Below are 228,325 nucleotides of genomic sequence, written 5' to 3'. Positions count from 1 at the left end.
CACACTTTTCAGTGTTTTGCCTCTAATTTGCCACTACTTTTCAGTACTTTGCCACTACTTTTCAGCATTTTGCCACAACTTTTCAGTACTTTGCCACACTTTTCAGTACTTTGCCACTACTTTTCAGCACTTTGCCACAACTTTTCAGTACTTTGCCACACTTTTCAGTACTTTGCCACTACTTTGCCACAACTTTTCATTACTTTGCCACACTTTTCAGCACTTTGCCACTGCTTTTCAGTACTTTGCCACTACTTTTCAGCACTTTGCCACAACTTTTCATTACTTTGCCACACTTTTCAGTGCTTTGCCTCTACTTTGCCGCAACTTTTCAGTACTATCCACGCTTTTCAGTACTTTGCCACTAGTTTCCAATACTTTGCCACTACTTTTCAGCACTTTGCCTCAACTTTTCAGTACTTTGCCACACTTTTCCGTGCTTAGCCACTATTTTTCAGCACTTTGCCACAACATTTCACTACTTTTCCACACTTTTCAGTACTTTGTCACTACTTTTCAGCACTTTGCCACAACTTTTCAGTGTTTTACCACACTTTTCAATACTTTGCCTCTATTTTTCAGTACTTTGCCAGAACATTTCAGTACTTTGCCACACATTTCGGTACTTTGCCACTCCTCTTCAGCACTTTGCCACAACTTTTCAGTACTTTGCCACAATTTTCAGTACTTTGCCACGACTATGCCACAACTTTTCAGTGTTTTGCCACACTTTTCAGCACTTTGCCACTGCTTTTCAGTACTTTGCCACTACTTTTCAGCACTTTGCCATAACTTTTCAGTACTTTGCCACACTTTTCAGTACTTTGCCACTACTTTTCAGTACTTTGCCACAACATTTCAGTACTTTGCCACACTTTTCAGTATTTGCCACGACTTTGCCACAACTTTTCAGTACTTTGCCGCACTTTTCAGTACTTTGCCACGACTTTGCTAGACCTTTTCAGTACTTTGCCACACTTTTCAGTACTTTGCCGCAGCTTTTCAGTCTTTGCCACTACTTTTCAGCATTTTGCCACTGCTTTTCAGCACTTTGCCACAACTTTTCAGTACTTTGCCACACTTTTCAGCACTTTGCCACTGCTTTTCAGTACTTTGCCACTACTTTTCATCACTTTGCCACAACTTTTCATTAATTTGCCACATTCTTCAATGCTTTGCCTCTACTTTGCCACAACTTTTCAGTACTATCCACGCTTTTCAGCACTTTGCCACTACTTTTCAGTACTTTGCCACTACTTTTCAGCACTTTGCCACAACTTTTCAGTACTTTGCCACACTTTTCAGTACTTTGCCACTACTTTTCAGCACTTTGCCACAACATTTCACTACTTTTCCACACTTTTCAGTACTTTGTCACTACTTTTCAGCACTTTGCCACAACTTTTCAGTGTTTTGCCACACTTTTCAATACTTTGCCTCTATTTTTCAGTACTTTGCCAGAACATTTCAGTACTTTGCCACACATTTCGGTACTTTGCCACTCCTCTTCAGCACTTTGCCACAATTTTCAGTACATTGCCACGACTTTGCCACAACTTTTCAGTGTTTTGCCACACTTTTCAGCACTTTGCCACTGCTTTTCAGTACTTTGCCACTACTTTTCAGCACTTTGCCATAACTTTTCAGTACTTTGCCACACTTTTCAGTACTTTGCCACTACTTTTCAGTACTTTGCCACAACATTTCAGTACTTTGCCACACTTTTCAGTATTTGCCACGACTTTGCCACAACTTTTCAGTACTTTGCCGCACTTTTCAGTACTTTGCCACGACTTTGCTAGACCTTTTCAGTACTTTGCCACACTTTTCAGTACTTTGCCGCAGCTTTTCAGTCTTTGCCACTACTTTTCAGCATTTTGCCACTGCTTTTCAGCACTTTGCCACAACTTTTCAGTACTTTGCCACACTTTTCAGCACTTTGCCACTGCTTTTCAGTACTTTGCCACTACTTTTCATCACTTTGCCACAACTTTTCATTAATTTGCCACATTCTTCAATGCTTTGCCTCTACTTTGCCGCAACTTTTCAGTACTATCCACGCTTTTCAGTACTTTGCCACTAGTTTCCAATACTTTGCCACTACTTTTCAGCACTTTGCCTCAACTTTTCAGTACTTTGCCACACTTTTCCGTGCTTAGCCACTATTTTTCAGCACTTTGCCACAACATTTCACTACTTTTCCACACTTTTCAGTACTTTGTCACTACTTTTCAGCACTTTGCCACAACTTTTCAGTGTTTTACCACACTTTTCAATACTTTGCCTCTATTTTTCAGTACTTTGCCAGAACATTTCAGTACTTTGCCACACATTTCGGTACTTTGCCACTCCTCTTCAGCACTTTGCCACAACTTTTCAGTACTTTGCCACAATTTTCAGTACTTTGCCACGACTATGCCACAACTTTTCAGTGTTTTGCCACACTTTTCAGCACTTTGCCACTGCTTTTCAGTACTTTGCCACTACTTTTCAGCACTTTGCCATAACTTTTCAGTACTTTGCCACACTTTTCAGTACTTTGCCACTACTTTTCAGTACTTTGCCACAACATTTCAGTACTTTGCCACACTTTTCAGTATTTGCCACGACTTTGCCACAACTTTTCAGTACTTTGCCGCACTTTTCAGTACTTTGCCACGACTTTGCTAGACCTTTTCAGTACTTTGCCACACTTTTCAGTACTTTGCCGCAGCTTTTCAGTCTTTGCCACTACTTTTCAGCATTTTGCCACTGCTTTTCAGCACTTTGCCACAACTTTTCAGTACTTTGCCACACTTTTCAGCACTTTGCCACTGCTTTTCAGTACTTTGCCACTACTTTTCATCACTTTGCCACAACTTTTCATTAATTTGCCACATTCTTCAATGCTTTGCCTCTACTTTGCCACAACTTTTCAGTACTATCCACGCTTTTCAGCACTTTGCCACTACTTTTCAGTACTTTGCCACTACTTTTCAGCACTTTGCCACAACTTTTCAGTACTTTGCCACACTTTTCAGTACTTTGCCACTACTTTTCAGCACTTTGCCACAACATTTCACTACTTTTCCACACTTTTCAGTACTTTGTCACTACTTTTCAGCACTTTGCCACAACTTTTCAGTGTTTTGCCACACTTTTCAATACTTTGCCTCTATTTTTCAGTACTTTGCCAGAACATTTCAGTACTTTGCCACACATTTCGGTACTTTGCCACTCCTCTTCAGCACTTTGCCACAATTTTCAGTACATTGCCACGACTTTGCCACAACTTTTCAGTGTTTTGCCACACTTTTCAGCACTTTGCCACTGCTTTTCAGTACTTTGCCACTCTTTTCAGCACTTTGCCACTGCTTTTCAGCACTTTGCCACTACTTTTCAGTACTTTGCCACTCTTTTCAGCACTTTGCCACAACTTTTCAGTACTTTGCCAAGACTTTGCCACAACTTTTCAGTACTTTGCCACACTTTTCAGCACTTTGCCACTGCTTTTCAGCACTTTGCCACAACTTTTCAGTACTTTGCCACTCTTTTCAGCACTTTGCCACTGCTTTTCAGCACTTTGCCACAACTGTTCAGTACTTTGTCACGACTTTGCCACAACTTTTCAGTACTTTGCCACACTTTTCAGCACTTTACCACTGCTTTTCAGTACTTTGCCACTACTTTTCAGCACTTTGCGACAACTTTTCAGTACTTTGCCACACTTTTCAGTACTTTGCCACTACTTTTCATCACTTTGCCACAACATTTCAGTACTTTTCCACACTTTTTCAGTACTTTGTCACTACTTTTCAGCACTTTGCCACAACTTTTCAGTACTTTGACACACTTTTCAGCACTTTGCCACTGCTTTTCAGTACTTTGCCACTACTTTTCAGCTCTATGCCACAACTTTTCATTACTTTGCCACACTTTTCAGTGTTTTGCCTCTAATTTGCCACTACTTTTCAGTACTTTGCCACTACTTTTCAGCATTTTGCCACAACTTTTCAGTACTTTGCCACACTTTTCAGTACTTTGCCACTACTTTTCAGCACTTTGCCTCAACTTTTCAGTACTTTGCCACACTTTTCAGTGCTTTGCCACTACTTTTCAGCACTTTGCCACAACATTTCAGTACTTTTCCACACTTTTCAGTACTTTGTCACTACTTTTCAGCACTTTGCCACAACTTTTCAGTGTTTTGCCACACTTTTCAATACTTTGCCACTACTTTTCAGTACTTTGCCAGAACATTTCAGTACTTTGCCACAACTTTTCAATACTTTGCCACATTTTTTAGTACTTTGCCACTACTTTTCAGCACTTTGCCAAAACATTTCAGTACTTTTCCACACTTTTCAGTACTTTGCCACTGCTTTTCAGCACTTTGCCACAACATTTCAGTACTTTGCCACACTTTCAGTACTTTGCCACTCCTCTTCAGCACTTTGCCACAACTTTTCAGTACTTTGCCACACTTTTCAGCACTTTGCCACTACTTTTCAGTACTTTGCCACTATTTTCAGCACTTTGCCATAACTTTTCAGTACTTTGCCACACTTTTCAGTACTTTGCCACTACTTTTCAGCACTTTGCCACAACTTTTCAGTACTTTGCCACACTTTTCAGTTCTTTGCCACGACTTTGCCACAACTTTTCAGTACTTTACCACACATTTCATTGCTTTGCCACTACTTTACCACAACTTGTCAGTACTTTGCCACACTTTTCAGCACTTTGCCACTGCTTTTCAGTACTTTGCCACTACTTTTCAGCTCTATGCCACAACTTTTCATTACTTTGCCACACTTTTCAGTGTTTTGCCTCTAATTTGCCACTACTTTTCAGTACTTTGCCACTACTTTTCAGCATTTTGCCACAACTTTTCAGTACTTTGCCACACTTTTCAGTACTTTGCCACTACTTTTCAGCACTTTGCCACAACTTTTCAGTACTTTGCCACACTTTTCAGTACTTTGCCACTACTTTGCCACAACTTTTCATTACTTTGCCACACTTTTCAGCACTTTGCCACTGCTTTTCAGTACTTTGCCACTACTTTTCAGCACTTTGCCACAACTTTTCATTACTTTGCCACACTTTTCAGTGCTTTGCCTCTACTTTGCCGCAACTTTTCAGTACTATCCACGCTTTTCAGTACTTTGCCACTAGTTTCCAATACTTTGCCACTACTTTTCAGCACTTTGCCTCAACTTTTCAGTACTTTGCCACACTTTTCCGTGCTTAGCCACTATTTTTCAGCACTTTGCCACAACATTTCACTACTTTTCCACACTTTTCAGTACTTTGTCACTACTTTTCAGCACTTTGCCACAACTTTTCAGTGTTTTACCACACTTTTCAATACTTTGCCTCTATTTTTCAGTACTTTGCCAGAACATTTCAGTACTTTGCCACACATTTCGGTACTTTGCCACTCCTCTTCAGCACTTTGCCACAACTTTTCAGTACTTTGCCACAATTTTCAGTACTTTGCCACGACTATGCCACAACTTTTCAGTGTTTTGCCACACTTTTCAGCACTTTGCCACTGCTTTTCAGTACTTTGCCACTACTTTTCAGCACTTTGCCATAACTTTTCAGTACTTTGCCACACTTTTCAGTACTTTGCCACTACTTTTCAGTACTTTGCCACAACATTTCAGTACTTTGCCACACTTTTCAGTATTTGCCACGACTTTGCCACAACTTTTCAGTACTTTGCCGCACTTTTCAGTACTTTGCCACGACTTTGCTAGACCTTTTCAGTACTTTGCCACACTTTTCAGTACTTTGCCGCAGCTTTTCAGTCTTTGCCACTACTTTTCAGCATTTTGCCACTGCTTTTCAGCACTTTGCCACAACTTTTCAGTACTTTGCCACACTTTTCAGCACTTTGCCACTGCTTTTCAGTACTTTGCCACTACTTTTCATCACTTTGCCACAACTTTTCATTAATTTGCCACATTCTTCAATGCTTTGCCTCTACTTTGCCACAACTTTTCAGTACTATCCACGCTTTTCAGCACTTTGCCACTACTTTTCAGTACTTTGCCACTACTTTTCAGCACTTTGCCACAACTTTTCAGTACTTTGCCACACTTTTCAGTACTTTGCCACTACTTTTCAGCACTTTGCCACAACATTTCACTACTTTTCCACACTTTTCAGTACTTTGTCACTACTTTTCAGCACTTTGCCACAACTTTTCAGTGTTTTGCCACACTTTTCAATACTTTGCCTCTATTTTTCAGTACTTTGCCACAACTTTTCAGTACTTTGCCACACTTTTCAGTACTTTGCCACTACTTTGCCACAACTTTTCATTACTTTGCCACACTTTTCAGCACTTTGCCACTGCTTTTCAGTACTTTGCCACTACTTTTCAGCACTTTGCCACAACTTTTCATTACTTTGCCACACTTTTCAGTGCTTTGCCTCTACTTTGCCGCAACTTTTCAGTACTATCCACGCTTTTCAGTACTTTGCCACTAGTTTCCAATACTTTGCCACTACTTTTCAGCACTTTGCCTCAACTTTTCAGTACTTTGCCACACTTTTCCGTGCTTAGCCACTATTTTTCAGCACTTTGCCACAACATTTCACTACTTTTCCACACTTTTCAGTACTTTGTCACTACTTTTCAGCACTTTGCCACAACTTTTCAGTGTTTTACCACACTTTTCAATACTTTGCCTCTATTTTTCAGTACTTTGCCAGAACATTTCAGTACTTTGCCACACATTTCGGTACTTTGCCACTCCTCTTCAGCACTTTGCCACAACTTTTCAGTACTTTGCCACAATTTTCAGTACTTTGCCACGACTATGCCACAACTTTTCAGTGTTTTGCCACACTTTTCAGCACTTTGCCACTGCTTTTCAGTACTTTGCCACTACTTTTCAGCACTTTGCCATAACTTTTCAGTACTTTGCCACACTTTTCAGTACTTTGCCACTACTTTTCAGTACTTTGCCACAACATTTCAGTACTTTGCCACACTTTTCAGTATTTGCCACGACTTTGCCACAACTTTTCAGTACTTTGCCGCACTTTTCAGTACTTTGCCACGACTTTGCTAGACCTTTTCAGTACTTTGCCACACTTTTCAGTACTTTGCCGCAGCTTTTCAGTCTTTGCCACTACTTTTCAGCATTTTGCCACTGCTTTTCAGCACTTTGCCACAACTTTTCAGTACTTTGCCACACTTTTCAGCACTTTGCCACTGCTTTTCAGTACTTTGCCACTACTTTTCATCACTTTGCCACAACTTTTCATTAATTTGCCACATTCTTCAATGCTTTGCCTCTACTTTGCCACAACTTTTCAGTACTATCCACGCTTTTCAGCACTTTGCCACTACTTTTCAGTACTTTGCCACTACTTTTCAGCACTTTGCCACAACTTTTCAGTACTTTGCCACACTTTTCAGTACTTTGCCACTACTTTTCAGCACTTTGCCACAACATTTCACTACTTTTCCACACTTTTCAGTACTTTGTCACTACTTTTCAGCACTTTGCCACAACTTTTCAGTGTTTTGCCACACTTTTCAATACTTTGCCTCTATTTTTCAGTACTTTGCCAGAACATTTCAGTACTTTGCCACACATTTCGGTACTTTGCCACTCCTCTTCAGCACTTTGCCACAATTTTCAGTACATTGCCACGACTTTGCCACAACTTTTCAGTGTTTTGCCACACTTTTCAGCACTTTGCCACTGCTTTTCAGTACTTTGCCACTACTTTTCAGCACTTTGCCATAACTTTTCAGTACTTTGCCACACTTTTCAGTACTTTGCCACTACTTTTCAGTACTTTGCCACAACATTTCAGTACTTTGCCACACTTTTCAGTATTTGCCACGACTTTGCCACAACTTTTCAGTACTTTGCCGCACTTTTCAGTACTTTGCCACGACTTTGCTAGACCTTTTCAGTACTTTGCCACACTTTTCAGTACTTTGCCGCAGCTTTTCAGTCTTTGCCACTACTTTTCAGCATTTTGCCACTGCTTTTCAGCACTTTGCCACAACTTTTCAGTACTTTGCCACACTTTTCAGCACTTTGCCACTGCTTTTCAGTACTTTGCCACTACTTTTCATCACTTTGCCACAACTTTTCATTAATTTGCCACATTCTTCAATGCTTTGCCTCTACTTTGCCGCAACTTTTCAGTACTATCCACGCTTTTCAGTACTTTGCCACTAGTTTCCAATACTTTGCCACTACTTTTCAGCACTTTGCCTCAACTTTTCAGTACTTTGCCACACTTTTCCGTGCTTAGCCACTATTTTTCAGCACTTTGCCACAACATTTCACTACTTTTCCACACTTTTCAGTACTTTGTCACTACTTTTCAGCACTTTGCCACAACTTTTCAGTGTTTTACCACACTTTTCAATACTTTGCCTCTATTTTTCAGTACTTTGCCAGAACATTTCAGTACTTTGCCACACATTTCGGTACTTTGCCACTCCTCTTCAGCACTTTGCCACAACTTTTCAGTACTTTGCCACAATTTTCAGTACTTTGCCACGACTATGCCACAACTTTTCAGTGTTTTGCCACACTTTTCAGCACTTTGCCACTGCTTTTCAGTACTTTGCCACTACTTTTCAGCACTTTGCCATAACTTTTCAGTACTTTGCCACACTTTTCAGTACTTTGCCACTACTTTTCAGTACTTTGCCACAACATTTCAGTACTTTGCCACACTTTTCAGTATTTGCCACGACTTTGCCACAACTTTTCAGTACTTTGCCGCACTTTTCAGTACTTTGCCACGACTTTGCTAGACCTTTTCAGTACTTTGCCACACTTTTCAGTACTTTGCCGCAGCTTTTCAGTCTTTGCCACTACTTTTCAGCATTTTGCCACTGCTTTTCAGCACTTTGCCACAACTTTTCAGTACTTTGCCACACTTTTCAGCACTTTGCCACTGCTTTTCAGTACTTTGCCACTACTTTTCATCACTTTGCCACAACTTTTCATTAATTTGCCACATTCTTCAATGCTTTGCCTCTACTTTGCCACAACTTTTCAGTACTATCCACGCTTTTCAGCACTTTGCCACTACTTTTCAGTACTTTGCCACTACTTTTCAGCACTTTGCCACAACTTTTCAGTACTTTGCCACACTTTTCAGTACTTTGCCACTACTTTTCAGCACTTTGCCACAACATTTCACTACTTTTCCACACTTTTCAGTACTTTGTCACTACTTTTCAGCACTTTGCCACAACTTTTCAGTGTTTTGCCACACTTTTCAATACTTTGCCTCTATTTTTCAGTACTTTGCCAGAACATTTCAGTACTTTGCCACACATTTCGGTACTTTGCCACTCCTCTTCAGCACTTTGCCACAATTTTCAGTACATTGCCACGACTTTGCCACAACTTTTCAGTGTTTTGCCACACTTTTCAGCACTTTGCCACTGCTTTTCAGTACTTTGCCACTCTTTTCAGCACTTTGCCACTGCTTTTCAGCACTTTGCCACTACTTTTCAGTACTTTGCCACTCTTTTCAGCACTTTGCCACAACTTTTCAGTACTTTGCCAAGACTTTGCCACAACTTTTCAGTACTTTGCCACACTTTTCAGCACTTTGCCACTGCTTTTCAGCACTTTGCCACAACTTTTCAGTACTTTGCCACTCTTTTCAGCACTTTGCCACTGCTTTTCAGCACTTTGCCACAACTGTTCAGTACTTTGTCACGACTTTGCCACAACTTTTCAGTACTTTGCCACACTTTTCAGCACTTTACCACTGCTTTTCAGTACTTTGCCACTACTTTTCAGCACTTTGCGACAACTTTTCAGTACTTTGCCACACTTTTCAGTACTTTGCCACTACTTTTCAGCACTTTGCCACAACATTTCAGTACTTTTCCACACTTTTTCAGTACTTTGTCACTACTTTTCAGCACTTTGCCACAACTTTTCAGTACTTTGCCACACTTTTCAGCACTTTGCCACTGCTTTTCAGTACTTTGCCACTACTTTTCAGCTCTATGCCACAACTTTTCATTACTTTGCCACACTTTTCAGTGTTTTGCCTCTAATTTGCCACTACTTTTCAGTACTTTGCCACTACTTTTCAGCATTTTGCCACAACTTTTCAGTACTTTGCCACACTTTTCAGTACTTTGCCACTACTTTTCAGCACTTTGCCTCAACTTTTCAGTACTTTGCCACACTTTTCAGTGCTTTGCCACTACTTTTCAGCACTTTGCCACAACATTTCAGTACTTTTCCACACTTTTCAGTACTTTGTCACTACTTTTCAGCACTTTGCCACAACTTTTCAGTGTTTTGCCACACTTTTCAATACTTTGCCACTACTTTTCAGTACTTTGCCAGAACATTTCAGTACTTTGCCACAACTTTTCAGTACTTTGCCACATTTTTTAGTACTTTGCCACTACTTTTCAGCACTTTGCCAAAACATTTCAGTACTTTTCCACACTTTTCAGTACTTTGCCACTGCTTTTCAGCACTTTGCCACAACATTTCAGTACTTTGCCACACTTTCAGTACTTTGCCACTCCTCTTCAGCACTTTGCCACAACTTTTCAGTACTTTGCCACACTTTTCAGCACTTTGCCACTACTTTTCAGTACTTTGCCACTATTTTCAGCACTTTGCCATAACTTTTCAGTACTTTGCCACACTTTTCAGTACTTTGCCACTACTTTTCAGCACTTTGCCACAACTTTTCAGTACTTTGCCACACTTTTCAGTTCTTTGCCACGACTTTGCCACAACTTTTCAGTACTTTACCACACATTTCATTGCTTTGCCACTACTTTACCACAACTTGTCAGTACTTTGCCACACTTTTCAGCACTTTGCCACTGCTTTTCAGTACTTTGCCACTACTTTTCAGCTCTATGCCACAACTTTTCATTACTTTGCCACACTTTTCAGTGTTTTGCCTCTAATTTGCCACTACTTTTCAGTACTTTGCCACTACTTTTCAGCATTTTGCCACAACTTTTCAGTACTTTGCCACACTTTTCAGTACTTTGCCACTACTTTTCAGCACTTTGCCACAACTTTTCAGTACTTTGCCACACTTTTCAGTACTTTGCCACTACTTTGCCACAACTTTTCATTACTTTGCCACACTTTTCAGCACTTTGCCACTGCTTTTCAGTACTTTGCCACTACTTTTCAGCACTTTGCCACAACTTTTCATTACTTTGCCACACTTTTCAGTGCTTTGCCTCTACTTTGCCGCAACTTTTCAGTACTATCCACGCTTTTCAGTACTTTGCCACTAGTTTCCAATACTTTGCCACTACTTTTCAGCACTTTGCCTCAACTTTTCAGTACTTTGCCACACTTTTCCGTGCTTAGCCACTATTTTTCAGCACTTTGCCACAACATTTCACTACTTTTCCACACTTTTCAGTACTTTGTCACTACTTTTCAGCACTTTGCCACAACTTTTCAGTGTTTTACCACACTTTTCAATACTTTGCCTCTATTTTTCAGTACTTTGCCAGAACATTTCAGTACTTTGCCACACATTTCGGTACTTTGCCACTCCTCTTCAGCACTTTGCCACAACTTTTCAGTACTTTGCCACAATTTTCAGTACTTTGCCACGACTATGCCACAACTTTTCAGTGTTTTGCCACACTTTTCAGCACTTTGCCACTGCTTTTCAGTACTTTGCCACTACTTTTCAGCACTTTGCCATAACTTTTCAGTACTTTGCCACACTTTTCAGTACTTTGCCACTACTTTTCAGTACTTTGCCACAACATTTCAGTACTTTGCCACACTTTTCAGTATTTGCCACGACTTTGCCACAACTTTTCAGTACTTTGCCGCACTTTTCAGTACTTTGCCACGACTTTGCTAGACCTTTTCAGTACTTTGCCACACTTTTCAGTACTTTGCCGCAGCTTTTCAGTCTTTGCCACTACTTTTCAGCATTTTGCCACTGCTTTTCAGCACTTTGCCACAACTTTTCAGTACTTTGCCACACTTTTCAGCACTTTGCCACTGCTTTTCAGTACTTTGCCACTACTTTTCATCACTTTGCCACAACTTTTCATTAATTTGCCACATTCTTCAATGCTTTGCCTCTACTTTGCCACAACTTTTCAGTACTATCCACGCTTTTCAGCACTTTGCCACTACTTTTCAGTACTTTGCCACTACTTTTCAGCACTTTGCCACAACTTTTCAGTACTTTGCCACACTTTTCAGTACTTTGCCACTACTTTTCAGCACTTTGCCACAACATTTCACTACTTTTCCACACTTTTCAGTACTTTGTCACTACTTTTCAGCACTTTGCCACAACTTTTCAGTGTTTTGCCACACTTTTCAATACTTTGCCTCTATTTTTCAGTACTTTGCCAGAACATTTCAGTACTTTGCCACACATTTCGGTACTTTGCCACTCCTCTTCAGCACTTTGCCACAATTTTCAGTACATTGCCACGACTTTGCCACAACTTTTCAGTGTTTTGCCACACTTTTCAGCACTTTGCCACTGCTTTTCAGTACTTTGCCACTCTTTTCAGCACTTTGCCACTGCTTTTCAGCACTTTGCCACAACTTTTCAGTACTTTGCCACTCTTTTCAGCACTTTGCCACAACTTTTCAGTACTTTGCCAAGACTTTGCCACAACTTTTCAGTACTTTGCCACACTTTTCAGCACTTTGCCACTGCTTTTCAGCACTTTGCCACAACTTTTCAGTACTTTGCCACTCTTTTCAGCACTTTGCCACTGCTTTTCAGCACTTTGCCACAACTGTTCAGTACTTTGTCACGACTTTGCCACAACTTTTCAGTACTTTGCCACACTTTTCAGCACTTTACCACTGCTTTTCAGTACTTTGCCACTACTTTTCAGCACTTTGCGACAACTTTTCAGTACTTTGCCACACTTTTCAGTACTTTGCCACTACTTTTCAGCACTTTGCCACAACATTTCAGTAATTTTCCACACTTTTTCAGTACTTTGTCACTACTTTTCAGCACTTTGCCACAACTTTTCAGTACTTTGCCACACTTTTCAGCACTTTGCCGCTGCTTTTTAGTACTTTGCCTTTACTTTTCAGCACTTTGCCACAACTTTTCATTACTTTGCCACACTTGTCAGTACTTTGCCACTACTTTTCAGTACTTTGCCACAACATTTCAATACTTTGCCACACTTTTCAGTACTTTGCCACGACTTTGCCACAACTTTTCAGTACTTTGCCGCACTTTTCAGTACTCTGCCACGACTTTGCCACAACTTTTCAGTGCTTTGCCTCATTTTCAGTACTTTGCCACTGCTTTTCAGTCTTTGCCACTACTTTTCAGCACTTTGCCACTGCTTTTCAGTACTTTGCCACAACTTTTCAGTACTTTGCCACACTTTTCAGCAATTTGCCACTGCTTTTCAGTACTTTGCTACTACTTTTCAGCACTTTGCCACAACTGTTCATTACTTTGCCACAACTTTTCAGTGCTTTGCCTCATTTTCAGTACTTTGCCACTGCTTTTCAGTCTTTGCCACTACTTTTCAGCACTTTGCCACTGCTTTTCAGTACTTTGCCACTACTTTTCAGTACTTTGCCACTACTTTTCAGCACTTTGCCACAACTTTTCAGTACTTTGCCACACTTTTCAGTACTTTGCCACTACTTTTCAGCACTTTGCCACAACTTTTCAGTACTTTGCCACACTTTTCAGTTCTTTGCCACGACTTTGCCACAACTTTTCAGTACTTTACCACACATTTCATTGCTTTGCCACTACTTTACCACAACTTGTCAGTACTTTGCCACACTTTTCAGCACTTTGCCACTGCTTTTCAGTACTTTGCCACTACTTTTCAGCTCTATGCCACAACTTTTCATTACTTTGCCACACTTTTCAGTGTTTTGCCTCTAATTTGCCACTACTTTTCAGTACTTTGCCACTACTTTTCAGCATTTTGCCACAACTTTTCAGTACTTTGCCACACTTTTCAGTACTTTGCCACTACTTTTCAGCACTTTGCCACAACTTTTCAGTACTTTGCCACACTTTTCAGTACTTTGCCACTACTTTGCCACAACTTTTCATTACTTTGCCACACTTTTCAGCACTTTGCCACTGCTTTTCAGTACTTTGCCACTACTTTTCAGCACTTTGCCACAACTTTTCATTACTTTGCCACACTTTTCAGTGCTTTGCCTCTACTTTGCCGCAACTTTTCAGTACTATCCACGCTTTTCAGTACTTTGCCACTAGTTTCCAATACTTTGCCACTACTTTTCAGCACTTTGCCTCAACTTTTCAGTACTTTGCCACACTTTTCCGTGCTTAGCCACTATTTTTCAGCACTTTGCCACAACATTTCACTACTTTTCCACACTTTTCAGTACTTTGTCACTACTTTTCAGCACTTTGCCACAACTTTTCAGAGTTTTACCACACTTTTCAATACTTTGCCTCTATTTTTCAGTACTTTGCCAGAACATTTCAGTACTTTGCCACACATTTCGGTACTTTGCCACTCCTCTTCAGCACTTTGCCACAACTTTTCAGTACTTTGCCACAATTTTCAGTACTTTGCCACGACTATGCCACAACTTTTCAGTGTTTTGCCACACTTTTCAGCACTTTGCCACTGCTTTTCAGTACTTTGCCACTACTTTTCAGCACTTTGCCATAACTTTTCAGTACTTTGCCACACTTTTCAGTACTTTGCCACTACTTTTCAGTACTTTGCCACAACATTTCAGTACTTTGCCACACTTTTCAGTATTTGCCACGACTTTGCCACAACTTTTCAGTACTTTGCCGCACTTTTCAGTACTTTGCCACGACTTTGCTAGACCTTTTCAGTACTTTGCCACACTTTTCAGTACTTTGCCGCAGCTTTTCAGTCTTTGCCACTACTTTTCAGCATTTTGCCACTGCTTTTCAGCACTTTGCCACAACTTTTCAGTACTTTGCCACACTTTTCAGCACTTTGCCACTGCTTTTCAGTACTTTGCCACTACTTTTCATCACTTTGCCACAACTTTTCATTAATTTGCCACATTCTTCAATGCTTTGCCTCTACTTTGCCACAACTTTTCAGTACTATCCACGCTTTTCAGCACTTTGCCACTACTTTTCAGTACTTTGCCACTACTTTTCAGCACTTTGCCACAACTTTTCAGTACTTTGCCACACTTTTCAGTACTTTGCCACTACTTTTCAGCACTTTGCCACAACATTTCACTACTTTTCCACACTTTTCAGTACTTTGTCACTACTTTTCAGCACTTTGCCACAACTTTTCAGTGTTTTGCCACACTTTTCAATACTTTGCCTCTATTTTTCAGTACTTTGCCAGAACATTTCAGTACTTTGCCACACATTTCGGTACTTTGCCACTCCTCTTCAGCACTTTGCCACAATTTTCAGTACATTGCCACGACTTTGCCACAACTTTTCAGTGTTTTGCCACACTTTTCAGCACTTTGCCACTGCTTTTCAGTACTTTGCCACTCTTTTCAGCACTTTGCCACTGCTTTTCAGCACTTTGCCACAACTTTTCAGTACTTTGCCACTCTTTTCAGCACTTTGCCACAACTTTTCAGTACTTTGCCAAGACTTTGCCACAACTTTTCAGTACTTTGCCACACTTTTCAGCACTTTGCCACTGCTTTTCAGCACTTTGCCACAACTTTTCAGTACTTTGCCACTCTTTTCAGCACTTTGCCACTGCTTTTCAGCACTTTGCCACAACTGTTCAGTACTTTGTCACGACTTTGCCACAACTTTTCAGTACTTTGCCACACTTTTCAGCACTTTACCACTGCTTTTCAGTACTTTGCCACTACTTTTCAGCACTTTGCGACAACTTTTCAGTACTTTGCCACACTTTTCAGTACTTTGCCACTACTTTTCAGCACTTTGCCACAACATTTCAGTACTTTTCCACACTTTTTCAGTACTTTGTCACTACTTTTCAGCACTTTGCCACAACTTTTCAGTACTTTGCCACACTTTTCAGCACTTTGCCGCTGCTTTTTAGTACTTTGCCTTTACTTTTCAGCACTTTGCCACAACTTTTCATTACTTTGCCACACTTGTCAGTACTTTGCCACTACTTTTCAGTACTTTGCCACACTTTTCAGTGTTTTGCCTCTAATTTGCCACTACTTTTCAGTACTTTGCCACTACTTTTCAGCATTTTGCCACAACTTTTCAGTACTTTGCCACACTTTTCAGTACTTTGCCACTACTTTTCAGCACTTTGCCACAACTTTTCAGTACTTTGCCACACTTTTCAGTACTTTGCCACTACTTTGCCACAACTTTTCATTACTTTGCCACACTTTTCAGCACTTTGCCACTGCTTTTCAGTACTTTGCCACTACTTTTCAGCACTTTGCCACAACTTTTCATTACTTTGCCACACTTTTCAGTGCTTTGCCTCTACTTTGCCGCAACTTTTCAGTACTATCCACGCTTTTCAGTACTTTGCCACTAGTTTCCAATACTTTGCCACTACTTTTCAGCACTTTGCCTCAACTTTTCAGTACTTTGCCACACTTTTCCGTGCTTAGCCACTATTTTTCAGCACTTTGCCACAACATTTCACTACTTTTCCACACTTTTCAGTACTTTGTCACTACTTTTCAGCACTTTGCCACAACTTTTCAGTGTTTTACCACACTTTTCAATACTTTGCCTCTATTTTTCAGTACTTTGCCAGAACATTTCAGTACTTTGCCACACATTTCGGTACTTTGCCACTCCTCTTCAGCACTTTGCCACAACTTTTCAGTACTTTGCCACAATTTTCAGTACTTTGCCACGACTATGCCACAACTTTTCAGTGTTTTGCCACACTTTTCAGCACTTTGCCACTGCTTTTCAGTACTTTGCCACTACTTTTCAGCACTTTGCCATAACTTTTCAGTACTTTGCCACACTTTTCAGTACTTTGCCACTACTTTTCAGTACTTTGCCACAACATTTCAGTACTTTGCCACACTTTTCAGTATTTGCCACGACTTTGCCACAACTTTTCAGTACTTTGCCGCAGTTTTCAGTACTTTGCCACGACTTTGCTAGACCTTTTCAGTACTTTGCCACACTTTTCAGTACTTTGCCGCAGCTTTTCAGTCTTTGCCACTACTTTTCAGCATTTTGCCACTGCTTTTCAGCACTTTGCCACAACTTTTCAGTACTTTGCCACACTTTTCAGCACTTTGCCACTGCTTTTCAGTACTTTGCCACTACTTTTCATCACTTTGCCACAACTTTTCATTAATTTGCCACATTCTTCAATGCTTTGCCTCTACTTTGCCACAACTTTTCAGTACTATCCACGCTTTTCAGCACTTTGCCACTACTTTTCAGTACTTTGCCACTACTTTTCAGCACTTTGCCACAACTTTTCAGTACTTTGCCACACTTTTCAGTACTTTGCCACTACTTTTCAGCACTTTGCCACAACATTTCACTACTTTTCCACACTTTTCAGTACTTTGTCACTACTTTTCAGCACTTTGCCACAACTTTTCAGTGTTTTGCCACACTTTTCAATACTTTGCCTCTATTTTTCAGTACTTTGCCAGAACATTTCAGTACTTTGCCACACATTTCGGTACTTTGCCACTCCTCTTCAGCACTTTGCCACAATTTTCAGTACATTGCCACGACTTTGCCACAACTTTTCAGTGTTTTGCCACACTTTTCAGCACTTTGCCACTGCTTTTCAGTACTTTGCCACTCTTTTCAGCACTTTGCCACTGCTTTTCAGCACTTTGCCACAACTTTTCAGTACTTTGCCACTCTTTTCAGCACTTTGCCACAACTTTTCAGTACTTTGCCAAGACTTTGCCACAACTTTTCAGTACTTTGCCACACTTTTCAGCACTTTGCCACTGCTTTTCAGCACTTTGCCACAACTTTTCAGTACTTTGCCACTCTTTTCAGCACTTTGCCACTGCTTTTCAGCACTTTGCCACAACTGTTCAGTACTTTGTCACGACTTTGCCACAACTTTTCAGTACTTTGCCACACTTTTCAGCACTTTACCACTGCTTTTCAGTACTTTGCCACTACTTTTCAGCACTTTGCGACAACTTTTCAGTACTTTGCCACACTTTTCAGTACTTTGCCACTACTTTTCAGCACTTTGCCACAACATTTCAGTACTTTTCCACACTTTTTCAGTACTTTGTCACTACTTTTCAGCACTTTGCCACAACTTTTCAGTACTTTGCCACACTTTTCAGCACTTTGCCGCTGCTTTTTAGTACTTTGCCTTTACTTTTCAGCACTTTGCCACAACTTTTCATTACTTTGCCACACTTGTCAGTACTTTGCCACTACTTTTCAGTACTTTGCCACAACATTTCAATACTTTGCCACACTTTTCAGTACTTTGCCACGACTTTGCCACAACTTTTCAGTACTTTGCCGCACTTTTCAGTACTCTGCCACGACTTTGCCACAACTTTTCAGTGCTTTGCCTCATTTTCAGTACTTTGCCACTGCTTTTCAGTCTTTGCCACTACTTTTCAGCACTTTGCCACTGCTTTTCAGTACTTTGCCACAACTTTTCAGTACTTTGCCACACTTTTCAGCAATTTGCCACTGCTTTTCAGTACTTTGCTACTACTTTTCAGCACTTTGCCACAACTGTTCATTACTTTGCCACAACTTTTCAGTGCTTTGCCTCATTTTCAGTACTTTGCCACTGCTTTTCAGTCTTTGCCACTACTTTTCAGCACTTTGCCACTGCTTTTCAGTACTTTGCCACTACTTTTCAGTACTTTGCCACTACTTTTCAGCACTTTGCCACAACTTTTCAGTACTTTGCCACACTTTTCAGTACTTTGCCACTACTTTTCAGCACTTTGCCACAACATTTCAGTACTTTTCCACACTTTTCAGTACTTTGCTCCAACTTTTCAGTACTTTGCCACTGCTTTTCAGCACTTTGCCACAACTTTTCAACACTTTGCCACACATTTCACAACTTTGCCACTCCTCTTCAGCATTTTGCCACAACTTTTCAGTACTTTGCCACACTTTTCAGTACTTTGCCACGACTTTGCCACAAATTTTCATTACTTTGCCACATATTTCACAACTTTGCCACTCCTCTTCAGCATTTTGCCACAACTTTTCAGTACTTTGCCACACTTTTCAGTACTTTGCCACGACTTTGCCACAACTTTTCAGTACTTTGCCACACTTCTCAGCACTTTGCCACTGCTTTTCAGTACTTTGCCACTACTTTACAGCACTTTGCCACAACTTTTCAGTACTTTGCCACTCTTTTCAGCACTTTGCCACTGCTTTTCAGCACTTTGCCACAATTTTTCAGTACTTTGCCACTCTTTTCAGCACTTTGCCGCTGCTTTTCAGCACGTTGCCACAACTTTTCAGTACTTTGCCACGACTTTGCCACAACTTTTCAGTACTTTGCCACACTTCTCTGCACTTTGCCACTGCTTTTCAGTACTTTGCCACTACTTTTCAGCACTTTGCCACAACTTTTCATTACTTTGCCACACTTTTTAGTACTTTGCCACGACTTTGAAACAACTTTTCAGTACTTTGCCACACTTTTCAGCACTTTGCCACTGCTTTTCAGCACTTTGCCACAACTTTTCTGTAGTTTGCCACATTTTTCAGTACTTTGCCACACTTTTCAGCACTTTGCCAAAACTTTTCAGTACTTTGCCACGCTTTTCAGTACTTTGCCACACTTTTCAGTACTTTGCCTATTTTTCAGTACTTTGCCACTACTTTTCAGCACTTTGCCACAACTTTTCATTACTTTGCCACACTTTTCAGTACTTTGCCATAACTTTTCAGTACTTTGCCACTGCTTTTCAGCACTTTGCCACAACTTTTCAGTACTTTGCCACACTTTTCACAACTTTGCCACGACTTTGCCACAACTTTTCTGTACTTTGCCACACTTTTCATCACTTTACCACTGCTTTTCAGTACTTTGCCACTACTTTTTAGCACTTTGCCACAACTTTTCAGTACTTTGCCACACTTTTCAGCACTTTGCCACTGCTTTTCAGTACTTTGCCTTTACTTTTCAGCACTTTGCCACAACTTTTCATTACTTTGCCACACTTTTCAGTACTTTGCCACTACTTTTCAGTACTTTGCCACAATATTTCAGTACTTTGCCACACTTTTCAGTACTTTGCCACGACTTTGCCACAACTTTTCAGTACTTTGCCGCACTTTTCAGTACTCTGCCACGACTTTGCCACAACTTTTCAGTACTTTGCCTCATTTTCAGTACTTTGCCACTGCTTTTCAGTCTTTGCCACTACTTTTTAACACTATGCCACTGCTTTTCAGCACTTTGCCACAACTTTTCAGTACTTTGCCACACTTTTCAGCAATTTGCCACTGCTTTTCAGTACTTTGTTACTACTTTTCAGCACTTTGCCACAACTGTTCATTACTTTGCCACACTTTTCAGTGCTTTGCCTCTACTTTGCCTCAACTTTTCAGTACTATCCACGCTTTTCAGCACTTTGCCACTACTTTTCAGTACTTTGCCACTACTTTTCAGCACGTTGCCATATCTTTTCAGTGCTTTGCCACACTTTTCAGTACTTTGCCACTACTTTTCAGCACTTTGCCACAACATTTCAGTACTTTTCCACACTTTTCAGTACTTTGCTCCAACTTTTCAGTACTTTGCCACACTTTTCAGTACTTTGCCACACTTTTCAGTACTTTGCCACTGCTTTTCAGTACTTTGCCACTACTTTTCAACACTTTGCCACAACTTTTCTGTACTTTGCCACATTTTTCAGTACTTTGCCACTACTTTTCAGCACTTTGCCACAACTTTTCAGTACTTTGCCACACTTTTCAGTACTTTGCCACGACTTTGACGCAACTTTTCAGTACTTTGCCACACTTTTCAGTACTTTGCCACTGCTTTTCAGTTTTGCCACTACTTTTCAGCACTTTGCCAAAACTTTTCAGTACTTTGCCACATTTTTCAGTACTTTGCCACTCCTCTTCAGCACTTTGCCACTTCTTTGCACTACTTTGCCACTACTTTGCAGTATTTGGCCACTACTTTGCCACTACTTTACTGTACTTTGCCACTACTTTGCCACTACCTTGCAGTACTTTGCCACTGCTTTACCACTACTTTGCAGTATTTTGCCACTACTTGGCATACTTTGCCACTAATTTGCCGTACTTTGCGACTACTTCGCACTACTTTGCCACTACTTTTCCGTACTTTGCCACTACTTTGCAGTATTTTGCGACTACTTTGCAGTACTTTGTCACTACTTTGCCGTATTTTGCCACTACTTTGCCGTACTTTGCGACTACTTTGTACTACTTTGCAGTATTTTGCCACTAGTTTGCAGTACTTTGTCACTACTTTGCTGTACTTTGCCGTACTTTGCTGTACTTTGCCACTACTTTGCAGTAGTTTGCCGTACTTTGCCACTACTTTGCCGTACTTTGCACTACTTTGCCACTACCTTGCAGTACTTTGCCACTGCTTTACCACTACTTTGCAGTATTTTGCCACTAATTTGCCGTACTTTGCGACTACTTCGCACTACTTTGCCACTACTTTTCCGTACTTTGCCACTACTTTGCAGTATTTTGCGACTACTTTGCAGTACTTTGTCACTACTTTGCCGTACTTTGCCACTACTTTGCCGTATTTTGCCACTACTTTGCCGTACTTTGCGACTACTTTGTACTACTTTGCAGTATTTTGCCACTAGTTTGCAGTACTTTGTCACTACTTTGCTGTACTTTGCCGTACTTTGCTGTACTTTGCCACTACTTTGCCACTACTTTGCAGTAGTTTGCCGTACTTTGCCACTACTTTGCCGTACTTTGCACTACTTTGCCACTACTTGGCATACTTTGCCACTACTTTGCAGTACTTTACCACTTCTTTGCCACTACTTTGCCACTTCTTTGCACTACTTTGCCACTACTTTGCAGTATTTTGCGACTACTTTGCACTACTTTGCCACTACTTAGCACTACTTTGCCACTACTTTTCCGTACTTTGCCACTACTTTGCAGTATTTTGCCACTACCTTGCCGTACTTTGCGACTACTTTGCAGTATTTTACCACTAGTTTGCAGTACTTTGTCACTACTTTGCCGTACTTTGCCACTACTTTGCAATACTTTGCCACTACTTTGCCGTACTTTGCCACTACTTTGCAGTACTTTGCCACTACTTTGCACTATTTTGCCACTACTTTGCACTACTTTGCCACTACTTAGCACTACAATGTCACTACTTTGCCGTACTTTGCCTCTAATTTGCCAGCACTTTGCAGTACTTTGCCACTACTTTGCCGTACTTTGCACTACTTTGCCACTACTTGGCGTACTTTGCCACTACTTTGCAGTATTTGCCACTACCTTGCAGTACTTTGCCACTGCTTTCCCACTACTTTGTCGTATTTTGCCACTACTCTGCCGTACTTTGCCACCACTTTGCCACTTCTTTGCACTACTTTGCCACTACTTTGCAGTATTTTGCCACTAATTTGCCGTACTTTGCGACTACTTCGCACTACTTTGCCACTACTTTTCCGTACTTTGCCACTACTTTGCAGTATTTTGCGACTACTTTGCAGTACTTTGTCACTACATTGCCGTACTTTGCTGTATTTTGCCACTACTTTGCCGTACTTTGCGACATCTTTGCAGTATTTTGCCACTAGTTTGCAGTACTTTGTCACTACTTTGCCGTACTTTGCCACTACTTTGCAATACTTTGCCACTACTTTGCCGTACTTTGCCACTACTTTGCAGTACTTTGACACTACTTTGCACTATTTTACCACTACTTTGCACTACTTTGCCACTACTATGCCACTACTTTGCCGTACTTTGCCTCTACTTTGCCAGCACTTTGTAGTACTTTGCCACTACTTTGCACTACTTTGCCACTACTTGGCGTACTTTGCCACTACTTTGCCACTACCTTGCAGTACTTTGCCACTGCTTTCCCACTACTTTGCAGTATTTTGCCACTAATTTGCCGTACTTTGCGACTACTTCGCACTACTTTGCCACTACTTTTCCGTACTTTGCCACTACTTTGCAGTATTTTGCCACTACTTTGCCGTACTTTGCGACTACTTTGTCACTACTTTGCTGTACTTTGCCGTACTTTGCTGTACTTTGCCACTACTTTGCCACTACTTTGCAGTAGTTTGCCGTACTTTGCCACTACTTTGCCGTACTTTGCCACTACTTGGCATACTTTGCCACTACTTTGCAGTACTTTGCCACTTCTTTGCCACTACTTTGCCACTTCTTTGCACTACTTTGCCACTGCTTTGCAGTATTTTGCGACTACTTTGCAGTACTTTGTCACTACTTTGCCGTACTTTGCCGTATTTTGCCACTACTTTGCCGTACTTTGCGACTACTTTGCAGTATTTTGCCACTAGTTTGCAGTACTTTGTCACTACTTTGCCGTACTTTGCCACTACTTTGCAATACTTTGCCAGTACTTTGCCGTACTTTGCCACTACTTTGCAGTACTTTGCCACTACTTTGCACTATTTTACCACTACTTTGCACTACTTTGCCACTACTATGCCACTACTTTGCCGTACTTTGCCTCTTCTTTGCCAGCACTTTGTAGTACTTTGCCACTACTTTGCCGTACTTTGCACTACTTTGCCACTACTTGGCGTACTTTGCCACTACTTTGCCACTACCTTGCAGTACTTTGCCACTGCTTTCCCACTACTTTGCAGTATTTTGCCACTAATTTGCCGTACTTTGCGACTACTTCGCACTACTTTGCCACTACTTTTCCGTACTTTGCCACTACTTTGCAGTATTTTGCGACTACTTTGCAATACTTTGTCACTACTTTGCCGTACTTTGCCACTACTTTGCCGTATTTTGCCACTACTTTGCCGTACTTTGCGACTACTTTGTACTACTTTGCAGTATTTTGCCACTAGTTTGCAGTACTTTGTCACTACTTTGCTGTACTTTGCCGTACTTTGCTGTACTTTGCCACTACTTTGCCACTACTTTGCAGTAGTTTGCCGTACTTTGCCACTACTTTGCCGTACTTTGCACTACTTTGCCACTACTTGGCATACTTTGCCACTACTTTGCAGTACTTTACCACTTCTTTGCACTACTTTGCCACTACTTTGCAGTATTTTGCGACTACTTTGCACTACTTTGCCACTACTTAGCACTACTTTGCCACTACTTTTCCGTACTTTGCCACTACTTTGCAGTATTTTGCCACTACCTTGCCGTACTTTGCGACTACTTTGCAGTATTTTACCACTAGTTTGCAGTACTTTGTCACTACTTTGCCGTACTTTGCCACTACTTTGCAATACTTTGCCACTACTTTGCCGTACTTTGCCACTACTTTGCAGTACTTTGCCACTACTTTGCACTATTTTGCCACTACTTTGAACTACTTTGCCACTACTTAGCACTACATTGCCACTACTTTGCCGTACTTTGCCTCTAATTTGCCAGCACTTTGCAGTACTTTGCCACTACTTTGCCGTACTTTGCACTACTTTGCCACTACTTGGCATACTTTGCCACTACTTTGCAGTATTTGCCACTACCTTGCAGTACTTTGCCACTGCTTTCCCACTACTTTGTTGTATTTTGCCACTACTCTGCCGTACTTTGCCACCGCTTTGCCACTTCTTTGCACTACTTTGCCACTACTTTGCAGTATTTTGCCACTAATTTGCCGTACTTTGCGACTACTTCGCACTACTTTGCCACTACTTTTCCGTACTTTGCCACTACTTTGCAGTATTTTGCGACTACTTTGCAGTACTTTGTCACTACTTTGCCGTACTTTGCCGTATTTTGCCACTACTTTGCCGTACTTTGCGACTACTTTGCAGTATTTTGCCACTAGTTTGCAGTACTTTGTCACTACTTTGCTGTACTTTGCCGTACTTTGCTGTACTTTGCCACTACTTTGCCACTACTTTGCAGTCGTTTGCCGTACTTTGCCACTACTTTGCCGTACTTTGCCACTACTTGGCATACTTTGCCACTACTTTGCAGTACTTTGCCACTTCTTTGCCACTACTTTGCCACTTCTTTGCACTACTTTGCCACTACTTTGCAGTATTTTGCCACTAATTTGCCGTACTTTGCGACTACTTCGCACTACTTTGCCACTACTTTTCCGTACTTTGCCACTACTTTGCAGTATTTTGCGACTACTTTGCAGTACTTTGTCACTACTTTGCCGTACTTTGCCACTACTTTGCCGTATTTTGCCACTACTTTGCCGTACTTTGCGACTACTTTGCAGTATTTTACCACTAGTTTGCAGTACTTTGTCACTACTTTGCCGTACTTTGCCACTACTTTGCAATACTTTGCCACTACTTTGCCGTACTTTGCCACTACTTTGCAGTACTTTGCCACTACTTTGCCACTACTTTGCACTATTTTGCCACTACTTTGCACTACTTTGCCACTACTTAGCACTACATTGCCACTACTTTGCCTCTACTTTGCCAGCACTTTGCAGTACTTTGCCACTACTTTGCCGTACTTTGCACTACTTTGCCACTACTTGGCGTACTTTGCCACTACTTTGCAGTATTTGCCACTACCTTGCAGTACTTTGCCACTGCTTTCCCACTACTTTGTCGTATTTTGCCACTACTCTGCCGTACTTTGCCGTACTTTGCCACTTCTTTGCACTACTTTGCCACTACTTTGCAGTATTTTGCCACTAATTTGCCGTACGTTGCCACTACTTTGCCGTATTTTGCCACTACTTTGCCGTACTTTGCGACTACTTTGCAGTATTTTGCCACTAGTTTGCAGTACTTTGTCACTTCTTTGCCGTACTTTGCCACTACTTTGCAATACTTTGCCACTACTTTGCCGTACTTTGCCACTACTTTGTAGTACTTTGCCACTACTTTGCCACTACTTTGCACTATTTTGCCACTACTTTGCATTACTTTGCCACTACTTAGCACTACATTGCCACTACTTTGCCGTACTTTGCCTCTACTTTGCCAGCACTTTGCAGTACTTTGCCACTACTTTGCCGTACTTTGCACTACTTTGCCACTACTTGGCGTACTTTGCCACTACTTTGCAGTATTTTGCGACTACTTTGCAGTACTTTGTCACTACTTTGCCGTACTTTGCCGTATTTTGCCACTACTTTGCCGTACTTTGCGACTACTTTGCAGTATTTTGCCACTAGTTTGCAGTACTTTGCCACTGCTTTACAACTACTTTGTCGTATTTTGCCACTACTCTGCCGAACTTTGCCGTACTTTGCCACTTCTTTGCACTACTTTGCCACTACTTTGCAGTATTTCGCCACTAATTTGCCACTACTTTGCGACTACTTCGCACTACTTTGCCACTACTTTTCCGTACTTTGCCACTACTTTGCAGTATTTTGCGACTACTTTGCAGTACTTTGTCACTACTTTGCCGTACTTTGCCGTATTTTGCCACTACTTTGCCGTACTTTGCGACTACTTTGCAGTATTTAGCCACTAGTTTGCAGTACTTTGTCACTACTTTGCCGTACTTTGCCACTACTTTGCAATACTTTGCCAGTACTTTGCCGTACTTTGCCACTACTTTGCAGTACTTTGCCACTACTTTGCACTATTTTACCACTACTTTGCACTACTTTGCCACTACTATGCCACTACTTTGCCGTACTTTGCCTCTTCTTTGCCAGCGCTTTGTAGTACTTTGCCACTACTTTGCCGTACTTTGCACTACTTTGCCACTACTTGGCGTACTTTGCCACTACTTTGCCACTACCTTGCAGTACTTTGCCACTGCTTTCCCACTACTTTGCAGTATTTTGCCACTAATTTGCCGTACTTTGCGACTACTTCGCACTACTTTGCCACTACTTTTCCGTACTTTGCCACTACTTTGCAGTATTTTGCGACTACTTTGCAATACTTTGTCACTACTTTGCCGTACTTTGCCACTACTTTGCCGTATTTTGCCACTACTTTGCCGTACTTTGCGACTACTTTGTACTACTTTGCAGTATTTTGCCACTAGTTTGCAGTACTTTGTCACTACTTTGCTGTACTTTGCCGTACTTTGCTGTACTTTGCCACTACTTTGCCACTACTTTGCAGTAGTTTGCCGTACTTTGCCACTACTTTGCCGTACTTTGCACTACTTTGCCACTACTTGGCATACTTTGCCACTACTTTGCAGTACTTTACCACTTCTTTGCACTACTTTGCCACTACTTTGCAGTATTTTGCGACTACTTTGCACTACTTTGCCACTACTTAGCACTACTTTGCCACTACTTTTCCGTACTTTGCCACTACTTTGCAGTATTTTGCCACTACCTTGCCGTACTTTGCGACTACTTTGCAGTATTTTACCACTAGTTTGCAGTACTTTGTCACTACTTTGCCGTACTTTGCCACTACTTTGCAATACTTTGCCACTACTTTGCCGTACTTTGCCACTACTTTGCAGTACTTTGCCACTACTTTGCACTATTTTGCCACTACTTTGCACTACTTTGCCACTACTTAGCACTACATTGCCACTACTTTGCCGTACTTTGCCTCTAATTTGCCAGCACTTTGCAGTACTTTGCCACTACTTTGCCGTACTTTGCACTACTTTGCCACTACTTGGCATACTTTGCCACTACTTTGCAGTATTTGCCACTACCTTGCAGTACTTTGCCACTGCTTTCCCACTACTTTGTTGTATTTTGCCACTACTCTGCCGTACTTTGCCACCGCTTTGCCACTTCTTTGCACTACTTTGCCACTACTTTGCAGTATTTTGCCACTAATTTGCCGTACTTTGCGACTACTTCGCACTACTTTGCCACTACTTTTCCGTACTTTGCCACTACTTTGCAGTATTTTGCGACTACTTTGCAGTACTTTGTCACTACTTTGCCGTACTTTGCCGTATTTTGCCACTACTTTGCCGTACTTTGCGACTACTTTGCAGTATTTTGCCACTAGTTTGCAGTACTTTGTCACTACTTTGCTGTACTTTGCCGTACTTTGCTGTACTTTGCCACTACTTTGCCACTACTTTGCAGTCGTTTGCCGTACTTTGCCACTACTTTGCCGTACTTTGCCACTACTTGGCATACTTTGCCACTACTTTGCAGTACTTTGCCACTTCTTTGCCACTACTTTGCCACTTCTTTGCACTACTTTGCCACTACTTTGCAGTATTTTGCCACTAATTTGCCGTACTTTGCGACTACTTCGCACTACTTTGCCACTACTTTTCCGTACTTTGCCACTACTTTGCAGTATTTTGCGACTACTTTGCAGTACTTTGTCACTACTTTGCCGTACTTTGCCACTACTTTGCCGTATTTTGCCACTACTTTGCCGTACTTTGCGACTACTTTGCAGTATTTTACCACTAGTTTGCAGTACTTTGTCACTACTTTGCCGTACTTTGCCACTACTTTGCAATACTTTGCCACTACTTTGCCGTACTTTGCCACTACTTTGCAGTACTTTGCCACTACTTTGCCACTACTTTGCACTATTTTGCCACTACTTTGCACTACTTTGCCACTACTTAGCACTACATTGCCACTACTTTGCCTCTACTTTGCCAGCACTTTGCAGTACTTTGCCACTACTTTGCCGTACTTTGCACTACTTTGCCACTACTTGGCGTACTTTGCCACTACTTTGCAGTATTTGCCACTACCTTGCAGTACTTTGCCACTGCTTTCCCACTACTTTGTCGTATTTTGCCACTACTCTGCCGTACTTTGCCGTACTTTGCCACTTCTTTGCACTACTTTGCCACTACTTTGCAGTATTTTGCCACTAATTTGCCGTACGTTGCCACTACTTTGCCGTATTTTGCCACTACTTTGCCGTACTTTGCGACTACTTTGCAGTATTTTGCCACTAGTTTGCAGTACTTTGTCACTTCTTTGCCGTACTTTGCCACTACTTTGCAATACTTTGCCACTACTTTGCCGTACTTTGCCACTACTTTGTAGTACTTTGCCACTACTTTGCACTATTTTGCCACTACTTTGCATTACTTTGCCACTACTTAGCACTACATTGCCACTACTTTGCCGTACTTTGCCTCTACTTTGCCAGCACTTTGCAGTACTTTGCCACTACTTTGCCGTACTTTGCACTACTTTGCCACTACTTGGCGTACTTTGCCACTACTTTGCAGTATTTTGCGACTACTTTGCAGTACTTTGTCACTACTTTGCCGTACTTTGCCGTATTTTGCCACTACTTTGCCGTACTTTGCGACTACTTTGCAGTATTTTGCCACTAGTTTGCAGTACTTTGCCACTGCTTTCCCACTACTTTGTCGTATTTTGCCACTACTCTGCCGAACTTTGCCGTACTTTGCCACTTCTTTGCACTTCTTTGCCACTACTTTGCAGTATTTCGCCACTAATTTGCCACTACTTTGCGACTACTTCGCACTACTTTGCCACTACTTTTCCGTACTTTGCCACTACTTTGCAGTATTTTGCGACTACTTTGCAGTACTTTGTCACTACTTTGCCGTACTTTGCCGTATTTTGCCACTACTTTGCCGTACTTTGCGACTACTTTGCAGTATTTAGCCACTAGTTTGCAGTACTTTGTCACTACTTTGCCGTACTTTGCCACTACTTTGCAATACTTTGCCAGTACTTTGCCGTACTTTGCCACTACTTTGCAGTACTTTGCCACTACTTTGCACTATTTTACCACTACTTTGCACTACTTTGCCACTACTATGCCACTACTTTGCCGTACTTTGCCTCTTCTTTGCCAGCACTTTGTAGTACTTTGCCACTACTTTGCCGTACTTTGCACTACTTTGCCACTACTTGGCGTACTTTGCCACTACTTTGCCACTACCTTGCAGTACTTTGCCACTGCTTTCCCACTACTTTGCAGTATTTTGCCACTAATTTGCCGTACTTTGCGACTACTTCGCACTACTTTGCCACTACTTTTCCGTACTTTGCCACTACTTTGCAGTATTTTGCGACTACTTTGCAATACTTTGTCACTACTTTGCCGTACTTTGCCACTACTTTGCCGTATTTTGCCACTACTTTGCCGTACTTTGCGACTACTTTGTACTACTTTGCAGTATTTTGCCACTAGTTTGCAGTACTTTGTCACTACTTTGCTGTACTTTGCCGTACTTTGCTGTACTTTGCCACTACTTTGCCACTACTTTGCAGTAGTTTGCCGTACTTTGCCACTACTTTGCCGTACTTTGCCACTACTTGGCATACTTTGCCACTACTTTGCAGTACTTTGCCACTTCTTTGCCACTACTTTGCCACTTCTTTGCACTACTTTGCCACTTCTTTGCAGTATTTTGCCACTACTTTGCCGTACTTTGCGACTACTTTGTACTACTTTGCAGTATTTTGCCACTAGTTTGCAGTACTTTGTCACTACTTTGCTGTACTTTGCCGTACTTTGCTGTACTTTGCCACTACTTTGCCACTACTTTGCAGTCGTTTGCCGTACTTTGCCACTACTTTGCCGTACTTTGCCACTACTTGGCATACTTTGCCACTACTTTGCAGTACTTTGCCACTTCTTTGCCACTACTTTGCCACTTCTTTGCACTACTTTGCCACTACTTTGCAGTATTTTGCCACTAATTTGCCGTACTTTGCGACTACTTCGCACTACTTTGCCACTACTTTTCCGTACTTTGCCACTACTTTGCAGTATTTTGCGACTACTTTGCAGTACTTTGTCACTACTTTGCCGTACTTTGCCACTACTTTGCCGTATTTTGCCACTACTTTGCCGTACTTTGCGACTACTTTGCAGTATTTTACCACTAGTTTGCAGTACTTTGTCACTACTTTGCCGTACTTTGCCACTACTTTGCAATACTTTGCCACTACTTTGCCGTACTTTGCCACTACTTTGCAGTACTTTGCCACTACTTTGCCACTACTTTGCACTATTTTGCCACTACTTTGCACTACTTTGCCACTACTTAGCACTACATTGCCACTACTTTGCCTCTACTTTGCCAGCACTTTGCAGTACTTTGCCACTACTTTGCCGTACTTTGCACTACTTTGCCACTACTTGGCGTACTTTGCCACTACTTTGCAGTATTTGCCACTACCTTGCAGTACTTTGCCACTGCTTTCCCACTACTTTGTCGTATTTTGCCACTACTCTGCCGTACTTTGCCGTACTTTGCCACTTCTTTGCACTACTTTGCCACTACTTTGCAGTATTTTGCCACTAATTTGCCGTACGTTGCCACTACTTTGCCGTATTTTGCCACTACTTTGCCGTACTTTGCGACTACTTTGCAGTATTTTGCCACTAGTTTGCAGTACTTTGTCACTTCTTTGCCGTACTTTGCCACTACTTTGCAATACTTTGCCACTACTTTGCCGTACTTTGCCACTACTTTGTAGTACTTTGCCACTACTTTGCCACTACTTTGCACTATTTTGCCACTACTTTGCATTACTTTGCCACTACTTAGCACTACATTGCCACTACTTTGCCGTACTTTGCCTCTACTTTGCCAGCACTTTGCAGTACTTTGCCACTACTTTGCCGTACTTTGCACTACTTTGCCACTACTTGGCGTACTTTGCCACTACTTTGCAGTATTTTGCGACTACTTTGCAGTACTTTGTCACTACTTTGCCGTACTTTGCCGTATTTTGCCACTACTTTGCCGTACTTTGCGACTACTTTGCAGTATTTTGCCACTAGTTTGCAGTACTTTGCCACTGCTTTCCCACTACTTTGTCGTATTTTGCCACTACTCTGCCGAACTTTGCCGTACTTTGCCACTTCTTTGCACTACTTTGCCACTACTTTGCAGTATTTCGCCACTAATTTGCCACTACTTTGCGACTACTTCGCACTACTTTGCCACTACTTTTCCGTACTTTGCCACTACTTTGCAGTAGTTTGCCGTACTTTGCCACTACTTTGCCGTACTTTGCCACTACTTGGCATACTTTGCCACTACTTTGCAGTACTTTGCCACTTCTTTGCCACTACTTTGCCACTTCTTTGCACTACTTTGCCACTGCTTTGCAGTATTTTGCGACTACTTTGCAGTACTTTGTCACTACTTTGCCGTACTTTGCCGTATTTTGCCACTACTTTGCCGTACTTTGCGACTACTTTGCAGTATTTTGCCACTAGTTTGCAGTACTTTGTCACTACTTTGCCATACTTTGCCACTACTTTGCAATACTTTGCCAGTACTTTGCCGTACTTTGCCACTACTTTGCAGTACTTTGCCACTACTTTGCACTATTTTACCACTACTTTGCACTACTTTGCCACTACTATGCCACTACTTTGCCGTACTTTGCCTCTTCTTTGCCAGCACTTTGTAGTACTTTGCCACTACTTTGCCGTACTTTGCACTACTTTGCCACTACTTGGCGTACTTTGCCACTACTTTGCCACTACCTTGCAGTACTTTGCCACTGCTTTCCCACTACTTTGCAGTATTTTGCCACTAATTTGCCGTACTTTGCGACTACTTCGCACTACTTTGCCACTACTTTTCCGTACTTTGCCACTACTTTGCAGTATTTTGCGACTACTTTGCAATACTTTGTCACTACTTTGCCGTACTTTGCCACTACTTTGCCGTATTTTGCCACTACTTTGCCGTACTTTGCGACTACTTTGTACTACTTTGCAGTATTTTGCCACTAGTTTGCAGTACTTTGTCACTACTTTGCTGTACTTTGCCGTACTTTGCTGTACTTTGCCACTACTTTGCCACTACTTTGCAGTAGTTTGCCGTACTTTGCCACTACTTTGCCGTACTTTGCACTACTTTGCCACTACTTGGCATACTTTGCCACTACTTTGCAGTACTTTACCACTTCTTTGCACTACTTTGCCACTACTTTGCAGTATTTTGCGACTACTTTGCACTACTTTGCCACTACTTAGCACTACTTTGCCACTACTTTTCCGTACTTTGCCACTACTTTGCAGTATTTTGCCACTACCTTGCCGTACTTTGCGACTACTTTGCAGTATTTTACCACTAGTTTGCAGTACTTTGTCACTACTTTGCCGTACTTTGCCACTACTTTGCAATACTTTGCCACTACTTTGCCGTACTTTGCCACTACTTTGCAGTACTTTGCCACTACTTTGCACTATTTTGCCACTACTTTGCACTACTTTGCCACTACTTAGCACTACATTGCCACTACTTTGCCGTACTTTGCCTCTAATTTGCCAGCACTTTGCAGTACTTTGCCACTACTTTGCCGTACTTTGCACTACTTTGCCACTACTTGGCATACTTTGCCACTACTTTGCAGTATTTGCCACTACCTTGCAGTACTTTGCCACTGCTTTCCCACTACTTTGTTGTATTTTGCCACTACTCTGCCGTACTTTGCCACCGCTTTGCCACTTCTTTGCACTACTTTGCCACTACTTTGCAGTATTTTGCCACTAATTTGCCGTACTTTGCGACTACTTCGCACTACTTTGCCACTACTTTTCCGTACTTTGCCACTACTTTGCAGTATTTTGCGACTACTTTGCAGTACTTTGTCACTACTTTGCCGTACTTTGCCGTATTTTGCCACTACTTTGCCGTACTTTGCGACTACTTTGCAGTATTTTGCCACTAGTTTGCAGTACTTTGTCACTACTTTGCTGTACTTTGCCGTACTTTGCTGTACTTTGCCACTACTTTGCCACTACTTTGCAGTCGTTTGCCGTACTTTGCCACTACTTTGCCGTACTTTGCCACTACTTGGCATACTTTGCCACTACTTTGCAGTACTTTGCCACTTCTTTGCCACTACTTTGCCACTTCTTTGCACTACTTTGCCACTACTTTGCAGTATTTTGCCACTAATTTGCCGTACTTTGCGACTACTTCGCACTACTTTGCCACTACTTTTCCGTACTTTGCCACTACTTTGCAGTATTTTGCGACTACTTTGCAGTACTTTGTCACTACTTTGCCGTACTTTGCCACTACTTTGCCGTATTTTGCCACTACTTTGCCGTACTTTGCGACTACTTTGCAGTATTTTACCACTAGTTTGCAGTACTTTGTCACTACTTTGCCGTACTTTGCCACTACTTTGCAATACTTTGCCACTACTTTGCCGTACTTTGCCACTACTTTGCAGTACTTTGCCACTACTTTGCCACTACTTTGCACTATTTTGCCACTACTTTGCACTACTTTGCCACTACTTAGCACTACATTGCCACTACTTTGCCTCTACTTTGCCAGCACTTTGCAGTACTTTGCCACTACTTTGCCGTACTTTGCACTACTTTGCCACTACTTGGCGTACTTTGCCACTACTTTGCAGTATTTGCCACTACCTTGCAGTACTTTGCCACTGCTTTCCCACTACTTTGTCGTATTTTGCCACTACTCTGCCGTACTTTGCCGTACTTTGCCACTTCTTTGCACTACTTTGCCACTACTTTGCAGTATTTTGCCACTAATTTGCCGTACGTTGCCACTACTTTGCCGTATTTTGCCACTACTTTGCCGTACTTTGCGACTACTTTGCAGTATTTTGCCACTAGTTTGCAGTACTTTGTCACTTCTTTGCCGTACTTTGCCACTACTTTGCAATACTTTGCCACTACTTTGCCGTACTTTGCCACTACTTTGTAGTACTTTGCCACTACTTTGCCACTACTTTGCACTATTTTGCCACTACTTTGCATTACTTTGCCACTACTTAGCACTACATTGCCACTACTTTGCCGTACTTTGCCTCTACTTTGCCAGCACTTTGCAGTACTTTGCCACTACTTTGCCGTACTTTGCACTACTTTGCCACTACTTGGCGTACTTTGCCACTACTTTGCAGTATTTTGCGACTACTTTGCAGTACTTTGTCACTACTTTGCCGTACTTTGCCGTATTTTGCCACTACTTTGCCGTACTTTGCGACTACTTTGCAGTATTTTGCCACTAGTTTGCAGTACTTTGCCACTGCTTTCCCACTACTTTGTCGTATTTTGCCACTACTCTGCCGAACTTTGCCGTACTTTGCCACTTCTTTGCACTACTTTGCCACTACTTTGCAGTATTTCGCCACTAATTTGCCACTACTTTGCGACTACTTCGCACTACTTTGCCACTACTTTTCCGTACTTTGCCACTACTTTGCAGTATTTTGCGACTACTTTGCAGTACTTTGTCACTACTTTGCCGTACTTTGCCGTATTTTGCCACTACTTTGCCGTACTTTGCGACTACTTTGCAGTATTTAGCCACTAGTTTGCAGTACTTTGTCACTACTTTGCCGTACTTTGCCACTACTTTGCAATACTTTGCCAGTACTTTGCCGTACTTTGCCACTACTTTGCAGTACTTTGCCACTACTTTGCACTATTTTACCACTACTTTGCACTACTTTGCCACTACTATGCCACTACTTTGCCGTACTTTGCCTCTTCTTTGCCAGCACTTTGTAGTACTTTGCCACTACTTTGCCGTACTTTGCACTACTTTGCCACTACTTGGCGTACTTTGCCACTACTTTGCCACTACCTTGCAGTACTTTGCCACTGCTTTCCCACTACTTTGCAGTATTTTGCCACTAATTTGCCGTACTTTGCGACTACTTCGCACTACTTTGCCACTACTTTTCCGTACTTTGCCACTACTTTGCAGTATTTTGCGACTACTTTGCAATACTTTGTCACTACTTTGCCGTACTTTGCCACTACTTTGCCGTATTTTGCCACTACTTTGCCGTACTTTGCGACTACTTTGTACTACTTTGCAGTATTTTGCCACTAGTTTGCAGTACTTTGTCACTACTTTGCTGTACTTTGCCGTACTTTGCTGTACTTTGCCACTACTTTGCCACTACTTTGCAGTAGTTAGCCGTACTTTGCCACTACTTTGCCATACTTTGCCACTACTTGGCATACTTTGCCACTACTTTGCAGTACTTTGCCACTTCTTTGCCACTACTTTGCCACTTCTTTGCACTACTTTGCCACTTCTTTGCAGTATTTTGCCACTACTTTGCCGTACTTTGCGACTACTTTGTACTACTTTGCAGTATTTTGCCACTAGTTTGCAGTACTTTGTCACTACTTTGCTGTACTTTGCCGTACTTTGCTGTACTTTGCCAATACTTTGCCACTACTTTGCAGTAGTTTGCCGTACTTTGCCACTACTTTGCCGTACTTTGCCACTACTTGGCATACTTTGCCACTACTTTGCAGTACTTTGCCACTTCTTTGCCACTACTTTGCCACTTCTTTGCACTACTTTGCCACTTCTTTGCAGTATTTTGCCACTACTTTGCCGTACTTTGCGACTACTTTGTACTACTTTGCAGTATTTTGCCACTAGTTTGCAGTACTTTGTCACTACTTTGCTGTACTTTGCCGTACTTTGCTGTACTTTGCCACTACTTTGCCACTACTTTGCAGTCGTTTGCCGTACTTTGCCACTACTTTGCCGTACTTTGCCACTACTTGGCATACTTTGCCACTACTTTGCAGTACTTTGCCACTTCTTTGCCACTACTTTGCCACTTCTTTGCACTACTTTGCCACTACTTTGCAGTATTTTGCCACTAATTTGCCGTACTTTGCGACTACTTCGCACTACTTTGCCACTACTTTTCCGTACTTTGCCACTACTTTGCAGTATTTTGCGACTACTTTGCAGTACTTTGTCACTACTTTGCCGTACTTTGCCACTACTTTGCCGTATTTTGCCACTACTTTGCCGTACTTTGCGACTACTTTGCAGTATTTTACCACTAGTTTGCCGTACTTTGCCACTACTTTGCAATACTTTGCCACTACTTTGCCGTACTTTGCCACTACTTTGCAGTACTTTGCCACTACTTTGCCACTACTTTGCACTATTTTGCCACTACTTTGCAATACTTTGCCACTACTTAGCACTACATTGCCACTACTTTGCCTCTACTTTGCCAGCACTTTGCAGTACTTTGCCACTACTTTGCCGTACTTTGCACTACTTTGCCACTACTTGGCGTACTTTGCCACTACTTTGCAGTATTTGCCACTACCTTGCAGTACTTTGCCACTGCTTTCCCACTACTTTGTCGTATTTTGCCACTACTCTGCCGTACTTTGCCGTACTTTGCCACTTCTTTGCACTACTTTGCCACTACTTTGCAGTATTTTGCCACTAATTTGCCGTACGTTGCCACTACTTTGCCGTATTTTGCCACTACTTTGCCGTACTTTGCGACTACTTTGCAGTATTTTGCCACTAGTTTGCAGTACTTTGTCACTTCTTTGCCGTACTTTGCCACTACTTTGCAATACTTTGCCACTACTTTGCCGTACTTTGCCACTACTTTGTAGTACTTTGCCACTACTTTGCCACTACTTTGCACTATTTTGCCACTACTTTGCATTACTTTGCCACTACTTAGCACTACATTGCCACTACTTTGCCGTACTTTGCCTCTACTTTGCCAGCACTTTGCAGTACTTTGCCACTACTTTGCCGTACTTTGCACTACTTTGCCACTACTTGGCGTACTTTGCCACTACTTTGCAGTATTTTGCGACTACTTTGCAGTACTTTGTCACTACTTTGCCGTACTTTGCCGTATTTTGCCACTTCTTTGCACTACTTTGCCACTACTTTGCAGTATTTTGCCACTAATTTGCCGTACGTTGCCACTACTTTGCCGTATTTTGCCACTACTTTGCCGTACTTTGCGACTACTTTGCAGTATTTTGCCACTAGTTTGCAGTACTTTGTCACTTCTTTGCCGTACTTTGCCACTACTTTGCAATACTTTGCCACTACTTTGCCGTACTTTGCCACTACTTTGTAGTACTTTGCCACTACTTTGCCACTACTTTGCACTATTTTGCCACTACTTTGCATTACTTTGCCACTACTTAGCACTACATTGCCACTACTTTGCCGTACTTTGCCTCTACTTTGCCAGCACTTTGCAGTACTTTGCCACTACTTTGCCGTACTTTGCACTACTTTGCCACTACTTGGCGTACTTTGCCACTACTTTGCAGTATTTTGCGACTACTTTGCAGTACTTTGTCACTACTTTGCCGTACTTTGCCGTATTTTGCCACTACTTTGCCGTACTTTGCGACTACTTTGCAGTATTTTGCCACTAGTTTGCAGTACTTTGCCACTGCTTTCCCACTACTTTGTCGTATTTTGCCACTACTCTGCCGAACTTTGCCGTACTTTGCCACTTCTTTGCACTACTTTGCCACTACTTTGCAGTATTTCGCCACTAATTTGCCACTACTTTGCGACTACTTCGCACTACTTTGCCACTACTTTTCCGTACTTTGCCACTACTTTGCAGTATTTTGCGACTACTTTGCAGTACTTTGTCACTACTTTGCCGTACTTTGCCGTATTTTGCCACTACTTTGCCGTACTTTGCGACTACTTTGCAGTATTTAGCCACTAGTTTGCAGTACTTTGTCACTACTTTGCCGTACTTTGCCACTACTTTGCAATACTTTGCCAGTACTTTGCCGTACTTTGCCACTACTTTGCAGTACTTTGCCACTACTTTGCACTATTTTACCACTACTTTGCACTACTTTGCCACTACTATGCCACTACTTTGCCGTACTTTGCCTCTTCTTTGCCAGCACTTTGTAGTACTTTGCCACTACTTTGCCGTACTTTGCACTACTTTGCCACTACTTGGCGTACTTTGCCACTACTTTGCCACTACCTTGCAGTACTTTGCCACTGCTTTCCCACTACTTTGCAGTATTTTGCCACTAATTTGCCGTACTTTGCGACTACTTCGCACTACTTTGCCACTACTTTTCCGTACTTTGCCACTACTTTGCAGTATTTTGCGACTACTTTGCAATACTTTGTCACTACTTTGCCGTACTTTGCCACTACTTTGCCGTATTTTGCCACTACTTTGCCGTACTTTGCGACTACTTTGTACTACTTTGCAGTATTTTGCCACTAGTTTGCAGTACTTTGTCACTACTTTGCTGTACTTTGCCGTACTTTGCTGTACTTTGCCACTACTTTGCCACTACTTTGCAGTAGTTTGCCGTACTTTGCCACTACTTTGCCGTACTTTGCCACTACTTGGCATACTTTGCCACTACTTTGCAGTACTTTGCCACTTCTTTGCCACTACTTTGCCACTTCTTTGCACTACTTTGCCACTTCTTTGCAGTATTTTGCCACTACTTTGCCGTACTTTGCGACTACTTTGTACTACTTTGCAGTATTTTGCCACTAGTTTGCAGTACTTTGTCACTACTTTGCTGTACTTTGCCGTACTTTGCTGTACTTTGCCAATACTTTGCCACTACTTTGCAGTAGTTTGCCGTAATTTGCCACTACTTTGCCGTACTTTGCCACTACTTGGCATACTTTGCCACTACTTTGCAGTACTTTGCCACTTCTTTGCCACTGCTTTGCCACTTCTTTGCACTACTTTGCCACTTCTTTGCAGTATTTTGCCACTAATTTGCCGTACTTTGCGACTACTTCGCACTACTTTGCCACTACTTTTCCGTACTTTGCCACTACTTTGCAGTATTTTGCGACTACTTTGCAGTACTTTGTCACTACTTTGCCGTACTTTGCCACTACTTTGCTGTACTTTGCCACTACTTTGCCACTACTTTGCACTATTTTACCACTACTTTGCCGTACTTTGCCTCTACTTTGCCAGCACTTTGTAGTACTTTGCCACTACTTTGCCGTACTTTGCACTACTTTGCCACTACTTGGCGCACTTTGCCACTACTTAGCTGTATTTTGCCACTACTTTGCCACTACTTTACTGTACTTTGCCACTACCTTGCAGTACTTTGCCACTGCTTTCCCACTTCTTTGCCGTATTTTGCCACTACTCTGCCGTACTTTGCCACTACTTTGCCACTACTTTGCCGTATTTTGCCACTACTTTGCCGTACTTTGCGACTACTTTGCAGTATTTTGCCACTAGTTTGCAGTACTTTGTCACTACTTTGCCGTACTTTGCCACTACTTTGCAATACTTTGCCACTACTTTGCCGTACTTTGCCACTACTTTGCAGTACTTTGCCACTACTTTGCCACTACTTTGCACTACTTTGCCACTACTATGCCACTACTTTGCCGTACTTTGCCTCTTCTTTGCCAGCACTTTGTAGTACTTTGCCACTACTTTGCCGTACTTTGCACTACTTTGCCACTACTTGGCGTACTTTGCCACTACTTTGCCACTACCTTGCAGTACTTTGCCACTGCTTTCCCACTACTTTGCAGTATTTTGCCACTAATTTGCCGTACTTTGCGACTACTTCGCACTACTTTGCCACTACTTTTCCGTACTTTGCCACTACTTTGCAGTATTTTGCGACTACTTTGCAATACTTTGTCACTACTTTGCCGTACTTTGCCACTACTTTGCCGTATTTTGCCACTACTTTGCCGTACTTTGCGACTACTTTGTACTACTTTGCAGTATTTTGCCACTAGTTTGCAGTACTTTGTCACTACTTTGCTGTACTTTGCCGTACTTTGCTGTACTTTGCCACTACTTTGCCACTACTTTGCAGTAGTTTGCCGTACTTTGCCACTACTTTGCCGTACTTTGCCACTACTTGGCATACTTTGCCACTACTTTGCAGTACTTTGCCACTTCTTTGCCACTACTTTGCCACTTCTTTGCACTACTTTGCCACTTCTTTGCAGTATTTTGCCACTACTTTGCCGTACTTTGCGACTACTTTGTACTACTTTGCAGTATTTTGCCACTAGTTTGCAGTACTTTGTCACTACTTTGCTGTACTTTGCCGTACTTTGCTGTACTTTGCCAATACTTTGCCACTACTTTGCAGTAGTTTGCCGTAATTTGCCACTACTTTGCCGTACTTTGCCACTACTTGGCATACTTTGCCACTACTTTGCAGTACTTTGCCACTTCTTTGCCACTGCTTTGCCACTTCTTTGCACTACTTTGCCACTTCTTTGCAGTATTTTGCCACTAATTTGCCGTACTTTGCGACTACTTCGCACTACTTTGCCACTACTTTTCCGTACTTTGCCACTACTTTGCAGTATTTTGCGACTACTTTGCAGTACTTTGTCACTACTTTGCCGTACTTTGCCACTACTTTGCTGTACTTTGCCACTACTTTGCCACTACTTTGCACTATTTTACCACTACTTTGCCGTACTTTGCCTCTACTTTGCCAGCACTTTGTAGTACTTTGCCACTACTTTGCCGTACTTTGCACTACTTTGCCACTACTTGGCGCACTTTGCCACTACTTAGCTGTATTTTGCCACTACTTTGCCACTACTTTACTGTACTTTGCCACTACCTTGCAGTACTTTGCCACTGCTTTCCCACTTCTTTGCCGTATTTTGCCACTACTCTGCCGTACTTTGCCACTACTTTGCCACTACTTTGCCGTATTTTGCCACTACTTTGCCGTACTTTGCGACTACTTTGCAGTATTTTGCCACTAGTTTGCAGTACTTTGTCACTACTTTGCCGTACTTTGCCACTACTTTGCAATACTTTGCCACTACTTTGCCGTACTTTGCCACTACTTTGCAGTACTTTGCCACTACTTTGCCACTACTTTGCACTACTTTGCCACTACTTAGCACTACTTTGCCACTACTTTGCCGTACTTTGCCTCTACTTTGCCAGCACTTTGCAGTACTTTGTCACTACTTTGCCGTACTTTGCACTACTTTGCCACTACTTGGCGTACTTTGCCACTACTTAGCTGTATTTTGCCACTACTTTCCACTACTTTACTGTACTTTGCCACTACTTTGAAACTACCTTGCAGTACTTTGCCACTGCTTTCCCACTACTTTGCCGTATTTTGCCACTACTCTGCCGTACTTTGCCACTACTTTGCCACTACTTTGCAGTATTTTGCTACTAATTTGCCGTACTTTGCGACTACTTCGCTCTACTTTGCCACTATTTTTCCGTACTTTGCCACTACTTTGCAGTATTTTGCGACTACTTTGCAGTACTTTGTCATTACTTTGCCGTACTTTGCCGTATTTTGCCACTACTTTGCCGTACTTTGCGACTACTTTGCACTACTTTGCAGTATTTTGCCACCAGTTTGCAGTACTTTGTCACTACTTTGCTGTACTTTGCCATACTTTGCTGTATTTTGCCACTACTTTGCAATACTTTGCCACTACTTTGCCGTACTTTGCCACTACTTTGCCACTACTTTGCAGTAGTTTGCCGTAGTGGTACTTTGCCGTACTTTGCACTACTTTGCCACTACTTGGCGTACTTTGCCACTACTTTGCAGTACTTTGCCACTACTTTGCCACTTCTTTGCACTACTTTGCCACTACTTTGCAGTATTTTGCCACTACTTTTCCGTACTTTGCCACTACTTTGCCGTATTTTGCGACGACTTTGCAGTACTTTGTCACTACTTTGCCGTACTTTGCCACTACTTTGCCGTATTTTGCCACTACTTTGCCGTACTTTGCGACTACTTTGCAGTATTTTGCCACTAGTTTGCAGTACTTTGTCACTACTTTGCCGTACTTTGCCACTACTTTGCAATACTTTGCCACTACTTTGCCGTAGTTTGCCACTACTTTGCAGTACTTTGCCACTACTTTGCCACTACTTTGCACTATTTTGCCACTACTTTGCACCACTTTGCCACTACTTAGCACTACATTGCCACTACTTTGCCGTACTTTGTCTCTACTTTGCCAGCACTTTGCAGTACTTTGCCACTACTTTGCCGTACTTTGCACTACTTTGGCACTACTTGGCGTACTTTGCCACTACTTTGCAGTACTTTGCCTCTACCTTGCAGTACTTTGCCACTGCTTGCCCACTACTTTGCAGTACTTTGTCACTTCTTTGCACTACTTTGCCACTAATTTGCCGTACTTTGCCACTACTTTGCCGTATTTTGCCACTACTTTGCAGTACTTTGCCGTACTTTGCAGTACTTTGTCACTTCTTTGCACTACTTTGCCACTAATTTGCCGTACTTTGCCACTACTTTGCAGTATTTTCCCACTAGTTTGCAGTACTTTGTCACTACTTTGCTGTACTTTGCCGTAATTTGCTGTACTTTGCCACTACTTTGCAATACTTTGCCACTACTTTGCCGTACTTTGGCACTACTTTCCAGTGCTTTGCCACTACTTTGTAGTAGTTTGTCACTACTTTGCCGTACTTTGCCACTACTTTGCCGTACTTGCCACTACTATGCAGTATTTTGCCGTACTTTGGCACTACGTTGCCATTACTTTGCCGTATTGTGCCACTACTATGCCGTACTTTGCCACTACTTTGCCGTACTTTGTCACTACTTTGCACTACTGTTTTCGTTAAACAAGTCACGATGTGAAATTTGGACCAAATATGTCACATGCATGATGTCTTGGCCATGTTTACTGTTCGCAATTTGTATGAAAAAACTTTCGAACATAAATTACAATTTGATTACGACTAATAAAGATGCATGTTATTCATCAACAAACAGTCACGGTGAAAGGGCAAACATTAATGTTTTTCAAGTCAGCCCTTCGATGGTGTGTCACTGCATTCAAACCTCTGTAGCAATCAGGGTCAATGTACACATGACGCAGTTTAGGCTGTAAGTACGCATGTGCTGGCCGTGCTTATCGATATCGAGTCGATATCCGGATACAGAAACAGAAACAGAAAACAAACAAAAAATCGTCCAAATAAACTTTGAAAATCAGTAATCAATTGGCAGTCACAAGAGAGGTCTGCGAAACCTCACCTAAGCCCAGCAGTCATAGGATGGGGGATTGTCACATCTACTGTATACGTGAACTACACGATACGAATCTTCCGAAATGACATAGTATTGATTAGAATAAAACTTAGCACCTGCTTAGCACCTAGGTTACGTGCGGATATAGATTTTGTCTGTCCATTTCGAAGTTCATAAATAACAAAATTTTCACAGTATGAACGTCATTGAATAACTAGCATGATAGCGATATTTAACTACCTTGACCGATGACAAATAACACTGGAAATAAGTTTATTCACACGAAACAAATGAATCACCAATGTAAGATAATAACAAACATATCCAAACACAAATCTAACACACCACTGCTAAAGGTATAAATAGTGTTATATCTTCACAGAGTGTGAATACTAGTAATATCAAGCAAACAAAATGGTGGAGTTTTCAGTTATAATCAGGATTATTTACATAACATTTGAATTAGCATAATAAATAATATGCAAATTTATGTTGTAATTATCATATCTATTGTCATACTAACCAGGGACTAGGGTATGAATTCACATATACATCACATTTATGTAATAAAGACAACTGTAATGAAGTTTCAGGTTAATTTGTATTATTAAATCATGGTTATCATCATAATTATAAATTAACAAAATAAAATTATAAATTCATGTTTACAAACAAATTCATTAAATCAATAGCTTTTTTGACAGTCGATAGTTTATTTAATCAAGAACATTATGTGTCCATACGTCCAAATGATTGCGTCCTTGAATAATGCTTTAATTATTCACTGTGTTTTTATTTCGCTATTTTCGCAAATAATTAAATCTATGTGAACATGTAAAATAATAATAAAACAGATTGTTTTCTTGACAAATAAAACACAGTGACTATGCTCAAAACATCAGAATAGAGAAATTGATTTATTTCGTACAACTGCAAAGTTGTCTGCACAACATCCATAACAAGTAAATAAAAACATTGGAGCCAATGATAGTAAGTGGTCCAGCCCTTACACACGCCAACGATTGAAATTTGCTTAGTTCCTATCAAATTAAAAGATACCTCATTTGTGAGTCGTGCTTTTGATACAAACCGAAGATCACGACCAACCCGTCGTGAAACTACTGCCTGAACTGAACTGCCTTCCTTGTCTCCGTTCGGAAAAAATAAAAAAAGCTCGCTTAATTACTAATTATTAAATGACTGCATATTTTGTTTAAAAATCTCAAAGGAAAATAAACATTGAATAAAGTAAAAATCAACTGCTTCGTTTCATCTGAGAAAGATTAAACCCGTGCAAAAACGAATGTGAAACATTATTGTCTGCTCGAGGAGAAGACACTAGGAGTCGTGTGCAAATAGATTGTTACAAATATTAGATCACATGGAAGGACTTTCTGTCACGTTGTGTAGACATAATGCGTAAAATAGAACATTTACATATTTAATAAAACTGACAAACGTCCTTGCTGTTGCTGTCGAGTGTATGCCTAATCAATGGATTAGCTACTTTGAATTGAAACCGCTAAACGCGGGGAATTCAGCCTTCCGTTTCTCTGCTCGTGGCATCGCAACAGGTCAAAGTCAGTACTGGGTCGAACGAATAGCGATGACTACTACTAGTATATTAATTTTGAATGATCGTAAATATTTTTTCAACCCAATAGTAGTGAATCACTGATTATTATATATATATATATATATATATATATATATATCTTGCAATGTCTGGAACGCTACTGAAAAAGTCATCAGTTTTCCATCTATATTCAAAAAGAACAGTATCGGACCCGTACTTTTCTTTCCCCTTTCCCGTTATCTTTTATTGCCATGTTCTTTACACTTCCAAGAAAATTTCCAAAAGCTTTCACGTTAAAAAAAAATCGATCATTTTCTCAACGACAGGCCTCGCCAAAGGATTGTGCAGTCTTGTCTTGAGCATTAATGTAGAAGGCTACTCATGATTTCAAAAACCTAGAATTTATTCATTTTCCAATAAATTGTACATCCGGGCAATATAAGGATATTGACTTAAAAAAAGTTGGAGTCACCAGCTTGATTTTCCCGAAAATGATGATTTTATTTTAGTGAATAATTGCCATATTGGCAGTATTATAACATTTTTACCACAGGTTCCTATGGTAGAGATATGCAATATCTCAAATTGTAGCCTGGTGACATAGGCTGAAAAATTTATATATTGTCAATGATGGGGTACTTATTAATGCCCTCAAAATTCTGAGTTTTATAAAATGTCAAAAAATGCAATTTTTCTTTAACACTGTGAATTGTTCTAAAAATAGCATTTTTTGCAAAATAATAGAACAAGTTTCTCAAAATACATCACTGTAACACACAAAAGAATGCTATTTCATGGTGCCATGGACCAATAGCTCCATGATTTTGCATAATAAACAAAAAAACATTGTCATGCGATTTATGACCAATTTTCTCAAAAATTATGAGTAGGCTTCTACCTTAACAACTTAGCCTTGAGAATATTGGCTATTACACATAACAAGCACACGCCCTGTGTTCGCGCATGTTTCTCTGGGCGTTTGATTCATCATGAGTGGGTATAATGTTAAACGATAGAAGAGCCTGTCCTAAATCCGTATATGGTTATGTACATATATGGATAGAGTTATTGGGTCGTTATTAGCATAACAATATTCAAAAAAGTAATCCCCTCTTGAATACCTCACTAGAATATCCCTCATTGTTTTACTTGCTTTATTTTAGCGTCAATTTTTTTTACAAACATTACCATATGTTTCCTGAAAATTTATAAATAACACAAAGTACAATTAAAACAAGGTGAAACTACCATGACCCAAACATGACCTTCAGATCCACGCCACAACTGACGATCACTGTGACATAAGATTGGATTTTATGCCCCAGCTAATAATTAGATATGCTGGTTACATAAAGGAATGGAAAAGAAGTGAAGGATTAGACGGAATATAACCTATTTTTTTCCTTCACAATTATTACAAGTTATTCCTGTGGTTATTTTTGGCACAACAAGAAATAAACACGAGTTAAAAATATTATATCTGAAACATGTCTTTTAATTCCATAAACTATATGAACATAACCATTACATTCACAATATTTTGTTTAAATTGTTTGTGTCTATTATAAATGAATTTCTCATCACCAGGTTCTTTCAATTTCGTTATGGTATGATTTCCTTCCTTCCACTTTGTTGAACGGATTGAATGGACACGTGAGCGTGACTGTACGAGACAATGGTCCTTTGTGTGCAAATTTCTTCTCTGTCATATAGGCTTCTCGAGGCAGTGCGCTAAACACAAAAGAATTGTGTTATTATATTATGCAAATTATGTAACTTTATTAACATTCACTTATTCCCGGAAATGAAAATGATTACGAGGCTAAAAAAGAAATAAATGTGTTATAGTTGTGTTGTGACGCTTTAGAGTATCACCTTTTTTATGAACAGTGAAAGGTTGTTTCTTACCAATAACTTAGACGCTGAGAACTGCTGGTCCTTAGATCTACTTTGTTTTGCTCTATTGTCGCCTCCACGGGCGAACGTGGTAGAAATCCTGCATATCTCGGGCATGGACGAACACTAAACAAGAAAGACAAAATTACAAATTAACAAGTTTCTACCTTCAGTTGAAGACGGGCGTAAATATTTACATCCCAGTTATTCACAATTGTAGTGTCGGCATATTAACTCACGGGACATCTTAGGCATCATTATCAAAGATGACGAGAACTGAAGTATATGACCTATAACCAATAAGCCTGATAACATAACGATGCGCGTTTTATATATATACCCGAACACAAGTACACCAAAGTAAAAAACGGTCTTATTTACACAATTTCACGAGGTGTTCAATTCGGTTCTCAACTGGACCCTATACATAGATTATTTTCCTTCTGTCTTGCAACCCAACCCTACCTGTCATATTTGGAGAAACCTACGTCTATCACGTCATTTAGGGATTAACGCGTGTCTATATTGTCATAATTATTAAGAGACAGCACGTGTCTATTACGTAATGTGCTGTAATTTCATATACTTACTAGTAAGATGACAAATTCCCATCTTTCACCAAATTTATGATTCCATGGTTAACGTCTATGATCTTAGTCACGTGCGAGGTCCTGTGAATTAAAAGAAAAGTGTCCTAGACTCGATCTGACTCAAAGAGAACGCGCTAGTAATCTGAGTACATGAATTATGCAAATAAACAAAACAAAACAAAAAACCTATTTTCATCCATTTAAAATCAATTTCACTCACATTTTGTCAGGTTTTCTGCTTAGAATTTCTTGACCCATGGTTCCATGTCTTAACTGAATTTTGTCCCAGACAGGTGCCACTCTTTGCCACGATTCAGATGCAGGTTCATATCTCATTGGTCGATATTTGATAACGTCAGCATTACACTCTACTGTTGTTTTGGATGGTGGAATCTACAGACGAAAAGTGAGGATATTATTCGTCATGTACTGTGAAATTATTTATTATTCACTATGTTGATGTTTTGAGAATATTCAGTGTGTTTTACTTTCACGAAATTTATTTAATTTAAGGCATGCGCTTTACATAAAACCATCCCTGACAATGCTCTGCAAATTACGTCTTTGAACATTCTGGTGACTGGAATCGGGGACGTGAACAAGTTGCGGGGTCTTGGCGTGTAAAATGTTATTAGGAAATCCCTGCTGCCAAGCATGCCATGCGCGTCGGCTCAATTCACGCATGCAGTATATCGAGTTGTTGATAGTGTCATGAATTTGTTTTTGCGTATCTGTTGACCGACTTAATTAGCTGATTATTAGCGAATTGCTGTGTTATGTCTGTCATCGTTTAGGCCTATTTGAAGTTTTGGACGGAACTTAGCTCAGTGATTTGGAACAAATTGCCAGATAACCGTCGCTATTCTGACAGTTTATATTCATAGTTATTAATGTAGTGAACGATTAATCAAAAGATATGACGTATTCAGTACTTAATAGTGTGATTGGCTTTATGATTGAAGGTTACGTCTTAGAGTCTTTTTACTGCTTTGTAATTGGTTAGAGTTTTGAAAATGAATAAAGAGAGTTTGAGTTGGTCTTGGCAAGTACTCCACGATAGACGCAGTCCTGGGCAGTCGAGTCCAGTCCTGGAGAGCCTTGGGGCGAGTGTTGACGCAGTCTAAGAGAGTCTTGGGTCAGCCTTGCGATAGTCTTGGGGATTTTTCCCCAGGGCGCTGTGTCTTGGAGAGTGCAAAAAAGACCGACTAAGACGAGAGTTGAAACGTATTTCGTTGTGTGTGTCTTATTTGACTGTAAAGCTTAAGTGACTTTCCCGATCCCGCACCTCAAGGGGACGAGATATAGAGACGAGACGAGATTCCCCCCTGGCAAGTGTGGAGAACCCAGAGAGAGAAGAATTTTCCCCGTGATAATAGTATTACCATATAGACGACTTGACATGTCAAGTTGGTATATAAAATAGCAATGTTATTACGATTATTATTTTTGATTATTGTAATCAAGTGTTATTTCAGCAAATATGAGTTTACAGTTCAATGTCACATTGTGAAAAAAATACATTGAAAATCACCTTAGTTGCCTCCATGGTAACGTCCTTCATTAATAACTGTGCCGCCGTCGTCCATTCGAAATTATGACTCAATGCGCCAATAACTTCTTTCGCTGGTTTCTCAGTTAAGTTTTCAAGGCTCAAGTCGGGGTACTTGTTTGGTACTTTTGGCGGTATTTCGTTGATCAGTTCTTGTGGTGGCAGTGTGCGTACTATCGGCTTAGGATCCAGGTACCTGGGAAGAGGAAACGCATGATAGTGATACTGGGTCATTTGACATGTGAAAAACATAGACAGATTGCAGCTTAATCTGTCACGTTATTGTCATAGATCCATGGTTGCAAACACAAGGAAACGTCGGCAAGTTTCTTTAGAAGCGCAGTTGTGTTGTTGTACAATTTCATTATACGACCAGCACACGCCAATAAGGAACAGCTGCAGGTATACATAAGCTGTCCAACAAGTCGGTATAGGGAAGTAGTTGTTCTTTTACGTACCCAACACAGGCCGTTTTTGTTTCAATAATGCGACTTGTCACCGTGACGAAACCCCTTTTATCAACTATATACTGTATGTGTTTGATATAGACTTACTTTATCGTGGGCAAATTGGTGTGATTGCCTAACCCAAGTCCCGGCGAACAGCCAATTTCTTTTTCCAATAGACGATGTGGTCCGACAGGCTCTATCGGAAACTTGCGTGGTTTCAGTTTCGGTATGTTTTTCAGAGTCAGTGACAGCAACTGGTGGTGTTTTATGGGTGGCAGAAACGTTCCAGTCTTGTACTCACTACTGTAGGTGGTTTCGGCAGTTGCGGGTGACAGGTGGCTCATTTTTTAGTAACGATAAATTGTATAATTTGCTTAAAATGTTTACTTGCGTGAAGCAACTTGGTCTGACAAGTTGCCTTTGTGAAGCAGAACACGTCGAACACGGAGACAATAATAGCGCATGAATGGGAACTCGTTGACCAATCAACACGCGCGGGTGGGACGTTCTATATAACACACCAGCGCCCCGCAGTCGACGCAGAAGCAGAAACGCACGCTGGTGGTACGAACCAGGGTAAGAATATAAAACGCATGATGCATATCAGTGCGAGGACAGTAGGGAAACAACTGTTTTTTTTTTTAATAATATTGTTGGAAGGACAAACATATTTAAAACCATATACGAGTATATACAAGAATTATTGTACAGCTTACCAAACTAGGTTAAACGAAAGATATAACCTCACCGCTGATGGCGCTTTCAGAACTAGGGTTTATTTTCTAGTTGTATCCTGGGGGGGGGGGGCATCCGGGCATTTTCACCGCTTGGCAACCCTCGCGGTGAAAACAAAGGCCAAAAACATATAGCAATAGCAATATTGTGTGGTTAAATCTGTCTATAATTATTTGCCTTAGTATTAGTCAACCGAATGTAAACTTGTTTTGGTTCACTGGAAATCAGATTATTGAGAAAAATGGTAAAATGATACAAATAAAATGCCATTTTAGCAGCGGTTTCCATAGACCACAATGAAAACATATTTTCTTATTAAAAACCCTCTAAAAATAGACATTAACAAGTACCTTGTGAAACACTATATGACACCAAGCAAAACTTTGAGATATATCCTAAAATACCATAAAACATACAAAACATTCTATTTTCACTCTTTTTATCGATTAATTTTTTTTAATTTTTGTAACATGATATATCAACTATGTAAAAATAATGAAAATGACAGTAATTTTACTTTTGTGAAGTGTTCTACCTTAAGCAATTTGATGTGTAATTGTCAGAAAAATGCAGTTCATTTAATATTATCATGAATTAAAATTTTGTTATTCATTCATCAATATTCAAATCACAGAATCATGAGTTGTCTACTGCTCGTCAGTGACCATGCTTCTGTAAATAAAGGTGTGATTGCTTTCTGGGTTGTTTTCACATAAAAGTGGTTACAATTTTGTGTGGAACTGACCGCTCTATACCTACTAGACTACCTGCTTGAAGGTGGTTTGCTGCGATTAAAAAATGTGATCAAATTTCCTTGCAATGTACACTATGGTTTTATTTCGTGCTGTCACTCAAAAATCTAAGATAAACACAAAAACATCCATGAAAACAGTGATTTTTGTGTCACTTATCATTGGTTTCTATGGTAAAGTTCTCACCAAATCTCAAAATTTCATTTAGTTACAAAATTATATGTAGTTATAAGATGGATATTTACAGTTGTAATGAATTATTCTGATGATGATAACTCTTCATTTTTTATGAAATAGAACTTTAACATGGCTTGCTCTATAAATTCTGGCATTATATCCATTCACAGAAATGTATCACACTAGGAAAAATCCTACCAAGCTTTAGTGAAATATGATTAGTTCTTGAGATATCAGTAGAAAAGCCAAGATTTGAATTATGCAAAAAAGGTCATTTATAAGACCATATTTCAATCAAAAACTAATCAGGTATGTGCTTTGACGCAAGGAATCTATGTACAAATTTTCATTTAAATCAAACAAACAATTCTTGACATATCATTGGGACAGTACACACATAAAGACAGAGTACCGGTTATCCCAAAAATAATGTTCAGGAATGAATATTCTTCAACATAGGCATGTGTTGGTTGGTTGTAAACAAATGACATCACAGATTACTTGTATCTTGATAATTTTTAGAAATGAAGTAAACAGACAAAACATACCACTGGTTATATTTACTTTATTAGTATTATTTATTACATATATCACAGTAAGTTAATAGATGTGATTATTCATTGATATTGCATAGATTTATAAAATATTTTTAGGACAGAAACATGTAATAATAATTCCACAGCCATTGTTTTTTTTTTAAAGCGACAAGGTCTGGCTGGGTTGCATAATCATGTAAAAATTCATTGAAATATAGTAATTGAATCGATAATTTAAAAAAAAAAAAAATTACTTAACAAAGAAGATTGAACAATGGCGTTAGCCAGCTCAACTAATTGCATAAATATATCTGCAACATCCTTTATGAAAGTTAAATTTCATGAAATTTCAAAACATTTAGTAGCAATAAAAATGTCAGTGTGCTATTCAGAAAGTGAATCAGGTCAATCAATGTGAAAGCCTACAATAATCCAAATATGAACATATCTGGCAATTTATGTAGTAAACATTGATAACTAATAACATTGTGTTACTACATTTGTTTCTACTGTACAATATGTATGCCATTAGAAGTACATGCTTTTACATAAGTAAAATGCTCTGAAAAAAAGTCAACAAGTCACAGTGAGGTGTATATACTTTCATCGCTTGGAGATGTATGTTGAATATATTGCCTAGAGAATAATTCACTTTTCTATTTTACAAAGTAATTATGGTGGGAATGTTTAAATACTTTCTAGAAATGAAAAGCTCTTACTCCATATTGACACAAATGCACACTAATGCATTTGCTTAGGGTTAGATTCAGACCTGTGGCAACTATGATGGAAAATATGCACTTGTACACCCAACGATGATATAATGCTGTACAAGTCAGAAAGTTACCAGCGGTAGTATTTACATCTTTAGTTATTTGTAGAGTTTCCAATATTTCACATTCTTAACGCTTCTCTTCAAGCCATTTTGCTGTAAGAGACAATGGCAAGTAATTATGGTAGTGTAACAACATTCATAGTCAAGACATCACAAGCTGCATGATGTTCTTTGTTCTAATTAATTTTAGCATATCAGTGAAAGCGTATTATGAAGTAACACAAGACTGTGTAAATCAAAATGATCCATACTTAGTACAGGAATAATATCTTAAAACTGGTACTGTGAAATCTGTAAAATTGATGCAGCAGTTTCTATTACAATTGTACATTGCAACAGAGGGGATGTGTCATCATCTACACATATGAGAAATGGTGAATTTTTGGTTTTTAATTGTTCAAAAATAATGGATGTGGCTTCTAATACAGACTTTATGCCAATTTCATACAGGTATCAAATGCTAAGATGTAACAATATTCCGTGACATGTGTCAAACACTTGATAGAAATAGTCCAATAAATGAATACAACTGTAGTTATCTGTACACATTGTATAGATATGCTAATTAAATCTGATATGCACTTGTATAAAAGAAATGTAAATTGTTGTTGTTAGTATTCTACAAGCCTTGGTCGTGTTTGTGTCTTTTCCATTATGTTGTGTATGTGCTTGCTCTCACCACGAGTCCATCGCAAAATACCACAACCATGACAAAGTCCAAACAAAAATCAAAGAAAGCTTAGAAAGAACTCCCATGTGCTGAGAGTATTGGAGACACATTAAATATAATTCGAAATTACTTAGCTGAAAACTAATTATGCAAATCAGAAAATTAATATGAACAGATTTGAGTGTAAAACTAATGAGGTCTGCGCAATGTAACAGAAAATCTATGTTTCCAAGTTTAATTGAAATGTGATTAGAACCAAAAAATTATGAATTATTATGCTTATTAGGGAATTAATATGAACAGATTTTTACCCCAAACTAATTAGGTTTGTACATTGTCCTAGAGCATCTTTGTACTAAGTTTCATTAAAATGGAAATTAGTACTTTAGATATCAGTGTGAAAGCTTAAAATTGGTTAATTATGCAAATTAGGTAATTAATATGTACAGGTTTTAACCCACAATTATCCAGGTCTGTCTATTGTCCTACAGCATCCATGTACATTCATTGATATGTGATGTTTAGTACCAGAGATATCAGTGTGAAAGTTGGTTAATTATGCAAATTAGGTGATTAATATGCACAAATATTTACCAGAAACTCATTGGGTCTGCATAATTCTAGATTCATTGAAATGTGATGATTAGTACTTTAGATATCAGTAGAAAAGCTGAAAATTAATTATGCAAATTATTTATTAATATGCACAATTATTTGCCCTAAAACTAATCAGGTCTTTGCATAGTCCTAAAGGATCTATGTACCAAGTTTCATTGAAATGCAATGATTAGTACTTGAGATACCCATGGAAAAGCTGAAAATTAACTAATTATGCAAATTAGGTGATTAATATGCACAAATATTTATCAGAAACAATCAATCTCTGCATAGTCCTCGAGTATGTAAGTACCAAGTTTCATTGAAATGTAATGCTCACTACTTATATCAAATGCTGAAAATTAATTAATTATGCAAATTAGGTAATTAATATGTACTGATATTACCATAAAAACTATCAGGTCTGTGCAGTGTCATATGACATCTATGTACCAAGTTTCATTGAAATGTGATGATTAGTACTTATATCAAATGCTGAAAATTAATTAATTATGCAAATTAGGTAATTAATATGTACTGATATTACCATAAAACTATCAGGTCTGTGCAGTGTCATATGACATCTATGTACCAAGTTTCATTGAAATGTGATGATTAGTACTTGAGATATCAGTGGAAAAACCGAAAATTGACTAATCATTATGCAAATTAGGTGATTAATATGCACAAATATTTATCGGAAACAATCAATCTCTGCATAGTCTTTGAGTATGTAAGTACCAAGTTTCATTGAATTGTAATGCTCACTACTTATATCAAATGCTGAAAATTAATTAATTATGCAAATTAGGTAATTAATATGTACTGATATTACCATAAAAACTATCAGGTCTGTGCAGTGTCATATGACATCTATGTACCAAGTTTCACTGAAATGTGATGATTAGTACTTATATCAAATGCTGAAAATTAATTATGCAAATTAGGTAATTAATATGTACTGATATTACCATAAAAACTATCAGGTCTGTGCAGTGTCATATGACATCTATGTACCAAGTTTCATTGAAATGTGATGATTAGTACTTGAGATATCAGTGGAAAAACCAAAAATTGACTAATCATTATGCAAATTAGGTAATTAGTATCCACGGATTATTACCAACAACTAATCAAAACCTAGCATTAGTTCAGAGCATGTATGTACAAAGTTTCATCAAAATCCAATGAGTGGTTGTTTAGATATCAGTGGAACAATCATGGAACAGCTAAAAATCAGCTAATTATCATGCAAATTAGGTAATTAATATGCACGGATTTTTACCAAAAACTAACCAAATCTGCGCACATGTTCAGAGCATCTATGTACCAAGTTTCATCAAAATCCAATGAGTGGTTCTTTAGATATCAGTGGAACAGTCATAGAACAGCTAAAAATTAGCTAATTATCATGCAAATTAGGTAATTAACGAGCATGGATTTTTACCAAAACCTAATCAAATCTGCGCATTGGCCCAGAGCATCTATGCACCAAGTTTCATCAAAAACCGATGTATGGTTCTTGAGATAGCAGTGGAACAGTCGGACACAGATACACACATACACAGATACACACATACACACATACACACACACACACACACACACACATACAGACACACTAACTGCAAAGACTCCCATTTTGTGCTTCGCACATGGGAGTCAACTAGATTTTGACACTATTATGTGACAGCAAATTATGAAAACATGTTCTAAATGTAAAAACTGATTTACTAGTGGTAATTTGAGTGAATCCTTAAATAGTTTAATAGTTTTATTGCAGTGGTGTAAGTGAACACAATAAAATAAATATATCTTACCTGGGATATTCATTGTATTCAGTATTTCTGGTCTCTCTAGACAATCTACATTATGTTGGAATGCTTTCGATATATCCCACTGGCCAAATGACTGCCAAAAAGAAGAATCATACAGGAGTGATTTATATAAATTCACAGAGTTATATTATGTGTAATGTATAATATAGAATTAGTTGAAATACCAGTACTACAAGATTATTATGAGAATACTGCAAAGTATGCATGGAGGCAGCATGGCAATTGTATCAATCATTGCATTGCATAGCAGAGGTCAATGTCATTCTGTACTGCCTGAGTTCACACTTTGTGTATTATCATGATAACATTACCGGTATTAAAATACATATTTTTCTGTTTGTAGTATTAATTTAATGAAAGATATTAAAAGCAGGTTGATACTTGTGGTATCATGGGCTTTATTATCTATTCATTTTTAGTTCATGTATAATACTAGCCCATGACATCACTTATTCCTCAGCTCCTGAGAGCGAGGTTATTTGTAGATATGCCTTTGTGTTTCCGGAAGTACTATGGGGGATTGCATGATGGGAGTGGAAAGTCTTTTGATCGTAAAATAATTTTAGAAAAGTAAAAACTAGAGTGACTGGTGAGTGAGTGAAATGGAGGTTGGTTTTAAATATTAAATATCGTGGAATCTTGATGAAATAATGAAAGGAAACTGAAGTGGTATGAAAGGGCAGTAAATGTAGCCAGAATGCAAGGTCTGAATCCGGGGTCAAAATACGTCACACTACATTCATCAAGGCGGTTGCAAAGTGTCAACAACTATGGATGAGGTAAAAGACTTGGAAATACATTAACCATGGTCAATAATCATACACAAAAAAATACAATAACACGAAATACAGATATAAAAAAATAAAACAGATAACACTAACAACTATAAGGTAAAATTATGTTGATAAACTTTCCTAGACTGTTGGCAATGAATCTTTTATTCCCATAATATGCTCAAACATGTCTTCTTTTGGTAATTTTAAAATATTATCATTGTACAATGATAGAGTATTCCAAAAGTTGCTACGTGCCTTTACCATTTCATCCAGTTTGCAGTCAAAAAGAGCATGCATTTCATCACCAACAGACTGATCAGAACACAGTGTGCAAAATCTTTGCTCTGAGGGTATTTTTTGGTATCTTAATTTTTCAATTGGTAATATATATATATTTAGTTTATATACTGACCGTGTCAATCATAAATTGTCTTATATTGTTTACGTCATTTGTTATTGTTCTGAGTAATCAGATGAGCAATACAAGACGGAGTGTGTGAAGAGAGATGTACATTTCTGAAATGAACATATAACCGATAATAAAAAACAAGTGCTACTTGGCGCGTGACTCTGATTTCTCAGCTCCTGAGAGCGAGGTTATTTGTAGATATGTTGGGAGATTGCATGATGGGAGTGAAAAGTTTTTTGATCAGTAAAATAATTTTAGAAAAGTGAAAACTAAAGTGACTGTGAAATAAAGGTTGGTTTTAAATATTAAATATCATGACATTTGGATGTAATAATGAAAGGAAATTGAACTGGTATGAAAGGGCAGTACATGTAGCCGGAACGCAAGGTCAGAATCCGGGGTCAAAATACGTCACAATACATCCATCAAGGCGGTTGCAAAATGTCAACAACTATGGATGAGGTAAAAGACTTCGTTTGCAGTTTGCGTGAATGGCCGGGGAGAAAAATTCATGCAAATTTTGTGCTTTAGTAACATTATTTGCTTCTTCTTTTTTTTGTGCAATGGAAATTATTAAATACAAGAAATGCTGCCAATAAACATGTCATTCTAGTACACAAATAAACCCTGGGACGTTTATCTTGAGAAATTGGGAAGACGAAAATCCCCTGGGACAGTCGTTGTGAAACAATAGACATGCTTCGCCAGGGTATCAGGTCTATTTTGATTATTTGAAGATGGAAACTGCTGCTTTATGGAAGAGCAAAGTTCAATGTCATTGGCACAGTAATGACGTTTTTAGAGGGGGGGCTCACTAGAGAGTATTCGCCGGGACTCCAGACTTCTCATTTGGGTTCTGTCACCAAACTGTACGTTTTGACAACTGGTATGCACTTCTGGGACTTGTAATAATTTTCTGGAAACTGCATAGCAAATCACATATTTTCCTTCATAGTTTTATTTTCAGTTTTATTGTTCATAATTATTTACAGTAATAACATATTTTTCCGATTGTGTGCATGACAGCTTTGCCCACACACAATAAGACAGGATGATATGTACGGATATGTGTGAGTATGTTTCATGGATTAATAGGCCACTCCTTTGCTTCAATTCCAACTACATCTCTGGAAATATCACTTGCTGTTTATCATCCATATTTTGATATCTCACATTGTGTCGATTGTGTATCTGGAAATTCTAACTACTATTTCGTAGAATTTGACCAGCCTTGCTTTTACCAGTCATATAAGTCAACTCCCATATTTTCCTTCACAGTGAAGGTTAATGCAGATATATTGTAAATTACACAGAGGTAACATTACAATACATTTCCCTTCACATTCCCCTGTATTACATAACAATCTTTGAGCTGAGGCAGTTATGGTTTTTACAACCATCACCAGTTCTCTTGTATCAACTGACCATATCTTGATCTTGCTGCAGTTTAATCATGTATGTATGGGGGTCTAAAAATGAACTCTGCGTCGTGATTGTGCGACTTGCCGAATGTCGATTATTGCACTCTGCGACATAGCCCTGCGTACAGTGCTGTGTGTACGGGACGCGTTCGGTTGATAGATGTCCCCACCACAGCCCTGCGTACTTCCATAGACAAAGTCCGGGAGCGCACCGGAATTGGTGCGCAAGTTAAAAATAAGTAGTTTCCCAGCTGAAATCGGTTGAAATGACGATATAGTTATCCGTAACAACCATTACAAAATTACCCGAAACTGAAATGTCTTAGAAAAAACGACTAGTAAAGACGGAAAAAATGTAAACGTGTAGGTACCGATGAATGATCCACCAAACGCCGCCATTTTTAATTTAATTCACGCGAGAGAATGCGAGACTACGCGATGGCGAGGTCAAAAAGTTTTTCCACGTGACCAAACCACGCTAGAACGAGAAATTTCTTTCAACATGATTTTAAATTCATTTTTTATCATTCCACAATGTAAAGAATTTGTCTAAATAAAATATTCGAAACATTTGAATGTGATGTATTGAAGAAAATGGAAAAATACAAATTCTATGTAAATTTGTGAATATTAATTAATAAATAATTGAATTATAATTCATTTTTTTGTATTAATTTCCAATTGTCATACTATTTTTATTTCATACATACATACATACATACATACATACATACATACATACATATTTATTAATTAAACATTGATTCAACTTTTAAAAATGAAAGTAAAACAAATTATGAAAGTAACCAAATCCCACAGTCCTTTGATCCAGTTCTCTGCAATTATGGAAGAAACATGTGTCAACTGTAGTGGCCAATTTGTTAAAAGAAGTAAGGGTTATGCTAGGAAATCAATTGAGTTAAGGTTACCACATTCATCTAGCACAGGAATTGAGGTGTTGCACAACGATTTCAATGTGTTATCATCGCCTGGGAAGCCCAAATTTTTATGTTTCAGTTGTGCTGGGTATCTGGCCAAGATTCACAACACAAAAGAAAAATATCAGGAGAGCAGTAGCGCATTCTTAAAAGCTATACATGGGGCTAGCTATTTGTCCAAAAAAATGTCACAGCCTCTGTCACCCGTGGCAACATCATCCAAGATGATCAACGTCACTCCACCAGCTAAAAGAAGAAAAATCTACATGACTCCTATCAAGCACTTTAATGTAAGAAGAGTATCCAAGGTGAGAAATAATAAAAAAATTTCCAATTTATTATAAAATGTGAATCAAATCAAACATTATTAAATTACGTTTTTTTTTTGTATTCACAGGTCACATCTATCAAAAATGCAGCAACTAAGAAAATCGAAAGCTCAAAATATAGACAGGCATTTAGAATTTTAATACAAAATAGTGTTGCAGCCAAGAATGCTTTAATTCAAGTGGCTTCAAATTTAATCAAGAATGAGTTAATGAAATACTGCCATGGTGAAAGATTTACGAGTAAACAAGTTACCTTGGAAAACTTGGAGAATTTTCGATGGGATGATGTGTTTCATGAAACAAAACAAGAACTGCCAACTACCTATACTTGCCTGTTATCAATGGTAACCAAAAGGATTGCCAAAGTGTATGTATTCAAATGTTGCTGCATACTGAATCATTAGATTATTGCTTATTGTAATTTATGTAAATGCATGTGCTAATAATGGTGCAAATACATTTACCATTGTCATTGTCAATCATCATGCTTAACACTATTGTTTTATATTTAAACACAGAATCCAAATGAGTAATCAGCAGTCTGTAGCTAAATTTGGATCATTATTGTTGACCATGTTGCACTTGCGAGCACCTTCAAAGTTCAAGTTTTTAGCTGGTGTAAATGCATTACAAATGTGGAAGAATGGTTGCAGTGACAAAGTGAGTTCATGCCTAATCAATGTATCTGAACTAATTTTATAGTTGCTAATTTTCCCACAAATCTCTAATATTCTTCAAAATTATATTATTACATTTTTTATTTCAGTTTATACATCCTACAATGCTTTTGGCCTTAGAGGGGGGGGGGGCAGTAGACCAAATTGGACTTTTTGCTTGGCATATCAAATTCTCCACCCAGGGGACATGATGACATGTCTATAACTCAAGGGTTGATCATAAAATGACAAAGTTGTAGCAATGACTTAAATCAAATTTCCCTGTATATGATGGGAACACAGAGGTTGTCTAAATCCCCACTATGATCTTTTTCAGCTTTTCCAATGTTTCGGTAAATTTGGTATGTGTCTATCAAAAAGTGGAGCACGAAAACTTGTGGACAGATTGAAGGGTGAATATGATCATGAAATTATAAAGTGGAAGCAAGACATTGAGTCGGAGACAGTGAGTGAAATGATTCCTTGCATTTATTTGTTCCAAAAAAATATACAGTAATGGTTATCTCACTCCTAATATAAATATTAAAAGTCAGAACTACATCTTCTGCACATATACCATAAGAATGTTACACTATACCTAGGGGGTCACATGTATCACTTGGACATTCAAGTTAATATTGTATATCTGAATTGCCAGTAGCCATAGAAACTGGTTTGATGATATTTTCGTTAAAATTGGAGCATTTAAAGTCAATATAAAGTATTCTATGTATTTCTATTTTTAACACTTAATTCAAAACAAAATATTATACCAGCTTTTTTTAAATTCACACAGATACCAGTAGATTCAAGACCATGTGTAGCAAGAGAACTCTTCCAGGATGAGGATGTCCAAGATACTTCTGAAAATAAATCAGAGAAAAGTACAGTGTTTTGATATGTTTACACGGATGAATCAGTAATTTGGTTTATAAGGATATATGTCACAATGAATTAAATCCAGAGAAAATATCAATGCTTCCGGTCATGACACACTTGTCAGTAAAACTGTTAGCATATAGCAATGTTTTGAATGGTTTGTTTTTGTCAGATTTGTAAAATGAACAAGAATTAAATAATTTGAAGGTCCTAGGTAATTAATTCTCTGAAATCAAAAAAATGATGCATGAGGTTATATGACAGCACACACAACTGAGCAACTTTACTGCAGCTTATATCATTTTCGCCTAGACAATTATAAATAAATTGAAGCAGTAAAAAAATTGCTTCAAAAAAAATTAACAGGGGGTGCACCCCTAACCCAGGCAATTTTCTTTGGAATGCAAATAGTAAATGTTGATTCACTTTCCCAGTCTGAACTTTCACAATGGTTACTTATAACTCATCATTTCATCAACACATCCTGGCTACTCAGTGGCTTGGGACAACGTACAAATTGCAACAACTGCTCGCCATCAAGGTACTTTGCAAAGTAACAAAATGTTGATGTGGGCAATGTCATATGCAGCTAAAAATAGAATATCTGCAAGAGACGAGGACGACACCGCTTCTGTGACAGCAACGTCTTTACCTATCAACTTATACATTCAATCAGATGAAATGTTACAAAAATTGAAAAGACGGATGGAGATTATTGTAGTACGAATTGTTTGCAGCAACTTTTCTCACTTTGAGAAGTATTATGGAGATTGTGTTACACACCAGTATCAGTCAGAGTCGAACAAAAAAGTGAACTGGTAAGTTAAATTTATCATTTATCACCCTCGGCAGTTTTTGACTTTTGATAGATGACAATTTGTACATCAATTAGGTATGTCACCCTCTGACGGTTTGGTGAAGTTTTGATCTGATGTTAAAGTTAAAGATATTATAGAGTGAATTGATTAGAAATTTGGCTGTCAAACATATACAACTAGCAAATTTTTTGTAGTTTTTGGTCAACATTTTTTACCTTTGTGAAAAATTATGTATTCGAGTATAATGGATCATGGAATGATTAGAAGTTGCACTATGGAATTTATTATTGTTGAATATTTTTGGTTAAAATTCAAATTATTGATGTCTTCTCTTCAAAACTGTAAATATAAACTGTAAATATAAACTGTAAATATAAACCAATACGTCTACTTATTCAATATGATTTAAAAGTAAGTGGAATATTGACATAACAATTGTAATGTTATTGCCCTGCATCATGGTTTAAAAAAATTGTTTATACATGCCACAATATATTAGGGTTATTGTATATGAATTTTGTTTGATCATGTCCTTAATTGACTTCAATTCACTTCTTAACTATGTAATAGCTACTAATCCAAACATTTGTTATTTAGATTTATTTTTGGAGATATGTGTTTCTGCTAATCAATTTTTTTATAGGTTAACTTAGGTATTATTCATGAAAACCCCTCATCGATACCCGGAGTCATATCAGTGATTGACACACTTCATCGCTATGTACCTACAAAAGCTGATGGAGAACATCATATAATGTGCCATGGTGATGTGCCATGGTGATGCCTTATCAGTTGAAAGACACATTGATGCCCATAAGGCACGCTCAGGATGCACAACTGCCAGGGGACGTCTACGTGGTCTGGAACCTGTTCCAGAGGAATTTCACAAGCGTGGATTATTGCTTCAGGTGAAATATTATGTGCTTATTCTAAAATTAATCTTTTAACATTTAACATAACCCCCACAAGTTTTAAAAACTGTGTTTTTCTATTACTGACACTCTTAAGCAGACAAATATTGGTACATGTATTTATATATTCAGTTATCCATTTGTGAATAGTAAATGAATCCTGAGTTATATTATATCTTGGAGAATACATCATAGTTATTGAATTATGCCATTTATTGTTTGTTTGTTTAAACAACTTTCACCCTTATAATACCCAGGATAAAGTACCTTTTATAGCCCATGTTGTGACGATGTCTGTCTGTCTTTTTTGTTCTATTCAAATATCTTGAGAACCAATAGGCGGTTTCAGATGAAACTAACTATGAGATATTATGGGAAAATTGCAAGATCTCATTCGGTTAATTTGCTTATGAATTAATTTTAAAAGACATATTCAGTTTTAGATGAAATTTAACAGTGAGACACTAGAGTTTTCAGCATGTGTCAACAGAAGCAATATTTCTTGAATTTCTAGTTACGGTGTGTTGAGTAGAATAATTAATGTATTTTATTTGCAGGACACTATGGATGAATTTTATTTTGGAAACAGTGCCATGTTAAATCATTGGGCGGTGAAGAAAAAAGTCATGGATTGTTTTAACCATGTGGTTGACTTCCTGACATTTGTTATGGAGTTATAGTGTGTTTGCTTGTGATGGAAAAATTAAAAATGAAATCATTAAGAAGCAAACCAACCACATCTGTATATACAGAGTCACTTGAAGCCAAGACTGAATATATTAATAACATTGCCAGGGATGTGGTTCACGAAGTGTGGCTTCCATATGACACTAAAGAATTGGCATATCTAATGAGGCATGGTGGTGGTGAAGATGATGATGATGATGATGATGACGACGATGATGATGACAAATATCCATACTGTTTCTGTGGAGAAAGTAAGTGAGTACTCACATTGATGGCATGTTCAGTAAAATATGGATGGACTAACAAATGAATATATAAAACAATGAATGAGTCACTGAATAGATGGGTAGACTAATGAAGGAATTAATGGACTAATTGATGAAAACATAAATCATTGATGAAACAAATAAAAATAAGTCTTTTTAATTTGTATTATTTCTATAGGGGTATACACATATGTTGCAAGGAATGAGCATTATATAAATCAGTAAATTTCCTTGTACCATGAGGTGTGAATACAAAAGTTTACGTTGTCTTACATACTGTGAATTTGCCATCAGGTCTACAATTTTTGTTAAAAAATTAAGTCTCAAAATCTAAAATATATAGTGACACTCTGTACACTTAGAAATATTATTTCACTAAATGCTGGGTATGAACAATGGGTAAGTTTCTTACTCTAGTTGTGCTGTTGTAAACAGCTCTGGTACAGTTCTGTAAAATGTTTTTTTTTGGGAATATTAAGGCTAGCTGCTACTACTAGACTGTAGAAATTGACATTGACATACATGACTGAATACATATCAGTGAATAAACACCACATTTATGAAAATATGATTGCTTATATATCAAGATTAACTTGTGCCTCATGGCCACAAAACATATGAGCATATTATGGATTGCATAATCTATATTTTTCCAGAAAGTAGGAAATGTTTACTATATGAAATTTACTTAAATACTACAAAAAAATTTAAGCCCAATGTACAGAACAAAACAAGTCATTGTCAATGACACGTCCCCGTTCCGTTCATATTTGAGTGACATATACATTCAAAGCAGATCATGACCGAAATGCACCTGCATATGTACAACACATTGTGCTAAATCTGAACAAAATCCATCCATGCATGACTGAGATCCGGTTCTGGAATTGTGAAAATACGTGATTTTGATGCATTTTCGGCCTTAAAATGGCCATCATTCCGCTATTGTTAAGCAGATCATGAAACAAATGCACATATCTATTTGTGACATGATGTACCATGTGTGTGTGAAGTTTGAACTTGATCAATCCAGACATGTCTTGGATACGGATCCAGAACTGAATTCTTTAACAAAATGGCCGCCAGTCGGCCATTTCGAACTTGATCCGAAAAAAAAAAAGACGTGCATCAAGGTCCTATTATGTTTAATGTATGTACCAAATTTGAACAAAATCCATCCATGCATAACTGAGATACGGGTCCGGAATGGTGAAAATGTGCGATTTCAATGCATTTTCGGCCTTAAAATGGCCGCTATTCGGCTATCGTTAATCGGATCATGAAAAAAATGCATGTGCATATGTCCCATATAATGTGTGATGTATGAGTGAAGTTTGAACTTAATCGGTCCATGCATGTTCGAGATACAGGTGATCACGGACGCACGGACGGACGGACGCACACAGGGCAAAACATTAGTCCCCGTTTTCGGACTGCGTCCGAACGGGGACTAATAAAAGCTAAAAGTTTTCTTTGATTTCTTACAGCAACAAGACTAAACTAGCACTGGCTATTGAAAGGTAAAATGATATCTCAATTCAGATTAACTATTTTGTTAACAGTACATGATCATTAAAGGGATGGACTACTATAACCATTACAATCATTAATTTGGTTGTATGAATAGTGGGATGTAATGCTGCAGTTTTTAATTACAAGTAATTCCACTAAAATATGATTTTTACACAAGATTACAATGGTGATTACACTACCCAGACTCATTTGTGCATTTGATTGCACAATTACTACAGCATCTGGAAAACATGCAACTACATTTTTCATCTTTCATTTTCCTATGACATGGTTCCCTAGTTTCTAGCTCTTCTAGTCTGTCTATATCCATGCCAGGAACTACTAAATGTTTTAGTATATGAATACGCATGCAATTGTCCAAGTCATTCATCTCAGCACAAAAATCTATCGCTTCTTTAGAAACTTTACGTTTATCAAGGGACCTCTTTGTGGCATATAAATAGGCAGCACCTTCTCTTCCATCCCTGGCACACCTGCCAACTTCCTGCCAGTAGGCAAGGATTGACTTACTCATGCCCCAGTGAATTACAACATCTACATCTGTTAACTGAATACCCATTCCAAATGCAATTGTAGTAACCAAACACCTAGCTATACTATCTTTTTCTGTAAACTTGTTAATGACAACTTTTTCTGTCTTTTCATCAAGGGAACTATGATACATATGTATCAACCTGTTTTCTACATAATCGATGGTCCCAGTGAAAGATTTCTCACCTAGCTCTTAGACAAGATGTTCATGGATATCAGAAACCTGACTAAGAGATCTGAAATGAAAGGGGCACAACTGAACAATAGTTATTTATCAGTCACAACTACCAATTGTTACTAAATGTATAAAGTAATTTTGTAAATATGTGGGGAAAGTGTAATATTAACAGCCAGACATTCCTGACATCAACCAATTTTTTATACTGGCGTTTCATATTAAGTTGCATATGTGTCACCAGCATCACTCAAATTCCAAATTACTTGATAATTGTGCATATGCAAATGAACATGTAATTAAGTTAAAATATCTCCCTTGATTAAATTTGGGCCAATATTAACAATGAATACAAAATACAAATTTAGAAATGAGTGAAAAAAATATATTAGATGCTATCGAGAAAATGTCACAGTATCATTATGAGTTTCCATTTTATGGCACTATACTAACCTACAATAGATGATAACCTTTTTAGCATTTACACCATTCTTGGAGAGATCATTAAGATACCAGTCAAGTTCCTCTTCATATTTCATTTTGCCATTGTTTTTATAATGCAAAACTATGTTTGGCCTGAAAAATAAAATTGTAAAGAAACCATTGGATGGATGATATTGTTTACAGAAATAAAATTACCTGATTATGTATTATTCCATATTTGTTAGTCTAGTTGTATTCCTTACCTGTCAGGTACAGTAGCAACAGTAGTAATATCATTTTCTTCAAACAAAAGGTGTAATAACATTATATTCATCATGGCTTCTGTAGCAGTGGCAGTCAGAATTAACCAAGGGCAGGTTACCAAACTTCTGAGTACATTATTTTTTTTGTATTCAGGCCTAAAATCATCACCCCTGCATGATTATATAAAAGACAAAACATGTCATTTCCACATAAATATAAATCAACAGTTTATTTCTGGCTATTTTAGTTAAGATGTATTGATGTATGTTAATTTTCAACTTTTAGCAATATTTCATCTGCATAAAGTAAATAAAGCTAGGCAATAATATCAAGAATATGGGCAATTCTCCAATAACATATGGCAACAGATACAAATGCAAGTTCTTTGAACATGTGTACATCTACCATACAAGTTGAGAAACTAACATATCAACTGGGTTTGCTGGAGACAGAAATCAGTTCAGAAATGTGCAGATTTGTTCAATACCTGATGATTTTTGAAAGGTCGATGTAATTGATTTTTACACATTTGAAAAACAAATTATAATTCATTAATCACATACTTACCATTCAACAATGCAGTGGGCTTCATCACAGACCAACAAGATAAGCCTCTCCTTATAGTGAACATTTCTTAACATCCCCCTCCAAGGTTCCATCATGATGGATTCAGGGGATGTGAAAACAATACTACACTGACCATTGAGGATTTCTGATATGTGAAGCAATATAAAGGTATCACAATAAGTTATAAATATTAAGAAACTACATAGTATTGCTATATTGTAATATTCACACTTTAAAAATTTGAATTGTTTGAATAAATGGTGGAAACTCAATTATTAAAACTTGTTTTGATTTATTCACACAATATTCACAGTAGTCTATTTACTTTGTTTATCAGCATCCAACATCTCATCCCTCCTCATAATGCAGCCCACGTCAATTCCGCGTTCTTTTAAGATTCGCTGCTGATTAAACATCAGGCTTCTTAAGGGGGAAATAACAAGTGAGATGTGCTTCTTCAATGGATACATCTAAAAAAAATATTGTCAAAATGATCAATGGTGCTATTTATTATTACTCTTAAAGACATAAATTGTATTTTAATTAGGTTGTTGTAAATATGATAACATTCTTACCTGGTCCAATAACAATGGTGGAATGATAAAAGTATCACTTTTACCAAAACCAGTTGGTAAAATACCTATGATGTTTTGTTTTTCCACCACTGAATTAATGATGCGTGTCTGCTGTGGTTTGAGTTGATACTCAAAGCCATATTTGTTCAATACTTCTTCCATACTTCTTCAGAATAATATGCTGGAGTTGATGCAAACTAGTTTATTATCTTATTTTATAAGGTGTATTATTTAATCAGATAATTACATAATTTAGTTACACCTAAGAAAATAATTCAACTTCAAAAATCAACAAACAAAAATAAATTTTAAAACAAATAAAGAAAATCCATTAATTAAATAAAAAAAATTACCATTTATTTCACTTAATTTTTAAAATAACAAAACTACTCACAATATGTTTGATATATTTATTTAATTCCATCAGCTAAACCGCAGTTGTTTGTGTACAGATCGTGTTCATTTGTTTCTGTGTGTTGACCTTTGCACAATGCATTGTGGGTAATCTCGTTAAAAAATGGCAGCCGACACTAAAGATTATTCAATCGTTTGTTTTTCGAGCAAAGTAGCCGATTTCATCGACAATTGGACTCCAAACTTGGAGTGCTGGATATATGTGGTAATCAATCATCATTTTTGGTACCTGGGCATGCTATTTCATTAGAAAGGCTATATTTTTCAAAGTCCCGGACTTTGTCTATGGAGGTGCGCAGGGCTGTGGGGGGGACGGGTCATTCCAGTTTTTGTCCACACCCCCCCTACGGATGGTTTAAATCCGAGGGGTCATAATTCTACAAAAAGTAAGGATGGTTCAATTCCGAGAGGTGTCATTTTTTGACTATTTTTTTTCTCTATATCCACACCCCTACAGATGATTTAATTCCGAGGGGGGTCATATTTTTGATTAATTTTTTTTTCATATTATCCACACTCCCCACAGATGATGTGAATCCATGCGGTCGTAATTTTTAAGCTTCCAAGGGGTAGGTTTGTAAAAAAAAAACTGTCAGCCAAGAGACCTGGGGGAGGGTGTACGCCCTTTTAAAATGCATGCAGTCATACGTGGCTGTACCCCTGCTTGCAAACTGTTTTAATCCAACAAAATTTATTTATTATTCTACGACTGTGTCGATCAAGCCCACACAAACATATCAGTCGCAACTTAGAATAAAGAATAAACCAATGTGTTGGGGCAAATACTAATTCATGTGTATACTTGATACATTCATTTAAAAGAGTCTGACTTACTTGTACATTTCAGTTGTTCTCAAATTTCATTGGCATTCATGAATAGTTCACATTATAAATTAAAATAAACTCAACTCGACATGTGGCTATTACATAGGACATTACAACACTTGTATACATTTTATTTATAATATTTTAAATCTCTGTATTTTACTGGCTGGCATAATTAGAAAGCTTCGCGTTCATTCCCTTTATTCTAACTCTATTTCATTCACATGCGTAAGTCTGGTTTGCGCGCAGGTTATCATTAGAATGCCATGCACAAGTCTGATTTGGGCGTACGCGCAAGTGGCATATATACAAAACTGCGTCTCACCTTTCCATGCGCAACTACCCTGTAGAGGCACCCTTACTAGTACATACACAGTCATGTATGGTAGGCTCGCACGGCAATTAACATTTATTGTCAAGACCATGAATGAACACAAGGACTGGGAAATTACAAGATCACAAAAATTTCAAATGGAAAATTAAATAAATTTTGCTTAGTCAAAAGCTTGGAAACTAGTCTATAATAGTTGGCAGAAGAACATTTGTTTTATTTGCCTGAGCCTTGGAATGAAAGACGTACATAATATAAAATATGATTTTGTGAATATACATCATGCATGGTCTCAGATATTAATGTTTAGAAAGTTTAATGTTCCGCGTAGACCAAATATAATCACGCAAAGTATAAATTCAAAGTGTTTTAATACATTGGTGAGAGGTCGTATTTTACGTGAACAAGAACATGCACTTAGAAAAAAAAGCCGAAGTCAAAATTTGATACAACATACGCCGCGACAACTGAGTGATCAGCGACATCATTTTGGGCGCAATTGAATTCAAGTACTTCTTTGCAAAACTTGCTGCGCTGCGATGCTGACATCAAGTGTATGTTGACCGAAGTTTGGCACGTTACCTTAGCAACCCCTTTCATTCTTGCCTCGTGTGTCGTTCTAGTAAAATTGTTATGATATCCGACGGTACTGTAATTACACAACTTGTACACAACTCTGTACTGGCTTTTCTAACTACGCAATTTTGTTTACAATATTGTACCGGCTCTGATTAATATTTCAACATTGTAATTGCTTTCATAATAATTACGCAAACTCAAGTTATTTTTACTATTGTTAGGGTACTGACCCGGGGTATTGGGTCTGTGAGTATCTCAATATTACCGACTTGATAATGTTGCATTCGTAATAATTACGCAAACTTACACATGAGCACATTTAAATCATTGAAAAAGATAGTAGTCAGGTGTCTACCGAATGTCGGGAAAATAGTTTAAATACTTCATCGATGTTCCTATTGTGAATTATTTTATTCGAAATGAAATGAATATGCAATTTAAACCATACAATAACATACCATATCATGCGCAATGTTTAAATTTTACTATAATATAATAAACTCTGGGCAGCGCACTTCGATTACATTATTCATGTACATTTCAACTGATAACCACATGTTTGAATTACATGCGACGATGGGCAATGACCTCCAGAGTTCATGCACTGACATTTAAAGCGGGAGAGTTGTCATCTACGCATGCGTCCATAGTGTGTCTACCCATGCCTACCCTTAGCTGAAGTTGACAATACATAAATACATACATTATGTATTAATTGGTTAACTTGTGTCTTTTGTCACACCAAAATGGTTCAATATTTCAGGGCAAAAGTATTGAGGACTGTTCACAATTATAATTATCAAACTTTTGACATATCATATGAACATTTAGGTCTTAAAGTTGTATTATGTTTTAATTTTTGTTGAAAATTGATCATTTCCTCTTTTCAGAAATATGTTTACAGCATACATTATAAGGCCTGAAACCAGTTGGTTTGAGTTTTCAACAACTTAGGGAGTCTCAATTCAACATTGTAAATAAACTATGAACTTTTGTACTGCTGGCAGGTTCTACTGTTATCACAATACTTTTTCGCTAAGTTTCGCTGTGTTATAACATTTCTTTTCATTAGTTTACGCTTTTAATGTGCAGCCAGACTCCACAGGCCAATGTTGGTAAGTTACTCACTGTTGCATCATGGGATTTAAGTTGTTTTCCTAACTTAAATAACTTGGCCATTTTTCCGGCAAAACCCATAGATGTTGTCCTGGATTTTGTTTTTGGATTTAGTTAAGGGGGTCAAATTAACCTATTTACAAAGGGCTTTCAACTAAATATAAAACATAATATATACAACTTTAAATTAATGTTTTTGTGACATTAAATCCAAAGCAGTAAACCTGTGTATTAAAGTTTTACCAATAGTTATTAGACCTTGCTTGCTTTTATGTATAAAGCAAATTGTGAGCAATAAAAAAATGTTATTATATAACACTACATGTATATATGCACTCTAGATGTATATTTTTGCATTTACACTGAGCGCCATATTGCCTCATACATATGATTTGTGAATCAGTCTGCAAATTACCTGACCATTCAGTTGAACGTACTTCTACATTGCAATTACTAGAGACATATCACAATAAAAAAAAATCAACACCAATGACAAAAGTCATTCAACTAATTTTCGGACCGATTTGCAAATCAGGTGCACAAAACAATGTGGGACACACACATCCCTCTAGGTGACGTCATCATATTATGACATCACTCTAGTTGTGCAGACCCCCCCTCTCCAAAAAATCATTGACTCCTTCCAACTGCACTGCTCTTCGCAACATACCATCCCAATTCACCAATTTCTTTTTTATAATTAGAAGACCCAAGTAGGCCACTTGCAAGTCACACTGCTTTTTTTCCGAGGGGTTCTGTTTTTGTGTGTATCCGAGGGGTACAATTTTTTCACATACCCATCCGTACACGCCAAATCAGTAGTTTCCAGGGGGTGTGTTAGTTAACAAAAATCCGACACCTGAATGGTGGATTTGAATCCATAGGGTGTCATAACCTTAATATCCATCCGTAGGGGGGGTGTGGATAAAAACTGGAATGACCCGACATCTATCAACCGAACGCGTCCCGTACACACAGCACTGTACGCAGGGCTATCTGCGACAGGATCGCAGTGTCACTCTGCGAAAAGCACGATTCCTATTGGTTGGTGGGTCGAACAGCGCGAATCCCAATGGTCGATGTTCACTGCATGACTTATAAAAAATTAAGTTTTAAACGGTACGGTAAAAAAAAGTGTGTAAACACTATGTACCGGCGGACATGCCGCACTTTTCGGTGATCGGCAAGCACATGGAAGACAAATTGTGGGACCAAACAAATGACACATGGTTTACGGTGATTGGACACATCACACCGCTGGCTAGAAAAATTAAATAGTGTAATGTGCACGTTGGTCTTGGCTGCCTATTTACGGTGTAATGTTATCGCCATCTTGGAGTTGTAAGGCTCATTAGCATAGGCGGCAGCTTCAAAGCGAGTGGAACGCGAAGTACTTTTCACGCGTTCTGCAACGAATGTTGTACGTCAGCTTTGACTTTGTTGAGTGCATCAGGGAAAATAATTTGCATGCAGTGAAAAAAAAATCATTCACGATGTGCAACGTTTTGCCATGACAGCAGTTGTTTGCAATCGTCTGCCTTCGTTTAGATCATAAACGGACGCCAAACTTGTGGATTAGCTGGTATTTTAACCAGAAATGAAATACGTTGTAACAGTTGTGAAAAGTAAACAAAAACGGCGTTGGTTTGTGGTATGAATGGAATTATTTTTGTATCATAATTTTCGAAGTCAGTATTACTGAAAATTATGGTTTATTTTTTTTTAATGAACGCCAAATTTCGGTGGTCCATATTCAATTGATCTTAATGTAGCGGGAAGGGATTTTTTTTATCTTGATTTTTCAATAGTTGATTAAAACGGTTACTTTGTACCTTGATTCATCATCCCAGCTTTTCGAAATTTCTGAAAGACCAGTGCTCAAGCGCTAACACTACTACAGTTTTGTTAATATTTGTATAATGTTTATAACATGTATATGTATACTACCGGTAATACTCTGTTCTTGACGATTCTGATAGAACGGGTGACAAGCTTCCTGTCGCAAACAATGCATATTAGTCTAACGTCCATTGTCAGCATTATTATCAGTCAAGACTTCGTCTGAGAAATCGTTTTATTTTCTAAGTCTATATTCTATTTTAATAACACCATCTTACCATGGAGGTAAAAAGAGACTAACGCAATAACGATGTAAAGAAAGAAAGAAAAGACGCCAATGACAAGACGAGGCAAAGAAAAATCTGCAATCAGGGTCATATTTACTAATTTAGACTTACCTACAGCCTGTTGTGATTCCGATATAAAATTACAGGACTTTTGCGTTCATCCCTCGTTTACCCAATTTATATTTATTTTTCAAGAATTTTTCATCTAGGTCATATTATGACCAACCTCGCGAGTGGTTCGAGTGGGGCGATTAGGCTGAAATATTATTCGCATCAACGCGAAAGAGATTCAACTACTTAACTGATGACGACACCGATACGTGAGACCCCAGAGGGTCGGTGATCAGACGAGGGAGTACAGGAAATCTGTTTCTCGTCGACATCGGCCAAATAAACAAAGCCATCGTTTCCGTTTATGCAGAGAGCGTGCACTCATCTAATTTTAGTGTTGACACTGCCGTTTTAGTTTTCTATCTTCAGCAGTAGTTTCAATCCATTCACATAGCTCTACGTTTTTGTTCTCTTAATATTCTTAATAAAACGATATTGATTGCCTAGAAACAGTTTGACCCGCTACACGCTTTATTTGGGAATTCAAAGTGATGAATATAGTCATAACAAATTATACTTGCTAATGAAAAAAAATAACGTAACGTCGTGTGAAACGTACTTCGCGCTCTACTCGCTTTAAAGCTGTCGCCTATGCTAATGAGCAATGTTGGGGACGAAGCCTTACAACTGCAAGATGGCGTTAATGTTACCAGCTCCCTGATGTTACACCATAATAAGGCATCCAACACCAACGTGCATGTGTTTTGTAACCCCTTTCACCCCCTCCGGGGGATGTTATATATGTTAATTAATCAATGACTGAAAACGCACTTATTTAAATGTGCTTTTAATATTTGACTGATTGTTTATTGTATCAGCGCCTTTGATCTTCATATGTTGGAATTGTTGCGCTTAATTAAATAAAGTTATTATTATTAAAGTTATTAATGTTAAATACTTGCTGATTACCGAAACGTGCGGCATGTCGTCGGTAAATACTTGTTTACCGTAGTTCGCGAGCAGTCGGCGAAATAACCATTTAAAACTAAACATTTTTATAAGGCATGCTGTGTACCCTTACATCGATCGACCATTGAGATTCGCGCTTTTCGACCAACCAACCAACCAATGGGAATCGTGCTCTTCGCAGAGTGACACTGCGATCCTGTCGCAGAGTGCAATAATCGACATTCGGCGAGTCGCATAATCGCGTCCCAGTTAGTTTTTTGACCCCCATACATACCTCATTATCATTGTTTATTCAGTGTACATATTAGATTCACCTTTTCCAGGTTTCAATGGAATCAAAGATTTCATAGATGAGAAAGTTGTTTGTCCCACGAAAGGAGCACACACTCAAACTGAAAATAAATCACAATAAAACATGTAAGCAAATTACATACAGAGTGTGAGAAAAGTACAAACAACTGAGAATCGTACATACTTCAAACAGCCATCCTCTTTAGCAATGGATTCAATGTATGTCCTCAAACCATTTCTGAACTACTTGTCTTTACTCTCATTTGAAACTAATGTATGACAAACCAACACAACCTATGGTCAAGAAATATGAAAACAGAATTACAGATGTATGCAATAAAATGAAGTTTGGAAAAAGCATAATTTACATAAATTACTAACAATATGTGTGAAATTCATGTGAGCAAGCATATGTAGTATACGCAGACAAAATTAGCTCTAGAAGTAATGGATAGTATAGTATAATGTATAGTTATGGAGGTGTTTAAAGGGTCAAAAATAAGTCTCATTTTCAATATCCAATATACAACAATCATGAATGGTAATTTTTGGTTTACATTTGTTTCTATTGGCGATGCAATTCTATTGGATATGCACTTCTATTGGATATGCACTTCTATTGGAAAAGCAATTCTATTGGATATGAACTTATATTGAATATACACTTCTATTGGATATACACTTCTATTGGATATGCACTTCTATTAGATATGAATTTCTATTGGAGATGCAATTCTATTGGATATGCAATTCTATTGGAAATGCACTTCTATTGGATGTGTACTTCTATTGAAGATGCAATTCTATTGGATATTTACTTCTATTGAAGATGCAATTCTATTGGATATGCACTTCTATTGAAGAAGGAATTCTATTGGATATGCACTTCTATTGAAAAAGCAATTCTATTGGATATGAACTTCTATTGGAGATGCAATTCTATTGGATATGCATTTCTATTGAATATATACTTTTATTGAAGAAGCAATTCTATTGGATATGCATTTCCATTGGAAATGCACTCCTACTGGAGATGCAATTCTATTGGATATGCACTTCTATTGGAGATGCAATTCTATTGGATATACACTTCTATTGAAGAAGCAATTCTATTGGATATGAATTTCTATTGGATATGCATTTCTATTAGGAATGCACTTCTATTGGAAATGCACTCTTACTGGAGACGCACTTCTATTGGATATGCACTTTTATTGGTGATGCAATTCTATTGGATATGAACTTCTATTGGATATGAACTTGTATTAGAAATGCACTTCTATTGGAGATGCAATTCTATCGGATATGCACTTTTATTGGTGATGCAATTCTATTGGATATGAACTTCTATTGGATATGAACTTGTATTAGAAATGCACTTCTATTGGAAATGCACTTCTATTGGAGATGCAATTCTATTGGATATGAACTTTTATTGGAGATGCAATTTTATTGGATATGCACTTCTATTGAAAAAGCAATTCTATTGGAGATGCAATTCTATGGGATATGCAATTCTATTGGAGATGCACTTCTATGAAGAAGCAATTATATTGGATATGAACTTCTATTGGATATGTAATTCTATTGAAAAAGCAATTCTATTTGATATACACTTCTATTGGAAATGCACTCCTACTGGAGACGCAATTCTATTGGATATGAATTTCTATTGGAGATGCAATTCTATTGGATATACACTTCTATTGAAGAAGCAATTCTATTGGATATGAATTTCTATTGGATATGCATTTCTATTGGGAATGCACTTCTATTGGAAATGCACTCCTACTGGAGACGCACTTCTATTGGATATGCAATTCTATTGGATATGCACTTTTATTGAAGAAGCAATTCTATTGGATATGCACTTCTATTGGATATGCACTTCTATTGGATATGCACTTCTGTTGGAAATGCAGTTCTATTGGATATACACTTCTATTGAAGAAGCAATCCTATTGGATAGGCATTTCTATTGGGAATGCACTTCTATTGGATATGCAATTCTATTGGATATGCAGTTCTATTGGATATGCATTTCTATTGAATATATACTTTTATTGAAGAAGCAATTCTATTGGATATTAATTTCTATTGGATATGCGTTTTTATTGGAAATGCACTCCTAGTGGAGATGCAATTCTATTGGATATGCACTTCTATTGGAAATGCACTCCTACTGGAGACGCACTCCTATTGGATATGAAATTCTATTGGATATGCACTTCTATTGGAAATGCACTCCTACAGGAGACACACTTCTATTGGATATGCATTTCTATTGGATATGCACTTCTACAGGAGACGCACTTCTATTGGATATGCATTTCTATTGGATATGCATTTCTATTGGATATGCACTTCTATTGAAAAAGCATTTCTATTCGATATGCTCTTCTATTGAAGATGCAATTCTATTGGATATGACATTATATTGGATATGCACTTCTATTGAAGAAGCAATTCTATTGGATATGAACTACTATTGGAGATGCAATTCTATTGCATATGAACTTCTATTGAAGATGCAATTCTATTGGATATGAATTTTGTATTGGATATGCAATTCTATTAGATATACACTGCTAGTATATGTATTGTGAAAATATTTCAGATTTTTCTTGCCAGATTACATATAACAAAATAAAATTAGCATTCAAATTTGAGCCATACCTGGATCTTATGAAAAATATAAAACATCGAACCAGCTTAACTAGATTTAAAATTTCAGCTCATTCACTTCCAATTGAAAAGTTGAGATATCAAGGAATACTTCCAGAAGAAAGAATTTGTACACTATGTGATCTAGGGGCTGTTGGCAGTGAAACTCATGCATTCATGGACTGTGAAAATATTGAAATTAAGAATAGTCGTTTAGAATTTTTAAATATGGTTTCGGTTTATGATGAAAAAATTCAAGATTTATCCAAGGATAACTTACTTAAAAAATTATTTACCTCAAATGATAGTTTCATTGTTAACAGTCTCGGAAAATTTGTTCATCAAATTATAATGTCTAACAATATCTAAATTTTACTTTTGTTTCTTATTACATGTACTACTAATATTTTATATTTCTTTGCTTACTTATTGTTTTATTTGTTATTGATGTTTGTTACTTGTTGTTGTATGTTTATTGACCATAGATAATGTAATTCAATGCATTATTTCGTGCCAAATAAAAAAAATATATATATAACTCCAGCTACTGATAATGATGTAGTATACTGCAAATAAATGCATCACATGTTCATGAATCTAACCAATCACATTAGGGCATTTAAGCACCATAAAATGACGACAAATTATGATAATTTTCTTGAGTCTGGAAACACAAAGTTTTGCAGCAGTTGAAATTTAATTAAAGATCTTGACAAGAGTTATTTTGGCAAAACTTTGCTGTCAAGAAATTCATCCAAATCATCATATCAAAAAAATGTTTAAGATAATATGGTATAACAATAATAAAACAATAAATCCCTACTGAAGAATACTGAAGGGTGTAGTTTTGAGAAAAACTTAAGAGGTCAAGTTTAATTTTAGTCAATAACTTGACTGATAAGGTAAACTTATGATAATAGTATATCTACAGGTTATATTTTTAGCATGTCCATGTGTCACAATTCATATAATATAGTCATATGGATTTGGTTATAACTTAACAGTGAATGTAACAGTAGTGTGTACTAGCACTATAATGTCTACAATACTAGAATTCCCCACAGCACATATAGAAAAGTAAATATAGAAAATATTGAAGGGAACCAACGCAAACTCATTAGGCACCCAAGACAGTGCCACAGCTAGCTCTAGTCCGTTGAATCTATCAGAAACAAAGTACTTACTGTTTTTTCATCTTCATTTTTTCCAATGATCTTGTCATCCACAGGATGAATGGTTATTTTGTTTTCAAGTTGATTCACTAAAATTGTAAACGGTCCACCTGAGACGATAAACTTGAAATCCCTAAAAAACAAATACAGTAGAACGTTGATTATCCGAACTGTTAGGGGGACATGCTTTTTGTTCGGTTATGCAAACAGTTCGGATATGCGATCTTGTGTGGACGTGCTCAAATTTACAGGCTCACGTACACACAAATTCTAACGCACATGACTGTATAATGAAATCAAACAATAGTACATGTACGTGTAGAGTACGTCATTAAAAACATTTTTATTTAATCAGTAATACATTGTAATAAAAATGTTGCAAAATGTCCGTAAAATGTAGCGATAATAAAGTTCCTTTGTTTTTTTTCTTGGGGGAAAACCAAGTCCCGGAACCAAGTGAAGACTGATTTCTCTGAACGATCGTCATAGGCTGTTTTCGTTATCTTTCGTTTCAGTCCTGCACTTGTATCCATTTTACTGAAAAAATCCAGCAACTTTTGTTTTGCCTTGATATCGGATATCGTCGATTTACCAATACCATACTCGGTAGATAGATTGCTTGCGGTTTCGCCACGTTCTAGTCGATTTATAATTGACACCTACGCGTCCAAATCAAGCACACCGCGTTTGCATTTCACTGGGGGTAGCCATGCCAACGCTAGATAAAAGACGCTGATAAAGTAAACAGATGAAAGGTCGCTTCGTATTCGCTGTGTATATATCGGCTCGATGTTACCAGATTGCTCTGGGATTTTCGAATGGTAATCTGCTACAAGATGTCCCGATTTTATTGGATTCAGCAAAGTTTTTAACACCTAGAACGATTGACATAATAAATTGTTGTAAAAATCCAGGTTGGCTACTGTGATCATCGGACGTAAACACTTCGACGCTGTGAACCATCAAACGGCCCGCCGACTGTGGTCATTGGTTGCAGTTGTCTGCTGATAAACCATCAAAGAGGCTCACCAAGGGGTTGTCGTTTCGTCTCTCTTTTTCACTGCACTATTAAACTGGCGTCGCTTCTGTGGCAAGACATCCCAGAAGTTATTTTCTTTCTTTTTTTATTCCGAAGGGGATGTGACTTCTGATAATGGACATTAAAATTAAAAATCGAAAAAAACATGGGATTGGCTCATGGCCGCGTTTCTTTGACGGCAGCGGAACCCCGTACAATTTTCCCGGGAAACGTATCCGAACTACGGTGACTTACAACTTGGTAAAGTTAAGGATCTGACTGTAAACAGTGGAGAAGACATTTGATGAAGTTTGTGTTTTTATGACATTATTTATTTACAGTGGAACACTGGTGTGGCGTAATAGGCTTGTCTGAATTTAGGAAATTTTTGGATACTGTAATTCGTGTCATTGTTTGCGCAGCCACTGTAAACAATGAACGTACACGTGAAAGACGTCTGATTACATGTTGATAACAGCTTTATTGAAAGTGTTGCACCAGGAAATCACACAAGACGACTGTAGTATTTATTGTTCACAGTTGACTTTTGTATTATACGGAACACAGCCAGACCTGCGTGCAAACATTGGGGGACACACAGTAGGTTCGGATAACCGAACATTTCGGATAATCGACGTTCTACTGTATGATTCTCATAATCTCATAATTACTTTGGCTACACACGTCTACAGGTTTAGGGCAGAAATGGCCAAAACACAAAATATTCTTTAAGAATTGATATTTGCACAAAATATAAATCAGTGAAAAATTCGAAAAGACATGTATAGTACATTTCTGAAGTCAGAATTTATGAGCAGCAACTTTAGTTATACCATCCCTATTTTACGGATGTATCAGAAATCACTCACTGCCTGCCTTTATTGAATGATTGTAGTCTATTTTTACAAAGTAAAGAGATCACATAAAAGGGTCTTACCTTCTAATGAAATACTAGTTTGTGTTGCAAATTGTTGTCTTTCTCTCCTCTTTATCCAGCCTGCATTTTGTCTCAACAAGTTCTACTTGAGATCTTCCAGTTCTAACAAAACAACAAAATTAAATTTGTAAGGTCGCTTATAATTTGACATAATCCTTTGATAAATTTAAATTTATACATATTATAGTAGTAGTAGTAGGAATCCTTCCGTCTCGAGAGACGATGGGCTTGTATCGCATGCTCAGTCTTCATGGTCTCTCCAGGGCGCAGGACTGGGCATGTGTGTATGGAAACCTAGAGCTGCCCAGTCAACAAGGTTCCTGCTCTTCCGCACCGACGAAGTCCAAAGGAATGCAGAGCACTACGTTTGGAGACAGCTTGGCTGCAGGAGTTGCCAGAAGGGCGACTAATATAATATAATATATACACATAATATAAACCATACCTCAAAGCAAAAGAAGTAACCAATAGCCATACACTCATTTGTGACAAATTTTTCTGCATCCAAAGAAGAATCATTATAAATTTCATTTTGTGTAGGTTTTTTAATAAATCAGTTTTATAATCAGTTACCATGTTACATTGCTTAAGTGCAATATTTCAAAAGATATTAGATAACAGCCATTTTTAAACTTAGAACCAGAAAGCCATACAAGATGGCTGATCCCCCCCCCCACCATTTTTATTGGTTTTGAATGTCTACATCTGCAACAGTGTACCAGATATTCACGCATTTTTAATGAAGTCACATGACTATATATAGTCATTAAATAAGTTGATCAGATCTAGTTTGTAATGTCTTCAAAATAACACTGTGTGCTTGTTTTTATCTGTAAATAGTGCTCCAGAGAGAAATTCATACAAATTCAAACACTTGAAGTTGTAACCACTACCAAATTGTACTTACAAGGTGATCTGATGCTACGTCTACTGGATGTTGGATTGCACTTAGTTGATTCATTACTTCTTTCAATAAAAACCTAACAGTAAACTGATCTTTGAAAGTAGACTCTGGATAACTCTGCAATCAAATAACTTCTTGAAAATGTATACTGCATTTGTTCTATAAATTCAATGCCCTTGCTACATTAAGATGCATGACTATGCATAGTTTGAAATAAAATTACACTCGTCTGGTAAAATTACCTGCAAATGAGCCCATCAGCTTTTAGGAATATATCTCTCTGTATATACATGTACCATATATACACATACACCCAGACAAGGAATGAGCCCATCAGCTTATAGGCATACATCTCTCTGTACATACATGTACCATATATACACATACACCCAGACAAGGAATGAGCCCATCAGCTTATAGGCATACATCTCTCTGTACATACATGTAGCAGATATGCACATACACCCAGACAAAGAATGAGCTCATCAGCTTATAGGCATACATCTCTCTGTACATACATGTACCATATATACACATACACCCAGACAAGGAATGAGCCCAACAGCTTATAGGCATACATCTCTCTGTACATACATGTACCATATATACACATACACCCAGACAAAGAATGAGCTCATCAGCTTATAGGCATACATCTCTCTGTACATACATGTACCATATATACACATACACCCAGACAAGGAATGAGCTCATCAGCTTATAGGCATACATCTCTCTGTACATACATGTACCATATATACACATACACCCAGACAAGGAATGAGCTCATCAGCTTTTAGGAATACATCTCTCTGTACATACATGTACCATATATACACATACACCCAGACAAGGAATAAGCCCATCACCTTTTAGGAATACATCTTTCTGTACATACATGTACCAGATATACACATACACCCAGACAAAGAATGAGCTCATCAGCTTATAGGCATACATCTCTCTGTACATACATGTACCATATATACACATACACCCAGACAAGGAATAAGCCCATCACCTTTTAGGAATACATCTTTCTGTACATACATGTACCATATATACACATACACCCAGACAAAGAATGAGCTCATCAGCTTATAGGCATACATCTCTCTGTACATACATGTACCATATATACACATACACCCAGACAAAGAATGAGCTCATCAGCTTATAGGCATACATCTCTCTGTACATACATGTACCATATATACACATACACCCAGACAAGGAATGAGCTCATCAGCTTTTAGGAATACATCTCTCTGTACATACATGTACCATATATACACATACACCCAGACAAGGAATAAGCCCATCACCTTTTAGGAATACATCTTTCTGTACATACATGTACCAGATATGCACATACACCCAGACAAAGAATGAGCCCATCAGCTTTTAGGAATACTTCTCTCTACAATACATGAACCAGATATGCACATACACCCTGACAAGGGCCCATCAGCTTTTAGGAATTATACATCTCTCTGTACATACATGTACCAGATATGTACATATACCCAGACAAGAAAATAAACCTATCAGCTTTTAGGAATACATCTCTCTGTACATACATATGTACCACATGAGGCGAGATGCCTGTTCAAACCCTGTCAGTAACGGTACTGACATCCGCGGAAAAAAACGCGTCTAGGGATTAACTGTATCAGACTGAACAGTTGAGCTATCACTTAAATAAACAGATGGTACTTAACTAGTCATCCCAGTCCTCGCAAACAACTGTCAATCAAGACGCACAACAAAGAACCACAATGTGTGCTTTGACACCCGACAATTCACACCCTAGGATGAATGACAGCTCGTAGGCCTATACTGCCTGTATTTACTAAGTATTTTTTGTCGTCAGGTGTTTTGTTATGATAAAGCACGGACCGATTTGTATGATAAAAACGGTGTTGTTTATATGGAAATTTTTCCTGTGACGATCGTACGGCAAGCTGTGAAAACACTTTCTAGATTGTCTGGAAACACGTCATTTATTTAGTATTTAAAATAAAGACAATAGTGACTACTGGTTAGTGTCAGACTGTAATGAGCTGCAAATAGTTGTTGCAAACACTAAGCCGGGGTATTTGAAACCGAAATTGTCATCTAAGCGTTAGGCCGTCGCTGATTGGCTGCTGTGCTGGAATGTCAATTTTTAGTTTCAAATACCCCGGCTTAGTGTTCTATGTTCTTCGCGTAATTAGGTGTTCATACACAAGGGATTTTTCCACACAAAAATGACGAATTCGGCCGAATTTTGTTATCGGTTGGCTTAATATAACCCCAGTGGACCGTATTTTTGTGAAAGATTGGTATTTTTGTTCTGATTTGTAGGAATCTGAAAAACACATTTCACAACTTGTCTCTTATTTAGTTTTATGCGTCATTCAAGATGGCGGCCCCCATATAGTAAATATCGTATTTATTTTATTATCACGTGTGCGCCAGCTGACTGTGGTTGTGTATTATTGGTATGCGTGCGGGACATATCCGTTCTGTTGGAGGTTGCACACAGCGAAAAAGTTGGATAGCTCAAAACTGCGAAATTAAATGTTTCTACATCACTTAGAAAGAGGACTAAAAGTACGATGAAATAAAACAAATCAATTTTAAAAAATCTTTTTTTACTCAATAAGTTATACATATATAAGATGGCATTGAGCCATGATACATATAAAGTTATTCTTACACGACTGACAATAGCCGTATATTTTTTACCCCTCCCCAATGGAAAGGCAGGCTCCGCCCCTGACACTCTGTGTCAATATTTCATGTTTACTTGAGGTATCAAGTAACGTCTTCACTTAAAGGGCTTATAACAGAAGTGTGAGCTGTAGTTATCAGTTATCTAGTCTATGTAAATAAATTTCTACCTACAAGCTTTGAACGAGCAAATCTTGGCATGAGATATGCACATACACCCAGACAAGGAATGAGATAATTAATATATAAATACCTTTGCTGTTGCCTGCAAAACATTGGTTACAGACTGAGATAGATCTTCAAATGCTGCAAAGATTTCACGAAAAGATCCAAGATGCTGTGAAAAGTAGCCTGAAAAGTACATCGTTTTGTGATTATAGAACAAATACAGATAAACGTAACATGTAACTTGAATAATGGCTTAATTTTAAGATATACTTTTAAAAGAAGTTGTCAACTGAGTGTGGCAAGATCTAAACAAGCAGCCTATCGGCTGAGATAGCTCCGCTGTTAGCAATGCACATTTCAATTAAAGAACTGAAGACATCATTAGAAAATGAACAATATGAATAGTATCAAAGCAATCGGACTTACAGTTTTTAACAAGAAGTCGAAAATATCACTTTTTACCAAAAATGACAAAAATATTCACCAAAATTAGAGAATTAAAGATATCATTACAAAATGAACAAATCTGAAAGAGGTCCACATGTAGTACCTATATATGTAATATCAAAGCAACCGGACTTACAGTTTTCAACAAGAAGTATCACTTTTTACCAAAAATGACAAAAATATTCACCAAAATTAGAGAACTGAAGATATCATCACAAAATGAACAAATCTGCGAAAGGTCTACATGTAGTATCTATATATGTAATATCAAAGCAATTGATCTATTGGTTTTTAACAAGAAGTCGAAAATATCACTTTTTACCAAAAATTACAAAAATATTCACCAAAATTAGAGAATTGAAGATATCATTACAAAATGAACAAATCTGAGAGAGGTCCACATGTAGTACCTATATATGTAATATCAAAGCAATCGGACTTGCGGTTTTTAACAAGAAGTCGAAAATATCACTTTTTACCAAAAATGACAAAAATATTCACCAAAATTAGAGAATTGAAGATATCATCACAAAATGAACAAATCTGAGAGAGGTCCACATGTAGTACCTATATATGTAATATCAAAGCAATCGGACTTGCGGTTTTTAACAAGAAGTCGAAAATATCACTTTTTACCAAAAATGACAAAAATATTCACCAAAAATAGAGAATTGAAGATATCATCACGAAATGAACAAATCTGAGAGAGGTCCACATGTAGTACCTATATATGTAGTATCAAAGCAATTGGACATGCGGTTTTTAATAAGAAGTCGAAAATATCACTTTTTACCAAAAATGACAAAAATATTCACCAAAATTAGAGAATTAAAGATAACATTACAAAATGAACAAATCTGAGAGAGGTCCACATGTAGTACCTATATATGTAATATCAAAGCATTTGCACTTGCGGTTTTTAACAAGAAGTCGAAAATATCACTTTTTACCAAAAATGACAAAAATATTCACCAACATTAGAGAATTGAAGATATCAACATGAAATGAACAAATCTGAGAGAGGTCTACCCAAGGTACATATACACCAAGTATCAAAGCATTCAGGCTTGTAGTTTTCAAGAAGAAGTCGAAAAAGTAAAACATTGACACGGACGACGGACGACGGACGACGACGACGACGGACGACGACGGACAATCACTCATATGATAAGCTCCGCTCGACAAAGTCGACAGCGGAGCTAATAAAAATATGGGTCAATAATCTTGAGTTACCCTGGGTAGATTTGATCCTGCAAGACGTATCACTTTTGGTGATGTACCTTGATTTATATTGTCCTGGATCAAACTTATAAAATTGATTACTTGAATTTTGCATAAATGTGTTTTACCAAAAATGAGAAGATGATTTAGTCCTTTTTATTGTCTGCACTTTTCGTCAGAAGATTGTGACTCGTTTTTAGGGTTCATTTCCAGAAATATTGAGGAATACGAGAAAAAAGTTAAGAAAAATGTGAGCATGAAAGCCTAGTGGTGGAGGGGTTAAAGATGTTGTACAGAAATTACTGGAGTAGCAGAGTAGATACAGTGATAAATTAAGTATTATACTGTTTCATTTCCAACAAAAAGTGCATAAGAGGATATCAACCAGTGGAAAATTAAATTCAAAGTATATTATTTTTAATTTGAAATTAAAACTTGTGTAATGTCTTTAATTTACCTTCGTCCTAGTAATGATATTTTTTACAACACTACAAAAATATTATTGTACTAAGTGTTTATCAAGGTAATTTTATGAATAGATTTAACTTTAATACTCACTACATAACTCTTCGGTGTCTAAATTATTTTCCAAATCTTCAGAGCCAAGAACCCCATCAGCGAAGAAATTCTTGAATTCTTCCATAGAGAGAGCGCTGTCATCTATAAAATCCAATATATGCATTGGTATGTATCATACCTTATGTATTCAGAAAGATGAAAACAAAGAACAGTTGGCATAGCCAATAATTGATGTGACATCTAAACAAAGAACAGTTGGCATAGCCAATAATTGATGTGACATCTAAACAAAGAACAGTTGGCATAGCCAATAATTGATGTGACATCTAAACAAAGAACAGTTGGCATAGCCAATAATTGATGTGACATCTAAACAAAGAACAGTTGGCATAGCCAATAATTGATGTGACATCTAAACAAAGAACAGTTGGCATAGCCAATAATTGATGTGACATCTAAACAAAGAACAGTTGGCATAGCCAATAATTGATGTGACATCTAAACAAAGAACAGTTGGCATAGCCAATAATTGATGTGACATCTAAACAAAGAACAGTTGGCATAGCCAATAATTGATGTGACATCTAAACAAAGAACAGTTGGCATAGCCAATAATTGATGTGACATCTAAACAAAGAACAGTTGGCATAGCCAATAATTGATGTGACATCTAAACAAAGAACAGTTGGCATAGCCAATAATTGATGTGACATCTAAACAAAGAACAGTTGGCATAGCCAATAATTGATGTGACATCTAAACAAAGAACAGTTGGCATAGCCAATAATTGATGTGACATCTAAACAAAGAACAGTTGGCATAGCCAATAATTGATGTGACATCTAAACAAAGAACAGTTGGCATAGCCAATAATTGATGTGACATCTAAACAAAAACTCATGGGAACATAATATTTTAATTTTTATCTCCAAGTACCAATAATATTTCTTTAATTTATGATAAGTACAGTTTTAGTTTATAGAATAGTTTTTTTTTTGTGTTTACAACATTTTTTATTGGGTTCTTTAATGAAGTTACATAGCATATACAACTTATGAAACCTTAGTATATTCTAAGTGTACATTATGTGATACAAGGACTCAAGGGGGACCACTTCTTGTAATGTGCCTCTTGTTTATTATTTTGCCTTGCAATTCGTCTTTCAATTTCAAAGTATCTTTTCAGCAAATGCTTGAAATTTAGGTAGTTTGGCACTGTTTTTTTGAATTTTGAGAAATAGATAATTTATGTTTTTTAGCTAGTAGACTTATAAAGTTCACTTGCCAACTATATTCAGGATTCCCCAATATCAAACAAAGTTTATTTGGCACACTACTGAGCTGAAGTGCTTCCCCTAGATTTACAAAGATATCTTGCCATAGGGACACCACATACTTACATAACATTTTATACATTTGTTTCCATTCTATTACATCAGTGAATCTATTTTCAATTATTGACTGACTTCTGGGTTTCATAAAAATTCTGTTGATTAGCTCTTCTTTTAAGGATTTTCTTGTTATATTTTCCAGGTGAATTTGTTTATTTTCAACTCTAATTGTTATTTCCTTACGTTCCAGGAATAGTGTCAGGGATAGTGTTACACAATCCAACCCATTTTAGTTTGTCTATCATTGTTAGACCTCTCCTCTGAAATGATATGTATCTAATTCCTAGTTCATCAAACTTGCGGTAATATATTGATTTTCCCCCAATTTTGATTAATTTATTGTTCCATAAAATCTGATCTATTCCTCTATGCTCGTTTATTTCTTGCCATATGTTTAAACAATATAAATTCCGTAAATTTCACTGGTAGCAGTCTAGCTGAGAAGTTGCATTTTAATAATATGTACCCTCCAATTTTATTAATTTTGTCTTGTACAAAGAATTTCCAGGGATGGTGTAATTTGTCATTTATTAAACGTTTTATCCAAAGAATCCTTTGAGTTTTCTTTGTGATGAATATATCTAACATTCCTATGCCCCCACTGCCCACCTCCCCTATCATAGTTTTTCTTGCTATTCGGTCTGTAACTTCCCATATAAAATTGTATATTAGTTTTTGAACTTGTTTCAAAACATTATTTTGCACATATGTATTAGATAGAATATATGTAAATTGAGATAACCCAAATGTTTTGATTATTTGAATCTTCCCAAACAGGGAGAGTTTTCTGCACTTCCATAGATTAAGGATTCTTTTCAGATTTCTTAGGGTTTTTTCTATATTTATTTCTCTCATTTCCACTCTATCATATGAATACCCAGAATTTCTCATCTTTTTTGTTTCTACATTTTCCCAGGCAGGCCGCTTCCGTTTTTTCTTTGTTTATTTTCAACCCAGAGCATGTCTGAAATTTTTTCATCTTGCATAATAGAACTTCCACAGATTTACAGTCAGAGACAGCATGTCATATCATCCACAAATGCGGATTCCTTAACATGCTGCCCTGCCACTGAAATACCAATAATATTTTTGTCTTCCTTTATTGCAATAAGTAATGTTTCCAGTACCAATATAAATAAAGCTGGCGACAAAGGGTCCCATTGTCTCACCCCTCTTTGGACTTCAAAATATCCTGTGCTATAACCATTATTCATTAAGCTGCTTTGAATGTTTGTGTACATTATTTTGACCCATCTACAGAAATTTTTCCCAAATCCAAATTTTTCTAAAACACGTAAAAGAAATCTCCAATTGACGGTGTCGAAGGTCTTTTCAAAGTCTATTGCCAACAAGACGCCAGGCAAACTCTGCTCCAGTGTATATTTGTAAATTTCTTCTATCAGTCTTGTATAATCTCCTGCCATTCTTCCCTTCACGAAAGCAACCTGGGATAAACCAATTATCTCCAGCAAGATTTGTTAAACTCTTTTTGCTAAACATTTTGATGCAAGTTTCATGTCCACGTTTAAAGTGTGATTGGCCGCCAGTTTTTAAGTTGCTGTTGGGATCTCCCTTGTTTTTCAATTAAAGTTATTATACCTTGACATTGTGAGACTGAGAATTCCCCTTTATGGTACCCAGAATTTAGGGAATCAACAACCATTTTTCCCACTATGGGCCAAAAGGTCTTGTAGAACTCTGAAGTCAACCCATCATTTCCTGGGCTCTTATTTTTTGGAAGTGATTTCAGCATATTGAATACCTCCCCAATGGATAGTAGTCCCTCAAAAATATTTTTTGATTTTTCTTCCAGTTTGGGTATTTTGTCATTTAAAAATTCCTGGAGGTTTGGGTTCTCTTTAGTGATTGCCCTATAGAGATCTTCATAAAATGATTTTATTTCCAGAAGTACCTCTTTATGATTTTCTATAGTTCTATTGTTCTTTTTAAGTCGCATTATAACCGATCTACATTTTTTTGTCATTAATAAACCCAGGAAGTATTTATTATTCTTTTCGCCTTTTTCATACCAGCTTGCTCTAGATCTAATTATTTGCCCTTCTGCGATGTAGTCGTATTCTTTTTCTAGTTCATGTCTGGCTTCCTCTAAATTATTTAAATTATTTTCAGTTGGGGTGTTGCAACACAATTTTTCTTGGAGCATAATTTGCTTTTCACATTCTTTAATTTTATCTTTACGGCTTTTAGCCTTTTTTTACAGTATTTTATAGAGAATTCTCTTATTTTATATTGTATGTAGTTCCAAATAAATCCCTTATCCTTGTTTTCTACTTCCATTTACCACATGGAAATTTTTCTGTCAAACATTTTACAAAGACTTCGTCATTTACAAGGCTAGCATTAATTTCCAGTGTGATGGACCTCGATTTAATTCGGCTAAGTTAAGTTTAAGTTGAACTGCAGAATGGTCTGATTGTACTCCTGGAATAATTTCAACTTTATTCACCAGGCTTTGCAGGTCATTTGATATGAACATGTAATCTAGCCTACTTTGTATTACATAAGGTTTACCTCTCCGCCATGTGAATCGCTGTACCTCTGGGTTCAATAGACGCCAGATATCTACTACCGGTACATTGTATTTTTCCATAATGTTGTTCACTTGGTTTGCTGATTTTTGCCAAAATTTGGGGTTACCTCCTCCTCTATCTAATTTTAAGTTCATTGCAAAATTTAGATCACCTCCCCAAATTATCTCGCTTTGTGGTTCAATTTATTTACTTATTGACTCTTACACAATCCCCGTAGGAAAAGAAAATGGTCATAAAGTACAAGGAGAAAAATATATATATAAAACAAAACAAAAACACAATATACTAAATAACAAATACAATCACTAAATTACTAAATAATACAAAATCTCTAAAATACTAACTAATATAAAATTACTAAATTGACAGCAGGCATTAAGATGTCAAGTAAGACCCTGCTTCCTGACTTCGAAGCTTTTACTTATGAACTGTGCTACTGGTATAATAACGTTTTCATTCTGTAATAATTCCATGAATTTTTTCTCTGCAGGTTTATTTTCAAACGCTCGGATCATATCCTTAGCTTTATTGAACAGTTTGGCACGCAACTCATTATATTTGTTGCATTCCAGCAGAAAATGCATTTCATCCTCAATTAGACCTTTGTTACACATGTCACAAACCCTGTTGTTTAATGGGATTTTTTTATGACTACCCATTTCAATTTTGAGACTATGGTCACTAAGACGAAATTTGGTAAGCACACTACGCAGTTCAAAGTTTTTTAGCTTGACTAAATATGGCTCAAGTTTTAAATCTGATTTGATTAGCCGATATGTTCTTAGTTTGTTTTTTTCATTTGCTTTGGTGCGGTTATCATTATGGACCTCACCTTTCCATCTTGTTAGAAATAAATCCTTGATGTCGAAATCAATTTGTTTCATTTGTGCCGAGGTTAATTTATCACAGTTGTTAACTGAATGATATTGTTGGATATTGTTTAATAATGATGTCACTTCTAGATACTATTTACTTTTAATGTTTTGGTTAACAACAAAAGCTTCCTTGAGTAACGCATTATTAGAATTCATGGCCCGACTGTAATATTTAATTATTTGTTTTTTTATAAATACGTCTAGGGGGTATCTGCCTAACTCGCTATACATGGCCATAATTGGTGTGTGTTGTGACACCCCTAGTAGATACCGACAATAACTTAATTGAACATCTTCAATAGGTGATTTAGTGGAGAACTCATCACCCCAAACATCACAACCATAAATGAGGATAGGTCTGATGAGTTTGTCAAAAAGGAAAATTGAAACTTTTATACTTATGTTTTGAATTGAGCCAAGCTTTGCTTTCATTGAAAACAGAGCTTTTTGAGCCTTACGTTTAAGGTTTTTTAGGCCATCCTTAAACCTACCATTGGCACTAATGACTAGTCCCAGACAGGTATAAGATTTAACTGTATCAAGTTCGATACCTCCAAGAACAAGTCATTGTCAATGACACGTCCCCGTTCCGTTCATATTTGAGTGACATATACATTCAAAGCAGATCATGACCAAAATGCACTTGTATATGTACAACACATTGTACTAAATCTGAACAAAATCCATCCATGCATGACTGAGATCCAGTTCCGGAATTGTGAAAATGCGTGATTTTGATGCATTTTCGGCCTTAAAATTAAAATGGCCATCATTCAGCTATTGTTAAGCGGATCATGAAACAAATGCACATATCTATTTGTGACATGATGTACCTTGTGTGTGTGAAGTTTGAACTTGATCAATCCAGACATGTCTTGGATATGGATCCAGAACTGAATTCTTTAAAACAAAATGGCCGCCAGTCGGCCATTTCGAACTTGATCTGAAAAAAAAAATGACGTGCATCAAGGTCCTATTATGTTTAATGTATGTTCCAAATTTGAACAAAATCCGTCCATGCATAACTGAGATCCAGGTCCGGAATGGTTAAAATGTGCGATTTCAATGCATTTTTGGCCTTAAAGCGGCCGCCATTTAGCTATCGTTAATGAGATCATGAAACAAATGCACATACAAATTTATGACATGATGTACCTTGTGTGTGTGAAGTTTGAACTTGATCAATCCAGACATGTCTCGGATACGGATCCAGAACTGAATTCTTTAAAACAAAATGGCCGCCAGTCGGCCATTTCGAACTTGATCTGAAAAAAAAATGACGTGCATCAAGGTCCTATTATGTTTAATGTATGTTCCAAATTTGAACAAAATCCGTCCATGCATAACTGAGATCCAGGTCCGGAATGGTTAAAATGTGCAATTTCAATGCATTTTCGGCCTTAAAGCGGCCGCCATTTAGCTATCGTTAATGAGATCATGAAACAAATGCACATACATATTTATGACATGATGTACCTTGTGTGTGTGAAGTTTGAACTTGATCAATCCAGACATGTCTCGGATACGGATCCAGAACTGAATTCTTTAAAACAAAATGGCCGCCAGTCGGCCATTTCGAACTTGATCTGAAAAACAAATGACGTGCATCAAGGTCCTATTATGTTTAATGTATGTTCCAAATTTGAACAAAATCCGTCCATGCATAACTGAGATTCAGGTCCGGAATGGTTAAAATGTGCGATTTCAATGCATTTTCGGCCTTAAAGCGGCCGCCATTTAGCTATCGTTAATGAGATCATGAAACAAATGCACATACATATTTATGACATGATGTACCTTGTGTGTGTGAAGTTTGAACTTGATCAATCCAGACATGTCTCGGATACGGATCCAGAACTGAATTCTTTAAAACAAAATGGCCGCCAGTCGGCCATTTCGAACTTGATCCGGAAAGAAAATGACGTGCATCAAGGTCCTATTATGTTTAATGTATGTACCAAATTTGAACAAAATCCGTCCATGCATAACTGAGATCCGGGTCTGGAATGATGAAAATGTGCGATTTCAATGCATTTTCGGCCTTAAAATGGCCGCTATTCGGCTATCGTTAATCGGATCATGAAAAAAATGCATGTGCATATGTCCCATATAATGTGTGATGTATGAGTGAAGTTTGAACTTAATCGGTCCATGCATGTTCGAGATACAGGTGATCACGGACGCACGGATGCACACAGGGCAAAACATAAGTTCCCGTTTTCGGACTACGTCCGAACAGGGACTAAAAAATGTATCATTATTCAAACGTCTGTTTGATTTATTGAAAATTAAAATTTTGGTTTTGTCAGTGTTGACAGAGAGCTTCCATGTTTTAGCATACAATGCCAAACTATCAAGACATGTCTGTAATCCCTGTTTAGTTTTAGAAAGTATCACAATATCATCGGCATAGAGTAGACAGCTGACATGCGAGTTTTCTAAATAAGGAGGATCACAGGTATTAGGATTGAAAATAGTGGACAGGTCATTTAAAAAAAGATTGAAGAGAGTTGGACTAAGATTACATCCCTGTTTAACACCAATATTGGACTGAAATTGTTTTGTTAAGCCTTCTTTACATTTAACTTTATATTTTACTTTACTGTACATGTTTTTGATAGTTTTATACATTTTTCCTGTTATACCATATTTGATTAATTTTTTGAATAGACCATCATGCCAGACACTGTCAAAGGCCTTTCTAAGGTCAATAAAGCAGGCATATAATTTTTTTGATTTTTTAATATTTGTGTTATTTTGTTTATTGGCGCTCTCCGACTTACCACTGTAGAGATATTTATTTACCAGGGTTTTTAGTATGAAAAGATTGTTTGTAGTTCGACAATCATGCCTGAATCCGAACTGTTGACTGGAAAGAATGTTATTAGAGTCTAAAAATGATGTCAGCCTAATATTTAGAATACTAATTGAATAACTTGCCAAGACAGCTAGAGATGGCAATTCTCCTGTAGTTGGCCGGGTTATTTTTCGACACAGATTTGTGGATTGGTACCAACAGGCCAGTGCTCCAAGAATGTGGATAGTTATTTGAACTATAAACAATATTAAAGAGTTTATGTATTGCATCTAATAATGTTCACCGTATTTTAACAATTCATTGCAAATTCTATCTTCTGCCGAAGCCTTGTTACTTTTAAGAAGTCTAATGGCTTTAGTTATTTCATTTTTTTAGATTGGTCTGTCTAAATAGGGGTTGCTACTTGCACTCTTTTCACTATTCTCCAGTTCATTCACAATCTCAGAGTTTGATGTGCTGCTATCAGTATTAAGTAGGTTCTTAAAGTAAACCAACCAATCCCATTATTATTACTGGGGTTTTTGCCATTCATATCACGAAGAATCTTCCAAAATTTAGATGTGTCTGATTTAGAATTTTCCAATTCTTTGAGTTGTGCAATCATTTTCTGATTACTTTTATGTTTGATTAGTTTTTTATACTGTTTACGGGTTTGAAAGAATTTCCCTCGGATATATGGATCTTGAGGATACTTTTGTAATAAACGTGATAGGCTCCTTAACTCCTTACGAAGGGACCAACAATCCAAAGGGATTGTTCAACAGCAACTGGTCAATTTGTGACAAAAAGTGGTTATGTTCTGTTTCTCTGTTAGGAGCATATGTGTTTAAAATTATAAAGGATCTTCCAACACATACAGCATGGAGCAGAACATACCTACCATCCTCCCGGTCAATAATGCACTTTTTAATGGATAAATTCAAATCTTTAGCTATCACCATCACCCCCCTGCTAGCGCTTGTACCATAGACAAACCAGCACTGGCCTTTAAATTGTAATGACCAAAACTGTTCATCTGATGGGTTGCTATGTGTGTTTTTAAAATAGTTTGTTATACCTTTATTACATTTGTATTCACCTAAATTGAATTTCTTTCAATATGGTTGTAATAAAGAATTATCTTATCTTATCTATATCAATTTAGTTAGAGTAAGGGAACTAATTTGCATATATGTGAAATGCACCATGGGAGTACACTATACATTAGTTTGAATATATGGCAAAATGAGTTCTATAGGGGCCCCCTCGCCTCTAATCCTAATCCTTACTCTGCTCCTTCAGTACCCAGTCTCCAATCCGATTGTATTTACTGTACACCTCTTTGGATCACTTATAATAATTTGAATTACAGTGGAGGGGGGTGGATTCAGGTTAGGGTGAGGGTGCCTTAAAGGCCCAATTCACTTGCCCCGGGCAATTGCTTTTGCAATGGGAGGTGTGGCTATGCAAATTAGTCCTGTTAATAACTTGCCTAGCCTATGTTCACAGATATTCATAGTTTATTTACAAGCTGATAGCACTAAAACCCATAAGCATCAAAGTATACAACGGGCCAGTCAAACTGCATTCGAAAACCTGATGTCCGACCCCAGCCACTGGTAATGCAAAATAAAACTGCTGTATGCCGACTTATGTACATTTCCTAATGTGTACGGTGCCGGTCAGGCAAGAAAAGTCAGAAGTATTATTAAAATATTATCTAAAATAAATATGTATTTACCTACTGTTAAAGGCTAGATTTAGTAGTCATGTTAAAAAAAATTAATGTCATAGAAAACAAAAATTTTCACGATTTAGCTATGATTTGGTGCATGGGCACACAGTTATGGCACGAACTGTAAAAAAGCCACAAAGAAGCCAGTAAATTAAACATGTTACATTATTGGTCCATCATCGGAAACTCTGAAGATCGTCTGATCCGAGTCTCATTTTTGTTCTATTTACCTTTATATGCTGCGCTATTTCTGGAACACACTCTTGATCACCAAATAACAGTCAACAATACTAAACACAGTATTCAATTCAGTAAAACAAAACATTTCAGGCTTATACTCTCTGTAGTGTCTTTTTAAATTTGTGAACATGATTTGCATTGTCTTCATTGAATACACTATGTGATAATGAGAAAAGCATTAGGAACTGTGTGATGTTTTTGAAGATTAGATGATGCAACCTGTTTCAGTGGTCCAACGTCACGTGTCATTGATTGACATTATTCAAGCTGACAAAATCTCAACTCTTATATAGTCACATACATCAAATTTGGCACGACATATTTGACCTTTAAGTTTGAGAAAACGTGGCTTTACAGGAGCTTGGGTAGAGCTGTTTACTACAGAATGACTTTTAAGGAAATAATCTCTATTGTTTAAGCGTATTTATAGTAACCCTGGGCCTTTAAGGAATTCTTCCCTGCTTCAAATATAGCTAAGACGGTAATCTTATTCATTGTATTCACAACTTGAAAATTATTCATTTGTAACTTAAGCTGGATTACAGATCAACAGTAAACTGAATAAAAATATGCTTGGTACCTACAATTTTTGTCAGCTCTGCAGAACACCTATTAGTAAAAATATAACAATGTCACTTTAAAAAATAACTTATTAAACAGTGTCTGTTTATGTGCACTGTCAACGCCTTATGGCTCACTACTTACAGCATTATATTCAATATTATTCTAATTAGTTCTAAATTCAAGATATACTACAAAAAAAATACATCCAATACTGATAATACTGAAAAAAACAATAACTTCCTGTTCAATACTTTTTCTTTTCTCTAACTGTTATGTATTTTAGTAGCTTTAGTTATATTTGTAATTTTGTTTTATCATTATTTTTATATACATTACCTTTATTGTATTTATCAATACCCCATTGTGGATACGATTTCAATAAAGTTATTATTATTTATTTATTTATTTTACATAAATTTACTGACAGTGGATTACATGGTTTTTATATTTGCATATATGTATATTGATAGTTGGTATGATATATAAAATACATTATAAGATGTTGAAACACTGTAGTTCTTTCATAGAAACCATAATTGATAATTGACTAGAGTACTTTTCAAAAATATGCCACAAATTTGGTTGGCTGTCAATAGTATTGTCATAATACAAACATAGAGTTTACATGCAAGTGTGCATCATCAACTGTGCACTTCTTAGTGACACGTGTGTACTTTAGTACATCACGATTACTAAAAACAGAATAGCAAATTTCTGTGAACGAAATTTTGCAAATCACCAGAATTGCTAAATAATTACCATAAAATGAATCCTTGTTAAAATGGTGGAAAAAATTTGCCCTTTAAACAGATAAGGACCCACCACTAGATGGATAGAATTCTTTAAAATGTGCCATTGAAATACATGATATACCATTATACCGAAGAAAAACATTGTGAACAAAAAGGTGTGGATACATAAACATATTATTATTATTATTATTATTAGGGTTTCGAGCATGATGGGGCGAAACCCTATTGTAATTGCTTTGGATATTATTATTATTGTTCCGCTATTTTTTTTTAATCTCTGTAACTTGAAAAATAATGCTGCGATTGATTTGCTATTTTGCATGCTGATAAAGGGTCATGAGTTGTGGTGCATACCCCAAAACCAACTATGTAGGTCACATGACCTGGCCGCCATCTTAGGTAGAACACAAACCGGAAGTGCTCAATTGCACCACTTGTGATTTTTGAAAAATGCCTTCCTTTGGCAGCCATCATAAAGAATTTGCTAGATTGAAACCAAAGTTGGCATACAACATAAGGGATGTTGTATGCCAACTTTGGTAAGATGATCATGAAAATATTTCCCATGATTCAAGTGGTTTTGGCGGCCATCTTGAATTTATCAAAAAATGCAAAAAACCTCAAAAAATTATCTTCTTAAAAACTGCTTGCTTGTTTGACAATCAATTTAACATATAGTATTTCTGTTGATAGCTCTACAAAAGTTACTGAGGACTTGTTAAGAACTTGCATTCTAGACATGAAATGTTCGTCAAATAATCACATCAAGCAAGTCCAATTTGCCATGAGCCACGCAGGCTCGAAACCCGTCATCGCTGCTATATTTATTATTATTATTATTATACATGTATACATGACAAGATTCCCATTCCATTTCAAAAGGGGTTTTGCTCACTGTTTACAACAAGGATTCCTCATCGGGTTTGGGAGCACAATGTCGTTCCTACAATAAACCAGTCCGGAAACAGCTATTGTTTAAAGGTGTGAAACAGTGTACTATATATGTTTTACTGCAATAAATGCTCAGCTGATCATGTTTACTACACACTACGCTTTCGCGTTTTTTTTTCAAAAGTAAACGTTTTTCATCCCATCAAAGCTATTTTTTTTCTCATTCGTTCATCGTTATTGAACATACTATTAATATTCGATCGATGAGTGAAATTTATATATTTTCTTCATTAGGCCAAACGTTTTTTATTCTTTGTTTCTTGAGTTTTTATAAGGGCGGGAAAAAAATAAAATTAATTCTTTTTTTTTCTATTAGATTTGTAAGTGATTGAAGAAAAGAAATGAAATAAAATTTTATTCCATGTATAACCTTTTTTTTTATCTGCATGAGACTTCGGTACTTTGATCATGATACTCCCACAAAAATGAAACTTGGGTTTGTTATGCGCTGGGCGAAAAAAAACAAACAAGTCATTGTCAATGACACGTCCCCGTTCCGTTCATATTTGAGTGACATATACATTCAAAGCAGATCATGACCGAAATGCACCTGCATATGTACAACACATTGTGCTAAATCTGAACAAAATCCATCCATGCATGACTGAGATCCGGTTCTGGAATTGTGAAAATACGTGATTTTGATGCATTTTCGGCCTTAAAATGGCCATCATTCCGCTATTGTTAAGCAGATCATGAAACAAATGCACATATCTATTTGTGACATGATGTACCATGTGTGTGTGAAGTTTGAACTTGATCAATCCAGACATGTCTTGGATACGGATCCAGAACTGAATTCTTTAACAAAATGGCTGCCAGTCGGCCATTTCCAACTTGGTCCGAAAAAAAAAAAGACGTGCATCAAGGTCCTATTATGTTTAATGTATGTACCAAATTTGAACAAAATCCATCCATGCATAACTGAGATACGGGTCCAGAATGGTGAAAATGTGCGATTTCAATGCATTTTTGGCCTTAAAGCGGCCCCCATTTGGCTATCGTTAATGAGATCATGAAACAAATGCACATACGTATTTGTGACATGATGTACCTTGTGTGTGTGAAGTTTGAACTTGATCAATCCAGACATGTCTCGGATACGGATCCAGAACTGAATTCTTTAAAACAAAATGGCCGCCAGTCGGCCATTTCGAACCCGATCCAAAAAAAAAAATGACGTGCATCAAGGTCCTATTATGTTTAATGTATGTACCAAATTTGAACAAAATCCGTCCATGCATAACTGAGATCCGGGTCCGGAATGGTGAAAATGTGTGATTTTGATGCATTTTCGGCCTTAAAATGGCCGCTATTCGGCTATCGTTAATCGGATCATGAAAAAAATGCATGTGCATATGTCCCATATAATGTGTGATGTATGAGTGAAGTTTGAACTTAATCGGTCCATGCATGTTCGAGATACAGGTGATCACGGACGCACGGACGGACGGACGGACGGACGGACGCACACAGGGCAAAACATAAGTCCCCGTTTTCGGACTGCGTCCGAACGGGGACTAAAAATGGGCGCGAGAAATTACGCTGAAATAAAATTTTATTTTTATTTCATTTTCGGCTCCTGTTCATTTAGCGGGTTTGCGAAACAATGGATAATAAAAGTCTGGCCTTATTTGACTGACATTTTCATTGCTAATGTTATGAGGGATATAGAGGAATTGTGTAACAACCTATTAAAAACTTGCCATTCGCAAGGGACGCCGGGAACTAGCGAATACAAGATGTTAGGCGAAGACTGCTCTGGGTAGGGACGGGGATACATGAGTTGATGTGGTTACACATGTTACGAGTAGAAGTACTTCCTTATAATTCTATGTGACGAAAACTGTATGCATTGATTTATGCTTAAGGTAGCAGGAAGGGAAATTTTCACTTTTTTCTTGATTTTTCAAAATTTATAAAACGGTTACTTTAGACCTTGATACATCATCCCAGGATTACAAAAGATCTTAAATTAGTGTTTTAAAACGCTAGCAGAAAAGACTACAACTGCTGTTTTGTAGATATTTGCATAATGTTTATCTTTGGAACGGTTTAAATGATAACATCTTATCTGTATACTCTGTTGTTGACGATTCTGATATTATGGGTGATAAGCTTCCCGTCGCAAACAATGCTAATGTCCATTGTCAGCATTATTGTCAGTCGAGACTTCATCGGAGAAACATGGTCATACAGTCCGGGCATACAGTACTCATTTCGCCCAACCTTCCACTTTCACGAGGAAATGTTAATGATTAATTCCAAAAATAACAATACCACTGAATCCACGTCGGTCAGTCTGGCAAAATTTGACATTCATATTCTAAAACAAGTCATTGAAAATGACACAGTCCCCATTAAGTTCTCTTTGTGCTCGTCATATTAAAGCGGAGGGGTTGTCGCGAGCGTGTCCTTGAAACTTGAGTTCCAAGTGGCATATACAAGAGATTGTTTATTTACATCAAAACACATGTTTCGTGTCATAGTAATACGGCCAAAAAAAAAACAGCCGTTATTCAGCCATCTTTGATCTGATTATGAAACACACTGATATGTATGATGTATGTGCCAAATACGAATGAAAATGGTACATAAATTGTGGAAATATAGTAGTAAGGCCAAAAAGTCAGATGGCTGTCAATTGGCCATCCTTGACCAGATTTTGAAACAAATTGTCATGGACATGCATCCTAACATGTATAAAGTACATGTATGTGCTAAATTTGAATGAAAACTGACAGAGCACGTCCAAGATACCGCATAAAAAAACAAAAACAAGACGCCTGCCAGTCGACCATCTTTTATCCAATTGCGAAATAAATCTTCATGGACATGTATCCTAACATGTATAATCTATGTACCAAGTTTGAATGACAACTGACAAAGCATGTCCAAAATACAACATTTTCAAAAAACAAGATGGCTGCCAGTCAGCCATTTTGAATCAAATCGCTAAACCACTGCATGTGCATATGTCCCACATAAAGTACTAGGCACATGCAAAGAATGAACGAAATCGGTCCAAGGGATTCTGATATATGACTCCGGATGGACGCACGGACGCACAGACACACGGACGGTCGGACGGACAGACTCAGGAACTCACTGACGATCGAGGACATGTATCCGAACATGTATGATCTATGAACTAAATTTGAATGAAAACTGACAAAGCATGTCCGAAATACGACATTTTCAAAATAACAAGACGACTGCCAGTGGCCCATCTTTGATCCAATTGTGAAATAAATCATCATGGACATGTATCCTAACATGTATAATCTATGTACCAAGTTTGAATGAAAACTGACAAAGCATGTCCAAAATACAACATTTTCAAAAAACAAGATGGCTGCCAGTCAGCCATTTTGAATCAAATCGCTAAACCACTGCATGTGCATATGTCCCACATAAAGTACTAGGCACATGCAAAGAATGAACGGAATCGGTCCAAAGGATTCTGAGATATGACTCCGGACGGACGCACGGACGGACGGAGACCGAATTATAAGTCCCCGTTTTCGGACTTCGTCCGAACGGGGACTAATAAGTCACGATCAATGAATGAGTTCAGTCTATACCGTACCGTAAAAGTGTTCCCACAAAAAGTATTTTCACATGCCCTGAAAAAATCAAACAGAGCTTGACATGTAAGAATAATTTATTGGGCTTAAAAAAACGTGTCAAATTTAGTTACAAATGTATAGCCATAAATATTCAAAACACATGATTCACACAGAAGTCCTGCAGGGCTGAAAATCATCGACCCTACTCTGGTTTACTTTATTTCCCAACTTGCACAGAAAACCTATTCGCCGTGGACTCTAATGTATCTAAGCCTAGTATTTTCTTTTTGAACTGAGGTCAAATTCCATCCGTTTGTCAAAATATACCGATGTTTTTCAGCTAATAATTTTGAAGCCTGTCACAGCACAAAAATACTATGTGAATCGAAGCTTGAAATTGGATGGTGCGACGACCCTTCACTTAGCGTCAAATATACTTTGTTACAACATCATTGATTGGCTAAAAGTCACATGATCGGAGCACACCCTGGGTCACAGAACCATATTTGTCCGTATTATCAACAGGACCTCACCAAAGAACCACACCCACATTTTCAATCTTTTTTAGCGCGGAAGTTGCCAACAAATGTCAAAAAACTTGTGAATTTCATGGATTCGAATAAAATAACGCAAGCGATTGATAAGAATGATTATTAATATTTTCCCCGATGCTCTTCGAATTTTTTTTTTTATTTCAAGGTAAGAAATGGCTAGTTGAAGTTGCATCGTCTTCAATGCGGCTGTTTCACCTCGGACAACTCTAGCTCTGTTTTATTCACAGTCCCTCTATAGGGACTGTGGTTTTATTAGATCGTTTATCAGAGACACTTGAAGGATTAGCTTGTTTGTAAACTGCCAGCGTGTACAGTGGGACAGTAATGTTTGTCAGAGGATTATCCCTCATTGTTCGTTTGCATAACAATGGAAACCCCAACCTTCCTGGAGTACGGACTCAAATGCCAGCAGTTTTCTTCAGTTTTCACGCTCGAGCTTAAAAGTATTCATTATCTGACACTCTTTATGAGTTCTATGATATCAGTGGTTAATATGTTTGGCCATTTTTAGTGTATATTTATAATAATGCAGCAAATCTGCAGTGTTTTATTAACTAAAACTGTTTTTCTCGAGTTGAAGTTTTGATTGAGTACGACTCATTGGGACCGCCGCCAAATCAAGTGCGTTTGGACTAGGACATTCATACTCGCAGTTATTGCAGTTATCGTTCAAAAGATAATGATGGTGCAAAATATGTCTGGGTTTTTAAAGAAAATGCTTTGTCACAGAATAATAGACTGTTAAAAGTGCCAAGTATGAAATAATTTGGGGACAAAAAAACAAACCTGCATAGAAATCGGAATAATAGGTCTTTTGATTACCGTGGACACATTTCAATGGATTTGACAATACTATTGTCCCATGGCACCATCAAATAGCATTTTTTCGTGTGTTACAGTTAAGTTTTTTGAAAAATGTGTCCTACCCGGTAGTATTTCTTGAAAATCGCTATTTTTAGAACAATTCTATAGAACACAATGTTTAAGAAAAATTGCATTTTTTGACCCTTTTTAAAACCCACATTTTTTAAATAATTCAGAACAACAAAAAGTTCTCCATCATTAACAATATATGATTTTTTCAGCCTATGTCACCAGGTTAGATTTTGAGATATTGCATATTATCTCTGCTATAGAAACCTGTGGTGAAAGTGTTATAATAGTGTCAAAATGGTGACTTTCCACTGAAATACAACCATAAATTTCTCGAAAAAGAGGCTGGTGACCCCCAACTTTTCTAGATGAATTATATCCTTATATTGCCTTGGAGTACAGTTTATTGCAAAATGAATAAATTCTGAGTATTTTAATTTATGAGTAGGCTTCTACTTGTACAAAATGAGAAATGGTTGATTACGGGTAATGTCGTGACATTTGTGTATACACTAGGCCATAAACAAACTTGTATTTAAAAAACAAACAATCACATTAAACTTACATCGAGAAATATAGACATTCCCTTTCCGTGCTCAACTGACGCCATTTTGTACGTTTCGTCTGCGCAATCGTGATAACCTTTCAACTCCAGGGTTCCTCATGTTAGAACAGCTAGTCTAATCAAGTGCTAGCGCGAATACTGATTTCACGGATAATCACTTTTGAATTATCAAACCAATTCATAATTGCAATGACCTCAAAGGCTCCAAATATGATGAGGCTGTTTTTAGGCCAAGTATTCGGTATCCGAATGAACAGGACAATTAAGGTCAAAGTAACGAAGATGGAACTTGATGAGTACGTGATGAAGGTAAAGACAAACCAATTCTGATGAAATTTATTTGTTTTATTTATGTTTTCAATAAAAAAAACAAGAAAGACAATAAGGTAAAATATCATAAAAATGATAACAGAAAAAAAAAAAAAACCTTGCAGATATGCCTTGATATTAATATTGTTGTTTATTTGGATGAGAATGAAGGCTTTTTCATGTTATTTTCTCTAACTTTGAAACATTCGTATATGTATTTAGCTAGTTTTATAATTGTTTTATTTTCATTGTTGTTCATCATAGCTATCATTTTTTCTTGTTTGGGAGTGACACTTTTGACTGTTTAGTTGGTTTCTTTCATTTTCATATAATTTGCAGTTAAGCAGAAAATGTTTTTCATCTTCAATTTCGTCTAGGTCACACACAGGGTATTTCCTTTTGCATGCATCTATTTTATTGTAGCGACCCATTTCTATTTGTAGAACATGAGCACTAATTCTTAGTTTTGTTAGTGCTGATCTATGTTTAGAGTCTTTTATTACTGAAAGATACTCCTCATATGAGCAGTCATTTTTTAACATTCTGTATGTGCGCAATTTGTTTTTTGGTTTTTTCCTTTGTTGTCATCCTGCATTTTTTCTTGACTGTTAATTTTGAATATTTTTCGAAGATTGTCCATAACCTTTTTTAGAGGCAGCATTATGCAGATGTTGGTTCTCACACACATTGTTTTCATTTACATATTTTAGTATGCTTTTCACACCAGTTACCCAGTTAGATGTATTGTTTTTGTCAAGCTCCATTCCAAGTTGATATATGCTTCATGAACTAGAGTATTTTCATTTTTATTTTTAATTTGTTGCCAATAATTTATTAAGTGCTTTATGCTCGTTAGAAGTAGGGGATACCTACCAAGTTCTAATAGACATGCTAAATTTAATAATCTAATAAGATTAGCTTTACAGTTAACTTGTAACACATATTTACAGAATTTGGTGTGTAGCTTCTCCATAGGAAGCATATTATTATGAAGATCTTTGGATTGTAGTATGCAATCACTAGCCCATACTTCACTGCAATAGAGTAAGACTGGTTTGATTATGCTGTCAAATAGTTTCAGGTGTGTTTTTATTGGGATGTTATTTTCTGAGTATAATAGTTGTTTCATATTGAATAGTGCTTTTGTTGTTCTGTGTCCAAGATCTTCCTGTGCTTTGCTGAGTTTACCTGAAGAATTTATTTTTAGTCCTAAATAGGTATATGATGTTACGTTTTCCAATTCTTTTAAATTTATTTTAAATTTGTTTTTTGATAGCATTTTCCCAGATTTGTTGAAAATTATTATTTTTGATGCATTGACATCCAGCTTCCACTGTTTGCAATATATTCCTACAGAATCAATGGCATGTTGGAGACCATATGTTTTGATTCTGAAAGTAGTAATAGGTCATCTGCATACAGTAAACAAGATAGTTGGTTAGTTAAAAGAGTTGGTGGGTTATTTTGTGATGATTCAATGTGGTATTTGATGTCATTAACATATAGATTGAATAAAAGTGGGCTCAGGTTATCTCCCTGTCTAATCCCTCTGTTTACTGAGAAAGAGGGTGTAAGCCCTGTTTTTGTTTTGACACAACCAAGAGAGTTTTGATAGATTGTTTCTATGATATTGTAGAATTTACCAGAGATGTTGTTTTTACGGGGTTTGTAAAGTAAGCCTTGGTGCCAGATTGCATCAAAAGCCTTTTTAAAGTCAATGAAACATGCAAAGATTCGCTTTTTACTTTTTAAATATTTACTCAGTAACTGTTTAAGTACAAAGATATGATCAGCTGTTCTGAATTTTGGCATGAAGCCAATCTGTTCTTTCATTATAATGCTATTACCAAATGCTTCAGCGTGGTATTAAGAGTTTGTTTTCAGGGGTGGGTGATACCAAGGTGGGAAATGGATGCACATACATGTATGGGGTTAATTCCTTGAATTGCAATATAGAGGGTTCAGGCCAAAATACAATATATAGTGTTTTCATGTTTCGTCTGATATTTCTGTGGTATTCTGCTGCTGTAAGTAATGCACGATTTGTTCCGAAATTCAGTACCGGGTATATTGTGTGTATTCCAGGGTTATTCGTTTTTTGCTGAAAACACCCCTATTTTTTAGTGGCAGAGTCGAATAGTCTCACTCCCACTGGGAAATCTGTATTGTTGCTTGAATGTGAGTTAATTAAACACATTTTCCAGACCAGCGAAAGAGTATGAAACAGCCAATTTTAACAGCCTGTCACATGATTTTACTCTGAATGTCAACATGAAAAGAGGCTAGTCCATCTTACGCAGGAGTAATTGGGAGTAGAATATGTAAGGGATAGTATCAACAGAGATGTGTATAGTGAAAAATAATATCTATCCTTCATTTGCATCTCTGAGGACTTCTGTTTTAGTATATTGGTTTGAAAATGTATGAACTTGCATGATTTGCAATGTGTTTTTTTTTTACTGGGACTCCCCTATTGATCGAATCCCGGGTTTGAACGAGAACGGCACACTACGTGATTCGTTTGAATACAATGCTGATGGCAAACATGCCGTGTTACTGTGGTACTCCACTGACGGGATGACTTACTAGTACTGCATGCTACAACTTCGCTTGTGATGTTGCTTGTTAGCCATGAATCTTGATTACCAGTCAAATGTTGCTCATTTGACGTTGGTAATCTTTATTTGGAACTGAGTAACTTACTGGTACTTGGTACTATGATAAAAATTAGTCAACATACACCAAGTTCTCTCAATCGTGGTATTCCATGTGATGTACACCTAATATGCCAAAAATGTTGCTGAACGATTTGAACTAAATAAAAATAGCAGACGAAAATTTGTTTACAAAATAAAAATACTTCGGTTGCCAATGAAAACCGGTAAAGAACAAGCAATATGTGTTCGGCTGTTATCATGGAAGGGACATGAACGTGAAGCTAACTTCTGTTTATAACTAAAACCGGGCACCTTATACGAGGTTCGCAAAATAACATGGCAGTCATTAGAAGTCACTTTATTTTATTGTTAGGACGTATTCAGCCGTTAAATGTATTATTTCCAACCGTTTTGCGATAGTATTTTCTAGATTGGAGGCAGCATTTACATTTTATTCAAAGTTCAAAGCTGCGTTGGGATTACGTTGACAGTGGTAACAATGTCGGCGCCGGTGATCTCTTAGCAGTGCGCAACGTAGCCAGAATAAAAGACATGATCATTTGGGCACTGCTATTACAAGACTGGTAGGAGGCAATAAATTTGGCGAAAGTATTCAAAAAACAGATTTTGGCTGTTGCCATGGTAGCGGTGGGTCAGGATTGTTTTTCCAATTAGTGATGGTACGACCTGCCTGTCAAGTATGAACAAAATCAGCCAAGCCAAAAAAAATCACAGAAGAGTTAAAAAGCCATTCCTGTTGAACAGTTACTCTAACTTCGGGGTCAACTTTCTCATTAATGAAAAAAGATATCAAAAATTCAAATAGTAACTTTTTGCCCACACTCAAGCCGAGTACAATGAGCTATGTCTGAGGTGTTGTATCACAGGGAGTTGGACAAACTTATGTATTTTAATAAATTATTGAATAATAAAATGTTATATAACTTTTCTTTTACCCCCCTCCCCTTCCTGGTATCTATTTCAAGTATTTTTGTCAGGTTCAAATCGTTCACCAGCATTTTTGGCATGTTAGATGTACATCACATAGAAACTGAGTTTTATAAATCTTGAAGGGCTCTCGGAAGATCCATCCGCTGCCTGGACCCGCAGTAAAATCTCTGATTAATATGGAGCCACAACCATCAACATCGATATACCATGAGGTTTCTGCTGGCGACGTTGCGGCGTTACTCAGTTCAAAATAAAGATTACCAACGCCAAATTAGCAAAATTTAACCGGTAACCAAAACTCAGTCTATCCACGACCAGCAAGCAACATCACAAACGAGGATGTAGTGTGCAGCACACGAGTCAGCGACGACCGATTTCAACGAAAGTCATTCCGTCAGTGAAGTACCGCAGTTGCACGGCATGTTTGCCAATGCACAGATCTGTGGAGGAACTTTTAACTTCAACATCAACCTGTATCGTAGTCGCCCAGTTTAAGTTCTGGTTCTGTCGTGGTCCCAACTAAAGGGCGACAGTCGTCGTGTCGCGTCCTGTTCGATATGGGACTCATAGCGACGTATACAACGCGTGTAAAATACATTGTTTATTTACATGATATTCGAAGTCCGAAAACGGGGACTTATAATTCTGTCTCCGTCCGTCCGTGTGTCTGTGCGTCCGTGCGTCCATCCGGAGTCATATATCAGAATCCCTTGGACCGATTTCGTTCATTCTTTGCATGTGCCTAGTACTTTATGTGGGACATATGCACATGCAGTGGTTTAGCGATTCGATTCAAAATGGACGACTGGCAGCCATCTTGTTTTTTGAAAATGTTGTATTTTGGACATGCTTTGTCAGTTTTCATTCAAACTTAGTACATAGATTATACATGTTACGATACATGTCCATGATGATTTATTTCACAATTGGATCAAAGATGGCCGACTGGCAGCCATCTTGTTTTTTGAAAATGTCGTATTTTGGACATGCTTTGTCAGTTTTCATTCAAATTTAGTACATAGATCATACATGTTAGGATACATGTCCCCGACCGTCCGTGAGTTCCTGAGTCTGTCCGTCCGACCGTCCGTGTGTCCGTGCGTCAGTCTATCCAATGTGATATTTCAGAATCCTGTGGACCGATTCTGTTCATTCTTTGCATGTACCTAGTACCTTATGTGGAACATATGCACATGCAGTGGTTTAGCGATTTGATTCAAAATGGCCGACTGGCAGCCATTTTGTTTTTTGAAAATGTTGTATTTTGGACATGCTTTCTCAGTTGTCATTCAAACTTGGTACATAGATTATACATGTTAGAATACATGTCCATGACGATTTATTTTGCAATTGGATCAAAGATGGTCGACTGGCAGGCGTCTTGTTTTTGTTTTTTTATGCGGTATCTTGGACGTGCTCTGTCAGTTTTCATTCAAATTTAGCACATACATGTACTTTATACATGTTAGGATGCATGTCCATGACAATTTGTTTCAAAATCTGGTCAAGGCTGGCTGATTGACAGCCATCTGACTTTTTGGCCTACTATATTTCCACAATTTATGTACCATTTTCATTCGTATTTGGCACATACATCATACATATCAGTGTGTTTCATAATCAGATCAAAGATGGCTGAATAAGGGCTGTTTTTATATTGGCCATATTACTATGACACGAAACATGTGTTTTGATGTAAATAAACAATCTCTTGTATACGCCACTTGGAACGCGTGTGTGTGTGTGTGTGTGTGTGTGTGTGTGTGTGTGTGTGTGTGTGTGTGTGTGTGTGTGTGTGTGTGTGTGTGTGTGTGTGTGTGTGTGTGTGTGTGTGTGTGTGTGTGTGCGTGTGTGTGCGTGTGCGTGTGCGTGTGCGTGTGCGTGCGTGCGTGTGCGTGCGTGCGTGCGCGCTAAACAACCACTCATTGGATTTTGATGAAACTTGGTACATAGATGCTCTGAACTAATGCTAGGTTTTGATTAGTTTTTGGTAATAATCCGTGGATACTAATTACCTAATTTGCATAATGATTAGTAAATTTTTGGTTTTTTCAACGATATCTCAAGTACTAATCATCACATTTCAATGAAACTTGGTACATAGATGTCATATGACACTGCACAGACCTGATAGTTTTTATGGTAATATCAGTACATATTAATTACCTAATTTGCATAATTAATTTTCAGCTTTTCTACTGATATCTAAAGTACTAATCATCACATTTCAATGAATCTAGAATTATGCAGACCCAATTAGTTTCCGGTAAATATTTGTGCATATTAATCACCTAATTTGCATAATTAACCAACTTTCACACTGATATCTCGGGTACTAAACATCACATATCAATGAATGTACATGGATGCTGTAGGACAATAGACAGACCTGGATAATTGTGGGTTAAAACCTGTACATATTAATTACCTAATTTGCATAATTAACCAATTTTAAGCTTTCACACTGATATCTAAAGTACTAATTATTCCATTTCAATGAAACTTAGTACAAAGATGCTCTAGGACAATGTACAAACCTAATTAGTTTGGGGTAAAAATCTGTTCATATTAATTCCCTAATAAGCATAATAATTCATAATTTGTTGGTTCTCGTCACATTTCAATTAAACTTGGAGACATAGATTTTCTGTTACATTGCGCAGACCTCATTAGTTTTACACTCAAATCTGTTCATATTAATTTTCTGATTTGCATAATTAGTTTTCAGCTAAGTAATTTCGAATTATATTTAATGTGTCTCCAATACTCTCAGCACATGGGAGTTCTTTCTAAGCTTTCTTTGATTGGTTTTGTGTACCTTCCTGTTTCTATAGCTAGTTTGTGACTACTTGTTCTAAATTGTGCTAGTATTTTGATGTAATGTCTGTTATCTATGTGTTTTATGTAATGTTCCATGTCTAGTGTGGTTTGTATGTACTGCAAGTGTGCAGTTTTGCATCATCTCTTTTATTGTCATTGTTCCATGTGTTAGTGTAATATTCTCTAATTGACATTATCAGTTCTTGTATTGTTATATTATCTATATTACATTTAGTGTATATTTCTAAGTTGTCTTCTAATGACTTCAACCATGACCCTGGGTAATTATTTTTCTTCATTTCCTTCAGTGCATAGTATGCCAAGTTGTTGTAGTCAAGAGTTATTAGGTGTTTATAATACCTAACTGCTTGGCAGTATATTTTGGAGATAAGGGGTTCCCGTCCCATTTCCATCCTACAGGCTATTTTGTTTGTCTTATTATTTGAATTTAAAATTTGTCTGCAGTATATAGCGCTTCATGTTGCTAACAATAAAGCGAATGCCAGTGCTGTTCGGGTGAACGTTGTCTTCAAACATGAACGATTTGATTTTGTTTTTTTCGTCTACAAAGTTATGGTGGATATAGTGGTAGTTATCATTAGGTGACTGTTCGCTGATTGATTGTAGAATTGTATTGAATCTTTGTGCATTATATCTGAATTCAACATTGTCTAATCTTGGAAGTATACTTGATAGGAAAATCTTGCTGGTTGAATACATTTTACGAGTTGTGTGTAGTAGTTCTTCATATTTAGTACGGCATGTTGCTATCGGCGTTCCTTGGTCTATGTCATTTGAGCCAATATGAAGGACAATGTTTTTTTGGATCTTTAAATGATGAGTTTCTAATGAAGGCAGTGACATGTTCTATCCCTTTCCCACTCAGAGCTTTGACACAGGTTTTTCTTACCGTAGCGAATTTTTCAGTAACTATATGTTTGATTGTTGAATCCCCTATGATGACTGTGTTGCTTGGGTTGTCACTGTGTTTCTTCGTTGTGAGCCTGTTGCTATTGTAGCATGAGAGTTGGGGTGGGAGGTGCGATATTTTCTTGTTTGTGTTTACATTCTTCACGGTTACTAAAAAAGACTGTTAGGAAATGAACCATGTTCTTTTCATTGGATGCGCGTCGCGGGTAAACATTTGAAACAAAAGACAATACTAATCCGTGATAAATCATTAACATAAAATGTAGACAGGAAATCACGCAAATATGACGTCATTTTTCCCAGAGTTCATTGCAATCAACAACTGCACGCCATTTTATTGTGTCTGTGTCGATACTTTCAGTAATACTAAAGTGTAAATTGTCCCAGTGAATCCGGACAAAACCTGTCGCTCAGTTTAAACTCAATACAAATTTGCCTGTCTTGTATGGCATTTTCGTTTCTAAAGAACAAGATCGGCAGAAAACTGAAATAAAAAAAATCAACAAAACATGATCAGGAAAAAAGACGTCAAAGAAACCATACATGTGTTTATATTTCAGAAAGGCGAAAGTTTTAATGAGGAGCCATGATACTATATACATTTTGTTGGAAATAAACAAAATATGCGATAAGATAACTGAAATGACCCACCCATACTCTACAAAATGCATGTAAGCAGACCAAATATGCAACAACAGGCAGTTCCAATGAAATTAAGAACGGTTACAAAGGGTTCGAAAAATTGATTTGGCGAAGAGACTGCTTGAAAGTTGTACCGACAATTCAATGTGTTCAAAAATTGTAGCGTTGACTAAAACCAGATTTAACGGTACGCTGAATATTGCAACATGAACAATTTGCCAAAAAACTGAAATAAGGACAAACAAGAACAATTAAACAGGCATTTAATGAAACTGGCGAAAAATGTTGAATACATTTTCAACGATTTCTACGGCGTCTACAAAAAAAGTGTTAAGACTTTAAACAAAATGGCTGATACAGTGACCCGAAAGCAAAACGATAAAATTTACTCTAATAAGCCCCCAAATTGCATACAACTGTCATAAGTACACACAGTAGTATACTAAAAATTCATTTGGTAGTATTTTTTATAATATAATGTATTATAAAATAATGACTTAGGGGTTAGAATTTCGTCACTTTTTCTTCCGGGACCCAAGCTTATATTCAGGAGGACAACAGTGACAACGATAAATGACGATTCTCGATTCTGAATGTTATCACAGTCACAAAAAGTACTCGTCCGAAATGTACGTGTAGTTCTTCATAGAGCTTGTGCACTAAACGTGGATATTCTATTGAAAACGAGCTTACAATTTCAAATTCGCGGGACATCAAGTGATCGACACAAAAATGAAACAAAATGGTGGGCCTTGAAATCTCAAGCAATCACAGCGCGACACGCATCCTTGAGGGATTAGGCAAATTCACACATTTTAACAATGGTGTTTCCTAACCGTCTTTTTTAGTAACCGTGCATTCTTTGATGTGGGAGTTGTATCAGTGATATCTTGGGACTCATCTTTCTCCTCGTCCTCCTCTTCCAAGACTCCATAATAATTACTAGTTGGTACAAGTGGTATAAATTCTTCCACGTTCGCATTGAGGTGTGATTGGTGATGCTTATCAGTTATCTCAGATCCTGAGACTGTTTGGGTTGCAATGCTAGCCATAGATTTGTCTGTAGTCTGGGAGGCTGATTCAGTATTTCTAACAGTGATATGTGGTGGGTTATCTTGTTGGTTCATTAAAATGTTCAGGATTTGGCTTTGCATATCCTGGATCTTGTTAATATTTATCTTCATTGTTGCAATGTCATTGTTGGTTTTATTTAGTGAAGCTTGAATACCAGAGATGGCCTTTCTAACTTCCGCTTGAGAGCTTGTAATAGATGCGTCTTGTCTGTTAAATGTGTTGAAGAATCTAGTTTATCTTGTTGCAAAATATCTACCCGACTTGACAAGTTTATGTACTGATTCTCAATTGCTTCTATTGTCTCCATAAACTCGGATTCTTTGTGATACAACACTTCTTGCTTTATTTAAAAACATTGATTTCAGCGGAGAAGGCACGATACATTGTCTTGTATAGACCTTTCAGTGGAAACATTGTTGGTGTTCATTAAAGTAGCCGTTGGAGAAACAGTACTAGTTAGCAAAGAGGAATTGTCTTGAATCGCATTTTCGTGAACTTGATCGTCGAGTACATTCACGCTGTGGTCGACGCCATCTTGGTTTTGTTGTTGTTTACCGTCTACTGCGTTGATTTGGACGGTCGCACAATCGGTTTGCACAATGCAGGCTGTGTGCATCGATCCTATGTTTTAGGGCTGGATATTCATTGACGACCCATTCTTCAATATACTTTCCCTGAATAAATATGTATGATGTATGATAAAAACAGACTGTGACTTGCTTACTGTTGTCATCGGGATCATCTCGATCATCTCGGTGTCTGTCCAACCATTTCATTTGTGTTCCAGATTTTAGTTTACACCAACGTACTTGTATACCATTTTGATCTGCAAACTCACAATTATATCTTTCTTTAGTTACCTGGATCCAGGAGTCAATTCTTACTGGCGTCGTTCTAAAGCAGATGTCGTTAACTTCCTGTTGACCTTTTAACCCTTGTTTCCAATGTGTTATGCAATCAGTTTCGTCTGGGTTGAGGTCCTTTCTCTTTCGTTGTTTTACCGGTAAAGTTGTCGGAGCTTGTTTGTCAATCAGTGTTTGTTTCTTCTTGTCTTTCTGTAGTGTGTGTTTCGGGTTATATATGAAATCGTTGTCTTTTGTAGAACGGATAGGTCGTTTACTTCTCTGAAAGTCATGTTCACTTTCAAGTCCTTTGTCAAGTCCTTTGTCTAACATCTTGTGGAAACACTCGAAGAAAATTCGCTTGGAATAACGTCTTCGGATGATGTTTTCAAAAATACTTCTTCGTTGGATGAATCCAACTCAGTTTAGAAACATGTACGATGTTTTTTAGACCTAGAATGGTACTATATACGCATTAAAATCTACTCAGATTATTGTCAGACATTGTCAGATTACAACAATTCGTATTAATCAAACATTCTTAGAATTGGATACTGGAACTCACATGGCTTACGATACAATTATGTCCCTAAAGGAACAGACAATACAGATATTAAAACAAAACAGCTAATTGACATTGATAGCTGTATTAAAGGACACCATGTATATTCATTTGCAGAAACATGGTTAGATCAACAATCATGTCACCTAATACCAACACCAGAAGAGTACACTATCCTGCACAAAACACGTAAGCAACACATTAAGGCATGGAAAAACTCAGGGATCAGTATATATGTAAAGAAAACTTTACCAAAAGGTGTAACAATTATTCAAAACTAGTGATTTTTCACAGTGGTGCAAATTTGATAAGAACTATTCCAATCTTCCACAAGATATATATAGGTATAACAATTTTATTGTTATGTTAATTTATACAAAACAGTTCATGGCATCTGAAAGAGGTGATATGTCTGACCACTGATCAACCCAAAAGAAATCAAAATATGCTAATTAGACAATATGGCTGCCTCTCAAATTTTCAATTTTCAATATTTTTTCCATTTTAGCCAAAGAATTATCAACTAGAGCACAACTGCATATTAAATAAATGAAAGTATGTAGCCATCTGTTAGATCTGTTCAGAAGATTTCAGTATTATCCAGAATTTCATTTTGATCACTTGCATAGGGTGTAATATCAGACCAAGAGTACCCAGTTGCAGGTTGGCAGTTTTGGCTAAGACCACTTCCGAAAGTGTAACTACTGAACCACCTATTTTGTATTTCTTTGTTTTTACCCATAACATAGTAGAGACTTTAAGAGGTAGTACGGCAACATACATGTAGTTGGTTGATGGCATGTGAGCAACTGTCCGTTGTCCGTCCGTTTGTGTTTCCATTTGTCACAGAGCTTTATTTGTATTAAAACTACAAAACATTTTTTCTGTAGAAATACAGAAATACTGCCAAAATTATGCAAATAACATTGTTCATACTTTAAATATATGTGTAATCATTCCAAACAATTAAATTATTTTGGCTGTGGTTACTCCTTTGTTGAATTCGTAAGTGCACGATAACATAGAAAATACAGCACAATACAGACTAACACAATACATTTTGTATTTAAAAGATAACAACTTGATTCATAAAAATCAAGCTGGCTGCACACACTGATAAAAAAATATCAGTCAAAAAACCAAAAAATATACTCTTGCTTGATTGACTTAAGCAAATGTTTTGACACAGTTTGGAGGCAGGGACTGTCCAAAATACAACATTTTCAAAAAACAAGATGGCTGCCAGTCGGTCATTTTGAATCGAATCGCTAAACCACTGCATGTGCATATGTCCCACATAAGGTACTAGGCGCATGCAAAGAATGAACGGAATCAGTCCACAGGATTCTGAAATATGACTCTGGACATACTGACGCACAAACGAACGACACACGGACGGACAGACTCAGGAACTCTCGGACGGTCGGAGATATGTATCCTAACATGTATGATCTATGTACTAAATTTGAATGGAAACTGACAAAGCATGTCCAAAATACGACATTTTCAAAAAACAAGATGGCTGCCAGTCGACCATCTTTGATCCAATTGTGAAATAAATCGTCATGGACATGTATCCTAACATGTATAATCTATGTACCAAGTTTAAATGAAAACTGACAGAGCATGTCCAAAATACAACATTTTTAAAAAACAAGATGGCTGCCAGTCGGCCATTTTGAATCTAATCGCTAAACCACTGCATGTGCATATGTCCCACATAAAGTACTAGGCACATGCAAAGAATGAACAGAATTGGTCCAAGGGATTCTGAGATATGACTCCGGACGGACAGAGACTGAATTATAAGTCCCCATTTTCGGACTTCGTCCGAACGGCGACTAAAAATGGAACTTGAGCAATAATGATCCAAACTCAAAACTACAGACATATAAATTATTAAAAAATAAGATTGAAATTGCCAAATACTTAAAAACAGTACAAAACAGAGAGGATACTGGCCTTATTTCTAGACTAAGACTAAGTGCACATAAACTAATCATTGAATCTGGAAGACACCAAAAACCAAAAATAAAAATTGAAGATAGAAAATGTGCAAAATGTAATATTACTGAAGATGAGCTACACTTTTTCACATCATGTAGTCTTTATACTGAGGCCAGAGTAAGATTATACACAAAGCTTTCAGAATCAATTGAAAATTGTGTACAAGCAAATAACACAGAAAACAGATTTTTAGAACAGACAGTTTTTTTCATCACCGGAGTGATTTACATAGTCAATTTTGGTTCCCCGAGTGTCTCTAATAAATAACCAATCTAACCGCCGGACTGATTTACTGATATTATCAAAAAATCATAGAAGCATATTTTCACTCAGAAACGCAAGAGCGATAAGACTCGAATTTCAAGGACACGGGTTGTTTGGATCAGACTGTTTCTCTGTTTCATGTTCGTTGTGAGTTCAGAAACATAACGTTTTTTAGTGAATATAGAATATGTAATGTAATGTAATTATTCTACCTATAGGCTGGTATTAAATTTGCTCATAGTTAAATTTCAGTGGTAGATCTTGCCAATGTCTATCAAGTCTATTTTTAAATGTATTTATATTTTTGGCACTCACAACTGTAAGACTGTTCCAAATTTCAGTTGATCTAAGAATAAAAGAGTACTTTTTAAAATTAGTCCTAGCTCGTAGTTTCTTGTTTCACTATTTTGAAATGATGACCCCCTAGTGGTACTTACTCCCATTAATGGAATAAACAATTGCCTCGTTAAATTTAATTTTGCAAAACCTGGTAAAAGCTTTATAGCCCTTAGTTGAACCATGGAAGGTATTCTAAAGTTTCTAAAGCATTAACATGTTTTATAAAGTGTGGACACCAAACCTAATTAGCATATTCAATATGGGGTCTACAAAAAGAATCAACACTCATAATTTCTTCTAATAATACCTTGTATTTGATTAGCTTTGTTGATTTTTTCATTCCTATGCATCTCAAAAGACAATTTCTGGTCCACAACTACCCTTATATCCTTCTCATAGCTACCAATAATATATTTATCTGGTCCCATAGTACATGTATACTTAAAATCTACAGCTGCATTGGATTTACGCCCCATTTACATACATTTACATTTATCTTGGTGAAATTTTAACAGAGAAGTCTCAGTCCAAGTAAACATAGCATCAATATCAAACTGTAAATTACAGCAGTCTTCCACTGAGTTAATTGTACTAAATATTTTTTGTATCATCAGCAAAAAGGAAAACCAGATCAAAAATTGTGCTCACTGTCCCTGGCAAACCATTAATATAAATTACAAACAATATGGGGCCCAAAACTGAACACTGCGGAATAACACTCAAAACATCTCTCTATTGTGACTGCACATCGTTAATTTTCACTAGTTGTCTACGACTTGTCAAAAAAGATCAAATCCAGGAAAGTATGGGATCAGATATTCCATAACAATCTAACATATGCAGCAGTCTTCTATGAGGCACCTTATCAAATGCTTACATAAAATTACAATAAAGAACATCAACAGACCCCCCCTTTATCTAATATCCGAGTGCAACGACCACAAATAAAACCAAACTTTTTTTCAGGTTATTGAGTTTTATATGCTGCATTACACATCTCTGATAATACATGATTTTGATATCCCAAATTTTAACAATTTCTTACTGGAGCATCCCCTGTATAAATTGACAATGGTACCAGCCCAGAATGGACTTCCTGTTCAGCGCATCTTTGATTGTAGCAATGTTTACGCCACTGACCCGAAAATTCTCACGAATTTGACAACGTTCACTTGAGCGTTTTAGAATAGTGGGAATAATAGATGGAAAAGATGGAAATACCAGTTACATCAATCATGAATATTGATTATTTTATTGCTGGCTGGGATAAGTAGTTGTATTTAGTGTTCATTTCTATGCAATATTGGCGATCCTCTCCGCTAGGATTGCCCTTATAATCACTTTTGTCGTTTTGTGTGTGTGTGTGTGTCTGTGTGTGTACATTTCCAGTGTTCCAGTGTTCACGTATTATTTCTTGTGATTTTTTTGGCTTGGCCGATTTCGTTCAAACTTGGCAGGTAGGTCACACCTTAACCCTAGTTATAAGGAAAAATCTGGAAAATTTTTTTGGCCCACCGTTGCCATAGCAACAGCCAAAAAACTGATTTTTGGATAGCTTCGCGCCAAATGTATCTCCTCCTACAAATTTGGGATAAAATACTTCAAACATAGCTCATTCTACTCAGCTTGAGTGTGGGCACAAAGTTACCATTTGAATTTTTGATATCTGTTTTCATTACCGAGAAATTTGACCCCAAAGTTGGGGTAACTTTTCACCAGCAACGGCTCGGCTGGTTTTGTTCATACTTCACAGGTAGGTCGTGCCGTCACTAATTGGAAAAAAATCCTGGCCCACCACTGCCATTGCAACATCCAAAAACTGATTTTTGAATACTTTCGCCCCAAATGTATTACCTCCTACCAGTTTTGTACACAGTCAGCTGGCATCGGTGTCGCTGGGTGTATATGATAAAGGGAAGTTGTGCAACCAAATTTGCCGAGTTCGCAGTTTTTCGCCAATAAAAAAATAACTAAGGCAACAACTCACGGTTTTTCAGCATTTTTGTAATAAAGACATTATTCTCTATCAATAATCCGCCCAAAACAGGAACATTTCTACTAATTCTTGTGTTTTTTAGACGTTTTTCGAAAAACCTGCTATTAGGCTGCAAAAGTAGAACATTCCGGAGGGGGCGAAAGGGAAGAGCCAAATTTAACGCGTAAAAATAGAACGCGTATTTTGACCTCTATGCGGTCGTTGCCAAAGAGCCCTGCGTCCATCGCCTGGCGATGCTCTTCTGTTTCACCAGTTGCGTTTTTTGACTAAAATTTGGGCAGTACTGTCAGTCACGAAAATTGATGAATAAATTAATACACATAAAATATGAATCACGGGCTAATTCAATGGTCACCGAACACTCCACTACTAAACAATCTGTGGCAAGATAGTAGCGTACTGTATATTTGACCCAGATTTGACAAGCGTGGTACTGTTTTTTGCGCGTGTCCGTAATAACGCGCACAAAGGATTGTGGGACAGAGTCCTTTATTTGCTGGCATTCTTGACTTTTGACTGCAGTTCTTTTTTTATATTTTAGAGTAAATGCTTCTGATATGCTCTTAGGTTGCTTAATATCCGTCTGAAATTCTGGACTGTGGTCATATTTTTCGATTAGGAGTCCTATATTTAAATTACTCACTGTGACTAGTGTTTTGCATTATGAAGTATATTGTTATGAAGGTCAACACACTGCAATTTAGGTAAATATTTACCATTTCGTTATTTCATTATTTCGCTTTCCAGCATTTCCGGGAAACGCTTCATTCTAAAAAATGCTATCGCAAAACGGTTGGAAATAATAAATGTAACAGCAGAATACGTCCTAGCACAGTCACTCTACTAGGAGAGAGTAACTGTGGTCCTAGTACTAAACTAAGTGACTTCTAAAGACTGAATGGTGTTTGCGAACTTCGTATTAGTTATAAACCGACGTCAGCTTCACGTTTATGTCACCATGGAAACAGCCAAAAAACATGTTGCTTGTTTTTGAGCGGAGCGGATCGCCAACCAGCCTACCGGCTTGTGTCTATACCTGCGATTCTCAATTTCGATGTGTAAAATCATATCGCTGCTGTGGACGGCGACAGCTGACAGATTATTTTGGTTTTGCAGCTCTCTTGGTATGGGCAACTGATTTTTAGGTTTCTTTTTTTTTTTACTATTCTGACGTTTACTTGGTCGTATATTATATATACCAGTCAGACACTGACAATAAGTAAGGGCTGGGACATAGTCAATATGGGGATCTGAAGGCTCCAGCAATACAGTCATCGTACAACATTAATGAATGAAATTTACATTACATACACATGCTTCCGAACATTCCGATATTTATACTGGAAAACAAAGTATACAAGAACTGTCTACGATATACTGCAAAGTGGAAATATTATACCTATTTAACCATTCTTGATTTTTGAACAAAATTCCAAGAACACAAAACAATCAACAACAAAAAAATGCCGAGTACACTACACAGTCACTGTAAAAAAAGTAAAAAAAAAAGATACTGTGGAACTCATGGCAAATGTAAATACAAAATAAATGTCAGTGAATCCAATATTTATAAAAAAATCTTGCAGCCTCCATGGACATGTTGACAACCGGGAACCCCTAATATTGCAAAACTGTGAGTTGTGAACTGAACTTTAAATTCCATTAGGATTTCCACATCAAGTTACACAGACCGAAACAAAAAAATTGCATTATTAAGACAAGAAAAAATAATGCTTTTTTGTTAAGGCTATATACTTATTTTGGGGGTATTTTTGTGAGTGTACTTGTATGTATTAATATATGTATACCCATTAAAATTATCAAAACTTCAATTGTAATCATATTACAAATGTAAAGTAAATAACAATTATCAAAAGTGATTTTGGTTTTGTTGAAAAAATAGCCAAAATGCTGTGACATTGTCTAATTGGTGGTGGGAATTGCCAAACCAGTGTATGGTTATAAATCCACAATGCAGGCAATTAAATATGGTGTTCCCCAGGTTTCTATACTACGGCCTCTATTGTTTCTTATTTACATTAATGATCTTCCTTCTTCGTCACCTTTCTTTCAATGTAAACTTAAATGTTCCAGAAATAAACAACAACCTAACTTTGGTGAGTGACTGGTGTCAAGCTAATAAACTATCAGTAAATAATACTAAAACTAACTACACAATTTTCTCAACTTCTAGGAAACAGCTAAGCAATTTTCAAAATAAGATGAATAACATTAATCTACAGAGAGTTGATACAACCACATACCTTGGACTATTGATTGATAAAAATCTCACCTGGAAACCCAATATTAATAAAGTTCTATCTAAAATTAGCCTTAAAATTGGCCTTATTTCAAAGTTACGTCACCTCCCAAAAAATGTTTTAATCTTACTTTACAACACTTTGATTTTGCCACACATTTCATACGGTTTGGAAGTATGGGGCAGTACATATCCCACATTACTCAAGCCAATCCACATTCAACAAAAACGATTAGCACGTATTATCCATTTCAAAGACAGATATACTCACAGCCAACCACTATTAAACTCGCTACACATCCTACATATTTATGACCAATTTAAATACCAACTATGCACATGTATCCATGATCTGCACTCTAATAGAATCCCTCATAATGTGTGTGACTATTTCTCTTTCCCTGAACACACTAGATTTTCAACTAATTTCTCTCTTCCTAGAAAACAAACTAGCTTGGAACAATCATCTACTGACTACCAGGGAACTATACTTTGGAATAAGTTACCGTCATATTTAAAAAAAAAAATACCTGTTTAAAAAAAGCTTTAAAAAAATATTTAATAACTGAACGCATGATTTTTGATGATTAGCTCTGACCTATTCTCAGTTAGTTTGTATTAGGTTTTGAAACATGCTCTTTATAGATTTCTTTTAACGTTTCATTAATCTTTGTTGCTTTTTGACTCCCGTGTGCGAAGCACAAAAAGGGAGTCATTGCAGTTAGTGTGTCTGTCTGTGTGTGTGTGTGTGTGTGTGTGTGTGTGTGTGTGTGTGTGTGTGTGTGTCTGTTCCACTGATATCTCAAGAACCATACATTGATTTTTGATGAAACTTGGTGCATAGATGCTCTGGGACAATGCGCAGATTTGGTTAGGTTTTGGTAAAAAAATCCATGCATATTAATTACCTAATTTGCATGATAATTAGCTGATTTTTAGCTGTTCCATGACTGTTCCACTCATATCTAAAGAACCACTCATTGGATTTTGATGAAACTTTGCACATAGATGCTCCAAACTAATGCGCAGATTTGATTAGTTTTGGGTAAAAATCTGTGCAATAATAATTACCTAATTTGCATAATGATTAATCAATTTTCGGCTTTTCCACTGATATCTCAAGTACTAATCATCACATTTCAATAAAACTTGGTACATAGATGTCATAGGACACTGCACAAACCTGATAGTTTTTAGGGTAATATCAGTAGATATTAATTACCTAATTTGCATAATTAATTAATTTTCAGCTTTTGATATTTCAAGTAGTAATCATCACATTTCAATGACACTTGGTACATAGTTACTTAAGGACTGTACAGACCCTTGATTAGTTTTTGGGATGAATATTTGTGCATATTAATTACCTTATTAGCATAATTATTTAATTTTCAGCTTTTTGCCTGATATTTCAAGTAATAATCATCATATTTCAATGAGACTTGCTACATAGATCTTCTAGGACTATGCAGAGACCTGATTATTTTTAATTGGATATTAATTACCTAATTTGCATGCATGTTCTACTGATATATAAAGAACCACGAATTGGATTTCAATGAAACTTTTAAAGAGAACCATGCAGAGACCCAAGTTTTTGGTAAATATTTATGCTTATTAATCACCTAATTAACATAATTAATTAACACTGATATCTGATCATCACATTTGAATAAATTTTGGTACATAAATGCTCTAGAACAATAGACAGGCCTGATTGATTTTGGGTTAAAATTTGTTAGCCCCCGCCGAATCTGCGATCCGGGCGGGGGGTTTTAATTTGGGTCGTGTCTGTGCATCCGTGTGTGCACATTTTCACGTTACCAGCTTTTTCTCACACATGTGTGATCCAATTCAGTTCAGAGTTGGTACAGAGACAGGAATTGGTGGTGCTATTATGCACATCAAGTTATTTTTTCGATTCTTCAAAGTTTCACTGTGTTTTTCTTTGATTTTTAACATTTTTCCTTCAAAACTGCTGGAAATCCGACTTTTCCCGAAATTACCCGAGTTTAATCCGAGTTTTGATGACACAAACGCAGTTCTTGTCTCGGTGGAAATCACAGTCGTTTTTGTGTGAGGATGTTGTATCCCGGAATTGTATCTTTATTTGCGCAACGCTTATATGAACGAAATTGTGTCTCGTCAATTTCAAAGGTAAGAAACTGTGCTTGTTATGGTATTTATACACTTTGTATTATCGTTTGTGTCTCAGGTTTAGTGATCGTGAGAAACTATTGCTAACCTGGCGAGAGTTTCGCCAGAAAAACTGCCTTTTTATTATTGTTGTAGGAATTGATTATATATTGTGTAAATTGAAAGTTTACCTCATGATTTAAGAGGTTTGCACTGCTCTCTCCGGGATTCAAACGTCGTGGTGGTGTCGGCGCAATGCTGCTCTGAGACGCTTGCCAGACTCTGCCTCGCTCAAAATCATTAACGCCATGCTTGATTTCCGCAACATTTTCATTATGATTTCCACAGCTATTGTTCTATGAGATGCGTCCTCAAGTTTAGTTGGGTCGGCATGTACTCATTGAAAGTGTTGGTTTATTTACGTAATCCACTGATCACGCCAATGCGAAGTTAAAAATATGTCGCTACTCGGAGAGCTTGTAATCGAAATCATTTGCTTACGATAAAACTAAGTTGAATTTTACTTGCATCTCATAACAATTCAACGAATTTATTTTGTGTACGTTAATATAATCACCACTGAGTACTAATCAACAATTGCAACACTTCGAAAACAAGTAAGCTGTCGTACCGTGATCATTTGCTACTAACAAAAAAATAATGCATATTAAATATCGTGAATATTTTTTGTTGTCATGTGAACAGTTTTTTTGATTGACTGAAATTTTCCAACATTTCATGATGCTCATTGTAGAATCAAATTAAGGCCTTTCACTCCTCCTTGTCGCCTATTTAAAAGATTATACGGCATCTTGCTTTTTGCCAGCCACGAAGGTCACACTAGTAGATGAATTTGATCGATACTGCCGACCATTCCGTGCATTTTTTATCGACGCACGACGGCACGCAAATCGAGAAAAGTATTGTCCTTGCAACAATTTCGCGCAATAAGTCACTATTGTACTGTGACTGATTTTAATAATAATAATAATATTATAATATTTATTCAACATTAAAACAAATCACTGTGAGTTGTTCTATGGTCGTATAAAAATAAAATAAACTGCATTAAGATACAGTAAAGTTAACCAACTAAACAGAATCCTAAATAAAGCTAAAAAATATTACAAACACATTTAGAATCACAATAAACTTGTATGATACAGTACAATACAATACACAAACTAGTATTGCTAAGGAGTGGAAAATCACACTCACATTAGAGTCATAACTATGGAAAGAATATTTTTAAATTTGGTGGAGCTGCTCATATATCATTTGCATACATTTTTGTATATATTGTGCAGTTTCCTAGCCAGTCCGACTCGAGTCGTGATTGGTTTGGTATTTCATTACATCTTGCGGCCTTCCAAACAGTATATTGCTAGACATGCATCAATTGTTGTCCATTTATATTCCTAATGCAATTTCTTTCTGGCTGGTATAAATATATTAAGTAATATGTTTTCGTACTAAAAAGACTGTAAACAAATATCTTTTTTAATTAAATTTAACAGCCAATGGGAGCACATATGCTACAACCTCTGCTTACGTTTGACTAAATGTTTTTTTGTTTTTTGCAGGTGCAGAGCCAGAATTGTTTTCTCAGAATGCAAAGCCACTGGAACTGCATATATTACAAAAGCATACTATTCACTGCATGTCTGACAATTGTATAAAGTTTCGCAGGTCCTCTTTTTTTTTTTACTTTGAGAAGTGCTGTCAACCAAAGCATAAATATGTGTTTCTCTGTACATAAAAGTTCAATTTCACATGATTTGTTAATATTAATGTACGATAATAAAAACTTGATAATATTTCTCTGGATTCTTGCACTTTATTTGTATCATTGTCATATGAGAAGTACTCTTGTACAAACTACATGTAGATCTGTACATGAAGTACATGGGAAGTATAAGTTGTTGACACAGGTAATGTACACCAAGGAGTTTCTCAGTTCCTCATCTGGTGCTAGTACTTGTATGACAAACAGTATCATTGCCCTGTTACTGTCTAAAATATCAGAAGTTTTTCGCTGGAACAGTTCTGTGATTGACAGTGTCCTTGTATTAGGAATACAGTTGTACAAGGAAGTTTATCCAAACAGACACAACACTGACCCTTCAACATATTTGCAGATGTGATTTGCATACTTACATGTCATTTTACCTGTTGTACTTGTTTGTTGCTCTCTGGTGTTCTTCCTGAGACCAGGATGGAGAGTGCTACAAACTTGAAAATGCCATAGAAATCATGTTTGCCAATTTATGTCCATGCCGAAAACTGGACAAATTATATGTTGCAACCTTCAAATGACAACAAGTGAAGGCAGTGTCATTCATGACCTGTTTGATTGAATAAATTTTTACGAATATTTGTTTACACATCACATTATATGTTTAACAAGTTATAAATTGTCTCAGAAAAGCCAAATGAATAAATTTTTACCCCACCCCCCTAAAATTGTAACACATCAATTCTAAACAATTAATAATGGAATATTAATACAGCTCACAATAATTACGCCCTAAAAAAGTTTGCTAATTCCAGTGAAGATACTAATGTTAGAAGCACTATTCAGCATAACTTTTATGAAGATGACATGCTAAAAGCAGTTCCGACAGTGACAGAGGGAAGAGCTCTGGCTGAAGGTTTAATAGATACCTATAAGAAGAGTGTGTTCCGTCTTACAAAGTGGATGAGTAATGATCGAAAGGCAAGTTTTAGAAGTTATCCCTAAAGAGGAAAGAGCCAGTGAGGTTAAGAATCTGGATTTGAAGCAGGATAGCTTACCTATAGAACATGCATTAGGAATGCAGTGGAACATAGAAACAGATGAGCTTGAATTCCGAAATGGCATTAAAGAAAGGCCTCCAACTAGAAGAGGTGTGCTTGGAATGGTGAGTTCAGTCTACGATCCGTTAGGTCTAGCAGCTCCTGCAGTATTGCCAGCAAAGATAATACTGCAGAATTTGTCCAGAGATAAATTGGATTGGGATGAAGAGATTCTCGACAAGCAACGTAAGCAGTCGAACAGATGGTTACATGATCTACCCAGACTAGAAGAGAGCTTCGCAGTCAGTCGGTGTATTAAACCAGAAGAATTTGGTGAGCTAACTAACACTCAGCTGCATCACTTTTCAGATGCCAGTGTGTCTGGTTATATTAGAATGGTCAACCAGAAGAATGAAGTCCATTGTGCCCTGAGTGGTAAGGCGAGAGTATCACCACTGAAGACAATTACTATACCCAGTGTTCTCCCCAGGCCTCTGAAGCGACACGGTACCGTGACGCTTGGACACTCGGTCGTGATGCTTGCCCTTTGTCCGTGACGCTTGGTCACTCAGCCGTGATGCTTATATTTTTGTTTACAAGTGTCAGTCTCGTCTTGCACGTATTTAAAACAATAACATGTATTGATCAATTTAGGTAATCCTGCTTTTGTTAGCCATACACAGACAGTGATAAAAACGGAAGTCTGCAATATGTTGCGAAGTCTTTCAAAGGTGCAGAGCCTCCAAATCAAAAAAAAAATAACTAGAATAGCAATAATTTGCCCATTGCACGCAACGGCAACAATGTGACAAAACAAGTCACGGCGTACGTTGGGAAGATCAACCCTGATTTGCTGCACTCTGATTTGTTATCACTCAATCGCTGGTGACATTATTTACTCCAAAATTAAAAAAAGAACAAGTGAAATTAAGTCGCATTGGAAAGAAAAGTATGAATAATTCAACAGCAGACGAGACGGGATGAGACAAAACAAACTCTGACCTCTGGAAATACCCCATTCATAGGGTACCTTAGTACAGAAAAACGCCGCCCTAAGGCGACATAATGCACGTTGCAACATTGTGACCGATGCATGCTGGGCTATCAGGGGTTCTGATCGAGGTAACAAAGATGGCGGCGCAGAATGCATGATTTTCCGCGATGTTTAAAAACAACATCTCGTTGGCAATTTTGATGTAATGCTTATGATAATCATCAATGAATCGTTTTAATAAACAATTTGTGTATTTCACACCAAAAAGTCAGATACCGATGATCGCAATAGCAGCGGTGAATACCCGTCCAACGCAATGCCGTCAGCTGACAATGTTACGGTGATCGTAGCGTTGTACTCACAAGGTATATTGCAATGAAAAATCGCCACACTGCCATTGTAGAATTTTTTTTTAATTATTGATTTATTAATTTCAACATATTTCGATATCTTGCCGACTTTATATATTTAACCAAAAAATGTTTTCCCCGACGTTTATATGAACCGACAGTGACATGGGCACTAAAACTTATACACAATGATGAACCAGTTACATCCATGGATAACAGTATATTCACTGACTGGCTATAACACAAGTTTTTCAATTTTTTTTTCCTTTTTATGATGTTCCATTTCAAACTTTATTTGACTTGATACAAAAACAAAAAATACAATGCAGTAAAATGATATAAAATTTATCAGATATAAAAATATCTTGTCTTTAATTAATTGTAGATTGACAATATTTGTTGGGAAAAACTGATTATTATGCAAATAAAAATTATGCAAATTAGATGCATTGTTATGCAAATTGGCCGTGATGCTTGACATGAAGTCTGGGGAGAACACTGATACCGCGTATGGAGTTAACTGCTGCCACAGTGTCTATACGTATGAACAGACTTCTGAAGAGAGAATTGGATTTACCAATTACCGAATCTTACTCTTGGACAGCCAGCCAAACTGTATTAAGATATATCAACAATAAGACTGCTAGATTTCACACATTTGTGGCAAATCGAATATCTGTTATTCATGAAGGTTCTGAACCAAGACGGTGGTTTTATGTGAGTACCAACGACAATCCTGCTGATGAGTGCTCAAGAGGGCAGCCAATTGGTACATTTCTGAATAACAAGCGATGGCCAAACAACCTTTGTGATGCACCATTAGACTCAGATGATCCAGAAGTGAAACAGAATGCCAGTGTACACAAGATAGATGTAGATAATTTGCAGAGTCCAGTGAATGACCTGATTGAGCACTACTCAAGTTGGTACAGTCTGAAAAAAGCTGTTGCATGGATTCTAAAGGTAAAGAAACACTTCTTACAGATGATCAGAAGTAGAAGTATGGATGAGGAGAATGTGACACATGTTCAAGTGTTGAGTTTAAGTGATCTACGAGAAGCAGAAAATGCCATCATCATTTTTGTTCAAAGGAAGGTGTTTGATAAGGAGCTGGATGTCTACAAGTCTGCAGACAGTAGTGGGAAGATGTCACACAAACTTAAGAGTACAATCTGCAAATTGGATCCCATTGTAGGAGAAGATGGCATACTACGTGTGGGAGGACGGCTTGATCTGGCTTTGATTTCTGAGGAGTCAAAACATCCTGCAATACTACCTAAGGAAGGCCATGTTTCCATGCTGATTTTTCATGATATCCATGAACAGGGTCAACACTTTGGAAGGATGTATATGCTTTCTAAGTTACGAGAAAAATATTAGATAGTTAGTGCCAATGCAGCTGCACGGAAATTGATTAACAAGTGTGTTATATGTTGCAGACAAAAGACCAAAGTAGGAGAACAGAAGATGGCGGATCTACCTGCTGATCGTGTTAGGTCAGGTGAACCACCATTTACTAGTGTAGGCGTGGATTATTTTGGCCCCATTGAAGTTAAACAGAGAAGGAGCACTGTGAAACGCTATGGTGTAATTTTCACGTGCTTATCCATACGAGCAGTTCACATCGAGAAAGCCGATTCCCTATCCACAGATTCTTATATTAATGCTTTAAGGAGGTTTGTATCTCGCAGAGGAGCTGTGAAAGAGATGAGATCAGACAACGGTAGTAACTTTGTTGGTGCCAAACGTGTCCTTAAAGAAGAGATAGACAAGTGGAACCAGTCCAAAATAATTGACAGCATGTTGAGAAAGGGAATTCAGTGGAAGTTCAACCCACCGTCAGGCTCTCATTTTGGTGGTGTCTGGGAGCACCAGATCCGGACCATACAGCAGCTCTTGTTGGTAATTACAAAGCAGCAGTTACTGACAATAACTGGAGATGTTTTTCTGCGAAGTTGAACATACGATCAACAGTCGACCCATAACAAGGTCATCGGATGATGCTAAAGATATGCTAGCATTGTCTCCAAATATGCTACTTACCATGAAGGGTTTATCCCACCACCTTGTCTAACAGATAAAAATGATCTGTATCCAGTTAACCGATGGAAGCGAGTCCAGTATCTAGCTGAGCTTTTCTGGAAACGCTGGAAGAAGGAATATCTACCCACCCTCCAAAAATGCCAGAAGTGGCTGAGACCAAAACAAAATCTGAAGGTTGGTGATGTAGTTATCATTAAGGACGATAACACTCCTAGATGTGTATGGCCCCTGGGCAGGATAGTCAAGGTGATGCCTGACAGAAAAGGTCTAGTGCGTAGAGTACTAGTGAAGACTAGGAACAATGTACTAGAGCGTTCTCATGATAAGCTTTGCACATTGTTAGAACAGATGGCTCTACTGACATAATGGCTAATTTGCATAACCATTCACTCAGTAAGAAGTTTGCTAATGCTCATAATTAAAATGGCTGTAACAGTTTAAACCTATTATCGTTTTGTAAAAAGTTAAACGTAGTGGAGATCCCGTCATTACTTTTTTATCACCATGTTTCTTTTTGATTATTTAAGTACAGCCTTGCTAAATCTTGCTAAGCATTCAAAAGAGAGAATGTTTGTACCAGTTTCTATATTTTAAAATCATCTATTGAGTATGTTCCACTATTCACAATGCTGTGAAATGTTAACAGTCTATAGCCAAGACTGTTTGGATAATAAAAAGCAAAAAAAAAGAAAATTCACTCTCAAGTGCCCACGAACCTGCATCTATACCTTAAATCTTAGCCCTTACTTTGTGTAACGTGAACACAACTATTGAATTAATTCACTCTGACACAAACCCAGTTGAATATAAGTTTTTAAATTTTTTCTGAGCGGGGACTCATTTCTTGTTCTTATTAATTCTCTAATTAGCATAATAATTTATAATTTTTTTTTTCTGTTCTGTTCATATTAGTTACCTGATTTACATAATTAGTTTTCAGCTTTTCCATCAATATCTCATGTACAAGTAATTTTGAATTAATTTTTAATGTGTCTTCAATACACGGGAGTTCTTTCTAAGCTTTCTTTGATTATCATTTATGTCACAAATGATCTTCACAATGCCCTCGTCATATACCTTAATAAATATTATATACTCGACTAGCCATATTGTTCTATTTCTGTTTCCCTGCCATAGATTATTGAAAGTTTATCATTATTATTATTATTAATTTACTTGTATTTATTTAATTTAGTTATATATTTATATTATATATATATTTATTATAGTGCACACTGCACTATGCACATAGATTATTAGCTAGTGCAAGTAAACTCTAAATACTCTGATGCACACTGCACTATGCACATAGATTATTAGCTAGTGCAAGTAAACTCAAAATACTCTGATGCACACTGCACTATGCACATAGATTATTAGCTAGTGCAAGTAAACTCAAAATACTCTGATGCACACTGCACTATGCACATAGATTATTAGCTAGTGCAAGTAAACTCTAAATACTCTGATGCACACTGCACTATGCACATAGATTATTAGCTAGTGCAAGTAAACTCAAAATACTCTGATGCACACTGCACTATGCACATAGATTATTAGCTAGTGCAAGTAAACTCAAAATACTCTGATGCACACTGCACTATGCACATAGATTATTAGCTAGTGCAAGTAAACTCAAAATACTCTGATGCACACTGCACTATGCACATAGATTATTAGCTAGTGCAAGTAAACTCAAAATACTCTGATGCACACTGCACTATGCACATAGATTATTAGCTAGTGCAAGTAAACTCTAAATACTCTGATGCACACTGCACTATGCACATAGATTATTAGCTAGTGCAAGTAAACTCTAAATACTCTGATGCACACTGCACTATGCACATAGATTATTAGCTAGTGCAAGTAAACTCTAAATACTCTGATGCACACTGCACTATGCACATAGATTATTAGCTAGTGCAAGTAAACTCTAAATACTCTGATGCACACTGCACTATGCACATAGATTATTAGCTAGTGCAAGTAAACTCAAAATACTCTGATGCACACTGCACTATGCACATAGATTATTAGCTAGTGCAAGTAAACTCAAAATACTCTGATGCACACTGCACTATGCACATAGATTATTAGCTAGTGCAAGTAAACTCAAAATACTCTGATGCACACTGCACTATGCACATAGATTATTAGCTAGTGCAAGTAAACTCAAAATACTCTGATGCACACTGCACTATGCACATAGATTATTAGCTAGTGCAAGTAAACTCAAAATACTCTGATGCACACTGCACTATGCACATAGATTATTAGCTAGTGCAAGTAAACTCAAAATACTCTGATGCACACTGCACTATGCACATAGATTATTAGCTAGTGCAAGTAAACTCAAAATACTCTGATGCACACTGCACTATGCACATAGATTATTAGCTAGTGCAAGTAAACTCAAAATACTCTGATGCACACTGCACTATGCACATAGATTATTAGCTAGTGCAAGTAAACTCTAAATACTCTGATGCACACTGCACTATGCACATAGATTATTAGCTAGTGCAAGTAAACTCTAAATACTCTGATGCACACTGCACTATGCACATAGATTATTAGCTAGTGCAAGTAAACTCAAAATACTCTGATGCACACTGCACTATGCACATAGATTATTAGCTAGTGCAAGTAAACTCAAAATACTCTGATGCACACTGCACTATGCACATAGATTATTAGCTAGTGCAAGTAAACTCAAAATACTCTGATGCACACTGCACTATGCACATAGATTATTAGCTAGTGCAAGTAAACTCAAAATACTCTGATGCACACTGCACTATGCACATAGATTATTAGCTAGTGCAAGTAAACTCAAAATACTCTGATGCACACTGCACTATGCACATAGATTATTAGCTAGTGCAAGTAAACTCAAAATACTCTGATGCACACTGCACTATGCACATAGATTATTAGCTAGTGCAAGTAAACTCAAAATACTCTGATGCACACTGCACTATGCACATAGATTATTAGCTAGTGCAAGTAAACTCAAAATACTCTGATGCACACTGCACTATGCACATAGATTATTAGCTAGTGCAAGTAAACTCAAAATACTCTGATGCACACTGCACTATGCACATAGATTATTAGCTAGTGCAAGTAAACTCAAAATACTCTGATGCACACTGCACTATGCACATAGATTATTAGCTAGTGCAAGTAAACTCAAAATACTCTGATGCACACTGCACTATGCACATAGATTATTAGCTAGTGCAAGTAAACTCAAAATACTCTGATGCACACTGCACTATGCACATAGATTATTAGCTAGTGCAAGTAAACTCAAAATACTCTGATGCACACTGCACTATGCACATAGATTATTAGCTAGTGCAAGTAAACTCAAAATACTCTGATGCACACTGCACTATGCACATAGATTATTAGCTAGTGCAAGTAAACTCAAAATACTCTGATGCACACTGCACTATGCACATAGATTATTAGCTAGTGCAAGTAAACTCAAAATACTCTGATGCACACTGCACTATGCACATAGATTATTAGCTAGTGCAAGTAAACTCAAAATACTCTGATGCACACTGCACTATGCACATAGATTATTAGCTAGTGCAAGTAAACTCAAAATACTCTGATGCACACTGCACTATGCACATAGATTATTAGCTAGTGCAAGTAAACTCAAAATACTCTGATGCACACTGCACTATGCACATAGATTATTAGCTAGTGCAAGTAAACTCAAAATACTCTGATGCACACTGCACTATGCACATAGATTATTAGCTAGTGCAAGTAAACTCTAAATACTCTGATGCACACTGCACTATGCACATAGATTATTAGCTAGTGCAAGTAAACTCAAAATACTCTGATGCACACTGCACTATGCACATAGATTATTAGCTAGTGCAAGTAAACTCAAAATACTCTGATGCACACTGCACTATGCACATAGATTATTAGCTAGTGCAAGTAAACTCAAAATACACTGATGCACACTGCACTATGCACATAGATTATTAGCTAGTGCAAGTAAACTCAAAATACTCTGATGCACACTGCACTATGCACATAGATTATTAGCTAGTGCAAGTAAACTCAAAATACTCTGATGCACACTGCACTATGCACATAGATTATTAGCTAGTGCAAGTAAACTCTAAATACTCTGATGCACACTGCACTATGCACATAGATTATTAGCTAGTGCAAGTAAACTCAAAATACTCTGATGCACACTGCACTATGCACATAGATTATTAGCTAGTGCAAGTAAACTCAAAATACTCTGATGCACACTGCACTATGCACATAGATTATTAGCTAGTGCAAGTAAACTCAAAATACACTGATGCACACTGCACTATGCACATAGATTATTAGCTAGTGCAAGTAAACTCAAAATACTCTGATGCACACTGCACTATGCACATAGATTATTAGCTAGTGCAAGTAAACTCAAAATACTCTGATGCACACTGCACTATGCACATAGATTATTAGCTAGTGCAAGTAAACTCAAAATACTCTGATGCACACTGCACTATGCACATAGATTATTAGCTAGTGCAAGTAAACTCAAAATACTCTGATGCACACTGCACTATGCACATAGATTATTAGCTAGTGCAAGTAAACTCAAAATACTCTGATGCACACTGCACTATGCACATAGATTATTAGCTAGTGCAAGTAAACTCAAAATACACTGATGCACACTGCACTATGCACATAGATTATTAGCTAGTGCAAGTAAACTCAAAATACTCTGATGCACACTGCACTATGCACATAGATTATTAGCTAGTGCAAGTAAACTCAAAATACTCTGATGCACACTGCACTATGCACATAGATTATTAGCTAGTGCAAGTAAACTCAAAATACTCTGATGCACACTGCACTATGCACATAGATTATTAGCTAGTGCAAGTAAACTCAAAATATGATGTGCACGCAGTGCATGTAGAAATTAACACAACATTTTCACATTATAATCACTAAGCCTAAATTAAGTTCAACCAATATTGTAAGATAACTCAAAAAAAGCAAATTCTTTCATGATAACATAGATCAAGAACCCGTAAATTTTAAATTCAACGTGCACTCTGTGCATGCAGGGAAAAAATTCTTTTTCAATCCCTGCCTCTTAGGTTTGTTCATTTCATGATGATATCTTCAATTCTCTAATTTTGGTGAATATTTTTGTCATTTTTGGTAAAAAGTAATATTTTCGACTTCTTGTTAAATACCGCAAGTCCAATTGCTTTGATATTACATATACATGTGGACCTCTCTCAGATTTGTTCATTTTGTAATGATATCTTCAATTCTCTAATTTTGGTGAATATTTTTGTCATTTTTGGTAAAAAGTGATATTTACAACTTCTTGTTGAAAACCGCAAGTCCAATTGCTTTGATATTACATTTATAGGTACTACATGTGGACCACTCTCAGATTTGTTCATTTCATGATATCTTCAATTATCTAATTTTGATGATTATTTTTGGTGAAATAAACAGCAAATCCCATTGCTTTGATACTATACATATTGTTAGTCTCCTTCGAACACAGTCTGAAAACGGGGACTTACGTTTTGACCTGTGTGTGTCCGTGTGTGCGTCTGTCCATGCGTGCATCCAGATCTGTATCTTAGAAATGCCTAGACCAATCACAATCAAATTTCGCACATACATCATACATGATATTATACATATGCACGTCAATTTGTTTCACGATCTGATTCAAGATGGCCGAATGGCAGCCATTTTTGTGCTAAAAATCATCAAAATCAAGCATTTTCCAGTTGTTTACAGATGGATTTTGTTCAAAATTGGCTAATACGTTAGACATTATAGAACCTTGATGCACTCTGTGTCATTCTGTTTTTCAGATATAATTAAAAATGGCCGACTGGCGGCTATTTTGTTTTAATGAATGTGGTTCTAGTGCCATATCTCTGACTTACTTTGACTGATTATGTTCAAATTTTAAATATTAATTATAGATCATGTCATAGATATACAGATATATTAGTTTGACGATCCTAATAAAAATGGACGAATGGTGGCCATTTTTGTGCTAAAAATCATCAAAATCAAGCATTTCCCGGCTGTTTACAGATGGATTTTGTTCAAACCTTGTATATACGTTGGACAATATATAGGACCTTGATGCACATCATTTTGTTTTTCAGATACATGTAAGATTCAAAATGACAGATATATTGGTTTGACGATCTTATTCAAAATGGTCGAATGGTGGCCTTTTTTGTGCTAAAAAATCAACAAATATCAAGCATTTTATGGATGGATTTTGTTCAAACTGTTCCTCATGCTTGTCATTTTATTTTTCAGATCAGATTTAAAATGGCTGACTGATGGCCAGTTTGTATTAATGAATGCAGCTCTAGTGCCATATCTCTGACATGCTTTGACTGATTATGTTCAAATTATATATATTCATTATACATGTTTTAATTAATGCTGTTCCAGAGCAATATCTCTCAATACTTGTTTGACGATCAGATATAAATGTCAATCATTTTTAATAATGTTGAACAATCATCATAATCATATTCCTGACATGTTTATGTTCCAGCTATATTACTATAAACAAAACTATACATCTTAAATTCGATAACTAACGGGGACTGTGCCATGCATGGCTTGTTCATTTTCTATCAGCCGACAGGCTGCTTGTTTTAGATCGGATTCAAAAAAGCAATATCTCTCAATATGGACAAGTAGTCATTTGACAATCAGATACTAGATGACTAAATGTCAATCATTTTAATGTTAGAAAATAGGCCAATGGCCTGTTGCTCAACGGCTATCGTACAAAAGATTAGTGCTGTATATGACAAATGCCCCAAAAGGCAGTGAGTGAGACAATAAAACATAATGCTAAAAGTGGAATTTTTTACAAAAATAACAGAAATATTCAATAAAATTAGAATCAAAGAGAGCTTAAAAAGAACTCCAGCATGTTGAGAGAATAACATAACATGATATTTGCAATTATCTGAATTCGTAATACATGTATATACCAAGTTTTGTTGAAATATGTTGAATGGTTCTTTAAATAGCAAATTAGATAATTTGCATAAATTTCCACCCAAAACTAAATATATCTGGAAACTTCCCCAACACATCTATGTACCAAGTTTTATTATAACTTATTAAATGGTTCTCAAGATATCACCAAAATAGCCTAAATATTGGTATGTAAATTAGGCAATTTGCATAATTTTCCACCAAAATCAATCATGTCTATACACATTTAAATATCTTGAGTGGTTATGTTTTCATAACAATCACAATAGACCAATCAAAGAAAACTTAGAACTCCCATGTGCTATGTGAGAATGAGAAACTGTTGACAAAACAAATGGGAAACATTACATATCTCCCTGTGAGCATATAATTTCAATATGGCATCATTGTATAATCTTCCCAAGTTTTTTCCATTTTCAGACAACTGTATTGCATTAAGGAGAAGGTAATAAAAAAAATCATGAATAAATTTGGCAACTTTTAGTGACTGGGTGAAGTGTCATCCAAGCTACATGTGTACCAAGTATCAAAGAATTTGGACTACTGGTTTTGAAGAACAAGTCAAAAGTACTATTTTTGATGAAAAATGACAAAAAATATTCGCTAAAAATAGAAAATTGAAGATATGAACATGAAATGAACAAATCTGATAGAGGTCCACCCAAAGTATATACCACACAAGTTTCAGTGCAATCGGACCATCAGTTTCAGAGAAGAAGTCGAAAATAGCATTTTTGACCAAAAATGACTATTTTAAAATATTCGCCAAATTTTTGAGTTTTGGGGGGCTAATTTGCATAATTGTTGGCAGATCAACTTCTCATGAACAAATTACCATCCACATTCATCTACACACCAAAAATCGAGTTAAGCGGTTCGGCGGTTTTTGAGAAGTCGTACACGCACAGACAGACATGGTCCGTTGAGCCAAAAATCATCATAATCAAGCATTAGCTTCTGGATCCATATCTCCGACATGTTTATGTTCCAACTATATATCTAAATTTTGATAATTAACGGGGACTGCCATGCATGGCTTGTTTAACTAAACTATCCGTAAAACAAATTAAAATAATTACATGAATGTATATTAATTGTATATTATTTTTGTGCCTCTAGTATTACAGTAAACCACAAATATGCTACGTCTATGATGGAAAATATGAAACAACATCGGGAGACATTGTACTGATCAAAGAGCTGCCTGTACCAAGATCTGCTAAAGTCAGACATTCACTGGAAAAGATAGTCTACCAAGTTGGTCGTACCATTGATCCTATAACACGCAGGAGGTGCACCTATTTCTCATACCTAGATGATGCGGGAACGAAACAGACAATGGATGATGTGGGCAAGAATCAAACAAATGCTGACATGGAATAAATTACACAGGATATAAACCAATTACATTAGGACTGAGGAAGGAACACCTGTTTAATTCGATGCAAGATATACTAATCTGATTTGTTACTGTTTTTCACGCCCGTTCAATGTGTCACATGTTTTTCAGCACCATAGTAACTCTCAAATTCTCTCACAAAATGACCCTAGATTTCCAAGAGGACTGGGAAAGCATTTTATTGGTTATATATTATTGGTTTTACTGTAGTTCTCTGTACCTTTTTATCGTCGATATGATTATTTCATCCATTGTGGAAATGATCTAAAAAGGACAAGCTGAATTGTAAATTTCATGCTGAAAGTGGTCATTTAGGCCACAGCCATAGATGTTTCTACAATTGGTAGGTCCTAATTTGTTACATATCATAAAGGGTGATTGTAATTGCACAGCGGATGTTTAAATTTCATATGAAATTCATATAGGATGAAATAATATGCACGTCTGATGTGAAAAAATAATTCTTTACTGTAATAAACCATTTTCATAGCAATGAAGTCAGTTTTACACTTTAATATTCAAATCTTATCTAAGGAGTTGACCCATACCATGGTGGGGGAGGGTCTTACAGACTGAACCTGTATCTCAAACATGTCTGGTTCAATCACACACGTTTCACTTGGGTTACATGTGCAGCTCCATTCATTTCAAAATAGCTGTATGATAGCCATATTTGTGCTAAAACCAACATAATCAAGCAGTTCAGTCATTCCATAACTGTGTGTACAGATTTCAGTTGTGCTAAAAATCATCAAAATCAAGCATTTCTCAGCCGTTTACAGATGGATTTTGTTCAAACCTTGTATATACGTTGGACAATATATAGGACCTTGATGCACATCATTTTGTTTTTCAGATACATGTAAGATTCAAAATGACAGATATATTGGTTTGACGATCTTATTCAAAATGGTCGAATGGTGGCCTTTTTTGTGCTAAAAAATCAACAAATATCAAGCATTTATGGATGGATTTTGTTCAAACTGTTCCTCATGCTTGTCATTTTATTTTTCAGATCAGATTTAAAATGGCTGACTGATGGCCAGTTTGTATTAATGAATGCAGCTCTAGTGCCATATCTCTGACATGCTTTGACTGATTATGTTCAAATTATATATATTCATTATACATGTTTTAATTAATGCTGTTCCAGAGCAATATCTCTCAATACTTGTTTGACGATCAGATATAAATGTCAATCATTTTTAATAATGTTGAACAATCATCATAATCATATTCCTGACATGTTTATGTTCCAGCTATATTACTATAAACAAAACTATACATCTTAAATTTACCTTGATGCACATTTTATTTTACGATCTGATTCAAGATGGCCGAATAGCGGCCATTTTTGTGCTAAAAAATCTTAAAAATCAACCATTTCTTGGCTGTTTACAAATGGATTTTGTTCAAACTTGGTATATACATTAGACATTATGGGATCTTGATGCAAATAATTTTGTTTTTCAGATAAGATTCAAAATGGCCGACTGGCGGCCATTTTGTATTAATTAATGTGGTTCTCGTGCCATATTTCTGACTTGCTTTCACTGATTATGTTCAAATTTTAAATATTCATTATACATCATGTCATAGATAGACAGATGTATTGGTTTGGCGATCCTAATCAAAATGGCCAAATGGTGGCCTTTTTTGTGCTAAACAATCATCAAATATCAAGCATTTATGGGTGGATTTCGTTCAAACTTGGTACATACATTAGACATTACGGGTTCCTGATGCTAGTCATTTTATTTTTCAGATTAGATTCAAAATGGCTGACTGGCAGCCATTTTGTTTTAATGATTGGGCTTCTAGAGCCATCTCTCTTAAATGCTTTGACTTATATTTAAATTTTATATATTCGTTATACATCATGTTATATATATACATGTACTCAAAATGGTTGATTTTGGATGCTGTTCCAGAGCAATATCTCTCAATATGGACAAGTACTTATTTGACGATCAGATACAAATGTCAATCATTTTAATGTTAAAATATCATATTCCTGACATGGTTATATTCCAGCTATATTACTATAAACAAAATTATACATCTTAAATTTGACAACTAACGGGGACTGTGCCATGCATGGCTTGTTTGTCATGAGAACATAGTATACAAGCGTCCCATTAAACAGTATGCAAAGAAAAAAGATTATAACAATTTTACATCCTACCTCATTACAAAATGCAAGTTTTCTTGTTCCGTAATGAATTGTTTGGTTGCAAAGACGTATAAATAAGGTTATGAGGATACTGCAAATTATACGATTGAATACATGGTCACATCGACTTCCACCACTAAGTGTCAAAATCTCACTAGAATCTTTGTGAATACTTTGCAGTAACCAAGTTACATGCATGAAGCAGCAACTCACCACTCTACTGACTGAATATGTATTGCTAAGAATAATTCTGATAATCATTGAAAACCAACAACAACTGATATCATTTATTCATAGCGCCATGGGCTGTATAATCCACCAACCATTGGTTTTTGGAGAATACTCGCCATGACATCAATCATATTACCGGAAACTGGCTCTACAAACAAGTGATAATTGCATAAAATCACACTGCATACAGAGTAAGATTTGTACATATATTTTATTTATTTCATTAAATCATGGTTACATTTAGTAAAGTTATATACTATAGCAGCCTGTTCAGGAGTAACTGTAACCCAACAATACAAAATACAAGAATACAAAAAGAAGAACTATAAATGGAAAGTGAATAAAATATGTAAAGAACTATTTTGGAATTGCTAAATATATACAAATATATACACAACAAGACTATCTTTCAAAGAAATACATATATTGCATGTCTAATTCCGATCAACCAAATCATAATCATCTAGAGTTTTTTACTGTATGTCAGAAGATCATCTATTGCAGCGGCCATCTTATCTTCATCACTGCTAACATCACCATCTTCACTAAGCCCTGCACTTGAACTACTATCATGTCGTCTTTTTTGTTGACGTATAATAATTTCATCGTTATCATGATCACGAGGTCGTCTCTTTCTTTTCCATCCTCTAGGATGTTCACCACTTAAACTCTCTCCACTGGATGATGATGATGGTGGTCTAGTTGCACTACCGAGGGTTTCTGAATCACTACTAGATGAACCAGATCCATCTCTATTATCGCTGTCACTCTCTCCAAAAATATCTTCTACTTCTTTATCCATTTCTTCCAACTCATCTGATGAAAAACTGTAAAGAGGATTGACAGTCTCTGAGATGCTTGGCTGCCGACTGAAATCTTTTCGAGATTTAGTAGATTTCTCTTCTACCTTAGGAATTTTTCCACTCTCCTTACAGGTACCTGGTTGCGTTGATGGAATTCCTGGATCTTTCCTGATTCTTTTCCCGGTTACAGGATCATAAATAGCTACAGGTGGTGGCTCCGGAGGTTGGATTGGCAGTTGTTTCTTTCTAAAGTCTTTAGATCGAATGGCAGGACTGTTACTTCTGCTACTAGATGTTGAACTTGAACCATCACTCAATTTCAATCGAAAGATCCTCTCATCAACACGTTCCCATCGATCGTAGCAACACCATAACCATTCAGGCGTCACAATATGAATTCCTCTTGTACACTGTGCTTGCTTAACTTTTACTGTTCCTGCTTTGGCAGCAACTACATGAGTGGTAGCAGTAGCAGCATTGGTTTTGTCCTTCAATTTGGGGACAAATGATGACTGAACATTAGCACCCAAGGTCTGAGCAACTTTCCATGCACGACTTTTTTCAGGAGACATGTTTGTTGGGAATACACCACTAAACAAAATATTTGTCCCTTTCAGAACCTGCCTCAGTGATGGCACAACTTCTTTCAAGTCTGGAACACTGGATGTATTGCAATCATTCTGATTTTTCTGCAATTTATCATATGCATTGTAGAACTTTGTGTGAATATTCACAAGGATGTCTTCCAGATACATTAAGTAGTCGTCATTGTCCTTATCAGGAAGAGAGTCTTTTGATTCTGTTTCATTTTCATTCTTTGTAGAAATCTCTTTCTCTTTGCTGTTGCCATTGTCTTTCTCCTTGTCGTTGTCATCGTCTATCTCCTTGCTGTTGTCATTGTCTTTTTCTTTGCTGATGTATTTCTCTTTAGTGTTGTCATTGTCTATTTGTTGGCTATTGTTAATGTCCTTATCTTTGCTGTTGCCATTTTTTCTTTGTGCATGTTCTGAGACATCTGATTTGTTTGCATTTTCAATTTCTGAATATTGTGATGCAGTATCTCCCATCTCTGAAGAATCTCCTTTATTCAAAGGATCTCCTAAACATTTTTCAACAGAGCCAGCTATGTCTGAGTCCACAACTTCAACTTTCTGGGTATTCTCACAATTATTGTCAGTCTCTTCACCCAAGTCTTTTATTGGGGTTTCTTCTTCTTTTACAGTTTCACAACTTGTCTCTTTAGCTTTACTTTGCTGGCCGTTATTTCCTTCGACTTGATCCTTGCATTTTGGAATGTTGTTGTTTTCCTGCTCAACTGTTGGCATTCCAGTTTGCTCCATATCTTTACACTGCAGTCCTGACGGCACATTGATATCTCCTGTTCCTTCAAAGTAATGATATGGCTTCACATGAATCATGTTTGGTGCAAAATTCCAGACATCTTCCCTATCATCAATAATACAGACCATATTGTCCCCACAAGGAAATATCGCCCTGAAAGATAAAAGTATATACAGTCAAAACTTTGTTATTGTCCAGCATTTTTCAGTTAGTTTTCAGTCACACAAACAAAAATACAATAGGATAATTAATTTCAGTTTATTGATAATTTGTGCATATTCACTGGGTTTTAAATTTATGGTTTTCACTTTGCAGCAAAATATTATAAATTACTTATAAACTTGAATATTTATAAAAATAAACACCAGTTACACATTGTATGAGCCACAGTCCCTCAACACCCGGTTAGGAAACGCTCCGAGTTCTATTGTCACAATGCGCGGTTTGTGTTCGTAAAATTAGCTCACCGGTAATCCCCGCGCTGTCAACATTAACATAAAATTAACATATAGTATGACATCGTTTTCACCCCGAATACCTTGCGATTCATTTCTGCGCAGACGCACACAACTTTATTATCCTGTTCACTACTGACAAGTTATAACTTTCTTTCGAGTATTTTATTATAACGAAATGCGGGGAAAACATGACGATTTCAGCGACAGTGAAATTGATTGGGACGACATTATATCCTTAAGAACGTTCTCATCTATTTAACTTGTATGGCATCCTGATAAGTGTATGGCTTCTGGTTGAAATCTGGCCACAAACGAGACTGAATTTTAACTGCAATGGAAATAATGTTATTAATTTTTTGTGATATCTAACCTCCAAATTGTATTAACTATTTGGTAGTTTAGGCCGAAATGTGCATATACGAGGGTCGATACAATCGTATACTCTCAGCATAACGGCGATAATAGTGGATGTCGCCATCTTGAAAAACGAAAGTTTTGCTGCGAACATGTTCCGAGTAACATGACATTATGTTGTTTTATATAATAAGAATGGGTCCTCGACAACATAAAATCAGTTTGGTTATCTAAAAGCTACAAATAATTCCATCTTTTAAGTTTTGGTTGTTCCTATTCCTCGCGGAACAACATTTTTTGTTAGCGACACCAAACAGCCATCTTGTTTCATACACAAAACCTAAGACAAAATCACATGCAAAGTGAACAACTGAAATAAACACCTTCCCGGCACTTATGCACAAAGTAATAAATATTATCCAGAAATTAAACTATCAAATCACAAATTAATAACGACTGTGAATATTTTGGACGTGATAACGCGATTTACGAGGGTTGAAACTTTCGTGGTAACGTTTCCATAACACAAACTTTAACAATGAACGGACAAGGCAGTTTGAAATCAAAATCTCTTTTTCCGCTATTTATAAAGAATATAGATTTTAAACTACACGTGCCTTTTCACGAAACCGATAGGATCGTACAGAGACTTGCAACTTTGAATAAAATTTACGGACTTTTCTCAAAAACACGCAATATTTGTAGACGTGCACTGAACGGAAGTGCTTCGAACGAGCTCCAAGATAATGCTATGATGTCACCGCTCTCTGCCCACAAGCGAAATACGCACTGTACACGGGACTCGGGCGATTCCCACCTTAGAACAATAGCGTTTCCTAACCAGACTGTGTATGAGCTTATACAGTGATGGTGGCACAATACAATAGATCATGGTGAGATGGCAAAGTTTTTACTGAATACAAATCATCATAGGCTGACTAATGTGAGCATGAACAACAGTTTGCAGACTCCACATTTCTGAATATTGTCTGAATGAAGTCATATTAAAGAAACTATTTTCAAAACATTATAAAAAGTTGAAGATTTTAGTTTAAACCAAATATGATTGCTAGTATTTTTTGAAAAATTTGTTGTACAGTAAAATTACACCTCAGCTTACAGTGGAACTAAGTATACAAATTGTAATACCACAAACTAACACTCGTACATGTCAATGAATCCAGATTAAAAATAAATCATAAGTATTTGTTGAACAAGTTCAGGAATTCTAAAAGTGCTGAGTGGTAATTCCATATTTTTTTTAAATCAAAATCAGATTCACTCAAATAGTGATTACAATTATCAGGACAATTTACATTCTACAGTGAAGTGTTATATTGTTGATACTATAATTGTTTGATGATTTCACAGCATTCATGATTTGATGATATGAATGAGCTCACTGTTTTAGGTGGATACTTCACCACTAGAACAATTTTACCTGACTAGTGAAATTCATCATGTAAAATTAAAAAGGTTTACAGCATTCTGTTTTTGTATCCATGGAAATATGTAAACTTACTGGAGGTTGGCAGTCTTAGAGCTGGCATCAAAACATTCATCTCTAGATACAATACGGTGTGAGAATAACTTTTTATCTGGATCAATGAAGCCAGCAATCATGTGAGCATATAAACGTGCACCAAAAGTGAAGATGTGTAACTCATAAAGTTTTGATATCTTCTCTAGGAATTCCTTGCACTTTGGGCGTATTCTGGTGTGAAACCAAGGATACTGTGGTCCACTCCACAGTTGGAAATGATAAACATCCTGCATGAGAGAACAAAGAAATTTGGATTCAGTAGTAATGTATTACTTATCCTTTTATTTAGATCAGATATGGTTGCAACATCCAAGTCATATGCAAACAAATCATGACATGATAAAGTCCTTGTTAGTTCAATACTAAAAATAACTAAAATAGATCATTTTGAATGAAAACATGAAACACATGACATGATGTATAACACAGTTCTCAAGTTTGGTTGATAAATTAAAAAAAAAAGTGTGATCAGTCAATGTATGTCATGGCACTAGAACAGCATTTGCATTCGACCATTTTTAATTAGATCATGAAACAAAAGTCCATGCATATGAATCCCAAGGTATATGATAGGTGTGTCAAGTTTGAATGTGATCAGCTGAGGCATATCCAAGATACAGGTGGAAACAGACACACAAATCTCAAATGTAAGTTCTCTTTTCTGACTGCCTCCATATGGGAACCAGTGGTATTACTTCACTTCCATAATATCAGCAAAGCATTGTACCTTGAGATTTTCTGGTACATTATCCATTGTGGTGTGTATAATGGTTTGGTCTAAATCAACAATGCACACTAATTTTCTACTCTTCAACAATCTTTGCTCATCTTCTTTTGCGAGTTGAACTGCTTCCTAAGAAAACATGGTATGAGACACATCTGACATTGAATAAACGACATAATTATTTAAGTTACTAAACTAAAATTGTGTACTATATTACATGTATGTACTGAGCATGTGTGCAACTTTATACAATGGCAAAATATGATCATAATATTAGAATTTGTATCAACAATATCATATTTACACTATTAGAAGCATACCTAACCAAAAAATGTATCAGTATTAACTGCATACTGGATCTTTAAAAGATGATATATTTTGACCAAAGGCACACCTCTGTCATTTATATTAGTCTATACACTAATATGGTACAGTGTATACAACTTTTTCAGTTCATGTCACATAAAACAAAAATAAAATGCAAATTTCCCTTTACATTTTGGACTTTATTTCTCAACAGACTGTCCATTTTTTTTCAAGGATTCTTAATGATGAAAACAACACTGGAGAAAGCATATGTGTGTCATAGAATTGGGACAATTGTTTTAGTTCTGAATGTATACTGCTGACAAATTTACTCAACAGTCTTTCTCCAAATTCAAGCTGCAGTTGATAAAACAAGCAGCCTGTCGGCTGAGATAGCTCCGCTGTTAGCAATGCACATTTCAATTAAAAAACTGAAGATATCAATAAATAATGAACAATATGTATAGTATCAAAGCAATCGGACTTGCTGTTTTCAACAAAAATTCGAAAATATTACTTTTCACTAAAAATGACAAAAAGAATTCGTTAAAATTAAATAATTGAAGATATCATCACGAAATGAACATATCTAAGAAAGGACCACATGTAGTACCTATATATGTAATATCAAAGCAATCAGACTTGTGGTTTTCAACAAGAAGTCAAAAATATCACTTTTTACAAAAAATTCCAAAAATATTCACCAAAATTAGAGAATTAAAGATATCATCACAAAATGAACAAATCTGAGAGAGGTCCACACGTACTACCTATATGTGTACTATCAAAGCAATTGAACTTGCGTTTTTTTAAACAAGAAGTCAAAAATATCACTTTTTACCCAAAATTACAAAATTGAAGATATCATCATCAAATGAACAAATCTGAGAGAGGTCCACATGTAGTACCTATATACATGTTTATTGTGTAGGCATTAAACAGTGTTTATGACATGAATCTCGCGTGTTTATCACGTGACTTCGAGTGACGCAGTCTTTAGTTTGTAGCCATCTTGAACAGTTCAGTTTTTTACTCCAGTGTTTTGATTTTCTCAGAGTTTAAATTTACTTGAATTTACTCCTCACGACTATATTTCGAACACCATGGAGAGCAACACTATACGTCGCCTGGGTCGGAAACACCGCGCAACGGAGGTTCCGCTACTTAACGATGTAGATCCAACTCCGTCCACATCAGCTGATGCAAGTTCAAGACGCTTGCCTGCTACAACTCGGCAACTTAGAAGTCAAGGTCTTGATCTCTCCAATCCTTCAAATTGGTCTGCCGCTGATTTGAGAGAGAAGATTGCATGCTTGGGCATTCGGTTGCCCCCCAACACGTCCAGGAAAGCACTTTTACGGACATTTGAGTTAAATAAGGATCGCGTTGTTGAACCGATTCAACGCAATGCTGTTAACAATACCGATGACGTCATATCTTCAAGCCGTACACCAACTCAGCGAGTGATGGCGGACATTCCTTCATTCATAGACTCTTCTGACCAGGTTCTTTCACAGGCTTTGTCCGGGGATCGACAAGTGGCCGTTCCGGATGACGAGGTTCGCCATGATATAACTGAATTACATCAAAATTTGCAAGGTTTGCGCGAGTCAGTCGATGCTATACGTCAGCTCCAAGAAACCAATATGGTGGCCTCCACCAGCCTTGGCAACAACGACGGCACTGGTCTTGCAAATTCGTCAATGAGCCTAGTAAGAGAGACATCTCCGACCAACATCGGGTCAACTAGTAGTCATTCAATTGAAAAGAATAAGTTTGGTGTTTCTTCGAACGATCTGCCTAAAATAGTGTCCATTTCAACAACACAAGAAGAAAATAATCGAAGGTAATTATGTTAATCTCGCTGCCTTATTGATACCTGCTCATGAACTTTCAGAGAACAGATTGATTACTGACTCGATGGGAAATGAAATTAAGATTAAAGGGAACCTGGACCCATGTTTGAACAAGTCTTTGACACTTAGTGAATTTCTCATGGCCTTTGGGAAATACAAAGCTGTAATGTGTGAAGCTTACCCTGGGAGACGGGAGGAGTTAGAACTCTACACTACAGATATCATTGCTATGGCCAACAGTTTTGGAGGTGATCTTTTTTATGATTACCATGTGGAGTTGGCCACCAGAGCAGCTGCATGGTGGCAGCAGCAGAATATTAATATTGATTGGTCAGTCAGAGATACAGATATTTTTATGAGGCTTACAGCTGGGCGTAAAGCAGCAGCATGTTCACTATGCCAGAGTTCATTGCATTCGCAACATTTGTGTCCACGTAAACACTCTGTGCGTGACATTCGTGACAATCAAGATTTTTCAGCTCGTGGCTCTATGGATGTCAGAGGTAGAGTTCGTTTGTTTCAAGGGGGACGAGAAATTTGCAATAATTACAACTTTGAGAGGGGTTGCTTCCGTTCTCAGTGTCCTCTATTGCATGTTTGTAGTTCATGCAGGGAAAACCATTCAGCAAGTCAATGTTCAAAGGCACAACCCACAAGCAAGCCCCAACAATCTAAGCAATGACTACCCACAACAGCTAGAGCACCAATTAAGGTGGATAAATTGGAACATGATCTTCGTTTACATCCGGATAGGGATTTTGTTTCACACTTATGTACAGGCCTTCGACATGGTTTTTTGACTGGAATTGAGGATGCTCCGTCTGCTAGTTATGAGTGCCGGAATAATCTTTCTGCCCAAAAGGATCCACATACTGTATCTAGACTGTTGCAAGTAGAATTAGATAAGTGCTACCTAATAGGCCCATATGACACTCCGCCATTTCCTATTTATAGAGTTAGTCCACTGGGAATAGCAGAAGGCAAGTACTCTAAGAAGAAAAGGCTAATTGTGGATCTATCAGCCCCACATGATCTGCCAGGGGTGCCGAGTTTAAATGAGTTGATTGACAAGGAGCTTTATTCTCTGTCATATATTAGAGTAGACGATGCCATAGCCCAACTACAACTTTTAGGTACACATGCCTACATGTCAAAATACGATATTACGGATGCTTTCAAGCAGATTCCTTTGCATCCCTCCATTTGGCACTTACATGGTGTTAAGTGGGAGGGGAAGTACTACTTTTTCGTCAGGCTTGTGTTTGGCAGCAGATCAAGTCCAAAGATTTTTGACCGGCTTTCGCAGGCAATATGCTGGATTGCTAAACATAAGTATAACGTAAATTTTATCATCGACTTACTTGATGATTTTTTAACAATTGACGGTCTTGAGGAGGATGCCATACGTACTATGGCTATCATGACTATGTTGTTTTCGTCTTTGAATATTCCCCTAGCACCTCACAAAACAGTGGGTCCTTTACTTGAGCTAGAGTACTTAGGGATAATGTTAAGTTCTGCAGATATGGTTGCCTTTCTACCAGGCATTAAAAAGGACAGAATAACTAATATTATAGCATCACTGACAACAAGAGCTACAGTGACCAAGCGTGAGTTATTATCATTGCTAGGGCATTTAAACTTTGCAGCTAGAGTAGTTTCGCCGGGGCGGTCATTTATATCCTATATGCTGCAGCTGGCATCATCTGTGCGTAAACTCCATCATCATGTGACTTTAAACAAAGATTGTCGCATGGAATTGACTATGTGGAAAGTATTTCTGCAGAATTGGAATGGTATACATATGTTTCTTGATGCTGAGCTGGTCAATGCATCTGATTTGCAAATTTATACAGATGCTGCATCCACAGTGGGTTTCAGAGGATTCTTCCAGGGATGATCAGCAGAGATGATCGGTTTGAAAGATGATGCATTTTCCATGGCATTCTTAGAATTATATCCCATCGTCATAGCTGCCTTGTTATGGGGTAGCTATTGGTCACAGAGGCGCATTAGGTTTAACTGTGATAACCAGGCTATGGTGTATATTATTAAGAAGGGAAGGGCATCTTCACGGTGCCATGATATCAATAAACTTATGCGACGTCTCACTTTGACAGCTATGGACAATAATTTCATTATCACTGCACAACACCTACCCGGAGTTCGAAGTGACATTGCTGATTCACTCTCCCGTTCGCAATTACAGAAGTTCCGCTGCCTGGCTCCTACAGCTCAGCTGCAGAAAACACTTTGTCCACCATACTCAGAAGTGATCCATGTTTAGGTCAGGAAGTTAAACAATTGTGGAATTCCTCAGTGACGGAGAAGACTAGACAAGTTTATAAAACTGGTTTATCACATTTTATCAGATTTAATTTGATGCATAATGTTCAATGCTCAGTGACTTGTCTTCCTACGATTTCTGAGAATGTGCTTTTGCTTTTTGTAACGCATTGTTTCAGACGTTTTACACTTAAGTGCGTCTATTATACTATTGTATATTGCTGGAGTTCGGTTTGCTTATATCGAGTCTGATGTACCGAATCCCTGGAAATGTAAAGGTGGTGAATTTTTGAGGTTAAACTTATTGCTAAAGGCAATTAAACGTGAACAACGTCCTGTAGGTAGGATAAGATTACCTTTTACAGCAGATATTGCAGCAAGTTGTGTGGAAACACTAAGAATGGGAGTATTCACACCTTACATAGACTGCCTTTTAGAAGCTGCTATTTTGTCAGCTTTTTTCGGCTTCTTACGTTGTGGGGAATTTACTGTTTCTAATTCTTTTTTCGATTCGAGACTGAATTTATGTGTTGAAGACATTACGTTTAGTGGCAACGTTTGTGCCTTCCTTAGACTTAAAGCGTCTAAGACAGATCATTGCCATAAAGGCACCATCATTACTCTGTACTCTAATGATCACTTGTGCCCAGTTTCGGCCTTGCGGAGTTACTTAACACAGCGTTACGAAATTTCACCTAATTTTAAGCCAAGTGATCCTTTGTTTATTTTACCTGGTAATCGTTCTTTGACACGAACAGTTTTCTTGCAGTATTTGCGTCAGCTATTAAGCTTAATCGGGTTGGATGCCTCTCTATATACAGGGCATTCATTTCGTATCGGTGCAGCATCAACGGCAGCCAAAGTGGGCATTCCTGATCACATGATTAAAACACTTGGTCGGTGGACCTCAGACTGTTATACTAGGTACATTCATTTCTCAGGTGAATCATTAAGTGATGCCCAATCTGCACTAGTCCATGGTTGTTAGAATCAATTTAGTTTTGGATATGGAGTAGTGTAACATTTAGTAATGTACTTTTAGTGGAGGAGAGGAGTTTACATTTAGTAGTGTAGTTTTATTTATGTTTTTACATGTGCATGTTTATTTATTAGATTACCTGTAGTATTTTCAGGTATATTTAAGTGCTTTCTTTTATTTGCGTTCTACTTTACTATTTCATTTTGGGGGTCTCTCTGCAGTTGGTCAACTGCATCGTTTGGGGGCTTTGCTTTTAGGTGGGCAATTTTCCCCCCAAGATAAACATTGTAATCCTCAATACTGGTTCATATCTCATTGTTCATATCATTGTAGTTACAGTGCTCGCTGTTTCTACCTCATAGCTAACTGATTTCTTTGTAGTTGCAGTCACGCTGTTTCTACCTGTAGAGCTACCTCTACCTACTAATCCTTGTTCTTGTAGAGCTACAGTCACGCTGTTTTTCTACCTTGTAGTTGCAGTCATGCTGTTTCTACCTGTAGTTGCAGTCACACTGCTTCTACCTACATTTACTAATTCTAACAATATCATTTGAGGGCTAGTATAGTTTTTTGAACTATGTCGTTTTACATGCTTTTATTTCAGTTAAATATTTATTTCTCTTTGTGTTTATTCTACTGTTTCATGTCTGGGTGCTCACCGTGTCACCATGCAGTGTGTATCGCCTATTGTTATGTTCGCTGTTTTTTCTAGTGTAGTGCAGCTTAGGTGGGACACGGTGAGCGTCCCTTATGCCAATAAAATATCTTAAACTGTAACTTGAGTGTTTGTGTCGTAAATGTGTACTATCAAAGCAATTGAACTTGCGTTTTTTTAAACAAGAAGTCAAAAATATTCATCAAAATTAGAAGATTGAAGATATCATCATGAAATGAACAAATTTGAGAGAGGTCCATATGTAGTACTTATACGTATAATATCAAAGCAATTTGACATGCGTTTTTTAACAAAAATTCGAAAATATCTTTTTTTACCAAAAATGACAAAAAGAATTCATTAAAATTAGATAATTGAAGATATCATCACGAAATGAACATACTGTAAAATGACTAATTTTCACTGGGTTTAAATTTCACTGATTTGCCATTTCAGGCATATTCTTTGGGTTTTAAATTCACGGTTTTATCATTTAGATAATGTGTTCTATGCTAAATTTTACATATTCACTGGGTTTTAATTTAGCGCATTTTCCAGTCAGCGAAATAAGCCAAATTAAAACCCAGTGAATAATTAACCCCTTTACAGTATCTAAGAAAGGACCACATGTAGTACCTATATATGTAATATCAAAGCAATCACCTTGTGGTTTTCAACAAGAAGTCAAAAATATCACTTTTTGCAAAAAATTCCAAAAATATTCACCAAAATTAGAGAATTAAAGATATCATCACAAAATGAACAAATCTGAGAGAAGTCCACATGTAGTACCTACCGGTATATGTGTAATATCAAAGCAATTGGACTTGCGGTATTTAACAAGAAGTCAAAAATATCACTTTTTACCAAAAATTACAAAAATATTCATCAAAATTAGAAAATTGAAGATATCATCATGAAATGAACAAATCGGAGAAAGGTCCATATGTAGTACTTATACGTATAATATCAAAGCAATTTGACATGCGTTTTTTAACAAGAAGTCGAAAATATCTTTTTTTACCAAAAATGACAAAAAGAATTCATTAAAAGTAGATAATTGAAGATATCATCATGAAATAAACAAATCTGGGGAGATCAACCCAAGGTGCCTATGTACCAAATTAGAAAGCATTCAGAATTACGGTTTCAAAGAAGAAGTCAAAAATATCAATTTTGACCAAAAATCCCAAAAATATTCAGCAAAAAAACAAAATTTGAAATGTTGACATGAATTGAACAAATCTGAGAGAGAACCATCCAAAGTACTTGCATATCAAACATTCTGACTTGCGGTTTTGAAGAAGAAGTTGAAATTGTAAAGTTGACGACGACGACGACAACGGACAATCAGTAATATGAACAGCTCTGCTAGCTGTGTTGACTTTGTCGACAGCAGAGCTAAAAATCAAGAGGTTTAATATTCAGAAACCCTCCATAAGTAATGTGAATACCAAATTTGAATGAAACCAGCCAGATATGCTTGAGAAACAGTTTTTTTTTTGTTTTTTTTTTGTCTAATTCTTGTACTTAATTTGAGCTAAATCAATCAATCAAGACAAATCATTAAAGTCCCTGTGTTAGATCATATCCCACAAGGACTGAAATTGTAAAAAGCAAATTGTAAATGAATATATAATAATTCACCTCCTGACTGACTTGTAATTCTGGAACACTGTGAACCATAGATATGGATGCAGTGGTTGCCCAAACACGTTCACCTGGATTGCCTTCGGTTCTGTAAAGGAAACAGAATTATTGATAATGCTGTACACGTAGTTCTCACAACAGCATCCAGATTCAATATACCAGGTTATGGTGTTAGACCATGTGTTAATTTATTAGATAATTTAGACAGGTCTAGTCCACTATGATTTAGGTCTACATGTTATTTTTAAACACATCAACTGAATCTAACGGTTTTGCGAATTTGATGTAAATATAACCTTGGTAAATACAGGAGTTCTACGCATGCGCCAACTAGAGTAACATCGTAACCAGACGGCTAAATAAAACAGAAGAAATTTAACCCGCCGATAGGAAAATAGGGAAGTAATATGTCACCGAGGGTTGGCATGAAAGCAGATAGAGCAAAGGGAGCTTAGAAACAGGACAGGAAAATGGACGAAATGCTATTGGCATCCAGTGAAAGTGCGGAAGGCCAGAATCAAATAATACAAGATGGAACCCTCCAAAAGGCCATGAAGTTATCCAGTAAGGATCGGTTGGAAATGATGTTGAGATTGCTTTTCTCGATAAGGGAGATAGTAGACAAGATTGAACCTATGAATCGGCAGATTGAGGAAACAAAGCACAAAGTCTCAGAATTAGAAGAATCATTAAATCATGTCTACGAACGGGTAGAGGATATCGAAAAAAAATACCGCAGCGGGGAGACACGTGACAAGATGGTGGACAAACTGAAACTAAAAGTCCTGGTAATGGAAACCAGACTGAGTGAATCAGAAAACAAGAATGACGATTTGGAAAACAGATTGCGACGAATGAACTTAAACTTCCGCCGAAGGAGCAGAAAAACATGAGAAATCGTGTTCAGTATTTATAAAGAAATTCGTCTTGAATCATATGAAGGTCAGAGGTATCGAAAACCACATGGCCATTCCTGTAAAAGCCAAAATATTGTCAGGTCAAAATATTATGTATGAACTTACAGTTATCAATTCTATCACTTAATACGAGAGGGATGAGAGATTTTAAAAAGAGAAAAAAGATATCTAATTGGATAAAAGCAAAAAAAAGTGGAATAGCCTCAGACCACTCAGCAATAGTATTAAGTATCGATGATAAAACCCTGAAGCGCGGGCCTGCCTACTGGAGATTTAATTCAGCTTTAACAAGAGATGAGAAGTATAATAATATATTAAAAGATAAAATAAATGAATGGACAGAGGAATTGAAAAAGATAGAGGATAAAAGATTGTTATGGGATATGATTAAATATAAAATTGGAAATGTTACAAATGAATACAGTAAGAAACATAGTTGAACTCTGGTGACCTTGCCCTTTGTTATATAATATAATTCCCTTTAACATAGTTTGTTTCAATATAAATATACATTGTCATAATTAATTTTGAATACAAAAAAGTTTTGGGGTTGAACTAACAGTGGGGAATCAGTCTACCGAATGTCCTTTAAAGATGTAAATATCTTACAAAAACATTTGTGCCTTATTTGTTTAATTATTTTAAGGGACATAATTTCCAGCTTTATTCAAACTAATTCAGATATTTTAGTATAAAAACAAATGCCTCATTGCAAAAAAAAAGTGCTGCATTTAGACGTGAATAGATTCATAAAACATGCAAGATAACAGAAAATCTTAGCTGGCTTTTGTCCAAGTATTTTGTACAGGTGTCTGTCAAAAATTAATGATTCACTGAGACAAATATGAACTGCCTCATTGTGTGACTACTGTATTATATGAAAAGTAAAAAAAACAACAACACCCTTTATGAATAGCTATCATGTTGCCAGCTCTGCTTTGTATGCAAATCAACTTAAATAGTTAGTTGGTGTCCAGTGGAGGGAGAAGTCAACAGTACTGTTGCCTCCTGAGAACCTACATCTTCAAACACTGCAATCTTTGTTTGAAGTGAGTTTTTAAACTAGTATTATAAAAACTCTATCATTCGGTTCTAATAGCTGAAACATATTCCTGTGAGTTTTCATTTGTCGAATGAACTGTTTGTCAAATACAGAATACATATATTTTAGAACAATTTTCTTTTTAAAATGTGGATGAAATGTTTTGCTTTTTATGTATTTTTTATGTATTGTTTTTGATTTGATAACTTTGAACTAAACAGATTTTCTATTAGCTTCAGATCTTGATCAAAGTTTGGCACCCAGTTCATAGGAGTGCTTATATTGATTTTCTGACATCTTGTTTTCTGTAAAGATTTATTGGTAGGTTTGCAAATGTGTATCAGACTGTGCAATCTCTCCATGAGTTGGTTTTGAAACCCAGTAAGGGATTCTGAGATATATTACCAAGGATATTATTACAAGATAAATCATTTGCTTCATTGAACACATACAACAATGCATATTTCCACTGAGATCAGTGACCTTTGATGTGTATCACCAGTGATCAGTCAAGTAGAAACAGTCAAAATATTTTATCAGTTTTTCTCATTTTTTGCATGATATTTTCATACAGGACATCTGTTGTTCAAACTCAGGGAAGACTTTATACTGATGAACAAGGTGACCAAGTTTGATGAAGTTTGGAATAGAATTAGTAAAGTTATCATGCACACAATAACAATTATTAATGACGACGACGACGACAACGACGGACAAAAATTTTCCCTTAATATACCTTTCCCTTCCATCTTTGATGGTACGGGCAAGGTAAAAAGTCCAAAGAAAATAAAGAAAATTTAAAACAATTAGAAAATAAAATAAGGGTAGCACAGGTCAGCTGTTCTGTTAATCCTGATAAGGAAAATTATTTAGTCCTTGAAGATTTAACTTGAGAATTAGAAGAACTCTATAATGTTATAACAGAAGGCTCAATCATGCGCTATAAAGTGATATGGTATGAGAAAGGTGAGAAAAACAATTTTCTGAGTCTAGAGAGAGCAAACACGAAAAGATCTACTATTAAACAGCTGAGAACAAGTGAATTTACAGAGATTAGCCAAGAACAGGACATTTTGAAAGAAATTAAATCATTTGATACAAATTTGTACAGACAAGAAAATCTTAATAGACAGGAAATTGAAAGGTTTCTGCAAAATCTGGAAATTCCTAGGCTGTCAGATCACAAGAAATATGTGAAAGAAAATTGGGGACAGGAGAGGTATTAAATATTTTACCACTTATGAAAGAAAATAAAAGTCCTGGAAATGACGGTTGAATTTTATAAGGCTTTCTAGCCTATGGTTGGGAAACTAGTTGTTGATTAACTTAACTATGCGTTTGACAAGGGCGAGTCCCAAAAACAAAGTATGATAACCCTAATTGAAAAGTCTGGTCGGGATAAATTATATCTGAAGAATTGGCGCCACATTTCCCTAATGAACGTAGACATCAAAATGGCTTCCAAGTGTCTTGCGAAACGTTTTGAACAAGTAATACCCCAGTTAAAGGTCCAACACAGGCAGACTTTGTTAAAGGACGTAATATAAATGATTATGTCAGATTGATAGATGAGATATACCATTATACAAGAGAAGCCAATCTGGGAAGTATCCTACTGGCAATATACTTTGAAAAGGCATTTGACACTGTAAATTGTACAGTAATATTAAAGGGTGCGTAATGAACAATGGGTTCAGTACAGGCTATTTTGAATTGAGAAGGGGAGTGAGACGAGGTGATCCCTTGTCTCCAATGTTATTTGTGTTAGTTTTAGAACCTTTATTGCTAGCAATAAAAAAAAGCAATGATATATCCGGAATTAAAAATGAGAAACCGAAATAAGAGCTGCAGCATTTGTTGATGATATGACGTGTTTTGTATCAAATGTGGAATCTGCTGGCGCACTGTTCGTCTTGCTTAATATATTTAGATCTTGTTCAGGGCTGAAAATAAATAAAGAATCGAAGAAAGCTTAGAAAGAACTCCTGTGTGCTGAGAGTATTGAAGACACATTAAAAATGAATTCAAAATTACTTGTACCTGAGATATTGATGGAAAAACTGAAAACTAATTATGTAAATCAGGTAACTAATATGAACAGAACAGAACAAAAAATTATGAATTATTATGCTAATTAGAGAAATAACATGAACAAATTTTAACCCAAAATTAATCACGCCTGTCTATTGTCCCAGAGCATTTATGTACCAAATTGTATTCAAATGTGATTATCAGTAATTGAGATATCAGTGTTAATTAATTATGTTAATTAGGTGATTAATAAGCATAAATATTTATCAAAAACTAATTGGGTTTCTGCATAGTTCAGATTCATTGAAATGTGATGATGAGTACTCTTTAAAAGTTTCATTAAAATCCAATTCGTGGTTCTTTATATATCAGTGGAACATTCATAGAAACAATTAACTAATTATGCAAATTAGGTAATTAATATCTACAATTATTTACCCTAAAACTAACCAGGTCTCAGCATAGTCCTAGAAGATCTATGTAGCAAGTCTCTTTGAAATATGATGATTAGTACTTGAGGCAAAAAGCTGAAAATTAACTAATTACAGTGTTCTCCCCAGGATCAGAGGTAAGCACGGCGGACTAATTTGCATACAAATTTGCATATTTTGCATACTAATTTGCATATTTTATTCACTCTTACAAAAACAAACATACAAGACAGTAGTAAAATGTACGAGACTTTATTTACATTACATAATATACCATAATTTAAGCATTTCATAGCCCCTTCTATAGCTAATCGGTGCATGCTGACTTGGACCGTAAATACTTGATCCACTGGTACATTCTCCTTGGCCTCTAACTTCAACTTCTCTACTCTTGTGTGTAAATCCGACTTGGAATGCGACATAACACTGTCCTTTCTCATAGACGTGCACGGAATTTTGTTCCATACAGAAGACCCACTCTGTGCAATCATGTTGTGCTTTGAGCATAAACTGCACAACATTCCTAGTGGGAAAAATGAAAAATAAAAAAACACACAATGAGGATTGAGGTTCAAATAAATGTAAACATAACGATTGAATTGTGCCGCGATCGGGGACTCAGTGCCGTATGGATAGCATACAGTCTGCAAAACATGTTGTTTACATGTTGGTTTTGTCAGGTCAATGACAAGGAGACTCAGGAATTTCGAGGAAAAAAAACATGAGGTCACGATTCAATTAAAATTAAAACGTAACGATAGAATTATGTATACAAATCGGGATTCCATCGCTGTCGTTCGCAAGACGTTGACAGGCCACCATCTTGGAAATACCCACACAGGTCGAAATTTGACCGGAAGATTAAAAACTGATTTAACATATGAAGATATCGATAAATAATCTAAAAAAAAGTTGACAGTAACAAGTGATGTTTTTTTTTTCATATCATGTCTATACCAGCCTCGCGTCTAAGATGTTGATTGAAATCGGTGTAGGCCTACCATGTTCGGTGTTCTTACAATCGGCAAAACATACACACACTGACATTTTATTTCTAAAATTACGAAATCTTACCTGAACAATCTGAAGTTGACCTTAACCAGGGAAATGTCTTCTTCCACGACTCATCAAAACCAGCCTTACGCCGTTTCTGTCCTTTACTCTGTGTTTCTACACGCTTTCGTCTCTGTGCTGTGCTAGCGGTGATTGTAGTAATCTTGCCCTGGGGACTCACGCTCGGCTTAACAGGCTCTGGGCTCGGTGAAGGCGAAGACAGGGTCTTCTTAACAAGCCACGCTGACATAAAACTCTTAGACATGATTAATACTTGTAATGCAGGAACAAGGTATTCAATGTAACTGGTTAAGATAGTGTTTGACTGTTCATTTTAAGCGTTTTAGCCAGGCGGCATCACCTTTTTTTCCTTTGCATGTTTTGTCATATAGCATCTCGGTGTTCAACTATTTGCAACTCGAATGACAATTTGTTTCCCATTGACAGCGTCTGTACTTCACACGTGTTTAACAATGTCCCAACAAGTTCAAACTGCAGTGGCATTGACACTTGTAGACGGTGATAATTTATGCAGTGCTACGCGTGAGCGGGTCAAATGGATGTAAACAATGCATCCTATTAGCATGGCGGTGAAATTGTAAGCATGGTCGTCAGAGCCTATGCATGGCGGCCGGGTCGCTAAGCATGGCGGTGCCGCCATGCTTTGCTCTCTGTGGGGAGAAAACCGAATATGCTAATAAGGTAATTAATATGCACAAATATTTACCCAAAAACTAATCAGGGGTCTGCACAGTCCTTAAGGTAGAACGGGACGATGCTTACGTCATTAACGCGTAGTCCTATTTGTGGTATCGAATTACGACAGTGCACTTTGCGGCTATGGTAAAATGGCGACCAACAATAACAAACGTAGTCTGCCGCGGTTTCGTGGAAAGTTTTCTAAAACTGGTGATATTCCCAGTAAGTTTCGCTCACTTAAACCATTTACTTCTAATAAGACTAGTTTATGTGTTAAAAGTGGAAATCAGAGTGAAACTTCTAAAATATTCAACGAAAACCACGATGAAGAAACATTGCGATTGGGTTCAGGTCGCGATACTAGTAGTAGTAGTAGCGGCGGTGATTGGCGAGTTTGCAGACGTGTCGTCAATTTAAATTACGTTGCTAAGCAGTTGAACCACTGTAAAATGTGTAAAAACCCACTGAGGCTTGATTCCTGTATTGGTGAAACTCGATATGGTTTGGCAAGCATACTGTACGTACAAGTAAGTGGCCCATTTTTTTTCAGTGATTTGTTTTTAATTTTATTATTATCACATCAGCTTGTATTTGATTTGTAACTTTTTTCACTCCCTCTTTTCACCCCCTTATGTGTTAATAAATATTGCAGCCACTGTCAGTATGATATCACACATAACTTTATACTGGTATCCTATCTGGGTAACGACTGTCTTGGCCTTGAAGCTCGCCATGTTGTACAGGAATGCGTTCATTTTACCAGTTACCCAAGGTTTACATTCGTTTGTTATAATATTTATATAATACAAAGCCGTTTTATAATTTTTACAAGAATGTAATGAATTTATATTACAAATAACCCGAATACTCAGTGCATTATTTTCAAATAATGAGAATGTTGTTAGTATGTAAATATTCTTGGGTGTTTTCATATTGTGAAAGCCTAAATTATTCTACTGCACTACTTATATTTTAGTGTGATGAAGACACCTGTCAAGTAGTAAATGATGTTCATACAGGGAAGAGACATGCTACTATTGATTGCCACAGCAGAAAATGCTATGATGTAAATACCAAGTTAGCTGCTGGTGAGAAAGTCCATAGTTTATTTCAGGCATACTCAGTTATGCAAAAGAAACAATGTTACCATGTTTGTTATAAATTCTTAACTTTTTCATATTATTTAATTTCATTTTTATTTATTTTGATTCACAGCATAATGTTTGTGATACTGATTTTTACAGTTAAGTATACTCATTAGTTTTTTTTAGTACCAGAACTATTATGATATGCATGTCTCATTTTCAATGAACAGAGAACTCAATACATTTATATAAAAGTCTTTTTAAAATTATTATTTAAATTGGTATTGGCCTGTCACTCATGATGTTATAAAGTATTTTGATCGAGGAATATTAAACTTCAAGACAATCTGACAACTAAAATTTCCAACTTTTTCAGGAATGCTGCATGCAGGAATTGGTCCAACTCGCGTTAATGCAATATTAACTTCAATGAATATTCCTCCAGTTGATGAGAAAACACTGAAACGCAGAGAACGAGAAGTTGGTAAAGTTATAGAGGTTGTTGCTCGCCAATCTTGTAAAGATGCATCTGAGATGGAGAGATCATCCACAATCAGCAGTATTGAAAGTACTGAGTTACCAGTGGTCAAAATACCTGTATCATATGATATGTGTTGGCAGAAGAGAGGGAGAGCACACAATAGCTTGACAGGTATGGTATAGTTATCTATCCATCTATTTTTTTTTTCAATTTACAATCATTTGTAAATGAAAATACATGCACAACCTCTGTTTTGGGAGAAAACCCAAATGAAAAACAGTGTTGAAGAAAATGATTTCTTTTTTTCAGGTGCTGGTTCAGTGATGGGATTTGGAACCAAAAAAGTATTAGACTATTCAACTCGGAACAAACACTGTAAGATGTGTGACATGGCAAGGGAACATTGTAAGAGTGTAACACCACATGACTGCAGAAAAAACCATGATGGATCATCAAAATCCATGGAATCCAGTGTTGCAGTGGAATTGTTTAAGAGGAGTGGTGATGCTGGTCTAAATTACTCCATACTGGTAGGTGATGATGACTCCCCTACCCTTAGCAAACTACGAGCTGAAGTAGATGAAAATATTGGAAAATGGTCTGACATCCAACATGCCAAGAGAGCCATTGGCAACCAGCTTCACAATATAAAAAACAAACACAAAGAACTCACACAATCAGTCATAGAGCACATTCAGTACTGTTTCGCATGTGCATTAAAACAAAACAAGGAAAACATAAGTGGTATAAAAAAGGCACTACCAAGTATTGTATCTCACATATTTGGTGATCACAATAATTGTGATACTATTTGGTGCAAGGCCCTTACTAATCCTATCTTCCTAAACACCTACCAAGACAGAAGTACCTGAATAGTGATCTTTTGAGAGCTGACTTGAATAGTATTTTACAGCTGTATGCATCAAATGCTGATAAACTTTCCCCGCTTGATTCAAGCCAGCAAAATGAATCACTGAACAATATCATTGGCAGTAAGGCACCAAAGATCCGCCACTATGGTTGTAGCGAATCCAATGATTTCAGAGTTGCAGCTGCAGTTGCCCAAAAAAATTTAGGCAGAAGTTACATTTCTAAAGCAGTGGCTACCATAAAACTGTCACCAGGTGTACATACTTGTACATTTGCTTCAAAACAGGACAAAATACTAAGCAGAAAGCAGAAGGATCAAAATAAAGCAAAATATAAAAAGAGGAGGCGTGAGTTGAAAGAACAAAGGAGTAGAAAGAAAATGAGACAAGAGGTTAGAGAAGGTACCCAATATGAACAGGGTTGTGGATACCATAACATCAGACAGACTGTGTAGATTCCTGGGGCTACAGTCAAACCTGAGCTAATACAATACCATCCAAATGAAGAAAATATAATTATCTTTGATTTAGAAACAACAGGTACAGGTCAGTGTCATTACCAGATCATAATTCCTTTGTTTGTAATGCATTTTGATTATTGACTGTACACATGTCAGGGCTTGCGTTCACTTATAATTCTTGTATTTTTACTCAATTAACAAGTGTACCTAAATTTTCAAAACCTATTGAGTGAACTGTATGCAAAAGAAATCCTAGTTTCTAAGACCGTAATACCTTGTTGCACACAGCCAAAATTACTTTGCACTGCACTAAAGAAATGTGAAGCCTGCATGTGTATAATCATCAAGAAATCATGTTTGTGTGTGTGTGTGGGGGGGGGGGTCATTGAAATTGCCTAATAGAATGGGGACGTGCCATTGAAATTGGTACTCCCGATTTTTTATAATTATTAAATGGGGATTCAGTGCAAAATAGTTGAAGCAAACTGATGAGTTAACCTGACATTTTGCATGCATGCACAGTTTAAACTAGCATCTACTGTAAATGTATTAATGATTCACTGGGTTTTAATTTCACTATTTTCGCTGATAAGTTAAATCCGCTGAATTAAAACACAGTGAATATGCTGAAAACATTGAAATAGTTAAATTAAATGTCAATGAAAATAAATTATTGTACAATACCTTGTTTTGTGATTCTTATTTGATAAAAATATGGGCGTAGACTTTGTCCTTTCTCTAGTATAAAATTTGTTATTTTTGAGGGCTCAGTGGCATCCCCCCTCCACACAGCAATATGTTACGTGACACCTGGGCATAAATTGCTGCTAAGATCATAATAAATATACCTGCTAATAATTTTTTTTCAAATATATGTGTAGGTCACGATGCTGAAATAACTCAGATATCTGCAATAGGAATCAATGAATCAAGAGAAACTGTTTTTAACAGTTACGTTTTGCCTGAAAATGAAATTACACCAAGAGTTCAACACATCACACATCTACAAACAGCCATGATGGGAAATGAAAGGAGACTCCTATATAATGGAAATGTGGTACCCAGTACATCAATAGCTGAAGGACTAACCAATTTTGCTGCATTTCTTGATCAGCAAAAAAATCCAGTTGTTTTAGTTGGTCACAATGCCCATGCATTTGATATGAGGCATTTTGTCAGGGCCATTATCAATTGTAACCAAACTGAGATATTCTGTAATTTAATCAGCAGTTTTGGAGATACATTGCCTCTGTTTAGATCATTATATCCCGGGAAACAATCATATTCCCAAAGTTCTCTTTACAGTGATTTTTTAGATCAACAGTACAATGCTCATAATGCAATTGATGATGTGTGTGCTTTGCAGCAACTACTTCTGTCATGTCATATCTCCGCAGTCTCATCTTTCATAGGGTATTGTAAAACAACACAGTCTGTTATTGATCTAGTCAGATTTACTGATAGATGTAGGCCACTTTTACATACTTTACAGCCATTAGTATCTACAAATGTCATCAGCAGTGGAATGTCTCAAAAAATAGCAAATTCTGGTCTCAATTATGAACATCTACTTTTAGCATTTCAGAGATCAGGTACAGAAGGCTTAGAAAATTTATTAACAGAAAAATTTAATGGTAAACCCAGAGTTACATCATCTCGGAAAATCATTGAGAGTTTGTGTACGTATTTTGGTAACAAGCAGACAGCTAGTGTTGAGTAAATTGAACTTGGTTATAAGTCTATGCTTATTATGCAAGGTGCCAACCATAGTGTGATTTCATTACATTATTAATCTTCATTACATTACCTACCATTCTTTTGTAATACATTGTCTTATTACATTATTGATATTCATTGCATTGCTTTCAATGGAACCAGTGCCATTTTATTCTTGCCTTTATTATTGATATTTTCTTTACACCTTATTACTATCCTTTGCATTGTGAATTGCTTACTTAATATAATATTCCCTGACTGTGACAACTGAAGGAAGGCTTCCATGTATCTTAGCTTCCATGAATTACCGGTACAGTGTATAAGTATTTGTAGCTGACTGGTTTAAAATGCATATCAATAAAGTATATACCCTTACACTGCATAACATTATTTATATATATATATATATATATATATATATATATATATATATATATATATATATATATATATATATATATATATATATATATATATATATATATATATATTTATTGACAAATGAACAATTATTTTTATAGTTCACTGTGATGTTTATTTTATGGTGCAGGTTCATAAATAATGAGATTTACTCACCATAACATCTAAGACATTGTTGAATAAAGTATAGAAACTGTAAAATAACACTTATCTAAAAATTCCAAAATTAACATTGTTTCATTCAAACAAACATGACCTATAACCCCTGGGGGAGGGGTACACCAATTGAAAATGTACACAGGTTTGCACCATGACAGTATAGATCCCTCTTTTTCATGCCCGGCCGATCTTGTTGATCCTTTTTCAGACATAAAAATCTCAGACCAAAATGGAAGTTCATACATATTTTATTTATGCATACATGTTTGTATTTGCCCAATTTCCAGTTGCTGGGGAGCCCCTACCCAAAATTAATGGAAGTACACCCCCATGCCTATTACTGGGGGAGATACCCTGCTGTACCCTGCACTGATGTTTAACATTCCTAATTTGGTAATTCTAACTCCCTCTTGTCTATTTTGATATGATACAATGTTGCTGCATCAATTTCAAGTGCATAATCTAGTTGTACAATTACCACCATTGACCACTGATGGCGCTCTTTTAGTGTGTACAATTTCGAACATATCAGACATTTGATTCTGTATAGTGGCAGTTGTGGACTGTTGACCCACCTTTTTTTTCTAAATGACTGGTCAAGAACCATGGTTAGATTATTTTTAGCAAATTTCAAAAATATTTACCGTACATTTTATATTTTATTCTTGTATCTTTCTAAGTGAGCAGTTTTTTGGTTAGAAAACTGAAACATAATTTATTTAATAAATTGATTTTTAGACAAAAATAAAGATTACACATGCCTTGTTTTGTTCCAATATTTGTGTATATGACGCTGTATGCTGATAATAATACACATAGGTCTATGTTTTTTTTGAAATATTTTAGTTCATTGACAATTAGATAAAGCTTTGATAAAATTTGACCTTTGACCTAACTTATGGCAATATCACAAATTATGGACGGTAGATTTTTCTGAAAACTAAAATTAAGGATAATTACATTGTGTCGACCAACTATGGTAAGTTTCACTATAATCTGTCTGTAAGTGATTTTTTGAGTCTAAGGTCCTGTTCTACCTTAAGTAACTATGTACCAAGTTTCATTGAAATGTGATGATTACTACTTGAAATATCAAAAGCTGAAAAATAATTAATTATGCAAATTAGGTAATTAATATGTACTGATATTACCCTAAAAACTATCAGGTCTGTGCAGTGTCCTATGACATCTATGTACTAAGTTCCATTGAAATGTGATGATTACTACTTGAAATATCAAAAGCTGAAAATTAATTAATTATGCACATTAGGTAATTAATATCTACTGATATTACCCTAAAAACTATCAGGTTTGTGCAGTGTCCTATGACATCTATGTACCAAGTTTTATTGAAATGTAATGATTAGTACTTGAGATATCAGTGGAAAAGCCGAAAATTGATTAATCATTATGCAAATTAGGTAATTAATATTGCACAGATTTTTACCCAAAACTAATCAAATCTGTGCATTAGTTTGGAGCATCTATGTGCCAAGTTTCATCAAAATCCAATGAGTGGTTCTTTAGATATCAGTGGAACAGCCATGGAACAGCTAAAAATCAGCTAATTAGGTAATTAATATGCATGGATTTTTACCAAAATCAAATCTGCACATTGGCCCAGAGCATCAAAGCACAAAGTTTCATCAAATAACAATGTATGGTTCTTGAGATATCGATGGAACAGACACACACACAGACACACTAACTGCTAAGACTCCCTTTTTGTGCTTTGCACATGGGAGTCAAAAATTAGAGGGAGCTTGGTTAGGAAAATGAAGAATTAAAAAGTAAAGCATGTTCGGGGTGAAGTGGCCCATGTCTCCCATCAAAATAGTGGGAATTCATTTTTCGTATGATAAAAAGGATCAAAGAAAGCTTAGAAAGAACTCCCATGTGCTGAGAGTATTGGAGACACATTAAATATAATTCGAAATTACTTAGCTGAAAACTAATTATGCAAATCAGAAAATTAATATGACCAGATTTGAGTGTAAAACTAATGAGGTCTGCGCAATGTAACAGAAAATCTATGTCTCCAAGTTGTGATTAGAACCAAAAAATGATGAATTATTATGCTTATTAGGGAATTAATATGAACAGATTTTTACCCCAAACTAATTAGGTTTGTACATTGTCCTAGAGCATCTTTGTACTAAGTTTCATTGAAATGGAATAATTAGTACCGTGAAAACTCCAAAATTTCGACCCCTCTAACAATTCGGACGCCTATTTATTTGCCGGGTTTCGGTGTTTTATTTACCTCCAAATTTTCGACTCCGCTAAAAATTGCCGACTCATTCTTATTCGAAAATTGCGACCAGTTTTAGTTTTCCCCCAAACGAAAAAAAAACCGATGTGAGCGTTCAAACGGGACCTTCCTCAAAGGCATGAATCCGGGTTTCTGATTGACTGAGAGATTTTTATTTTATTGGTAACGAAAATATATTCTAAATAAACGAAGTTTCAAATAAAAACGAACACAAAAATCTCGGCATGCTGCGTTTCTGAATTGTTGATTATTACTGTACTCAGTAGTGATTATAATAATGTACACAAAATAAATTTGTTGAATGGTTATGAAATACAAATAAAAGTCAACTTAGTTTCATCGTAAGCGAATGATTCCGGTCTTGTATAAACGTTTGATGCTGTAGGATATCCGCCATGTTCTTTTAGGTCAAATAGGTCAAATCGCTAATTAACCAATCAAAAAGCTGGATGATGCCAACGTGTTCAAATTACCATAGCTTATTTAAATATGTTAATGTTATTGAACGCAATGCGGAAGAGATTGATGTTGTAGTACGATATTTTGGCTTGGATTTTGATGCGAAAACGGCATGATTTTTTTTAAATAAAAAAATTAGTTGTTTTTAAAAAATAAACTGGTCATCTGAAGAATAATTTAACATTGTTCACAGTGATAACAGCTCATTCTCGAAAGGAAGCTTACCCGCTCACGCTAGTCACGATAAAAATCATACACGTGTACTCTTGAATAGACAGACGTCAATGACTACGGTAAAACTTAGACTCTATTTTAGCCGGCAGGATTGATTGAAATGTCCGAAAAATGACGCCAAAATACACCTTAAAAGTCCCATTTTATTTTCTTAAATCCCATTTTAGTTTTTAATCCAAGGGCGAATTTACGGCAGAATTTGGTCCCTCAAATAAGGGACACGTGAGCTTTGATTCTAACCGGATACATTGCACTGGGTCGGGGAGATCGTTTGCTAAACTTCCATGTATCTTTTGTCCAATGGGTACCTGTACTTCGAACATTAAGTTTTCCTAGGTAGTGCGAGACAGCTTTGTCTTTTGACCTATTAGTTTTGTGCTGACCTCTTCTCCGCGTCTTGATGTTTTGTTTTGCTTGTCATAATACTCACTGATTGATGACTTTGTTTAGATTTTGAGTTACAACTCGGCCACGACCTTTGCTTTTACCGTGAAACATGAGGAAGTTTACGTCAATTGACGGACATTGCATTTTTTAAAAACTAATGAAGCACACTGTCTATCATCCCCATTTTTTTTTGCTGATTTCTATTCTGAAAAATTCGACCGTCCGAAAATGCACCTTAATTTTGACTCTAAAAACACGTCACATTTCTAACACCAATTATTTAAAACCGGTCGAAATTTTGGAGTTTTTACGGTACTTTAGATATCAGTGTGAAAGCTTAAAATTGGTTAATTATGCAAATTAGGTAATTAATATGTACAGATTTTAACCCACAATTATTCAGGTCTGTCTATTGTCCTACAGCATCCATGTACATTCATTGATATGTGATGTATAGTACCTGAGATATCAGTGTGAAAGTTGGTTAATTATGCAAATTAGGTGATTAATATGCACAAATATTTACCGGAAACTAATTGGGTCTGCATAATTCTAGATTCATTGAAATGTGATGATTAGTACTTTAGATATCAGTAGAAAAGCTGAAAATTAATTATGCAAATTAGGTAATTAATATGCACAATTATTTACCCTAAAACTAATCAGGTCTCTGCATAGTCCTAAAGGATATATGTACCAAGTTTCATTGAAATGCGATGATTAGTACTTGAGATACCCGTGGAAAAGCTGAAAATTAACTAATTATGCAAATTAGGTGATTAATATGCACAAATATTTATCGAAAACAATCAATCTCTGCATAGTCCTTGAGTATGTAAGTACCAAGTTTCATTGAAATGTAATGCTAACTACTTATATCAAATGCTGAAAATTAATTAATTATGCAAATTAGGTAATTAATATGTACTGATATTACCATAAAAACTATCAGGTCTGTGCAGTGTCGTATGACATCTATGTACCAAGTTTCATTGAAATGTGATGATTAGTACTTGAGATATCAGTGGAAAAACCGAAAATTGACTAATCATTATGCAAATTAGGTAATTAGTATCCACGGATTATTACCAAAAACCAATCAAAACTTAGCATTAGTTCAGAGCATCTATGTACCAAGTTTCATCAAAATCCAATGAGTGGTTGTTTAGATATCAGTGGAACAGTCATGGAACCACTAAAAAATAGCTAATTATCATGCAAATTAGGTAATTAATATGCACGGATTTTTACCAAAAATTAATCAAATCTGCGCATATGTTCAGAGCATCTATGTACCAAGTTTCATCAAAATCCAATGAGTGGTTCTTTAGATATCAGTGGAACAGTCATAGAACAGCTAAAAATTAGCTAATTATCATGCAAATTAGGTAATTAACGAGCATGGATTTTTACCAAAACCTAATCAAATCTGCGCATTGGCCCAGAGCATCTATGCACCAAGTTTCATCAAAAACCGATGTATGGTTCTTGAGATAGCAGTGGAACAGTCGGACACACATACACACACACATACACACATACACACATACACACACACATACACACATACAGACACACTAACTGCAAAGATTCCCATTTTGTGCTTCGCACATGGGAGTCAAAAATTATGCAAGAGATGTCAATGAGGCAGTGAGTAACATGAAAATGATTTTCAATTCTTGGAAACGAAGAAAACTGTCCTTATTTGGAAAGGTACTGATTATAAATATGTTTGGAGTATCACAATTCACGTATATTCTAAATTCAATTACCCTGAAAAAACAAACTATTCAGGAAGTGCACAAAATTATGTATGAATTCCTGTGGGAAGGCAAAATAGCTAGAAGTACAATGATGGGAGGCGTGGGCATGAAAAAACAACAAAGGATCAAACATTATTTAGATCCCGACTTTGACCATTCCTGGAAACTCTTTCTAGACAAGCAGCTTGAACCAGTGTGTGTGTGGGGGGGGGGGGTGATCTTCAGGTGCAATTATAGTACTAAGGTTTTGCCGGTGAAACTGAGTGAATTTGTCACAGAGACTTTGGATATATGGGCACAGGAAATTAAAGTATATAAACAGGGTAAAAATCAAATCATATGGAATAATGAAGAAATACTGATTGGAAGAAAATCGGTATACTTTGTCTGAAATGGAATAATCTTTTTGACGAAAATGGTTTGATACCGTGGCAGTCGATAGCACAGGAGGAATTTACCCTAATACATAAATTAAGATGGCTAGGTTTACCATCAGCTATTCCTGGGGACCTAAAGTATGGAGAAGCGGATCTGGAATCTACTTATTTCAAAATTACAAAAATTCCTCTGGATTTTGAAACCTTGACTAAGAAAGCTGTCAAAAATGAATTATGTGAAAGGTCATTTGTTATTCCTGCAAGCCAAAACAAATTACAAATTGAATTGAGGGGGGGGGGTGCATTGAAAGGGAAAAAAGATATAAACTTATGATGAAAATGACAACTGAGAGCAAAATGAGAGAATTCCGGTTCAAGCTCCTTCAAAATATTTTATATAAAACCAAAAATTACACAAAATAAACCCTCAGAGGTATGGCAGCCCACAGTGTACATTCTGTGACTGGGAAGCCGAAAGCTATGAACATCTGTTTTATGAATGTCAATATGTTATATCTCTCTGGAGTGAGATCCTCTTTTGGTGGGGGGAACCACTTAAATTAAAGTCACCACCAAGTAGATTGTGTATGATTATATCGAATCCAGATGATACTTTGATTGCAAACTTTATATCTTTGTTGGTAAGAAAACATATATACTTTTGCAAAATGAGAGAAATGAAGCCAAATTTTGTTGGCTTCCTATCTTATTGTAAAAGAATTTACCAAATGAATGTGAAAATTATATTGCAAAAAAGTACAATAAGATGGTTTCACATCTAAAAAAGTGGTCTCCTTTGTTACCATATGTAAGATAAAAAAGGTGGTACTACTATATATGTATAATAGAATACAGGAATAGAACAACTCAATGTAATTTCATAACAATGTAATGTATCAATGAAGCGCCTAATAAAAAGAGTATAAAAACAAAAACCTTAGTAATTACATGTAGATAGAGATGAAATATCAGTAAAATATGCACCCAATCATAAACACTTGCAAATCAGGATGAGGTGAGGGCTTTAAATTAAATGGAAGAGGACAAACCAAACTAGTTTCAGTCCAACCAAATAAATTTATAAAATTTGTACAATTCACTTACTATTGCGCTTGATCACAAGTACTTACCATACTTCCCCGAGTATAAGCCCCTCCCCGAGTGTAAGCCCACCCCTCTGTTTTTGGACATTTAACAAGTGGAGGGCATCCCCGAGCATAGGCCCAGGGTGTTTTACCAGGCGTCAACGACATTTATTAAAATATGCATGTAAAAAGTGTATTTCAATGCATAAACATCATGATTGGTACGGTAGTTTGGTTCCAGCTTTTACGAGAAAACTTGTATTAATTTCAGATTGCACGGCGGGCAAACGTACATAGTTCACACGTTTTCTATTCTGTTATTTACTCGGGATGAACCCCGATGTTGCAATACTGAAATAATCCATATTTCTTTAGAGTAGTAGTTTTACAAACAGCAAAAATGTGATCGTCAAGTCGTGAAACCTGATCACTATCATCGTTTTACTTTTCCGAATAATCTTTTGTGAATGGGGTGTGACTCGTTCAAACTATTCTTTGACATGACTTGTTGGCAGCCGTGAAAGGTTTAAATACTTCCCTCACTCTCAGTTTACCTTTCGAAAATTGCGAATCAACAGCTTTTAGGGAAAAAAGTTTTTTGTCGAAATCAGTGTTAATAACAGATTGTATTTTAACATCGCGGTAATACACTTCCGCATTGCGTTGATAAAAATACTTCGTCAATAATCGGAAAACTTAGACTGTATGACTCTCACTCATGCTCTTCCTTATTACCCTTGACTGGGTAATGAGAAACACAACTGTCGGCAAAGCAAGAGGAATACAATGGTCCATGTTTTCCAAACTTGACGATCTGGATTTTGCATACGATATAGCTCTGCTTTCATCAAGACTAGACCATATGCAAGAAAAGACCAACAGGCTCTCTAGGTTTGCAGCACAAACAGGACTGTCAATCAATGAGAAAAAGACACAGCTATTGAAAATCAACACAACAAACCAAACCCCACTCAAAATTCAGGGTAAGGCCATCAATGATGTTGATGACTTCACTTACCTGGGCAGTAATGTAAGCAAAAAGGACAGCATAAGTAAAGACATCAAATCAAGAATAGCCAAAGCCAGGAATGCCTTCATAAAACTAAATCCAATTTTGAAATCCAACCAATACAGTTGGAAGCTTAAACTCAAGCTTTACAATAGTAATGTAAAATCTGTCCTTCTCTATGCATCCGAATGTTTGGAGTGTAACAAAATCCGACATGATCAAGTTATCATCTTTCCACAATAGTTGCCTTAGGAGAATTTGCAAAATATTCTGGCCAGTGATCATATCCAATGATAATCTCTGTAGGCAAACACATTCTAAGGACATTATTATTGAAATTAAGAGCGGAAGACTGAAATGGTTGGGCCATGTCTTAGAATGCCACAAGACTCAATCCCCAAAACAGCACTTCGCTAGACACCACAGCATCAACGAAACAGAGGGAGGCCAAAAACCACATGGAGAAAAACCATTACCACAGAACTTGCCCAAGCAAACCTGACCTTGATTAGTGCAGAAATAGTGGCCAAGGATAGACAGGAATGGAAGAACCTGATTGCAGCCTTATGTTCAAAAAATCAGAAAACTTCGACTGTATGAGGGAGCATTTTCATTGGTTAACGAAAGACGTGACCTGTTAGGTCAAAGGAAGTTGTTCAGGTCAAATTATGATGAAACCATGGCGGAAATAGCTTTGTATCGAGGGTTTGTGTACAATGTACGACCATCAACTGTTTTCCCACAGACCCTACCCATTTTTGCACCGTAAATTCAGACGGTATGTGAACCGTATTCTAATAAAATTTTTGTTTTTTGTTGATATTTGTTTCTTCATTGTAAAAAGCGTCGTTGAAATCAATGACAACTCGTTTCGCATTTTTGTTTTCTCAAAAAGACGCAATATTTCTTCGAGACCGGCGCTGTGAACGAAAAATGTAATTTGGATAATGTTTCGAGGCTGGGAAGATGGTTACAGTTTTAAACGCACCAAAAAATAATTTTTTCTGAGGTGGTCCTCGAGTATAAGCCCACCCCTTATTTTTTCCGATTTTACATGTTCAGGCCCCTGGGCTTATGCTCGGGGGAAGTACGGTAACAATAAATATTCTAATTTATGCATGACTCTAATTTAGGTGCCAGGTGAGAGTGAAAGATCTTGTTTTGAATTTAAAATAGTGTCAAAGACAGTAGAAAAATTCCCTGTTGAAAAACAATTTTTTTTCATGATGCTATAATGAGAAGTATGGAGAAGGTTACAAATAAAAACAAACACATGATATAGTGGAAAACGATCATACAGTATACATATACCGTAAAAACTGTATTAGAAGCCGCATCCCTAATAGAAGGTCGCACCCATTCCTTTTGAACAATTTGGAACCAAAAATTCATCATTTCTCATATGTGTAGGTGCTCTAATAGAAGCCGCATCCCCTCTGTTGCATTGTACCATTTCAATGGAAGTCGCGGCTTCTAATACAGATTTTACAGTAGTAGTGTAATCTGGTCAAGCTATTTCACAGGCGAATAACAAGTGCATGTACTTTTGAGGTGTGTACAAACGTTGAAATACTCACTCGTGAATACATATTAAACAAAAAAATCAATTCATTGGTTTGGTTATTAATTAATCTTAGTTTCATTGAAAACAAATGAAAAACTTTGATAAATTATGGCAAAATTTGAGACATACAATGATGTGTTGAATAATGCACATAAAAGACGAACAACTCGTTAAAAATAATCTGGGGTAACAGAATAAGGAGATTCAGAAAAAGAAACTATTGACATTGACTCCCAATTATTTAAGATTTATTTGTTATTCAAGTCTAAACTTAATATACATTTAAAGTTGTGAGACTAGCTCCCACATATTTGTATTTAAATAAATGCAAATAAATGATAAACAATACTTACTGTCTTAAATCAGCCCCACATTCTGCACACATGTCTTTCATTACTGTTGGATGAGCACACCCTTCAATTTGTACTACTGCAAGCCTGCATGAATATACAAAATTATATTATAGCATTATCAATACCAGTGGATTTTATGACGTCATTGCAGCAGATTATTCGCGATAATGTATTATATTATTGAGCATCAAGGCCCTGTCCCATGGATATGAATACAATGTTGTTTTCGAAAACAAATAAAGAAGAAACTACTGAAAAAGAATTGTTAGATAACAAGTATTTCATACCAAAATCGATATCAAATAAAGCGGTACATAACCAATAACAGCGGATTTCAATATTGGAATCAGACAATATTGTGAGGGCATTGTCATCTGCTCTGTACGCTAACACGCGTTCGGTCAAAGCGGTCCAACTAGTACGCGCGCTTCTAGATTCCGCGACTGATGCCGCTGTCCTGGTGGCCTCCTGATTAGTTCGCCCTATCGTGTTGATGAAGTGAGGTTAACCGAGAATAATTTATCCAAGCAAATGCGATAAACAAAATGGGGGTACAATGTATGTCTACGAGTACAGAGAGAAGAATTTGTTCTGTTTTTGTAGTAAGTAGTACATATGTACAACAAAATTTGCGTAACGAGAACGACGAAAGACCGATGTGACTTGTAACAGTCCAGGCACAGTTTGCATACATAAATGAAAGTATCCGTGTTCTCAGGTGTGTACCTGTTTATTTATACAGTGAGATTAAAATCACTGTTGGTTCTCCCTCTAGGATGGCTAACATCCATTAGCTCTCCGGTCATTTTCGTTCGCCCTCTACGCCGGTAAGTTTCGTTTGGCTTCAAAGTATTTGTCAAATCCCCGCCCTCTCGTGGAATTTAGAATATCTATTACAAAGAAAGGACAGTTGCAAATAATATCTACCTTGATTGTTTGAAAACACTAGTGGGTTGGGTAACGATGCAACTACGTACATGTTCCCTGGGTACGCATCCTTACGCACAGTCGATCCAGCTGGACCATGGCTGTGATCTAGCGTAGTATAGTGCAAAGCCGCGGTGGACACCAATACCAGTCATGGTGTGCCGTTCGCTCGGGCGATCACTGCAATGCTAGTCCACACTACACATCAGTCACTCACTCACTCGCAATGTAAATGAGTTCAATACAATAATATTTGATGGAATAAAACTTAGTGTCTTGCTTAGTTTGCCATATGAGATTGTGAAAACAATTTCCAGAAAGAAATTTTAAATTATTCAGATTCACAGGCCAGTGACTGTGAAACTATTCCGTTCACTGTAGATTTTTCTCCAGATTTTTCTCCAAATTTTTCCGTTTTCAGAGGCAGCAAATCCACTTGTAATGACAACGCTACAAAATAATAACAATAATGAACTCTCCGACAACCCATAATGGACTCAAGCACACTTTGTACTCCATATATGTACTCGGCTCACGCCTCGTACATTTATGTCGCACAAAGTGAGCTTTCATCCATTATGAATGTTTAAGGATGTAGTAGACATAACAGTCACTATTTTATACATTTTTTGTTTATTGTCTATTTTGGTGGCATTTGTCTATCTGCATGCAATGGATGTGTTTTCCACTCAAAATAGTAACCAGTACACCCAAAAAAGGCATTTTTAACAAAAAAGTTAGGATATGTGTTTATAACAGCAGACCGCTCACTTTGATTTCAGGATAATCGGCTTTGAGCGTAAACAATAAATATTGACCTAATTTGCATAAGTTGGCCTACTTAGCAACGGAAACAACGCACGCACGCCCTGTCTCTGTGATCGTTCTATATTAGTACACCGTGTGACACATCAACAAATTAGCGCTCCTTAAAATTGTTATCAGAATTATTATTAGAGAAGGAAGGGACAAAAAAGGAAGAATATGACTCCAATGTCCGAAGAAGCAAAACTTCGTCTCAGAAAAAATAACATCGATCGCGGTTCGGAAAGTTCGGACTCCAACGACGGTGCAACATTTATCTACATGTAGCTCAGAATTGAAGAACTAGAAAAAGTGTCAAGAAGTGCATAAGAAAGGAAATTATCGTCACATGGTGACGATGATGGGGTGGCTGACGCAGATGGATCGCTGAGACTGATCGATGTCTACATTTTAAATAGCGAACTTTTTCGGCGCCATTGCGGTGCTCAGGTTGCAACGAAGGGATTTGACATTGGAGGAAGACGCACGGCACGGCGGGGACCCCACTTCCAAATTAAATGTTCAAATTCCGAATGTTATTTTTCCTCAGCCGAGAGAATTTTCACGTCTTTTGAAAAACAAGAAAAAGAGCTCCAAGTAAATAGGAAAATGGTGATCGCCGGAAGAGTGATCGGTAAAGGCCGACGTGTGATGGCAAAATTTGCCAAGTACATGGGTTTACCGGCACCGATCCACCGGGGACTATATAAAAAACACGTCGTTGAAGTGGAAAACGGGGCCGAGAACGAACTTGAGAAGGAATTCGTAGAAGTGGCGTCAGTAGAGCTCCGACAAATAAAATTCAAATCAAGAAACGTGTCAATCACCTCACTCCTTATACGGAGTGTCCCCGCCCAATTATGACGTCAAATTTTCAGAGCTGAACAGTACTGCAGGTTTACTTCCTGCATGGAGCTCCATGATTCCTGTATACCAGACAGGGTTATCTTTTTACAGGCCGGCATTGGGTATGGCAAGGTACTTTTTTTCACACGTTGTCCGTCCCAAACGACAAATTATTTATCACAACTAAATTTTAATATCCAGTAAGAAACTGAAATATAAATACAATTGAATAATCGTTACGCCAGTCCCGGTCGCCGCTCGACCGAACAGTGAAACACATGCTCTGTCCGACCGAGCTGCTTCTATCGCTCGTCTCCTATATATATATATATATATTTTCTAAGGGGGGGGGGGTCCGATATGATCGTTGTCGGCAACTTCGACATTGTGTAGAAAACACGCGGCGATTCACACTGATCACAGTTGGTCTACATTAAAAATTGCAGTAGCTGCCACAATAACCCCAGTCGTGCGGTTCCCGGTTACTAAGGAAGTAACCATAATCTCTCACTTATGTCCAGTCAATAAACAACCTTTGTATGCGCATAGGATTACGTAATTTATCTTTTGTAACTGTACAACGCTATTTCGATGAACGAGTCTCGCCAGTGCTTTGGAGCCTGTTTTACGTTGAATATCGACGATACGCTTGATCACTTTGTAACTTGAACCACACAATCTATAAAATAGAAGTATACCCTTTGCCCGAGTATAACATTTTTTCTCAAACGACGTCCCAAACTGAAAATATTGGCCAGTTTGTTCAGTGGAAAGGTTATTTGCCGTTTCTGCCAAATGAAAACGAACTAATTAGTGAACTACATTATCGAGTACGCTGCGTTCCCTGGGTATCGCATTGGCTTGAATTTTGCATGGGCTGTTCTACCGAAAGTGTCAAACATGCGGGTGAGAGCGTTTTATCCTAACAATAATCGTTGGCGAGAAATCTTGTTATAAACTAAAAGTAAATTGAGTGTAATTCAGTGACCGCGGTCCAACATTTCAAGCTGGTCTCATGAAATAAACTCATCTCACTGGGCAAAAATCTTGTCACCCGATTGGATGGGACACACTGTGGTTAACATTACGATGTTTGTTACTCATCTAACTAGTTACAGTTTCATGCAGTACTCGTTTTTTTAAAATAACATTTTTGTTTGTTTACTTAGTAATCACGTGATAACCATTAAATTCTATCCAAAATTACCCAGAATTTCAGAAAGTGTGAGATAAAAGGTTTCATAAAGTATATGGTTTACTATTGTTCAGGACAATTCTTATATGAAAATATCAAGCCTAACTATAACATACTTGTTATGTCTACTACATCCTTAAATAAATTATCATATATTATGGGTCAAAGGTCACGACCTACTTGCATAAAAATAACAAACTCACTTTTTGGAAAATATTTTTCTTGAAAGTATAATGGGCGTGTGGGCATTTTAAAATCAAACAAAATGGCGGGAAAAGGGGAAGTACAGGCAGAAAAACTCACCCTGGGGGCACGACTTGACCTTCTTTCGCCAACAAATCGTAAACGGTCCCCACCTCCGTTGATTTCAATTTTAACTTCTCTGATGCATTTGTGTTACCATTTTCTGCTTTCTCTTGTTCGTAGACAGCAAGAACAGTCCCCTGATTTACCTTTGAACCAGATTTGACCTTCCATTTCGTGATACGGCACGAAATTGTGCCTGGTAAACACACAGTTTTCAAGAGAGACGCCATCTTGAAAACTCGTTAACGGCGTTTCATGTCCGCGATTTTATATCAATTTTAGTAAAACTACGAGTCCAAACTGCTAATTGTCAATGATACAGCCAGTTTAACGAGAGTTAAGTGTTTTTACATCAGGGGATAAAATAAAGTGATCAGTTTTAACATGTTTATTGACAAGATATTCGTACTAATTCTTATGTGTAGCGAACGAGGTTAACATTGAAATGCATGATGGGGCTGGAGGGCGCCCTTTTTCAAAATTGAAAAACAAAATACTAGGTGGGCTGTCGAATTTACCGAAGTATCACGCTTGTGAAGGAAAACCGCAACTGTTACACATGTACTGTAGGATAGGGTAGGGTAAGAATCACTAGTCACTAGTGTTTATTCATTTAATTACATGTCTTGCATATTTATCTGCTTGTTCCACCAAAGAGACACTGTAGTTTCCGGTGGTTCCACTAGCTGATTTATCATTATTAATGTTACCAACTGGAACCATGAAAATACTGATCGCCTTACACAAGTATGATCCAAGTGTGGCAAAGTCTTCATACATCGGCTGAGCATTTAGCCATTGATCTCTCAACCATCTGGGAAAAAAACACCCCCACCCATACATAACACTGCATCTGCTTTTGTACAGCGCAATATTTTATATTTAACTCGCATAACAAGCCACTTCGCGATGAGCGTCTTTTGCGGTCAGTAATATTTACGAACATTTTTGTTCACTATTGGCGATCTGCTCCGCTAGGATTGCCCTTAAAATCAATTTTGTGTGTCTGTGTGTGTGATTTCCAGTGTGTTCACGTATTAATTCTTCTGTGATTGTTTGGCTTGGCCTATTTCCCTCAAACTTGGCAGGCAGGTAGGTCACACAATCACTCTAGTTATTAGGTAAAATCTGAAAGAAAAAAAATTGAGTGTGGACACAAAGTTACTATTTGAATTTTTAATATCTTTTTTCATTACTGATATCTTTTTTCATTACTCTTCTGTGATTTTTTTGGCTGGGTCGATTTGGTTCAAACTTGGCAGGCAAGTTACACCTTCACTCTAGTTAATAGGTTGTAAAATTTGTAAACAAATTCTGGCCCACCGTTTCCATGGCAACAGCAAAAAAACTGATTTTTTTTAATACCTTTGCGCCAAATGTATCTTATCCTACAATTCTAGGATTACTAAGCCTGAGTGTGGGCATACATTTACTGGTTGTTTTATGTCTATTTTCATTACCGAGAAACTTGACCTCAAAGTTGAGGTAACTTTTCACCAGCGGCTTTTAACTGCTCTGTGTTTTTTTTGGCTTGGCTGATTTTGTTCATACTTGACAGGCAGGTCGTACCGTCACTAATTGAAAACAAATTCTCGCTCACCACTGCCATGGCAACAGCCAACAACTGATTTTTTAATACTTTCGCCCCAAAATTATTACCTTCCACCAGTCTTGTAATAGCAGTGTTACTCGTAATACGATCATGTTTTTTTTTATGTTGGCTACTGTATCAACGTAATCCCAACACAACTTTGAACTATAAATGAACTGTAAATGCTGCCTTCGATCTTGAAAATATTATCAAAAAACAGTTGGAAATAATAAATTTAACAACAGAATAAGTGACTTCTGAAGACTGAACGTTTTTTTGCGAACTTCGTATACAGGGCCTGGTTTTAGTTATAAACAGACGTTAGCTTCACGTTCATGTTCTACCATGGCAACAGCCGAAAACATGATCGCCAACCAGCCTACTGGCTTGGCAATTCCAACCACCAATTAGACCATGTCACAGCATTTCCAACAAATCCAAAATCACTCGTTAATTTTGTTTACTTTACATTTGTACTATGATTACATTTGAAGTTATGATTAAATTTTAATGCATACATGTACACTCACAAAAAATACCCCAAAATAAGAGAAATTAGGATATGGCCTTGACAAAAAAGCAATAATTTTTCATGTTTTAATATTGCATTTTTTTTTCTATCTGTGTAACTTCATGTAGAATTCCTGATGAGATTTAAAGTTCAGTTCATGGAGGCTGCAAATTAATAAATATTGTATTCACTGACATTTATTTTGTATTTACATTTGCAATGAGTTCCACAGTATCTTTTTCTTACCGGTGTGGCTACAGTGACTGTGTAGTGTTTTTGTTTTGTCGATTGTTGTCAGTTGTTTGTTTTGTGTTCTTGGAATTTTGTACAAAATCAACAACGGTTAAATAGGTATGTTATTTCCATTTTGCAGTACTAGTATATCATAGACAATAGCATGAGATTGTAATGTAAATTTCATTCATTAATGTTGTAAGATGACGCTTTCTCCGAGGCCTTCAGAGTCCCATGTTGACTATGTCCCGGCCCGTTTACTTACTTGTTGTCAGTGTCTGAGTGGTATATACAAAATACGACCAAGTAAACGTCAGAACATTAAAAAAAATAGAAACCTAAAAATCAGTTGCCCATGCCAAGAGAGCTGCAGAACCAAAACAATCTGTCGCCGTCCACAGCAGCGATATGATTTTACACATTGAAATTGAAAATCGCAGGTGTAGACATATTGCATAGAAATGATCGCTAAATACATCTATCCCGGCCAGCAATCGAATCATCAATCTTCATGAGTGACGTAACTGGCATTTCCATCTATTTCCTTCTATTCCCACTATCCTAAAACGCTCAAGTGAATGTTGTCTAATTCGCGAGTGTGCGTATTTTCGTACAGTGGCGTAAACATTGCTACAATCAAAGACGCGCTGAACAGAAAGTCAATTCTGGGCTAGTACCATTGTCAAATTCTGGGGAGTAGAGGACTATTTATATGGGAGACGTTACACTAAGGAACTATTAATATTGTTCGATTTGCATATAAACATCTTTTATTGGAACAGGGCATGTTCTATATTCACCAGAAAACAAAGTTGTTATGTTTCTAGACACACAACAGACTCGAAACAATGGAAACCGTCCGCTAAGAGCGACCTGTGTTTCCGAAAATCAAGTCTTATCGCCCTTGCGTTTCCGAGCAAAAAAACGTTGCAGCTAAAAACGACCGATTTTCGCCCAATCTTCTATGAATTTTTCATAATTTAGCTAATTCAGTCCAGCGGTTAGATAGGGTAGTTATTAGAGACGCCCGAAGAACCAAAATTTGGGACGTGAATCGCTCCAGGGACGAAAAATTGGCTAAAATAGCCAGGGGGGTGAAGGACTGCATTTCAAAAACATATTTTATATATAGGGTATATAATAAACTTGCATTTCGTTACGATTTCAACATGTACATAAGTCTGCACAAAGACAATGAGGCGTACCGGTAAGTGAATTTCGACGAATGTGAAATATGTCGTTGTTTTCATTTATCACCAATCAAATAATTTCTAGTTAGTTTGTGATAACAGTCTTGCCATGGAGCTAGAAATTTATTCATGAAAACTGCAGGCTGTAATTATCATTTTGATGTTAATGGTGCAAAAAATTGCTATATGGAATAGGAATTTTTATTTTCATGTTATCAATTTACTTTTAAAAAACAAAGTAAAAGTAGCTATCATAAAATATATAATCACTGTGAAATGAAATACTCAATTGTGAAGTACACTACATGGTACATGCGTGGAGCTAAAAAGCATGGTACTGTATAACTGATAAATTTCCTCTAAAACATTGCTGGTCATCAAAAAAACTATGATTAAAATAGAAATCCATGTTGAACTCAACTGTAACGTCACTAACATGCGAAACTTCTTATCACATAAATGTTAAAATTAATAAAATTGGTCACGAATGGGCAACAACTTGTGTTTAAAAAATAAACGATTTACGGCTTTGAATATCAAGATCTTTCCCACAGACAAGACAAGTAATCAACCATGACTTCGCTTGGAATGTATCCAGGACTGTGTTGTTGCCGGTGCCAAAGGTCGCTGAATGACCTCTGATGTCACTTGAAAGAAAATGCGTACATGTATTGTTTGTTATTTCATCTGCATATTCGTTTTTATGGGCGCAAAATATTTTCCTGTTCAGCAATATTAGCATAATTAAGTAAATATGCGGTCTCAATCATGGCATAAAAGGCTTATTTTAATAAGATTAATTCTGCCTAAAACAAAGCTATGTAAACAGCTTAAAACAGGCTTAAATAGTGTCCTCTCCCCTTCTCTTTTTACCTCCATGGTCTTGCAAACCCAACTCTTTCCTCAGGCTAGCTACCAATCTGTATTTGCTGTAGTGATGTTTTTCAATACTGACATATTTTTATCTCTCATTTTTATACATACAGTCTGTACCTACAGCATCATGGCATCTGCAGTCACACCATTTAGGACTCCGGGCACTACCCCATGGCCATCAAGACGTCATATGCCATACACAAAGACGCCAACATCCAGAAGATTAACTTGTAAGCGCAATTAAAAATAATGTCACTGAACATGAATTCATAAAAACAAAATCGCTACATACTTATTTTTAAAATTTTGTTGTATTGACATAATTTTGTAAGGATTCACATCAAATCAGCAATCAATTTAAACAATTGCAGTGAAGTATCATATATGTATAAATTATTACTTGTATTTATGCATGTTTAAGATCTCATAATCAATGCAAACTTTATAATCTTTGAATCCAGTAGTTTGTTTGTAGTTATTTGGTCATAGCTAGAAAACATAGTCAGATAAGAAAAGAAAAAAAAGATTGTCTAGCACACAGCAATTCAAATGTCGTTCACTAGACTGAAAGTAAAATCAGTTTTTTTCAATAGTCGGAACAGTAAAAAACACACAACAGTGCAGGTTGCCCTCAGACAAACAGTGGTAAAGTATTTTCATATATTGTATGCCTATACATGTATCTAAGCTTTCAGATGATGTGTAGGTTGCTATAGTACCATACTGAGGAAATTTTAGATACTAGAGTAATGTCTGAAATACAGATCAGTTTTTGACTTATTAGCTACGCTGTTGACTTTGTCGAGCGGAGCTTATCATATGAGTGATTGTCTTGCGTCGTCCGTGTCAATGTTTTACTTTTTCGACTTCTTCTTGAAAAATACAAGCCTGAATGCTTTGATACTTGGTGTATATGTACCTTGGGTAGACCTCTCTCAGATTTGTTCATTTCATGATGATATCATACTACGTGTGGACTTCTTTCAGATTTGTCCCTATGCTTTTTGACTCCCATGTGCGAAGCACAAAATGGGAGTCTTTGCAGTTAGTGTGTCTGTATGTGTGCATGTGTGTGTGTATGTGTGTGTGTATGTGTGTCCGACTGTTCCACTGCTATCTCAAGAACCATACATCGGTTTTTGATGAAACTTGGTGCATAGATGCTCTGGGCCAATGCGCAGATTTGATAAGGTTTTGGTAAAAATCCATGCTCGTTAATTACCTAATTTGCATAATAATTAGCTAATTTTTAGCTGTTCTATGACTGTTCCACTGATATCTAAAGAACCACTCATTGGATTTTGATGAAACTTGGTACATAGATGCTCTGAACATATGCGCAGATTTGATTAATTTTTGGTAAAAATCCGTGCATATTAATTACCTAATTTGCATGATATTTAGCTATTTTTTAGTGGTTCCATGACTGTTCCACTGATATCTAAACAACCTCTCATTGGATTTTGATGAAACTTGGTACATAGATGCTCTGAACTAATGCTAGGTTTTGATTAGTTTTTGGTAATAATCCGTGGATACTAATTACCTAATTTGCATAATGATTAGTCAATTTTCGGTTTTTCCACTGATATCTCAAGTACTAATCATCACATTTCAATGAAACTTGGTACATAGATGTCATACGACACTGCACAGACCTGATAGTTTTTATGGTAATATCAGTACATATTAATTACCTAATTTGCATAATTAATTAATTTTCAGCATTTGATATAAGTAGTTAGCATTACATTTCAATGAAACTTGGTACTTACATACTCAAGGACTATGCAGAGATTGATTGTTTTCGATAAATATTTGTGCATATTAATCACCTAATTTGCATAATTAGTTAATTTTCAGCTTTTCCACGGGTATCTCAAGTACTAATCATCACATTTCAATGAAACTTGGTACATAGATCCTTTAGGACTATGCAAAGACCTGATTAGTTTTAGGGTAAATAATTGTGCATATTAATTACCTAATTTGCATAATTAATTTTCAGCTTTTCTACTGATATCTAAAGTACTAATCACATTTCAATGAATCTAGAATTATGCAGACCCAATTAGTTTCCGATAAATATTTGTGCATATTAATCACCTAATTTGCATAATTAACCAACTTTCACACTGATATCTCAGGTACTATACATCACATATCAATGAATGTACATGGATGCTGTAGGACAATAGACAGACCTGAATAATTGTGGGTTAAAATCTGTACATATTAATTACCTAATTTGCATAATTAATTTTCAGCTTTTCTACTGATATCTAAAGTACTAATCATCACATTTCAATGAATCTAGAATTATGCAGACCCAATTAGTTTCCGGTAAATATTTGTGCATATTAATCACCTAATTTGCATAATTAACCAACTTTCACACTGATATCTCAGGTACTATACATCACATATCAATGAATGTACATGGATGCTGTAGGACAATAGACAGACCTGAATAATTGTGGGTTAAAATCTGTACATATTAATTACCTAATTTGCATAATTAACCAATTTTAAGCTTTCACACTGATATCTAAAGTACCGTAAAAACTCCAAAATTTCGACCAGTTTTAAATAATTGGTGTTAGAAATGTGACGTGTTTTTAGAGTCAAAATTAAGGTGCATTTTCGGACGGTCGAATTTTTCAGAATAGAAATCAGCAAAAAAAATGGGGATGATAGACAGTGTGCTTCATTAGTTTTTAAAAAATGCAATGTCCGTCAATTGACGTAAACTTCCTCATGTTTCACGGTAAAAGCAAAGGTCGTGGCCGAGTTGTAACTCAAAATCTAAACAAAGTCATCAATCAGTGAGTATTATGACAAGCAAAACAAAACATCAAGACGCGGAAAAGAGGTCAGCACAAAACTAATAGGTCAAAAGACAAAGCTGTCTCGCACTACCTAGGAAAACTTGCGAATGTTCGAAGTACAGGTACCCATTGGACAAAAGATACATGGAAGTTTAGCAAACGATCTCCCCGACCCAGTGCAATGTATCCGGTTAGAATCAAAGCTCACGTGTCCCTTATTTGAGGCTGTGAGGCTGCTTGTTTCTCTGTTGGTGTATCAATACTGTTCATTTGAAAACTGCATGAGTTATGAGTAATTGTAAACATTTAACTGTAGTCATCAATTTGATATCTTTCATATAAACATTTGTTAGATTACCGGTAGTAAGTTCACTGAGAATTTAATTTTGCAAATTATTTTTTGATGTTGAGAAAAGTGAAAAATATAAAATGAAAACGCAGTTTCCTGTGATAAATAAGTTTGTCTAATTCTAATAAAATTTCATGATTTATTAATATTTATGTTGAGCAATGGAAAAATATTGTAATACATATCTCTATGGAAAAAACTTGTGTACACGAATACAAGTGTACAAAATAAACCAAATCCATAATTGGATAATCGATTGTTGATAATGTAATTACAGGTAAAACTCATCGAAGGTTTCCAAGACTACGTAATGAAAGGTTACAAGTTTCAAGAATCAAAGGTCAGATTGTGTATGACATTTATTTTTTTAGTGCTACTATCGCATAAAACTCAATGAATCTGTATCTTGCTTACACTTATGTGTAGGGGTTTTAGTTTAGATTGGTGTAGTGCCTGATTTTCCATTTTCTTTATTGCTGTTTGAAAGTTGCACATTTGACTTAATTCATGTAATGGTTTTTGGACTATTGTAAAAAATATTCAATAGAATATTCACAATTATGCAAGTTGCGCATTTTTAGCTCCGCTGTCGACTTTGTCGAGCGGAGCTTATCATATGAGTGATTGTCCGTCGCAGTCGTCCGTGTCAATGTTTTACTTTTTCAACTTCTTCTTGAAAATTACAAGGCTGAATGCTTTGATACTTGGTGTATAGGTACCTTGGGTAGACCTCTCTCAGATTTGTTCATTTCATGATGATATCTTCAATTCTCTAATTTTGGTGAATACTGTAAAATCTGTATTAGAAGCCGCGGCTTCTATTAAAATGGTACAATGCAACAGAGGGGATGCGGCTTCTATTAGAGCATCTACACATATGAGAAATGATGAATTTTTGGTTCTCAATTATTCAAATAGAATGGATGCGACTTCTATTAGGGATGCGGCTTCTAATACAGATTTTACGGTATTTTTGTCATTTTTGGTAAAAAGTGATATTTTCGACTTCTTCTTAAACACCGTAAGTCCAATTGCTTTGATATTACATATATGGGTACTACATGTGGATCTCTCTCAGATTTGTTCATTTTGTGATGATATCTTTAATTCTCTAATTTTGGTGAATATTTTTGTAATTTTTGGTAAAAAGTGATATTTTCGACTTCTCTTTGAAAACTGCAAGTCTGTTTGCTTTTATATTACATATATAGGTACTACATGTGGAATCTTCGTGGTGATATCTTCAATTATCTAATTTTGATGATTATTTATGGTGAAAAGTGATATTTTTGAATTCTTGTTGAAAACAGCAAGTCCTGTTGCTTTGATACTATACATATTGTTCATTTTCTAATGATATCTTCTGTTCTTTAATTGCAATGTGCATTGCTAACAGCGGAGCTATCTCAGCCGATAGGCTGCTTGTTTTTAATTAGTTCTGGAAACATTATCCTAGGTTAAAGCTACTGTTTCTATATTTGATAATTTTAGATTTGTAATGTAATTTTTCTTTTTTTTCAGAGCTTGTTGACAAGACATGGAAAGTTTATAAAGCAACTCCTTTTTTTAACTTCTCTTACAAATCAGAAGGACTGAAAAGATATTCACGACATTTATCTGCTCATTTAGAGGCTGTAAGTAAAATTGTGTTTATACAATAGTAGACTCATAATAACAGACTTTATGATGTCATTTTATGTATGAAGTATTGTTATTGGCAGACTTGACCTGATATTTTCAGTATATCAGTTCATGTTCAGTTTATTGAAGTGCCACAGTTGTAGGTCGCTTACAATGCACATGTATAGAACATGTTTTAAATACCCCCATGTACAAAAGAATCCTTCTATATTGTCTTTATACTTGACATTTAACAAGAGTTTGTCTTTTTCAGGAAAGTAGCAAGAACATAGTTGATGTGGAGGGGGAGTTAGGTGAACATGGAACATTTGAAATCATGAACGGCGTTGCACTCAGTGAAAGTAAGTTATATTCACTACGTTTAATTACCCACCATAGACTCCGGTCAGTCACCCACCATAGACTCCAGTCAGTAAAAATTATTATTTTGAACTGTAGGCATTAATCAGCGATTCTGTCGGTGACGGAGAGATAGAATCTAGGTCTTGGGAAGCCCCATGACCCCAAGATTCTTTTACCCCTTACATCACGAACCCACGTGACTGAGGCCACATGGCAGCGCCATAGGCAGCAGTCAATCACTCTTCTTTTTTCTCCGCCTCATCGGGGAATGATTCTGAGCGACTCTACCTGGCTCTGTTGCTTTTTCCTGTCCTGGTTTCTAGCGTGAGTCGTCGCCGCAGATGCGGAATCCGACATTCTAGCTGGTAGGATCAGTTTTTCTTGTCTTTTTACCCTTGTGTCGTTTTCTCCTTTGTGTGTTATGCTTTTCCACAACAAAGAAATTAAAACCCGACACCACTATGTAACCACATGTTGGTTTCATGGCGGCACCTTGTACAACTGTAATTCGTTTCCCTCATGCATGTCGTCTTTTATTTATAATGTGTTTAGAAATGGATAGATGCACTGGCAACGCCAGGGGCTCACCGCCGGTATTATCTCATCAGTTTATGAGGCGGATCTGCAATCAGTGTACACAGAACTTGCAGGAATGGAACCCGCATACAAAATGCTACCGTTTTATCATGTGCTTTTGGGGTTCGGGTGTCTGCCCAGAGAATATTTGTAATCACTAGGGTTCTGAAGCCTGGGATTCTTTCCAGCAGTATGTCAAAATAGCCGAGACTGACCGCATTGCTCTCTTGCGAAAAGGGTGCGCGGCAAGTAGTACCGGCATGAGTATGAGTGAGTTGTGCATTGGCATGAGTGATAAGTCCTCGCACTCGGCTACCAGTTCTCATACCGGGATACCAAGCAAAGGGCCCGATAGTGGGGGTATATTTTGGTTTCCCCCCGCTGATCGGAGGGCATCTGCACAGTCTGTTTTTTCAGGCAGTGGGTTACCCAACTTTCCTGGCAACAGCGAGGCTGTGCCCCTTGAAGTCTTTCCTCCTATGGGGCCCGCGCTTGGTCCGGTTGTGGACCCATCCTCGCACGGCACCAGTTTTGCCGCTGAAATGAGGGCATTGGTCGAAGGACTGTCGGGGCAAATTGTGTCCCTGGCAGGCAGAGTAGACCACCTGAAGGCGGAACGAGCTGTCTCCACTGCGTCCTCTCAGCGGGCAAGTAGGAAGAAACACAGAAAGCACCGTTCGCATCCCAAACACGTCTCTTCCGGGGGAACCCCCCTTTCCCAGCCTTGATTTCTGAGCGTGGGGGTCGGTGCGCAGACGGTGTTGAGGGGCGGTTGTTGGTCAGCCGCGGAGGAGGTAACGCCAAAAGCCCCGGGCTGGGGTAATCTTTTACATAACTCCTTTCGCTGGACTAAACGCTACCCCATTGGGGCAATCTCAGATTTGGACCCCATTTCGTGGGACGAAACCAGAAGACCCCGACTGGACGAACCCCAAGGCTCCTTCCCCAGACCCCGGTACCACAAACTTCTGTTTTGCTAACCGGGTGAAGGGGGACAGCCGCGTTCCATGGTCATTCTCATCGACCCATTCTGAGACTATCCAACATGCCCTGAGGGCAGAGTTGAGACCCATCAATTTTTTAGAATTTGTGGGCGCCACACTGGAGTGCATTCTTGTGCGCACCCAGGACTCTGAGACCTCAGACGCAGAACGCACTCACCTCCTAGACCAGGCTACACAGTTAATGGTAGGGAACCGCACGGCTATGTGCGATATCCTCCAGTGTCATGTGGCTCTCTTGGCCGGGGCTACTACTGTGCAGCGGGACGCGGTTTTAGACGCCCACCCTCTTTGATGGGGAGATAGCGAGTGCAGTCGCAGAGCTTCGGGGTGTAACAAACCAAATGGTCCAAGTCGAATCCGCTAGCCAGTTGGCCGCTGCCAAGGGTAAGCGAAGGGAGCCCCAAGCACAAAAAGCACAATGCCCTAGGACTAGCTCCGCTAAACAGAGTCAGCCAGGAGGCAAGCACTCGTACCCATCGGCGGGAGGGAAGGGTAGCGGCGCCCCCCGGGAAAGAGAGGACCAGGTGGTGGCTCCTCCTCGGGTGGTCAACCCCGGCAGCGGGGTAAGCATGTTTGACGCTTACCTCTGCGACGGGGGGGATGGGCCTGTGTTTGGCAAGAGATCAGGCTACAGCTTAGTAACCCCAGTGATCTCCGGGGAGGCTCACCTCACGGTAGAGGAGAACCCCCCCCTCTTACAACCGCCGAACCCATGGCCACAGATCTCTGTCGCATGTAGATTGCACCGGTACATTTCAGATTGGAGGCAGCAGGTAACCGATCCCTGGACGCTCCAGGTGGTCACATGCGGTTACAGAATACCACTGACATCTCCATCGCCCCTGTCAGTGTCCCTCCCGTTGGGGGCACTGCCAGGGGATCCCCGCAAAGCGGAAGCAATCAGACAGGAAGTAGACAGTTTGCTAAGAAAGGGCGCCATACACAGAATAGTTCAGCTGGCACTAAGTCCGGCTTCTACTCAAATGTATTCGTAGTACCAATTTCTACAGGCGGCTGGCGTCCAGTTCTGGACCTAAGCAGACTAGCGACCATTTTTGTGCTAAAAATCATCAAAATCAAGCATTTCTCGGCTGTTTACAGATGGATTTTGTTCAAACTTGGTATATACATTAGACATTATAGGACCTTGATGCACATCATTTTGTTTTACGATCTGATTCAAAATGACCAGATGGTGGCCTTTTTTGTGCTAAACAATCATCAAATATCAAGCATTTCTGGCATTTATGGATGGATTTCGTTCAAACTTGGTACATATATTAGACATTACAGGTTCCTGATGCACATCATTTATTTTTCAGATTGTGTTCAAAATGGCTGTCTGGCGGCCATTTTGTTTTAATGAATGGGCTTTTAGACCCATATCTCCAACTTGTTTTAACTGATAATATTTTCAAATTTTAAATATTCATTATATATCATGTCATAGATAAACAGATATATTGGTTTGACTATCCTATTCAAAATGGCCGAATGGTGGTCATTTTTGTGCTAAAAAATCATAAAATATCAAGCATTTATGGGTGGATTTCGTTCAAACTTGGTACATACATTACATTACCATTAGGGTTCCTGATGCTCGTCATTTTATTTTTCAGATTGGATTCAAAATGGCTGACTGGTGGCCATTTTGTTTTAATGATTGGGCTTCTAGAGCCATATCTCTTAAATGCTTTGACTGATTATACTCAAATTTAATATATTCGTTATACATCATGTTATATATACATGTATTCAAAATGGCTGATTTTGAATGCTGTTCCAGAGCAATTTCTCTCAATATGGACAAGTACTTGTTTGACGAGTAGATACAAATGTCAATCATTTTAATGTTAAAAAATCATATTCCTGACATGGTTATATTCCAGCTATATTACTATAAACAAAAGTATATATCTTAAATTTGATAACTAACGAGGACTGTGCCATGCATGGCTTGTTTTTCTGTTTGCTCAGAAAAACCCGCCACCTATCGGCGTCTGACTCTGCCTACAGTTCAAAATAGTCATTTTGTCTGACCAGAGTCTATGGTGGCTAATTGAACGTAGTGAATTTAGGCGAGGGTCCTCCGAACCCGCCTATTCCACCCCACTTATTCCGTCGCGTTGGTCTAAGTCGTCGAGGCGGAGAGAAAGGAACCGGAGTGATTGACGGCTGCCTATGGCGCTGCCATGTGGCCTCAGTCACGTGGGTTCGTGACGTTAGGGGTAAAAGAATCTTGGGGGTCATGGGGCTTCCCCTGACCTAGATTCTATCTCTCCGTCACCGGCAGAATCTCTGATTAATGCCTACAGTTCAAAATAGTCATTTTGACTGACTGGAGTCTATGGTGGGTATGAACTATGTGAATATTGCCATCTGCAGCAATTTGATGCCAAACACATTTGTCATGTGTGTGTATTGGAATATTTGTGAGATTTGCTTCCTGTGTTGGCAGCACCTATTAACTGTACAGCCAGTGTATAGTCATATGTGTGTGGCTCTTCTCAGTTTGGATTCAAAGTTCTTGGAAGACTCAAGACCTTTTACAGCATGAACATTTGCTGAGAGGTGCCACTTTGACCAGAAAGAATCGCAGCTTGATCACACCTTATAGATTGACACCTTACCTCTAAAAAAGATGATAATTGCTCACAAACTTACAGTTTTCTATCGGTATAAACATGTTTCTCTCTTGAACTAAATCCTGCAATCATTCTGACTCGTTTTCAACAAGATAAATTCAACAGTTATTTTACATGGTAATGGTAAAATTTTGTTTTTACATGTACTTGCATGCATCATGTGCAGAGCTGATTTAGCTTTTCTAAATACTCATTATTACATGAAACTTTACTAGGTGATGTGGAGGCTGTTGAAATCACTGTCAAAACTAAAAAGCAAAATGGCAACGAAGATGGTAAAGTTGTACTGATCGGTGTGCTGTGTTCTGTGGAAATAGCTGAAGAATGTGTTATTAAAAACAAACAATTCACTAATTTACCAGTGTTTTTAGTCAAAGGCAATGTTGCTGTCACTAGACATGTGATAAATTTCTTACAGGTATGTCATTCTTGTGTCAATGTTCAAGTCATGCATGATTCCTGGGACATCATTTAATCCCGAAGTACATAATAGTAGCCTTTAAGAGTGTGTGTGTATGTAATCCATATTTTTGATATGGTTTAGCTCACGTACTATACAATACATCTCAGAACCATTATATGAGTGCTTCTTTTCAATGTTATATTGTTTTCCAACAGTGAATTACGATTTTTGTTTGTTTTAAACATCAGTTATTCAACAACAACCTGTTATTTCATGTAGATTCAGTTTTCTCCATACTATGTACCTACCATCTGTACTGTGACTGAACACACTAGTGTGTACCAGTAGATTCAGTTTTGTCTGTAGTATGTACCCACCATCTGTACCGTGACTGAACACACTAGTGTGTACCAGTAGATTCAGTTTTGTCTGTAGTATGTACCCACCATCTGTACCGTGACTGAACACACTAGTGTGTACCAGTAGATTCAGTTTTGTCTGTAGTATGTACCCACCATCTGTACTATGACTACCGGTAAACACACTAGTGTGTACCAGTAGATTCAGTTTTATCTGATTGAATTATCATACCATTTATCCACCTCAGGCACAATTTGATTCCAATATTATCGCAATGCATTTCCCTCCAATGGAACTTGCCTGGATGATAGCCATGTGGACGGGATTTATCCCAGGTATGTATTGTATTCGTTATTTCATTCTGTGAGCCAAACTCATCTTTGATTTTTTTTTTTTAATAACCGTCCAATTGCTTTGATACTCAATATGCAGATATATTGGATTCTGTTTTGAGTTTATATTTCAGTGTAGAAATGGAACATGCACTTGTACAAAATGAAGCACATCAATGCTTACATATCCATTCATCATATGTTTAATACATGAAGAGAGAGGGAAACTGTGACATATTGTCAATGATTTGTTTAAAGGCCAATTCACTACGTTCAATTACCCACCATAGACTCTGGTCAGTCAAAATGACTATTTTGAACTGTAGGCATTAATCAGTGATTCTGCCAATGACGGAGAGATAGAATCTAGGTCAGGGAAAGCCCCATGACCCTAAGATTCTTTTCTCATACGTCACGAATCTAGTGACCGAGGCCATATGGCGGCGCCATTACGACTGGCGAATCACTCTTCTTTTTCTCCGCATCGAGCGGGGATGAAGTTTAGCGGCTCTGCCTGGATCGCTTGCTTTTTCCTGTCCGGGTTTCTAGCTTGGGTTATTGCCGCGGCATCCAACATTGTAGCTGGTAGGATAAGTTTTCCTTGTAATTTTTACCCTTGTGTCGTTTTTCCCTTTTTGTGTAGCATTTTTCACAACAAAGAAATAAAACCTGATCGTCGTAGCTTAATCACTCGTTGATTTTGTTGCGTCACCTTTTCCAACTGTAATTCGCTCATGCATGTCATCTTCATTTTATGCTTGATCTATGTATTTAGAAATGGATAGATGTAATGACAGCATCAGAAGCTCGCTGTTGCTTTTTTTGTCTCCTCGTTTTTCGAGACGACTGTGCAGTGGTTATATTCAGAGCCATCAAAATCGCTGAGACTGACTGCATTGCTTGTATTTTCACAGCCCCTCGGTGGGCAAGCAAGAAGCAACATGAAAGCATCGCTCGCAATGTAATTACCCCTACCCTTGATCCTAAGACGACCACTTAAGGTTGCTTCAACGCTTATGGGATCACGGACGTCGGGATCCAAAGCAACCCCATCTGCACGTCTCTCCCTGCCTGGCGGAGTGGGGCACAAGGTGCACAAACGGTGTTGATGTGCGGACGTTGGTCAGCCGCGGAGAAGGTAACGCTTAAGGCCCCCAGATGGGGTAAAAACTTATGCAACACTTTCCGCTGGACCAAACGCTACCCGGTCGGTGTGGTTTCGGGATCAGACCCTAAAGTGTGGGATGAGACCAAAACACCCCCAACCGGATCCCAAGGCTCTTTCCCCAGACTCCCGGTACCACGAATTTCTGTTTGGAAAACCGGGTAAAGGGGGACGGTCGCGTTCCATGGGCATTCTCGCCAGATCAATCCGAGATGATCCATCACACCCTGAGAGGACTCTGAGACCTCGGAGGCAGAACGCACCAGCCTCCTAGACCCAGGCGACACATTTACTTGTGGGCCACCACACATCTACATGAGACATCCCCTAGTGTCACCTGGCTCTCTTGGCCGGGGCCACTACTGTGCAACGAGACACTGTTTTAGATGCGTGTGTTTTCGCTGGCAAACTCAGACTGGACATCTTCCACCCTCTTTGTTCAGGGAATGGCGGGTGCAGTCTCGTAGCTTCAGAGTGCAATGAACCAGAGGGTTCAAATCGAATCCGCTAGCCAGTTGGCCCTGCCAGGGAAGGGTAGTGGCGTGCCCCCAGGGAGGAAGGGTCTAGGTGATGACTCCTCACCCTCCTCGGGCGGTCGTCCACCCCGGGGGAAGCATTTTGATGCTTACCTCTACGACCAGGGCGACAGACATGTGTTCGGTGAGTGACCAGGTCACAACTTAGTGACTACCGCAGGCCTTGGGGAAAACTCACCTCATGAGAGAAGAGAGCACTCGCAACTGCCGAACCCATGGCCACATATCCCTGTTGTACACAGATTGCGCCGGTGTAGTCCGGTTTGAAGGCAGCGGGTGACCAATCCCTGGACTTTGCAGGTGGTGACATACTGTTACAGGATACTGCTGAAATTTCCATCTCCCCCGTCAGTGTCTCCCTTATTGGGAACTGCCAGGGGACTCCCGCAAGGCAGAAGCAATCATACAGGAAGTAGCAGTTTGATGGAAAAGGGCTGCATGCAAAGGGTAGATCAGTCGGCATTAAGTCCAGGCTTCTACCCAAATGTGTTCGTAGTACCAAATCTACAGTTTTGGACCTAGGCAGACTACATCAGTACGTGCTCCTCGATCGGTTCTGCATGGAGACGCCATTCAGAGTTCTTCTCTCCATCCACCGTTTCGACTAGCGAGCCCCACTTGACTTGAGTGGGGCCTACCTGCACATACCGATGCACCCAGTTTGGCCAAGTATTCAAATTTCAGGTGCTTCCATTCGGGTTAGGCCCCGCGCCCTACATGTTCACCAGAGGGATGAAACAGGTAGTGCTGCTGCTTCACCAAATGTCGGTACACCTCAATCTGTACCTAGGCAACTGGTTACTACACAACCCATACAAGGGGTTATTAGCCAAACACAGTCAGGCTAACGCAGGATTTACTTCACCAGTTGGGCTCTTTAGTAAATCGACAAGTCCCATCCCGACCCAACGCAACAGTTGGTGTTCTTGGGCATGGAGTTTGACACAGAGGTAGACTTGGGATAGCTATTTCAAGCGCGTTGCTTAGCGCTGAGCAACCTAGCAGAACGCCTAGTCAGCGTTCCCTCTGTGTCCCTCCGAGAACTAATGCGGTTTATCAGAATGATGACCTCGGTTTGAAGGGTAGTTCCCCGGGCTGCGTTACGCAGCCAATCGGTCCAACGCTTGTTATTTGAACACCGAGCTCACCTACGAGAACTAGACAGGCGATCTCGGACCAAGTGAAGGAAGCCCTGCCCTGGTGGTCCTCACTGGCCAACCTCAGACAGGGGGTCCTTTGACCCACTCGTCACAACTATGCCTCTGGTAACAGACGCCTCCCTCCAACGGAGGGGAGCGCATCTATTGGACAAACAAGCCCAAGGAATATGGCTCCCGCATTGGGTTCGAGACCGCCATATCAACTGGCTTGAGCTGAAAGCAGTGCACCTAGCATTACTACACTTTCTACCTGAAGTTCAAGACCACAGAGTCCTGCTCCGCACAGACAACACAGTGGTGGTCTCCTCCATCAACAAGGAGGGGGGAACGTGTTCGCCATTGCTGTCAGTCCTAGCAGAGCAAATTCTCCTTTGGTGCCTGGAATACAATGTGGAGCTAACCGCACATCACCTTCCAGGGGTGAAGAACAACCTGGCAGATGCCCTTTCAAGGTGGCTCCGTCTCCAGAACTCGAAATGGCAGATACCCCAGTGGGTAGCCTCCAGGCTGTTTCGGCTGTGGGACGGTCCAAAGATAGACCTGTTTGTCGCACCCCAGAACGCCAAGCTCCCGACGTACGTAGCACTCCTGCTGACACCAGGGGCCTGGGCCATGAACACCTTATCGATCCCATAGACAAACATGGATGCGTACGCCTTTCCTCCCTTCCCGCTAATTCATCGGGTACTGGAGAAACTTTGACGGGAGCCCACTTGCATATTGACTCTGGTGGCACCCAATTGTCCAACCAAGGCCTGGTTTCCGCTTCTGCTGGAAATGCTAGTAGTGCTTCCGGACCTACCAAACTTGCTGAACCAGCCCGACGGCGCACTACCAACGAGCCCAGCAGTGTACCACTTACACGCATGGAGCCTCTCAGTAGACTCGCACAGACGAAAGTTCTATCTAAGCGGGCTGCCAACATCCTGGCCAGGGCGAACAGGGATGCCTACATCTCAAAGTGGCGAGCATACACCAGTTGGTGTAGTGGAAGGGAGATTGATCCATGCCATCCCTCTATCGGCCAGGTAGCAGACTTCTTTGTCCTCCTGTTTGACGAAGTAGGTTTGTCCTACGCAGTGATCGTTGGCTACAGGTCAGCCTTGTCCTCCGCCATAGAGAACACTTTGGGGTCAAGTCTAGCCGATTGTCCTATTATTAGGAGACTGTTTACTGCTTTCCATAATCAGAGCAGTGTTCTCCCCAGACTTCATGTCAAGCATCACGGTCAATTTGCATAACAATACATCTAATTTGCATAATTATATTTGCATAATACTAGTAATCAGTTTTTCCCAACCAATTTGGTCAATCTACTAATACAATTAATTAATACAATTAAGACAAGATATTTTTATATTTGATAAATTTTATATCATTTTACTGCATTGTATTTTATGTTTTTGTATCAAGTCAAATAAAGTTTGAAATAGAACAGCATAAAAAGGAAAACAAATTGAAAAACTTGTGTTATAGCTAGTCAGTGAATATAATGTTATCCATGGATGTAACTGGTTCATCATTGTGTACAAGTTTTAGTGCCCATGTCACTGTCAGTTCATATAACGTCGGGGGAAAACATCTTTTGGTTAAATTTATAAAGTCGGCAAGATATCGAAATATGTTGAAATAAATCAATAATTAGAAAAAAATTCTACAATGGCAGTTCGGCACTAATAGATTTTTCATTGCTATATACCTTGTGAGTAACGCTACGATCACCGTAACATTGTCAGCTGTCGGCATTGCGTTGGACAGGTATTCACTGCTGCTATTGCGATCATCGGTATCTGACTTTTTGGTGTAAAATACACAAATTGTTTATTAAAACGGTTCATTGACTATTATCATAGGCAATACATCAAAATCGCCAACGAGATGTTGTTTTTAAACATCGCGGAAAAACATGCACTCTGCGCCGCCATCTTTGTTACCTCGATCAGAGCCCCCCTGTAACCCAGCATGCATCGGTCACAAGGTTGCAACGTGCATTATGTCGCCTTAGGGCGGCGCTCTTCGCTACTAAGGCATCCTATGAATGGGGTATTTCCAGAGGTCAGGGTTCGTTTTTTCTTAACCCGTCTCGTCTGCTGTTGAATTATTCACACTTTTCTTTCCAATGCGACTTAATTTCACTTGTTTTTTTTTAATTTTGGGGTAATTAATGTCACCGGCGATTGAGTGATAAAAAATCGGAGTGCAGCAAATCGGGGTTGATCTTCCCGACGTACGCCGTGACTTGTTTTGTCACATTGTTGCCGTTGCGTGCAATGGGCAAATTATTGCTACTCTAGTATTTTTGTTTGGATTTGGAGGCTCTGCACCCCGGCTCTGCATCCTTGAAAGACTTCGCAACTTATTGCAGACTTCCGTTTTTATCACTGTCTTTGTATGGCTAACAAAAGCGGGATTACCTTTCGATCAATACATGTTATTGTTTTAAATTCGTGCAAGACGAGACTGACACTTGTAAACAAAGCAATAAGCATCACGGGCCAGTGACCAAGCGTCACGGACAAAGGGCAAGCATCATGGCCAAGTGTCCAAGCGTCACGGTACCGTGTCGCTTCAGAGGCCTGGGGAGAACACCGCAGAGGCCGGGTCTCTTCAGGTTGTAGCGGGTTAGACTTAGATTGCTGACCCAGCCCGAACGACCACAAGGTTCCCTGCGCATTGACGATAAGTCAGCATTTTTGCGGACAGATTTCTTTACCATCAGCACTCTCTGGAAGCTCCCAGGTCCTGCTTTTCGACCTATGCTCTCATGCAGAACTGTTTTGGTCTTTACTTGGAAGCATACTACCCCTCGAATTGGGTTTGGGTCTAGCTTTCTCGGGCACACCGAACCCTGTCATCGTAGCAGCATTCTGGGCTTCTTGCTCCAGGAACAGCACAGGCAAGGTAAGACACCACCTTCTTAGGGTCTTAACTAAGGTGTTGAGTGATTGTTTTATCATCCCGGACTGAAAAAAGACTTTCATCATTTTTTCTGGTTGCCTCTGACTCTGCCTAAAGTTCAAACTGGTCATTTTGACTGACCGGAGTCTATGGTGGGTAATTGAACGTAGTGAATTTAAGCAGAGGGTTCTCCAAACTCGCCTATTCACATAGTTCATACCCACCATAGACTCTGGGTCCCCCCCCCAACCACCCCACTCTTTCCAGGTGAGATTTTTATCAATCAATAGTCTGAGGTATGTGGTTGTATCAACTCTCTGTAGATTAGTGTCAGTCATCTTGATATTTAGCTCCGCTGTTGACTTTGTCGAGCGGAGCTTATCATATGAGTGATTGTCCGTCGTCGTCCTTGTCAATGTTTTACTTTTTCGACTTCTTCTTGAAAATTACAAGCCTGAATGCTTTGATACTTGGTGTATATGTACCTTGGGTAGACCTCTCTTAGGTTTGTTCATTTCATGTTGATATCTTCAATTCTCTAATTTTGGTGAATATTTTTGTCATTTTTGGTAAAAAGTGATATTTTCGACTTCTTGTTAAAAAACGCAAGTGCAATTGCTTTGATATTACATATATAGGTACTACATGTAGACCTCTCTCAGATTTGTTCATTTTGTAATGATATCTTTAATTCTCTAATTTTGGTGAATATTTTTGTCATTTTTGGTAAAAAGTTATATTTTCGACTTCTTGTTAAAAAACGCAAGTGCAATTACTTTGATATTACATATATTGGTACTACATGTGGACCTCTCTCAGAATTGTTCATTTTGTAATGATATCTTTAATTCTCTAATTTTGGTGAATATTTTTATCATTTTTGGTAAAAAGTGATATTTTCGACTTCTTGTTAAAAACCGCAAGTCCAATTGCTTTGATACTACATATATAGGTACTACATGTGGACCTCTCTCAGATTTGTTTATTTCGAGATGATATCTTCAATTCTCTAATTTTGGTGAATATTTTTGTCATTTTTGGTAAAAAGTGATATTTTCGACTTCTTGTTAAAAACCACAAGTCCGATTGCTTTGATATTACACATATAGGTACTACATGTGAACCTCTCTCAGATTTGTTCATTTTGTGATGATGTCTTCAATTCTCTAATTTTTGTGAATATTCTTGTAATTTTTGGTAAAAAGTGATATTTTCGACTTCTTGTTAAAAACCAATAGTTCAATTGCTTTGATATTACATATTTAGATACTACATGTAGACCTTTCTCAGATTTGTTCATTTCGTGATGATATCTTGGATTCTATAATTTTGGTAAATATTTTTGTCATATTTGATAAAAAGTGATATTTTAGACTTCTTGTTAAAAATCAAAAGTTCAATTGCTTTGATATTACATATACAGATACTACATGTAGACCTTTCTCAGATTTGTTCATTTCGTTATAATATCTTCAATTCTCTAATTTTGGTGATTATTTTGGTCATTTTTGGTAGAAAGTGATATTTTCGACTTCTTGTTAAAAACTGTAAGTCCGATTGCTTTGATACTATACATATTGTTCATTTTCTGATGATGTCTTCAGTTCTTTAATTGAAATGTGCATTTCTAACAGCGGAGCTATCTCAGTCGATAGGCTGCTTGTTTGTTAAATGCTTAGCTGTTTCCTAGAAGTTGCGAAAATTGTGTAGTTAGTTTTAGTATTATTTACTGATAGTTTATTAGCTTGACACCAGTCACTCACCAAAGTTAGGTTGTTGTTTATTTCTGGAACATTTAAAGAATTTGTGTAAGAGTGGGATAGATTAGAATCATCGACAAAAAGTTTACATTGAAAGAAAGGTGACGAAGAAGGAAGATCATTAATGTAAATAAGAAACAATAGAGGCCGTAGTATAGAAACCTGGGGAACACCATATTTAATTGCCTGCATTGTGGATTTATAACCATCGGCCTGGACATAATGTTTTCGATTTGATAGGTAGTTATTCAACCAGTTTAAAGGTAACTCACGTATGCCATATGAATTTAGTTTTAAAAGAAGAATTTTGTGATCAATTGTGTCGAACGCTTTTTCAGCTTTTTCAATAATTTTACTTAATATGGGTAATATCGAAATCTGTCTATAATTTCCAGGTAAATAAGGGGAAACTTTTTTAAATATGGCAGTAATTTTGGCTATTTTTAATTGGTTGGAAAAGACTCCAGTTGTAAATGTAAGATGGCATAGGGGTTTCTTTATAATCTGGGTAGCATCTTTTGACAAATGAGGCGAAATGTAATCATGACTGCACGATTTGTGAGGAATTGTAATTCAGTTTCCATATCATATTCTGCAACATAGTGAGAAAAAAAAATGATGTAATATTACTAGAAGTTAAATACCTGGCAGGGTCTTTAGATTTTGTGATTTTCTTAGCAAGTTCTTCTCCAATATTGGCGAAGAATTTGTTAAAACAATCACTTATTTTTGGAGGATTATGCAGATATTCAGATTGATTGTTAGGATTATTAATTTCAAGAATTTGGGGTAATTTACCACTACAAGCAGCAACTCTTCCAGTTACTTCATTAATTATTTTCCACAGTTTATTAGAATTGTTTTTGTTGGCATTGATTTGCTTAGAGAAATGCAACTTTTTGGCTTTTCGAAGAAGAGAAGTTAAAATATTCTTATACATGTATCTGTTATAGACACAATGACGTGTTGAATCATAATTACTTTTCACTAATTTATAATATAGTTTATGCTTATGGTTGATTGACTTCATAATTCCTTGAGTTAACCAAGGTTTTTTGGGTTTTGTTGATTTGAGTTTCTGTTTCACTAAGGGGGCAATTTTATCACAAACTTTGTTGAAAACTTCAGTGAAATTATCATAAGTTGTATCTACATCAGTCGTGTTATGAACATTTCCCAATTTGTGTTGAGTTGATGATCAAAATCATTAATATTATAACTAGAAAAGTCGTGTATGTAGTGTTCTTTAGTTCTGTGAAACATTTTATCACCTTTTTCAATGAAGGCAAAAATTGGAAGATGATCTGTAATATCTGCATATATAGTCCCACAGTGAACAAAATAATCAAAGAAATTTGAATATACATGATCAATTGTAGTTAAAAAAGAAGTGTAAAAGGCTAGATTTAGTAGTCACGTTAACAAAATTAATTTTAGAGAAAACAAAAATTGTCACGATTTAGCTATGAGCTGGCGTGTGGGCACACAGTTTTCTTAAACAACTATAAAAAAGGCCGCAATGAAGCCAGTAAATTAATTCGTACTGAGTTACATGTAACATTATTGGTCCAACATTGAAAACTCTGAAGATCGTCTGATCCGAGTCTCATTCTTGTTCCATTTACCGCCATATGCTGCGCTATTTCCAGAATATGCTCTTTATCACCAAGTAACAGTAAACAATACTAAACACAGTATTCATATCATTAAAACAGGACTAGGTGTATTTATGGCTGATAATGATAGCAATAGCAGTAGGAACTGTGTAAATGTATTTTCGAGATTATACTCCAACCTGTTTCAGCAGCCCAGCGTCACGTGACATTGATTGACAGCAGTTAATTATTCAAGCTTACTAGCGCATCAGAGCAGAGATCTCGCGAGCCCAACGGGAGTCGGTCATGAATATTGATGAGTTATATGAATGTTAATTAGCAATGAATATTAATGAGTTCGGTCGCAGTTAATGTGTCCTTTGACCCAATGGGTCAAAAATGCCATTAACCAATCAGAATGCTGCATGGTAATGCCGGTAGAATCCAATGTTTTCCGAATGGTAGTGATCATAAAAATTACATTGCGAAAGTAAAGTGATGTCAGTTGAAAACTGCATGATGGTTTTCGAAAGAGGTGATTAGCTATTTTTAAAGGGTAAAATAGGTTTTGAAAGAAGAGTTTTAACATGATTTGCAATGATATCAGTTCAAATGTATTTTACCAAATCACGCAATAAACATATTGTTTTTTTTTCTTGAGTAGCGTAAACTGATCGTGAACTCCGCTTTGACCATGTTATATCGAGGTGGAATTGATTTTGAAAGAATTTTAGCTTTCAATTTAAGGACTATCGCAGAAAGTATTTACTTACAAAGAGGTGCTAATTTCACAAAATTTACTAGCCACTACATATTACATATTATAATCCACGACTGGCAGGATGCGTGTCGGTCGGTACATAATTATAATAACAATCGAACAATAGTCCTGGTCGGAAGCATTTCCGTGGTAGTCGCTGATTTTGAGTGCCGGTCAGGGCCAACCACCACCGACCAGCGTAGCGAGATCCCTGCCCTTTTTTCCAGTTCGTGTTTTTGGCTTTTATCCAACAAAAACTGAACTTGTACGCTAATTATTGTCATAAAAACTACCGGTATATATAATCACTGCTGTGATATTCATAGTCACATACATCCACTTTGGCACGACATAATCGACCTGCAAGTTCGAGAAAACACGTCTTTATCAGAGCTTAGCTGGAGCGGTTTACTACAGTGTGACTTTCAAGGAAAGAATCCTTATTGTTTAGAAACATATTTATAGTATACCTGGGCCTTTAACAGAATGCTATTCCATGGGACATGCATCTATCGATATCTTGATAGTTTTACGGGGACTGTGGCATATTGATGACTTCTTTGTATTGTATTCTATTAGATGCTGAAGAATCCAATGTGGCTACCTCAAGGAACATCCCACTTGAACTTGTGTACCGTGTTCCTGAAGAGATTGAAGGTCTAAGGACAATCACAATGACAATAAGAGCACAAGATGCCAAGAAAATGTGGAAATGGTGAATTTAGATTCTCCTTGTATAATACTAACAATAGCAATAAACATGGTTTGTTTGATACTCGGAAGTTCTGTGAAATGAGGTGACAGTTTACACACTTATTTGTGATTTGGCTGTTTTAAATTTTGATGAAATAATATGGGGTCCCCACACTAGTTTTTGACTCCCATGTGCGAAGCACATAATGGGAGTCTTTGCAGTTAGTGTGTGTGTGTGTATGTGTCCGACTGTTCCACTGCTATCTCAAGAACCATACATCGGTTTTTGATGAAACTTGGTGCATAGATGCTTTGGGCCAATGCGCAGATTTGATTAGGTTTTGGTAAAAATCCATGCTCGTTAATTACCTAATTTGCATCATAATTAGCTAATTTTTAGCGGTTCCATGACTGTTCCACTGATATCTAAACAACCACTCATTGGATTTTGATGAAACTTTGTACATAGATGCTCTGAACTAATGCTAGATTTTGATTAGTTTTTGGTAATAATCCGTGGATACTAATTACCTAATTTGCATAATGATTAATCAATTTTCGGTTTTTCCACTGATATCTCAAGTACTAATCATCACATTTCAATGAAACTTGGTACATAGATGTCATACATATCAGTGTGTTTCATAATCAGATCAAAGATGGCTGAATAACGGCTGTTTTTATTTTGGCCATATTACTATGACACGAAACATGTGTTTTGATGTAAATAAACAATCTCTTGTATACGCCACTTGGAACTCAAGTTTCAAGGACACGCTCGCGACAACCCCTCCGCTTTAATATGACGAGCACAAAGAGAACTTAACGGGGACTGTGTCATTTTCAATGACTTTTTGTTTAAGTTTTGGTAATCACTGTTAATTTTTTTAAGGATATTATATATGTCATCTCTGTGTTCTGTGTACAGTTTACATTCTAGCAAAGACAATCTCTTTCTAATGTCTTTGATTCTAGTAAATGGTGTAATTCATCTTCTATCTCTTTACAGTGGGTGCATAATCTGTCTTTTATCAGTGTTTTTGACTCCCATGTGCGAAGCACAAAATGGGAGTCTTTGCAGTTAGTGTGTGTGTGTGTGTGTGTGTGTGTGTGTGTGTGTGTGTGTGTGTGTGTGTGTGTGTGTATGTGTGTATGTGTGTCCGACTGTTCCACTGCTATCTCAAGAACCATACATCGGTTTTTGATGAAACTTGGTGCATAGATGCTCTGGGCCAATGCGCAGATTTGATTAGGTTTTGGTAAAAATCCATGCTCGTTAATTACCTAATTTGCATGATAATTAGCTAATTTTTAGCTGTTCTATGACTGTTCCACTGATATCTAAAGAACCACTCATTGGATTTTGATGAAACTCGGTACATAGATGCTCTGATCATGTGCGCAGATTTGATTAGTTTTTGGTAAAAATCCGTGCATATTAATTACCTAATTTGCATGATAATTAGCTGATTTTTAGCTGTTCCATGATTGTTCCACTGATATCTAAACAACCACTCATTGGATTTTGATGAAACTTTGTACATACATGCTCTGAACTAATGCTAGGTTTTGATTAGTTTTTGGTAATAATCCGTGGATACTAATTACCTAATTTGCATAATGATTAGTAAATTTTTGGTTTTTCCACTGATATCTCAAGTACTAATCATCACATTTCAATAAAACTTGGTACATAGATGTCATATGACACTGCACAGACCTGATAGTTTTTATGGTAATATCAGTACATATTAATTACCTAATTTGCATAATTAATTAATTTTCAGCATTTGATATAAGTACTAATCATCACATTTCAATGAAACTTGGTACATAGATGTCATATGACACTGCACGGACCTGATAGTTTTTATGGTAATATCAGTACATATTAATTACCTAATTTGCATAATTAATTATTTTTCAGCATTTGATATAAGTAGTGAGCATTACATTTCAATGAAACTTGGTACTTACATTCTCAAGGACTATGCAGAGATTGATTGTTTCCGATAAATATTTGTGCTTATTAATCACCTAATTTGCATAATTAGTTATTTTTCAGCTTTTCTACGGGTATCTCAAGTACTAATCATCGCATTTCAATAAAACTTGGTACATGGATACTTTAGGACTATGCATATTAATTACCTAATTTGCATAATTAATTTTCAGCTTTTCTACTGATATCTAAAGTACTAATCATCACATTTCAATGAATCTAGAATTATGCAGAGACCCAATTAGTTTTCCGTAAATATTTGTGCATATTAATCACCTAATTTGCATAATTAATCAATTTCCAACTTTCACACTGATATCTCAGGTACTAAACATCACATATCGATGAATGTTTGTACATGGATGCTGTAGGACAATAGACAGACCTGGATAATTGTGGGTTAAAATCTGTATGTATTAATTACCTAATTTGCATAATTAACCAATTTTAAGCTTTCACACTGATATCTAAAGTACTAATTATTCCATTTCGATGAAACATAGTACAAAGATGCTCTAGGACAATGTACAAACCTAATTAGTTTGAGGTAAAAATCTGTTCATATTAATTCCCTAATAAGCATAATAATTCCTATTTTGTTGGTTCCAATCACATTTCAATTAAACTTGGAGACATAGACTTTCTGTTACATTGCGCAGACCTCATTAGTTTGACACTCAAATCTGTTCATATTAATTTTCTGATTTGCATAATTAGTTTTCAGCTAAGTAATTTTGAATTATATTTAATGTGTCTCCAATACTCTCAGCACATGGGAGTTCTTTCTAAGCTTTCTTTGATTAGTTCTGCTGTCGACACAGTGGAGTTGTTCATATTACTGATTGTCCAACGTCGTCCGTCGTCAACTTTACAATTTCAACTTCATCTTCGAAAGTCAGAATGTTTTCAAATTTGATATACAAGTACCTTGGATGGTTCTTTCTCAGATTTGTTCATTTCATGTCAAAATCTCAAATTTGACTTCTTGTGGAAAACCGCAAGTCCAATTGCTTTGATATAACATATAAAGGTACTACTACCCTTTTCTCAGATTTGTTCATTTCGTGATGATATCTTTAATTCTCGAATTTTGATGAATATTTTTGTAACTTTTGGTAAAAAGTGATATTTTCGACTTCTTGTTAAAAATCAGAAGTCCAATTGCTTTAATATTACATATATAGTTACTACATGTTTACCTCTCTCTGATTTGTTCATTTCGTGATGATATCTTCAATTATCTAATTTTGATGATTATTTTTGTCATTTTTGGTGAATAGTGATGTTTTTGAATTCTTTTTGAAAACAGCAAGTCCCATTGCTTTGATACTATTCTAATGATATCTTCTGTTCTTTAATTGAAATGTGCATTGCTAACAGCGGAGCTATCTCAGGCTGCTTGTTCAATTATGAACCCCAATAATATACATAGGGAAATTACAAAGTTGTTGTTTCCATGACAACAACTTTGCCCACCTCAATTTATAATTGCTCTTTGTCATTTATTTGATAGAAACTTCACTCCGCAATATACCAACAATTTGTAGAGCTTAATCAATTACATTTAAATTTGATCTGCACAAATCTGCATGACATTTCAGAAGTTTGGTTGACCTATCCCCAATACATGTTATTATAGATTTCCTAAACCTGTATCATAATTGCTCTTTGTCATTTATTTGATAGAAACTTCACTCCGCAATATACCAACAATTTGTAGAGCTTAATCAATTACATTTAAATTTGATCTGCATAAATCTGCATGACATTTCAGAAGTTTGGTTGACCTATCCCCAATACATGTTATTATAGATTTCCTAAACCTGTATCATTACAATCATGTTATTTTACATTTCACTATACACTGTGATTTTACATTTCACTATACACTGATTTTACATTTCACTATACACTGTGATTTTACATTTCACTATACATTGTGATTTTACATTTCACTATACACTGTGATTTTACATTTCACTATACATTGTGATTTTACCTTTCACTATACACTGTGATTTTACATTTCACTACACACTGTGATTTTACATTTCACTTTAAACTGTGATTTTACAATTTAATACGTTCAATTACCTACCATAGACTCCGGTCAGTCAAAATGACTATTTTGAACTGTAGGCATTAATCAGCGATTCTGCCAATGACGGAAAGCCCCATGACCCTAAGATTCTTTTCCCTTACATCACGAATCATGTGTCCGAGGCCATATGGCGGCGCCATTACGGCTGGATAATCACTTCTATTTTTTATCTCTGCACCTCAAGATGAGGCGCAGTGGTTATAATCAAAATTTACCAGCATAGAACTTGCATCCGGAATGCTATTTTTGCGATGACTGCGTGCAGGGTTTGGGGTTTTTGTCTTGAAGGCGTGTGTTTTTCACTGGAGTTCTGAGGTCTGGGATGTTTGTCGGAGCCATGCAAAATCGTTGAGACTGAACGCGACGCTCGTATTTTCACAGCAAGGTCGCACGTCCAGTAAAAATCAGTTAAAGTGAGTTGCGTCTTGGCAAGAGTGGAAAGTCCTCACGCTCAACTACTGGTACTTTGTGTACTGAGACGTCAAGTAGAAGGCCCGATGGTGTGGAGGTACCGGTATTTTTGGCCTCCCCCCGCTGGTCCAAGGGCATCCTAACAGTCTGTATTTTCAGGTGATGGTTTGCCCAATTTTTCCCGGCTACAGCGAGGCTGTGCCCCTGGAGGTCTTTCCTCCTATTGGGCCTGTTGCGGGTTACTTTGTGGATCCGTCCTCGCACGGCGCCGGGTTTGACTCCAAGATGAGGGCTTTGGTCGAAGGACTGTCGGGGCAAATTGCGTCCCTGGCAGGACGGGTAGATCAGATGCAGTCGGAGCAAGCTGTCTCCACTGCGGTCCCTCAGTCGGCAAGCAGCAAGAAACACAAAGCATCGCTCGCATTCAAAACATATCCCAGCCGCAACTCTCCCACTGGTTCGTCGCGCGGTACCGGACTCAGGAGTTTACCCTTGAATCTGGGCTCCGCTGTGGGTTTTGACTCCCTTCGTACAGACTCACGGGCGTCCCCAGAGGGAACCGACCCTGTCATGAGACGCACAGTCGAACACGCTCTCGCTCACATATTTAAATTGAAAGGAGACAGTTCACTCGCATCGGATACAGCTGGTACCTCGAGCGGCCCTTAGTCTTCCATCCGTAACGACTCAGTGAGCCATGCCGTTGGGGTGATGCAGAGTATCATTGATCCTAGTGATACGATGTATGTTACTTCAACGCTTATAGGATCACAGGCAATGGGATCCAAAGTAGCCTCGTCAGCATGTCTCCCCTTGTCCGGCCGAGTGCTGAGAGGGACGCAGGGCGCGCAGACGGTGTAGATGTGCGGCCGTTGGTCAGCTGCAGAGGAAGCAATCTGATTAAAATCTGATGTAGTGTACATGCTTTAATTATTTTGGCTATAAACTTATTTTAATTTTATTTTTTATTACTTTTGTTATTAATGCCCTTTTATTTTATTATTTTACTTTGATTTTGATTTTGTGATTTTTTTTTAATTCCACCCTACTTACATCTGATCCGACGCCTATGTAAGTCCCGTTCAAATCTCGCGTAAGTAACAGCCAATCACAGCCCCCCTTTTATACAGGCTGTCGGTTGCTTACTGTTCAGTGTAGCAACACTCTACGGGCAATCTTTTTGTACATTATATTTTGCCCACTTGAATAAACCATTAATAGAAAATTGCTAGTATATTTTTATTTGCAAAAGAAATTCCACAGCATTTTACAATTTTTGTCATTACATTGAATATTTTTTTCACTTCCAACAAATGTGTACACTTCCAGATACATCTTCGCCAGCCAAGGTTCGTTCATTCAGTCATCGCTTCAATTTTACATCACTGAGCATAATTATCTAGAATGGAAGCCAAAAAATAAGTAAATCGTAATGATTAGAACACTGTAAACAGCTATAGTAAACAATGCAAACTGATTTTAAATTGTATAACGGTCACCGGCCCACGGCATCGACGCAGAAAATTGGAGCAAAAAATATTTCCTGATCAATTGCGTTGTGTTCCAATAAAAAATATTTTATTCCAGTCCAAATCAGCTCAATTACTTTAATAAAGAGTTATTGTATATGGTACAAAATGTTGATACAATTTGATGAATATTTACAGCTACTGCTTCAATGCCGTAGATGATGTTGGCCCGATCGTCAACAAAACATCACCCGTCTCCAGGGCAGGCGACTGGAAAAAGACACTGGTGTTCGGTTGAAACGGTGGAAACAAAATCGTCACTCCCAGAATAACTATGCAAAATAACGATCTAAAGTCGAACCATTCGAGCCACAATTTTAACATATAAATGACTTTCGTTGCATTTGACAATGATAAACTTACCGAAAAGCCGTGTTATTCTCGGTCGCTAATGTCAGTATAATCCCCCATTTTATTTGAGTGTGTTTGCCACCCGACTCCGCCCGGTGACGTCAACATGTGCGCTATAGAAGGAGGTCTGTGATTCGTTGACTAAAATCGTCGATAGTGGGTCTCATTGAAATCTCGTTACATAGGCGTCGGATCAGATGTAGGTAGGGCGGAATTAAAAAAAAATCACAAAATCAAAATCAAAGTAAAATAATAAAATAAAAGGGCATTAATAACAAAAGTACTAAAAAATAAAATTAAAATAAGTTTATAGCCAAAATAATTAAAGCCCGTACACTACATCAGATTTTAATCAGATTGCAGAGGAGGTAACGATTAAGGCCCCCAGGTGGGGTAAAATCTTATGCAACACTTTCCGCTGGACCAAATGCTACCCGGTCGGTGTGGTTTCGGGATCAGACCCCAAAGTGTGGGATGAGACCAAAACGCCCCAACCGGGTCCCAAGGCTTCTTCCCCAGATCCCGGTACCATGAATTTAAAGTAAAGGGGGATGTCCGCGTTCCATGGGCATTCTCGCCAGCTCAGTCTGAGACGATCCATCCTGCATTATTGTGCTCGCCCAGGATTCAGAGACCTCGGAGCAGAACGCACCAGCCTCCTAGACCAGGCGACACATTTACTGGTGGACCACCGCACATCTAAGTGCGACATCCCCCAGTGTCACCTGGCTCTCCCAGCCGGGGCTACTACTGTGCAACGAGATGCGGTCTTAGATGTGTGTGTTTTCGCTGGCAAACTGAGTCAGGAAGTACGTTCCCACCTCAGTGACGCAGACTGGACATCTTCCACCCTCTTTGAAGGGGAGATGGTGGGTGCAGTCTTGGAGCTTCGGAGTGCAACGAACCAGTTTGTTCAGATCGAATCTGCTAGCAGTTTGCCACTGCCAAGGGTAAACGGAGGGCGCCCCAAGCACAGAAAACACAACGCCCTAAGGCAACGTCTTCTAGCCAGTCAGCCAGGAAGCAAGCTCTCATACCCTTTCATGGGAGGGAAGGGTAGCGGCGCGCCCCAGGGGAGGAAAGGACCAGGCGGTGCCTCCTCATCCTCCTCGGGCGGTCATCCACCCCGGCAGCAGGGGAAGCATGTTTGACGCTTACTTCTGTGACCGGGGGGACAGGCATGTGTTCAGCGAGTGGCCAGGTCACAACTTAGTGACTACCGCAGGACTTGGGGAAACTCACCTCATGGGAGAAGAGAGCACTCGCAACTGCAGAACCCATGGTCACATATCATGCCGGTGTAGTCCTGTTTGGATGCAGCGGGTTACCAATCCCTGGACTTTCCAGGTGGTGACATATGGTTACATGATTCCGCTAAAATCTCCATCTCCCTGTCAGTGTCTCCCCCATTGGGGGCACTGCCGGGGTGGCAGGCGTTCAGTTCTGACCCTAGGAAGACGAAATCAGTACATGCTCCTCGATCGGTTCCGCATGGAGACGCCATTCAGGGTTCTTCTCTCCATCCACCGTTTCGACTGGCTAGCCCCACTTGACTTGAGCACATACCTGCACATACCGATGCACCCAGCTGGGCCAAGTATTCAAACTTCGGGTGCTCCCCTTCAGGTTATGCCAAACAGGTAGTGCTGCTGCTTCACCAAATGTCGGTACACCTCAATCTGTACCTAGGCAACTGGTTACTACACAACCCATACAAGGGGTTATTAGCCAAACACAGTCAGGCTAACGCAGGATTTACTTCACCAGTTGGGCTCTTTAGTGAATTGACAAGTCCCATCCTGACCCAGCGCAACAGTTGGTGTTCTTGGGCATGGAGTTTGACACAGAGGTAGACTTGGGATAGCTATTTCAAGCGCGTTGCCTAGCGCTGAGCAACCTAGCAGAACGCCTAGTCAGCGTTCCCTCTGTGTCCCTCCGAGAACTAATACTGTTTATCAGCGTTCTTCTCTCCATCCACCGTTTCGACTGGCTAGCCTCACTAGACTTAAGTGGGGCCTACCTGCACATACTCATGCACCCAGCGAGTTGCCATCCCTTCGAGTCTCTCAGCTGGGCAAAGTATTCAAATCTTGGGTGACCCCCTTTCGGGTTATGCACAGCCCCACCAAAATGGATGGAACAGGTGGTGCTGCTGAACTAGACAGGCGGGTATTGATCGCAGACTAATCTAAGGAAGCCCTGCCCTGGTGGTCGTCTGGCCAACCTCGGACAGGGGGTCCCCTTCGACCCACTTGCCACAGCTGGTAACAGATGCCTCCCTCCAAGGTTAGGAAGTGCATCTATTGGACGAATAATTCCAAGGTATATGGCCTCTGCATTAGTTTCGAACCGCCATATCAACCAACTCAAACTGAAAGCAGTGCATCTATCACTACCACACTTTCTACCCGTAGTTCGAGACCACAGAGTCCTGCATCACAGCAGTGGTCCCCCACCGGGGTCCCCATCGTTGTCAGTCCTAGTGGAGCAAATTCTCCTTTGGTGCCTGGAATACAATGTGGAGCTAATAGCACACCACCTTCCAGGGGTGAGAAACAGTCTGGCAGATGCTCTTCAAAGGCGGCTCCGTCTTCAGAACCAGGAGTGGCTGATACCCCAGTGGGTAGCCTCCAGGCTGTTTCGGCTGTGGGACAGTCTAAAGATAGACCTGTTGTGCCACATGCCGGAACGCCAAGCTCCCGACGTACATAACACTCCTGCCGACTCCAGCAGCCTGGGCCAGGGTCGCTTTGCTGATCCTGTGGACCCACATAGATGTGTACGTCTTTCCTCCCTTCTTGGTAGTTCACCCGGCACCGGAGAAAACTTTGACACACCTGCATATTGTTATTGATTGCACCCAATTGGCCAACCAAGGCCTAGTTTCCACTTCTGTTGGAAATGCTAGTCGAAACACCAGTAGCGCTTCCGGACTTGCTGTCCCAACCGGATGACGTACTACCAACGAGCCCAGCGGGTATCACTTACACGCATAGAGGCTCTTAGTAGACCCGCACAGACGAATGGTTTATCTGAGCAGGCTGCCAACGTCCTGGCCAGGGCGAACAGGGATTCAACCAACGCTGCCTACATTTCTAGATGGCAAGCATACACTGATTGGTGTAGCGGAATGGAGATTGATCCATACCATCTCTCTATTGGCCAGGTAGCAGACTCATTCGTTCTTCTGTTTGACGAAGTGGATTTGTCCTACACAGCGATCATTGGCAGGTTGGCCTTGTCCCCCACCATTGAGAACGCTTTGGGAACAAGACTAGCCGATTGTCTTATTATCAGGAGACTGTTTACTCCTTTCCATATCAGAGGCCGAGACCCGTACAAGGGAACCGCCCAACTGGGATTTGCCGGTTGTGTTGTCCGTTCTAAGCAGACCGCCCTTTGAGCCTCCCCGATCAGCACCACTCAAAATGTTGACGTGGAAAATAGTCTTTCTACTGGCCCTCGCTTCAGGTAGGCGTCTGTCAGAACTGGGGACATTGTCCTTCTCGGACAATGTACCGCCTTTATAGACAATCAAGTTTTGCTAAAGACACAAATCGGGTTTCTCGCCAAGAACCAAATCCCAGCACACGATCGTCATTCCCTGGCTGTCAAATTTTGTCGGCCCGGAGGGTCAGGAGGAATTGCTTCTCTGCCCGGTTCAAGCACCAAAATCGTACTAGGGATTCAGGACAGGGTGCCAAGCACATGTCTTTGTGTTCCTGCCCAGGCAGGCCTTCCCTGACTTCCATTACTAGGTGGATTACTTGCGACTGTATTAGAGGTCTATAATACGTTAACTTCATCGACACAGAGCTTGCAGAGACACCAAGTACGAGCGCATAAGGTCTGTGCGATTGCTAACTCACTAGTGCTAGCGTCAGCCCCCCCCCCCTCGAACATCTTTATCAACTACTACCTCAGAGACACCCAATCCATTGAGGGCCTCTTTTAGGATGGGTCCCGTCATAGCGGGTCAGACTCTGGTTGCTGACCCAGCCCAACGACCACAAGGGTCCCTGCGCATAGGCAATAAGTCGGTCTCAGCATTTTTGCGGACAGATTTCTCTACCATCAGCTCTCCTTGGAAGTTTCCAGGTCTCGCTTTTCGACCTATGTTCTCATGCAGAACTGTTTCTGTCTTTACTTCGCATACTAAAGCATACTAAGCCCTAATTTGGGTTTTGGGTCTAGCTTTTTGGGGCACACCGAACCCTGTCACCATAGCAGCATTTTTCCTCCGGGGACAGCACAGGCGAGGTAAGACACCACCCTCTTGTATCTTAGCTAGGTGATGAGTGGTGTAGAGTGTATCATCCCGGACTGGGAAAAGACTTTCATCATTTTCTGTTTGCTCGGAAAACCGCCACCTATCTGCGTCTGACTCTGCCTACAGTTCAAAATAGTCATTTTGACTGGATGGAGTCTATGGTGGGTAATTGAACGTGGTGAATTTAGGCACATAGTTCATACCCACAATAGACTCCCCCCCCCCCCCCCAACCACCCCACGCTTTCTGTAGCTTTGGCCTAGTCCTCGGTGCGGAGAGAAAAGAACCAGAAGTGATTATCCAGCCGTAATGGCGGTTATGAACTACCGGGGGTATGTGAATAGGCGGGTTCGGAGAACCTTCTACATTTCACTATTACACTGTGATTTTACATTTCACTATACACTGATTTTACATTTCACTATACACTGTGATTTTACATTTCACTATACACTGTGATTTTACATTTCACTATACACTGTGATTTTACATTTCACTATAAACTGTGATTTTACATTTCACTATACACTGATTTTACATTTCACTATACACTGTGATTTTACATTTCACTATACACTGTGATTTTACATTTCACTATACACTGTGATTTTACATTTCACTATAAACTGTGATTTTACATTTCACTATACACTGATTTTACATTTTACTATACACTGTGATTTTACATTTCACTGCACACTGTGATTTTACATTTCACTATACACTGTGATTTTACATTTCACTATACACTGTGATTTTACATTTCACTATACACTGTGATTTTACATTTCACTATACACTGTGATTTTACATTTCACTATGCACTGTGATTTTACATTTCACTATAAAATTTCACTATACACTGATTTTACATTTCACTATACACTGTGATTTTACATTTCACTATACACTGTGATTTTACATTTCACTATACACTGTGATTTTACATTTCACTATACACTGTGATTTTACATTTCACTATACACTGTGATTTTACATTTCACTATACACAACAGCTCGGGATGACAACCCTATTGCCTTCACCAAGTTTGCCATGGTGCCACAAAATAAAATTTCTATAACCCGCATGACGCCATTCTTTATTCGGGTCATCAATCCCATCCCTCTCTTCTGATATCACCATTACACCATACATGGTCCGCCTGTAGCTTCTCCCAATGACAGCACTCAGTACATAGGAATTCCATTTCCTGAAAAAATGTATAAGCACTTATGGCCTTCCTTATGGCCTTCATGCATCTGCATGGCAGCAAAAACTGACAAGAAATAGTGCCTAAAATTGTACAGTACTGACCAATGTACACTTTTTTCATGATTTGCTCTTTCTTTCAACACACCCAAATTGTCATGTAACAAGCAGAAACAATTTCTGAATTACCAGTGTGCGGTGTCAAATAACACAATTCTAATTTTGTCCACCCAAACAATGATTCCAAACAAGTTGGCTACACTCCGATGAATTTATTAGTTTATAATGTATTTATAGAAAAATGAGTGTAGCCCTCCCCACAAAGGAAAAAAAAAACATCCTGAATAGCTCCAGTTAATTGTCCATTGTGAAATCACTCATTGAAAACCCTGTTTTTTAGCTCCGCTGTCGACTTTGTCGAGTGGAGCTTATTAGTCCCCGTTCGGACGCAGTCCGAAAACGGGGACTTATGTTTTGCCCTGTGTGCGTCTGTCCGTCCGTCCGTGCGTTCGTGATCACCTGTATCTCGAACATAGACTCCCCCCCCCCAACCACCCCACGCTTTCTGTAGCTTTGGCCTAGTCCTCGGTGCGGAGAGAAAAGAACCAGAAGTGATTATCCAGCCGTAATGGCGGTTATGAACTATATGAATAGGCGGGTTCGGAGAACCTTCTACATTTCACTATACACTGTGATTTTACATTTCACTATACACTGATTTTACATTTCACTATACACTGTGATTTTACATTTCACTATAAACTGTGATTTTACATTTCACAATAAACTGTGATTTTACATTTCACTATACACTGTGATTTTACATTTCACTATACACTGTGATTTTACATTTCACTATACACTGTGATTTTACATTTCACTATACACTGTGATTTTACATTTCACTATACACTGTGATTTTACATTTCACTATAAAATTTCACTATACACTGATTTTACATTTCACTATACACTGTGATTTTACATTTCACTATACACTGTGATTTTACATTTCACTATACACTGATTTTACATTTCACTATACACTGTGATTTTACATTTCACTATAAAATTTCACTATACACTGATTTTACATTTCACTATACACTGTGATTTTACATTTCACTATACACTGTGATTTTACATTTCACTATACACTGATTTTACATTTCACTATACACTGTGATTTTACATTTCACTATAAACTGTGATTTTACATTTCACTATACACTGTGATTTTACATTTCACTATACACTGTGATTTTACATTTCACTATGCACTGTGATTTTACATTTCACTATAAAATTTCACTATACACTGATTTTACATTTCACTATACACTGTGATTTTACATTTCACTATACACTGTGATTTTACATTTCACTATAAACTGTGATTTTACATTTCACTATAAACTGTGATTTTACATTTCACTATACACTGTGATTTTACATTTCACTATACACAACAGCTCGGGATGACAATCCTATTGCCTTCACCAAGTTTGCCATGGTGCCACAAAATAAAATTTCTATAACCCGCATGACGCCATTCTTTATTCGGGTCATCAATCCCATCCCTCTCTTCTGATATCACCATTACACCATACATGGACCGCCTGTAGCTTCTCCCAATGACAGCACTCAGTACATAGGAATTCCATTTCCTGAAAAAATGTATAAGCACTTACCGATATGGCCTTCCTTGCGTTCGTTCGTGATCACCTGTATCTCGAACATGCATGGACCGATTAAGTTCAAACTTCACTCATACATCACACATTATATGGGACATATGCACATGCATTTTTTTCATGATCCGATTAACAATAGCCGAATAGCGGCCATTTTAAGGCCGAAAATGCATCAAAATCGCACATTTTCACCATTCCGGACCCGGATCTCAGTTATGCATGGACGGATTTTGTTCAAATTTGGTACATACATTAAACATAATAGGACCTTGATGCACGTCATTTTTTTTTTTGGATCGGGTTCGAAATGGCCGACTGGCGGCCATTTTGTTTTAAAGAATTCAGTTCTGGATCCGTATCTGAGACATGCTTGGATTGATCGAGTTCAAACTTCACACACACAAGGTACATCATGTCACAAATATGTATGTGCATTTGTTTCATGATTTCATTAACGATAGCCAAATGGCGGCCGCTTTAAGGCCGAAAATGCATTGAAATCGCACATTTTCACCATTCCGGACCCGGATCTCAGTTATGCATGGACGGATTTCATTCAAATTTGGTACATACATTAAACATAATAGGACCTTGATGCACGTCATTTTTTTTTTCGGATCAAGTTCGAAATAGCCGACTGGCGGCCATTTTGTTTTAAAGAATTCAGTTCTGGATCCGTATCTGAGACATGCTTGGATTGATCGAGTTCAAACTTCACACACACAAGGTACATCATGTCACAAATATGTATGTGCATTTGTTTCATGATCTCATTAACGATAGCCAAATGGTGGCCGCTTTAAGGCCGAAAATGCATTGAAATCGCACATTTTCACCATTCCGGACCCGGATCTCAGTTATGCATGGACGGATTTCATTCAAATTTGGTACATACATTAAACATAATAGGACCTTGATGCACGTCATTTTTTTTTCGGATCAAGTTCGAAATAGCCGACTGGCGGCCATTTTGTTTTAAAGAATTCAGTTCTGGATCCGTATCCGAGACATGTCTGGATTGATCAAGTTCAAACTTCACACACACAAGGTACATCATGTCACAAATAGATATGTGCATTTGTTTCATGATCTGCTTAACAATAGCGGAATGATGGCCATTTTAAGGCCGAAAATGCATCAAAATCACATATTTTCACAATTCCAGAACCGGATCTCAGTCATGCATGGATGGATTTTGTTCAGATTTAGCACAATGTGTTGTACATATGCAGGTGCATTTCGGTCATGATCTGCTTTGAATGTATATGTCACTCAAATATGAACGGAACGGGGACGTGTCATTGACTATGACTTGTCATATGAGTGATTGTCCGTCGTTGTTGTCCGTGTCAATGTTTTACTTTTTCGACTTCTTCTTGAAAACTACAAGTCTGAATGCTTTGATACTTGGTGTATATGTACCTTGGGTAGACCTCTCTTAGGTTTGTTCATTTCATGTTGATATCTTCAATTCTCTAATTTTGGTGAATATTTTTGTCATTTTTGGTAAAAACTGATATTTTCAACTTCTTGTTAAAAACCGCAAGTGCAATTGCTTTGATATTATATATATAGGTACTACATGTGGACCTCTCTCAGATTTGTTCATTTTGTGATGATATCTTTAATTCTCTAATTTTGGTGAATATTTTTGTCATTTTTGGTAAAAAGTGATATTTTCAACTTCTTGTTAAAAACCGCAAGTGCAATTGCTTTGATATTATATATATAGGTACTACATGTGGACCTCTCTCAGAATTGTTCATTTTGTAATGATATCTTTAATTCTCTAATTTTGGTGAATATTTTTATCATTTTTGGTAAAAAGTGATATTTTCGACTTCTTGTTAAAAACCGCAAGTCCAATTGCTTTGATACTACATATATAGGTACTACATGTGGACCTCTCTCAGATTTGTTCATTTTATGATGATATCTTCAATTCTCTAATTTTGGTGAATATTTTTGTAATTTTTGGTAAAAAGTGATATTTTCGACTTCTTGTTAAAAACCAATAGTTCAATTGCTTTGATATTACATATTTAGATACTACATGTAGACCTTTCTCAGATTTGTTCATTTCGTGATGATATCTTGGATTCTATAATTTTGGTGAATATTTTTGTCATATTTGGTAAAAAGTGATATTTTAGACTTCTTGTTAAAAACCAAAAGTTCAATTGCTTTGATATTACATATATAGATACTACATGTAGACCTTTCTCAGATTTGTTCATTTCGTGATGATATCTTCAATTCTCTAATTTTGGTGAATAGTTTGATCATTTTTGGTAGAAAGTGATATTTTCGACTTCTTGTTAAAAACTGTAAGTCCGATTGCTTTGATACTATACATATTGTTCATTTTCTGATGATGTCTTCAGTTCTTTAATTGAAATGTGCATTTCTAACAGCGGAGCTATCTCAGCCGATAGGCTGCTTGTTTGTTAGTGCAGTAACTTTAGAATATTAACATTAGTACATTTTGAAATAAAAGTATGTTTACTGACAGGCCATAATGAAAGACAATCTTCTCTGTAACTGCAGCATACTCTCTCTGCTTCTGTTGGCATTTGTTTGCAGTTGCCACAAACACACCATGGCACATCCATTCTAGTAGCTGGATTATCTGGTTATGGATCTGCTTGCTTTGCAAGGTTGAAAACTAACCCAGGATGGGCAATAGCCAAGTCCAATGCTAGCTTTCTCACCTCATCTGTTGTCATATGTGTTATTAATTCCTAAATAAAATATTACATAATATGAATGCAAAATAACACCAATAATAGCCACTGTAGAATTACATGTTGCTTTGTTTCCTATATATTAGACATATTAAATATTTGCACCTATTTATCGATTTGGTATGTCTTCATGTGTATAGTAGAATAACAATAGAATCAAAACTGTTTTTTTTGACAGGGAGATGATCAAATTAGAAAAATTAATTAGTTGGAGGGTATATCAGTTGCTTTTTGTGGTGAATGTAAACTACTGGAAGTATACATGCTAGTACTTACAAACAAGTGCTGTTCAAGGTCTTCAACGACTCTAGCATATCAATGCTGTGTGTTAGAGGGTACTATGGATTGCAGTCCTCCCCTTTCAGATGTGCCCCTTCCTCTTCTGCCCCTTGCTGCTGTTCCTCTTCTGCCACCACCTCTAGGTCTGCCTCGGCCTCTGGCTCTTCCCCTTGCTGGAACACTTAATGGAGTTTCTTGCTCAGCTTCACTGCCTGATGAAAACCATACACAAAAATAAAATTACTAAATGTTACAACTGCAAAAATCAAAACTACCATTTAGATGCACAGATTCTATGAGTTACCTGAAATATTTTATTTTCAATTAAATGGCTGAAAAATCCACAATACAGTAAAATATATATTACCTAGTTCTAATCTGCCACGACATCCACGCCCACTACCTCTGGCTCTGACATTGCCCCTGGCTTTTCTTCTACGACTGTCTTCACAGGCATTTGTTTGCTGTTTTTGTAGAACTGATCTCTCTAAAAAAGAATATTACATGAATGATAAACTTTTGTGCCATGTTAACGTGAACAAAAGTCAGAACAAACGCCATTCAAAAACAATAATTAGTATACTGTCATCGGTGACTGATTCTGACAAGTGCCATAAATCATTTTTAACTTCTCTTGTAATACATTTTAATAAAAATAAGATAATAGCACATCTTTCATTTAACTATCAAGTTAACAACTTGTGTGTGAAAATACTTACTATTCAAAAGAACATGTAAGCTTTTACCTAATTATGCTAATTTATTGTTATAAAACTTGATGTGGTAAAATACGTATTCAAATTGGCTACCTTGTTCCAATCTGAAAAAATGTCCTGGTAAAAAGGCTGGCACATTTTCTTCTTCCTCTTCTTGGTGGATGTCAAATCGCTATAGTAAGAAAAATACAAGGGTCGAAAATTATAGTTAAAGCATGTGTAAATAGAAAGAAAAGGGTGAGCGATTACTGAAAACCAATTTCAAAGTTTAGAACTGATGACACAAGTAAAGCTGTGAACAACAGCCAACTGTGAGGTTTCTTGTTTGTTGTAAATGATAGGAATTACATCATTTCAGTTCTATATATTTTCGCTTCTGAAAAACAAAACAAACATCAATTTTCAAACGATATGTGTTTTTTTTATATGGCTCTCAATGTACAATTCTCTGGCGTTTGCATTTTCGCTATTTTAACATTTCACCATCTTGTATTTCCCTACCAATATTCCGAATAAACATTTAAGTCATGTTTGTTGTTGGAATTCTGTTCTGAACAAAGACTAATAAGTCGTGTTGTTTGGTTATCATTTTCAGCTGCTTTTATCAATGACAATAACATTGGTTCTTGGCAAATTTGCATAACAGTAGAGCGTATTAGTCATCTTTATTTATTTACTGTTAAGATAATTTTTTAGCTCTTTTATGTATGTTGTGAGGGAAAACCCTGGCTGCATTTTAAGTCTTTAAGGTAGAGATGCAAGTTCGTGGGCACTTGGAAGTGAAATTTTTTTTGCTTGTTATTATCCAAACAGTCTTGGCTATAGACTGTTAACATTTTGTAGAATTGTGAATAGTGCAACATACTCAAAAAACGATTTTAAAATATAGATAACAGGTGCAAACATTCTCTCTTTTGAATGCTTAGCAAGATTTAGCAAGGCTGTACATAAATAATAAAAAAGAAACATGGTGAAAAAAAGAAATGATGGGATCTCATATTATGCACTATATTTAACTTTTAACAACATTTTAGTACATTTAAATTTGGAACTGTTACAGCCATTTTAATTATGAGTATTAGCAAACTTCTTACTGAGTGAATTGTTATGCAAATTAGCAATTATCTCAGTTTCTTTTTAGTGCACATCCCAGAACTTTAAAAAAAAAATAGCTCCTAGACGCCTTGACCTTTTGTTTTGAAATTTTAACAAATGATTGACGATGTGTTTATCTTCAAAACGCCCTCGGGGCATTGTTTTTGGTTGAACAATCCTACAACTAGCCTGGGTGTTAATTTATGCATAAACTTGAAGTAGTGAAATTTGAGCTGCTGCCCTGCAAAATTGACAATTGGTAGACAGTTTTCTTCATAGTAAACAGATGTACCAATAAATCAATTTTGAAAGGAAACAGAAGCATGGTTTAGAAGCTAATTTTTTTTAAATCACTTTTGACCAAAAAAGCACATTTTTGTGCATATTTCAAACTACAGTGTCCATAAAAAAAATACTAACAAAATTTTAAAATTCATACAATAATCTTTCTGAAAATATATAGTTTTGTCGACAAGGGAGGTCATCTTGGTTTCCTAATTAACTAATTAAAATACATGTCAGATAAACTGCATCTCTACCTTACTGTAAGTGCTGTTTGTTTTCAATCAGTGGTGTTACTTTGTACATTGGTGATGCTAATTCTGTGGTATTTTTGTCAACAGTGTGCATAATGCAGATTCTGAAGAATTCACCAATGAAGAGATGAATTCTTTTATACATGGAATAGAACAACATTTTTATTATCACTTCAAAATTAAACTGGCTGTAAGTATAAACCATCTTTCCTAGAGGGCGCTGCAGATGCCTATAAATACTGCAACACACACATCGTGGTTATACTCTTCTCAGCATATCATTATGCAAGTTTTCATTTTTATTTTAGATCTTGATGGAGCATACCTTGTACACAGACTGTACTGATATTCATTTTTTGTGGAGGCAACCATTCCGTTGCAGCTTCCTTATATTCTATAGTTAAATTGTGAACATGAATCATTAGAATTATAAACATTGAAAAGAGATTTTGCTTGAGGACACACTAATAATTATCTTGAGTTCTGAATACTGTATTTTTGTGTTACATTGCTCAACTGAGTTTTTGCTGTACATCACCATTATAATAATTTGTACTGGATATCCTAAATTTTTAACACATCCTTGATGTAATTCAGAATGTAGAAAAACTGAGATATTAAATATATTTTGTTTCTTGTTTGCAGGCAATGTCATTACATACAATAAGGTGCAGCATTGCGTCTGTAGACACTGATGGAAGGTTAAAGGTAGGTTTGAGGTACACTGAACATGTTAACCTGGTACACTGAACATGTTAACCTGGTACCCTGAACATGTTACCCTGGTACACTGAACATGTTACTCTGGTACACTGAACATGTCACCCCGGTACACTGAACATGTCACCCCAGTACACTGAACATGTCACCCTGGTACACTGAACATGTCACCCTGGTACACTGAACATGTCACCCTGGTACACTGAACATGTCACCCTGGTACACTGAACATGTCACCCTGGTACACTGAAAATGTCACCCTGGTACACTGAACATGTCACCCTGGTACACTGAACATGTCACCCTGGTACACTGAACATGTCACCCTGGTACACTGAACATGTCACCCTGGTACACTGAAAATGTCACCCTGGTACACTGAACATGTCACCCTGGTACACTGAACATGTCACCCTGGTACACTGAACATGTCACCCTGGTACACTGAACATGTCACCCTGGTACACTGAACATGTCACCCTGGTACACTGAACATGTCACCCTGGTACACTGAACATGTCACCCTGGTACACTGAACATGTTATCCTGGTACACTGAACATGTTATCCTGGTACACTGAACATGTTAACATGATACACAACAAATAAATATACCATTGAATACTAATAAACAAATTCTGAAATAATCTTGCTTTGTCAGATTCAAACAAATCATTGATAAAACAAAACATACATGTATGTGTTATTAACTACCTGTTTTATTTTATTTTATTTTCTCTTCAGTTGAAAAGCATTTTGTTTGGAATGAATTTGATGGTAATTTATATTACCATATTGCATGCACATTACATGTTTCTGTGGTGAAAATAAGTAATATTTTAATGATTCATTGTTCAACAATGTTTGGTTTGTGTGTGCTTCTAATAAAGCAATTATGGTGATTCATCTGCACTAACAATATTTTCTATTCACAAAAGATTGTTACAAATACTTATCAAGACCTGGTATTAATTTTCTTTTTTGTCTTGGTTGGTTTTCAGATATTGTCAAACACAAGTGTTCATGAAGTCCTTCGGCATGTCACTCAACTCATAGTTGACAGTATGCCACCCAGCATTTGTGTATCGTAAACAAATATTCTTCTAGAATTCTATATATTTCAAACATGCCACATTAGAATGTTATTATAGATTTTCAAATCTTGAATATAAGTCTTCTTTTTTAATATCCACTATTTTTCAAACATATATGTCTACCTGTTTGGTTGAATGATTCAAGATGGCTGCCCGGAAGCTATTTTTTAAAACTTTTCTAATTTATCATTTCTATGTCACAAACGAATGTTAATCGGTTTAAAACATTACACAGGTATAACATTTCAAATACTTTGTCTTTCTGTTTTGTAAACTGATCCAAGATCTATTTTTATTTTTATTTTTCAAGCCTTATGAAGAGTTTTTTTTTATGTTACCCACTTGCAATGTAAAGTTTAGAAAGTTTTATTCTGAATGTTTGTAAGTTTTAAATTCTAATACTTATCAACATACCAGTACTATTGTTAATGTTATATAAATAAATGTTTTACAGACTTGTTGAATTGTGGATTCATTCTGTTATTTGAACCTTAAGTCTGTTTTTACATTTGATGCTGTTCTTACCTTCGAGGTTGAGAAGTGTTTTATAATCTTATGAATATAAATACACTTATTTTAAAAGAAAAAACATTTTTTATAAATAAATTTATGTAGTTTTAAAATATAGTAAATGTTAGTAGATAATAAATACATGTATAAATCAAGTATAATCAATTGTAGATGTATTTGTCAGCCCTTCAGACACTGGCTTATTAAATAAAAAATCAGTACTGGTATTGATGATGCTAGGATAGATGCAGGTCACTGAGTCAAATAGCTAAATTACGATTCCTGTACATCTACTGACATTGTTAGCCTGAATTCAGTGCCAAGTACATGTAATATAAAACAAAAAAAGCAATTAATATAAAGATGTAGCTATTCATTTGAGAGGCTGACAAACATAATTTGCAAATCTGTTAATACAAGTATTAAATGTGTTCTTTGTTCACTTAGATGTAATAGTGTAACAGTGTTTTTAATAATTACTTTTAAGCATCTGTATGTTGTTACCCAGAAATAATGTTTTGAATAAAATTTATATTTTATTGGCCTCTTTGTTGCAGGGCAATGCTATTATAGGTAGTGAGTGTGTTTTAAGTGCAAAGACAATATGCACTTTAAAATTGTCAGACACCTTGAGTTAAACTTATAAAACTTCTGATAGTTTATTTGTTTAATGATAGGTACCTGATACTTGTGTCCCACATTTAATCTACTGCTTTAATGCCATTTTACCACCTTCGGGTTGACATGGGAAATTTGGTGACTGGTGTGACAAGGTGGTGGTGCCCTCTATGGCTAACCCACCTGTATATACCCATATATATTTTTAGCTCCGCTGTTGACTTTGTTGAGTGGAGCTTATCATATGAGTGATTGTCCGTCCATCGTCTGTGTCAATGTTTTACTTTTTCGACTTCTTCTTAAAAACTACAAGCCTGAATGCTTTCATACTTGGTGTATATGTACCTTGGGTAGACCTCTCTCAGATTTGTTTATTTCATGATGATATCTTCAATATTTTTGTAATTTTTTGTAAAAATTGATATTTTCAACTTCTTGTTGAAAACTGCAAGTCCAATTGCTTTGATATTACATATATAGGTACTACATGTGGACCTCTCTCAGATTTGTTCATTTTGTAATGATATCTTTAATTCTCTAATTTTGGTGAATATTTTTGTCATTTTTGGTAAAAAGTGATATTTTCGACTTTTTGTTAAAAACCGCAAGTCCAATTGCTTTGATATTACATATATAGGTACTACATGTGGAACTCTCTCAGATTTGGTCATTTTGTAATGATATCTTTAATTCTCTAATTTTGGTGAATATTTTTGTCATATTTGGTAAAAAGTGATATTTTCGACTTCTTGTTAAAAACCACAAGTCCAATTGCTTTGATATTACATATATAGGTACTACATGTGGACCTCTCAGATTTGTTCATTTTGTAATGATATCTTTAATTCTCTAATTTTGGTGAATATTTTTGTCATTTTTGGTAAAAAGTGATATTTTCGACTTCTTGTTGAAAACTGTAAGTCCGATTGCTTTGATACTATTCATATTGTTCATTTTCTAATGATGTCTTCAGTTCTTTAATTGAAATGTGCATTGCTAACAGCGGAGCTATCTCAGCCGATAGGCTGCTTGTTTCTATTATCAAATGTTTTTTTTTTTTTTGAACTATCCTTTTTTATTGCATACAATAGAAATTAGTTACAGCACAATGTCAATATACAACAAATGTCACAGCTAATATAACCCATACAAAATAGACACTGAATACCCACATTAATAATTAAAGTCTTCCCACTTGTTCAGGAAAATAGACATTGTATGTCTTCTTTTTTAAATTTCTAACTCTATCTTTTGCGTGTAATGTATATCAGATTTTATGAGATTAAAGCATGGTAGTTCCTTTTTTAATTTACACGTATAGATATTTCTTTTAACAATTATAATTATATGGTTTAGTAGAGGGGAGAAAAACTTGTCTCCTAATATAATCTGTTTTGCTGACAATGTTCTTGGGCATCCTAGTTTTGTTCCCCATAGATTAAAAACTGATGTCCAAAGGACTTTAATTGGCTCGCATTCAAAAAAAAGATGCACTAGGTTCTCGGTGGTACCATGACAAAATGAGCATAAATCTGACGATACTAATGGTGAATTCATATGGAATAACATTTCATTTGTGTACAGGATATTGTGGTTTAATTTCCACTGAAACTCCCATAGTTTGCTGCATAGAGTTACCAAAAAAGGCATGGAATAATGAAATTCCCAATCCTTGTTATCCAGATTACACAAAGTATTAAGAAAGAGTTGACTTTTGGGTGTTGTAAAAACATGGGAGGTGAACAGTTTACCTAATTGCTTTTGGGTGGTATTTTCAAGTACAATTATCTGTTCACCGGTGACTAGACTAATAGGAGGCTCGGGTCGTACAAAAATTGCACGGCTATTCCTCCAGTCTAATGGCAGTGCAGAGATAATGCCATACCACTGAAGTAGCTGAACATTGAGCCCCAGTGCTTGGAGATTAGCCCAATTTTTAATTTTCCCATTTGTGTCAAATATATCTGCAATATAAATTATTCCTGCATTAAAAAACGCTCTGTAAAAGATACTTTTATTTTGAATGAGGATATTTTTGTTATTCCATATGATTTCATATTCATGTGAGATGTTTTTATTAGACCCAACTTCACTCCACTGTTTTAGTAAAGTGCAATAGAATAATGGGAGTTTAACATTGAGTAAGTCAACTGAAAAATTACATTTAAAAATGAAATCTCCTCCCACATATTCCAGGTGATTGGTAAAAAATAATTTCCAAGGGTGAAATTTAGGAGATAGGTATCGTTTTACCCACCCAACATTAATGGCTTTTTGCATTCCATGTATATCAATCATACCCAAACCTC

The 228,325-nt window shown here is 37.3% G+C and overlaps 8 protein-coding genes and 1 long non-coding RNA gene across 11 annotated transcripts; 3 read left to right on the top strand and 6 right to left on the bottom strand.

Moving 5' to 3' along the window:
* Positions 1–46,789: 46,789 nt before the first annotated feature.
* On the bottom strand, positions 46,790–50,249 carry LOC100366934 (uncharacterized). Its single transcript, XM_002739435.4, has 6 exons — positions 49,905–50,249; positions 49,333–49,546; positions 48,022–48,194; positions 47,802–47,882; positions 47,224–47,337; positions 46,790–47,046 (listed from the first exon to the last, which is right to left on the bottom strand). Exons 1-6 carry the CDS (start codon positions 50,141–50,143, stop codon positions 46,896–46,898), a joined length of 972 nt encoding a protein of 323 aa, XP_002739481.1. The 5' UTR covers positions 50,144–50,249; the 3' UTR covers positions 46,790–46,895.
* Positions 50,250–60,939: 10,690 nt separating this feature from the next.
* Positions 60,940–80,997, bottom strand: LOC102805517 (uncharacterized). Of its 3 annotated transcripts, none has more exons than XM_085500025.1 (11): positions 80,591–80,997; positions 78,648–78,768; positions 77,476–77,645; positions 74,984–75,093; positions 74,783–74,900; positions 68,098–68,278; positions 67,848–67,992; positions 67,523–67,667; positions 66,955–67,125; positions 66,722–66,844; positions 60,940–61,331 (listed from the first exon to the last, which is right to left on the bottom strand). In XM_085500025.1, the coding sequence occupies exons 6-11, from the start codon at positions 68,257–68,259 to the stop codon at positions 61,277–61,279; spliced, it is 801 nt and encodes a 266-aa protein (XP_085356151.1). In that variant the 5' UTR covers positions 68,260–68,278; positions 74,783–74,900; positions 74,984–75,093; positions 77,476–77,645; positions 78,648–78,768; positions 80,591–80,997; the 3' UTR covers positions 60,940–61,276. The 3 variants fall into 3 exon arrangements, with proteins under 3 accessions (XP_085356151.1, XP_085356150.1, XP_085356152.1); XM_085500024.1 differs by lacking the exon at positions 80,591–80,997 and adding an exon at positions 79,228–79,330; XM_085500026.1 differs by lacking the exon at positions 77,476–77,645.
* Positions 80,998–104,044: 23,047 nt separating this feature from the next.
* Positions 104,045–138,881, top strand: LOC100366366 (small ribosomal subunit protein uS17m-like). Its single transcript, XM_002737362.4, has 2 exons — positions 104,045–104,290; positions 138,105–138,881. The coding sequence occupies exons 1-2, from the start codon at positions 104,171–104,173 to the stop codon at positions 138,366–138,368; spliced, it is 384 nt and encodes a 127-aa protein (XP_002737408.1). The 5' UTR covers positions 104,045–104,170; the 3' UTR covers positions 138,369–138,881.
* A 2,099-nt stretch (positions 138,882–140,980) lies between these two features.
* Positions 140,981–178,951, bottom strand: LOC100366520 (RNA polymerase II subunit A C-terminal domain phosphatase-like). The gene is made up of 6 exons (XM_006819721.3): positions 178,686–178,951; positions 174,611–174,694; positions 153,741–153,831; positions 146,015–146,140; positions 145,267–145,514; positions 140,981–143,085 (listed from the first exon to the last, which is right to left on the bottom strand). Exons 1-6 carry the CDS (start codon positions 178,916–178,918, stop codon positions 141,252–141,254), a joined length of 2,616 nt encoding a protein of 871 aa, XP_006819784.1. The 5' UTR covers positions 178,919–178,951; the 3' UTR covers positions 140,981–141,251.
* LOC144356766 (uncharacterized) lies at positions 158,296–159,482 on the bottom strand. Its single transcript, XM_078011466.2, has 2 exons — positions 159,239–159,482; positions 158,296–158,687 (listed from the first exon to the last, which is right to left on the bottom strand). Exons 1-2 carry the CDS (start codon positions 159,480–159,482, stop codon positions 158,296–158,298), a joined length of 636 nt encoding a protein of 211 aa, XP_077867592.2.
* Positions 161,375–164,532, top strand: LOC146741499 (uncharacterized). Its single transcript, XM_085499889.1, has 4 exons — positions 161,375–161,653; positions 161,792–162,252; positions 162,396–162,753; positions 163,694–164,532. The coding sequence occupies exons 1-4, from the start codon at positions 161,380–161,382 to the stop codon at positions 164,530–164,532; spliced, it is 1,932 nt and encodes a 643-aa protein (XP_085356015.1). The 5' UTR covers positions 161,375–161,379.
* A 226-nt stretch (positions 178,952–179,177) lies between the features above and the next one.
* LOC100366671 (centromere protein L-like) lies at positions 179,178–225,942 on the top strand. Its single transcript, XM_085500736.1, has 11 exons — positions 179,178–179,264; positions 183,201–183,320; positions 186,545–186,607; positions 187,789–187,901; positions 188,162–188,249; positions 192,691–192,893; positions 193,486–193,573; positions 204,024–204,159; positions 223,163–223,265; positions 223,721–223,783; positions 224,796–225,942. The coding sequence occupies exons 2-11, from the start codon at positions 183,218–183,220 to the stop codon at positions 224,883–224,885; spliced, it is 1,050 nt and encodes a 349-aa protein (XP_085356862.1). The 5' UTR covers positions 179,178–179,264; positions 183,201–183,217; the 3' UTR covers positions 224,886–225,942.
* LOC146741498 (uncharacterized) lies at positions 209,866–210,595 on the bottom strand. The gene is made up of 2 exons (XR_014929772.1): positions 210,544–210,595; positions 209,866–210,050 (listed from the first exon to the last, which is right to left on the bottom strand). It is a non-coding gene; the product is annotated as an uncharacterized LOC146741498 (long non-coding RNA).
* LOC146741497 (uncharacterized) lies at positions 217,471–220,317 on the bottom strand. The gene is made up of 2 exons (XM_085499888.1): positions 220,220–220,317; positions 217,471–217,678 (listed from the first exon to the last, which is right to left on the bottom strand). The coding sequence occupies exons 1-2, from the start codon at positions 220,315–220,317 to the stop codon at positions 217,471–217,473; spliced, it is 306 nt and encodes a 101-aa protein (XP_085356014.1).
* Positions 225,943–228,325: the final 2,383 nt, after the last annotated feature.

This window comes from Saccoglossus kowalevskii, chromosome 6 (genome assembly GCF_978046115.1).
Source record: "Saccoglossus kowalevskii chromosome 6, keSacKowa6.1, whole genome shotgun sequence".
In the NCBI taxonomy this organism is placed as follows: domain Eukaryota; kingdom Metazoa; phylum Hemichordata; class Enteropneusta; family Harrimaniidae; genus Saccoglossus; species Saccoglossus kowalevskii.
Note: the sequence above shows the minus strand (reverse complement) of the source record. Positions and strands in the feature narration are given on the sequence as shown.

What these genes read in the sequence shown, in the direction of transcription:
- LOC100366934 (XM_002739435.4), bottom strand. Translation starts at nt 50,143, where the DNA reads ATGAGCCACCTGTCACCCGCAACTGCCGAAACCACCTACAGTAGTGAG. An exon ending in AGCAGAAAACCTGACAAAAT is followed by an intron (nt 47,883 to 48,021) that starts GTGAGTGAAATT and finishes TTTAATTCACAG; the next exon opens with GACCTCGCACGTGACTAAGA. An exon ending in TCTCAGCGTCTAAGTTATTG is followed by an intron (nt 47,047 to 47,223) that starts GTAAGAAACAAC and finishes TTTTGTGTTTAG; the next exon opens with CGCACTGCCTCGAGAAGCCT.
- LOC102805517 (XM_085500025.1), bottom strand. Translation starts at nt 68,259, where the DNA reads ATGGAAGAAGTATTGAACAAATATGGCTTTGAGTATCAACTCAAACCA. An exon ending in GTTGGATGCTGATAAACAAA is followed by an intron (nt 67,668 to 67,847) that starts GTAAATAGACTA and finishes TTCACATATCAG; the next exon opens with AAATCCTCAATGGTCAGTGT. An exon ending in GTTGCTACTGTACCTGACAG is followed by an intron (nt 66,845 to 66,954) that starts GTAAGGAATACA and finishes TTTATTTTTCAG; the next exon opens with GCCAAACATAGTTTTGCATT.
- LOC100366366 (XM_002737362.4), top strand. Translation starts at nt 104,171, where the DNA reads ATGACCTCAAAGGCTCCAAATATGATGAGGCTGTTTTTAGGCCAAGTA. An exon ending in TTGATGAGTACGTGATGAAG is followed by an intron (nt 104,291 to 138,104) that starts GTAAAGACAAAC and finishes TTGTGCCTCTAG; the next exon opens with TATTACAGTAAACCACAAAT.
- LOC144356766 (XM_078011466.2), bottom strand. Translation starts at nt 159,482, where the DNA reads ATGTCTAAGAGTTTTATGTCAGCGTGGCTTGTTAAGAAGACCCTGTCT. An exon ending in GTCAACTTCAGATTGTTCAG is followed by an intron (nt 158,688 to 159,238) that starts GTAAGATTTCGT and finishes TTTTCCCACTAG; the next exon opens with GAATGTTGTGCAGTTTATGC.
- LOC146741499 (XM_085499889.1), top strand. Translation starts at nt 161,380, where the DNA reads ATGCTGCATGCAGGAATTGGTCCAACTCGCGTTAATGCAATATTAACT. An exon ending in AAAAGGCACTACCAAGTATT is followed by an intron (nt 162,253 to 162,395) that starts GTATCTCACATA and finishes AGTATTTTACAG; the next exon opens with CTGTATGCATCAAATGCTGA. An exon ending in GAGACAAGAGGTTAGAGAAG is followed by an intron (nt 162,754 to 163,693) that starts GTACCCAATATG and finishes ATATATGTGTAG; the next exon opens with GTCACGATGCTGAAATAACT.
- LOC100366520 (XM_006819721.3), bottom strand. Translation starts at nt 178,918, where the DNA reads ATGGCGTCTCTCTTGAAAACTGTGTGTTTACCAGGCACAATTTCGTGC. An exon ending in AATTACAAGTCAGTCAGGAG is followed by an intron (nt 146,141 to 153,740) that starts GTGAATTATTAT and finishes ATGTTTTCTTAG; the next exon opens with GAAGCAGTTCAACTCGCAAA. An exon ending in ATGTACCAGAAAATCTCAAG is followed by an intron (nt 145,515 to 146,014) that starts GTACAATGCTTT and finishes TCTCTCATGCAG; the next exon opens with GATGTTTATCATTTCCAACT.
- LOC100366671 (XM_085500736.1), top strand. Translation starts at nt 183,218, where the DNA reads ATGGCATCTGCAGTCACACCATTTAGGACTCCGGGCACTACCCCATGG. An exon ending in GCCAAGAAAATGTGGAAATG is followed by an intron (nt 204,160 to 223,162) that starts GTGAATTTAGAT and finishes TTTTGTCAACAG; the next exon opens with TGTGCATAATGCAGATTCTG. An exon ending in ACTTCAAAATTAAACTGGCT is followed by an intron (nt 223,266 to 223,720) that starts GTAAGTATAAAC and finishes TCTTGTTTGCAG; the next exon opens with GCAATGTCATTACATACAAT.
- LOC146741497 (XM_085499888.1), bottom strand. Translation starts at nt 220,317, where the DNA reads ATGGATGTGCCATGGTGTGTTTGTGGCAACTGCAAACAAATGCCAACA. An exon ending in GAAGATTGTCTTTCATTATG is followed by an intron (nt 217,679 to 220,219) that starts GCCTGTCAGTAA and finishes ACATTTTTTCAG; the next exon opens with GAAATGGAATTCCTATGTAC.